Below are 284,098 nucleotides of genomic sequence, written 5' to 3'. Positions count from 1 at the left end.
AACACAAACTTTAAATGATATAATGGACCAGTTAGACCTAATTGATATCTACAGGACATTTCACCCCAAAACAATGAATTTCACCTTTTTCTCAAGTGCACACGGAACATTCTCCAGGATAGATCACATCCTGGGCCATAAATCCAGCCTTGGTAAATTCAAAAAAATTGAAATCATTTCAAGCATCTTTTCTGATCACACTGTGATAAGATTAGATGTCAACTACAGGGGGGAAAAAACTATTAAAAATACAAACATATGGTTTGTATTTTAAGCAACACGCTTCTGAATAATCAAGAAACCACAGAAGAAATAAAAAAAGAAATCAAAATATGCATAGAAACAAATGCAAATGAAAACACGACAACACAAAACCTATGGGATTTGTAAGAGCAATGCTAAGGGGAAGGTTCCTAGCAATACAAGCTTACCTCACGAAACAAGAGAAAAATCAAATAAATAACCTAGTTCTACACCTAAAGCAACTAGAAAAAGAAGAAGTGAAGAAGCCCAGGGTTAGTAGAAGGAAAGAAATCATAAAAATTAGGGCAGAAATAAATGAAAAAGAAACAAAGGAGACTATAGCAAAAATCAACAAAACTAAAAGCTGGTTCATTGAGACAATAAATAAAACAGACAAACCATTAGCCAGAATCATCAAGGAAAAAAGGGAGAAGAATCAAATCAACAAAATTAGAAATGAAAATGGAGAAATCACAACAGACAACACAGAAATACAAAGAATCATAAGAGACTATAATCAGCAACTATATGACAATAAAATGGACAACTTGGAAGAAATGGATGAATTCTTAGAAATGTATAACCTTCCAAAACTGAGCCAGGAAGAAATAGAAATCTTAACAGACCCATCAGAAGCACAGAAATTGAAACTGTAATAAAAAAAATCTTTCAACAAACAAAAGCCCAGGACCAGTTGGCTTCATAGATGAATTCTACCAAATATTGAGAGACAATTTAACTCAATCTCTTCCAGAAAATTGCAGAGGAAGGTAAACTGCCAAACTCATTCTATGAGGCCACCATCACCCTAATACCAAAACCAGATAAAGATGCCACAAAAAAGAAAACTACAGACCAATATCACTGATGAACATAGATGCAAAAATCCTCAACAAAATTCTAGCAAACAGAATTCAACAACATATTAAAAAGATCATACATCATGATCAAGTGTGCTTTATCCCAGGGATGCAAGGATTCTTCAATATTTGCAAATCAATCAATGTAATATACCACATTAACAAATTGAAAGATAAAAACCATATGATTATCTCAATAGATGCAGAGAAAGCCGTTGACAAAATTCAACAACCATTTATGATGAAAACCCTCCATAAAGCAGGCATAGAAGGAACATACCTCAACATAATAAGAGCCACATATGATAAACCCACATATGATAAACCCACAGCAAATACTATCCTCAATGGTGAAAAACTGAAAGCATTTCCCCTAAAGTCAGGAACAAGACAAGGGTGCCCACTCTCACCACTACTATTCAACATAGTTTTGGAAGTTTTACCCGCAGCAATCAGAGCAGAAAAAGAAATAAAAGGAATCCAGATTAGAAAAGAAGAAGTAAAACTCTCACTGTTTGCAGATGACATGATCCTCTACACAGAAAACCCTAAAGACACCACCAGAAAATTATTAGAGCTAATCAATGAATATAGTAAAGTTGCAGGATATAAAATTAACACACATAAATCCCTTGCATTCCTATACACTAACAATGAGAAAACAGAAAGAGAAATTAAGGAAATAATTCCATTCACCATTGCAACGAAAAGAATAAAATACTTAGGAATAAATCTACCTAAAGAAACAAAAGACCTATATATAGAAAACTATAAAACACTGATGAAAGAAATCAAAGATGACACAAATAGATGGAGAAATATGCCATGTTTATGGATCAGAAGAATCAATATAGTGAAAATGAATATACTACCCAAGCCACCAACAGTCTTTTTCACAGAACTAGAACAAATAATTTCACAATTTGTGTGGAAAATCAAAAAACCTTGAATAGCCAAAGCAATCTTGAGAAAGAAGAATGGAACTGGAGAAATCAATCTGCCTGACTTCAGACTTTACTACAAAGCTACAGTCATCAAAACAGTATGATACTGGCACAAAGACAGAAATGTAGATAAATGGAACAAAATAGCCCAGAGATAAATCCACGCACCCATGGGCACCTTATCTTTGACAAAGGAGTCAAGAATATACAATGGAGAAAAGACAATCTCTTTAACAAGTAGTGCTGGGAAAACTGGTCAACCACTTGTAAAAGAATAAAACTAGAACACTTTCTAACACCATACACAAAAATAAACTCAAAATGGATTAAAGATCTAAATGTAAGACCAGAAACTATAAAACTCCTAGAGGAAAACATAGGCAAAACATTCTCTGACATAAATCACAGCAGGATCCTCTATGACCCACCTCCCAGAGTAATGGAAATAAAAGCAAAAATAAACAAATGGGACCTAATTAAACTTAAAAGCTTTTGCACAATGAAAGAAACTATAAGCAAGGTGAAAAGACAGCCTTCAGAATGGGAGAAAATAATAGCAAATGAAGCAACTGACAAAGAATTAATCTCAAAAATATATAAGCAGATCATGCAGCTCAGTACCAGAAAAATAAACGATCCAATCAAAAAATGGGCCAAAGAACTAAACATACATTTCTCCAAAGAAGACGTACAGATGGCTAACAAACACATGAAAAGATGCTCAACATCACTCATTACCAGAGAAATGCAAACCAAAACCACAATGAGGTACCATCTCACGCCGCTCAGAATGGCTGCTATCAAAAAGTCCACAAACAATAAATGCTGGAGAGGGTGTGGAGAAAAGGGAACACTTTTACCCTGTTGGTGGGAATGCAAACTAGTACAGCCGCTATGGAAAACAATGTGGAGATTTCTTAAAAAGCTGGAAATAGAACTGCCATATGACCCAGCAATCCCACTGCTGGGCATATACCCCAAGAAAACCAGAATTGAAAGAGACACGTGTACCCCAATGTTCATCACAGCACTCTTTACAATAGCTGGGACATGGAAGCGACCTAGATGTCCATCGGCAGATGAATGGAAAAGAAAGTTGTGGTACATATACACAACGGAATTCAGATCAGTTCAGTTGCTCAGTCATGTCCGACTCTTTGTGACCCCATGAACCACAGCACGCCAGGCCTCCCTATCCATCACCAACTGCCGGAGTCCACCCAAACTCACGTCCGTCAAGTCGGTGATGCCATCCAACCATCTCATCCTCTGTCGTCCCCTTCTCCTCCTGTCCTTAATCTTTCCCAGCATCAGGATCTTTTATTCAGCTATTAAAAAGAATGCATTTGAATCAGTTCTAAAGAGGTGGATGAAACTGGAGCCTATTATAGAGTGAAGTGAGTCAGAAAGAAAAACACCAATAAAGTATATTACCGCTTATACATGGAATTTAGAAAGATGGTAACAATGACCCTATATACAAGACAGCAAAAGAGACACAAGATAAGGAACAGACTTTTGGACTCTGTGGGAGAAGGCGAGGGTGGGATGATATGAGAGAATAGCACTGAAACCTGTATATTACCATATGTGAAACAGATCGCCAGTACATGGTCAACGCATGAGACAGGGCACTCAGGGCCAGTGCACTGGGACGACACTGAAGGATGGGATCCGGAAGGAGGTGGGAGGTGGGTTCAGGATGGGGGACAGGTGTACATCCATGGCTGATTCACGTCAATGTATGGCAAAAGCCACTACAATATTGTAAAGTAATTAGCCTCCAATTAAAATAAATTAATTTTTTAAAAAAATGAAGAGATGGGAATCTGAGTGACTTGGTCATGAGCCACCATAATCAAATGGGAGTCCTCAGCTAGTCACTGCACTATTTCCAAGGTCAAAGGAGAATTTACTCCATAATTTTGAACAGCTTGCTTAAGTTCCTTTAGTATTTTGAAGAGAATCTGTTTGTGTATAGCCTCATACACCCCACTAGGATTATTAGGATCTTTCCCGGGAGCTATGTATTGTCACTAGAAATGCCATAGTCATAGCGTCCAAGTCACCCTCATGTCGAGCCCACCAAATACCTTTCTGCAGGGTTGATAGAAGGGTCCACAGCAAGGAAAGAAAAGCTTGCGTCACTCCAGCGGTTAAGACAGGAGGGGGAGGAAGAAGAGGTCAAGGAAATTCGTCCTCCCCAAACAAATGTGCAGGATGAATGCCTCCTGCGTTTTGTGTTCTATCCCCTCAGGCTTTGCACTGTCAAGTTCTCCCTCTGATGGGGTTTCACCTGCATCCTCCCTTCCTTCTGAGCTTTCTGGGGTCTGAAGAGGTTCTAAAATACATTTTATCAGCGTCCAAATTGACCAGCTAGATACAGGCAAGGGCACTCCCTTGTAAAGAAGTTTCTCTAATTCGTTATCTACCTTCTCCCACATTCCTAAATCTAAAGTATCGAGAGAAGGGAACCGTGAGCAATATTTCTCAATGGTGTCTAAAAGCTCCAATAGCCGGCGCTCACTTATTTTTGTTCCCCCTGTTTTCACTGCCTTAAGAGGCATATATACGCCCAGTATTATTCCGAGCTTTCTGAATTTCCCATATTTAACCCCGGTTTCAATGCCTGAGAGAGCGTTATTTACCGCAAAGGGGGATTTTCAGAGGCCTCACCCGACTCTTCTTCAGGGTTGTGCGCCGGTATTTCAACTTCAGTTTCGCTCTCCGCGATCCTTCACTTTCGAGCCCCACGTTGGGCGCCACGAGCTGCGGCCAGCACAGCAGGTAGGGATCGAATGTGGTCAACGCACAGTTTGGGAAAAAGAAACTAGAGACAGAATTAAAGTTTTAAAGATGGGACCGGAGGACTCAAGACCTCTTGGGTCAAGAGCCCTGTTCCTCGGAACCACATCACTTTGATTTAGTGTCTTGGCAAGCAGAAAGTATCTGTTGTGTTATGATGAAGTCAGCCTCCTATGTCCCCAGTCACATCTCCCATTTTATTGATTACTTTAAACTAATCTTTGTTATTTTCTTGTACAAGGGCTATCACCTAGCTGGAGGTCATAGACCCGCATATGCCTTGGGAAAACATCTTAGAGTGTGCACAAGCAGTGTTCTGAACTTGCGCTGACCCGGTGTTCCAAGGTCTACACTATGTTTTTCCTTAGCTTAGCAGGGCATGATTCAACTGATCAACCCAATGTACTTTTATTTGGGTTATGCTGTATTGCTATATTTTGCTTTTATTCTTTTCCCATGATGATTTTCTCATGGCTTAGCGAGAGCAACAGGCAGCTGACTGTTAACCCCTGCATATGTCTCCTTGTTTCTGGTGTTTTGTTTCAGCAGCCCTAGGAAACTAATACACTCCGGAAAATTAGTATTCTATAAAACAAACTTTGAGAGTGTTAATCTGGCCATGTGAAAATGACCACATTGGATTAATCACCTATGCCTCAGTTTTCTCATCTGTAAGATGGGAATAATAACATTTATTCAATGGGATCACTCTTAATGTAAGCATTCTTCTTTATCTAAGTATTCTTAACTAAGAATACTTGTAAATGATTAGAAAAGTGTCTGGAACATAATAGGTGCCCATAAATGTTAGCAATGCCTCATTTTCGAGGAGTCTCCATTTCTTTATGGCTAGTCCTTTTCAATGATAAGTTCAGCTGAGATTATAGAAGTAACACAGGACTAGATTTTTGACTAGTTCACTTTCCCTATTATATCAGTTAGCATTCTTTGGCTGCAGTCACACAGAAACCAACTCTGGCTTATACAGGCAAATAGAAACTTACTAGAAGAATGTGGCGGGGGGTGGCTCATGGACTTGAAGAAATAAATACTCTAGTCTTTGAAAGAATAGAAAACAGAACAGCTGTGAGATTCTAGGAAGCAAGAGGTAATGGGACAGTCTCTTTGAACCACTAAACTGAAAGAACTTGTGGTTTTCAGGCTCTGCAAGAGTTTCCAGGGCCCCTTGCCCTTGGTTGGCATAGCTTGACTTGGTGTTGACCCTTCAGTCATCTGAGCAGCCCCATCAGGACAGTTCCTTGGGAGAGGGACTCATCCCCAGGGTAAAATCAATATTAATCTACTATGAATAGTAGACAAGTGAAGGGCCCCGAGGCAGGCAAATCTGACAAATGTCCACAAAAGGCATGCGAGGAGCCAGGAAAGTCAAGGGCAGGAAGAAGATCTGTTCTTGGGGTTTCCTAAGGGCTTCCTGATTCCCTCTTCTCCTCACCAGCAGTCATTGTGCCTCTAATTTTTCACTTTTCATTTTACCCTAATCTGTTCCCTAAAATTATAGGTGATATGCCATCAGTTTCTCACTGCACCAAAATTAGTAAAAAAAAAAAAAAATAGTAGAAAGGTTTTTTGGGGGGATAGGAGATGAAGAATTGGTATTTGATGACACCTAAGCAGAACAGAAACAAATAAAAGGATGACTTACCACATCTGCATTGAAACAAGCATTTTGCTGCTTAGGTGTTTATACAGGCAACACATCATAGATTTACCAAGTCTAATTTCATGGCTAAATGTATATATTTTTGATTAACTAACCCACTGATTTCTAATTTATAATGTTTTCTCTCTTTGTCCTAATATCACCAGAGGTCTTAACGAATCCTTTCTCCAAAATCTATCTGTTGAATGTCTACAGTGTAAAAACATCCCCTGTGCTCCAAGTAATTCCTTTAAAGGACTATGTATTGAATTCTTACCATGTGTGCCAGGGCCTGGACTAGGTAAAAATGTCTTGCCACCAAGAAGCAACCCAAGCTTGTTCATCAACTGAACAATACATCACCAGGGGTGTATTAGATACCACCATCCTGGCTTCTCCTCCTGCCAGGGGTCTTTGTGCTTGCTTAGCTACCTCTAGCGGTCAATGGGGTGAACTGTCTGGATCAATGACATCCCAGGACTTCTCTTACCAGAATATTTAGCAAATCTTCTACTCTGGTAGTTCTTGCCTAGAGAATCCCATGGACAGAGGAACCTGGCGGGCTACAGTCCATGGGGTCACAAAGAATCGGACACGACTGAAGTGACTTAGCATGCACATGCCTGCTACTCTGTAGATACCATTCCCAGATCACACAATTAGAACCTTTTCTATTAATATCTTTTTTATGTGTATGCGTCTAGACTTACTTTTAAGTCTCTTTCTGTATTCTTTTTGGACTTCCCCTGTCGCAAAGCGGTAAAAAAAAAAAAAAAAATCTGCCTGCAATGCAGGAGATGTGGGTTCAATCCCTGGGTTGGGACGATCCCCTGAAGGAGAGTATAGCAACCCTTGTCTGGAGAATCCCAAGGACAGAGGAGCCTGGCAGGCTACAGTCTATAGGGTGACACAGAGTTGGACATGAGTGAACCATATTCCTTTTAATTCTCCCACACTGGATCAGTACCTTGGAAACAATTCTTCTGGTATATTTTAATGGTGTAAGGAAATTTTAAGACTTTGGAATTTAAAAAAAAAAAGATTATTGTGTGTCTCCAGTGGAAAACTAGGCATCATTTATGGCATGACTTTGCAGGTTCTCTAATTCTATGAAGTTTGTGCTTTTCCTTGTATTTGAATTATTTCACAACTCTATAAATTGTGGATAACTGATACCAATGCAAACAATTCTTGTCTATGAATATGCAAATGAATTGTGATGGAGTTGCAACCCCGCTCCACTACCCAGGGAAAAAGCCAACTTTCTGTCCATTTGTAAATTGACTTTCCCACTCCTTTCCTCCATATGAATTTGTCTCTGACTTCCTCTTTGAACCAGTTGTGATATCTGGCTGGTTCCCACTTTAATACATGAGCTAAATAAAGTTTTCACTTTATTACATGTGAGTCATGATTTCACCTTGATGTTTTAATTGTTTTAATTTAAACTTCTAAAAACTTATTCTTCAGCATGGGTAACTCCAAAAAAGCCCTACATGTGGCTGAGAAGTATCAGAATACTGCTAGCACTCAACCTAAATGGAGGTGTCAAAATCAAAGAGTCTGAGGTTCACCTTTGTGCGATTTTACAAGTTTGTCTCCATGGTTTCGTGGAAGCTAACATCAGATACCAGACTTTCAGACCTTAGGACGGGACAAAGGATGTTGTTACTCACAGCACAGCAGGCAGGATAAGCTTCATGTCTGTGTTGTTGCTCTTACCCCTGTGAGGACTGTGTGGGGTGAGGCAAGGACTGTGAGGCAAGATGGAGTGGCTCAAATGGATGCTGCACATGCAGGAGGTTTGCATCACAGCTGGGAAATCCCAAGCTTAGGGAACCCGAATCTTTGATCACAGGCTGCAAGCAAACCTGTCCAAACATTGCCTCAGAGGGAGACATTATCTTTATTATTGTTGTTGTTGTTTTTCAGTTGCTACGTCAGGTCTGACTCTTTGCAATCCCATGAACTGCAGCACGCCAGGCTTCCCGGTCCTTCACTATCAACTGGAGTTTGCTCAAATTCAAGTCCACTGAGTCCCTGATGCCATCCAATGATCTCAACCTCTGTCGCCCCCTTCTCCCCTTGCCTTCAATCTTTCCCAGCTTCAGGGTCTTTTCCATGAGTCAGCTCTTTACATCAGGTGGTCAGAGTATTGGTGCTTCAGCTTCGGCATCTGTCGTTCCAATGAATATTCAGGGTCTATTTCCTTTAGGATTGATTGGTTTGATCTCCTTGGTGTCCAGGGGACCCTCAAGAGTCTCCTCCAGCACCACAGTTTGAAAGCATCAATTCTTCAGTGCTCAGTCTTCTTTATGGGCCAACTCTCACATCTATATATGACTACTAGAAAAACAAGAATTTTGACTAGACAGACTTTTGTTGGAAAAGTGATGTCTCTGCTTTTTAAATACACTGTCTAGGTTTGTCATAGCCTTTCTTCCAAGGAGCAGCATCTTTTAATTTCATTTCTGTAGTCACCATCCACAGTGATTTTAGAGCTCAAGAAAATAAAACCTGTCACTGTTTCCATTTTCCCCCCATCTACTTCTATGAAGTGATGGGACCAGATGCCATGATCTTTGTTTTTTGAATGTGGAGTTTTAAGCCATCTTTCTCACTCTCTTCTTTCACCCTCATCAAGAGGTTCTTTAGTTCCTCTTTGCTCTCTGCCATTAGAATGGTATCATCTGCATATCTGGGGTTGTTGGTATTTCTCCCACCAATCTTAATTCCAGCTTGTGCTTCATCCAACCTGGCAGTCACATGAGGTACTCTGTATATAAGCTAAATAAGCAGAATGACAATATACAGCCTTGATGTAATCCTTTCCCAATTTTGAACCAGTCCGTTGTTCCAAGTCCGGTTCTAACTGTTGCTTCTTGACCTGCAGACAGTTTTCTCAGGAGGCAGGCAAAGTGGTCTGGTGTTCCCATCTCTTTAAGAATTTTCCACAGTTTTTGTGATCCACACTGTCAAAGGCTTTAGTGTTGTCAATGAAGCAGAAGTAGATGTTTTTCTGGAATTTCTTCTCTTTTTCTATGATCCAGCAGATGTTGGCAGTTTGATCTCTGGTTCCTCTGTGTTTCCTAAATCCAGCTTGTACATCTGGAAGTTCTTGGTTCACATACTGTTGAAGCCTAGCTTGAAAGATAAGAGCATTACCTTGCTAGCATGTGAAATGATATTAGACAGTAAGAAAATCTGCCCTTGCTCTGGAGAGACACCCTCTCTCTACCTTCCAAGGTTGTTTTTCACTATATAAACATCCATGAAAAGACAGTGCCTCTGCTTGAAACTTGTAGAAAAACACAAGAGATCCATGGAGAAGTATCTCCCAACAAAAGGAAAGCTTTAAATTATTAATTTATTTAAACCCATTAGAGAATATCCAGTCTCTGCCCAGTGGGCCTCCAGTGCAAAGTATGTAACCAAGCACCCTTCAGTTCAGTTCAGTCGCTCAGTCATGTCTGACTCTTTGTGACCCATGGACTGCAGCACGCCAGGCTTCCCTGTCCATCACCAACTCCTGGAGCTTGCTCAAACTCATGTCCATCAAGTTGGTGATGCCATCCAACCGTCTTATCCTCTGTCATCCCCTTCTCCTCCTGCCTTCAATCTTTCCCAGCATCAGGGTCTTTTCCAATGAACCAAGTACACATATTAAACAGCAATTCCTCCCGACAGGAGTTGGTGATGGACAGGGAAGCCTGGCGTGCTGCAGTCCATGGGGTTGCAAAGAGTCAGACACGACTGAGCGACTGAACTGAACTGCACTGAACCTCCCGACAGACACAGAGACACAAAATTCATATGGAAATGATCAAAGAAATATAAAAGTTTATCTATGCATATACTCATTTGCTTCAATGAAGGCATTTCCACACATATATCTTCTAACTTTGTTAGCTGAGGGCCAAGAGGCAACAACACCGTGGTAGCAACAGCCACAATACTATGGACTTTATGTCCCTCCAAAATTCATATGTCTAAATTCTAACTCCCAATGTGATGGTATTAGAAGATGGAGCCTTTGGAGGGTAATTAGGCCATGAGAGTGGAGCCCACTTGAATGGGATTAGTGCCCTAATAGAAAGACATAAGAGAGCTTGCTTTCTCTCTCTCTGCTTTTCTGCTACATGTGGATACCACAAGAAGACAGCAGTCTGCAATGGAGAAGAAAGCCCTTAACAGAACCCAACTGTACTGGCACCCTGATCTTGGATGTCTAGTTTCCAGAACTGTAAGAAATAAATTTATGTTGTTTATCAGACAGTCTGTGGTAGCTTGTCACAGCAGCCTTCCCAGGGGCTTACCTGGTGGCTCAGACAGTAAAGAATCAGCCTGTAATGCAGGAGACCCAGGCTTGAACCCTGGTTTCAGGAAGATCCCCTGGAGAATGGAATGGTTACCCACTCCAGTATTCTTGCCTGGAGAATTCCAGGGACAGAAGAGCTTGGCAGGCTACAGTCTATGCGGTTGCAAAGAGTTGGACACAACTGAGTGACTAACACACACACACTGTGGTAGTTTGTCGCAGCAGCCTAAACTGACTAAGACACACGAACCTACTGCCCAGATCTTGATGTACTATCTCCAATAAAAGAAATTACGGCTCCATGGAGAAATAGATGATTCTAGGACTAGGATACGAAATATACAAGATGAGCCTGGAGCATCTTGTAGTGTCAGAAAGTAAGGAAGTGTTAAAAATTGTTAAAATAAGTAAAACCGCAATGATGAGTTATGTCAAAGAGACACAGGAGCCAACTGAAAGAAACCCCAATGGTCAGAGCTGGAACAATTTGAACTACAAAGTACATAAAGCAGTACTGGACTATAGTCCAAAGAATAAGATAGATAAACAAATGATTGAATTAAATAATTAAATAAATGAGAGAACAGGCAGATCTATTCCAAGAATTCCAACTAATTTGGGTAAATACTCCACCCTCAAGAACATGGAGCAGAAATCCCACTCCTTAGTCGTGAGTTGTCTGTAGTAACTTTCTTTCAAAGAGTATAGTATAGGAAAGAAAAAAGAGTATGCTTATGGTGGAGAAAACTGACAAACCTTAGCCTGGTGATCAAGGTCAATACCAACAGTGAGAGCTCAGGTTGAAAGTATGTACTCTTGATGCCTGATCATGCGAAAAATGTTAGACAAGTCTCAACTGAAGAACATTCTACCAAATACTTGACTGGGACTCAAAGCCATCAAAAACAAAGAAGTTCCGAGAAACCACCACAGCTAAGAGGAGACTAAGGGGATGTGATCACTGTAACATGGGACGGGATCCAGGATAAAGGAAATTAAGGGAAATCTAAGTAAATCTAAATAAGGTATCAACTTTAGTTCATAATAATGTATCGATATCAGTGAACTAATAATGACAAATAGGTCATACTACTGTAAAATCTGTACACAGATCAAGAAGCAACAGTTAGAACTGGACTTGGAACAACAGACTGGTTCCACATTAGGAAAGAATTACGTCAAGGCTGCATGTTGTCACCCTGCTTATTTAACTTCTATGCAGAGTACATCATGCGAAATGCCAGGCTGGATGAAGCACAAACCAGAATCAAGATTGCTGGGAGAAATATCAATAACCTCAGATACACACATGACACCACCCTTACGGCAGAAAGTGAAGAGGAATTGAGGAACCTCTTGATGAGAGTGAAAGAGGAAAGTGAAAAAGCTCAACATTCAACAAACTAAGATCTTGGCATCTGGTCCCATCACTTCATGGCAAATAGATGGGGAAACAATGGAAACAGTGACAAACTTTATTTTCTTGGGCTCCAAAATCACTGTAGATGGTGACTGCAGCCATGAAATTAAAAGATGCTTGCTCCTTGGAAAAAAGCTATGACCAGCCTAGACAGCATATTAAAAAGCAGAGACATTACTTTGCCAACAAAAGTCCATCTAGTCAGAGCTATGGTTTTTCCAGTAGTCATGTATGGATGTGAAAATTGGACCACAAAGAAAGCTGAGCACTGAAAAGTTGATGCTTTTGAACTGGGATGTTGGAGAAGACTCTTGAGAGTCCCTTGGACTGCAGTGAGAGAGATTCAACTGGTCAATCCTAAAGGAAATCAGTCCTGAATATTCGTTGGAAGAGCTGATGCTGAAGCTGAAACTCCAATACTTTGGCCACCTGATGGGAAGAACTGATTCGTTGGAAAAGACCCTGATGCTGGTAAAGATTGAAGGCAGGAGGAGAAGGGAACAACAGAAGATGAGCTGGTTAGACGGCATCACCAACTTGATGGACATGAGTTTGAGCAAGCTCCAGGAGTTGGTGATGGACAGGGAAGCCTGGCGTGCTGCAGTCCATGGGGTCGCAAAGAGTTGGACATGACTGAGCAACTGAACTGGACTGAATGTAAAAATAGAGGAAACTGAGTAGAGGGCATATAGTACCTCTCCCTATTATATAATTTTTTTAATCTAAAACTATTCTAAAATATAGTCAATATTTAGTAAAAAAAAAAAAAAGAAAGCATTTCCAATTCATCTTCATCTTCTTAACTTCTATCCTGTGCAGATGGAGATTCTGATGTAACCATTTCCATATTACTATGTTCACATTCTATTTGTTCAGAGAGGCTTTAAATTAAATCAGGAGTCTTTTGCAATGGAAAATTTGTTTCATCAGTTCTTCCTCTCCCACTAAACATTTTGAAGGTAGAGAACACTGCTTTTTAAAAGAGTGCACCTTTGTTAAGTTCAAGATTTTAATGCAGTCGTAAGTCTCCAATTGTCTAAAGATGTGTTTAGTTGCTAAGTTGTGTCTGACTCTTTGTGACCCCCACGGACTACAGCATGCCAGGCTCCTCAGTCCTCCACTGTCTCCTGGAGTTTGCTCAAATTCATGTCCACTGAGTCAGAGAAATTTCAGATTTTTAAAGATGCTATTTTTAAAAAAGGCCTTACATCATCACCACCAACAAGGAAAAACTAAGAGGATGGATAACCAGAAGAATCCCACTAACACAAACAAATTGAAAGGACTAACTTTCGGAAGTATGGTCTGCTGAAGGTTGATGCCAATCAAATTCTAGTCTTGTTAGAACATTTGGAGAAGTGCAGCAAATCAAGCACCATGGAACAGTCTGCTCGGCACTTACCGTCAGCCCACTCTTGGCGAAGTGAGTGGACTTGAAGGAGGAGAAGGGCAGTTCTCCTACAGACCATGGTGACTGTTGGGTGAAAGGGTGGGGCTAGCGGGAGCTTCAGGCTCACAGAACACATGTGCAGTTTGCCATGGCCGCAGTCAGAGGCTGAGATCCAAGCTGTGTCTGACAAGACCCCCAGCGTTACTGCTCTGGGGAAGAGGTGCTTTTTTCTTGTGTGCAACAGTACCCTCCTCCAGTTAAACACTGTGGTCATGAGGTTGTTCTGCCCAAGTAAGTGCCTTTGGCAGTGAAAAGACCTTCACAGGCTAGCTGCAGCCCAGGGGAGTTTCCCAAACAACTGCCAAGCTGCAACTCAAACAGAACCTTGGAGAAGCTCCTCACTTCCATATCCTGGCCACTGTCCCAAACAATTAGGTTTCTGGTTTTTTTTAAAAAAAAACAAAACAAAACAATAGTTAGTCTAAAATTGTCTCTACTTCCTTGAGTAGAGAAGTTCTATCCTCGCTTAAAAGATATGAGCCAGGATAGAATTCGTTTCAACTCTGACACTGAAATATATAGATCCTTCTCCTAAAGGACAACAAGCAAACCCCAAAATCAGCACATATAAAAGATTTGACAGTGCCAACTGTACATGTCCCCGAGGGAGCTGGACCCAGTAAGGTAAAATCACAAAGGACCTATTCTTTTCCTTGGTGTTCCTCCCTCGGACAAACAGTTCCTTCTCAACGCGTTGGATAAGATCTTGGACAGTTTCCACATATTTCCCAAGAACTCTTAGTTTTAAAAACAAGCAATCCAAATCAGTCAAGCAATCATATTAACTATAGTCCACGATAATAGTAAATACTCCAGACATTTTTGTTTAATTTACAGCATATCCTCATCCTCAGTTTGAAACCTGGAGTGAAGAGTGAAGTTTCTTATCAGCCTCTTTATACTGTCCTAGCTCCCTCTCCAGACCTGCCTCTTGAGAAACCTGTATGCAGGTCAGGAAGCAACAGCTAGAAATGGACATGAAACAACAGACTGGTTCCAAATAGGAAAAGGAATACACCGAGGCTGTATATTGTCACCCTGATTATTTAACTTATATGCAGAGTACATCATGAGAAATGCTGGGCTGCAGGAAGCACAAGCTGGAATCAAGATTGCTGGGAGAAACATCAATAACTTCAGATATGCAGATGACACCACCCTTATAGCAGAAAGTGAAGAAGAACTAAAGAGCCTCTTGATTAAAGTGAAAGAGGAGAGTGAAAAAGTTGGCTTAAAGCTCAACATTCAGAAAACCAAGATCATGGCATCTGGTCCCATCACTTCATGGCAAGTAGATGGGGAAACAGTGGAAACAGTGGCTGACTTAATTTTTCTGGGCTCCAAAATCACTGCAGATGGTGATTGCAGCCATGAAATTAGAAGATGCTTACTCCTTGGAAGGAAAGTTATGAGCAACCTAGACAGCATATTAAAAAGCAGAGACATTACTTTGTCAACAAAAGTCCATCTAGTCAAGGCTATGGTTTTTCCACTAGTCATGTATAGATGTGAGAGTTGGACTATAGAGAAATCTGAGCATTGAAGAACTGATGCTTTTGAACTGTGGTGTTGGAGAAGACTCTTGAGATTCCCTTGGACTGCAAGGAAATCCAACCGGTCCATCCTAAAAGAGATCAATCCTGGGTGTTCATTGGAAGGACTGATGTTGAAGCTGAAACTCCAATACTTTGGCCACCGGATGTGAAGAGCTAACTCATTTGAGAAGACCCTGATGCTGGGAAAGATTGAGGGCAGGAGGAGAAGGGAACGACAGAGGATGAGATGGTTGGATGGCATCACCGACTCGATGGACATGGATTTGGGTGGACTCTGGGAGTTGGTGATGGAGAGGGAGGCCTGGCTTGCTGCAGTTCATGGGGTCACCAAGAGTTGGACATGACTGAGTGACTGAACTGAACTGAAACTACATTCAGTCCCCTACATATGAACGAGTTCCATTCTGAGAATATGTTTTAAGTCCAGTTTGTTCATAAGTCCAACAAAATTAGCCTAGGTACCCAAATAACACAATTGGCTATATAGTACTGTACTGTAATAGGTTTATAAAACTTTTCACACATAAAAAACAAACACAGGAGAATTAAGAAAACACTTTTAATCTTATGGTACAGTACCTTGAAAAGTACAGTAGTATAGTACAGCAGCTGGCATACAGGGGCACGTTCCCATCTATGGAAGTTAGCAACTTGAAGGTTCCTATGTAGGGGACGTACCCTGCATCTCTTCACTTGGTCCAAGGAGAGGGGAGCATGTCCTCCCTTTCCAAATGGGAGATGGAGAGAAGGAATGGGAATAGAGCACACTGATGATGCCCCAAGGGAATCTCCCCGGTATTTCCAATCTCAGGACTCAGGTAGGAGCCAGGTGGTTGCTGATGAGTGTAGAGCCTGTTTGCCTCTTTTGCAAGTGGTCTGAGAATGGTCTAGCATCGGGGCAGCAGACTACAGCCTGCAAGCCACAGCCCCTCACCACATGGTTTTAGTAGAGCCCATCTGCTGAGTGGGGTTTTTCCATTTTTAAATGGTTTTTAAAAAGAAGAGTTTATGACACATGAAAAGTATATGAACTTCATATTTCAGTGTCATAAATAAAGTTTTATTGGAACACAGCCACTTATTCGTCTGTCTTGTATATGGACACTTTTACATTAAAATTGTAGAGTTGGGTAGCTGTGACAGAGATCATGTGACCCAAAATGTCTAAAATATTTACTCTGTTGCCTCTGGCAGAAAAGGTGAGTTAATCCCCTGGTCTACAGCTTCAATCAGAATGTAAAGGTTTTTAACATCAGTTACCTCCTTCCTTTCTGGCTAAACACAAAGATCTGGTTTAACATGTGGTTACAAGTTCATCGGCTCAAAAGAACAGCAGATGGGAGCTGCAGAAAAGTGAATCAATGAAACAGAAAATGAGTTACAAAAATTGTCTACAACACATAACAAATCTGTCATATATGTTCAAATATTCAATATCAACATGATACCTTCATATGTTTAAGGATTTGGAAAGGATATACTCACATACTTTTTCTGAAAAAGAAAAAAATAAATTACTTGATGAAGTATATGACTCAGGTAAAAAATTAATCAAAATAACCCAAACTATTTACAGGAAAGGACATCAGTGAGAAGCTTATCTTTTGAAGCCCAGAGTATGAGCTGTGACCAAAAGATATGTGTGAAAGTCTGTTTATGGAAAGGTTGCATCCTCACTCTCTCCCAGCCAGCACAACCCAAAGACTGGCCCACTTCTGCTCCAGTAGTAAAGGTTATTTTGCAGAGCAATAGTTCTCAAATATTTTGGTCTCAGAACCCCTTTATATCTTAAGAATTACTAAGCCTCAAAAGAGCTTTGGCATAAAGAAATTTTCAATCAACAGATACACACTACTGTATATAAAATAATTAAACAATAAAGACCTAATGTACAGCACAAGGAACTATATTCAACATCTTGCAATAAGGTATAATGGAAAACAAACTGAAAAAGAATATATATATATAACTGAATCACTTTGCTGTATACCTAGAACATTGTAAATCAGCTATACTTCAATTTCAGAAATATGACAAAAAATAAATAAAATAAAATTATGCTTAAAAACATTTGCTAATTCCCTTAAAAATAATGATAATAGCCCTATTACATGTTAACACAAATAACATATTGTGATGAAGTGAAATAAAAATAATTTTACAATAAAATGAATAAAATAAAATAGTGATGAGTGGCATTATTTTCTATTTTTTCAAAGTTCTTTAATGATCTACTTAATAAAACAAGACTGGATTCTCAGGACTACTACTGTGTTTGAACTGTTGTGATATGCTGTTGTGGTTGAAGTAAATGAAGAAAACATGACATCACATAGATTTGTAGTTGGAAAGGGAGTATTTATTTTTTTTATTGAAATGTAGTTGAGTCACAATGTTAATTTCAGTGAAGTGATTCAGTTATACATATACATACATATATGTGATTCAGGTATTAATATAACACATATATTTGGTTATATATATATACATATATACATTCTTTTTTGTATTCTTCTGAAAGGAAATATATTTCAATAGCCCTTCTAGATAATTATAGATATTCTTCATACAAACTACACCAAAACTTGAGAAGTCTCTTAGAGGTTAGTTCCAATGTAGAATTTAAGCCATATCAATGAACTTTTTGGTACTCTGTTCTATTAAAATTATTTATATACCTTTCACTTTGAATGGAATTTTTTAGTCGCTGAACAATTTTGCAGCAAGACTCACTTATCATTTTTAAAACACTGGGAAGACCCAGAGGAATCGGGTGGAGAGGAGATGGGAGGGGGGATCAGGATGGGGAATACATGTAAATCCATGGCTGATTCATGTTAATGTATGACAAAAACCACAATATTGTAATTAGCCTCCAACTAATAAAAATAAATGAAGAAAAAAATATTGGTTCAACAACTTATGCAGAACTTCCAATTGTTGACAATTTATTCTACCATAATTTTTCAAATCACATTTTAAAAATATCATCATCAATCTCATTAAAATAGCTTTAAAGTATTGGAAAGCTATCAAGATCATGGTAGCAGGTACAAATTTTCCAAATTTCTAATTTTCACTTAGAAGTTTGAATTATATCATTGCAACCAATACCATTCTCTCTAAATTGACAAGTTCACTTTATTCATTTTCAAAAGGATATCTGCCAAATACTCAAGTCTGAATAACCAGCTGGTCATTCATTCTTTTAAGTAAAAATTGTGTTTCTGCACAAAATAAGCTAGTTCAGCTCACAGCTCCAGGAATCACACAAGTACCTTTCCTTGAGACATTATGATATTTTGCTATGAGATAGATAGAAGTACTTTATGCATACTCCTTATTTTGTCAAACAGAATAGTAAAGACATATGTACTCAAGGGTAAAGAGCTAATAACATCAATAAATTTTACTGCTTCATGAAGGACCCTCCTAAGTAAAACTGGTTTTTCCTTTTTTTATCTGTGGCTATTTCACAGTGAAAAATATACAACTACAGTTTGGTGTCCTTTTCATTACAGGGGACTGAAATGCAAAAGTAGGAAGTCAAGAAACACCTGGAGTAACAGGCAAATTTAGCCTTGGAGTACAGAATGAAGCAGGGCAAAGGCTAATAGAGTTTTGCCAAGAGAACACGCTGGTCATAGCAAACACCCTCTTCCAAAAACACAAGAGAAGACTCTAACATAAACATCGCCAGATGGCCAACACCGAAATCAGATTGATTATATTCTTTGCAGCCAAAGATGGAGAAGCTCTATACAGTCAGCAAAAACAAGACTGGGAGCTGACTGTGGCTCAGATCATCAACTCCTTCTTGCCAAATTGAAGAAAGTAGGGAAAACCATTAGACTATTCAGGTATGACCTAAATCAAATCCCTTATGATTATACAGTGGAAGTGAGAAATAGATTTAAGGGACTAGATCTGATAGACAGAGTGCCTGATTAACTATGGATGGAGGTTCATGACATTGTACAGGAGATAGGGATCAAGACCATCCCCCCCAAAAAAGTGCAAAAAAAGCAAAATTGCTGTCTGAGGAGTCCTTACAAATAGTCCTTACAAAGAAGAGAAGTGAAAAGCAAAGGGGAAAAAGAAAGATATACCCATTTGAATGCAGAGTTCCAAAGAATAGCAAGGAGAGATAAGAAAGTCTTCCTCAGTGATCAATGCAAAGAAATAGTGGAAAACAACAGAATGGGAAAGACTAGAGATCTCTTCAAGAAAATTAGAGATACCAAGGGAACAATTCATGCAAAGATGGGCTCATTAAAGACAGAAATGGTATAGACCTAACAGAATCAGAAGATATTAAGAAGAGGTGGCAAGAATACACGGAAGAACTGTACAAAAAAGATCTTCACAATCCAGATAATCACGATGCTGTGATCACTCACCTAGAGCCAGACATCCTGGAATGTGAAGTCAAGTGGGCCTTAGGAAGCATCACTACGAACAAAGCCAGTGGAGGTGATGAAATTCCAGTTGAGCTATTTCAAATCCTAAAAGGTGATGCTGTGAAAGTGCTACACTCAATATGTCAGCAAATTTGGAAAACTCAGCAGTGGCCACAGGACTGGAAATGATCAGTTTTCATTCCAATACCAAAGAAAGGAAATGCCAAAGAATGCTCAAACTACTGCACAATTGCACTCATCTCACACGCTATAAAGTAATGCTCAAAATTCTCCAAGCCAAGCTTCAGCAATACATGAACAGTGAACTTCCAGATGTTGAAGCTGGTTTTAGAAAAGGCAGAAGAACAAGAGATCAAATTCCCAACATCTGTTGGATCATCAAAAAAGCAAAAGAGTTCCAGAAAAACATATATTTCTGCTTTATTGACTATGCCAAAGTCTTTGAATGTGTGGAAAATAAACTGTGGAAAATTCTGAAAGTGATGGGAATACCGTACCACCTGACCTGCCTCTTGAGAAATCTGTATGCAGGTCAGGAAGCAACAGTTAGAAATGGACATGGAACAACAGACTGGTTCCAAATAGGAAAAGGAATACGTCAAGGCTGTATATTGTCACCCTGATTATTTAACTTACATGCAGAGTACATCATGAGAAATGCTGGGCTGCAGGAAGCACAAGCTGGAATCAAGATTGCTGGGAGAAATATCAATAACCTCAGATATGCAGATGACCCCACCCTTATGGCAGAAAATGAAGAAGAACTAAAGAGCCTCTTGATGAAAGTGAAGGAGGAGAGTGAAAAAGTTGGCTTAAAGTTCAACATTCAGAAAACTAAGATCATGGCATCTGGTCCCATCACTTCATGGCAAGTAGATGGGGAAACAATGGAAACAGTGGCTGACATTATTTTTTGGGGCTCCCAAATCACTGCAGATGATGACTGCAGCCATGAAATTAAAAGACACTTACTCCTTGGAAGGAAAGTTTTGGCCAACCTAGACAACATATGAAAAAGCAGACACATTACTTTGCCAACAAAGGTTCGTCTAGTCAAGGCTATGGTTTTTCCAGTAGTCATGTATGGATGTGAGAGTTGGACCATAAAGAAAGCTGAGCACTGAGGAATTGCTGCTTTTGAACTGTGGTGTTGGAGAAGACTCTTGAGAGTCCCTTGGACTGCAAGGAGATCCAACCAGTTCATCCTAAAGATCAGTCTTGGGTGTTCATTGGAAGGACTGATGTTGAAGCTGAAACTCCAATACTTTGGCCACCTCATGGAAAGAGTTGACTCATTGGAAAAAACCTTGATGCTGGGAGGGATTGGGGGCAGGAGGAGAAGGGGACAACAGAGGATGAGATGGCTGGATGGCATCACTGACTCAATGGACATGGGTTTGGGTGGACTCTGGGAGTTGGTGATAGACATGCTGTGATTCATGGGGTCGCAAAGAGTCGGACACGACTGACCAACTGAACTGAACTGAACTGGACTGCATCACACCAGGCCACCCTGTCCATCACCAACTTCCAGAGCGTACCCAAACTCATCTCTATCGAGTCGGTGATGCCATCCAACCGTTTTTCATTCTCTGTCATCTCTTTCTCCTCCTGCCCTCAATCTTTCCTAGCATCAGGGTCTTTTCAAATGAGTCTAATCTTCACATCAGGTGGCCAAATTATTGGAGTTTCAGCTTCAATATCAGTCCTTCCAATGAACACCCAGTACTGATATCCTTCAGGATGGACTGGTTGGATCTCCTTGCAGTCCAAGGGACTCTCAAGAGGCTTCTCCAACAACACAATTCAAAAGCATCAATTCTTCAGCATTCAGCTTTCTTCCCAGTCCAACTCTCACATCCATACATGACTACTGGAAAAACCGTAACCTTGACTAGACGAACCTTTGTTGGCAAAGTAACATCTCTGCTTTTTAATATGCTGTCTAATTTGGTCACAGCTTTTCTTCCAAGGAGAAAGCGTCTTTTAATTTCATGGCTGCAGTCACCATCTGCAATGATTTTGGAGTCCAAGAAAATAAAGTCTGCCACTGTTTCCATTGTTTCCCCATCTACTTGCCATGAAGTGATGGGACCAGATGCCATGATCTTAGTTTTCTGAATGTTGAACTTTAAGCCAACTTTTTCACTCTCCTCCCTTCACTTTCATCAAGAGGCTCTTTATTTCTTCTTCACTTTCTGCTATAAGGGTGGGGTCATCTGCATATCTGAGGTTATTGATATTTCTCCCAGAAATCTTGATTCCAGCTTGTACTTCCTGCAGCCCAGCATTTCTCATGATGTACTCTGCATATAAGTTAAATAATCAGGGTGACAATATACAGCCTTGACATATTCCTTTTCCTATTTGGAACCAGTCTGTTGTTCCATGTCCATTTCTAACTGTTGCTTCCTGACCTGCATACAGATTTCTCAAGAGGCAGGTCATGTATTTGTATGTATTTCACCTGTTAGTAGACATTTGAGTTACTTCCAATTTGTTATTTTTACAAACAATGATCCTATGAATGCTAGATACTTGTCTTCTGGGTATCTGTGTGTACTTGTTTATATTGGGAATATATCAAGGACTGAAGCTACTAGAGCATATTTTCCACAATAACACCAAATTGTTTAGCAAAGGCCAAATTAGCAAAATTGACAAATTCATTCTCTCATGAGTAGAATTTTGGTTTTTCCATATTTTTGCCAACAATCCATAGTATCAGACATTTAAACTTTTGCCAATCTGGTGGATGTAAAACAGTATCTTGTGGTTTTATTTGTATTCTATCAATATATTTGAGTGTATTTTTATATGTTCATTAGCTGTGTTAGCATAAAGGTAAACTACTTAAAAAATAAAACAGAGGATTCAACAAAATACGTTTATTCCTCTCTCATATGGCGAACTGAACCTAAACAACCCAGTGCCACAATACAGCTCTGAAGTGTCAGGATCTGGACCCTTCTGATCTGGTTGTTCTATCTCCGTGACATATGATTTCCATCCCACATACTAACATGTCTGCTCTGGCTTCCACCACAATGTGAATGTTCTTGAAGGCTGCTGAAAATACAGACTCTGAAATCTCCTTTCACACAGATGGTATACTCAAGCACCACCATCCCCACTCATGTCAATTTTTGTTTCCAAGGACAAGAGTGGGTAGGAGGCAGGATGTGGTCCAGAGCAAAGAGAAAGGGATATTGGGAGATACAAGTGTCCTACAGACTCAAGGATCCCATTAGAGACCAACCAGTACATTAATGCCATATTCCACTATGATGCACCAGCAAATTTAGGATGGAGCAAGGGAGTTTTCTAAATAAGCACAGTCAGAAAACTGGGTGGGCTTAAAGGAGCAGGCAGGGCAGTGGCCTGAATACAAAGCCCTGTGACTAGCCAGGTCTTCCCAGCCCTTCTGAGCTCAGGCAACCCTTCTGAGAGCTCCCCCTTTTGAGAAAATTCTTCAAAATGGGAAATGCTGGAGAACTGTAGATGAGAAAAAAACATGGACTTTGGAGACAAATTCACATTCAAAGTCTAGCTCTCTCTCTCACCTTGGGTAAATGCCTTGACCTCTCTTGACCTCTCTGAGCCTCCATTTTCTCATCTGTAAGATGCAGATAGCTACAGTACCCACCTCTAGGACTGTTGTAAAGATGACAGGAGGTACTGAGTGATGCCTGCAAAGAAGATTATGTGAAAGAGTGGTGAAGATCATGGCACCAGACCAAGCTGCCTGGTTCTAATCCCAGCTCCACTATCCTAGCCATGTGATCTTAGACCACTTGCTTGGCTTCTCTGTGACTCTGCTTCTTTGTTTGTAACACTAAGGTAATAATAGTCCCCACCTCAACATATGCAAACTATTATACATAGAGTGGATAAACAACAAGGCCCTATTGTATAGCACAGCAAACCATATTCAATATCCTGTGATAAATCACAGTGGAAAAGAATATGAAAAAGAATGTATTTATATGTATAAATGGATCACTTTACTGCACACCAGAAATGAACACAACATTGTAAATCAACTATTTTCCAATAAAATAAATTTTAAATAAATAAATTCATATCTCATAAACTTGCTATGGGAATTGAAGTACTGTATGCACACCTCTTAGGTGAGTATCTGCTACATATAATCATAAGTGCTTAGCAAATTTTTTTTAAGTTAAAGCATGAATAACAGCCTGGAAAAATATTTGAAATAAGTATGAATTATAGTGGTGCTCAGTTCAGTTCAGTTCAGTCGCTCAGTCGTGTCCGACTCTTTGCGACCCCATGAATCGCAGCACGCTAGGCCTCCCTCTCCATCACCAACTCCCGGAGCTTACTCAAACTCATGTCCATCAAGTCGGTGATGCCATCCAACCATCTCATCCTCTGTCGTCCCCCTCTCCTCCTGCCCCCAATCTCTCCCAGCATCAGGGTCTTTTCCAATGAGTCAACTCTTCACATGAGGTGGCCAAAGTATTGGAGTTTCAGCTTCAGCATCACTCCTTCCAATGAACACCCAGGACTGATCTCCTTTAGGATGGACTGGTTGGTTCTCCTTGCAGTCCAAGGGACTCTCAAGAGTCTTCTCCAACACTACAGTTCAAAAGCATCAATTCTTTGGCGCTCAGCTTTCTTTATAGTCCAACTCTCATACATGACCATTGGAAAAACCATATCCTTGACTAGATGGACCTTTGTTGGCAAAGTAATGTCTCTGCTTTTTAAAGAATTCCGCCTGCCAATACAGCAGACTCAAGAGGTGTGGGTTTGATCCCTGGGTCAGAAGATCCCCTGGAGAAGGAAATGGAAACTCACTCCAGTATTCTTGTCTGAAAAATTACATGGACAGAGGAGCCTTTTGGACTACACTATAGTCCGTGGGGTTGCAAAGAGTCAGATGTGACTCAGCACACACACAAACACAAAAGTTATTCTTCATAATATAAAAAGGTCACCTACCAATCAGTTAGGAAAAAAGTCCAAGAGAAAAAAATGGGCAAAAGATATTAAAAAAGCATTTCACAAAATAAATATAAATGCCCAACAAGAATGAAAAACTAATCACCTCAGTAGTAATTTTTAAAATGCAGTTTAAGAAAAAACAAAGTTTTGCTATATAGCACAGGGAACTATATTCAATATCATACAAAACTATACTTGAAAAAAATCAGAAAAATAAAAAAGAATATGTATATATATATACATATAACCAATCACTTTGCTGAACACCTCAAGGTAACACAATATTGTAAATCAACTATGCTAAGTGCTAAGTCACTTCATTCGTGTCCGACTCTTTGCAATGCCGTGGGCTGTAGCCCGCTAGGCTCTGCTGTCCATGGGATTTTCTAGGCAAGAATACTGGAGTGGATTGCCATTTCCTCCTCCAGGAGATCTTCCCCACCCAGGGAGCGAATGTATGTCTACTGTATTAACAGGTGTGTTCTTTACCACTAGCACCATCTGGGAAGCCCCAAAATCAACTATACTTCAATTAAAAAATAAAACACAACTTAAAAAAATTAGAATGTGCCATTTTTTGCCCATCGGACTTAATTTTTTTCATATTGGTGAAATCATGAGTGTATTTCCATATACTGTTAAGTAAAAATATAAATCAGTAGAAATTTCTTTGAAGAGCAACGTGGTTGGTATCTCTCAAAATTTAATCACATGCTGTGAGGTAAACTAACTGTTCACCCCCAAAGATTGTATGCTTTTCAACTTGTGTATCCCATAAAGGACCATTGCTCCTTCTAAGAAAAGTATCCTCTACTTGCCAAGATTTCACCTGTGGTCTGCACTGCAGATTCTCTGATTTCTCTCTAAAATCACTTATCTTTGCTTTTTCTTAATATTTATACGTTTTATTCTTTGACTGAATCCTTCCTGTTTAAATTGAAATACTGTTGATCATTCGTCTTTAAATTAATAAACAGATTTGTTCTCTTAGTAGTGAAATTTCATCTATTTTTACATTTGAAAATGTAAATCAGGGCTTGATACACTTTTTCTGTAGAAAGCCAGATAGTAAATATTGGATTCGCCAAAAAGTTCGTCCAGATTTTTACATAAGATTTAAAAAAAAAAAAAAAACCCGAACGAACTTTTTGGGCAGCCCAATATTTCAGGTGACAAGAGCCGTATGTATGGTCTCTGTTACAACTACTCATCTCTCCTTCATAGCACAAAAGCCACCACTGACAATACATGAATTAATGAGTGTAGCTGTGTGCCAATAAAATTTTCTTTTTTAAAAAATAATTTTATTTGTGTATTTATTTTTGGCTGTGCTGGGTCTTCCTTGCTGTGGGGGCTTTCTCTAGTTGCGGTGAGTGGGGTCTACTCTCTAGTTGCGGTGCAAGGGCTTCTCATTGTGGTGGCTTCTCCTGTTGTGGAGCACAGGCTTTAGGGCACATGGGCCTCAGTAGCTATGGCATGGGCTCAGTAGTTGTGGCTCCCTTTATCTAGAGCACAGGCTCAGTAACGGTGGCCCAGGGGCTTAGTTGATCTGCAACATGTGGGATCTTTCCAGAACGGGGATCAAACCCATGTTTCCTGCCTTGGCAGGTGGATTCTTTACCACTGAGTCACCGAGAAAAGTCCTGTGCCAATACAATTTTCTATGTGAACTCTGAAATTGAATTTCACATCATGTTCTTATCTCACTAAATATTACTAGCGTGCTAAGTTGCTTCAGTCACATCCGACTCTTTGCAACCCCATGTAGCCTGCCGGGCTCCTCTGACCATAGGATTCTCCAAGGAAGAATACTGGAGTGGGTTGACATGCCCTCCTCCAGGGGATCTTCCTGACCCAGGGATCCAATCCCTGTCTCAGGCATCTCCTGCACTGGCAGGCAGGTTGTTTTACCACCCACTGGTGGTAAAGTCCAGGGAAGTCCATCATTAAATTTTAATCTTTTTTTATTTTACTATAAAAAAATGTAAAAGACATTATTAGCTCACAGTCCATTTAAAACCAGGTGACAATTTAGCCCATGTGCCATTTGTCCACCCCTATTCTTAGGGATGGAACGCCTGCTTTTTGCAGATTGGATAAACAAGCTTCAATATGATCTTTTGTCCTTAACTCTAGATAGTAGCAGAAAAATCCTCAACTAAATTTCTAACAGTTTTCTCAGCACTCTGTAATATGCATACATTACAAAAATATAATAAATTTCTTTTTTATAGTTTTGGGGAACAGGTGACATCCCTTAACAGTCATGCTGTTTCTAACATGCTGCTGCTGCTGCTACTGCTAAGTCGCTTCAGTCGTGTCCGACTTTGTACGACCCCATAGACGGCAGCCCACCAGGCTCCCCCATCCCTGGGATTCTCCAGGCAAGAACACTGGAGTGGGTTGCCATTTCCTTTTTCAATGTGTGAAAGTGAAGTCGCTCTGTCGTGTCCGACCCTTAGCGACCCCATGGACTGCAGCCCACCAGGCTCCTCCATCCATGGGATTTTCCAGGCAAGAGTACTGGAATGGGGTGCCATTGCCTTCTCCACATATGTGTAAATAAACTCAGGGATTGATGGGATTATCAAAATAGTACAAACCAGGGACTTCACTGGTGGTTCAGTGGTTAAGAATCCACTTTGCAATGCATGGGACATGGGTTCAGTCCTTGGTGGAGGAACTAAGATCCCACATGCCTTAGACAAAATAAGCCCATGAGCCACAACTAGGGAACCTGAGTGCTGCGTGGAAGGCACTGCATGCTGCAGCTAAGACCTGATCTGCTGTGTGCTCAGTTTCTCAGTCGTGTCCAACTTTCTGCGACCCCATGGACTGTAGCCTGCCAGGCTCCTCTGTCCTTGGGACTCTTCAGGCAAGAATACTAGAGTGGGCTCCCATTTCCTTCTCCAGGGGATCTTCCTGACCCAGGGATTGAACCCACGACTCCTGCATTGCAGTCAGACTCTTTATCAACTGAGCTACAAGGAAAGCCCTAAATAAATAATTTTTTAAAATTATACAAACCAGTAGACATTTCAGACAGTACAGAAAGGAATGAGATAAATATAGAAAGAAAGAGGGTAAATTAATGTTTTAAGTGTTTTCCATTAAAAGCAGGGATTTTATATTAATATTTTGACAGAGTTGTTTTCATCACATCAGAGAAGGTAGATGCTAAAATCTCAGAACTGTCTTCTTACAGGTGCACTGGTCAGGAAAGCAGAAGGAAACACACAAAACTGTTAAAACATCGGGAATTGTTTGGTGGTCCAGTGGTTAGCAGGATTCCCTGGTGGCTCAGATGGTAAAGCATTTGCCTGCAATGAGGGAGACCTGGGTTCGATCCCTGGGTCAAGAAGATCCCCTGGAGAAGGAAATGGAAGCCCACTCCAGTACTCTTGCCTGGAAAATTCCATGGACGAAGGAGCCTGGTAGGCCACAGTCCCTGTGTTTGCAAAGAGTCGGACGTGACTGAGCAACTTCGCTTTTACTTTCCAGTGGTTAGTACTCCTCACTTTCACAGCGAAGAGGCTGGTTAACATAATCCAAAGTGTTTCAGGAAATCAGGGAAATTGGAACGCTTTCACTTTACACTTTAATCACTACTTTATCATTTGAACTTGTTATGAAGTGCATGTATTCCTGCTTATGCATTAATCCAATAAACATTTATTTTAATGATTTTTAAGGCGTCGTCAAGAGCATGGTAGGAATGTAAATCAGCCCCACCATTGGAGAGGGAAACTAGATCACAGGTAGCAAAAGCCTTAAAAAATAAACTCCTTTGACTCAGGGCTTCCCAGGTGGCACTAGTAGTAAAGAATCTGCCTGCCAATGCACGAGATGTAAGAGATGCAGGTTCGATCCCTGGGTCAGGAAGGTGCCCTGGAGGAGGATATGACAACCCATGCACAGAAGAGCCTGGCAGCTACAATCCATAGGGTCACAAAGAGTCAGACATGACGGAAGTGACTTAGCACGCATTAGCATGTGGGGGGAAATATAACCATGAGGATGTTCTTTGCAGCATGGTTTATAATATGGCCCTCTATATCCACAGGTTCCAAATTCAAGGATTCAATCAACTGCAGATTAAAAAAATACTCAGAAAAAAAAATTCCAGAAAGTTCTGAAAAGTAAAACTTGAATTTGCTAAGCACTGGCAACTATTTACATAGCATTTACATTGTATTAGGCATTATAAGTAATCTGGAGATGATTAAAGTATTCAGGAAGATATGCATAGGCTGTATGCAAATATTATGCCATTTTATATAAGGAACTTGAGCTTCTGCCAATTTTGGTATCTGAGGTGTGGTCCTGGAACCAATCCCCATGGATACCAGGGGATGACTGGAATGAAAAGTTAGGGTGAAATCTAAATGTGCAAGAATAAAAGGTTGGTTGAATGAATTATGAAGCACGGATAGACTGAATAAAGGTATTCAACAGAAATAAGTGGAAAAAACAGGATATAAGCCAGTTCAAAACTTTATGTGATAATTTTTGCACAACAAACTTGGAGCTTTAATTAGGCTGAAAACTGTTGAGTTCTGTGATGATCTAGGTGCTGTGGAATCAACTGTTTCATTTTTAATAAGAGCACATTTAATAATGGTCCATAAGAATTTCATTAGTTAACAGGTACAGAGTGCTGGAGATTTGGGGGTATAGCTTTGGTGTCCAATTAACAGATGAATAGCATTAACAAATGTCAAAATGCCCTCTGCTTTGGTGTTGCTTCAGCTACACCAAAGGTTCCAGAAGACCAAGCACAGTTCTTAAGGGACTGGCAGCAGCAGCCTCTGCAAGTGGGGAACGTGCTCTCAGTGCAGACGTCAGCATCCTTGGCATTACGCATCCCTGGCCAGGAGGGATGCGGCAGACCTAGGCAGGCATCACCTGTTGCAGTGGCAGCATGAACTGCAGGAGACAATGGTAAGAAGGGCCAACAGGGGAAACCCGTGGTAACTGATAGGGCTGGCCATGAGTCCATGTGAATCAACTGCATAATTTCCGAAATACACAGGGGACCAGGGAAGGGAGCCAGAGTTCGCATCACTGAAAGTATGTGCAGAGCTCGAGAAATACCACGTACAACTGTCATTGGGTAGCTTCATTTTCCCCAGGCTTGTAGGGCTGGAGCTATACAAGGTCTATATCTGCATCACAGTCACTGGATACCAAGGGTATCTTCCATCTTCAACTTGTTCAGACAAGTTCTTTCCTAAAATGGGCTTCTGAAGACACAGCTGCTTGGAGTTGCAGTTGTCACCCTTCCTTCTTACATTTCTTGCCCGTGTCCAGATGAGCTAAGAGGCATTAAGTGTAGCTGAGGTCACTGAAAAGATTTTTAAATAAGCTATTTTAAAAGTTACTGACATCATCAGCTCAGAGCTGTTATTCCCGGGTCAGCACAACGTCGTCTCTGCAGCAATGCTGATCACTGCCTGCCTGCACAGGACCGCAGTGGGTACCAGATCTCAGCAGGCGCCAAGAACACAGTGAGATCACAGGCCTTCTAGCAGCTAACCTTCCATAAAAGACAGAGGAAACTATTTCCCAACAGAATTTAAACCAAATGTTATATCAGATCATGACTTGGCCCTGAAAATATTTGACACTTTAGAAATAGTAAGTATATATTTCATTCTGATTCAAACTGAGTTTTGATTTCTTTAAAAGATGCCTTAGTCTCACAGGGAAAAAAGTTAAAATTGAGGTTTATTTAAACAGTTAGCAAATAACTCTGGGAAGGAAAACAACCAGATAACATCCAAATTGTTTTTTGACACCTAGATTCTATTATGACACCTATTATTCTATTATTCATATCTATGATGTCTATTCTATTATGACACCTATTATTCTATTATTCATATCTATTATGAAATGGATAGGATTCATTCACATTTGCTTTGTTTAACTTTTTCAAGCCCCCATTCTGATGTTAAGGACGATAGCAAAAGAGAAATAATTCACCTCTTCCTGGGAAGGACAGAGGTCAATGCATCTAAGACTTGTATTAATCTTCCAAATGCTATAAACCATTTTTTAAATGGCAAACTTATAAACATTTGATCAACTTGAATCAATAACAATAATAATAAGCTAAGTTTTATTGAATGCTTGCTATGTTTTAGCATTGTACTAAAATCTTCATTTATTTTAATCTCGTCTAATCCTCCCAATCTAACAAGGCAAATGTGATTATTATTCCTGGCTTATAGATGAGGCAGCCAGCATAGAGAAGTTAAATGACTTGCCCAAGGACCTACAGATTATCATATTAAGTGAAGTAAATCAGACAAAGACAAATATAATATGACATTACTTATATGTAGAATCTTATCTCTAGTAGGAAATGGCAATCTACTCCAGTATACTTGCCTGGAGAATCCCATGGACAGAGGAGCCCTAATGGGCTATAGTCCTTGGGGTCGCAAAGAGTCAGACAAGACTGAGTGACTAACACACACACGAACACATATATAGAATCTAAAGAAGATACAACTGACTATTTACAAAACAGAAATAGACATACAGACACAGAAAACAACTTACAGTTACCAAAGGGGAAAGAAGGGAAAGGGATAAATTAGACATTCAGAACTAACAGATACATACTATTATATATAAAATACATAAACAAGGTCCAACTGTAGACCACAGGGAACTATAGTCAATATCTGGTATTAGCCTAGAGTGAAAAAATGCATACATAACTGAATCACTTTGTTGTACACCTGAAGCATTGTAAGTCAAATATACTTTAACAAAAATACTTAAAGGACAAACATTATTCATAAAAATAAATGAGAACACTCAGAAAATAAATAAATACATACACAAATACATGGCTTGCCCAAGGCAGCTCAGCTCATAAGAATGATAGGCTGAGATCTGATCCAGGTCTACCTCTTTCTAGAGCCTAAAGCTCCATACAACACCTGGCATACAGTCACCTTAAAGTCTGGTGTTTGGCAGCCAAGAGAAATCAATCATTAAATTCACACCAGCCTCCAAAAAGAGCCACCATTTCAACAGAAGAAACAAAACTTCATTGATTCTTTATTTTTAAAAAATGCTTATTGTGTATTTTTCTATCAGTTCAGTTCAGTCACTCAGTCAAGTCCGACTCTTTGTGACTCCATGGACTGCAGCACGCCAGGCCTCCCTGTCCATCGCCAATTCCCAGAGTCTACTCAAACACATGTCCATAGAGTCGATGATGCCATCCAACCATCTCATCCTTTGTTGTCCCCTTCTCCTTCCACCTTCAATCTTTCCCAGCACCAGGGTCTTTTCCAATGAGTCAGTTCTTCGCATCAGGTGGCCAAAGTATTGGAGTTTCAGCTTCAGCATGAAGCTTCCAATGAATATTCAGGACTGATTTCCTTTAGGATGGACTGGTTGGATCTCTTTGCTGTCCAAGGGACTCTCAAGAGTATTGGAGAACCAATATCACAGTTCAAAAGCATCAATTCTTTGACGCTCAGCTTTCTTTATATAGAAGTCCCTGAATAAAATATCTCTACAATAAATGCAATCTTGTGATCTGGATAGCAATTTCTTAAAATTTCTCAACAAATCTGAGGTACAGAAATACTCACCTTCAAAAAGATGTTAAAACAGTAGGAGTTATATATTAAGCTCTATGTCATAATCCAGAAATAATACTTGAAAACACACACATGCACACACACATATAAAATCTCAGAGGAATATCCTTTAAGCAATTGTGCATGTAAATCATCTTTCATCAAAGTGCTTAAGATAAAAATTTGAGATTATAATCTTTGGCAAAGGACTTAAGTGTATATATTCTAGTTGGTCAACTAGGGGCAGATGTATATCCCCTGAAATAAGTCTTTATTCAATAAATCAAAGTGGTGATAGCCATATAGAAAAAAAACAGATACATTTAGATTCTACATTTCATGCCTTATATCTCAATGAATTCCAGTTGGATCAAAAATATAAATATTAAAAATTATATCAAGAAAGTCTCATCAGAAAACATGAGATAAAGTTGTTTTTATCATCCTAGAGTGGTGATGCCATAAGAAATTGATGGATTTAATTACATAAAAGTTTTTAAAAAACTATGTGTGAGAAAAGCATCACATACAAAGCAAAAAGATGTGTCAAGTCAAAAATCATTGTACTACACATCCCAGACAAAAGACTTATTTCCTTCACACAAAGGAATAAAATACAGAGGCCACAGAAAATGGGCAGAGAACATAAACAGGAAAGGGAGTTCAAATGATTTCCTAAACTTATGAAAAATGTGTGAACCCATAAAAGGAATCACTAAAAAGAGATGAGATGCTATTCTTTACCTATCAGATGGCTCAGAGTCAAAACTTAGATGGCACCTTGTGTTGATGAAGGTGTAGGGAAATAGGCACGTGGCTGGTAGGAGTGTAAAGGAGAGCAAATTCCACAGAAGGAAATTCAGCTATATTTAGGAAAATTCCCCAAAGCATATACTCTTCGACCCAGCAAATCTGTTTCTGAGCAAAAATCATATAGATATACTCACCTGTATGCAAATAAGAAGTATGCAAGGACTCTGCTCATCGAAGTATAAAGTGCACTTTGCATCATTTTCCATTTCTTTCTCCTTCTTGGTCATCATAACACTTAGTGAACTGTTCTTACAATACTCAAATCTGTTTTGTCTGTCTCCCCCTCAAGTGTGTGCATGTGAAGAAAGGGTGACCAGCAGGCTTGCTTGCGGAACTGATCCTGGGTTTGCTTTCTCACAGTGCTACTTCCTTTCATAAACGTGGACTATTACATACTACGTTTTTGTTTTCTGTCTTGTTTACTGAAAGAGAGGCAGGCACTCAAGCCTTGGACTGACATATCAAGAATCATATAGAGAGACAAGAGGGGAACTAGAGCAGAAAAGTTTCTGTTTCAGGATGAATCACAGATCTCCTGACCTTGTTCATGGAAACTACGTTTGCACTCCCTGTTGGATCACTGAAGAATCCGAAGATGCTTTGCCTGTTGCTTTCCATGGCCTGTTTCTATGGACAGAGTAAGCTTAGCACTAGATTCAGTCCAATTGAGTCCAGTCAGTTGGATTGCCAGTCTGAACCTGAAGCTTCTCCTGGTAGAAGGACAAAGCACCAAAAATCAGGCTATGTGCCCAGCATCTAGACCAGCACCTGGCACATATTAAAGTTATATAAATAGTATTTAAAGAATACATGAATAGATGAATGAATATACTGGTAAGTGAAAAAGTGCAGGGTACACAATGGAGACACTGCATGCTGTCCTTTGTGCAAAAAAAAATATATTGCTCCCATCTGCACAGGCTAACTTCTGCATTTGATGGTTGCAGAAATTTTTATGTCAGGACAGAGAATCTTCTTGGAAAAGTTATTGGTCTACTCTTCCAAATATACAAATATGTAAATGACTAATCAAGGTTGTGTATGAGAAGCAATAATGATTTTGAGTCTCAAAGCTGATATTACTAGGATAGCTCTGTGATTTGCTTTCAGAAGTATAGTGTTCTAGTTCTCTGAGGGCATGAACATGCCACAGTAAGAAAAATTTTAAAAGGCTCTGAACAAAGCTGGGAGTGGGATGCAGTAGATAAGCAGGTATGTAACAACATAGAGTCACAGTGATCCCACCAAGACAGCAGGTCGGAAAGTAATATACCAAAAGTAACTAATCATATTGGTCTTCTCTAAGAAATTGTTGAATGTCAATCAATAAGTTTTAAGGGAAGGGATGCTGACAAAAAGTAATTGCTTTTAAGGACCTTGTATTAAGCTTTCTGATCATAGAGAACAAAAATCACTCCTATTTCTTAACAACTAAAAGTATATCTACTGAAGCAGAGAAAAAATTTTTTTCTATTTCCTATGTAACAAATGGGACAGATGAGGAGAAACTTACAGATGATCCAAGAGTTGTTAGAAAATCATTGAGAAATAAAAGATAGGATTAGAGCATTGCCTATCTTTATATCACTCAGAAAGATCATGTGATTTGATAGGTTCCTACTAACTGGTTATCAGAGGATGAGTTCTTTAATCAGGCTCTAAATCAGACAATGCTTGTCTATACAAGTTTTCTATAGACTTTGGCCCGTTAACTGCTTGCTTCCACAAAATCAAAGGTAAAGTCCAGCAAAAAAAAGCAGCAAATATTACAAGGTTCTTCCAATCTGGCTGGTAGCAGTGCAAACCACTCCTTCACCCACCCCACCACCACCCACTGCACTTGAGCTCCAGGAATTCTTCGACCTGTAGCTTTCTGGTGGTTCTATCCTTGTCTCATGGGATTTCATTCCACACAGATCAGTCATCAGCCCAAGATTCTCAAGGACTGACCTGCAGATACCTAAAGTGTTCTCTCTCACTCTCTCCCCAAATGCTTCCTCACTGATATTCTGTACTGTAAGTTCTAGCCAGTTTCCACTAATTCTGATCTCTGCTCCTCAGTCCCACTGGAGGTCTTTCCATTCTCCTTCCAGCTCTATGGCCTGGAAGTGGCTGTAGACAGCAAGCTGGGACCCCCACTGGGCTTACCTTGTGTGTATTTCACAGTCCTATGCTACCTGCAATCCACTGTCTGGAAACAGTGTTATATATTTTGTTTAATTTTCTACTTTTTTTTCATTACAGGAGGAAAATTCTTGTTGCAGTTAAATCTCCTTGAGAGGAAGTACAAGTCAATTTTATTCTTCATAATTTCTCCAAGAGTATCTACTAGATACTAGATACTAGATCAATTTAAATGATATAATGATATTGTGGTCATGTTTTATACACACAGGCACACCAATTCTTATCTTTTAGGGCTTCTGACTAAGTGATATAATTTCTGGGATTCGTTTCAAAAATATAGGTGAAAGTGAAATTGCAATGGGGTAAACACTGACTATGAATGGATAATTATTGAAGTTGGGTGATAAGTATGTAGTGTCTACTTTTTAATGTTTGAAATTTTCCATAATAAAAAGCTTTCTGAGATCAATTATAAGAACCTCTATGTTTAAGGCCCACTACACGATTCTACTATGTCAGCTGAGTAAGAACAAATGAGCTGAGAGCAGGCCTTTATGGTAGAAAGGGGCAGAACACAAAGGAACGTGGGGTAAAAGAAAGAAACTGAAGGAAAAAGAAACGAGCTAATGGCAATCTTCAAATGCTGTATCTTATCAGTTCAGAAGAAACTGCTCCTGAAAGGGTATAAATGAACTTATCTACAGAGCAGAAGTAGAGTTAGAGATGTAGAGAAGAAATTTATGGTAACCAGGGGATAAGGGAGCAGGGAGGGATAAATTGAGAACTGGCATACACACGCTACTATATATAAAAGGGGCTTCCCTGGGAGCTCAGCTGGTAAAGAATCTGCCTGCAATGTAGGAGATCTTGGTTCAATTCCTGGGTCAGGAAGATCTCCTGGAGAAGAGATAGGCTACCCACTCCAGTATTCTTGGGCTTCCCCAGTGACTTAGCTGGCAAAGAATCTGCCGGTGACGCGGAAGACCTCGGCTTGATCCCTGGGTTGGGAAGATCCCCTGGAGGAGGGGACAGCTACCCACTCCAGTATTCTTGCCTGGAAAGGAGCTTGGCAGGTTACATATATTTACACGTATCTATATATGTATATATCTATACATGCTGCTGCTGCTGCTAAGTCGCTTCAGTCGTGTCCGACTCTATGCGACCCCATAGACAGCAGCCCACCAGGCTCCTCTGTCCATGGGATTCTCTAGGCTAGGGAGTGGGTTGCCATTTCCTTCTCCATATAGCTATACATATCTATATATAAATTATATAGGTATATACATATATATATAAGATAATTAGTAAGAACCTACTGTATAGCACAAGGAACTCTCCTCAATACTCTGTAATGGCCTATAAGGGAAAAAAAATCTAAAAAAGAGTGGACATTTGTATAACTAAATCACTTTGCTTTGTAGCAGAAACTAACACAACATTGTAAATCAACTGTACTCCAATAAAAACTTAAAAAACAAACAGAAGACAGCCCCTTCTGATCAACCAGACATCCAGGACCTGGCACTAAGCCAGGCTGACAATAGCTTCCCCACTTTATGTGTGACTGGGAGGTCGCAGAAGCTCTACCCAACACCATTTGTTACTGCTGCCTCCACTGCCTGGTCCTTAATTTAGAGAGTGAGATTTCACAAATCACTAAACCAATCTGTCCTGCTACAAACTCTGGCTAAATAGAACCTGGATCACCATGGTAACAGCAAAGGCAGACGAGGGGTGGGGAAGGGATACTACTTCGTTACAGAGACAAAAAGGTTGGCGAAAAGCAAAAGTCAGAGAAAGCATCCCATCCATGCCTGAGGATCAAGCCCAGAATTCTGCCCCCCTTTCAACCCTCCAAGGCCTCCGTTATACAACTAGGTTTATAAAGCACCTAGTCCGGGCACCCAGGAAGCTATTATTATCTTCATTTTGCAGAAGGGAAAACTGAGGCTCAGCAAGACCACGAAACTCTAAAGACTGCAGCTGCTGCTGCTGCGTCGCTTCAGTCGTGTCCGACTCTGTGCGACCCCATAGGCGGCAGCCCACCAGGCTCTGCCGTCCCTGGGATTCTCCAGGCAAGAACACTGGAGCGGGTTGCCATTTCCTCCTCCAATGCATGAAAGTGAAAAGTGAAAGTGAAGTTGCTCAGTCGTGTGCGACTCGTAGCTACCCCATGGACTGCAGCCTACCAGGCTCCACCATCCATGGGATTTTCCAGGCAAGAGTACTGGAGTGGGCTTTAAAGGCTGTTAGGTGCCAAAGCTAGGACTGAAGCCCAGATCTATCTAGTGCCAGGACTTATGTTCTCCCATCTTGATCCTGTAGCATTTAGCATTTAAGGCTGTCCATTTAGAAATTATCCATATAACCTATAAGTCACCACTTATTAAAAAAAATACACAGTGGAAAACAAAAACAGGCAAACGTAGACATAAAATTAATTCTTAAGCATTTAAAGGTCCAGAGTGTTTTCAGAACTCATATTTCATTTCCCTGCTCTCCCAAATTTCAACCATATAAGAATGAAATATTAGAGTATAATAATAAGAGGGAAATCTCTTTCCATCGTAGAAACCTGAGAAGAGAGACAGAAACAAAGAGCTGCATTAAAGGACTGGCCAAACAAGCAGTATTCTAAGATATCGCACTGTATTTAAATATCGTTGGGATAAATAAAAATTATACTGTTCAGTTCAGGTCTTCTCATAGAACTCCTCAAAAAGAGCACAATGTAAGTTAGTCTTATTCTTATTCAGTGTCTATAATAAATCCTCTATTTAAACATTTGAAAATGTGCTAGAGAAAAGAATATTTATCATCACAAACTGGTTTCTACAGAAAGTATTTGTATTTGTTGTTGATGTTATTTTGGGGAATTGTTTGCTTGTGGATTTTTTATGTTTTGTTGAACACAAATACAATTTTTATCTTCAGTATAGTTGCCTTGTCATACATGAAGAGAGAAATCTAGGTGTTCCAGAAGGAATTCCATGGCCAAGAGGCTGCTAGTATAGAACATCCAACACCAACCACTTGGACAGCTGAGGAGTTCTCATTATGTTCTAGTCTTTGCATCATCCATTCTAGATTTAAATCTAGAGAAGTTTTATTTTTTTAAGTTTATTTTATTGAAGTGTAGTTGCTTCACAATGTTGTGTTAATTTCTGTACAGCAAAATGATTCAGCTATACATATATTTATATTCTTTTTCATATTCTTTTCCATTATGGCTTATCATAGGATATTGAATACAGTTCCCTGTACTATACAGTAGGGCCTTGTTGTCCTTCCATCCTATATGTGATTGTGTGCATCTGATAACCCCAAACTCCCCCTCCATCCCTTCCCCACCCCCTCCCTGGCAACCACAAGTCTGTGGTCTCCATGTCTGTGACTCTGTTTGTTTCCTAGATAAGTTCATTTGTGTCATATTTTAGATTCCACATATAAGTGATACCATATGGTTAAATCTTGAAAAAAATTAAGACCTACCCCTCACACCTTTTATAAAAAGTAACTAAAAATAGATAACAGCTCTAAATGTGAAGCCTATGGACTGGGAAGCCTGGCATGCTGCAGTCCATGGGGTCACAAAGTCAGACACGACTGAGCGACTGAACTGAACTGAAAACTAAAAAACTTGCAGAAGAAAAATAGGAAAAAAAATTTTGAGACCTTAGATTAGGCAAAGATTTCTTAAATATGGCAGCAAATCATGATCCGTAAGAAAAACAGATTGGAATTCTTTTAAATTAGCAACTCTGCTCCTCAAAAGACACCGTGAAAGAAAATGAAAAGACAAAGCTCATAACAGGAGAAAATATTTGCAGAGCACTTTTCTGTATTAAGACTAAAACATATGAAGAACTCTCAAAACTTAATAACAAATGCAAAAATTGTCCCCCAAAATGTAATCTCTTTGCAGTAGTCTGAACAATGGCTTCCCAAAGATGCCCACATTCTAATCCCTAGAATTTGTGAATATGATACTATTACCTTGCATGGCAAGAGACACCCTGCAAGTATAATTAAATTAAGGATCTTGAGATGGGAGATTATCCTGGATTATTCAGTTGGGCCCAGTGTAACCACAGGAGTCCTTGTAAAAGCGAGGCAGGAGGATCAGAATCAGGAAAAAGCAATGTGACAGCAAAAGCAGAGAAAGACATTGGAAGATGCTAGGCTGCTGGTTGGGAAGATGTATGTTGGGTCCATGAGCCAAGAGTGCAGGCAGCCTCTAGAAGGTGGAAAAGGCAGGGAAATGGATCACTCAGAGCCATCAGAAGAAACACAATCCTGCCAACACCTTATTTCAGACTTTTGACCTCCAAAGTGAAAGACCATAAATTTATATTGTTTAAAGCCACTAATTTTGCTGTAATTGGTTACAGCAGGAAAAGGCAATAAACACATATGTATACATATATATATGTACATGCATATACATGTATACACACATTCATTTCATAATTTTTCTTTAAACTGTTTATGTATATTATTCACCATTCTTTGTGGTACATATACACATATATATGTATACACACATTTTAAAGAAAAACAGTAAAACGTTTGTATATGTATGAGTAAAATATATAAGCAGTTTAGAGAAAAGTTACAAAGTGAATATGTATGTAATCATCACCCAAGTCTAGAAATAGAATATCGCCAGCAGCCTAGAAATTGCATACACTTCTCCCTATGGTATACTTCTCCCAGAGATTATCATTATCTTGACTGCTTGATAATAACTGTGTTTTCCTTCGTATTTCCTAATATGCCCATATAAATGCACATAGAAGTGCATCTCTAACTAGTACAGTAATTTTGCTTGTTTTCTAAAATTTTTTAAAATACAAGTAAAATACATTGTTACATTGTAAAATACATGTAACATACAATTTTCCATCGTAACCATTTCTAAGTGTACATCACTGTACAACAGAGTGCCTGAATATTTCATCTTGCTAAATGGAAATTTTACACCTGTTAAACAAGGACTCCCATTCTCCCTTCCCCCTAGTCTTGGTAAACCACTGTACTTTGTTTCTGTGATTTTGACCACTTTAAATACTTCATATAAGTGAAATGATACAGTATTTGTCCTTTTGTGGCCAGCTTATTTCACATACCATAACACCCTCAAGGTTCATCTATGTTCAGTATGTCAGAATTTTCTACCTTTATAAGGCCAAACAATATTCCATTGTACGTCTACACCACATTTTGGTTATCTGATTATCTGTCAATAGGGCATTTGAGTTGCTTTCACCTTATGGTTATCATGAATAATGTTACTATGAACATGGTTTTACAATTATCCCTTTAATACCTTGCTTTTAGTTCCTTTGGATACGCACCTGTATTGTGGGGCTACATGGTATTTTTGAGAAATCCCACATCAGATATATGATTTACAAATATTTTCTCCCATTCTACGAGTTACCTTTTCACTTTATTGTCCTTTGACACCTTTGACACACGGAAGTTTTTAATTTTGATGAAGTCAAATTAATCTATTTTTACTTTAATTGTACATGCTTTTGGTATTACAGTCAAGAAACCATTGTCAAATCCAGTGTCATAGAAATTTTCCCTTATGCTTTGTTCTAACAGTTCTATAGTTTTAAGTCTTACATTTAAATCTTTGATCCATTTTTTGTTAATTTTTATGGCTTTAGTTAAGAGCCCAGCTTCTTTCTTTTGGATGTAGATTGCCAATTTTCCCAACACCATTTGTTGAAAAGACTATTCTTTGCCCCACTGAAAATCATTTGAGCATATATGCAAAGGTTTATTTCTGGGCTCACTATTCTATTCCATCTGTCTATATGTTTGTCTTTATGCCAGTACCAGATGGTTTTGATTACTGTAGTTTAATTTTGCTTGTTTTAGAACTATATGGAAACCTATTATTTGTATTCTTGAGGAGCTTGTTTCTTTGATTTGGCATTGAGAGATGGATTTGTATTACTGCATACAGTTCTAGGTTTTACTGAAGTATGGTATCCTATTTTCTGAAATGTATCCATTCTATTGCTGGTGAATATTTGATTCTTTCCCCAAATATTTTTTATTTTTGGCAATGGATTGCTGCTGCTTGGTCTCAGTGAGTTTTAAATTCTTTTTCATAGCCACCTGAGTCTATTTTGTAGCAGTCTCTTTTGACCTACCACATCAATGTGATTTTATCTTTTTGTTTCTTTAAGCATTTCATCCATAGCTATTTTACAGTTCCTGTCTGGTATTCTAAAATCTGGAGTTCTTGATGGTCTAAACTTGCTTATTATTGTTTTGTGGAATCTCGTTTTTTTCATTTATCTATGTGGCTTTGGTGATGTTTGATTGTAAGCTGACATTTGGTTGATAATTATGTGCTTGAAATCTGTGGCTGAGGTTGATGCTTCCTCCAGATACGATTTTTATTCATGTCTCCAGGAGCCTAGGATGGCTGCAAACGTGCGAGCACTTCTAACCCATATTTGGAGCATCAGGAGTCGTAGACATCCCTCCCTTTCTATCCCTCCTCCATCTTGTCGCTGACCTAACAGCTTAGTTTCTGGATTGTAGGACAGATACTGTCATTTCATTTGCCTTCTCAGAGGCATGAGTTTCATTGAGTTGTTGTTTTTTCCTTTGGAAAGTTCTCTATTTGCTGTGATACAAGCAATATAACAAAATTGTGTTTTCTGTAAATTCTAGGTGTTTTGTAAGAGATTATCTGGTCCACTTCTGCTTAAAAGCAGAAGACTTTCAGGTCTCATTTCTTGGTAGGTTGGAACATGCTTGAGAACATGCTTGAGAATAATAAATGGAAATCATTAGACTAACCAAACTAGGCTATTTTGGGGGGGGGTGGTCATGCTTGAGAACAATAAATGGAAATCATTAGACTAACCAAACTGGGCTATTTTTTTTTTAATAAAATAGACACGAGTTGGATTGTCCTCAGCTGAGGAAAAAAGCTAAACCTGGAAAACAGAGGATTTGTAGTAATTTGGGGAAAAGAAGAAGAAAAAGGGGTAACTGGAAAGAGAAACAAACTCTATGGGATGAGTCTGATTTAAGCTTTTGCTGTTTGGTGAGAGATGTGACTCATAAACCAACTACAAATATGTCTATGTTTTACAATAATGTGAATTCCTATCAACTTTGGAAAAAGCAATGAAATTGTGAATTTGGCTCTGAGGTAGATGAGAGTGAGACTCAGGGTCTATTACCTACATTTGATCATATCTGGAGAATGAAACTTACCTTGATCTTCTTATTTTGGTCTCTTGCAGAAATGTCTTCACTATATTAAGATGTAATATAAGTCTTATAGTTTTTATAGCACACTAATATAAAAATTCATTAGAAGAACATTCTGTCTTTTACAAAAACACATTTTAAGATATCTATTAAATTACTCAGTGTATCTTAAACAGGAACCCGCATACAAAATTTCGCCTCAAGTTCAGTGCCAGGAAAAACTTTGCCTTGTTAGAAAAATATGTTTGCTTCTTTTTATCGGACTAAATAACCCATATGTTTCCTGTCTCAACTTATTTTCCTTAACTCCCAAAAAAGTCAGATCTAAACTAAGCTCACTTGTGGTAACCAGTGTATCCCAGGTGCCTGGCCCATCTCTGTCTCTGATCCTGCTTGTGTTAAAAGTAGTTTGCATATTAAATCATAAGAGTAACACATATTCATTATTCACTCTAGAGAATACAGACACAGAAAATGAAAAACAAAAAACAATTGTTACTTTTGAAACCTTACTGTAGATTCTCTGGTTATACCATCCCTACCACCACCCCAACTTTATTATTATTATTTGATTGCCAGAAGGAAAAACTGACTCAGACTTATGCAGGGAAAGGAATTTTTGTTTTTCTTCTACCCATCTTAGGTTCATTGGCTGGGACCCTGCAAATCAGACTGACAAAAGATAGGTTAACAAGGGAAAACAAACAAAGGCTTATTAACAAGTACAACACAGACTTGGGAGAACCTGGTGAGATTATAAAATATCTTAGCAAAGAACAATAATTTTGTAGAGAAGTGACAAGATAAAAATGACTTTTAGTTTCTAGGGGCAACAGATTACAGGAAGGCAAACGGATGGGGAAATGAATGGTGGATAAGGGTTCATTTCAGCCAGGTTCGTTATGGAGGTGCCTCTGGTGCCTTCTCTGGGCTGATAAGGGTCTAGAATGGCCTCGGTGATTAACTTCTGACCTTCCTGATAGAGAGGAGTGGGGGTACATATTTATGAATTTACATCCTGCATTTCGGCAAATAGGGGAGGACAGGGAGCTTTTCTTGTATCTGCTCTTCTCAGATGCCTTCAGCTCAAGTTAGCCGTTATGCCAAAGTGGCATATTTGGGGGTGGCAAATGCTGCTACCATTCAGTTATTCAAACAATAAAAGGTATTTATTAGAAGGATCTGGTGAGCGCCCAGAGTTCAAGTGGAACACTCAGGCTTCAGAATGCACAGGAACCATGGTAGTCTTCAGAAATCGGAAATCACAGACAATGTCCCTAGGACTCATCTCCAAACTGCCTGTCAGCCAGCACGAAGCACTGTGTTTGGCAATCCCACTAAGGCTGCAGGGAATCAGGCAGGGATTAAGAGCCAGCACAAATGAGCATGGGTGCTTCTGTCACCACCAAGGTGAACTGGGTAAAAAAAGAGTGTTTTCAAGCCACCTCCTTTTCCTCCTTTCTGTGGGGTCACAGCCAAGTGTTCATGAATTTGTGTTGCCCCACACCTACCACCACTGCTTGTGAGAAAGAAACCCTGGGCTGACTGTCATTCTGGTGGGTTTCCTGAGTGGACATCAGTGACTGACTGTGGTTTTCTGCTGCCTCCAGGCCCCTCCTACCCTTTATCCTGCCAAAGACAACTGGGTGCCCAGAGGAGTGAGAAGAGAAAGTCCACACTGGACTGGAGGGTGTTGTCCCCGTAAGTACATTACACACATGCATGCTAATTCGCTTCAGTCGTGTCCATCTCTTTACGACGTCATGGACTGTAGCCCAGCTGTTCCTCTGTCGATGGGATTCTCCAGGCAAGAATTCTGGAGTAGGTTGCCATGCCCTCCTCCAGGGGATCTTCCCAACCCCGGGATCAAACCCGTGTCTGTTATGTCTCCTGCATTGGCAGGCAGGTTCTTTACCAGTAGCGCCACCTGGGAAGCCCATATTACACATAATTAAAGCAAAATAAAAGTTGATTATATTTATTTTAAAAATTATTAGGTGATCTGAGTCTATTCTACACCCTCAACAAATGAGACATGAAAGGCAATATCCTCAGATGTGCATCTAAAGCAGTACTCTGTAATACTTATGGGCACTTTCATTTATAGAATGCTAGTGCACTTGGTCAGAGAAGGCGATGGCACCCCACTCCAGTACTCTCGCCTGGAAAATCCCATGGACGGAGGAGCCTGGTGGGCTGCAGTCCATGAGGTCGCTCAGAGTCGGACACGACTGAGCAACTTCACTTTCACTTTTCACTTTCATGCATTGGAGAAGGAAATGGCAACCCACTCCAGTGTTCTTGCCTGGAGAATCCCAGGGACAGGGGAGCCTGGTGGGCTGCCGTCTATGGGGTCGCACAGAGTTGGACACAACTGAAGCGACTTAGCAGCAGCGGCAGTGCACTTGGTGATATTAATATTAATTTTGAGGAAAGAGTTTTGGCAGTCAACTACATTTCATAAACATTGCATACTATGTTATATTTTTGAATATGCAAAGTACCCTGTATCAAACTAAAAGCTCTAGGAAATTCTACAATTTCTTTGCTGTCTCTCTAATATATAAATATATACACTAAAATTATACAGTGATTATATTCCACAGGGTAAGTGAAACTGTAGACATTTTTCTTTGTTTTGCTTTTCCTTTTATTATGATTTTGATATTATATTCCAATTTTGATATTACATTCTGATTTTTATGCAACACATATATTTAAAAAGTTAACAATTTATATAAAATATATGACAATTTAAAAATTATTTTAAAACTAAAGATTAAATAGCTGTTAAATACAACAAATAAAGAGAATTTATTATCATCAAACACCAAAAGTGTTTGATAATGTCTCCCATTATCTATTAAAATATAGCACACTGTCCATTAAATATGTGAATTGGATATGTCCCAAATGAACATGGCAACATCAGAGCGTCTGTAAGATTAATGTATTATCCCTATGTCGTTACACAAATACTCATCCATGAGACAGACTCTATTATCAATTTAAGAGTTCTTCATATTCTTTTACCATATGAGTAACAAGGACATTATTTTAAATGTCCTTTGAAACCAGGGGTTGGCAAATTTTTTATATAAAGAGTCAGATGGTAAATCTTTTAGAATTTGCAAGCTATATAGTCTCAGTTGCAGGGCTTCCCAGGTGGTTCAGTGGTTAAGAATCTGCCAAAGTAGGAGACACAGAAGATGTGTGTTCCCATTCCTGGGTCAGGAAGATCCCCTGGAGCAGGAAATGGCAACCCACTCCAGTATTCTTGCCTGGGAAATCTCATGGACAGAGGAGCCAGGTGGGCTACAGTCCATGGGGTCACAAAGAGTCGGACACGACAGAGCATGCATGCACTACCATAATCTCAGTTGCAATTATTCAACTCTGCTGTCTCAGTTAAGTGCAGTCACAGACAATACCTAGACAAGTGTGTACAGTTGTGTTCCAGGAAAACGTATTGATGGACACTAAAATTTGAATCATATTCTTTTCATATGTCATTAAATATAATGACATTTTAATTTTTTTCCAATCATTTGAAAATGTAAAACCATTCTTAGTTCATGGGCCATGTGTAGCCCCCTCCCATATCACAGTAGCATATGGGAGAAGTGATGCTACATAACGTCTAAGATGAGGTTATAGGACTATACATTTCTGTCTTGCATGCATGCTCTCTCTCAGGTCTCTGCCATGTTGTGTGGTGAGGCCCACAAGGCAAGGAGCCGAAGCCACTACCCAATGTTCAGAGATGAATCGAGGCCTCCTGACAGCACCTATGAGAGTGAACTTGGAGGCAGATCTTCCTCTCCCAGTAGAGCCTTCAGATGACTGCAGCCTTGGCTAACAGCTTGCATACAACCTCATGGGAGATTCTGCAATAAAATCACCCCACTAACTCTCCTAGAATTCTAACATCACAGAAACTGTAAAACCGTGTACTGGGCTTCCCTGGTGGCTCAGTGGTAAAGAATCCGCCTGCCAAAGCAGGAGACACGGGTTTGACCCCTGGTCTGGGAGGACCCCACCTGCCGCAGAGCAACAGAGCCAGCGCACCACAGCTGCTAAGCCCGTGCTCTAGAACCCAGAAGCCCTGAGCGCTAAAGCCCATGCACTCTAGAGCCTCTGCTCCGCAACGAGAGAAGCCAGTGCAACGAGAAGCCCCTGGCCACAACCAGAGTGGCCCCTGCCTGCCGCAGCTGGAGAAAGGCCCACCCGGCAGTGAAGATCCCGCACAGCCGAAAAACAAACGAACGCAGACTGTGTGTTCTTTGTAGCTGCTAAGCTTGGGGGTAATTTTTTACGATTCAGAAATTAATACAGCACCTATGTTCGACCAAGGTCTGTTGGGCTCCTAACACTAACCCTTCACACATCGCTGCTCTCAAGAACCCTCTGCTCTGATTCAGACCCAACAGCTTGTGTGGGTGCCCCGTCTACGAACCCTGCTGTTCTAAGACACTCCCTGAAACCAAGCCTTAACTCCAGCCTTTGGAATGTCTGTGTTACATGTGGAACTAGTAAAAGAAGAGGAGGGAAATGTTCCTACACGTTATTTTCCATAAAACACTGGTCACAGTTTCTGAATCTTGTGGTTTAAAGTATCCTTCCTTCCCAAGAAAAAATAAGAAATTTAGTCACTGCTTCTTAACCTGCTATATAAATCTCCAGCTCTCCTCAATCACCCTTTTCAGTATCTTTGCACACAATAAATTTTGTCTTTGAGAACTGTGCTTTATTTTTCGATCAGTCACCTGATTTTCCTTTATAATACACAATCTATTCCACTGTTTATTGCTTCTTACTTGTCAGTATTAAAGGTCCTGTGATTGTTCAAGATGACATTTTGTAAAACATACGGCAGGAAAAGCAAGAAAATAATACTCGCTCTGCCAAGTCAATCACATGATCCTGACAGAGGCTTGGAGCCAGGCCTGTTGTCATTAGCAGGAAATCATCTTACTGTATTTTGTGGTTTCAGCACAGTGGAATGTTCATAAACACCTTCTATACATTTAGAAAGTGATTGGGATTGTGCATTCTGCTTCATTGTAAAGGGGTTTGTTAGTCCTGAGCATGTAGGCATGTGTGTGCAGGAGGCAATGAAAGACAAGGGGTGGAAAGTGGGAAATATCCAGTTGTTCCAACTGCCCTTGTTCAATGTGTTTCTTAATTAATCAGAGAACTCTAAATTCAGAACAAACATCAAGAGGTCTTTAAAAGGGCTTCCCCGGAGGTTCAGTGGTTAAGAATCCGCCTGCCAATGCAGGGGACATGGTTCGATCCCTGGTCTGGGAAGATCTCACATCGCAGGGGTTGGGGGATGGTGGAGGAACTAAACCCAGGCATGGCAACTACACCTCACACCCTAGAGCCCGTGCTCCGCAACAGAAGGCGGCACTACGGTGAGCAGCCTGTGTGTACCTTCCCTGGTCCTTCTTTGGGAGACAGCACCCTTTATTGGGGGAAATGATTCTCTCTCCAAGCATCCAGTTCTAAAAATTCTAGGCCCAATGATTCCTGAGGTTCAGCTGAGCCTCTCCGTCTACTACATATGGCTTCATCCACTCTTCATTTTGTTACGTAATATACCCAGCTTTCCCTAAACTAGTTAGAACAGAGTTACTTTACTTGCAACCGCTTGCAAATGAATCCCAGCTAACTCAGGTGCTGTATTGTGATCTAAATAAAAGAATAAGAAACACAAGCCATATTAAAAAGAAAAAAGTAGAGAATTGTTTAAGAGAGTGTATAAATATAATTATCTGCTGGTGCATCATGTGGTTTTCAGCTAAAGTGAATTTGAAAAAACAGTATTATATTTGTGACAAAAATTATTAAAATTGCCATAACACCTGCATGCTAAAAGACATCTATTAATAAGTAAAATATGCCCAGCCCTAAACCTCTTACCAATCAGATACAACCTATAATACTGTGTTACAGCCAGACATTTTGCCATTGTTCTGTGCCTTCACAGAGTAAGAAAGTTTGAACTGGAGAAGATGAAAACATCCTGGAGATGGATGTGGGTGATGGTTGCACGAACAATGAATGTGTTTAATGCCACAGAACTATATTTGTTATTGTTTAGTTTAGTTATTGTTGTTGTTTAGTTGCTAAGTACTGTTTGACTCTTTGCGACCCCAGGGACTATAGCCCAACAGGCTCCTGTTTATCAGTTTCCAAAAAAATGGTAATAATGGTTGCCTTATTGATAAACGTTTAAGGTCATCAGTTTGAGGTAGTAACACTAGACAACTTAAAACTATAGTTTTGTTTCAGACAAAAAAAAAATAGCCATAATTTATTGCGTTTCTATACGTGACTGATACTCTTGTGGGTTTTATATATTCTTACTTGATTCTATCATTGAACAAATGATTTTTAAAAATAAGGGTGTTCTGATAGGCTAAATACCTTAGTTTGTTCAAGGTCAGCCAGCTTGTAATCAGCAGAACTGAGATACAAACACACCCATTAAACTCCATTCCCACATTCTTTGCACATTTATATCAATGATGATAAATTTTCCTATTACTTTGACATTTATTAATTCTATCTTAAGAAGTTGCATTTTATTGTTCTGCAAATGTTATTCCTAATGCAAGTTGCTCAGCATTTGTAACACCTCATATTTGGAAAGTAATTTATTTTTTCAAATGCTTTCCCTTTTCTCATTTAATTTTCATGACATTGGGAAGGAAGTGTTTTAATTCCCATCTTGCAAAAAATGAAAAATGAAATGCAAAGATTGAAGTGCCTTGCGTAAAAGAAACCAATTAGTGACTGAGCCAGGATTCAAACTGAAGGACTCTTACTCCATGTTCAACACCCTCTTCAATACCTAGGTGGAAAGTGGCTAGAGACCACGGGGCTGTTGAACAAAAAGTTGAGAAAAAAAGTGAAATCTGAAAAAGACTTTCAAACAATTCCCAAAAGTTACTATCTTCTTCCCAGCCCCATCCACCAAAGTAGCTAACAATAAGTTTGCTGTATACCCTCTAATTTTTTAATATGCTAATAAAAGCATATATAAATTTGTGGGTTTTTTTTAGTGTTTTTAAATAGTATCATACTATAGATGTTATTTGAAATTAGATTTTTTTTCTCTTTATTATTCTACATAAACCATATGGATATAATTACTTTTCAAGATATGGAAAAAACATATAAGGACATGTTTAAAATAAGACAGAAATTCAATTCAACAAATACTTACAGAATATCTACAATGTTCCAGGCACTGTTCTGGGCATTCTGGGGATACAACAAAGAACTTATCTTAGTCACTCAGTTGTGTCCAACCCTTTGCAACCATGGACTGTATAGCCCACCAGGCTCCTCTGTCCATGGGATTTTCCAGGCAAGAATACTGGGATGGGTTGCCATTTCCTTCTCCAGGGGATCTTCCCGATCCAGGGATCAAACCCACATCTCCCGTGTCTCCTGTGTCTTCTGCATTGCAGGAGGATTCTTTACCACTAGTGCCATCTGGGAAGCCCTAGATAAAAATGCATACCCTCAGGCTTCCACAGTTTGCCACTGTGTAGCTGCCCCATCTTTATCATTAATAGTTCTAAACATATGTTTGCCAATACAACAAGCAATTTATTATTTTAACAGTGGCATAAATTCTATAGTATGGGTATATGAGAAGTTTTTTCAGCCATTTATTCATTGGTTAACATTCAATTTATGCTTGGTTTTGATTTTCACCATCAGAGCTGCAATAAGCACCCATAACACAACAACAACAATTACATATATCCAATTATATACAATATAATGATGCCTTTAATTCTTCTGAAGGATAGGTTTTTTAAAGTAGGATTTCTAACTCTATATATACATATCCAGAAAAACATCTAATTCTGCTTTATTGACTATGCCAAAGCCTTTGACTGTGTGGATCACAGTAGACTGTGGAAAATTCTGAAAGAGATGGGCATACCAGACCACCTGACCTGCCTCTTGAGAAACCTGTATGCAGATCTGGAAGCAATAGTTAGAAATGGACATGGAACAACAGACTGGTTCCAAATAGGAAAAGGAGTACGTCAAGGCTGTATATTGTCACCCTGCTTATTTAACTTCTATGCAGAGTACATCATGAGAAACGCTGGGCTGGAAGAAGCACAAGCTGGAATCAAGATTACTGGGAGAAATATCAATAACCTCAGACATGCAGATGACACCACCCTTATGGCAGAAAGTGAAGAGGAACTAAAAAGCCTCTTGATGAAAGTGAAAGAGGAGAGTGAAAAACTTGACTTAAAGCTCAACATTCAGAAAACTAAGATCATGGCATCTGGTCCCATCACGTCATTGCAAGTAGATGGGGAAACAGTGGAAACAGTGTCAGACTTTATTTTTTGGGCTCCAAAATCACAGCAGATGGTGATTGCAGCCATGAAATTAAAAGATGCTTACTCCTTGGAAGGAAAGTTATGACCAAATTAAAACAGCATATTAAAAAGCAAAGACATTACTTTGCCAACAAAGGTCCATCTAGTCAAGGCTATGGTTTTTCCAGTGGTCATGTATGGATGTGAGAGTTGGAAAGTTGAGTGCCGAAGAATTGATGCTTTTGAACTGTGGTGTTGGAGAAGACTCTTGAAAGTCCCTTGGACTACAAGGAGATCCAACCAGTCCATCCTAAAGGAGATCAGTCCTGGGTGTTCATTGGAAGGAGTGATACTGAAGCTGAAACTCCAATACTTTGGCCACCTCACACAAAGAGTTGATTCATTGGAAAAGACCCTAATGCTGGGAGGGATTGGGGTCAGGAGGAGAAGAGGACGACAGAGGACGAGATGGTTGGATGGCATCACTGACTCGATGGACATGAGTTTGAGTAAACTCCTGGAGTTGGTGATGGACAGGGAGGCCTGGCATGCTGTGGTTCATGGGGTCACAAAGAGTCGGACATGACTGAGCAACTGGACTAAACTGATGGTTTAATAAAGTTGGAATAAATTCATCAGATTACTACTAGGAGGCCTGAATTCCCCACATCTTTACCAACACTGAATGTAAAATTTTTTAAATTAAAAAAATTTCAAAATTTTTCCTACTGATAGGCCAAATAGTTTTTTATTACTGATTCAATCTGCATTCTTCTGACTCTTCTATTAGATGGTGAGCATCCTTGTGTGTGTGTTAGTTGCTCAGTCATGTCTGACTCTTTGCGACCCCAAAGACTGTAGACCACCATGCTCATCTGTCCATGAAATTCTCCAAGCAAGAATACTGGAGTGGTTTGCCATACCCTTCTTCAGGGGATCTTCCCAAACCAAGGATTAAACCAGGGCCTCCAGCATTGCAGACAGAGTCTTTACTGTTCCAGCTACCCAGGAAGCCCAAATAGTGACTATTTGCATTTCCACCTAATAACAGTTGTTAATATTAGATTCAGCACTGGAACGTGCATTATCTCATTTGATCCTCACAACAACCATATCAAAGAGAAAGCATCTACTTCCCCCTCCCTTATTTTACAGATCAGAAAACCATTTCCAAGAGGTAGTGAAACTTACACAAGTTTACACAACTAGCAAAGTGGTAGATTGTGGATTTTAACAAGTCTGATTGTAGTGATTCTGGGCTTAATCACTGCACCAACTGCTTCTGCTGCCAGGAATATTTTCAAGCCATTTCCTCCAGCATTACTCACTCCCTTCTAGTGAAGTCTGAACAAGTTGGTTAAATTAGCAAAAACTTAAAAGAGTCCTTTTGCTGAAGACAGTATGGTAGACACTATTGGGAAATCTGAAGAGGCAAAGATCCTTTGCCAAAATCTTCTTAGGGAACCAAAATACACTACATATAAGAAGCATATGGGTTCCCTGGTTCCTCCGATGGTAAAGAATCTGCCTGCAATGCAGCAGATCCTAGTTCAACCCCTGGGAGGGGAAGATCCCCTAGCAAAGGGAATGGCTACCCACTCCAGTATTCTTGCCTAGAGAATTTCATAGACAGAGGAGCCTGGCGGGCTACAGTCCATGGGGTCACAGTCAGACACGACTGAGGGACTAACACTTTCATTTTCACTTTTTTAAACAAATTAATATATATGGATATATATCTGTATTTTTAGAAGCAAAGTAGCAGCAATGTTAGTAACTGTGGTGTGCTGGGCAAATCTATCCAATGTCAGGGAAACAAATGACCATACCCAATTCTGCAGCTCTACAGAATTTAATACCCTTCAAAGAGTAGTGTGGGGAATATTGCAGACAATCCTGAAATGAGAATTAAAGCTGATTTATTTTTTTTAGATGACCAGGTTTGTTCCTTTAAAAAAAAAAAAAAGCTGATTTATATTTGTAGAATGTAGGAAACAAATCACCTTCGAGATGGAGCTATTTTTAAAGAAAAGTATTATTACCGTGAGTGAGCAAAAACCACCGAACGGACTCATCTCGCCGCTTTGTCCTCACTAATCTGCTTCTCCATTCCCCAGGTGTGCTCCGCGGCCCTGGTACTATCCACGAGGTGGTGCTGAAGCAGGTGATCATTCCCCGCTATCCGAAGCCATTCCCAGTGGAGCCATAACACCCTTGGTCTTCCCTTGCCCCCAAAATCTCGAGCTGTCACCCGACTTCTGCACGCTTAATATGCAAATCTGAACTCTGCGGGGATCGCACCGGATGCCCTGCCAATAATCTTTTTACTGATCCCTCCTGTTGGCCACCGTCACCATGCCTTAGACTCATGCCAATTCCTTTAACAGGGTTATAATAGCTCATCCTACAAAATCAGTGTAAATGTATGTGATTCATTACACGGTGTCATTCTTGAGACAAGGACACGCATAATGTAAATACACACCCAAGAGAAGATGTGGCTCCTTGAATATGTATTGGTTATTTTCTTTTTCTTTTCTTTCTTTTTTTTTTTTTTTTTTTTTTTTTTTTGAGCGTATTCGTAATCCAGAATGGTTTGAAGTCCACATTAGATGGAATTGCGTGTATCCTCAGCCTTGTCCCCTAAACTTTGGAAAGATACGTTTCCTGAGATTAAAATCACTAGCTAACGGTTTCCTGCCCCGCTTTGGCCCCTCAGCCTCTTCCTGCCTGGCTGGGGCCAGATTCGCGAGCAACTGTGTCCACAGCCCTTCCTTCTCTGTGCGAGTGGATAGCCAGATTCCGAGGTCTTGGCGGCTGGATGTAGTGCCTCTTAAACCCAGGACCTACCCCGTCCCTCCCCATCCTCCCCTCCGCCCGCCCCGCGCCGCCCTAGGAGGAGTCTAAATGTCCGCTTCCCCCGCTGAAGGGGATTGTAATGCGTAAACAGGATTAACTCTCTCTCCTCCAGCTGCGCGGATCGGCCCGCGCGCGGCCTGCGGGCCGGAGTGAGCCCCATGGGTGCGCGGAGCGCGCGGCTCTGGGAGTGGGGGATGTGGGAGCACGACACCTCGGAGCTGTCCCTGGGGTCCGCTTCCTCGCCGAGGGGGGCTGGGGACCACAGCCTGGGGAGCTGCTCCTGGGAAGCCGGGGCTGCTGGCCGCGACGGCTCGGGCTCCTAGCGGCAGCCACCGCTCCGCCACCTCCCTCTCCCTCCCCGCGCTTCCTCTCCGCCCACCGCGCTCCAGCCGCCCGGTCGCCGCCGGCTCAGTCCTCCGCCCCCCCGGAGCCGCCGCGCCCGCCCGCGCCCAGCCATGGGAGACCTGCCGGGCCTCGTGCGCCTCTCTATCGCCCTGCGCATCCAGCCGAACGACGGCCCGGTTTTCTACAAGGTGGACGGGCAGCGCTTCGGCCAGAACCGCACCATCAAGCTGCTCACGGGCTCCTCCTACAAGGTGGAGGTGAAGATTAAGCCCACCACGCTGCAGGTCGAGTGAGTGCGGGCGCGCGCCGCGGCTGACCGGCCTGTCTTGGGATACGCTGGGTGGACCGAGGCTCCCGGCACAGCCAGAGCCTCTCCCGGGCACCTCTCCCCTCGCCCGGAGGGCCCAGGAGGTTTTGTGGCGGGGGGGAGGTATGAGGTCAGCTCTCTGCTCCCTAGGTCATCTCCTTCGCTATTCTCGCTTCCCTCCACGCCTCGAAGGGTGAGGTGTTTAATACTGCAACTGGAAGCCAGGGGATCGGGGGCTTTTTCTTGTAAATTTCTCATCCTTTCTGTCCAGCCATTGATGCGGACCCTTAGGCGGCCGGGCTGGGGCGGAGGGGAGAAGCTCGCCTTGGGCTTCACCTACCGCAATTCCGGTTCATCTCCGCCGGGTTCTGCAAGACTGAAGGAGGCATAAAGGCTGAGTAATGAGGTATAAAATTGGGGGTGGCTGATTACTGGGGCTTCTTAAGGATGCTCGCCACTCATCCATCAGCCATTATGAGCCCGGAACCCCGGGGCTGGAAAAGCAAGACGGAGGGCAGCCTTGCCGGCTTAGGCCTAGTTTCCCTTGCCTGGTGTGTTTCTTTTTCTCCTGAATTGTCTGTTCAGCCTGGTGATGGGATTAGCAACATCTTACAACAAAAGGATGGTGGTGTGTGTGTATCTGTGTGTGTGTCTGTGTGTGACAGGAACTATCTCGTCTCTGCTATCAGAGGTGGTTGTATCCTGTAAACCTCAGGCTAGAAAGTCAGTGAGGAAGGTGCAGGAACTTATGGGGAAGTATCCTTTACCATGAGAGGTGGAGTCCTTTACCTCTCAGCTTCTACCTAAGCATGGTGTGAAGTCTAATGTGGAAAGAGGAAAGAAACCACCCCGTATTGTATCTACTACCATTTGCTGAGCTCGGAAGTTGGGGTGGAGAGGGCTGATATCTTAAGTCTTCCCCAGTAGACCTTAATTCAACAAAGTTGTATCTGCCAGTAGACTTTAATTCAACAAAGTTGTATTGGCCTTCTAGGTGCCAAGCTCCAGTTGAAAGACCTAGAATCAAACCTGGCTTGATTCTGATGCTCTTGGTCCATTTACTTGTCAGCATCCCCAACAGCTCCAAGCATCCATTATTCTCACATTTCCCAGTGTTCTGTGCATCTAGATATGATCTAGACTTTTCCTTCCCCATCTTTCCTGGCAAACCCTTCTACCAAGTTACCTGGTCTAGTTACCTCAGGGTAGTTCCCTCTCTATTTTTCAAGTTAATCTAAAAACAAATTTGTGTTAATGATAAAAATTTTTTTCTTGTTATACTTTAATTTTATCAAAGTGCTTCAATGCCTTAACCAGTGGTTCTCAAACCTGAATGTACATGAGAATCACCTGGAGGGCTCTTTAAAACACAGATGACTGAACCTCACCTTAAGTAGAAATAGTGAACTCTAGCACTAGAGTGGAGCTTAAGAATTTGCTTTCTGATAGATTGGCAGGTGATACTGACACTGTTGGTCCAGAGATGACACTTCAAGAACCATTACCCTAACATGAAGAAATGATGCAGTGAGAATTTTTGGTATATGCCTGGCTTGAGGAGGAGTACCCCCCAAATCATGGGACCCCTAATGTTCTGTTGTTGGAACAGAAAAAAAATTATTAGAGAACTCATTCAGTGGTTCTGAATTCTACTTGTGCATTAGAATCACCTCTGCAATGTTAAAATAAATTTACAAATGCCCAAACCACACCCCAAGCCAAGTGTTTGAGATAGGCTGGGTATAGCTAGATTTTTAAAAGTTCCACAGATGAGAAACTAAAGAGGAAGACCATTGACAGAATCTGACTTAGCCTTATACAAGTATTCTGGATGAGAATACTCATGTCAATCCAGAGAGATTAAGCAGTTGATCTAGGTTCACATGGGTTAGTTGGGAAAGACAAGCTCCCTAAAGTTTCAGAACTTTCTATCACACCACAGTGTCTCTGTTAGCCACCCCTGTATGGTTTTTGCCCAGGGTTATGGTCCACACCAGGACAGGGTGCCTAAGCTAATTTCTACCATGTATGATCAACTCAAGTCCATTGCAGGAACATTTCCATCGGTGGTGTGGTTGTCCCACTGGAACTGAAGTCTAAAGAGCCTGATGGGGACAGAATCGTATATACAGGAACATATGACACAGAAGGTGTGGCCCCAACCAAGAGTGGAGAACGGCAGCCCATCCAGATCACCATGCCGGTAAGGTCTGCTTGGGAGTGTTGGGGTATGATGCCAAAGCAAATGGAAACCATGTAAAAGAAAATAATCACCATTTTCCCTTAAGAAAGGATATAAAATCAAATATTATGAAGTGTTATATCAGCTCACAGTTTCATATATTTGTTCATAATGTCCCAGTTGTTGTTTTAGTCTCTAAGTCATGTCCAATTCTTTTGTGACCCCATGGACTATAGCCTGCCAGGTTCCTCTGTCTATGGGATTTCCCAGACAAGAATACTGGAGTAGGTTGCCATTTACTTCGCCAGAGTATCTTCCCAACTCCAGGAGCAAGCCCACATCTCCTGCATTGGCAGGCAGATTCTTTACTCCTGAGCCACCTGGGAAGCCCAGTGTCTCAGTATGGTTAATTAATCCATGCTTCTCCAGTGATCAGTTTTATAGTAATTTCTTTGTGGCAAAGATTTAATTCTCTCCCTACATTTTTGTTATCTGTTCCATTGATCTGCCTATACTTATATCACTTCTGCATTGTTTTTACAGTATATGTTTGTGTATTTTATAATTGGCCACCTTACAGAACTTGCTTACTAAAATTCTTCATTCATTGATCTTGGATTTTTCAGGTAGACAGTCATAATCTATTAATACATATAATTGTGTCATTTTCTGGGTTTTATTTTTTTCCTGCCCTTATTGCATTGGCTGATGTTTCTAGAATAATGTTTTCCACTAATAGTGATAATCCTTGTCTCCAGCATTTCACTATTAGATATACTGTTAGTTTCGAATATTTATCTTGTTAAAGCATCCTTTTTCTGGTTCATTAAAAGATAATTGGGAGATGTGTTGAATTTCATTTCATTCCTTTATCTATCTATGGAAATAATTTGAAATATTTAACTTCTCTTTATTTCTTAAAAGAAACCCTACTTAATGTCATTTATCATTTTTAATATATTATTACATTGAAAATGCTAATATTTAAGGGTTTTAATTTTTAATTTTATTGTTTTTTTGTTTGGCTGATTTATCAGCAAATATGTAAAGACTTCCTCTATATATCAGATATTGGGAGAAGAGTGGTGAACAGAATAGATATCCCTGGCTTCATAGGGCTTCTAATGTAGAGGAGGAAAACATACTTTATACAAGATTATCAATTATAAAGTAAGTAATTATTATTGTACAGAATGTACTTAAAAAGTAGTGGTACCCTTGGGACATATACCAGGGGTCTTAGGATGGCTTTCTTAAGAGCTGAGAGGAGGGAACATTTGAGGAAAAAGGAGCTACAAAGATCAACAGCTGGAGGAGAGCAAAATGTGTTTCAAGGAATGAGTAGCCCAGCATAGCTTGAGCAGACAGTGAGGTAGAGACTGACTTAAGATTAAGATGGATTTAACCCAACATTGTAAATCAACTGTATTCCAATAAAAATTTTTTTAGAAAAGATTAAGCTGGAGAGGTAAACAGAGCTCAGATGTTAGAGGGCCTGCTTATTGAATTTATCTTCATGCTTTTGGGAATCCATTGAAGGTTTGTAAGTCAACTTTGGTATGCAATTTACATACAAATTGTATGTAAATATATTAGTACACCAATTTAAACTGTACAGTAACATAGATTTTGACTAATCACCACCCCAATAAAAATATAGAACATTTCTGGTCATCCTGAAAATTTCCTCCGTGCCTATCTGTAGTCAGTGCCCCCAGTCTTAGCCACTCTGAGCTTTTTGTCTCAATAACAGTTCTAATGGTTCTAGAATTTCATGTAAATAGAATCATAGCATTGTGCCTGATTTCTTTCACTTAGCATAATGTTGTAGTATAATGGTGAAGATATACAACAATTTATTTATCCCTTTACCAATAAATGAACAGCTGGGTTATTTGCAGCCTTTGGAGTTATAAATAAAATTGCTATGAATATTTGAGTATGAGTCTTAAAGTGAGCATGTTTTCATTTCTCTTGAGTAAATACCTAAGAGGAGATTTAACAAATCACATGGTAAGTATATGTTTAACCATATAAGAAATATCCTGATTGTTGTACCATTTCATATTTTTACTAGCAATGTATAAGAATTCTAGTTACTTTACATACTTAATTATATCAGTCTTTTAAGTTTGGAAATGCAAAAGACCTACATGAGCTAAAACATTTTATTCCATGATCTATATTGTAGTCTTTAAATTGGATAGCCTAAATCTTTCAGCTTTGTTTTATTCAAAGTCATTTTGACTATTCTAGGCCCTTGGCATTGTTTTATAGATTTTAGCATGAACTTGTCAGTTTATTCTCCAGTTCTCCAAGAACTGGAATATTAATTGGATTTGCAAATTGGGCAGTTTGAAAGGATTTGACACTTTAATATTGAGTCTTCTGATACACGAATATATCTGCTTATTTAGGTTTCTTTAATTTCTCTCTGTAATGCATTACAGTGTTTCCTATACAGGTTTTATGCATATGTTGTTAAATTTTTCATTAAGTATTTCATATTTAAGCACTATTATATATGATGGTTTACTATTTATAGAAATAAAATTGTTTTTTTTCTATATTCATCTTGAGTTCTGAGGCCTTGCTAATCTCACTTGTTAATCCTAATAGTTGTTCAGGATTTTTTTTGTAGAACACTTAAGCTTTTCCATGTTTGATATAATGTCTTCTGCAAATAAACAGTTTTTCTTCTTCTTTTTCAATTCATATTCCTTTCATTTCTGTCTTGATGGCAATGCCTAGGACCTTCAGTTTGATGCTAAGTAAAATTGATGAGAGTAGACATCTTTGTTCCTTAATCACAGGAAGAAAGCATTCAGTTTTTCAACACTAAGTATGATGTTAGCTGTAGAGTTTTTTATTAATTGCCTGTTATCAGGTTAATGAAGTTCCTTTTATCACTAATTTACTGAAATTCTACTGAGAGGTTTAAAAAAATATGAATGTGTCATATGTTTTCAAATATTCTTTTCATACCTACTGGGATGATCATATAATGTCTTCTTTATTCTCTAGTAGATTTTATTGTTTATTCAATGTTGAAACAACTTTAAGTTATTGAATACTAGGATAAATACCAATTGGTCAATGGGATGCTCCCTGTATATATGACTGGATTTGATTCATTAACACTTTATTGAGGATTTTACATCTGTGTTCCTGAGAAATATTGGTCTGTGGTTTTCTTTTTTTGTATTGTCATTGTCTAGTTTTGGTATCAGAATAATAATAAAATTATTTGAAAGTTTTTCACTCTTCTGTTTTCTGGAAGAGTTTATATTATTCTTTTTTTTTTTAACTTTTTTTTCCATTTATTTTTATTAGTTGGAGGCTAATTACTTTACATCATTGCAGTGGTTTTTGTCATACATTGAAATGAATTAGCCATGGATTTACATGTATTCCCCATCCCGGTCCCCCCTCCCACCTCATATTATTCTTATTAAAATATTATTTTTATTTAATGTTGGCTAGAATTCACCAATAAAGGCGTGCATTTCATTTTGTTTAAAGGTTTTTAGTTACAAATTCAATTTCCTTCTTTGATAACAGGCTATTTAGGTTTTATTTCTTGAGTTAATTTTTGTGATTTGTCTTTGATATCATTCATTTATTTCAACTAAATTGTCAAATTTGTTGGCACGAGGCTGTTGGTAAGAACCCTGCACCATCCTTTGATGTGTTAGGATCTCTAATAATGTTCACTCATTCTTTATGTTTATAATTTGCCATTCCTCCCTTATCCCCAACCAGTCTAGCTAGAGATTTACCCATTTTATTGACTTTTTCAAAAACCCAGTTTTGTTTTCATATGCTTCACTGACCCATTTTTCTGTTTCATTGACTTCCAATCCTATCTGAATTATCTCTTTCATTTGCATTAAAATATTTTAATTTAGGTTATACACACAGAGATAGAATTTGAGTCTATAAGTTAATGTTCTTACCAAATTTGAGTTATTTTTAATTACTATTTTGCCTCAAATTCTTTTCAACTTTATTCTTTCCCTTTCTTGTAGTGCTTCAATTACACACTGGACAGTTTGGTATTATCCTACAGGTCTTTAAGGTCTTGTCCAGTTTTCTTTTATGGATCTCCAAATTAGATAATTTCTATTGATGTATACTCAAGTTCACTGTTTTTTTCATCTGCCCCTTGTTTTCTGATTTTTTTTCTATCATTATATTTTTCAGCTCTAGAATTTTTATCTGTATTTTCTATAGTTTCCATTTCTCAAGATTCCTTATCTGTTTGCCCATTTTGACCATATAGCCCTTTACCTCTTTGAGCATATTTATAATTGCTGGTCTGAAATACTTATTTGGTAAATCTAGTATCTAGCCCCGGTTAGAGCAGGAATGACTTTTTTCCTGAATATGGGTCATGCTTTCATTGCTTGTTTGATAATATTTGATTAGAAACTAAACATTATAGACGGTATATTATTGATTTTAGTTTATTTTATTCTTTTGAGGATTATTTTCTTTTTGAGTTACATTCCTGGACTGAAGCTGCAAATTCTGTCTTTCCAGCAGGACAGCAGCTGAAATCTCTGCTTAATTTTTTTTTCAACTTCCAGTTGCTGCTTTTCTAGCCTAGTCCCCTTTGTCCCAGTGGAGTTTAGCAGTCAGCTGTGGAATTGGACAGTTTACACTAAGATTTTGGTATCCATCTACCCTGAGGTTTCTCTAAATTTCCAGTTTCTCTACCAGGCCTGAGCTGTTTGCTTTGGTACTTTCAAGCCATGAAGGCTCCAACTTCTCAGGTTTGGGAATGCATTCAATTAAAAAAAAAAAAAAGGCAGCAAACTTCCAAATCTTATTCAGCATAACTTTCTCTTTCAAGAATAGATGCTTCACTTAGATGAAATCAACCCTGCTAACACCCTGATCTGGGACATCTGAGGAGCCTGGCATCTTATAGTCCATGAGGTCGTAGAAGAGTCAGACACGACTTAGCAACTAAACCACCACCAACCTCTTGAACTAGAAACAATAAACTTCTGTTGTTTGATGGGGGGAAATAGACTCTTTACTGGTTAGTCTGCTTTTTCAAGCAGGAAAAACCCCCTCCCAGCAGCCTATACGTGCGATTAGCCTGTAGAATTATGGCGGAGTCACAGTCAGATTTTGGGTCTCACCTCTTCTGCAGCTCTCTTGCTTCCAGGATTTTCTCCCTAAGTTTCCAGCTGCTCTTCCAGCCCAGGACATTCTTCTCCCTTTTCCAGTAGGTAAAACTGCTATTTTCTTCTGCCAGAACTGCCTGGGATTGGGGAGCACCCTCAGGCAAAAACCCACAGGAACGGTTCTTAATTGTTAGAGTTGAGATCCTTCAAGAGTAACTCTGATTTCTGTCTTGCTTTCAGTTGCTTTTTAAATGCATCAAATAGCTTTTGTTTACATTTTGTCAGATTTTATAATTCTCTTTGTAAGTTTCATCCAACAGTTCCACCCCACTATTATCACCATTTTAAAAAACTTTTCAATGTAGGACTTCCATTTCCTGGTAACAGTGATAAGATTTGCCAGTTGTTAAAAATCAGTCTAGTAGAAATGTGTAGATTAGATGGGGAAATGGGCAAAGGACAGAAGGTCTTCACCGGTTAACATGGGGTGTTAGAGTTAATCGCTTTATAAAATGAATTGGGCACATTTTCATAGTTTGTGTTCTGAAACTGTTTACATGGTGTATGATTTAGCTGTTATTTGAAAGTCTGGCAGAATTTCCCCATAAAAGTCAGGATCCAAAGTAAAGATATTTGGAAAGAATATCCATAACTTTCAACTTAGTCCATAAGTTTGCCTTTGGAGAGGCTTTAAAGATTTTATTGAGTCCGTTTTAGTTGGTTTTCTGAGAAAACCATCCATTTCTACAGAAACACATTTTAAAAGGTATTTTTAGACTTCTAAAAAAATATTTGAAGATCACATATCCAGTAAAGGGCTGGTGGATCAAAATAAATCTTTTATATCAAAGATCCTTCTATTCTAGTGTATCGAGAATAGCATATATATCAATAATTAGAGTTAAAGGAATGATTAACTGGAAGCAAAATTGCAAATGCTTATCAGAATTTTATTTTTGTTTATTTTTATTTTTTAAAATTTTATTGAAGTTTAGCTGATTTACAGTGTTGTGTTGATTTCTTCTGTACAGCTAAGTTACTCAGTCATATATGTTTATATATTTTCCGGAAAATCCTGGAAGACTATATGTGTGTGTATATGCATATATATATATATATATATATATATATATATATATCTTCTTTTTCATAGTCTTTTTTTTTTCTTTTTTTTTTCATAGTCTTTTCTATTATGGTTTGTCATAAAACATTGAACATAGTTCCCTGTGCTATACAGTATGACCTTGTTGTTTTTCTATCCTATATATGTAATAATTTGCCTCTGCTAATCCCAAACTTCCTTTCCTTCCCTCCCCTACTCTCTCTCCCCCTTGGCAACCACAAGTGTGTTGTCTATATCTGTGAGTCTGTTTTTGTTTCATAGATATGTTGATTTGCATAGTATTTTAGATTCCACATGTAAGTGATATTATATGGTATTTGTCTTTTTCTTTCTGACTTACTTTGCTTAGTATGATAATCTCTAGGTCTATCCAAGTTGCTACAAATGGCATTATTTCATTCTTTTTGATAGCTGAGTAATATTCCATTGTATGTATGCACCACATCTTCTTTATCCATTCATCTGTCAAAGGATATTTAGGTTGTTTCCATGTCTTGGCTAAATGGTGCTGCTTGAACATAGGGATGCATGTATCTTTTAAAACTTTACTTTTGTCTGGGCATATGCCCAGGAGTGGGATTGCTGAATCCTATGGCAACTCTATTTTTAGTTTTTGGGGGGAACCTCCATACTGTTTTCCATAGCATCTACACCAATTTACATTCCCACCAATAGTGTACAGATCTCCGCCTTCTGTCCAGCATTTGTTATTTGTAGACCTTTTAATGATAGCCATTCTGACTGGTGTGAGGTGGTACCTCATTGTAGTTTTGATTTGCATTTCTCTATTAGTGATGTTGAGCATCTTTTCATGTGCCTATTGGCCATGTATCGAATTCTAATGAGAGCTCAAAAGGCCAGTGAGCTGACTTTAAGTTGTTCATTCTTTCACTGAACTGGTGCTGAGCACTGGGTCAGATACAGAGGCAGTCACAGGAGATGAGACTGTATCCTATTCAGGTGGTCACAGAACAGGAGAGGAGACCTCCCCTCCCCACCTTCTCCCTGGAACCAGAATGGGCTGAGGGGAGCAGAGCTATAACTTCCTCTGGTTTTAGAAGGGTGTGGAGTCATACTTCCTTTGCTGTAAGTTTAAAAAGAACACCAGAGAGAACAATTAACAAACAATTTAGAACTTAGTTTAAAACTTCTTAATTGGATTTGTAAACTAAGAACATCTACATTATTTTGAATGAGACTGAAATACGGTACTTTTTTTAGTATGAGTATAATTTAGACATATCCATAAAAAGAAAGATTTTATTTTCTGGATCAGGATTGCCTGTCCAGGTACCTGCTAAAGGGCTGGAGAGCTTTTAAGTTACTCAATACCTTTGGGGTGTGTTGTGGGGAAAAGAATATCTACGCTCTAACTCAAGAATCCTGAGTTCTATCTGTAAAGCCTAGATTCTTCCATATAACTTCTACTCTAGAAGAAGCAGGTGATTGATAGTTGAATGTTCCAGCAGTGATCACATAGCATTAGGTTTGAGCATTGGCCATGCATTTGTGTTTTATATGTAGTAGGCTGATTCTCAGGAAAACATGGAAATTAGAGGTTTTCTGATTATGTCAGCAGCTCTGGCATTGAATTCAAATATTCATTCTAGTGGTGAAGCTTTCAGCTAGTTTCATCATTATCCTGTGACATTTTTAAGCTACCATTATTATGACTCAAGTTTTAAAAAGTGTAGACATACCATATTCTCACAGGCAACACTAAAACCTTGAACTTCCAGGTAAATACAGTCAGTTAAGCAGCAAGTTCCTGGATTATTAAATTTACATACTTTATCAAGGGAAACATCTGTGGTGTGGGTGCCTTAGGAAACCTCTAGAATGTCAGAATTAAAACTGGAAGTTATGAAGGTATTAGGATGTCATCTTCTTCTATAATTAACTCTGTGTTGGTCCCTCAGTTGTGTCCGACCCTTTGAAATCCCATGGACTGTAGTCTGCCAGGTTCCTCTGTCCATCAGATTCTCCAGGCAAGAATACTGGAGTGGGTTGCCGTTCCCTTCTCCAGGGGATCTTCCCAACCCAGGTCTTCTGCATTGTAGACGATTCTCTGTCATCTGAGCCATGAGAGAAGCCCCATAATTAACTGTGATCCCAGGCAAACTTAACTCAGTGGGCCTGTTTCTTTAATACAAATAGGTGAATTCTACTCTTTGATCACTAAGCCCACTGTCAGCCCTAACATGGTATAAAAATTATAAAATTACCCTTAGGGTATGATTGATACTAGTTATTTGCTGAAGAAGTCAGATTCTCAAATACTGTCATTTAGGATGACACCAACTAGGACTGAAATCCAACAAATCCATATAGGATTCCTTTCTGGTTGGGTACAGGCATGCTGAGAAGTGTGGCTATGCATCCCAGCATCTCAAGGGATTTGCATGTTTCTTTAAAAAACTGTGAAATATCAAGACAAGATTCAGAAATGTGAGCTTTTAAAGCACCAGTAATCCCTGCATTTTGATTTGGTTCATTTTCAGATTAACTTTCACATAAATACATTCTATAGTTGTAATCATTTTTAATATATATTGTCCAACTTTCTACATATTTTTAAAATTTTAATGGTAATATAAGACTCTATCACAATGTATCATGATTAGACTTACCCAGATATTAGATATATTGATTGTCCCATCATAAAAAGTGCTATAATATAAAATTTTATATATGTATATATATATATATATATATATATACTTCAATCTGAGTAAAAATATTTGGTCAAAAGAACTGAATCTTTAAGGCTGTTCTCCAATATGGCATTTTGGTGTTTTGTTTTTTTTTAAGTTGTACATACTATTTTACAATGTTACTAGCAATGAAGAAGCCTACTGACTTTATTATAATTATGACATCACTGAGATGTCATAGATTTTCTAGTTTACTTTTCACTATGTAATAGTGTAAATGTAATATGTACTAGATGTACATATTAAATGTACAAATGTAATAGATTTTCTAGTTTACTTTTCACTATCACAAGAATGAACATTTCTACATGTCAGTTTAATTTTGCTTCTTCTATAGATTGTTTTTTCATGTTTTGTCAATGCTTCTGTTGGAAATTATTTTTTTAAATCACAGACTCCTAATAAAGAAAAAAATCTGTCATATCTATCCTGTTTCTCTTACTCTTGCTTTATTTTATTTTTCATTGTATAGAAATACAATTACACTAAAATTTTTCATTTTCTATTATGATTTTTTCTTTTAAAATGAAGATGGTTATTTTTTCATAGTTAACAGTCTATTTTGGGTTTCCCATAATTTTAGATTTTATGTGATTTAACTTTCCTCTAATTCAAATTTGATTTATGTTTATACTGTACATCATTTCCAAAAGATTTAAAATGGTATTTCACATTTTATGAGTCCGAGCAATAAAGCCTAGGTCCTTAAATATAATTTCTACTCTAGAAGAAGAAGGTGATTGATTATTCCAACAATGATCATACAGCTTTTGGTTGAGCATTGGCCATGCATCTGTATTTTATCAGTGATAGGCTAATTCAATTACAGTTGAAATTAGAATTATCATTAATTGAAATTAGAAGTTTTCCTGATCAAGCAGCTGAAATGTTAAGTGAAAATTTCATTTTTGTGATGAAAGCTTTGCATATGCTTTAACACTATCCTATGACAAAACTTCTGTCAAGCTTAAATATTATACATTGCTGACACAACCACTTACATAAGTAATAAGGAAGTCTTGAGATGTCCAGGTAAACTCAATTAATCAAGTAGGTGAAGCTAGCAAGGAAAGCTGAATTAAAGGTACACCAAACAACTTCTTATAAGTCTAGGGTTATCTCAAGATAGTTTCTTAGATGTTTAAACATTGGATAAATGATGCTAGGATACTTGGCAGCCTCTGTTCTTTCCTGATGCCTTTCCTTCTTTCCTGATCAAAAAATATTTCAGATGGATTATGAGATTATCTCTAAAGCATCAAATTTGTAAAAAAATCAAAATGAAAAGAATGTATCTAAACCTAAAAGAAATGGAAGAAATCCAAAGGTAAAAAAGGAAGAAATCCAGAGATTAAAAATGGAAAACTCTTGATTACATAAATGTAGATTTCCTGTTAAATATTGTAAACAAAGTTAAATTAAATTTTCCTTAAAAGGCAATTTAAAAGGCAAATGATACTTGGTGACATGTGAAAAACTTGATAAATAACATGGATGGTTAAGCAGTGGTGCCTCGATTTACCACTGCCTGTGCAGACAATGCTGCAGCCCTGAAGCTGAACTCAGGATGTTATCAAATGCCATCTGACTTAGATTAGTGGCAGTGATCTCTTTATTCACATAATTCCAGAGGCCCTGGTACCAGGAATTTATGAATGATACCCAACTCTAAGGGCTTCCCCGGCAGCTCAGTGGTAAAGAACCTGCCTGCCAGTACAGGAGACAGGGGATGTGGGTTCCATCCCTGGGTGGGGAAGATCCCCTGGAGAAGGAAATGGCAAACCCACTCCAGTATTCTTGCCTGGGAAATCCAATGACAGAGGAGCCTGGTGGGCTACAGTCCATGGAGTCACAACAGAGTTGGGCACGACTTAGTGACTAAACACTACCACCCAAGTCTAAAAGCTCTCCACCCCACCCCCACTTCAAAGAGTATTGCTGACTTGTATTTTAATGGGACTAATTCTCCACTTAGTCCCTTCAAGGAGAGAGCCCAAAGGGAGATTCTGTCTGCATTATGATAAGTCATCACATTATTCCCCTTTTGGTTGGCCCTCTTAGACAAGAGACTGGGGGGAGTTTGGAGGAATGAGGCAAGCAATACATGAGCTTGTTGTGAGCCTGTGTTGTGCGGGAAGGTGGCCTTACACATGGATTCCCAAACATAAAATGTGTTCCTCCTGTCAACTCTTTCTAATATTTTGGCACAATCTGTTACTTCATATATAAAGAATTCTTAGAAACCAGTAAGGAAGAGAACCTTACTGGACATAGGAAATTGAAAGAGAAGGACATAGGAAATTGAAAAATAAGCAAAAAAAATAAAGAGGCAATTCACAAAGGAATGCAAATCATCAATAAATATTAAAAAAGATTTACTTTCACTATTATAAATATATATATAAATAATACAAGGCCAATTTTCACCCACAAAATTGGCCAAATATTAAAAAATAATACTACTAATTCAGTGCTAGTGTATTTCTTTATGAAATATGATTTATACTCTAAATTGATTTTGGGTTCTGCAAACTTGCTGAATTTGCTTGTTAATTGCTTCATAGTTTTTGCACACATTTTTATCGTGAATTGAAGTTTTGTTTCCCTTTTTCCCCTTCTTGCCTTAATTAGAGCCACTAATACAGTGCTGAACAGGAATAGAAGCAACTGCTTTCCTTGCCTTATTTCCATCTTATAGGGAAAGGACTCGGTTCACTTAATGTTGAAGGTGATGTTAGCTATTGTTTTTTTATTGATGGCCCTTAATCAGACTGAAGAACTTTTCTTCTATTCCTAGTTTGCTGAGAGTTTTTATTATATATATGATTATAAAATATAAGGATGGTAAAAGGTATAAATAAGGATGGTATAAGTATAAAGTATAAGGGTGTTGAATTACCACATGTTCTTTCTACATTTATTGATATGATTACATAATGTTTCTCCTTTATTTTGTTAATATGGCAGATTACATGGATTTTCAGATATTGAACCATCCCTGAGTTCTGAAGATAAACCTCCAATATAATATCCTTATTATGTATTGCTGGATTTGATTTACTAATATTTCAAGCAAATAAAATTATATGTAAGTTTTATGCATAAATCCATAAGGAATTTTTGTCTGCAACTTTCCTTTACCTGTAATATCTTGGTCAGGTTTTGGTATCAGGGTAACAGTGGCTTCACAAAATGAATTGAGAAGTATTCCTTTCTCTGTTGCGTAGAATCAGTATTTTCCCCTTAAGTGTATGAATTTATCATTGAAGCCACTGAGCCTAAAATTGTCTTCCTGGTAAGAATTTTAATTACAAATTCAATTTCTTTAGTAGTTAGAGATTTAGTGATAGTTTGTGTCTTTCAAAGAATTTGTACATTTGTATACCAAATGTATTGGTATATGTTGTTCTTTAGTCTCTAAGTTGTGGCCAACACCTGCAACCCAGTGGACTGCACCCTGCCAGGCTCCTCAGTCCTTGAGATTTCCTAAGCAAGAATACTGGAGTGGGTTGCCATTGCCGTCTCCCAGGGATCTTCCCAACGCAGGGATTGAGCCCATGTCTTCTGCATCGGCAGACAGATTTTTTACCAGTGAGCCACCAGGGAAGCCCATATTGGTATAAGGATCCTAATCTAAGGATTCCATGTTGTTACCAATATAGGATCAATAGTGATAGCATCTTTCATTCCTAATATTGGTAATTTGCTTTCTTTTTCCTGCTCAGTTTTGCTGGAACTTATCCATTTTAAAGATAGTTTTTTAAGAAGATTTTAGTTTCATCAGTTTTTCTTTACTGTTTTTTCTTTTTCTGTTTCATTGGTTTGTGCTCTTTATTGCTTTTCTTCTTCTTACTATAAGACTAGCTAAAATTAAAAGAACTGGCAATGTCAGCTTTTGGAGAGAATGTATCAATAGAACAACTGAAACTCATATTGCTGGTGGGAAAGTAAAATGGCACAATCACTTTGGAAAAGTTTAACAATTTCTTATGAAGTTAAGCATACTTATAAGACTTAGAACTTTTAGCCCTATCTATTCAGCTAAGAGAAATGGAAAATAAGGATTTACTAATAAAATTTCAAATGGTACAGGAATAGAGATGTTTGGAATCCAGTAGGAATTGGTAGGTCATACCACAGTAAAAGTCACAGATGCTAATTTATACTGAATTTGTTTACTAATGAAGTAACATCATGTCTCTATCAATATAATAAGTTGATTCTGTGCTCCTAAGTCAATGAATTTCTGCGTCACTTTATCCTTGATGAATTTCAAATGTCACTGGTGAAATTGAGTAGAATGGTGAATGGAGAGAAGTACTCTGGGGATTCTAGGTCATATGGTTGTAAGACCACCACAGAAATTGTTTAAAATAAATTCTTCAGGACTTTCTTGGTGGTACAGTGATTAAATATCTGCCTTTCAATATAGGAGACATGAGTTCAATCCCCAATCTGGGAGTATTCCATGTGTCATGGGGCAACTAAGCCCATGTGCTACAATTACTAACCCACGCTCCCGAGCCCATGAGCCACAGCTACTGAACCAGCACAACTACCGAGCCCGAGTGCTGCAACTATCATCGCCCAGAGCCTGTTGTGCCTGGAGCCTTTTCTCTTCAACAGGAGAAGCCACCGCAATGGGAAGCCCATGTACTGCAACTAGAGAGTAGACCCTGCTCTCCACAACTAGGGAAAGCCGCACAGAGTAACAAAGACCCAACACAACAGAAAAAAAATTTTCAATAAAATATTTACTGTTTATTAACAAGTCAAGATTCCTCACTTGTTACTGAGGACAACAAATGAGTCTCCTCTCCTTAGAATCTGGGTTCCCCTTCACATTGGTTGTGAAACAGAAGTGTACCAAGGCTTGTAACTTGTAAGAACACTAACGTAAATAAAATGTCCAGGTATATAGTAGAGTGTCAGTTTCAGAATACTATAGACTGGCAGGCTTAAACACCAGATATTTATTTCTCACAGTTCTGGAGGCCGGAAATCCAAGATCAAGGTGCCAGCAGACCTGGTGTCTGATGAGAACACTCTTCCTGATTCATAGACAGCTTCTTTCTTATTGTGTTCTCACATGAAGGAAGGGAGAAACAGATCATCCCTCTCATGTCTGTTTTTATAAGGGCACTAATCCTATTCATGAGGGCTCCATCTTCCCGCCGTAATTACTTCCGGAGGACCCCACTTCCAGATACTATCACTGGGGATTTAGGCTTTACCATTTGAATTTTGGGGAGATACAAACAGTCTGTAGTGGCATCCTAAAACATTCTACACATGACAATTCATAGATATTCTTCTCATTCAGGGAGAAAAAAGAAACACTGTTCAGTAGCTTGTAGCCCATTTGCTTGTACACTGGTTATCATTTTCTAGATGAAAATTAGGAAACCTAGGTTCTTGACTTGCTCCTACCACTAGCTGGCTGCACAGTACTAGAGTAACTCACTTAACCTCTCTGAATTAGTTCTTTCATCCACAAAATGGAGATGTTAAAACCAGACACAAGACTGAATGAGATAAAGGATAGTAATTGTGTATTTTAAAAAAGAGAGCTATTAAATGCACAGAATTATCCTGTGTATCACTGGGGAGCTTGCCTGGGTAAATTTTCCTTGGAAGGCACAGATGGGTTGGGAGTGGGTAGAAAGCTATGTAGTTGTTTCTGTTCTTCAAAAGCAATGTCCGTTTTGAAGACCCCATCTGTTCTCAGCCAGAACAGAAGAAATCCCGAGTTAGGTAGAGATGGCTAGGAAATAGAGCTCCAGAAGGAAGAATAGAAAGAGCACTTATGAGAAGTTAAAACAATTAAGATGTGGGAGAGGAAAATATATGCCTAGTCAGCAGCAGTTTAGTTTACTATAACATGACCTTGAGTCCAACATTAATAAAAGAAACAAAATAGAATCTTTAGCTGTGACTTGCTGTCAACATATTTCTGTTTTGGTTTACTGTGTTGCTGAGAATTCTTGGATGGAGACTGTCTTAGTTGTAAGGTTACCCAGATGTTAAGTGTAGTGCCTTAGGGCTTCTGTTTTTGTTTATTGCCTGTGGTCATAATCATCTTTGTTTGTTTTTGTGGCTAACTTTTATTTATATCTATTTCCAAAAAGGCCTCAGTATTGTTTCTCCCACTTACCTAATCTTGTTTCAAGCTGCTCCTGCAAAAGTTTAGTTGGTGTTTATAAAATATTTTTAGAACTTAATTCAGTTGCACTTAAAATGTACAGTATCCTACGTTGGTCAAAAATAATACTAAGTCATCTCAGTGATTTGTAAAATGAGATATCAGTTTATTATTACCACTTAAGGGTGGTATTATAAACAAAGTTGTATCATACTTCATACTATGTATCCTTAATAGATTTTATTAAATCCCTAGGGTTTGAGGGATATTTGTATTAATTTTTCAGGGGTGATAGATCCATCTCACCATTTAAAATATTCTTTCTGCTTATAAAAGTAACATATTTATTGCAGAAAATCTAAGTAGAAAGCTAGAAAAAGTTTACTTAGGGAATTCTTGTTAATATTTTTCCATGTTCTTTTCTCTATACATCTAGTATATTTGAGCTCATTTTCATCCATCTTTTTTCTGTTAACATTGTTTTAATCATCTTCTGTCATCATTAAAACTAAATTCCTGGGCTTCCCTGGTGGCTCAGTGTTAAAAACCCACCTGCCAATGCAGAAGACACAGTTTCAATCCCTGATGCGGAAAGATTCGACATGCCACTGGGCATCTGAGCCTGTGTGCCTGTCTCTAGAGCCCATCGACCACCACTGCTGAGCCCATGCACTGCAACTCCTGAAGGCCGCGTGCCCCAGAGCACATGCTCCCCAACAAACAGCCACCGCAGTAAGAAGTTCGGGCACCACAGCCAAAGCACAGCCCCCACTCACAACCACGGAAAAGCCTTCACGACAGTGAAGACCCAGCACAGCCAAAACTAAATGAATAATAAATTAAAAAAAAAAAAAACCCGAAATTTCTGTTTAGTGGTTATACATATTCAGAGTACAGATATACCACCATTTTTCATAATACTTTCCTAAAGTTTTAGGTTTAAACTGCTTCTGGTATTTGAAAATGTTTGCTGAGTTGATAGGTGAACAAGTTACAAAACTCTGAAAGTTTGTATTTCTTTAATTACTAATACTACTACATTTGAATATTTTTCAGAGTTAACCAATTTTTTTAATGAACTGTTCAGTTTTATCCGAATGTTCTTAGTAGTTCTTAACATATTTTATGTTAAGGATATTAGCTCTTTGGTTAAACTTGTAAATATAATTTGGCTTAACATTTTTTTCTGATTATGAAAGTAAAATTTGATCATTAAAGTACCAATAAGTACATAGAAGAAAATGAAACTTATTCCATCAGCATTTACATGTATATTTTTTTTTTTTATTGGCTGCACTGGGTCTTCGTTGCTGCATGCAGGCTTTCTCTAGTTGCGGAGAGTGGGGGCTCCTCTCTAGTTGTGCACCGGCTTCTCACTGCTATGCCTCCTCTTGTTGCAGAGCCTAGGGTCTAGGCGCATGGGCTTCAGTAGTTGTGGCCCCTGGCTCAGTAGTCGCTTCTCACAGGCTCTAGAGCACAGGCTCATTAGCTGTGGCATATGGGCTTAGTTGCTCCACAATATGTGGATCTTCCTGGACCAGGGACCGATCTCGTGTCCCTACACTGGCAGGAGGATTCTTAACCACTGGACCACCAGGAAAGTCCTGTATAATTTTAATGAAATTAATGCTAGACAGTCTTATTGGTTCTCTGCTTAGTTCAGGTAACAATACAGAATAATGGAAAATTTTTATTTAAATATTTACATTTAGAATTGTTACATAGTATTCCACTATATAGATATGCCATAATGAATTAAGGATGGAAATTTATAATTCAGTTTTTCACTATTCTGAACACTGTGATGTCAAGATAAATTATAAATGAAATTGCTATACCCAAGTATGTTCACAGCTTTCAGTTCAGTTCAGTTCAGTCGCTCGGTCTTGTCCAACTCTGTGACCCCATGAATCGCAGGATGCCAGGCCTCCCTGTCCATCACCAACTCCCAGAGTTTAATCAAACTCATGTCCATCGAGTCGGTGATGCCATCCAGCCATCTCATCCTCTGTCGTCCCCTTCTCCTCCTGCCCCCAATCCCTCCCAGCATCAGGGTCTTTTCCAATGAGTCAACTCTTCGCATGAGGTGGCCAAAGTATTGGAGTTTCATCTTCAGTGTCAGTCCTTCCAGAGACAAATTACCCTTCCAAAAGGCTATGTAATTCAGTTCCCACTGGCAGGGTTAAGAATACCTGTCTCCTTGTTGCTCATTAAAAATCAATATTTATAATTTTTAATCAACTTTGTTGCATATTTACATATAATAAATATACCCATTTTAAGTATACTGATCAATGAGTTTTAACAAACACATACATGTGCTCTTGTAACCACCACCCCAATCAAGATGTAAAATGTTTCCGTTACCTGCAAAAAGTTGCCTCTGGCACATTTTCATCAATCATCTATCCCCTCCTCCTACCTCAGGTAACCGAGGTAACCACAGATATTTCCTCCCAGCATAGATTATATTCTGGGGCTTCCCTGATGGCTCAGCAGGTCAAGAATCCACCTGCAATGCAGGACACACAAGAGATGCAGATTAAATCCCTGAGTCAGGGAGATCCCCTGGAGTAGGAACTGGCAACCCACTCCAGTATTCTTGCCTGGAAAACTCCATGGACAGAGGAGCCTGGCATTCTATCACTATAAACTACATAGATATACATATATATGTACATAAATATATGGTACATATATGTACATATAGTACATATATTCTTTGGGGGTCTGGATTCTTTTGCTCAGCATGTCTTTTTTTTTTTTTTCCCCCAGCATGTCTTTGAAATCCAACCTTATTGCTGCCTGAATCAGTATGTTCTATTTTATTGTTAAGTAAAAAGTCTTTTTATATTAGTAGATATACCAAAATGTGTCTATCAGCAGGTAAATGCTGAAACATTTGGGTTGATTCCAGTCTAGGGCTTTTGTGAATAAAGCTGCATATTTGTGCACAGGTCTTTAAGTCATGACTTTCTATAAAGAGAGACTTCATTTTCTTAGCTGAGAGAAGATTTGTGGACTCGAGGTACATCATCCACTGTTACAAGTCAAGCAAATTTTCCAAAGGCAAGCCAAATCTTGTTTTGGGATCAGATTAACAAGATGAGGCAATGGTGCAGGATATAATTTTGAAAGCATCTTGGAAAGCTATCTGGGAAGCACCTGATCACCCTTCCCCTGTGGCAGCCGCTAGCAGAAGGCTCCTATTGCTCACTGCCCTCCCCCCTCCACGTCTTCTGGCTCCTGACAAGTCTAAGAACCCTGCTAAGTCAGTCCGTGTCTCCTCCCATGACAAGGGAGGGTCAGAGGAGAAAATAACAGCAGGCATCATGCTGTTTAATGCCAGGTCCCCTAAATAGCTCCAGGAGACGGTGGCAGGGTCAGGCTACCCCGCAGGCCACTTGAGCCCCTGCCCAGCGGCCTCTAGGGTATTCTGTACCCTCTTCTCAGCTACATGAGAATTGTGTGCTCATGACTCTGGAGAATTCTGTGCAGTGTTTTCAGGGCCTGTCTTCTGGTAGAAGGTAGCAGATTTCTTGAGAGCAAGGAGCATCCCTTATACAAATTTTTCTATGTGTAAGTCACACAGTAGATATTCAGCTATGGCTTTGGATAATGTATAATCAAAACCTGAGGCATGGGCATGGCTTATAAACACTCAATAGTACTTGAAAGTTAGCATCTTTAACAAGCAAATGCTTTCAATAAAATAGGTTTTCGTGGAGTTGAAATTAATGATGAGAGGGCAGTTGTATATTATGTTTAGTCATGTTGGACACACGTTATTTTGTACAACTGTTTTATTAAACAGAAACCAAAAGCAATCATTAAACACCATTTCTTCTCTTCTCTTCCCAATCTCCCTTCTGTGGCAAGCTCTGAAATTCTGAGATTCTAAGAGTGGTTTCCAGAACTTCAATTTAGGAAACATACACATTTGGAGAGTTATTTTTATGAAGGCAATATCATAGCAAATGCAATAAGTGTAATGGGAATGTGATTTTATAGAGAAATAAATGACTTACAGATAGCTTTTCAGGAAAATCTCTCTTGTAATAAAGGAAGATCATTCATTACAGTAAAAGGCCTAAGCTTTTATCACAGGAGCCCGGAGTGATTATACTGGTTACTGAAACGTGAGGGGCAGAGTGTGGGGAGGAGGAGAGTTAGTCATTGCGAACCTCTTGGTGCAGGAATCTGTTCTTGCAGCAGTCCACATGGTCAGGTCACAATGTTCCTGTAAACCTCCAACAAGATGAATGTTACTCTCTGTTCTGCAACATTTTACCTCTATATGACTAGAAAAGTGTTTTACTCTTTAAAAGTCAGAACCTTGAAAACGGGCTATCCTGTGTATTTCAGGTAACATTCTTACCTTGAAGCAAAAACAATAGAATGGGAAGGTTAAAGTAAAAGAAACAGCTCTAATATGGAGTCAGATTTGTTCTTCCCTATTACGAACATCAGCTTTTGTCTATTGCTGGTGGCAGAATGAGTTTTTGATGGAGTGTGTTTCTCTTCCCTCAGTTCACTGACATTGGGACCTTCGAGACAATGTGGCAGGTCAAGTTCTACAATTACCACAAGCGAGATCACTGCCAGTGGGGAAGTCCCTTCTCCGTCATTGAGTATGAATGCAAGCCCAACGAGACCCGCAGTCTCATGTGGGTGAATAAGGAGTCCTTCCTCTGAAGATAGCACTTTCTGATGCTGCTGGACAGTCTCTTCAGAGATCCACTTTTAGATAACCCAGCACAAGGCTTCACCGAGGCACACCAAACCATTGCCAGTGTCCTGTCTGGTGCCAAGGACCCACTAGCCCTGATCATTTTTGAAAGTGTAATTCCCCTCTGATGCAATATCCCTGACACAAAAGATTGTGATGTTCCCTGCCCAAGAGGCTCTCTTTCTGTATTCTGTATTGATATCCCTGCCTCCAATTGTTCTTGGTCACCCTGGTGACCTCTTGGAGGAGCTTCGTGGAATCTGCAGGCCCTGTCCCGCACTTAACTTCTCCACTGATGACTGTGCTGTTCCGTTTCCAAGTTGAGTGCTTCCCTCTTTTTTGTTAAATGTTAAAATAAAAAATAACAATGTGCGTGGGTTCCATCCCAAGTATGCTATGGTAACATGTAACTTGCAATGTTTTCCAACTCTCAACGCAGGCTTTGTGAAAATGTGATGCAAACTGCAGTCAATGAGACTCAAGTGTTGTGCTTTCTATAAACAGCTTGGCTTTTTCAGGGAAGGATAATGACAGAAGAAAAGGACAAATGTTTGAGTATTTGTAACTTATTAGAACTCAAGTGATGTATTATGCTGTGGCCTAGAGGAAGTAGGAAAGAGCCTTGTGTGGACTACTGCTGAGGTGACCAAAAGTGACAAGGTTACCTTTCTGGAAAGTGATTGTGGTGTCCAAACAGGCATACTGATGGCCTCCCTACTTTCCCCTTCACTCGAACTTTGTAAAACTGTGTATGGAAATGTAATCAACTTTTGATATTTCTTAATAAAGACATTGAAAATCATCCTTGACTTACTTTCTTAGTTTGGGCAATATCTGTTCAGCAGGTCGACCTCTGCTTCAGGTCAGCTCTACTAAGACTGTTCCCAAGTCCAAAGTGGTACTGCTCACTGCGTGACAGGTCAATAAATCAAGAGACGATGTGTCGGGGGTCAAAGAATAGAACTTGATTTGGAAAGCCAGCAACCCAAGAAGATGGTGGACTAGTGTCCCAAAGAACCATCTTACCTGAATTGAATTCAGGCATCCTTCAGAATACTAAAAAGGGAGGCTGCTGCTGCTGCTACTGCTAAGTCGCTTCAGTCGTGTCCGACTCTGTGCGACCCCATAGACGGCAGCCCACCAGGCTCCCCTGTCTCTGGGATTCTCCAGGCAAGAACACTGCAGTGGGTTGCCATTCCCTTCTCCAATTCATGAAAGTTAAAAGTGAAAATGAAGTCATTCATTCGTGGCCAACTCTTCGCGACCCCGTGGACTGCAGCCTACCAGGCTCCTCCGTCCATGGGATTTTCCAGGCAAGAGTACTGGAGTGGGTTGCCACTGTCTTCTCCACAAAAGGGAGGAAATGTGGCTGATTGTTGCAAACTTCTTAATGTCGGAGTCGTTTTTCTTGCAGCTGTCTGCATAGGTCAGGTCATGATGTTCCTGTGAACTTCCAACAAGACAAATGTTACTCTATCTTTTGCAACCTTATAATCTATGATTAGAAAAATGAGAAACTTTTAAAGGCCAGAGCCTTGAGAATGGGCTATCCTGTGTATTTCAGACTATAGGCAATATTCTTTTACGAAAGGTATAGAGCCAGCATGACAAGGCACTGACAACAGAACACAAAGATTAGAGCTAAAGGGATAGATCCAATATGAAGTCAAGTTTATTTTTCTCTGTTACAAGAGCCTGGGGGATGTTGCAAGGCCAGGGGGATATACCTGGAGGAGAATTAGCACACTTAACTCATAGATCAATTCTGACCATTACACACAGAATACTCCACCTGGCTCCAACAAAGCAAACGCAGGCTTGAGTTCTTGGTGAACAATCACAAAATGTCCCTCCCCCTCTCCATTCCTTCTTCCAGGGTGGCCAGTCCCCCATCAGCCAGCGATGTAGCTGAGCTCTTTGAGGATGTGGCTCTGTAACTGCATGTGTCCATCAAGGTAGAGGCCTCCTTGCCTGCTCCTAGACACTGCAAGATACCTGGCACAAAGCCAGTACTCCATGCAGATTGAGGATAAATCTCTAAAAAGCAAAGAAATATGCTCTTGAAAAGTAACTTAATGGAACTTCTCTGGCTGTCCAGTGGTTAAGACTCTGTGTTTCTAATGCAGGAGAGCTTGGGTCTGATCCCTGGTCGGGGAACTGGGATCCCACATGCCATGCAGTGTGGCCAAAAATTTTTTTTAATATATATATTTGCACATAGATGAGGGAGAAAAGAAAATTACCACAATATTGTTGGTAACAATATTGTAATGTTCACTTGGGAAGCACAAATCCTACTGGGTTGGAAAAAGTTAGTTGGGGATTTGTTTCTTGCTGCCTGTGAACCTTCCATGTAAGAATGAAAAGTGAAACTGAAAGTCACTCAGTCGTGTCTGACTCTATGCAGTCCTTGGAATTCTCCAGGCCAGAAGACTGGAGTGGGGAGCCTTTCCCTTCTCCAGGGGATCTTCCCAACCCAGTGACTGAATCCAGGTCTCCCACATTGCAGGCGGATTCTTTACCAGCTGAGCCACAAGGGAAGCCAAGAATACTGGAGTGGGTAGGCTATGCCTTCTCCAGGGGATCTTCCCAACCCAGAAGTTGAACCAGGGTCTCCTGCATTGCAGGCAGATTCTTTATTGCCTGAGCTATCAGGGAAGCCTGGGACTGTTGTAGAAATGAATTTGGAAGACTGGCCCCAGAACCTCTGCACCTGTAAGTCACTTACCTGCAGTGAGGCTGGACTGCCAGCAGGGCACAGCAATGCCTTGGATTTGGGCTAATCGTGAGTGGTACTAAAAGAGAGGAGTATGCTTCTCAATCCGCTTGTTTTTCAAAAATGATAGTGTCTATTACAACTGCTGCTACATGTTAGCATTAATCCATCCCTAATTACTGTATTTTAAAAGTTAACACTTGACTTCAAACATTGAGATATTTAAAGTAATAGATTTGCTACAGGCAGAGGCTTAAGTTTTCTTCCAGAATATCCAGGGGAAATGCAGAGTTATTAGAAGGTAGAGTAAATGTGAAAACTACATATCTTAGCCTGTTGAAACATTTGCTGAGTAAGTATTCTCATTTGGGAAACAAGCTAGTGACTCATTCATCAGAGCCTTAGTATTTGTTTTGAGAGTTAGAAGCAATATCGTGACTTTGGTCATTTTCCATTTTTTTTTTTTTTTTTTTTTAACTAGAGGTTTCCATTTTTGAGCTTGGAATGACTTAAGGTAGGCCTGGGGGAAATATGGCGCATATCACTGGACACACCCTCCCACCAAAGAGAGAGAAGATGAACTCTGACCCAGAAGCTGGAGGGTCCAAGTCCTAGAGACATGCTAGGTGGGTTTCAGTGCTCACCATATTCTGCTTGTGGCTAAAATGAGTTGGCTAGTGGAATTCTAATGCACATTAAGATTCATGGTTTATACCTCTACTCTGTACCCCTTATTTTTTTTTAAGAATGTGTGTGTGTGTGTGTTTCCCTTGAGGCTAGGAGGTAAGGTTGAATCAAGGGAGGTGAGGAGGGGATGAAGATGAAGTAAACAGGAAATCTTAACAGCTAATCTGCCACGTTAAGTGATCTCTCCTGGCATCTCCTGTTCTACTTATGATTGGACTCAAGCCCAGTCTCTCTGGCTACTTCTCGGCATAGCTCTCCTCCTACTCCTAAATTCAAGTGCTCAGCTATATCAAGCTGCTGAGTTGTAACTTTGCCCCTAGACCATCTGGAAGGGCTATTTTTATACAAGTTGTGGCCATGTCTCTCTACTTCTAAGCATCGGATGGTTACCCAGAAGCTTGAGGAACTAGGCCATCCTTCTAATTACTATGATGACTGAAACACTTTGGAACAGGTGGAAGAGTAGAAATGCCTTTAATTTCTATTTTGTGACACCTTGCTTATTAAGAAGTCACTTATCTAGCCACCTAAACCATCCAGAATCCCAGTTGAGAACAGAAAATATGCCAAAAAGTGAAGATCTCCATCACAGACATCACAAAGTCCAGTCACTAAAGGCTTAGGTCTTCTCTCAAGACCTCATGACTCATATCTTAAAGACAGTTCTAATTTATAGGGTGGCCTGGTCTCTGGCTCTTAGAAAATTGGGAGCAGAGTAACTAGAGGAAAGATGGCAATTTGTAGGTCAATATACTGAAAATGATTTTTTCACAGAGAGAGGACAAAGAGAAAAAATATTGAAAGAAGGTAAGTCAAAAAGCATAATAGATAGGGACATAATTCTGAATTAAACAATAGTTTCTGTGGATATCAATAAAAATTGTTATACAGAATCATGACTCTGATTTATTTAGGAAGGTGATCCATTATCTTCAGAAATGTTACATCATGACCCAGTGTTTTAAGAGTTCAGTCTGGAGCCAAGATGCCTCAATTCACAACCTGACTCAGCCTCTTATTCGCTGTGTGATCTTAGGCAAGTCACTTAATATCTCTTTGCTTCCATTTTCTCAGTTGGAAAATGGAGATAATAACAGTATTTACCTTAAAGAAAGAGTTGTTGTGAAGATTAAGTAAGTTAATGCATATAAAATTAACTGATGGACACATACATTATTACTTGGTGTGTTTGGGCCCAGTCATATTCAACAGTTTGCGACCCATTGGACTGTAGCCTGCCAGACTCCTCTGTCCATGAGATGTTATTTAAAAAGACAGGGAAAAAATACATTTTCAACTAAAACCATTAAAATGCAAAGAGAAAAACTGAAGGTGTTTAAAAAGATGCATGGATAATGGTCAAAGTTTGTGCTTCGATTTTATATAAAACATGAAGAAGGAGAAGGAGAGAAAGAAGAAGGAGGAGAAGAGGAAGAAAGAGACGGGGAAGAGGAAGAAGAGGGAAAGGAGAGGAGGAAAAGGAGAAGTAGAAGAAGGAAAAGGAGAAGAATGCATGTAAAGACAATATTTTTAATTATTTAAAAACAAATAGTTTGAATCAGAATATTTTCAGATATATTAGGGAAAGACTTTCTCCACCAACAGGTTTCATAGAGTCTCTTTTACAAAGAGCCAGTTCTTAATAATATGTAAACATCAGGACTGAATCAGAAAACTTAAAACCAGGGAAAGGTCAAAACTGATGTCAAAAGTTCTGTTTGTTATTTCTTTTAATCCTCCCAACAGCTCTGTGAGGCAGGCAGCACGTCAAATCCCTGTTTTTTAGGGGAAAAAAAGTCTCAGATGTTGAAAAATAAGGCTCGAGTTTAAACAGATGGTTTTATAAGAAACTATTTGTTCCTCAGTTTTCTCATTTGTGAAATGGTGACATTACTATCCACTTCCTGAAGTGTGTTAGGATTAAATAATATGTCACATGCAAAACACCTTCCTTCTGACACATTGTATTTAAAATGACTTCATCATATGCCCACATTCCTGCAGTGTTTATTTTTTTAAACTGGTGGTTTTGCCTTCCTTCACTTGCAGTCTACTAGGTCAATGCCTTTCCCTCAAAAAATTACTGTGGATTGATGAAATCTATATAGATGACTCTAAATTATTGTCAGTAAGTAGAAGTATTCCATTCCTAGAAACTCTGTATTTAGTTAGAAACTTACAGCTCTCTACAAACAGATTACTTGGAGAGAAACTTTACTCTTGGAAGTCATAGGAACTACTGTTAGAGCATTAGATAAGACTAATTCCATATTTTCTTAGCAAGTATGGTATTTATTTGGTATTAGTACCAAATAAAAGTATGGTATTTTATTTACTGACAAGTGAAAAATATGGCAATATTTTGGCCCCAGTCTCGTGCTAGAACAGCAATCCTGACAGGCACTCCAGCCTCTGGCCATGTGGATCTCTGATTCTCCTTCAGATAGTCAGAGCTGGTTCAGTTTCCTTGGCCCCACACAGCCTGTACCCTCTGCTTGGAATGCGCTGCTCCATTTTCTACCTAGCAGATGCCTTGGAGTGCCAACTTAAATGTCATCTCAGCAATGAAGTCTTTCCTGACTCCTCTAAAATGTTGAATCCAGAATTCTTCTGAAATCGTGTTTATTCAAATGTTTTCTTTGATGACCCCATTTCTGAAAACTGTCACCAGCTCCCATCTAACTTCTGCTTTTCTGAAGTTCCCTGGATGACTTCCATGTATTCTGACTAACTCGGTGAAAATGAGCTGACTCAATAAAAAAGCGATGAGATTCTAGAAAGAGCTAGCTGGCTGGCTGATTGGCTGAAAAAAAAGAAAAAAAAAAACAGCAAGAAGTTTGGGATTTATTAGCCTTTAACAGATTAGTTCTGCTCCCTTTAAAGCAGACTGAAAGTAGGCAAGTGGATGAGAAAGGAAAAGCATCTGAGTTTTCTGTCCGACATTTCTTAAAGTGAATATGCCTTTTCATGTTAGTATCATTAATGATGACAGGATTAAGGTGCGTGGTTCTTGGAAAGAGTCTATTTATGTCCGGATCGTCATTTTGTGCCGCCCACCAAGTGTTTATAACTCTTTGCTATCTAGGCACATGACAGGATTGCACTCTCATGATGGGGGTAGGGCCATGTGAGAGGAGTTCAGGTCAATGAGTCGTGAGCAGAAATGACATGAGTCACCTCCAGGCTGAAATAGCCAACTGTCTGCACAATATCCAGCAGAGCTCTCTTTCCTTCACCACGGCAACTGGCCACTTTCAAGATGGTCCATCATCCTGCATCCTGACGTGAGAAGACATGGAGCAGAACCCTAGTCAACCTTTATTGGACCTGGAGCATAAATGAGAAATAAACTGTTCTCACTAAACCTTTATTGTGAAAAAGTTGAAACAGAAAATGGAAAGACCTGGACAACAAAGACAGACAGCAAAAATCCACATACCCATCACCTGGACTTTGTAATTAACATTTTGCTATGATTACTTTATCACTTATCTATCTATCCATCCATCCTTCCATCCTTGCATGCATCTTTCTATGCTGTATCAGTCCCTCTTTTTGGAGGGGGGAAGAATGAGAAACTATTGCAAAACACTGCTGAGATTAGGTGGTTGTTTATTATCACAACATAGTCCAGGCTTTCCTTGCCTACATCTGCAGAGCCCTGGCCAGCTACTCTCTCTTTCTGTTGAAGATGCTGTGTTAGTGGCAACCTCACTCCTTGCTTGAAGAAGAATTTAAAATGTTAAAATTACTTGACAAGAATATTGTTTGAATGTTCAGAAAAATTCAACATTAAGCATAGGAGCATTGTGAATTTCTCAAAGCTGAAATAGCTGTTTTTTTTCCTTTGGTTTATCAGTCATTTTCTCTTACCAAAAAACATATATATATATATATATATATATATATATATATATATATATACAGAGAGAGAGAGATTCTATAATACCAATATTTTTTCCTTAAGCTCAAAGCCTGGTTGGAATCTTGATTTTCTGACAGTTTATTCTTTATGCTTGTATTTTGTCATGGAGTAAGAGTGTATCGGTATATGAGTGTGCGGGATATCCCCCCAAATTTAGATGATAACAACTTGAAATTGAATGAGTATGATCACACTGACAGTTCATTTTCAGAAGTCTCATGACTCTGGCCTAATGATTTCAGAGTCATGTGAGTTACACTCAAAAGAACAGGTATGATGGGTGTAACTTTAAATCATCAAGTTCCCATTACAAGAATGTTTTTCCTGAGCTAAGTAGCTCTTGCTCGTCTGAGTAGGAGGGAGTAACTGAGCCCACTTGCCTGGGAAGACAGCCTAAGAACCCACTTAGAACTTGAGATCGTGAGCATTTGTCCTCATCCTATAGAAATAATCTAACCTTGGATGAAGGGATGACAATTCCCTTTAAATATTGCACACAGGTTATCTTTTTTAGCTTTTCTACGGAGCTTATTAACCATTTCCTGTTTCTTTTTTTTTAATGTGATTAAGACCTTAAAATAAACCTTGGATATTCAAAGGGAGTGTCTTGGGTGATAGAATTGTTCTGTTTCTTGTTAGTGGTGATACTTGCTGGCTCAGATGTAAAGCATCTGCCCGAAATGCGGGAGACCCGGGTTTGATCCCTGGGTTGGGAAGATCCCCGGGAGAAGGAAATGGCAACCCATTCCAGTACTCTTGCCTAGAATATTCCATGGATGGAGGAGCCTGGTGGGCTACAGTCCATGGGGTTGCAAAGGGTCGGACATGACTGAGCGACTTCACTTTCACTTTCTTTTCATAAAGGTGTTAAAACTCATAGAACTGAATGTAAGACACATGCACATACACATAAACAGAGTTAGTTTTACTGTATGTTTACTTTTTAAAAACCTGAACACACTGATACAAAAAGGCCCAGGAGATTAGAAATCAAGCTGTCAAGGTCAAACCATCTCTACAAAGCATCAGGGAATAAAATCCCAGAGCGCAGTCCCCTGAACAGACTTCCAATGGGTTGCTATCAGGGCAGTCCTCTCCTCTTTCCTTCATTTATATAAATCCTTCCGGAAAACTGACAAGTGCAATGTTTCTCATAAACCAGCAGAGAAGAGTTCAATGTTTTTCACAGATGAGCTACTGATCCTCTGTGTGTCTTCATCGAGGCTGGCATCCTGAGACTAAAGATCTGGCCACCCCTGAGAAGGCAGAATCTAGCAAATATGGGTCAGAGAAGTACCTAAATCAGAAACTGGGTTAGCTTCAGTGGATCTGAGGAAATCAGAGTCTGTAGAGCTGAGAAGGGGTTCACCGGAAGGAAAGTCACAGGAATGAGAAGTCAAGGTTAGTCTAGGCAGATCCATGTGGCTGAGCTTGCGGGGACCGGACTCTGGAAGAACTGGAGCTCTGCCCCCACTGAACATCTGCTGCTGGAAGACCCGCCTGCACACAGGTGCTTAACTCGTGTCCACCTCCTGTCTCTGCAAGGGGTTTGCAGTCTTGGCTTTTTGCTTTGGCCAATGTGGTCCTTGGCAGTTCCACATTGCCTAGAACCTGGGAATCTTTTCAGAGCTCATTTATCTCAGGAGGGAAATTGCCTGAGCAGACTTGAAGGCAGGGGTGGGAGCCACCTGCTGAAGACACCAGGGAGCATTTGGCAGGGTGGGTGGGGAAAGGAGGCAGAACAGAGGGAGGGGGCTGGGAGCGCTCCCACTCTCTCCCTCCCGCCTGCATCTGGTGCCCCAGGAGCTGCTCTTGAGCAATGCCTCTCCAATGAGCTGGCGTGAACTTGTACTTGTTCCTCCCTGAGGGAATAAGGGAAGACAGGCTGAAAGCCACTAAAATGTTTGGAGAACATCCAAAGGGAAGCTTTTCACAAATGCAACATATTAATGAAAACAGCTTGGGTCTGGCTAAATAGTGACTCTTGGAACAAAACAAACAGATGGGAGTTGACGACAATTGTTCTGAAAGAGAAACAGTCCAGCCCTTGTGCAGAGAGCCTGATGCTTCTTGAGAATCTTCAGGGAATTCACTGCACTGTGTCTTTCTCCAGCTTACACTGATATCCATTTATTCTCAGGAGTACCAACAACCACCACGTCAAGGGAACTCCTATGGGCATAAGCACAATCTCCAATGTATGCCATCTCCAGGAACAAAGATTCTTTGCTTTTACTGTTTATCAAATTATTTGCTTTGCATTCTGGGGGTTGGTCTCTCATAGGTCATCGGAATGATCTCAGATGCTTGTTAAAATGTAGATTCCTGAGCTCTACATTTTCAGGACTGCCAAATTAAGTGGACTCTCTGGGAGGAGATCCAAAGTATCTGAATGGTGTTTACCAAGAAGGAGGGGGTTGGGGAAGGATGGAGTGGGAGGTTGAGGTTAGCAGATGTAAGCTTTTATATATAGAATGGATAAACAACAAGGTCCTACCACATAGTACAGAGGACTACATTCAGTATCCTATGATAAACCATAATGGAAAAGAATATTTTTAAAAGAATGTGTGTATATATATATATAAATGAATCACCTTGCTGTTTAGCAAAGTGTACAGAAATTAAACAACACTGTAAGTCAACTGTACTTCAGCTTTAAAAAAGCACCTTCATGATCCTTATCTCAAAGTTTAGAAACCATTGCCCTAGGTCTTTTGATGGTAGTCCTTCTCTTTAATGTACAGTTGTTCTTTCAACAAACATTCATGTGCCACTACTCTGTAGGACAGGAAATGAAAAGAGTACTGCAATAGATGTTTGAGTTGCTCATTGCCAGGTAATTACAGTTAGATGTGGTAAATGCTATGCTGGAAAGTGATATAAAACACACGAAAGGATAGAGGAGGAGCCTGCAAGGGTTGGAAGGCAGCTTCGTAGATGGTGTTTGAACTACATCTTGACCAATGAGAAGACACCCTTCAGGAGGATGAGAGAAAGTACATTTGAGGCATAGAGAAGGTATGACAGGGTATGGGCAGGTGAAGGCATATGATCCACTCTGTAAGAAGGGATTCTGGGCGTCTGGAGCACAGGGGATAGTGGGGGAGGAAAGAGGCCTAGACCTGACCACGAGTGTGCATAGACGCTGAGCAGCTTTGGCTTTCCTCTAAAGAAAATGGGAGCTGGGAGAATACTTGAAGCATAAGGTAACAGGATGGTATGCCTGGTATAGAGTGAGCTCCCTGTTTGGTGCAGGGAGGGGAGTAGAGAAGCATCCATATTGGTGAGAGGTGAGGAGGCCAAACTGAGACAAGAGCATGTGGGGGCAGAGAGGTCTCTGAAGGGGGAGTTAAGGGTCTGTGAGAATACAGAGAGCGCTTAGACCACATGGTGGAGAGGCAGAGGGATTGTAGCTCTACCTCTAAGGGAATGAAGTCCACATAGATTCGGTAGAAGAGATATGAAAATGGCCAGTTGGAGTCTAGAACCTCATCCGAGGGAAGGCAGTTTCAATGCCCACATAACTCTTTCAGCCAGCCTAACACTGGCGCTTGTGAGCAAACTGTCAAGTCTGGGCCCTTTAGTGAGTTTCTGCTGTGCTGTGGAATAAGTTTAAAGGTATCTGTTAAGTCGAACGACTAGGTTCTACTGTATAGCACAGGAAACTACCTTTAATACCCTGAGCAAAAGCATAATGGAAAAGAATGTTTAAAAAGAATGTATGTATATGTATGACTGAATCACAGCAGAAATGAACACGGCATTGTAAATCAACTTCCTCAATAAAAAGATATCTGGTAAGTGGTAAAATCACCCCATAATATTTAGTTTGATTTCATTTCTGTTTTTAAAAACTAAGGGCAGGTAGATAGATTGGGAGAGAGAGAGAAACAAGGAGAAAGAGACAGGTCAGAGCTGGAGGAAATACATAATAAAGGCAGGCTACTATTAATAACGATGAGCAGTGGAGTTGGGACAGGGAACAGAAGAACCCTTGACAATTTATTCTGAATTCTTGTACATTTTCTTTTTTTTTTTCCATTTATTTTTATTAGTTGGAGGCTAATTACTTTACATCATTACAGTCGTTTTTGTCATACATTGAAATGAATTAGCCATGGATTTACATGTATTCCCCATCCCGGTCCCCCCTCCCACCTCCCTCTCCACTCGATCCCTCTGGGTCTTCCCAGTGCACCAGGCCCGAGCACTTGTCTCATGCACCCAACCTGGGCTGGTGATCTGTTTCACGCACATTTTCAACTAGTCCTAAACCATGAGGTCTGTGGACATAGGTTTTTGTCTCTTTTTTACAGCAATTTTTAGAAAGATGCTTACACATCTTCTTGGCTGCCACTAGGTGGTACTAGTGGCAGGACAGATTGGATGGCCTTGAAGCTTCTTGGGCACATCCATGACACCCGTATATGGATCTAACTTCTAATTTCAAAGAGTGAAACAAATTAAGGCACCAATTACTAGAGCTCAGGGCTGCAAGCCCTTAGACTTCCTTTTTATTCCTCCTTCAGGTGTGAGAAGAGGATTTTCTGTTTAATTGGTATCAAAATATTTTCAAGTAAAACAATGTTCTTTCCATATCAGTCTAAGTTGTACACAGTTGTGTTCACATACATTTAGTTCATTTCCAGATCACCACCTTGCAAAGATACCCCCAAGTCAAATCTTCATCAGGTGCATAAAAATAATCGAACTCTTCTCTGTGATGCGACTGCCTCACCTGAGGTTCCCTCATTCCAAGACCAGGCCTCTCTTTCCATCCACTTACCCTAATTCTCATGGACAGTCACATCTTCCATCACCTCAATTGATGCGGGCAGGAGATAGAAACGTTACACTTATCTTCTTTCTCCATCCCTTGATAATGCAGCATGTGTCATTTCAGTGCTGGGAGATTTCCCTTTTCTGCATGACTTCTTTCCTATCCCAAGTGGTCTGAACTAGCTAATGTGTTGTCCTTTGTTCTAAAGCAATGAAAAGTGAAAGTGCTAGTCACTCAATCATGTCTGACTCCTTGCAACCCCCATCAGGCTCCTCAGTCCATGGAATTCTCCAGGCAAGAATACTGGAGTGGGTAGCCATTTCCTTCTCCAAGGCATTTTCCTGACCCAGGGATGGAACTTGGATCTCCTGCATTGCAGACAGAGTCTCTACCATCTGAGCTACCAGGGAAATATTTCATTCCAAAACCACCAATCCTGCAAGATGGCATAGTCTAGCAGGACACAATGAAAATAGCCATGTGCTCTCTTTGGGATACCAATGAGGCCAGCCTGGCGCACAGAAGCAACCCAGTCCCAAAGGTTGCAATGCCAAGAGGTGTCTGCAGTGGCTCTGGCGTGGCTAAGGCATGCTCCCAGTTGTAATCCCCACAGGACCTGGCATGATTCCTCATTGCCTTACCCCTAACCCCACCCCATCCCTCGAGCAGAGGCACCGTGCTGAGTTGATCTCTGGATAAAACCCAAGAAGAAGGTCACCAAGGTTACAGAATTATACTTGACACTCCCTGTGTGGCCGGTTGAGCCACAGATAAATACCAGAAGGGAGAGTCAGGAACATTCCATGCAAAGGACACTGGATATTAAATGAATATTAGCCACCATCCAAATAATGGACTTCCTAGATGGCACAGTGATAAAGAAGCCACCTGCAGTGCAGGTTCTATCCATGGGTTGGGAAGATCCTCTGGAGGAGGAAATGGCAACCCATTCCAGTATTCTTGCCTGGAAAATCCCATAAACAGAGGAGCCACGAGGGCCACAGTCCATCAGGCTGTAAAGAGTTGGACACAGCCGAGTACACATACATGCAAGGTTTTCTTCTGCTTTTCTTTTGAACTCGTGCTGTTTTCCCGAACCTCATACAAAGAAAGGCAATGCCAAAGAACGTTCAAACTACCACACAACTGCATTCATCTCACACACTAGCAAAGTAAAGCTCAAAATACTCCAAGCCAGGTTTCAGCAGTATGTGTACTGTGAACTTCCAGATGTTCAAGCTGGATTTAGAAATGGCAGAGGAACCAGAGATCAAATTGCCAACATCCGTTGGATCACCAAAAAAGCAAGAGAGTTCCAGAACAACATCTACTTCTGCTTTATTGACTACATCAAAGCCTTTGATTGGGTGGACCACAACAAACTGGAAAATTCTTAAAGAGATGGGAATACCAGACCACCTGACCTACCTCCTGAGAAATCTGTACGCAGGTCAGGAAGCAACAGTTAGAAATGGACATGGAACAACAGACTGGTTCCAAATAGAGAAAGGAGTACATCAAGGCTGTATATTGTCACCCTGCATATTTAACTTTTATGCGGAGTACATCCTGTGAAATGCTGGGCCAGATAAAGCACAAGCTGGAATCACAATTGCCGGAAGAAATATCAATAACCTCAGATACGCAGATGACACCACCCTTATGACAGAAAGTGAAGAAGAACTAAAGAGCCTCCTGATGAAAGTGAAAGAGGAGAGTGAAAAAGTTGGCTTAAAACTCAACATTTAGAAAACTAAGATCATGGCATCCAGTCCCATCACTTCATGGCAAATAGATGGGGAAACAATGGAAACAGAGAGAGGTTTTATTTTGGGGGGCTCCAAAATCACTGCAGATGGTGACTGCAGCCATGAAATTAAAAGACACTTACTCCTTCGGAGAAAAGTTATGACCAACCTAGACAGAATATTAAAATGCAGAGACATTAGTTTGCCAACAAAGGTCCATCTAGTCAGAGCTATGGTTTTTCCAGTAGTCATGTATGGATGTGAGAGTTGGACTATAAGGAAAGCTGAGCGCTGAAGAATTGATGCTTTTGAACTGAGGTGTTGGAGAAGACTCTTGAGAGTCCCTTGGACTGCAAGGAGATCCAACCAGTCAATCCTAAAGGAAATCAGTCCTGAAAATTCATTGGAAGGACTGATGCTGAAGCTGAAACTCCAATACTTTGGCCACCTGATTTAAAGAACTAACTCATTTGAAAAGACCCTGATGCTGGGAAAGATTGAAGGCAGGAGGATAAGGGGACAACAGAGGATGAGATGGTTGACTGGCATCACCAACTCTATGGACATGAGTTTGAGTAGGCTCCGTGAGTTGGTGATGGACAGGGAATGGACAGGGTGATGTCCTGGTGGTGATGGATAGGGATGGAGAGGAATGCAGCCTGGCATGCTGCAGTCCATAGGGTCACAAAGAGTTGGACACAACTGAGTGACTGAACAGAACTGATGCTAGGTATTTCATATATCTCGTCTCATTTGATTTCCTCAAGCATCCTGTAAGTTAGCACTATTGCTCCATTTTACAGACGTAGAAAGTTTCAAGTGACAAGCTCGGGTTTATCTATTTTCGAAATTCGTCTTCTTAATCCTTATACTGTTCTGACGCTAGTGAAGGGCTCTTGTTGTTTAGAGATCTGTTTACACCACATTTGACAGACTACTGAGAACCCTTAGTCTTCCTCCTCCTAACCCTGTAGTTCACTATCCTCTCCAAGACGGGAGGAAAGATCTAGGCAGAAAGTGAATGTAAACATCCACATGCTTTGTAATGATATACACTTTTTATTCTTTGCATACACTTTTTCATTACACACTTTTAAAAGATAAAGACTATGCTTTTCAGTTACTTCTTGTCTTTCCTTGGAACCTCCCAATATGCTCCACCCATAACAGTTTTTTTTTTAAATACTGTGCTGCTTCAGGGACTGACTGACCTCTTGTTCACATCTGGAGTCAGGAAGGTTAGGGATGGGATACAACCCAAGGCTTGTGATTTTCTGTGGGTCAAGATTATTTTTACCGTCTGTTTCCTCTGGCCATGAATCCTTGAAAATGAAGTGTCATTTGGTTTCCAAACTGAAATATTTCATCCCATTTTTTAAAGATGAGCTTAATTTTATTACTTTAAGAGAAACTTATCAAATGAGATTGGTTGAAAGAAGTAAACAAGAATAAATCTACCATCACCACCACAGTCTCTTTCTTAGGAACTTAGAGCTGGAGCTTGTTTTCATGATATAATTAGTCAGGGACTTCTGTGGCTTAATTTAAAAGCCCGGAGTATAATCACCTTTCTTTTTTTTTTTTTTTTTTTTTTAAAACAGTTTTCTTCTCTGCTACCCCTGGATGAACCTGTCTCTGCTTTTCCAAATTCAATGATGTCACGTCATCAGGGAGCAAATTCGAGATGGTACAATTCCCATCAGCTATTAGCTGGAGAGCGCTTTCCATCCCCAAGGTCTAAGCTCAGTTCTAAAGGGCATGTTTTCTTTTCAGCAAATGTGGTTATCCCTATTAACAGTGATGGGTGTTACATGTGAATGTGCAGAAGACTCTGTACCCCTAAGTTTTTCCCAAATGTGAATTTCATGAGGCCAAATTAAACACAGTTTGGCTCTTTGGCTCTCTCCTCCTCTGTGTTCAGATAAATGTTGATACTCGAATAAGACTCTCGGTGATGAAATGCCAACACATGTGGCTTCTGCATCTGTCATCTAGAGGATGTGCCTTTAAAAATGGATTCCTTTCTTTGTTTAATCCTTGGCCTGGTAAACCATTGTAACCCTGCAAGGGAAGCGAGGTGAGGAGATATTTCTAAACAGTCTTTCTCTGCCCTGACATCAAACAACTTGTGCCAGTGATGAGATATACCCAGCACCTGTTCTGAAATGCCTGCACCCTACGCTACCTCCATTGATTCGATCAGTATCAGATACTCTGACGTCATGAAGTGAAAAATCGGCATTAAAAATAATCAACTGAAATACGAATAACAAACTGTTCAAGAGAAGGCAGCCAGTTCTGGAGGACTGACTCCACTTGCTTAGAAGTGTGTACCAATGCCAAATAAGCCGAAATAAGAGGCAGCCTTGTTTGTGTAGTAGTTAATAGGCCCCAGAGGGGAAAGGGACAGCTCAATGAAACAAACTTGCCTACTTTTTTTCTTAGGTTCTTTACTCTGTTTCACCTAACTCATGATTTAGAAAGGTCTCTAAAATGTGGTGGTTGTAAGAACATCAAAGGGCCAAGGATCTTAAAATATATGTTAACAACTTTGATCTTGTGGCCTATAAAGCTATCTATGGAAGCAATGGCATTTCATGTGTGTTTAAACTCAGTAATTTCTGCATGAGAAGGCCTTTACTGACATTTGTAAACTCTTTGCCAGAAAAAGTGCGGAAAATAATAGGATTAATAGTGAGCCAAAGACTTCCATTTCTTCTGAAATTATTTTTAAGGATGTAAACAACTTACCCTCTTCTTTGCTGGTGTTAACCTACAAAACACAAAAAGTCAACTGGTGGTTACTTTTTCCTGACTCTTGGCCTCAATTCCTGGATCAGGAGATAATACAAAGCAGTTCAACTGGTTTTGCCTTGCTTGAGAAACTAAAATGAAAATCTCAGGAGTTATTTATTTTAACCCGCAAATAGGAAAGAAAGTGGTCTGTCAGAAAAAGTCATAAAGACAATTTTACAAATGTGTGGACCTTTTTAACTTTGTACCAATCTAAAAAAATAAAAATGTTTTTTTTAGAAAATATTTTTTATTGTGTTTTTTTTTTTTTTTTAATGGGTCTCTCTAGTTGCAACCGGACCCTTTAGGTTTTAATTCTCATCTTTCAGCTACTGGCATGCCATAATCTAGTCTAGGGAATGACTGCCTAAATTACTACATCCATAAATATATTCTAGTGGAAAACATTTGCAAGGCTTATTTTCAGAAGTACACTGAAGTACCTTGACTTTGACTCCTAGCTCATAATACCAAATTCAATTCTATTTTTCTGTATCATAGTCAACAATTTCTAGGTGTTATTTTAAACATAGCAACTCCAAAAGTAAGACAGAAGAGTTAAATGGGTGCTACATAAACCAATCTTGAAGTTCATTATGGAAAAAGAAATACCTAGTGATGGTGACCTCCATTTTTCGTACCAACACTGATGACCAAGCAACCTCTGGTATTTACTCTTGGCTAAGATAAGTGATATTTTTGAAAACAAAATTTGGACAAATGTATGTTTTTCTGACTTGTGACACATTTGATCTCTTTCTGTTTTTTAAATGTCATAAATCAGACTCTAGTTGTCAGAGTTTTAGCTTTTGAAGAAGAAATAGCATAAGGTGTTTATTGATCAAAGCTAACTGAGTCGAAGCCATAATGGCTAATTTTGGCTCATTCCTCAGTTCAGTTCTGTTCAGTCGCTCAGTCGTGTCCGACTCTTTGCGACTCCATGAATCGCAGCACGCCAGGCCTCCCTGTCCATCACCAACTCCCGGAGCTTACTCAAACTCATGTCCATCGAGTCGGTGATGCCATCCAGCCATCTCATCCTCTGTCGTCCCCTTCTCCTCCTGCCCCCAATCCCTCCCAGCATCAGGGTCTTTTCCAATGAGTCAGCTCTTCTCATGAGGTGGCCAAAGTAAGTATTGGAGTTTCAGCCATAGCATCACTCCTTCCAATGAACACCCAGGACTTATCTTTAGGATGGACTGGTTGGATCTCCTTGCAGTCCAAGGGACTCTCAAGAGCCTTCTCCAACACCAGAGTTCAAAAGCATCAATTCTTTGGCTCTCAGCTTTCTTCACAGTCCAACTCTCACATCCATATATGACCACTGGAAAAACCATAGCCTTGACTAGATGGACCTTTGTTGGCTCATTCCTAGGACTCTTCTAACTACAAATTTCTTGGTTAAACGACTAAACGTGATTTGTTAACTGAAAGTCTGAATAAGCCATTGTGTATATATTGTGTTATCAATTATAAAGCCTTCTATTCTAGTTGGGCTTCCCTGGTGGCTCAGAGGATAAAGAATCTGCCTGCAATGCAGGAGACCCAGGTTCGATCCCTGGGTTGGGAAGATCTCCTGGAGTAACCCACTCCAGTATTCTTGCCTAGAGAATCCCATGGACAAAGGAGCCCAGCAGGTTACAGTCTGTATGGTTGCAAGAGTCAGACATGACTGACTTGACTTCACTTCTATACTAGTCACTGGTTGATCACTGAGAGGGGTATCTGTGTTTCAGTCAATAAATCTTTACTGAGTGCCCTATAAACACTCACAGAAGAAGAGATTATAAAATAATCTGCGAACTACATTACAAATTACAATGTTGAGACAAAATAAAAGTAAAAACACAATAAATGTATAAATCCCTTATCAGCTTAAGGAGAAAAATCTTTTATCTTCCTTGTTCCTTTTGATCTTTACTTTTTTTTACTAAATTCCATTTTAAATCTATTTATAGGAATAATTTGAAATTTACTAAGTAAATTTAGATCTCAGACTTGGAAGTGTTAGTACGACCAACACATGATTTGTGATTGCAGGTCCTGGAAACAGCTAACATCTTTGAGAGTCTCAGGAGGACACCCAAACCACTCTCCCTCAACTCTATCAACCTAAATAGAAGCAGAAATGTTTGTATATATGACGAATGAGTCTCTTCTTAAGTTGTAGACACATAAAGCTCTGATTCCAACCTCCTGGGTTCCCTTTTCTGGCTGGGTGACTTCTTCCACATATCCTCAGGGTAAGTTGCTTGGTCTCATGGAATCTTCATCTCCCTGCCTGTTAGAGGGGGAGGAAGCATGATAATGCTTTTACCACAGGGTGTTGGTAAAAATTAATGACTATTTATAATATACTCCATTAACATCCTCAGGTAATTCATAACACAGAATTTATAAGGCACTTGATCACTGCTTAAAGTTTTAAAAACTGTCCTTGGTTTTTCAAGTCAAGAAAAAAATGTAACAAATCTTTATACTTCAAACAGTAGGATTAAGTGTAGGAACATTTGGCTTCCCTAGGAACAATTATTTTCCTGAGGTGAAAAATATTAGCAAGCTACAAAAGCTTATTTCCTCAGCTTTAGACTATGAATAGAGTAGCTTTCATTTGTAGTTGATAAAAGTCAAAGGAAGAAGGGTTTTTTTTTTTTTTTTTTTTTAAATAAAACCCACTTTAATAGCTGCCATCTTTGGGGATGTTTTCCACTCCTCACTATTGAAAAGGAATTGGTTCATCTATTTTATAGTGATTTAATTTTAGCACTTAAAGGAAACCCAAGGGGTCATTTCCTGGTTGCCATCTCCTGCCTGAAATAATGCTATTGAACACCGACCCTGCACCTGCTTGGGGCTTCCCTGTAGCTCAGATGGTAAAGAATCCCCCTGCAATGCAGGAGACCCCAGTTCGAGCCCTGGGCGGGGAAGATCCTCTGGAGAAAAGAATGGGAACACACTCCAGTATTCTTCTCTGGAGAATTCTATGGACAGAGGAGACTGGCAGGGTACAGTCCATGGGGTCGCAAAGAGTTGGACACAACTGAGAGACTAACACTACTACCTCTGCAAAGCCACAGTCTCATATTACAGATGAGGAAACTGAGGCTTGGTGAACTTAAATAACAAAGCAGAGTGAAACTCATGGCCCTGGACAGTCCATGCTCTTTCCACAACCCCAAAAAGCTGCCTCCATGAGGTTATACCTAAAGTTCGCCCCCCCCAACCCATTCGGCACGATGTGTGTCTCTTCCCTTTTTCTCACCTCTCTCCAAACTTAAAAATTGAACTAAGATATTCTAACAGAACTTCAATCCCATTCCTAGAGGGCTCAAAAGCATTCTCAAATCATTTGATAAGTTATTTTGAAAGATAGGTAGTTTAAAATAACTTTTAAAAGACACTTTTATAAAGTTTTATGGAAGAGGGGAAAAGCTACCTTTATCCCTTCTTGAGAATTTACTTAGTTCACTCAGTAATTTGCTTATGCCAAATCAAAATGCATGTTATATTATCAAAACCTTTAAACCTTCTACTGAAGCATAATATACATTTAGAAGTGAAGTACATTTAATTTCTGAAATGTTTAAAATCCATCCCATCTTTACCTAGTGAAGACAAGATGCCATTTCACATCTCAGAGAAATGTACCTAAGTAACAATGAACTCTAATAATGTATAAATTAGCTCATATTCCTAACAGTGCTTTGAAAGGTTAAGCTCATTATTTAAATTAAGGCATTACTGGTAAAGGATTATAATTATGATGATCATTCAAATGATAATGGATTTTCTGATGCCTTTAGACAGCAGGTAAGACAAGATAAAGATAATAAAAAAACTATAGATACCCTACACACTATCACTATCTTTAATGACTAACAATAAATACAATGTATGAATATGCATGAAATCTACCTCCACAAAAATTACGGATTGTTGGAATGATAGGGCCTTAAAGTCCAGAAGTACCTAAGAATTTGAATAGCGATTGAACGAAGTCAATTTGAAGTAGATATTTATCTTTATCCTTTCATTTTGACTCATATTCCTATTTAACATTCACTGATAATTAAATGGATGGAGATCCCTTATCAAACTCACATTAATCACTATTCTAAGCTGGTAAATATCAGACTCCCGATTATGGAGGCTCAGTGATGCTCCTGGGCTGGGAACATATATTCATTGAAATATTACCAATAAACAGAAGTCTTTTATAGTAGTTAATTGCATTCCTCTTATCTCTAGACACTGAATCAACTCAGCCCTACCTTTAACTTAAATAGGAGGACATAGGCACCAGATATCCTGCCCTATGCCAAGCTCAAATTAAACAAAAACAAAATAGCCTTTTCCCCTACACCTTGGAAGACTGGCTTGGACTTAATCCCATTCTCAATGTCTGTTGTGGCAGGTACAACAGCTGAGCAGCCTTCTGGGTACCAGTCTCAGCTGCACAGGTCCCTTCTGGTCCTGGGGCTCTGGCCCCATTAGTAGAAAACCCCGAGGAGATTCCCTGAGGGCCTGAATTCAGCTTTTGTCTGCCTGGCAAAAAAACAAAATTCTTCTCTAAAAATTCCCCTAAGATTTTCCCCAGGGAGTAACATATGACACTAAATCAACTCAGTTTGAAGGACAAGTTAGCTAGATGAGAAAGAAAATAATGTTCCATAAATTTAGTGACTGAAACCTCCGAGTTTAACCTGCTATCAGAAGTTGATTAATTATACTCATAGCACTAAATTATGGCTACAATATTTCAGGGAAAAAAATCATATTTTTAAAAAGTTTCAAATGTAAATGCAGGTATTTAAAAGAAAATAATACTTTTTTATTTAAGAACTTTGTTGAGAGTAGCTTATTTATGAAATGAACAGTCCAATATAATGGCATTTAAATCATTTGATTTTCTAACTTCTCTTTAGAATTGAAATTTTTACAGTTTAAGTTCTCCCCAAAATTTATTGAGATAGAGATAAATTTAAAGGTCTTCATTTTATAGACATTATATGGTCCCAGAACTTATAAAATAAAACAAATAACCAATTTAAAAAAGAAGTTGTAGGGTGAGGGGTATAGAGAAATCAGAATTGATCCATTGGTCTCATAATACATTCTCCTGCTAAATCAGACAGGAATTCTAGGTCAGCAGATAAAAAGCTATTCCAATTTCCCTCATAAATGCTTGCTGTCACTTTAACAAATCCCATGGTGAGCAAGTGCTTTCAGGTATCCAAAACCAATGATAAAGAACAAGGGGTCATTATCTACATAGAAACACTGTACTTTTGGTACAATTAACTAAAAAAATAAAATTCACAAAGCAACTAAAAACAGGTAAACAGAAAGTCTGTATGAATCCATTTCAGACATGAAGTCTCTTGACTAATTCAAAAAGTTCTGGTCTTCTCTGTCCTTCCAACATTTACTCGATCTCTTTGACTTACCTAGTTACATAACTGATTCTGTGACTTGTAAACAAACAGCCGCATTGCTTGACAATTCTGGATCTGTGGGTTTGTACTGCTGTTTCCCTGTGGAGGTTGAGAGCTGCATAATGATTTATTCTTCCCCGCCCCTGCCTTCTTTTCCTATTTTGCTCCCCCCTCTTTTTTTTTTTTTTTTTTGTCAAAGTAGGTTAAAAAAAAAAAATCCATGTGAACTGGGTGTAAGAACAAACCCTGGTGCTATAAGATTGAGGCCACCAATTTAAATACCCTAGGCGCAAGAAATGCAAAATGTGAGGGTCTCATACTCAGATGAGCTTCCCAGAAGGAGATTACTAATAGTCTTTTTCAGCATCTCCTGGACTCCAAACCATGTGCATTTGTATAAGGCAGCTTTGATTTCCCTAGTTTCCCACGCATGAAGCTCTCAGAGCTTCAAAGAGAGCTCTGCATGCAAGAGATACATGGGGGTGTAGTTCAGGAGGAGAATGTGGGTGAATTAACATTCAAGTCTGTTCTTTAATTCCTGTGCTATGTTCCAGTGGTGTGCCCCAGTTATAACACTGACTGCCAGCAAATTAGAAGCTTTCTATTTTGGTAATTAGACTTAATCAATTACCTGGAATTAAAACACACCTAATTCCACCATAAAGAAGTGAAATTTTAGATTGGATCCTAGGTCATGGATTCAGTTTATTTTTGATAGTGTAGATTAAGTACAGTTTATACTACAGTATGTGTGCCAGGCACACACTGGTACTTTGTGTCACTGATGGAATCTTCAGGAAACATTTTCATTGCATAATGATTTAATGCAGATAAAATAAATACAGAATAATTGAGAATTTTGTTTTTTAAAAATCTAGAAATTTATGCAGGTTGAAGTGAAGGAAGACAACAGGACCTTTAACTACCTTAAGTGAATACATGAAATTTTAACTAATTCTCCTTTTGTGTGTGCTATTTTTAGGAGACACAAAATATTTATTTCTAAATATTTTCAAACTGTTTCCTCTCCCATTTATCACCTGCTCTTCTAGTAGTATGGGCTTTGTAAATTATTTCTATGCCAAAGATTCTCTTGGGACATTAGAGTCTAATCTACTAGTAGACTTTTTCCTTAAAAAAGCTTCAGGAAATACTTTATTAGCTGAATCAGGGCAGAGATAAACATCTTTTGAAACTGCAAAAGCCTTCTTTGAATGCTGTCTTTGGAAGTTTAGTCTTTTTCCATGAATGTGATCAATGGATATTTAGTGATCAATGGATATTTGATGAGTTCTTCATTAATTTATTTTTAATTTTATACCATTTTCTAAAGGTTGCCTTCCAACAGTGCTCTTTATAAGAAATGTACCTCTATCCCTTTTAAAAATCATTTTGTCATAGGAACTTTTTTTTCTATCAGTATATTCTCAAGCTTTAGTTTTTAAAAATATTTTCATGTGTGTATCCTGAATAAGAATGCCTGGATTCTCTCTGACTTCAATTCATGTGATCCTGGTTGAAATGAAAGTGGCAGGTCTCAATTTTGCAGCCACTGAAATGAGATTCTGAGGAGAAATAGTTGCTGAGCCCAAGAAATGAAGAGGAGCCTCTTTGTTTCTCTCGGAGGCTGCAGTTGGAGCTTGCTGGGCTTTGTTCTGGCAGGTTCACAAAGTCTGTTAGGAACAATGGAAGCACAGACCTTTAGAACTGGAAGGAATGATGAATAGCCCTCATCTAGTCTAAACTCTTCATGTTAGAGATGTGAAAATGCATTCCAGATGGGGATTGTGATGTTTTCTACTTTTCTTTTTCTGAAGCCATTTTTTTCCACTTATTTTTATTAATTGCAGGCTAATTACTTTACATTATTGTAGTGGTTTTTGCCATACACTGACATGAATCAGCCACGGATTTACATGTGTTTCCCCATCCAGATCCCCCCTCCTGCCTCCCTCCCCATCCCATCCCTCTGGGTCTTCCCAGTGCACCAGCCCTGAGCACTTGTCTCATGCATCCAACCTGGGCTGGTGATCTGTTTCACCCTTGATAGTATACTTGTTTCAATGCTGTTCTCTCAGAACATCCCACCCTCACCTTCTCCCACAGAGTCCAAAAGTCTGTTCTGTACATCTGTGTCTCTTTTTCTGTTTTGCATATAGGGTTATCGTTACCATCTTTTAAAATTCCATATATATGCATTAGTATACTGTATTGGTCTTTATCTTTCTGGCTAACTTCACTCTGTATAATGGGCTCCAGTTTCATCCATCTCATTAGAACTGATTCAAATGAATTCTTTTTAATGGCTGAGTAATATTCCATGGTGTATATGTACCACAGCTTCCTCATCCATTCGTCTGCTGATGGGCATCTAGGTTGCTTCCATGTCCTGGCTATTATAAACAGTGCTGCGATGAACACTGGGGTACACGTGTCTCTTTCAGATCTGGTTTCCTCGGTGTGTATGCCCAGGAGTTGGATTGCTGGGTAATTTGAACAATATTTATACCCTGCTAAAGCACATGGAACCCAAAATTTGTTGTGATTACTCCATCCACATGGTGGAGGAATTGGAGGGAAGGGGAATTTTGCTTTCCTGAAAAAATTAAGCAAATACTGAGCAAAATGTAGGACAAAACTTAAGGACCTGGGTCTTACGGACACCAACTTCCATATCAATATGATTTAATAAATAATGAATCACTCTCTGATTTACCTTATATAATCACAAACTCCAAGGATGAAATATAAAAAATAAATCAGTATTATGGAGGACTGAAGCAAGGAAACCATGGCTGGGTCTAAAATGAAAACAAGATGGTTTAAAAATTCACTTTCTTTCTTCATATGTCTACTTCCTGTGTATCTTAGAAACACATTTATTCACTTTATAAACAAGGTTGTAATTTTTTTAAGCTTGCTGTTACATATGATTAATAAGTAGAAACACTAGTTGAGAAGACAAGGGAGAGGATTACATTTCTGCCATTTCTACACAATAACCTGAAGCATTCCAAATAAGAAAAAAGTTATGAATGTTTCCAAATGTCTCCATGATTTGACTATTTTTACAAAGTCAAAGAAATTAGATCATTTTCTTTTCCTTTATCTCAACTTCTGGGCTTGCTCTCTGACAGACTGGTGGCTCAAGTCATTGGTAGCTTTAGTATGGCCTCTGGGATGATTTTTTACGAATTGGGAATTGACTTTTGTTTAAATATGGTTCTTGGGCCTATGGTTGGGGCCCTGGAGCCAATGTTATCAGAGCTCTCCAAAGCCTAGTGAATATAAAGAGTTGGTGAGGCAGACTTAAAGGTTGCCGGAGTTGGGGGAAGAATGAGGGAAGAGATAGGGAGTTTGGGACGGACATATACATATTTCTATATCCAAATGGATAACCAACAAGGTCCTACTGTATAGTACAAGGAACTCTGCTCAATATTATATGGCAGCCTGGATAGCAGGGGAGTTTGGTGGAGGATGGAAACATGTTCTATGTATGACTGCGTCCCTTTGCTGTCCACTTGAAACTATCACATTGTTAACAGCTACATGTGAGTTTCTCTACTGCGTCTGACTCTTTGCCACCCCACGGACTACAGCCCACTGCAGCCCACTGTCTTCCACCATGCTCCTCTGTGGAATTCTCCAGGCTAGAATGCTGGAGTGGGTTGCCATTCTCTTCTCCAGGAGATCTTCCCCACCCAAAGATCAAATCTGTCTCCCACTTTGCAAGCAGATTCTTTACTGCCTGAACCATCAGGGAACAGCTATGCCCCAATATACAATAAAAAGTGAAAAGAAAAGAGCTGGTGAGGGAACTAGTTACAAAACAGCAAGATTCTATTTTATTTTTAACTTTTATAGTAGTATAGTTGATTTACAATGTTATTTTCTACTGTACAGCAAAGTACATTATTTATATATACATATATCACCACTAATTTTAGATTCTTTTCCCATATAGGTCATTACAGAGTACTGTAGAGTTCCCTGTGCTATATAGTAGGTCCTTATTAGTTACCTGTTTTATATAAAGTAGTATGTGTGTACATATATATATATATATATATATATATATATATATGTCAATCCTAATCTCCCAATTCAGCACCCCCTTTCCCCTCGGTAACAATAAATTGGTGGCTCAAACGGTAAAGAAGCTGCCTGTGATGCAGGAAACCCAGGTTCAATCCCTGTGTTGGGAAGATCCCTTGAAGAAGGGAAATTTGTTTTCTACATCTTTAACCCTACTTCTGTTTTGTAAATAAGTTCATTTGCACCATTTTTTTTTTTAGATTCCACATATAAGCAACATCATATATGTTTTTCTCTAATTTCACTAGTATGACAGCCTCTAGGTCCATCAATGGTGCTGCAAACAGCATTATTTCATTATTTTTCATGGCTGAGTAATATTCCATTCTCTCTTTCTTTGTGTCTCCCTTCCCCTCCACACCATGTATGTGTGTATACAGGCTTCCCTGTTAGTTCAGTGGTAAAGAATCTGCTACCAATGCAGGAGACACAGGTTTAGTTCTCATGTTGGGAAGAGTCCCTGTAAAATAGAGTTTCAACCCACTCCAGTATTCTTGCTGGAAAATGCCATGGACAGAGGAACCTGGTAGGCTACTAACCATGAGGTCACAGAGAGCTAGACATGACTGAGTGACTAACACACACACACACACACACACACACATGTATATATATATATCACATCTTCTTTATTCATTGGTTGATGGATATTTAGCTTATTTCCATGTCTTGGCTATTGTAAACAGTCCTGCAATGAAACTGCAGTGCATGTATCCTTTTGGATTATGGTTTTCTCCAGATATATGTCCAGGAGTGGGCTTGCTGGATCATATGGTAGTTCTATTTCTAGTTTTTTCAGGAACCTCCATACTGTTCTCCATAATGATTGTACCAATTTACATTTCCACCAATATTGGAAGGTTTTCTTTTCTTGATGACACCGTCTCTAGCATCTATATCCTATTTTATTTTAAAAAGAAAATCAAATATATAAAAATGATGCATGTGTTCATACAGACACACACAGTCACACAGGAATACACCATGGTTATACACCAAACAGCAGTATAACACAGCGGTGAAAAGCTTGAGTTTGGAATCACACCGATCTGAGTTCTACTTCCAGGCCCAGCACTTAATCTCTACTCTTCTTAGATGCATGAAATAATTTTCAGTCAACTAAAAAGATTTAAAAATATATGAGTTTCAAAGTGCTTAAATTTGGGTCTTTATGAATTGTTCATACCCATCCCCATGCTCCTCCAGTAATACCTATGATTCTCTATGCCCTGCTAACCAGTCAAGCTCAGATTCCTCTTTGCTTCTCCAACAGCCAATGCTGGAGCACTCTGTTGGGGTTCAAAGTCTTAAACTAGTGTTTATAGTGCCTAATCTTTCCACCCACCACTGTGTAAACATCCTGCAGCCCCTGCCTATTTACTCTATCACAAGAACACGTGCATTTCAAACATTGGTTGATTTGGTTCTGCTGAGCCCCCTCTCTTGATCTCAACCCCCTAAGTTCTTTCTCTTAAACACACACATTTGGAGCACCAGGATCACTTTGCCTTCATCCTTCAAAGACCAGTCTTTTTCTCAAAGCATCTGCTAAAGGCAAACAATGAATTTCAACATCTCTGGTGTCCAGGATTAATGAGGTTTTCTTCCACACTGAAAATATCCATTACTAATCAGATCTTGAACATGCACATATTTAGGTAACTTAAAATGACTACTACTACACAAAAAGTTTTCATTTCATCCTTTATCCTATATCATTAAGAAGAGTTTCTTGTATTGCTGCAGAACTTAGAACAGGTACAAATGAGAGATAAAGTCACAGTTTAAAAAGACCATGGGGTTCCAGACTCCTCTGTTAGAAGAAAGCCTTTCTTCCACAGTGTCAAGATTGTTTGATAGTGAATAGCATATTAAAACATATCCTGGTAGGTTGTGTTCTTACTTTGCAGTTTATTCAACTGCATGACAGACAGAAGGAAGTTCTGTTCAGTCATAGCCAAGTATTTACCCAGCATTTAGACATTGCAATCAATTACTTTCTGTAACCTGCTTTCTGCAAATAACACCACCCTTTGGCTCTGGGTGGATACATTCTATTTGCTAATCTTAGTGTTTTATAGAATCCTATAAAAGGAAACAAGGGGCATTAGGGACTGAGTGTGGGTTAGAAGAGAGTGTGAAATGAGTCTATCAAAGCTCAGGGCTTGAGATTAGTGTAGGAGCAAGAAAAGAGGGGTGGTGATCGGAAAGAGTACAGTTAGAATGTGGATTTCTGGGTGGACCTGAGTGTGATTGTTGCGCTGGACCAAAGGCTCTACTGTTTCCTCATTGTGTCACCCTTCACTGTTCCCCATTGCTCTTTGCAGAGTCCTTTTGTCTCTAGGCAAACTGTATGTCTAAGGTTACTGATGCTGACACTGGAAAAGGATACAAGTCCTATTAATCGTAAATGCTTTGATAGTGAATGAGAGTCTTCACTTAGAAGAAGTAATTAATAATTATAGAGGTGCCTCGGAACTAATATGAGCAGCTATTTAAGAAAAACAATGGAAAAAGCTAGTTGAGACTAACTAAACCTAATCATCATTGACAAAATTTGTGTCTAAGGTAGAATGGGCCCTGAAACTCTACTGCTTCTGGGCAAAGGTTGTCTGCTTGTATGCTAACATTTCTCTTCCTTTTGATTTGTCACGCAGAGTGGTTAGTATTTTATGATGACCTGAAGATGCTCTTTAGAATCACAAAAAACACAGGATTCACTGGATGAAACTTATTCCCCAAACATTTCAGCCTTACTCAAAAAGTACAACTTTTTAATGAAAACACCTTCTTAGAAATACAGTCGACTTCCCCAATCTGACAAAATGCATAAAATAAATCTACATTGCCATTTCCTGCTGTGACCTTGAGAACTTTAGCACTGGTGCAATTTGCTAATTTTATAGAACAAGTTCTATTTACAGTATTATAAATGTCATGTATCTCATACATGTTTATAAATTCTTTTCAAAGGAGGAAATTACTTTTTAAAAAGCATACTCATTTATTTTAGTGATACAATCTTGAATATGCAGGCATGGTTCATTTACTGAATACTATTTTAAATATTATAAATTTACAATATCATATTGTATATTTTTATTTGCACAAGTATATTTCTTTAAAATTTGCCTTTTGGTTACTCTTACATTTTCTGGAAGAACAGCATTATAGAGAATATGCTAGTGAAAAATTCAAATTTAGTTCCAAACAGTTTGCCCTGCAAAAACAAATTTATACGAAGCTGGTATAGCTAGTCAATTCTTTTTTTTTTTTTTTAAGATATTTCTATTTTAAAATATTGCACAAGGAAGAACTCATTCCAACAGAAAAACACAATGAGAATTAACTACCCAGCATGGATCTTGGGGTCATGACTGTATTTAGTTATGATGTTACTTTTGTTGAAGCAAATCGTTTTCATGTATTCATGCAATTGTAAATGTAGAGGAGGTATGTTACAGTTACCTATATGTATAAATAAAAGGCTGGTTTAATCTTCTGCCATATATCTTACTTAGGATACCATGGAGAGAAAGAAAAATGTGATATAAATTTTTGTAAAATGTTTTGAGTAGTGTGTGTACTTGATAGAGAAAAAACATAAAGCAATGTGTATCTCACATATACATTTTATAACCATATACACATACATTTTATAACCATATACTTTGTATAGGCTATGTGTGCAACTGATACATAAGGCAAAATAATACAGTGGATCCTAGATCATTGACATATTCAGAAGATATCTTCAGTTGTTTTCAGCCTCTGAAGATTTCAGTTTTTGGTTGTGTATATAGTTCATTATGTGTCTTTGATGCAACATTTTCATATGCTACATTCCTCTTCATTGAAGAATATGATTGAAAGATAAGGTCAAATAAAATTCTGAATGAATTGAATTTGCTATTCAATAGAAAACAGAGTAAGTAGCTACTGTCAAGTCAGCATTAATTAACCTATTCTCTGTAAGTAGAGTGGTTGGTAATTTACTAGATGGTCTACCTTCCAATCGAACCATTGAATGTATACTTTATAATGTTTTGCATGGGAGAGATAGATTAATTATATGAAAAAAGTTCTTAATTAACTAGAAGATATTTATATATTAAAGGTGTTAACTTTTAAATTATCATTCATATGTTATTTTTCCCCCATATTCAGAATGGGAAAATAATCTTTAAAAATGCCACAAACTTAGTCAAAACATGATAAGGGGATATCCTTCACGTACAAAGTTTTTATAAATCACTAAAAATGACCAATTTCCCCAAGAAAAGTGACCAATGAACAGGTAAGTCACAGGAATATATTCTCAGCAGTTGAGTTAAAAGATCAAAATTTAAGAAAAATGTTCAATATTACTAGTAAACCAAGAAATACAAATTATGATGAGGCGCCAGTTTAAAAAAAAAAACTCTACATTTAAAAGAAATATCAATACAGTTTATACTGCTGTTGAGAAATGTGCATTGCTGGTGGGAAATCTACAAAATTTCTTGAGAGTAATCGGAGTCTCTCTCTGTCTCTGTCTCTCTCTCTCTCTACGTATATGTAATATAAAGTCTTTAAAATGTTTATACCCTTTGGTTCTATAACTCCACTACTATGAATGTATCCTAAAAAAAAAAATCAGAAATGTGCACAAAGATTTTACAAAAGTGTTTAATATATAATGTAATAGGAAAAACTGAAAACAACCAAAATAAAAATTAAGTTATAGGAGATTCTTAGTTAAATAAATTATGGCATACATTAACATTACTGAACACATATAAGTTGAAAATCATATTCTTGAAGAATATGTACAGATGGGAGAAACATTTCCAAAATATTAAGTAGAAGATTATAAGACAGTAGGTCCCAATTATACACATATATTTTAATATACATTATATATATTTATAATTATATATTTTATATACATAGAAAAAATACTGGATACACATCCAAATATAAACAATAATTATCTTTTGCTGACATAATTACAGATCATTTTCTTGTTTTGTAATTTTCTGTATGTAAAACATTTTCTATAACCTTGCTACTGATCCAGTGGTTTTCCTCCAAGGGCCCTCTTCCATTTATGTCATTAAACAATTGCCCAGTGTCCAGAGTCAGACAAAAGAGAGAACCAGGTTTCCTCAAAAGTGAGACATTCAGAGTAGTTCCCTCTAGTGGAAACAATGGCAGTGAAGGACTGGTTACAAATGCCTAATACTGAGCTTCAGTGTTCCCCACTCTGCACACACCCATCTAGAAAACGCCAGGCTAAGCTAAGCACCAGTTTGTGGCTTACCATATCATGAGGGTATGGCTTTCTCTTAATGGCACTGTAATGGCATCGCATTGCCTCTTCACTCCCCCAGAGAAGTCAGGGGGACCTCTGAGATCTGCCATCTTATAAACAACTAATTCCTAGTACTGGTAGTTATAATCTACAAAATATCATTCCCTTTTCTTGGGGTTAGTCTGATCCTGGTGTGCATACCTTTTCATTTATCAGATGGGTTAAGTCAATGAATGGATATTTTATGCCAAATCAATCTTTTTTTGTTTTGCTAGTTTATTTATTTCCTTTCCTTTGGAAGCCAAGGTCTATCTTGAAAATTCCCTGAGAAAACCCCTGATGACTGAAAGAAGTGGATTCAGTTTGCTGCACGCTCAAACTCCTGATTCAGCACTAAGGAATGTTATTTTTAGACGGAATATAAAACTGAAACCCTGATCCCTTATTTATTAAAGATCTCTTAGGAATCTTTGTGACATGACAGGCTTAATACTTTATCTTTTACACATTCTCTTTGCATTTTAAAACTTCTCTATAGTATCCTGAGTGCTACGTGAAGTCTACATTAATGTTGTGGGTAAAATACAGAAACCAGATTATAGTAAAAAATAAAACTCTTTAGTGAAAACAAAGTATATTAACTATTAGTTCTATGCAGTTGCTAAAAATATTTTTATAAATTTAAAATTTTTAGTATGTTTGTTGCAATATAGTTAGATGTTGAAAAAGCTATATTAAACATTTTAATATAGAATACATGCATTTTAGTAAAAGTACTGACAATAAACTTTAAATGTTGTTATTTTTCAGTCTCTCTTTCTAATATATTCACATACACAGGGTTTTTTTTTTTCCTTAGATTTGTCCATTCTCATTTGTTCCAATATACATTTTGGTTTTTTAGTGTCTATTACTTGTTTGTTCAAATGCCAAGGGCATCTAAACTAGATTCAATTAACTTGTTGTATTTGAAATTTGCTTACCCTCATAACAAACAAACATATGTTAGTGGTTGGTGATGCATATTCTCAGGTAAAGGACTTGTTCAATAGAGAGCTGTTCAATAGTACTTTTGTGGTGGTCACTATGGTAGCCACAAGGTATACAGCCATCAACCACTTGAAATATAGCTAATGAGACAGAAGAACTAAATTTTAATTTTATTCAATTTTAATTAATTTAAATGTAAACAGCCACAAGTGGCTGGAGGCTACCAAACTACACAGCACAACTTAGGTTTAAACAACTATCCTAAATTCATAAACAGAAAACTCATAATTCATAGAAGTGGACTGGAGTCAGAGGTAGGATTAGAACTGGGGTCTCACTTGAGTGTTACACACAGTCTCCTGTGAAGCACATGTGGATAATGTGAGTGTGTAAGTATATACGTGAGTCAACAAGTATGACAAACAGGTCTTCTCTAGTGTTATATCTGTTTTTCGTTTAAATCATTTTTTTCTGATACACTCACTTAGTGTAAATACTGTTTGAAAAGTGAAGTCGCTCAGTCGTGTCCGACTCTCTGCGACCCCATGGACCGTAGTCCACCAGGCTCCTCTGTCCATGGGATTTTCCAGGCAAGAGTACTGCAGTGGGTTGCTATTTCCTTCTCCAGGGGATCTTCCCGACCCAGGGATTGAACCCGGGTCTCCCGCACTATAGGCAGATGCTTTTACCGTCTGAGCCACCAGGGAAATAAAAAATGCTATAATGTAAATACTCTTGTAAACTAGTAAAATGTAAATACTATAACAGCTTTTCCTTGGTTTCCATTTTTATGTGCAAGAGACCAAAGAAATGAGAATTCTAACTCAGAAAGACTATTTTAAGACACACTCTAGCACATCTCAGTGGATATATATGAATGTAGACCAGCAGCCTGTGCTACTGCATCTGACTTGGTCCTCTTTGACAACACTGCTGGACCACTCCTTTCTCCTGAAACCCCGTCCTTTGGCTTCCTGAGCATCTGTGCTGGATCTCCAGCCCTTCTGTCTAGTTCGTTTTTGTTTCTGTCATTACTTTATCTTTTAGCCACTTAAATGTAGATGTTACCTTGATTCTGCCCTTGGTCTGGCCCTGTTGCTTCTATGCTGATTTTTGACCTTTCTCTCATGGTTTCAACTGTTATACTTATGCAGATAATTACTCAATTATAATGTACTTACTCAATTATAATGTACTTATCATATAGAAAAATCATCAGTTTAGAAATATAATAAAGCTCATCATGTAAAAGGTGTTAATGCATTGCCTTCAAAAACACTGTGAATTTTTCCTTCAACACATGGAATTAGATGTGGATTTAAGAGGTTCAGGAATAAATCTCAGGAAGTTCTTCACCCCCCCCTTTCCTTTTTGGTCCTGTATATAATACAAAAGTAATTTATATAGCCAATTTACTGAATAAGTTTTGGAAACTTTCCCAATTAAGGAATATTTCTAACCTGTGTTTCATCTGAAAAGTAAATTACAGATTTTATTTTGAACAGACTCAATATTATTAATTCTCTTATGGTAATTTGAAAAGTTGCATACAATTCCATAGTTTTAAAAATAATTATGTGTAGAATTAAAAAAAAAAATCCACCCAGCACTTGGTACGCATTTCTCCCAAATTCATTAATTCACAAAGCTATATATATATTTTAAGAGCATCGATTTCTATCATTGTGTTTTTAATAGCAAATACAGAGTTTCAGCTACATTATAATATAAGTAGGCTTTTGTAGGAAGGCCATTGTTTACAGAATTCTTTGTAAAATCATTTCTATGGAGAGATGAGTTTCCAAGGTAGAACTTGGAATCCTTGGTTCCTATCTTCGCTGCTTAGCAAGAAGGGAACTAGCCACTTCCCTGCCAACTCAGGTGCCAAGGAATCTTCCCTCAACCGCACCATGGAGCAGGGGGCTACCTGGCATCCCTGCTTTCTTCTTGGTATAAAAAGAGATTCTAGGAAGGAAAGTGATTTTTTCCCCATGCAACCTCGGTGCTCACAGCAAAGAGAATTTTATATGAAACTGGATGACAGAAAGGTACAAAATATTCTTAAATCTTGGCTTCATAAGCTGGGACATGTATGGTTTTATTTAGGAGGGTAGGTAGATGTTTCCTCTGTGTTAACAGATGTGTACTAAAAAGGAACAGACATTATTTACAAGTCGTTTTGATTTTTCTTCAAGTGGCATTTTCTTCCCATGTATGAGTATAAAGTTAAATGAGTATAAAAGTTAAACCATTTAACTTTATGTTGACCACACTGTCATTCAACATAATCGTGAATGGCAGTGCGTTATTTTGGGGTAATACTGCACAGGAATGTCTTAAACAACTATAGAAATGGTAACTCAGCTCTTCTGCCACTCTTATATATGACATATAAGGAAATGACCACAATCAGACCTTTATCAGACCACAATCAGACCAGAAATCCAGGTAGATTTCTGGATATCATAATGACCTTGATAAAATTACCTGTGATATAGCTAACTTCAGAAAGATAACTGCAGACACACTGAAGTCTAAACCTGTTGTGCGGTCAAATATGACTGCAAACATTACTCTTTTTCTTAAAACCTCAAAAAAATTTTCTACTTAGCTTTATTAGGATCTTGGGGTCCTTTCTTTCTCTTGTGACTAAATAAGGGGACACCTGAAGATTTCAATTTTGAGTTCTTCTTTTTGAGATGATTCCCACATCACTCTCCCTTTCTACCCTACAGTTCCAGCTTCTTTCTCCTTGGGTGCTTCCACAAGGATATCTCACCAGCAACTCAAATTTAGCATTTTAAAATCCAAACTCATCTCTTTCCACTCAGCAATCAAACTTCTCCAGACTTCTCTGTTTCTCACAATAGTACCACTATTTTCTGTCATCAAACTAAAACTATAATGGTCATCTTTTATTTCCCCTCTTCTTATTCCCTACATTGGTTAAATTGCATAGTTAGTCCATTTTTACTCCATGTCTTTCCTATTGATCCCTTCCTTTTCTCCACTATTGATACTTCTCCTGACCTCATGCTAGCTGTTACCATTACTGTAACTGGTATCTCTGTCTTAAGTGTCTCTCCCTCCGACTTACCTCCATAATACTCCCCAACAATCATCTTTTAGATGCTAAGTTTTCTAGGAAATAATAATCCATTTATTACATATGTCCTTTGCCCTGTGTGTTTTTGGCAGAACCACTAGGTACCTGATCCCTTAGTAAAAAACAAGAAGACTGATTACAATACTTTCTATTTTGACCTCAAGGGAAAAACCTGGATGATAAAGGTGCATTTTGGATTTACCTCTCTTAATGAATTCAGAATAATCTGTTTCAGAGTCAGAGATGCTACCAGTTTGTATATTATGCAGTATATACAAAACTGGGACAATATAAGTGGTGAATTCTGGTAAATTTGCAGGATGCCAAGCAACAAGTGAACTGGCCTTGGTTTCTTGCTTTTGTTAGTCACAAAGCCTAGCCAATCTTTCACAGCTCTGAACTCTTAAATTCCTGATTTAAGTTCACAATAGACGTTTGTTGAATGATTATAGCCTACATTGGTACAAATCATGACAAAATTATGGGTCACTTTGAATCTATTGCATCCCATATAGCTCAAATTCTTTCTCAGTATTTAATCCTCAGTCAAAATGATAATTTCATTTTCACTAAATGTATCCGAGGGACACACAAATGCAGTTACAGTGATGATCTCTGAGAGGTTGAGTTGAGGGGGAGGAATTTTTAAAATACTGTTCTTTTAAAAAGTGAGCTTGTCTTAATTTTATGATGAAAAACTAATTAAAATTAATATACCTAGCAAACATAAATGACAATTATCTCAGGGATTTCCCTCTGTTTTGGAATACATATTGGAATCTAAATAGCAACATATCTAAGTCAAGACTTATTAACAGATTAAACGGTGGAAGAAACAGGGTCATTTCTTGGCCTTTCTTCCAGACATTCGCTATGTGATACAGCTTGTCATCAAAGTTACTTTTCCGTATTTACCCTGAAACGGAAACACAGTAGTTTTTAAAGAAGAGGCGGGGACGAAGGGTGAGTTGCACATCTCTAGGGCACATCACTGAGGTTCTATTACAAATGATGAATGTTTATCACACAGAAAAATGACTAGCGCGTAAGAATAAAACCCATGTAAAAAAAAAAAAAAAAAGAATAAAACCCATGTAAGGAGCTTTAGCAGACTGCCTTTAAAAATACTATAGCTTTTAATAAAACTATTGAAAAGAATTTGTTCATTAGTTTCTGACCACTCAGTAAACATCTCTCTCTCTCTCTCTCTCTCTCTCTCTCACACACACACACACACACACACACACACACACACACACGATTATCAAGAGTTGAAAGGGAGTAACTGGTTAAAACTGTTGCAAATTGCTTCCATCATTATCCTTAATCACACCTCTCCTGGCAGCTCTTTTTCTTTTTCCCTGAACATAACTTTCCTCTTTAGGCTTTTCTGGATCCCACGTCCCACCGCAGTCTGAATTTTCTGAGAACAGTAATTACCACCAAAGTGAATACAGCCCTACTAAAGGGACAAGTGGGCAATCGGTCTCTCAACGTTTCACCAAAACGCTGCCACGTCAAAAAGGTAGCCTGGAGGGTTTCAGGAAAATCCAGAGCTGTGTGCGAAGGGCTTCGCGGCAGCCTCTATCGTGTTTCGCTGACTGCACGCCTCCTCCAGTCTTCCCAACCCGGCTCCTGACTGCCAACCTATATAGGAGTGCAGGAGTGTGGGCCTGAGGGCGCTGCACCTGGGTGACAACTGTCTAGATGCGACATGCATTCTGAAGGGCATCCAAGCCATCACACTGATGCAAAGATACCTGTCTTCAGGCGCAAACTGATTCCCTCTAGCCCCAGGGCTGGGGTTGGCCTCTTTTTGGTGAAGAGTCTGGGTGTTCCGACCTTACGGCCGCTCATCTGTTCCTCCTCTCCTACGAGGTTTCCACTAAGGCCCCCTGTGCCCAGGCTCGCGCACCCCTCGCACTTCCTCCCTCACAGGGAACCCTCGTATTTCCTCGTTTCCCCCTCTCGGCTCAGACTCCCCCTCTTCACCCCCTCCACCCCGCCCGCCTCCAGCCACATGACAGGAAGGGCTCCACCACGCGACGTCACTGACGTCCGCGCCCCCGCCCCCGCGCTCCCCCCGCCCTGCACGCAGGGGGCGGCCGGCGCGCTCCGCGCTCCCCAACCAGAGCTCGCCAGAGCGCCGCCGCGGCCGCTGCCGAGCGGGTGCGCGGGTTCCCGGATGTGCGGCGCTCGCGGAAGCCCCGCCCCCGCCGCCGGCTCCGCGCGCGCCCCCGCCCTCCGCCCCGCGCGCCGCTGCGCTCCGCTTTCCCCTCCCTCTCCTGCCCTCCCCCTTTTTCGTGCCTTGAGGTTGCGGGTCAGTGCGAGCCACTGCAGTGAGTCCGTCACGGCTCCGGTGCGGGCGCGAGCACGAGTGCGAGGCTGCAGCCCCCAAGCCGCTTGGCCCCCTTCTCCCCCGCCTCCCCCCCCCCGCTCGGTCTCTCCCCACTTCTCGCCGTGTCTCCTCCCGCGCTCTCCGTCTCAGAATCTCGACCTTAATTTCTCTTCTCCCCGCCAGCTCCCGCGTGTCCAGTCACCCCGGCCGGCGCGCTCCCCGCGGCGGCGCCTGCCCTCCCCCAGCCTGAACCCCCCCTCCCCCGCGGGCGTCCCGAGGGCCGCAGCCGCCCCAGCCGAGCGTAGCTGGGCCGCCACTGCCGCCGCCGCTGCTTCCTGCGGGAGCCCGTCAGAGCGCCGACACTCTTCTCTGCGCGAGCGAGCCGCCGACCGCCCAGCAAAATGGTGAGCTCTCCGCTTCCCCACGCACCATCGCTCCCCGCCCGCCGCTTCCAGGGGCGAGGGCGGGGGCGAGCCCCGACGCCCCCGGGCGGCTTCCCCCGGTGGAAAATTCGAGAGACCTGAGAAAGCCCCAGCGGCCCGGGGGCGACGGGCGGCAGATTGACAGCCCGGCGGGGCCCCCGCGCCCGCCCCCGGGCCTCCGCGGGGCGCCCCTCCACCCCTCCCCCCCCCGCGCCCCTGGGATTCCGCCCGGGCCTCGACCCCCAGCCACCCCGGCCGTCCGCACGGGACTGTCCCCAGATCGGCCCGCTTTCCCTCTCTCCGGACCCTCCTCCACGTGGACCCCCCCCCTCACCCCCAGACTCACTCTCTCAAGTTCGGGGAGATTCCGGAATCCTACGGCAATCATAGGTGGCGAATGGCTCTTTATATAAGACCCACTTTCTCTCCAGGGCCGCTCTCTCCCCCACTCCCACTCTATTTTGAAGCAGCGAGTCTTGGCAGGAATCCTGCCACTTACTTCCCCCCTCTCTCGTTAGTGTTTATTTCACTGCTGTTTGCAACCTTACGAGGCTTTTTTTTTTTTTTTTTTTCCTTCTTCGCTGCTGGTTTCTCTTTGCAGTGGCGAACCGGAAAGGTCCAAGGTGTAGATTCACGAACACAGTGTAGCTCGGATTGTGATAAACGGGGATACTTGTTTTTAACAGTGCTTACAGACTGCCAAGGGTTTCTCGTTTTCTTTGTTACCATCGTAAGTCTCTCCGGTGCGGGTTGTTTTTGAATCATGGCGATTTAAATTTGTCTTTCCTTACCCTCACAGTAATCCCTAGGTAGAGCTCACTGCTGTAGTGTTTCCGACCGACGCTAGGGGTGTGTCTCCCGCCTCTGTCACTGTAGCCAAGAAATCCACGACGCCCTTTTAGCCTGTTACCCTACCGGTTCTCTAGCTCCGGCTAGCCCGTGGAGTTTTCTCTTTGTAATCAAGGATTGCATGCAGAGTAGAAAAAGTTTGCAGTGCTTTTTCGTCTAGATCAGATATCCGAACAGGTGATTTGGTCGTTAGGCTATTTCTAAAAGTTTTTGAACAGTTGTCCGAAGATTATTCCTACTGATTGCTAGGCGTTGAGTAATGTCTTACAGCTTTTAATTGTATTGTATTTCATCTTGTATGTAAAATTTAAGTATTTCAAAATAGCGTGGTGGGTGAGTGAAGAAATTCTGTGGACTGCAACTTGAGATCAGTTTAGTGTGATTGTGGGGGAAGAAAGTGACAGTAGTCAAGTAACTCAGCTTTTATTTAAAAAACAGGACGAGCGAATAAGTGCACCTATTGTGTGTGTGCTCAGTCGTGTGAGACTCTGCGACCTCATGGATTATAGCCCACCAGGCTCCCTCTTTCATGGGATTTTCAGGGCAAGGATACTGGAGTCGGGTTGCCATTCTCTTCTCCAGGAGAATCTTCCCAACCCAGGGATCGAACCTTCGTCTTCTGCATTGGCAGGCGGATTTTTTTACCACTGAGCCATCTGGGAAGCCCCAAGTGCACCTATTAGTGTCCTTAAAATTCAGATTAGGAGCAGACTTAAATGATTAGTGATTTTGATATGCGGAGGAGGTTTTTCCTTGCCAACTTGGGAGGCAGCTTCGAGACGATTTTGGCCTTCAAAGTCAAAACTTAGGTTTTTCCAGACTGCTACAAAAACAAGTTATATCAGAGCCATTCATAGTACAGTCTCTCTCTCTTTTTTTTTTTTGGCATAATCTTTTGGAGTTATGAATTGTGCTTTAGTGCTTTAATACAGCTTCCTTATAGATGTATTTTACCCGAGGGTCCAAATCTTGAAGATCTTTGTCCAGTGTTTTTTACCTGTATTTATGAAGGATACGTTTTGAGGAACAAAGACCTAGTCTTGTTTATGTAGCGTATAGGAGAATGATCTGACTGCCAAATAGTTCTTTTCCCCTCTATGGTGCATCCTCCAGCCTTGAACTACAGTCAGAATTTGGGAAATCCTCTTTTAGCTTTTAAATTTATCTTCAATGTTAGTGTTTATCTTTCAAAAGTGTTTTAAACTTCCATAGGATATTTTTTTCTTCCAGGTCATTATTTCCCTCTTTCCAGTTTCCTTTTTAGTATTTATTTTCTGGTTTGCTCTTGGCTCTTTTTTCTGCCGTCCTCTCAATACCATTTCAGGGCATAATTTGTCATGACAGTGGCTCCTCAACTTTTAAGATTGTGTTGGTCTGTTGAGTATGGCAGTGGTTCGAAACTGTCAAGCCTGTACCTCAATTGTGCTTTACGGAGTATTGATTAACTCAAATAAATAGGAGGTTTGGGAGTGATCTGGTTCATTTTCTTGTTAATTGAGCATGTCGTTCTGAAAACTTTCACTGTCTTTGGAAAATGTAATTTCTCCTGAGTATCATGGACATACTTGGATTTTTGTCAATAGATTTTAATTTGTGAGTGAGTTAGTGATTAATTCAGGTAAGGGGAAAGCACAGGAGCTTAGACATTGGATTGAACCCATCAAGACTCTTTGACAGGTATTAATTTTAGTTGCTACCTTAAAAGTAGCCAACTTGTTTTTTGCCTGCTGTATCTTTCCCTCTCTTCATCATCTTTGTTTGACTCTTAAAATGTTGAGCAAGTGGGCTGAAAATTATGCATGTCTCCCATATAAAATAGTGGGTACTGAGCTCCTAAGAATTTTTCTTGAATCATGAATGATCAGTTTTCTGTGATTACATAAATGAATGTATATTTATTGAAAGAAGTGGATGTCATCACAATTTTTTCTGTAGGTAGGTGTGTATAGTTTTAGATAGAGTACTTCAGTGTTACTGAAATGCTGAGGTAGAATAAGAATAAAATAATCAAATAGAATACTTGTTTGAGTGACTGAAAGTTGCTCAGTCGTATCCAACACTGCTTGTTTAGATGGGTATAATTTGAAAACACTCGCAGAGTAAGTTTTGAAGGAGTAAACTTTGTATGGGCATTTTTAGAAACTAGCTAACTTTTCATTTATCAGAGGTGGTTTTTACTTGTTCTTAGTGTAATTCAGAAATACGACCAGGTTTTTGGTTGGGATAGGTAATACAGATTTTGTTTTGGATGCATAAATGAACATACTGTATAAATAATTAGCTATTCTTTTAAGTTTTGTTTCTTAGGGTAACCTTATATTTCATAAGTGACCTTTTTATATTTTTGTGTTTTTTAAACTTTTTATTAAAATTATCTCCACTATCTGTGATGAGAGCCTGAAGCATATTTATTGCTGTCTGCAATAACTGCACTTGGGGTTGTACACAGGATATTTTAGTTCGGATTCTCTGACCAAGAAAGGCTACTTTTAAAAAAAAGGTAAGCAACCTGCCTTATGGCCAACAGAATTAAAATTCAAAACAATCATAAAGAGAAAATTTCTCCACTTACTGTGTCCCATAGTTGTTTAAAAAAATAAAAAGGTTCAGAGTACAAGGTAAAGAAGCTGACTAAGGGTCAGTCAGCAATAAGAGGGACAGATAAGTGTGGGAGGATCAGGCGTCTGTCATAGGCAGTCAGGCAAGCAGAAAGTACAGAGCAGTGTAAGAAGTCAGCTTGGGCCAGGAGGATTAAGCGACTCAGTCTGCGGGCTCAGAGTCTGGGCAGTCAACAGGGATTCATTCACATCAACAAATGCTTGTCGATTTCATCTGCTCTTCACTGGTTACTGTGCTAGGTTGTGGAGAATATTAAAATGATTAAAGCAGCTTTCCTTCCTTCGTTTAAATGGAGAATGGAAGACAACTGCCAATAGGTTTGGGGAAAAAATTAGCATTCATTACCACATGAATAATGTACCCAAGGCTGGATACAAATAAAGAGCAAGATCAGTTTCTGTGGGATTAGGGAAAGTTTTATGAAGGAGATGACAATTGGGCTGGGTCTAAAAAGATTATTCAGGTTGCAGTAGTCAGAGATGGATGCAGCTGGGAAAAGACTTTAAATTCTCGAGTGAGGAAGAGACAACATATATTTGGAGCTCTGACACTCAAGATGTGATTCCTGTATTAGCTGTATCAGCATCATCTGGAAAGTTGTTAGGTCCCACGCTGAACCAGCTGAATCTAGAACTCCGGGGTGGGGCCAAGTGGTCTGGATTTATATTGCCTTCTGGGTAATTCTGATCTATGCTAAATTTTGAGAGCCGCCATTTAGAGAATGGTTCAGTGGTAAAGAATCTGCCTGCCAATGCAGGAGATATGGGTTCAGTCCCTGGGTTGAGAAGATCCCCTGGAGAAGGAATTGGCAACCCACTCCAATATTCTTGCCTGGGAAATCCCATGGACAGAGGAGCCTGGCGGGCTACAGTCCATGTGGTCACAGAAGAGTTGGACATGACTTAACAACAACAATTTTGAGAGTAATGTTGCTGTTGTTCAGTCTCTCAGTTGTGTCCGACTCTTTGCCACCCCATGGACTGCAGCATGCCAGGCCTCTTTTGTCCCTCACCATCTCCAGGAGTTCACCCAAGTTCATGCCCGTTGAATCAGTGATGCCATCCAGCCATCTCATCATCTGTCATCCCCTGCCCCTGCCTTCAACCTTTCCCAGCATCAGGGTGTTTTCCAGTGAGTCGGCTCTTGGCATCAAGTAGCCAAAGTATTGGAGCTTCAACTTCAGCATCAGTCCTTCCAGGACTGGAGCTTGAAGTCAAGTGGGCCTTATGAAGCACTGCTACTAATAATGCTAGTGGAAGTGATAGAATTCCAGCTGAGCTATTTAAAATATTAAAGATGATGGTGTTAAAGTGCTGCACTCAATATGTCAGCAAATTTGGAAAACCGCCAGTGGCCACAGGACTGGAAAAGGTCAGTTTTCATCCCAGTTCTAAAGAAGAGTCGTGCTAAAGAATGTTCAGACTACCAGACAATTGCACTCACTTCCCATGCTGGTAAGGTTATGCTCAAAATCCTTCAAGCTAGTCCTCAGCAGTACTTGTATCAAGAACTTCCAGATGTGCAAGCTGGGTTTAGAAAAGGCAGAGGAATCAGAGAACAACTTGGTATGTATGTATTTGACTTTTAGCTGAGTATCTGTTAATATTCCTAACATTGACTATATAAAGAGAAGACATAATTGTAGTTTCGGGAACTTAACCAACTGGGTGAACAAGACAATTGTTACACAGTGTAATGTGTATTAACAGATTAAACACAGGGTGCTGTAAGAGCATGTGGTAGGAAAGAGGTGTAATCCAAACTATGGGGGATTGAATGGAGAGATGAATGTCACTCAAAGAAAGCTTCTTGAAAGAGATGGTGCCTGAGCTGAGTCTTAAAAGAATGAACATCTAGCCAGTGGAAAAGGCACTCTAGGTAGAAAGCTTTATGGAAAGACACCGAGGTATGGCTATCCAGGCCTGAAGTTCAGCATGGCTGTTAGGGTGGCATGGAGAGAGAGGGTGGTCAGGTAGCCGGAGGCAGGATTATAGAAGGGTTTGCTTAACACATGCGGGAGGTAAGTTGTTTTTTTTTTTTTTCTTAAAGCCTGTGGAAGCTATTGTTGTTAAGTAGGAGAATAACATTGTCTCATTCTCATTTTTAGAAAGATGAATTTGATGGTCTGGGGATAAAATAGGAAAGATGAAAGTAGACATGGTGACCAGTTAAAAAGTTAACTGCAGTCACATGAGAAATAAGGACCTCAAAGAATGTAGTAACAGTGCAGGTGGACAGACGAGACCAGGTATGAGACACATTTAGAGGGTAGAAGGTATGACTTGGTGTCTTAGTTTATGGGGAAGGAAAGGGGTGAATCCTGCTGGGGCTTCTGGCTTGGGTGACTGGGTAGATAATAGTGCCAGCCACTCTGCGGTGTTTATCAAGCCTCTGTTTATTTGATTTAGATTTGATTCTAAGGACATACTAGAATGCTATCCATCCTAAAGAAACTTCCAATTTGCTGTAATAACTGTTGTTTCATCTCTAGTCTTCTCTTATCATTTGGTAAATAATGCTTAGAATGCTTTGTTGCAAGATTCTAAGTTCAGTAGAATAGAGTGCCGTGAAATATTAACAGTGCCTGCTGCATAGATACCATGGCCTAGGAGATAGCAGAATGAACTTGACAGCCTGGAGGCAGAAAGAGCTAGCATATGTGTGAGCAGTGATTCTCAAAATAAGGATCCTGAACTAGCACCATGGGCATCATCTGGGACCTTGTTAGAAATGTGCATTCTCTGTCTAGGAGAAACAGGAGAAGGAGATTGGGAGGAGTGATGATGATTTCTACTTAGGACACAGTGAATTTAAAGTAGTCATGGGTCACCTGGGTGGATATGGCTAACAGGCTATATTGGGATGTAGAAAAGAAACTGGGATTTTATTAAAGATTTGAGTGTTATTTGTATTTGTTTTAGGTAGTAGTTGAAGGCATGAAGCTGAATGATAGCCTATAGATCTTTTTGTGTAGTCGCTAAGTTGTGTCTGACTCTTTATGACCCTCATGGACTGCAGCCCGCCAGACTCCTCTGTCCATGGGATTTCCCAGGCAAAAATACTGGAGTGGATTCCCATTTCCTTCTCCAGGGGATCTTCCCGACCCAGGGATTGAACCTGGATCTCCCACATTGGCAGGCAGATTCTTCACCACTGAGCCACCAGGGAAGCCTAATCCTATAGAGAAAGAATATAAAACAATGAAGAGGACAGACCCTAAAGAACACTGCATTTAATAGCAGATGAACCTGTGGATGTTGTCTGAGAATAAATAAGCCAGAGAGATAGTTGGAAAATGAGAGTATTGATGTCACATTTGAAGGAGTCAGCAGTGTGTAGATTTTGCAGAGATCAGGAAAGAGAACTGAGAAGTGTCTTTTGGAGGGAGCCGGCAAGTTCTGGTGACTTTGGCAATAGTACTAGAAAAAAACAACGTTTTGTGCTGGTGGCGAGGAAAACTAGGATGCTGTGAGTTGAGGAATAAATGGGTAGCCAGAGACTGAAAATAGACTATTCTTTAATGCTTGATTTATGGAGAAATGATGAAAGTCAGAAAATTTAGGTTTGAGGAAGTATTTATTTTTAGGGTTAAGGGAATGAACCAGGAAAGAAGGAGCAGTTAAAGATTCAAAGGAAAAGTTAGAATTCTTAATATCTTGAGGGCCCCAGGGAGATAGGAGGGAATATGAGTCTCCTTAGACAGTAAGAGAGATTTTTCTCAACCATTAACATGGGCGAGAGGGAGCTAAAAATGAAAACTATTATAGAAGTTATAATCTTTAAGACAGTAACTTCAATTAAGCCCTAGGTAATGAAAATAAGATTGCAAAGAATGTAAACTGAGAATGCAGAGGCCTTGTCTTTGTCTTTTCATTGTTATAGTCCAAATGCTTGATATATGATAGAGATTAAGTAGTGTTTGAAGAAGGAATATGTGGATGAATAAGTGGAATAAAGAAGTAAATCTTAGATGACAGAGTTGAGGGCAGTGAGTGTCAGTTCACTTTTTGAGCCATTTATGGAAAATGGACAAAGAAAGGTTATCTTGAGTGGTTTACAGTGGGGGTAATTCTTGGTGTTCTTTCGAGTTAGAAGAAAGCCAGGAGAGGGAGCTGTGAGAAAAAGGATGATTAATGGAATGAGATCCAACCAGTCCACCCTAAAGGAGATCAGTCCTGGGTGTTCATTGGAAGGACTGATGTTGAAGCTGAAACTCCAATACTTCGGTCACCTGATGCGAAGAGCTGACTCATTTGAAAAGACCCTGATGCTGGGAAAGATTGAGGGCAGGAGGAGAAGGGGACGACAGAGGATGAGATGGTTGGATGGCATCACCGACTCAATGGACATGAGTTTGGGTGAACTCTGGGAGTTGGTGATGGACAGGGAGGCCTGGCGTGCTGTGGTTCATGGGGTCGCAAAGAGTTGGACACGACTGAGCGACTGAACTGGACTGAACTGAATGGAATGAGCCCAAGAAGTGGTAGGGAAAAAAAATGGATAAAAGGGAAAGAGGGACATGGAAAGAGAAGGAAAGAAAAGAAGATGAAGAGAGTAAGTCATGATGACAGGTATGTTTTAATAATGGAATTCAAACCAGGTGACCCCATATCATCTCAGCAACTGGAGATAGTTTGAGGCAAGATCTGCTGAAGTTGAGACTGATGCTGAGGTGAATGGGGTGGGTTGAGGATGAGAAGTAGGGACACAATTATAATTTCGATTTTGGAAGATTTCATAGGTGGTTAACAGGGTATTAGGTAAATATTAAATAATAGATCCAAGATCTAGAAAGTTCATCTAGGAAAAAGGGGTTTTAACAGGAAAAGAGGTTAATTGTCAGTTTTTGTGTTAGTAACTTCTAATCAAATTACCTAGTTCTAAGAAGAATTATTTTCTGAGTTTAGATTTTATGATAAGGGGAACATCTAGTTGTAGATTAATGTTCTTAAAACATTTTTAAAGTTCTAAACACACCATTGATACCTTTACTTAAAACATAAAGCCATACTGAAAGTTATGAAGTGGAAAATAAGTCTTTCCTGGTCATTCCTTCTTCTTGTGTTGATCATTGTTAAGTGTCTTGTATATTCTTACAAGGAGTTTGTGTGTGTGTGTCCCTTTCTTAAAGCTATGCCAGTGTGTGGATTTATTAATTTTTTTTGGTAATTTAGCTCTTATTAAGGTAAGACTTAAAGAGATTTTTAATGATGCCATGCTCTAGTTTTCTCATTACAATCAGTTTTATTCCAAGGTTTTTAGTGATATTTCAAATGTAAGTATTGAGTCAAAAACAAGTCAGCATACTTTAAGTTAGGTAGCAATTTCATAATGGTTGAGATTGGTACTTCAGCATGAACTATGACAGTATTCTTATAAAAATTACTCTTTGGGAAAATAATATTTCACTAGAACATTTTTTGTACTTATTTTTCCCACTTAGCATCTTATTAAGTGTTAACATCGATAGCCATTTTCTAAATTAAAAAGAGAAAATGATCTTCAAAGTGTACTAGAGAAAGGTTTCATTTTATTTCAGGCTTGCCAAGTTAAATTTCTTCCTCTTTTACCCTTCCAAATAAAACTGTTTATTCAGCCGTCCATCTTCACTCTCTCCCTTTCTGAGTTTTCTCCTTAGAGTCCCACACCCCCTTTGTGGTCTCGGGTTGACAGTAATTATAACTAATGAATGGGCTTTCCTGGTGAGTCAGACGGTAAAGAATCCACCTGCGGTGTGGGAGAGCTGGGTTCGATCCCTTGGTTGAGAAGATCCCGTGGAGGAGGGCATGGTAACCCACTCCAGTATTCTTGCCTGGAGAATCCACTGGTGGTCTACAGTCCATGGGACGGCAAAGAGTTGGACATGACCCAGCGACTAAACACATAGCACATAGCTAATGTATAGATCTGGTGCAGGAATAAAAATTTGAAATGAAATGTGACTAATTCATGTTTTTGGATTTGTCTTTGTGTGCTATAAAAAATGTTTAAAACTTTAGACGATTTCGATAGGAAATCCTTTAAAATTTAGCACAGGTGCTTCAGCAAGTCATAGGTTCTTACCGGTTACTTTCGCAGAGTTCTGTTTTGGTAGTTAAAGCTCTTTCTTACCAGTATCAATGGCAGGGTCATATGGTAACCCCACTGCTATCCTAGAAGCATTTCTGTAAATAAGATAGCACTTTGACTTGTGTTCCAGGAGCATTATTAGGCTCATCTGTGCTCTAGCCAGGTCTCTTCACTTTCGTGAACAATTACAGAGAATTCATTTTTACTTGTATGCCAGAATTAGGTATACAGTTTTATTGCTTATAAAAGCAATAAATGCTGGAGAGGGTGTGAAGAAAAGGGAATCCTCTTACACTGTTGGTGGGAATGCAAATTAGTAGAGCCATTATGGAAAACAGTGTGGAGATTTCTTAAAAAGCTGGAAATAGAACTGCCATATGACCCAGCAATCCCACTTCTGGGCATACACACTGAGGAAACCAGATCTGAAAGAACACGTGCACCCCAATATTCATCGCAGCACTTTTTATAATAGCCAGGACATGGAAGCAACCTAGATGCCCATCAGCAGACGAGTGGATGAGGAAGCTGTGGTACATATACACCATGGAATATTACTCAGCCATTAAAAAGAATTCATTTGAATCAGTTCTAATGAGATGGATGAAACTGGAGCCCATTATACAGAGTGAAGTAAGCCAGAAAGATAAAGAACATTACAGTATACTAACACATAGATATGGAATTTAGAAAGATGGTAACGATAACCCTATATGCAAAACAGAAAAAGAAACTCAGATGTATAGAACAGACTTGTGGACTCCGGGAGAAGGCGACGGTGGGATGTTTCAAGAGAACAGCATCGAAACATGTATATTATCTAGGGTGAAACAGATCACCAGTCCAGGTTGGGTGCATGAGACAAGTGCTTGGGCCTGGTACACTGGGAAGACCCAGAGGGATCGGGTGGAGAGGGAGGTGGGAGAGGGGACCGGGATGGGGAGTACGTGTAAATCCATGGCTAATTCATTTCAATGTATGACAAAAACCACTGCAATGATGTAAAGTAATTAGCCTCCAACTAATAAAAATAAATGGAAAAAAAAAAAAGAATTAGGTATACAGTTTTAAACTTAGGCATGAGAGTGTGATGCACAACTACCTACAAAAAGAGTCCAACCTTTACCATTGGCATTATTAGAGCTGTCTGTTAGCACTTTCACGAACTTTTCCTCACTGTCTATAGTTTTCAGGGTGAGTTTTCATTCATATCCTCCCGAGTGCAGTGCCACATGCATCCTCCTGTTTTAGGCACACAGTAAGCTGCAGCCTGTAGTGTTATTTGCTTGTAACACAATTTTTAATAAAAACTAGAATGTCAGGTAAAACCAGTGCTAATATTAAGGGAAACCTGTGATTTAATGTGTGCTTATGTTGCATCTATTTTCCTAACAAATAGAATTTCATGAATTATAAACTAGTTCATCATAATCTTTCTCAAATAATGAATTTATGAATGTACAGGTATACTTCAGGTCTGCCCTCAGTATCTAGCTGTGACTCTTGACCATCATACTTTTGACTTATCTGTATTTGCTTATTTTCTTGGTTTTTCAGTCTACTGCCATCTAGATCTGTGATGTCCAGTTCAGTAGCTGCTAGCTACATGCGGCTATTTAAAAAAAAAAAAAAAATGAAATAAAATTGTAAATTCAGTTCTTTGGTCATAATATCTGTAAGTGCCCAGGGGCTGCTTGTAGCTTGTGGTTACAGTATTGGTGCAGATATAGAAGACTTTCATCATTGCATAATGCCGGTTAGAGAGTGCTGATCTGGAATGATTATGCATCTGCATGTCATTGAAAATTGCTATGTTGGCAGTAGTCTTCTAATTATCAACATGAGATTGGGGGTTGAAAACATTTGACTTTAGACTCTGGTTCTGCCGTTTTCTAGCTAAGTTGCTGTTAAGTTGCTCAGTCGTGTCCGACTCTTTGCGACCCCATGGACTGCAGCGTGCCAGGCTTCCGTGTCCTTCCGTGGAGCTTGCTCCAACTGATGTCTGTTGAGTCAGTGATGCCATCCAACCATCTTGTTCTCTGTTGCCCTCTTCTGCCTTCAGTCTTTCCCAGCATCAGGGTCTTTTCCAGTGAGTTGGATCTTCATATCTGGTGGCCAAAGTATTGCATCAGGTGGCCACATTCTAGCTAAGTGACCTTGAACAAATGCCATAAACTGTAGACCTTGTTTAGTATGTGTGTAAAGTGGGAATAACTGCACCTGAGAGACAGGTGACCCTAGATAGTCTGGAAATCACTGCCAGCCTAGGCTCCTACATATTATAGAAATTCAGTAAATACTTGTTGAGTGAGTAAATTGAGTGAGTTCATGAATTCTTTATTTATTCTCAGAGTTTCACCATCTTCTATGTACTGATGATTCATATTTTTGGCCCACATTACTCTCTTTTCTAGTCCATAATTGCTTACTGGATATATACTAAATGAGGATGTCTGTAAAATGCCTCAAACTCAACGTAGCTAAAACCACACTCATTATATTATCTTCATATTCATGCTTCATTATTCCTTAATTTTTCTTAATGGAAACAGTATCTGTCCATTCGCTCCTTTCTGGAAACCTGGTATACCTTTTATTTAGCTGGTGAAGAATCCGCCTGCAGTGCAGGAGACCCTGGTTCAATTCCTGGGTCAGGAAGATCCCCTGGAGAAGGGATGGGCCACCCGTTCCCATGTTCTTGGGCTTCCGCGTGGCTCAGATGGTAAAGAATCCATCTTCGATTCAGGAGACCTCGGTTCCATCCCTAGGTTGAGAAGATCGCCACCCATTCCAGTATTGGGGCCTGGGGAATTCCATGTACAGAGGAGCCTGGCAGGCTGTACAGTCCATGGGGTTGCAAAGAGCAACTTTCATTTTCACTGCTACCTAAGTCTTGAGCAGTCATCCGTTAGAGTCTGTACTAAGAGAGTGTGACACAGGAACATCCCCGATGTGGTTTGGGGATGGGAAACTCAGTCACTCACTCGAGGGACTTCTGAGGCGTTCCAGACTGGCTCACCTCCTATCCATATAGAGGAAAATGGACTGTTTTCCCAGCATGTTAATGCTTCCTGCCATCAGTAGCGGCAGTTGAATCTAAAACACAGTAACACAGCTGAAAGCAGCATTCTGCTAAGCAAAGAGTTGTGTATGCTCTGTCCATATACTGCGTTCTTCCTCTTGACTGATACTTGCCGTTTATCTGTGTTGAAATATTTTATTGCACATTTCCCTCAGGGTTTTTTTTTTTTTAGTTCTACCAGTTTATTGCTATCAACCTATGTCCCTCCATCCGCATGCATGTGTTGCTCAGTCGTGTAACCCCATGGAACACAGCCTGCCAGACTCCTCTGTCCATGGCCTTTGCCAGGCATGAATACTGGCGTGGGGTTGTCATTTCCTTCTCCATGCCCCAGTTTTTTCTGCATTGTTTTTCCTTTGTTTCTGTAACTTAGCTTCAGATACCTTTTACACTTTTTTCTATTACAGTTGACCCTTGAACAACATGGATTTGAACTTGGTATGTCTATTTACATGCAAGTTTTTTTCAATAAATACAGTACCGCAAGAGCAGGGGTTGGTTGAATCTGTAGGTATGAATTGCATATGCAGAGGACTGAACTATGGAACTTGAGCATCTGCAGATTTTGGTGTCTGGCAGGTTCCGGAAGCACTCCTGTACTTGGAGCTGTACTTTTAGAAAGTGCGTGCTTGTTAGTTATTTAGCACATCTTTAACTATGTTAATTTGCTTATTAGGATTCTTGTTGGTTTTGTTAGTAGTCTGGTTAAAGTTGCCATGATTTTGAGTGTCTTGCCTCCAGCTGTTTTCCTTAAGCCATGTTATTTTTAAACTGTGATTGATTGTATCCTTGTTTTAAGGTATAGTTTTTAGACCATGAAGATTTTTCAGGAACATTAAGTATCATGTTATAGTAAATGTATCGTGTCATTTAGATCCCAAATTATCCCCTGAATCAACTTTATCCCTATGCTTCTGGCATCATTGCAGTTCCATTATTTCTTACCTGGACTATTTCTGTAGCCTATTTGATGCTTTGCTCTTTTTGCCTCTAGGTTCTTCGTTCTGTCTTCCATACTACCACTAGAATTTGTCTTCTGAAAAAAAAATCTAGTGTTACTACCTTATTTAAAAGTTGATGCCACATCTTCCAGAATTCAACATTTAAACTCTTTTGCATGGCACTTATATTCTGATTCTTATTTCTAGCCAGGGTTATGCTATAACCAAGTCAAACTTCTTGGTTCTTAAATGCCTCATTTTTCACTTATTGGTGCCTTTGTATATACGTTTATTCCATCTGCAATGTCCTTCCATATGCTTTCTCTGTCTGGCAAACTTCAGGATCCTATTCCAGTTGCATTTCCCAACTCCTCAAGGTAATTAATGGCCGTTTGTAAGTAACTTTAATTATAGTACATCCCATATTTCATTGGGTTTCATTGCCTCCCCTCTTAAGTGCTGTGAAATCTCTAGCGTGGGGGATGCATTTTTGTTCATCTTTGTTTATCCAGTTGCCTTTGTGGTATGCTCATGGAATATAAATGCTAATGCTGGGTGGGCAGGTGGGTACTTGGGAAGCCAGCAGAGGTGCAACAGAATGAGTTATATCTGTCTTCTAGGGGTGTGGGGGCGGGGTCTGGGGGGAGGTCTTCAAAAGTCCTGTAAATAAACAGTTAGAAAGCACAAGGAGTTAGGCACAATTGGAAAGCTACCAAAATGGAAACTGCTGTTCATTCTGAAAGTTGCAGTATTCTTTTCTTCTTCAGGGTTCTTTTTACATATATGAGTAAAGTGTCAGTTATATGTCATTTTTAAACAGTAAGAAAATTTTTTCACAAATAACATTCAAAATTTATAAATAATGTTTAGTTTTGTTTACTTAAACTGATTTACCTTAACATTTTCTAGATGTATTCTAGAACAACTGGTAAAGAGGAACTGCAGCTCTAGATCTTTGATTTCTTAATTTAGCAAGCATCTATCTTCACCTATTACATATGTTGAAATATCAAGTATAATGTTAGATGCAGAGATGACAGGAAAAAAATATATACCCCCAAAGACTTCACAGCATAAATTGAGCCAGGCATGTAGAGGGAAAGATTTTAATACAGTGTAAGTACTTCAGTAGAGCCATTAGAAAGTGCTGGACTTCTCTGGTCACTCTGCTTGCCCAGTTTAAACTTAACATATAGCAGTTTGTGGACATTTAAAAAATTCACTTTAGTCACATTACTCGTCTAATAGAGTTGTATAATGTCAAGTAATTATTTAAGTGCTGAAAGAATACTGTAATCATTTTGTTGTTGACTGTATTGCTTTTTTTTTGTAAGTATAGTTGATTGCAGTGTTGTGCCAGTCTGTGCTGCATAGACTCAGTTACACTCATGGACATTCTTTACTTTTTCCATTATGGTTTATCAATTATGTTGTTTTTAGCGCATTTTATTTGATACTATGAGACATACTATGATGTGGTATGTGGGCTATAGAATTGAAAGACCTATACTGGAGATACATATCTGTAAAATGGCCTTAAGACTGCTTGATTTAGAGTTCTGGTGGGTATTGGGTAAGGGAGTTACATAGGATGCTTGATATAGTGCAAAGTACTGTTCATGTTTTTTAAAATCAGACTACTGAAAACTAGTATGTAGCATTCTAGGCAGGTCTAGATTTCATAATTACTTCATCCTTATTTTTGTAATAGCTCTGTCCAGTAATTTGCTTATTGACAAAGTAGAAAATGTATCAGAATGTTTTGAAATACAAGTAACAAGATCCTCCCAACTAATAAGGAATGTTTTATTTCACAGAATAAGAAGCCCAGAGCCAGAGTTGTTACAGGGTAGTTCAGCAGTTTTCATCAGTTTCACCAGAGACATAGGTCCAGTGTACTTTAAAGCTCTGCATGTCAGGAGAGGGCTGTCATAGTTTTACACACTGCAATCTGACTGAAGAAGAGCAGGTAACACTTCAAGTGTCTGTCTGTTAGGGAGGAAAAACTTTCTTGCAAGTCTCACAGCAGGGTTCTTCCTTAGGTCTCCTTATGTTTTTCATGTTTCTTACGTACTAGAAAAAGACCAGATTCCTTACTCAGGCAGCTAAGTTCTTATTAGCTGGCTAGCTTACTTTACATGACCAGAGGATAGGCGTTATAGTCTTAAAAACAACCTCATCAATATTTTATTTGGTACTCTGAACAGAAGTCACAGATTTTTGATGGGAATTTCGGCAGTGAGAATTACATCTGGCTTCTGATAGTTTATACTATACCTTTCCCCTCATCGATATATAACTGTCACCCTACTGTTGTCAGCCTCTTAACACAAATATTTTCTGTACCTAGTTTTCCATAACCAAAACCAATACTCATATTTCTACCCAGAATTTATAACAAGTTCTTAAAACTAGACAATAAAAAGACAGCCCAACTAAAAAATGGGCAAAGGATCTGAATAGATATTTCTCCAGAGAATATAAATAGATGTCCCATAAGCACATGAAAAGATGGGCAACATCATTAGTCATTAGGGCAATGCAAATCAAAACCACAGTAAGATACCACTTAACACCCCACTAGCATGGCTATAATAAAAAAGACCAGGTATGTGTTGAGGATGTGGAGAAGTTGGAACCCTCATAACACTGCTGGTGGGGATGTAGATGTTGTCCCCACCCTAGAAAATAGTTCCTCAGAGTGTTTAACATAGGGTTACCTGGGTGTGTGCATGAGTGTCAGTGTGAGTTGCTCAGTTGTGTCTGACTCTTTGCAACTCCATGGACTGTAGCTCACCAGACTGTTCTGGGCATGGAAGTCTCCAGGCAAGAATACTGGAGTGGGTAGCCATTCCTTTCTCTGCAGAGCTACTGTAAGACTTGGTAATTCCATTCCTAAGTATATACTCATAAGACATAAAATGAAAAACATTTACTAAAGTTCATAACAGCCTTATTTATAATAACCCCCAAAATGGGAATAGTTTGCATGTCCATTAACTGAAGAATGGATAAATAAATAAAATGTGGTATATACCATACAACAAAGCATTGTTTGGCAGTAAAAAGAAATTTTTTACTTAACCATGGATGAATCTAGAAAATATCTGCTAAGTAAGAAAAAAACAAAAACAGTTACAAAGGAATACTTACTCTATGATTCTACTGATATGTATTCTGGATACAGGATAGACATGATGTAGAAACAGGAAGTTATACATTAGTGGTCGTCTATGGCTGGGGTGAAGCTGGGAGAGGGGAGTGACTGCCAGTGGATATAGACTTTCTTTTTAGGGTGAGAGAATGCTCCAAAGTTAATTGTGGTAATGTCTACACAGCTCTGCCAATGTGCTAAAAACCACTGAATTGTATGCTTTAGTCAAATTATGTGGTTTGTTAATTTTATCTCAATAAAGCTATTGTTAAAAAGAAATCCTTGGGACTTCCTCGGGTTGCCCAGTGGTTAAGACTTTGTGCTCCCAGCGCAGAGGGCACAGGTTCAGTTCCTGGTCAGGGAACTGAGATCCCATATGCCACAGGGTGTGACCAAAAAACTCCCAAATACCCAACCAGCCAAACAAAAAACCCTCACAAAGCTGTAGTAATCAAAACAGTGTGATGATGGCATAAAACCAGGCACAGATCAATGGAACATAATAGAGAGCCCAGAAATAAACCTGTTTATCTTTGGTCAGTTAATTTATGATAGGAAAGCCAAGAATATAAAACTGAGGAAAGGACAGACTCTTCAGTGGTGATGGGAAAACTGGGCCACTGTCTTACACCATACACAAAAATTGACTCAGTTGTTTAAAGACTGGAACATAAGGCCTGAAACCATAACATTTCTAGAAGAAAACATAGGCGATAAAGCTACTTGACATGCATCTTGGCTATGATTTTTTTGGATATGGCACTGAAAGCAAAGGCAACGAAAATAAACAAGTTGGGACTGCTAAAAAACTTCTGCATAGCAAAGGAAACCATCAGCAAAATGAAAAAGAGACATACCAAACAGAAGAAAATATTTTCAAATTATGTATCTTGATGAGTTAATATCCAAAATATATAAAGAACTCATATAGCTCAATTGAATAAAAAGTCTGACTGAAAAATAGAGAATCCAAACAAACATCTCTCGAAAGAAGACATACATCACTAATCATCAGGGAAACACACATCAAAGCCACAAGATGCGGTTCTCACACCTGTTAGAATGACTTAGATATATAAAAACGAGACAACCGATTTGACAGAGATACAGAGAAAAAGGAATCCTTGTTCACTGCTCGGAGGAATGTAAACTGGTATAGCCACTTTGGAAAAAAGTATGGTGGTTCCTTAAAAAATTAAAAATAGAACTAACTATATGACCCAGGAATCTCACTTTGGGTTATTTATTCAAAAGAAATGAAAAAAACAAAGCTTTCTGAGAAAGATACATGCATCCCCATCCATTGCAGCATTTACAGTAGTTAGGACATGCAGCAGCCTAAGTGTCTGTGGATGGATGGTTAGAGAAATTGTGGTATATATATTTGCATATACAATGTAATATTATCCATAAAAAAGAAGAATGTCTTGCTATTGACAGCAGTATGGACAGACCTTGAGGGCATTTTGCTAATTGAAATAAGCCAGAACAAAACAAATATCCTGTGATCTCACTTATATGTAGAATCCTAGAAACAGAAACAAAAACCCCAGACCAAGCTTACACATAGCAGATTAACAGTTAGTGTTTGCCAGAGGCAAGGGGTGGTAGGGGGCGGAAATGGGTAAAGGTGTCAATAGCTATAAACTTCCAGTTATACAATAAATTAGTCATGGAAATGTACAGCATGGCGACTATAGTTAATGCTATGTTGTGTATTTGAAAGTTGTTAGGAGAGTAGCTCTGAAAAATTCCCATTATGGCATTTTTCACAGACCTAGAACAAAAAATTTCACAATTCTTATGGAAACTCAAAAGACCCTGAATAGTCAAAGCAGTCTTGAGAAAGAAGAATGGAACTGGAAGAATGAATTTTCCTGATTTCAGACTAAACTAAAATGTCATCAAGACAGTATGGTAGTGGCACAAAAACAGAAATGTAGACCAGTGGAACAAGATAGAAAGCCCAGATAAACCTGTAAACCCATGGGCACCTTCTCTTTGACAAAAGTGGCAAGAATATACAATGGGGAAAGATAGTCTCTTCAGTAAGTGGTACCAGGAAAACTGGACAGCTACATGTAAAAGAATGAAATCTTCCTTAACACCATACACAAAGATAAAATGGATTAAAGACCTAAATATAAGACCAGAAACTATAAAACTCTTGGAGGAAAACATGGGCAGAACACTGTATGACCTGAATGACAGCAAGATCCTCTTTGACCCACCTCCTGGAGTAATGGGAATAACGACCAAAATAAACAAGTGGGATCTAATTAAAAACTTTTGCACAGCAAAGGAAATTATAAATGAGGTGAAAAGACAATGCCCAGAATGGGAAAAAGTAATAGCAAATAAAACAACTGTCAAAGGATTACTACCCTTCACAAGCAATTCATGCAACTCAATATCAGAAAAACAAACAACCCAATCAGAAGGTGGGCAGAAGCCCTATACAAACATTTCTCCAAAGATACAGATGACTAATACAGACATGGAAAGATGATCAACATCACTCATTATTAGAGAAATGCAAATCACAGCTACAATGAGATGTCCCCTCACACACATCAAAAAATCCACAAGCAACAGATGCTGGGGAGGGCATGTGGGGAAAGAGAACCCTTGTGTACTGTTGGTGGAAATGTAAATTGATAACAGTCGCTAAGGAAGACAGTATGGAGAGAGATTCCTTAAAAAAAGTAGGCGTAAATCTCACATGACCCAGCCATCCCACTACTAGGCATATACCCTGCAAGAAAGAAAAGTGAAAGTAAAGTCACTCATTCGTGTCCAACTATTTGCGACCCCATGGACTGTAGCCTACGAGGCTCCTCTGTCCATGGGATTTTCTAGGCAAGAGTACAGGAGTGGGTTGCCATTTTCCCAACCCAGGGATCAAACCCGGGTCTCCCGCATTGCAGGCAGACGCTTTACTGTCTGAGCTACCAAGGAAGCCCTATACCCTGAAGAAACCATAATTGAAAAAGACACATGTACCCCAATTTTCATTGCAGCACTATTTACAGTAGCTAGGAGATGGAAGCAACTTAGATATCCATTGAAAGATGAATGGACAAAGAAGCTGTGGTACATATATACAGTGGAGTATTACTCAGTCATAAAAAGGAACACATTGAAGTCAGTTTTAATGAGGTAGAGGAACCTAGAGCCTATTTTACAGAGTGAAGTAAGTCAGAAAGAGCAAAATATATATTAACGTATGTGTATGGAATCTAGAAAGATGGTACTGATGAACCTGTTCGCAGGGGAGCAGTGGAGAGGCAAACATAGAAAACAGGCTTTTGGACGTGGAGAGGTGAGGAAGGAGTGGAATGAATGGAGATAGTGGCATGGAAACATGCACACTGCCATATGTAAAGTAGATAGCCAGTGGGCATTTGCTGCGTGACTTAGCTCAGACCAGTGCTCTGTGAAAACTTAAAGGGGTGGGATGGGGTGGGAGGTGGGAGGCAGGTTGAAGAGGTGGGGGACATATGCATACCTATGGCTGATCCATGTGGATGTGTGACAGAAACCAACAAAATATTGTAAAATAATTATTCTTCAATTAAAAATAAGTAAGTTTCCATTATAAGAAAAAGAATTGTTAACTATGTAAGGTGTTGAGTTTTGACTTTTTGTGGTAATTATTTTGCAATATATATAAATATTGAATCATTGTGTTATGCACCTGAAATTAATACAATGTTGTGTCTAAATTGTATCTCAATTAAAAAAAAATACCTGAGGTGGTAGACTTGATATAGCTACCTTACAGATTATTACTTCTGATTTCTCCTGCAAAATCACTTCCTTCTATCTGACTGAACCTTCCTTTATTTCTTCTCATTGTTATCATCTAAGATTTTTCTGGATAAAACAGTTTTCATTCAGAATTTAAGTACCTGTGTCCTGTTGCCCCTCTTGGTTCCGCTGTTGTGTTGTCTTCATTTTCACCCTTGCTTTAGCGTTCCTTGGCCTTCTCCATAATCACCATACATTCTCTCCACTAAAACTATATCTTGTAGCCACTATATCCTGTGGTCTCTTATCATAGTCCATAACTCTTCCACTACTAGGACTTTATTTCCTCTGTTTAGAGATTATTTTCTCAATTATAATTATTGAACATGCTGTGACTTTAGAGTTTTCTGTTCTGTTTTGGGATTGTGTGTGTTTTTAAAGTAAAATATAGTACCAAATTAGTACTGTTTCCTACAAGAGTTTGTTGGGCCATTTCCATTTATTTTATACTTCCCATTCCTTTACCCCTGTTCTCAGCTGTCTCCACCTATCTCACACCCTCTCATTGTCATGTTTCTGCAATTGTTACCATTGTGTTAGATACAGGAGCAACATATTTTAAATTGCTTTGCTAGTATGAGTTGTTAGCGACAAGCCTCTTTGAACTTAAGTGTTCTAAGATGTGATGAAAATGGTTTCACTGACTTCTTTCTCTTGTATAATGCAGAAAGGGTGTGGCTTTATGATACATTGATAAGAATACTATAGAAATTATATTAGGTTGGGTTCAAATTTGATCCCCACTACCACCAGCTGTGTGACCTTGTGCAAACTGTTTAACCTTGCCACTTCATTTACCCAGAAGTTTTTTTGGAAGATAAATGAGATAAGATACGTGAAGTTGCTAATGGAGTACACAGCACATAGTATTTCTTCTTATTTTTTTGTATTCCATAAAGTTAACTTTTCTTTTTCCACCCCCGTTTATATTCACAAAGCTAACTTTTAAAAATTATGTTCTAGATCCATCAGTTTTTGCCTTAAAAAAGGTCCATTAGAACTTGATAAAATAACAACATTTATTGTACTGCATAGTCTTTTTTCCCCCCATTGAAAGGCATTTTATTTTAAATACAGCGGTGTGTACATGTCAGTCCCTACTGTGTGCTTAGTTCGAGCTAATTACTGAAATTTAGGTGAATACATTTAAAGGATCTGAAGGATTTAAGACTTACTATTGATCAAATTAAAGTTATATCTTATTTTTAATAGTATGAGTTTTGAAGTCTGAACTTACCCCTGCCATTGCAATAATTGTTATTTGTCCCCTTTGTTACTCTTAACCCCTTCACACTTAAAATTTTTCCTTGTATAATTTTTAGAACCGTATTAGATTATGATCCCTAATAGAATGAAAATACTATATATGTTCTATTATGGTCTAAGAAAACATCATGGGATAATATAGATTATGATAAAACCATGAAAGAATATTAAACTATTTGCATAGAACCATATTCTACTGACTCCTGTTTTTAATAATTTTTGTTCTTAGTGAATTTCTCATCTAATTTTTTAAGTGTTGGTATTTTGCTATTTTTTATTTTGTTTTCCTTTTTTAATGAACTCCCCTTTGAGTGGTAAAGGTTACTATCTGTATGCTGATAATGTCCAAGATCATATCTCTAGTTAAGACCTTTCTCTGAGCACAGGTTATTTACTTGGAAGATATATCTACCTTCACGTCCATAACTCCCCTGCAGTTTCAAATTGTGTGTTTAGGGGACTTGAGAAACTGCAGTGTTTATACTTTGATCATACCTCACATATTGTATTGCACATGGATGGGCATTTTCCCCTCTCCTCACTCACGGCTCTGTTAAAGGGTATAAATGGGAGGCTCTTTACATGCAGAGAAATACCTTGGAATGTTAATAAAGCAGTATAAACAGCTACAAATTCATATAGCAAAGTTATACTTAGATTCAGACAGCTCAGTGAAAAAGTAATCAGGTGTGTTATGAATTAGTCATAGTGTAAAATGAGATGAATAAGCTAGGCTGCTTTAAAATTAAGGACTTTTCTTCATGAAGTGTTACCGTTAACCATTCTCCACCAAAAGGATCTTGAGCTCCTTGGAGAAATAGCTGATTTCAGGACTGGGGCAGGCAAAATGCAGTGTATGCTTACAGCATCTTGTGCCTGAAGGTAAGGAAGGCTCATAAAATGATAGGAGTATATTAAAAGAACACAGGAACTAGCCTAAAGGGGAAGGTTCCCACTGGTCATATGTGGGACAATTTAAACATCGAGTTAGATATGATGACAGAAGATTGTAACCCATTGAAATAAACTGATTAAGTCCATGCTGAAATACATAAGTACTTGTGGATATGGAGGAAAAAGAAATCTTTCCTACAGGAGGAAACCAAATAAATGTTGAAGGATTGATGAAATTAGAAAAATACCATATGGCAATTGTGTCAGTTACCTATTACTTCAGAACAAATTACCCGACAGTATAGTAGCCTAAAATAACACACATTATTTCACAGTTTCTCTGAGTTTAGCTGTGTTTTCTACTTCATGGAAACTCGAAAGACTGATATGAAGGTGCTAGTCTGTGGGTTGTGGTCTCATCTGAATGCTTGATTGGGGAAGAATCTGATTTCCACACTTCCACAGTGTTGTTGGCAACATTTAGTTCTTTGTGGGTTGTTCACTAGAGGTCATCTTGCTATGTGAGCTTCATTAAAGCGCGCAAGATGAGGTTATAGAAAGAGACTTGTTGGCAAGGTTTGGAAGTCACAGTCTTTTGTAACCTAATCACAAAAGTGATATCCCCTTAATATTGTCATACTCGGTTGGTTAAAGGCAAGTCACTCAAGGCAAGGGGATTATACAAGTCACACAAGGCAAGGGGAATATCAGGAGGTGGAAATCATCTTGGAGGCTGGCTAACTCAGCAGCCATCATGATATAATTGACTCAGACAAGAATCATCAGTTGATGTTAAAATGAATGGATGAAAGTTTGAGGAGTAACTTAGATATATACATAGACCAAAAGATACCTTCCCATAACATGCTTATTAAGTACAAAGGGAAAAATAACTTTATGAAGGAGAAATCTATCCAGTCAAAGTGATCAATCAAAGTGAAAGTCGCTCAATCATGTCTGACTCTTGGCTACCCCATGGAGTATATAGTCCGTGGAATTCTCCAGACCAGAATACTGGAGTGGGTAGCCTATCCCTTCTCTGGAGGATCTTCCGGACCCAGGAATCAAACCGGGGTTTCTTGCATTGCAGGCATTTCTTTATCAACTGAGCTATCAGGGAAGCCCCTAAGTGATCAGAGTTAGCAGTAATGAGAAAAACCAACATTATCTTTTCCCCACTATCTGGCAAGAACATGTTACCACCTCTTTAGTATTTTACCTAAATCAAATCATGAGGAAGCATTAGGTAAACCCTTTGAAGGAGAGTCTATAGAATAACTGGCAAATATTCTTTATAAATACCAAAATTACAAAAGACATAAACAGACTGAAGAATTGTTCCAGTTTAAAGTACTCTTAATTAAGAGCGACATAGCTATTAATCACAATACATGATCCAAGACTTTTTTTTCATAAAGAATGCTATTGGGACACATTTATGTATTATAGAATAATATAGACTGTTATTATGAAACCATAATAGAATATTAGAAAAAGTAGAACAGATGCATAGTCTACTGGTTTTGTTACTATGTTAGATTTTCTTTTTCACTGGTGAATTTCTCTTCAAATGCTGCTTTTCTCAGTTGGCAAAATTTAAATAAGATCTTTGGATCATTAGTTTTCAGAGTGGTTCATCATAACTGGGAAATCTCCAGGACCCTTTCATGGGGTCCACCAGCAAAAGCTGTTTTCATTATAACACAGAAATAATATTTGTTTTATTCATTCTGTTTACGTTTGCATTGATGGTGCAAAAGCAGTGACTGGTAAAACTGCTGATACCTTAACATGAATGAAAACAGTGACACTGTACTGTATCAGTCATTATATTCACTGCCATGCAGTTGCAATTTAAAAAAAAACACCAGTTTCTCTCGTATCATTGGTAAAGCAGTAAAAAGTATTAATTTTATTAAATCTAACCAAGAAGCAAGTGGCAGTTTTAGAACTAAAAAACAATAACTGATACAGTAATGCAGTGGGTAAACTCAAGAGAGCAGAGGAGTCAATAAACTGGCAGATAGAGGAAAAGAAATTACCTAATCTGAAGAAGAGAAAGAAAACAGAATGATAAAAATAATCCACAGAGCCTCAGGAAACTGTGGGACTATAAAAAAGATTTAACACTCGTGTCATTGGATTCCTCAGAGAGAAAGAAAAAAGGCTCCCTCCTCAAGAACTGAAGAAAGAGAAAAATCTACCCAAAGGAAAGAAATAAAAACAGAAATCAGGATAATTGAAAACAGAAGGACAGTAAAGGAAATCAGTGAAAGAAAGAACTGGTTCTTCAAAAAGATCACTAAACCAATAAACTGGTAGCCACACTGAGAGAAATTAAAGCAGCAGCAAAGATCAGTATCAGGAATAAAAGACAACAGTGTTATCATAGACCCTGAAGATGCGAGCAAGGTAATAAATACCATGAACAGCTCTGCACACCTAAATTTGACAGTTTTGATGTGATGGACCAGTTTCTTGAAAAATACAAACCAGTCCTATTGCTTTGATACCAAAAAAAAGAATTTTTAAAAGGTACAAAGAAGAAAACTATAGGTCAGTATTCCCATATCAGTGTAGATGCAAAAATCCTTAACAAAATATAAGCAAACAGAATTAAACATTAGGTGAAAAAAATTTTTAAAAATATCATAACCGTGTATGGCTCATGCAGCAGGGCTGCTTCATTATTTGAAAATCAACTAACATTAGTGGTGTCAGTCACTCAGTCGTGTCTGACCCTTTGTGACCCCGTGGACTGTAGCCAACCAGGCTTCAATGTCCATGGATTCTCCAGGCAAGAATACTGGAGTGGGTTGCCATTTCCTTCTCCAGAGGATCTTCCTGACCCAAGGATTGAACCAGGGTCTCCTGCATTGCAGGCAGATTCCTTACCATCTATAGGGAAGTCCCCCAGTCAGGTAGTATAGCAATATCAAATCTTGTTTAATAATGTAAATGTCTATTTTATCTATCCCATTCTAAATAACTATCCAGAGATTCATTCATTTGTGGTTGCTGTTGTTCAGTTGCCCAGTTGTGTCTGACTCTTTGTGACCCTGTGGACTGCAGCATGCCAGGCTTCCCTGTCCTTCACCATCTCCTGGAGCTTGCTTAAACTCATGTCCATTGATTCTGTGATGCCGTCCAGTTATCTCATCCTGTCATCCCCTTCTCCTCCTGCCTTCAGTCTTTCCCTGCATCAGGGTCTTTTCTAATGAATCGATTCTTCGCATCAGGTGGCCAAAGTATTGGAGTTTCAGCTTCAGCATCAGTCCTTCCAATGAATATTCAGGACTGATTTCCTTTAGGAGTGACTGGTTTGATCTCCTTTCAGTCCAAGGGCCTCTCAAGAGTCTTCTCCAGCACCACAGTTCGAAGGCATCAGTTCTTCAGGACTCAGCCTTTTTTACTGTCCAGCTCTCACATATGTTCATGGCTACTGGAAAAACCTTAGCTTTTACTATACAGACATTTTTGCAGGCAAAGTAATGTCTCTGCTTTTTAATATACTGTCTAGGTGTGTCATTGCTTTTCTTCCAACAAGCAAACGTTTTAAATTTCATGGCTGCAGTCACCATCCATAGTGATTTTGAAGCCCAAGAAAATAAAGTCTGTCACTATTTCCATTGTTTTCCCATCTGTTTGCCATGAAGTGATAGGACTGGATGCTATGATCTTCATTTTTTTGAATGTTGAGTTTTCAGCCAGCTGTTTCATTCTCCTCTTAACTCCCTTTGAAAAGAAAAAAAAATTAATATTAATATAGTCTGCCATATTAACATTCTGAAGAACAAAAATCACATGATCGTATCAGTTGATGAAGAAAGTGCATTTGATAAAATTCGAGACCCGTTCGTAATTGTTTAAGAAGTATTAGTTAATTTATTTGGCCGCCTCAGGCCTTAAGCTTGAGACCCTGGGGACTGGTGCCGCGTCACGCCGAGGGCTCTGTTGCTGGCCGTGGGCTCGGGCTGAGCCTCGCGGGCCCAGGGGTTGCCGTGTGTGGGCTTGGTTGTCCTGTGGCACGGGGGTCTCAGTTCCCCGGTCAAACCCACGGCACCTGCATTTGCGAGGTGGTTTGTTAACCACTGGACCACTGGGGAAGTCCCACCCATTCATAATTTGGGAAAAAAAAAAGCAAAACTTCAGAAAAATATACTTTGGGGACACTAACTCAGTTGGGTAAGGAACATTTATGAAGACCTACTTCATCCTTAACTGAATATTGGGAGGATCAAATTCTTAAAAGTTCAGTTATTAAAAAAACTTTAGAGTTCTACTTTCCTTGATGCACACTTTTCATACTGGCTATCTTTTAAGCATTTATATGTACTTCAGATAAACAAGCATGTATTCTTAATACTGAAATAATATTTATAGCCTACAAGAAGAGCCTGTAACCAAATAAGACAATGTTGTCACATCTTAAAGTCTACTAGATAAAGATGAATGTCTAAATATTCTGACAGCATGCCCTTTGAAAATATTCTGAACTTTATAGTATGCATCTATAAAATTTATTTTTGTTCTCTCACATCTTGACACTTTAAGATCAAAGTAACTCTAAACGAAAGTGAGATAAAAGAGATCCAAAAATATTTGCATTTCTTTGCTAGAAAATTTCTTTAGAAAATATTTTAGTGTTCTTACTGATTTTTATGTGTACCAAAATTGTAATCATAATAAATTTTTTTAAAATGCTGAGTAGCACAGACTTGAGGGGAAAGTTAGAATCAGTCCAAGTGTCTATATCTGTTGAAAACAAATTTGTCAATTTCTCACAAATCAGTTTTTTTCTAGGATAAAGTCAGACAATTTTAATAACTTCTAAAACATAACTCCTCATCTCAGAAGTATGGCAGGTGTTAAACCTTTTTTATAATCCCTCAGTTTGTAATTCCCCAAGGCTCTGTAGACTAATTTTTTTAGTTTGTTTTCTTTCTGTTGTCCAGACTGGATAATTTGTTTTCCTGTATCTACCAGTTTACTGACTCTTGCCTCTGTCTGCTCTGTTCTGTTGTGTTTACTCATTGCATTACTGTATCAATTATTGGTTTTCAGTTCTAAAGTTGCTGTTTGGTGGTTCTTTATATCTTTTATTTCTTCATTGCGGTTTTCTCTTTTTCATGTTTCATGTATCAGTTGCTTTCCTTGAAGCTACAGGCTCACTGTTAACACACTGATGCTTAAAAGTCCACTTAAACCAAATTCCTTAAGCTATGTATATTTTTATATGTACCTATAAAACTCTTGCTTAAATAAAGTTAGTGAGTGAAAGTGAAGTCGCTCAGTTGTGTCTGACTCTTTGCGACCCCATGGACTGTAGCCTACCAGGCTCCTCTGTCCATGAAATTTTCCAGGCAAGAATACTGGAGTGGGTTGCCATTTCCTTCTCCAGGGGATCTTCTGAACCCAGGAATCAAACCCAGGTCTCTCCTGCATTGTAGGCAGACACTTATACCATCTGAGCCACCAGGGAAGTCAGTAAAGTTAGGATAATGTTAAACCTGGCAAGGAATATCAAAACATAATAAGATAATTGTTGTCTTCATGGACTTTAAAATCTGAAAGTGAAAAAGTAAAAGTTGCTCAGCCGTGTCCGACTCTTTGTGACCCCATGGACTGCAGCACGCTGGGCTTTCCTGTTCTTCACCAACTCCCAGAACTTGTTCAAACTCATGTCCATTGACTTGGTGATGCCATCCAACCATCTCATCCTCTGTCATCCCCTTCTCCTCCCACCTTCAGTCTTTCCCAGCATCAGGGTTTTTTCCAGTGAGTCACTTTTTCCCATCAGGTGGCCAAAGTATTGGAGTTTCATTAGTATCAGTCCTTCCAATGAATATTCAGGACTGATTTCCTTGAGGATTGACTGGTTTGATTTGCAGTCCATGGTACTCTCAACAGTCTTCTCCAACACCACAGTTCAAATATTGTTAAGGAGTTTTGTATCCAAGGACATGAAATACTGGAGAATAGTTTTCTTTTTTGTAATATAGTTGTCCGATTTTGCCATCAAGGCAATGCTGACCCCATAAAATGAGTTAGGAATTATTTCTTCTGCTTTCTAAATGAATTGTATGTTTTTGGACTTTGAATATATAATAGAATTGACCAGTGAAGGCGTCAGGTCTTTAGTTTTTTTGTTAAAGGTATTTTTTTCCCCCTGAAATTCAATTTAATAGCAATAGATCTGTTCAACTTACCTCTTTTTTTCTCTTGAGTCAATTTTGGTAGATTCAGTTTTTCAAGAAACTTGTCCATTTCATCTGAGTTAAACATTTTATTTTCATACTTTTTTTTAAAATATACACTTATTTTTCTTTTAATGTCTCTAGGATCTATAGTGATTTGCTTGGGGTGTTATTTATTGACCTTTCCCAAACAATGAAGTTTTGATTTTACTGATTTTTCTTTCCATTTGTCTACTGCCTTGTTCATTAATTTCTGTTTTTACTTTTCTCTTTCTCCCCTTGTCTTGGGTTTAATTTATTCTTTTTCTGGCTTTTAAAGGTGGGAGCAATTTTTGCATTTTAGACTTCTCTTCCAGTAGTACTTTCCTCAAAAGACTACTTAACCTGCAGCCTTTAAATTCTGATTGGTTCAGCTTTCACTGTGTTCAAAATATTTTGATTTCTCTCATCATTTCTTCTGTGACTTTTGGGTTATTTAGAATTGTGTTGTTTATTTTCAGATATTTTAATGTTTCCAGATACCTTTGTTTAATTCCATTGTAATGAGAAAAATATTCTGTATGATTTCAGTCCTCTATTAAGACTTTTTTTTTAGGCTCAGAATAATGTCTATCTTCATGAATGTTCATGTGCACTAGAACAGAGTATTTTGTTGTTTTAGGACATTTTGGTTGATACTGTGTTATTATGATCTTCCATAATTCTGTTTACTTTATCCTTTGGTCTGCTTGTGTTCTGTCAGTTACTGTGAGAGAAATGTTAAAATCTCCAAATATGATTGTCTCATTCCTTTCAGTTCTCTGTGTTTGACACATTTAATTTTGAAGCTTTTATTAAGCATACAGTTGGCTGTTAAACATGTGTTTGAAAAACTGTGCGAGTCCACTAATACAGGGTTTTTTTTTTTCCCAGCGAATATTGTAGTACTCCATGACTGAAGTGAATCCATGGACTAGGGTATCTGTGAGGGTCCTGAACCCAATCCCCTGTGATTACTGTGGGATAACTGTATATGAAAGGGTTCTGGAACCCAGTTAAAATGAGTTTTTCCCTACACAACCACAGAATTCCTGGATACCAGGTGTCCTACAATTCAACTCAATTCTGACACTATATCTAGAGATTGCATGAGATTCCACAGGTTAAAGGCTCAGACCTACAAGATTGCCTCCACCCCTTCCCCCAGCCCTTAGATGGGAATTCCAAGTCCAGGTTGTTCCTTGAGGTTCTGACCAACCAGTTACAAGGTTCCAACAACCCCCACCTTGAGTAATTAGTTTGCTAGTGCATCTCAGAACTCCAGCATTTTACTTATTAGACCACTGGCTAATTATAAAAGGATGTAACTCAAGAACAGCCAGATGGAAGAGGTACATGGGAAGGCGTCTGGAGCGTCCATGCTGTTTCCAGGTGCTCCCAAACCCAGAAGGGGTCTTCAGCCCATATTTTTGGTTTTTTTTTTTTCCCCCTGGAGGCTTCATTACATAGACATGATTTGTTAAACCACTCACCCATGGTGGTTGAGTTCAGTCTTCCAGCCCAGATTAAATCATCAGCCATTGGTGAGTGGTTTTTTAAATCTTTATTTTAATTTTGGCTCTGCTGGGTCTTCACTGGTTTGTGCAAGTTTTCTCTAGTTATGGCAATCAGGGGCTACTCTTTCCTGTGCCATGCCAGTTTCCCATCGGTGTGGTTTCTTTTATTGCAGAGCATGGGCTCTTGGACACATGGGCTTCAGTAGTTGTGGTGCATGGGCTTAGTTACACTGTGGCATATGTAATCTTCCCAAACCAGGGATCGAACCCATGTCATCTGCGTTGGCAGGCAGATTCTTATCCACTGCACCACCAGGGAAGTCCCTTGGTGAGTGGTTTAACCCCCAGCCCATTTCTATTCCCAGAGGTTGGAGGGTGGGCCTGAAAGGTCCAGTGTCTAATCAGGTGATTGGTTCCCCTGGCCACCAGCACCTATCCTTGGTCCTTTCCCATAGTCATGTCATTAATATAGCAAAAGAAATCTCGGCAGCTCTCCTCACTTAAAAAATTCTAAGGAGTTCTAATGCTAGAAATGAATGAGGACCAAGGATATTTCTCACTACATATCACAGTATATTTAAGATTGTTACCTCTTTGTAAATGAATTGACTCTTTTAAGTTTATGAAATAATTCTCTTTATCACTGGTAATATTCCTTGCTCTGAACTAACTCTACATTGTTCATTATTGCTAGCCACTGTATCTTTCTTTTGATTATTGCTTGTATGGTATATCTCTTTCCTTCAACCTATCTGTAAAGTAGGCTTCTTGTAGATAGCATATATTTGTATATTCTTTTAATTGGAGCCATTAGGCCATTTATATCAAACATAATATAATTCTCAGAATGCTTGGATTTAAATCTAAATTGCTAGTTACAATTTTTTTCTCATTTGAATTTTGATCCTTGCTTCCTATTTATCTGCCTTTCTTTGGATTGTTTTTATGATTCCATTCTATATTTTTTGTTATAAAGTATTGCTCTAGGGTTTACAATATGCATCTTCAGCATCATGCTCTACCTTCAAATAATGTAATGTTTTCCTCATAGTATAAGATCTTGACAAATATATTAATTTTTTACATTTTTTTTGGTTACACATTTTACTTCTTCACATTATATGCTCTACAGTACATTGTTATGTTTGTGTTAAATAGTGAAAGTTGTATTTGGAAGACATTTAAAACTGAGGAAAATGTATATTTTTCTTAATTTGGGAGTATATTGGAAAGACATTTTACCTTCATATTAAATATTTGGAATATTTTCTGGGTATAAAGTTAGGTTGAGGTTGAAATAAGTTTTAGGAGAGAGATGAAGCATTCACTGTTGATGGAAAAGCCCTGAGAACCCCAGCCAGATTGATCTTGGGTTTTGTGATTGCTTAGAAGGAAGTGGTACAGGCAGAGGATGGATGGTATCATTTATAAAGAATTGATAACACTGTGAAGGTCAGTGGGCTGCAGAAACAAGGACCTGGTTTCTAAGTCCTCCCTGAAACTACTATATAACCCTTTGGCCTTCACTTATGAAACAGTTACATTTTAACATTTAAACAACATTTAAAAAAAATTCAGTTCAGTCGCTCAGTCGTGTCTGACTCTTTGCCACTCTATGAATTGCAGCACGCCAGGCCTCCCTGTCCATCACCAACTCCTGGAGTTTACTCAGACTCGTGTCCATAGAGTCGGTGATGCCATCCAGCCATCTCATCCTCTGTCGTCCCCTTCTCCTCCTGCCCCCAGTCCCTCCCAGCATCAGGGTCTTCTCCAGTGAGTCAACTCTTCACATGAGGTGGCCAAAGTATTGGAGTTTCAGCTTCAGCATCAGTCCTTCCAATGAACACCCAGGACTGATCTCCTTTAGGATGGACTGGTTGGATCTCCTTGCAGTCCAAGGGACTCTCAAGAGTCTTCTCCAACATCACAGTTCAAAAGCATCAATTCTTCGGCGCTCAGCTTTCTTCACAGTCCAACTCTCACATCCATACATGACCACTGGAAAAGCCATAACCTTGACCAGACGGACCTTTGTTGGCGAAGTAATGTCTCTGCTTTTTAATATGCTGTCTAGGTTGGTCATAACTTTCCTTCCAAGGAGTAAGCGTCTTTTAATTTCATGGCTGCAATCACCATTTGCGTTTTAAAAACACCTTATAGTGATAGTATAAGAATCACTGTACTTTTTTGAGAGCCTCATAAGAAACATACTTAATTGTAAGGTAGAGTGGAATATTTAAATATGTGAGACAGCAAAAGATAAGTAAGAATCATAAAGTTAATTGAATAAGATGCAAAATAAGTAGAACTCTATCTCTGCTCATTAATAATGTCATTTTTTAAATCAATGTTTGCTACTTCTGTCTTTGTTTTAATATATATTTGATGTTTAAATTGACCTAAAATTAGACTGTCCAGTTAAATTATCTGCTATAATTTTCAAGGAAAAGACTGTTGGCAAGATAAGAATTACAGATGCTAGTTTACTGATAAACTTTTCTTAGACCTTATGTTTACTCAGAATACTTCTAAGAGTTTAAAAGCTAACTTGCCAGATTAAAATGATATTTCTCATTTCAGGCTGTATTGAGTAGCTTCTTGGAACACTTTGGTATATTCAGATATTTAAGTGTTAATCCTCTTGTACACTTCGTGCTGGACAAGGTCACAATTAGATAGCTGGGATATAGGATGCAAGGTATACTAAACTTTAAAAATTCAATTTGTATTATTTTTAAGTTCTGTTGACTTTTTCAAAAATTTTCTTCATCATTTTTACTTCATGTGAGCCTGTTATACTTGAAATTTTTACTGTTTTAGATTTAGAGCTACTCCAGGTGGCGCTAGTGATAAAGAACCTGCCTGCCAATGCGGGGGGCATGAGAGATGGGGGTTTGGTGCCTGGGTCAGGAGGATCCCTTGGAGTAGCAAATGGCAACCCAGTCCAGTATTCTTGCCTGGGGAATCCCATGGACAAGAGGACCCAGGAGGGCTACTGTCCACAGGGTCACAGAGAGTTAACACGACTGAAGCAACTTAGCACTCACGCACACACATACCTGATTCTGTTATTAATCAGATGGTCTGATTTTCACCAACTTACTTGACCTCCGTGTACCAAGTCATCAAGAATTGTTAAATGTAGGCCTTGGATCAGGTCCGTAGTTTTTCTTCAGCACTTTTTTCCTTAAGTAAAATTTTAAGTTAGGAATCCAGGTAAATTGTATTAACTTAGAGATTATCCATGAGATAAGACTTCTCCTGAACAAAAAAACTGGAGTTCAAGTGGCTGGCTCTCTTACATTGGACCTACCTTCCTATTATTTTTCTTATTTTAGTTGCATAGCATATAGAATATTCAGTTTCAATGCAGGTATAAAAGGTAACAGAGTTTTCTTAACAGCTTTGAAGTCTCAGTAAACTCTTCAATTAAAGAGAGATGGCAGGAGAAGCTTTATTCTGAACTCTATGCAAAAATGAGTTCATCCAGCAAGACAGGTTATAGCATTGAGTCTGTAGTGTGTTAAAATTTGATATACAGTATGTTTAAGGTGTTAAAAATATGTAAAATAAATTTTAATCAAATGTTTGTGTCTTAAGTGACAGAGCTACAGCTCAGGCCTGTTTGATGCAAGAGCTCTATCATATTGTATAATTTTTTTAAATAAAAAATGTTTATAGTCTAGCCACATTCGTTTATGGCTGTTGCTCAATGTTTCATGACTCAAAATACTCAAATTCAATCTTCTAAAACATTTGTGTCAATTTTTGTGACTAATTATTATTATTTCTTTTCTCCAGGGAAATGAGGCAAGTTATCCTTTGGAAATGTGCTCACACTGTAAGTGAAATATTCTTACCAAGAATTTATTTTATTTTCACATCTTTATATATGTATGTGTATAAATCATACACCTTTGTGTATTTGTATGGCAAAGTTAGTTCTTAGTGGTTTTAAATGGGTAGTGAGTTTGACTTAGAGTCTTTCTGAGTTACCAGAATAGTGAAAGATAATTTTTTATAGATCTCTTTACTATTAGTGTCTGCACTGTGTTGTAATTACAAATTGACCCTCAAATTTCAGTGGCTTTTAACCCAACAGAAGTTTTTCAGATTAACAAAACTTCAAGTAAACAATTTATTTAGCCTGTGGCTATGTAAAATCAATGCTTATTGGAGGCACAACTCTGGCAGACTAAGCAGCTGTTGCATAAGACCTTTCTGGGCAGAATGAGGAGTATAAGAAGTGTGAGTGGGCTGGTTATTTCCGACTATACTGGAGAATATAAAGAACATGGTAGCCTTCCAAATTCTTGATTCAAGGATCAGAGAACCAGAGAGCTTAAATAAAAATCATAAGGTCTCTTGTGTGGAAGTACAATGACTAGGGAAGAAGGGAGATCATGGGAATTGGCATGGGGACCCTTGGTAGATTTAGATACAATCCTAAATTCCAGGAGGTTCCAGAATTCCCAGACTCTTCTGAAACTTCCATGCCTTTTCTGCCATCCCTGTGTGATGAAAGTGGTTGTACCCTGTTTGGAGACAGCTTACTTTGCAGTGAGGTTTGTCTTATTAAAACTGTTTTTCCATTGTTCATCATTTCTTCAGTCTGCTTTCTTTTTTCAGAACAGTTGTCAGTTTTGGGGGCTGCAAAGACTTGGACACGACTGAGCGACTGACACTTTTCACTTTTTTTTCTCATCGACACCTTTGCTTTCTTTTGCTTTCTGATTCAATGCTCTTACATCAGCTCTTTTCTTGACCGACTTCATTGTCTTTCAGATGTCAGCATAAATGTCCCCGCTTTGGAGATGTTTTCTCTTTCTCTGCTCTTCAGATTCTAACAAGGATAGTGCCCTGTTTATTTTCTTTATAGCAGTTCCCATAAGCCTAAATTACTTGTTTATTAATACATTGTAATCCATTTTATTTTCTAGGGGGGACCGGGATGGGGAATACATGTAAATCCATGGCTAATTCATTTCAGTGTATCACAAAAACTACTGTAATGATGTAAAGTAATTAGCCTCCAACTAATAAAAATAAATGGAAAAAAAAAAGAAATCAAGGGAATGAAAAATGGTAATGTACCATTAAATGAAATTGAAAAATAATAAACAAAGTTCATTCTAAAAAAAAAAAAATCTTTGTGGTGATACTCTGAGCACTTACCCATAATTTGGCCATCTCTACTGCTGTTTACATTTTATTTTACTTTGTTTGCTCCCAAGCTTTCCCTTATGAATTTCTTATATCACTTTGATCATACATAGCTGTATATTTCTGTTTTAAGCATGAAGGTAAAATGTTGTATCCAGTGTATTTTTAGAATGGACCAAAACCATAACTAGTCATGACTGTCTAGACCAGAGGTTGGCAAACTACTACTTACCAACAGTTTTGTTGATAAAGTTTTAGTGGAACACTGCCATGCCCATTAGTTCACATATTGTCTATGGCTGTTTTCGTCTGACCTGTGAAATGTGTTCAGGTAGAGTAATTTAACAGACTAGTGCTCCCAAGTGTTACCTCGATCTGGAATTCTTGTCCATGCCATAGTTAATGTGTCAGTTACACAGTTTCTTTAGAATTGAAAGGGCTCTGCTCAAAATTGTACCTTGCCACTTACTGTTCAGCTTGAGCCTGTGGTGTGAGCATTGCCCCTGTTGCTAGTGGGCTAAGAATGGGTTGTAGAAGCCTGTAATTAACTAGGATTCAGGCTGCAAATAGAGTTGGGGTGGGCTGTGGGGAGCACGACTCCGAAAGGTATGAGGTACTGGGAGGTTAGTTTTTGTTTCTTGATCAGGGAGCAGAGGTCCTAAGGGGATAGTACATCCCAGGTTCTAACCTTCTGCTCTCCCTGTGAATCTGGGACTGAGGGTCATTTACCTGATTGTGGAGAAAAATGTACCAGAGCGAAAGACAAGATGGTGTTCCCTTCAGTGTATCCAAGATGTTTGAAAGCCAAGTTTTTTAAAATAGTAAGTATTTGAAATAGATTTCATACACTGTTAAAGCTGTTTCTTTCAGTTTTATCCTCAGAGCTAAGTCTTTCTTCTGACTTCATCTGTGCTTTGAGGAGGCTTGAGCCTTGTCACTAAAGATCTGTACTTGTCAGTGATTGTTCAACTAGGTATGAGTCTGTCTGAATTCTCCTGTCATCCAGTAAAAATGAAGTCTTCCTCCTTCCTAAGTGGTTCACTAGAGGATAATATATTTTATACATGATTTGGATGAATTTTAATTTATCCACATTAAAACCACAACTTCCCCCCACCCACACATTGTAGTCTTGTTTGCTCATTTGCAAAACTTTATTAATGAGAGAGCTTAGTGTTATTTGTAAACGGCTCTTAGCATGTGTAGTGTTAGCACCAGTCCTTGGGGCACTTGACTGTACAGTCTTCCCTGTTCAGCTTGTGCCTTTTTTTCCCTTTTAAGACCTAGCTCAGGTCTGTGTTCTCTGGGAGACCTTCCATAGTCCTCTCACCTCATCAGTAGTTAGTCTCTTTTGCTCTTTTAGTATTTAAATTGTACTGTTTTGTAAAAGGTAATAAGATTCTAAATATATACTGACACACAGGTAAGTACCCACAGAGTGCTTACAGTCTAGCTATTGGGAGAAAGAGAAATGCATTTTTCTCCAGTGGAAATAAACCATTATGAGCAATAAAAACAAAGGCTCCAAGAGGGGAAATTACCATTGGTTAAGAAAATTAAGAAAAGCTTCATGGAAAGGGTAATGTTTGAAATTGTTTTTTGAAATCTGCATAAAGATTTGAATGCTGATTAATTCTTACATCTGGTCATTTACCTCTTTCAGTCTCTAAATTCCATCCAGATCTTTGACGTTTTATCTAACCCCATGCATTATTCTTTCTGGCACCCTACTTTTAATCAGTGACTTAATGCTAATGCTTTAAGAAATGCTCAAGAAAACTTGAGGCTATTTCAAAGTGTTAACCTCATTACCTCCTCACTCCATCACCGCGCTGCCTGCCACACACAGAAATTTTCCCATTCTCTTAGTCAGGCTTAATAGCTCTTTGCTTTCAATGTCAAAGGTTGGGTTATCTCCCTTATTCAAGGTCAGCCTCTGCACTGTGCTTTTGGTCTCATCCCCTCTCACCTCTTGGACCTTATTTTTTTAGTTTCTTTCCGTTTTTACCTATGTCTGCAGCTTCTTCATTTTTCTTCAGTTTACATAGTCAGCTCCCCTTTGATCCTGATCCCGCATGTATCTCCCAGTTTTTCTCTCATTTCTGTCATATTTGAGCTTTGCAAGAACATATACAGTGATCTCCATTTCCTTATTTCTGTTAATTTCTTTGCCTGCTCAAATCTGGCTTTCATCTCCTACTTTTATTGAAACTGTTAGTTAAGGTCACCTTCATTTTATTGACACAGTGCCCAATTGTTAAATCCGATGGAGTAAAAAAAACCTGTAAAATCATTTGTGGTATTTGGGGAAGTTTGAACACTGATTATTTACTATCAAGGAATTAATTAGTAATAATTACTGTTTTAGTTAGAATAATATTGTGTTTAAAAGAATATTTTAGAGATAGGTGGTAAGTACTGAACAGTTATATGGATATGGTACTACTATGTCTGGGATTTGCTGTAAAATACTTGAAGTGGATTATAAATACAATTTTTAATGTGTTAATAATTGAAACTGGGTGATGGGTATGTGGGATTCATTATGAGTCTGTCAACCTTTACATTTGTCTAAAGTTTCCTTTATATGTATTTTTTAATAAGTGAAAAAAAGTGGAAAATAACTGAGTAATATAAAGGAGAAATTATTATTTAAGTATACTTCACTATGGCATGAAACACAGCCAGCTTTAATAATAATAGTAATAAGAAGTGGTTAAGCTCATTGTCACCACTGAAAGAATTGAGGTGTTGACAGTAGAAGTGGAAGTGTGTTGGCTGGCATAGAGTAGATGCTGAATAAGTATCTGTTGACTGAATAAGTTAGTATGAGCTCAGTGCTGGATTGTTGGGTCATTTTAAAGGCTGTTTCTTTAGAAAAACCCAGTAGATAGCAATCACTCCATTTGTTTTCATAAATAATAACAAATACATGGCATTTAACACATACCAGGCACTGTTCTAAGTACATCACATAGATTTACTTTTTAACCTTTGCAGTAGTCTCATGAAAGAGGTATTGTTACTTTTCCCATTGTATAGATGAAAAAACAGAGACGTCAGTAATTGACCTAAGATGACGCAGCGGCAGGTAAAGTCAAAAGGCTGTGATTTGTATCAAGCAGTCATGTTCCAGAGTTGTATCTTTGATCAGTACTGTACAGCCTCTCTTATAGTAACTCTTATCAGGTTAATGTTACGTTTGTCTACATGAATGATTTTATGGAAAATTGGACTTGTCTAAGATATATTTAGATATTCTGATTTTGTGTGTGTGTGTATCTTAATGTCTCAATTCAGTATTTGGTTTTTGTTGAATTAAATTATTCCTGGCCATTGTGACTTGGTTCTTTCTATTGGCTAACCTGTCTGGAGCAGGAAATGTATACTCTTGTTGCGGTGATTTGCTCAAAGACTGTGGTTGTAACTTGGCATGATAACTTGGAAAAATGGCTGAGTACAAGATACTAGGTTAGATAGTTTAGCAGAGGGCTAGATTGGAGCACAGGTGGAAGTGTGTAGAAAGGGAGATTCAACTAATTTACTGTTGGTAAAGCCAGTATAACTGAATAATTTTAATAAAATTGGTAAACGTAGGGCCTGTTTTGTAGATTGAATGCAGATGAAAGACTAAAAAAAGACTTTTATCTGAAGAGATTTCTCAGTTTTCTTTTGTTAGAAGGTGACCCAAGAGGAGCTTGGCAGGCTCTGAAGGAACGTTTCCCTTTGCATAATGAACTATCTGTAGAAACCTTGAAGACACCTTTAGCCACTAGAACACTGCTCTCATTTTAAGTCAACAGTCTCATATTTAAGTAGTTTTGTTTCTGGTTTGAATATTTCTGCTCACAGTCAGATTGTCTCAGGGAGGTTTACATGTTCATATTCTTTACTTATACTCAGATGTTTCTTTGTTTTGAAAACAAAACTTTTTCACAGAGAAAGTTAATCTAAAGTTCATTTGATTTCCTCTTTCACTTCTGCATTCCTTTATGTTTCCTTTCTTATATGGACTAGTTAACTCACTATAATTTTTCAGTGTTGTGTATTTTAAAGAGTAATACCTGATTTACTCCCAAATCATTCATCATCTCAAAAATTATTGGAGGAGACTTTATCAACAAAAATTTTGTTACTAACTTTTACACTTGTTATTTTAGATTAAAATCTTCATAAAGGTATTCCATAATTCATACTTTTTCAAGAATCCACCAACCATGATTATCAGTTGCTTAGTGATACTGAACTCTACCATATTTCACCTAGTCCACTGAGAATTGCATACATTCTCTTTTCTTTCAGTAAAGCTTTATTGGTGAGTAGTAAAGTATAGTGCATGAACTTGAACACCTAGGCTTGAATTTGCTACCTTGTTTTGTAGTTACAGTACCTTAAAAAAAAAAAAAAAATCCCTGGATGGTCTGCTATATTCTAAATATTTCAGATTTTTAGGTGAGTAGTCTTAAGAAAAATGAAGTGCTACCTCTGTTTTCTTTATCCATACTGTCAGATTTTGGCATCGTGGTAGCACTTAGACATTTTTAGTTTTAGCAGTGAAAAGTTTAGTAGTAATTTGTAGTAATTTGAGAGTCTACCACAAATTTGAATCGTTTTATAGCTGGTATGTAGAAGACAGTTACATCAGCTGGGAGAAAGCCTATCTAGGCATTTAGCAAAACTATAAATTCTTGGATCTTTCTCAGAATATTAGAGCAAAAGATATGGAAAAATATGCAGGGAACTTGGGGAACAATACAGAATGTAATAGCATCTGCCTAAAAGACATCTCGAAACATGTAGTAGATAAGACAGAAGCAAAAATAACCAGTGCATTAGTAGGAGAAAATTTTCTTCACCTGAAAAATCGTATCTTCTGCTTGGAAAAGCATTCTGATACTTGGGAAGTTTAGATGAAAAGAGGTCTATATTTGGTGTTAACCTCTTTTGTAATTTTAGAAGTCCAAAAGCAAAAAAGAAAATCCTAGAAGCAGCTCGACAGGGAAACGTTTGGCCTCGAATAAGAGTCTGCTGACATTGGAATTCTTAGCAGCAGCAATAGGTATTAGAAAGCAATAGGGCAGTTAATTCAAAGTTCTGAGTTCCTAAATCCAGAATTTGATATCAACCAAATGATTATTTAGGTGAGAGATCAAATTAAAGACATTTCCAGAAGTTTAAGGACCTCCAAAATTTACCTTTCATGACTTCTTGAATATGCACCCAGAAAAGTGAAATAGAAGAGAAAAAAGGAAGAAACAAGATCCAAGAAACTAAATCTCGAAGACACCAGTGAAAATCCCAGGATAACAGCTCTGCCAGGGGGCCTGAAAAGCAGGTGGTTCAAATTAGAGCAAGAGCCGGAACTGTCTGTGGAAGACATCATCAAGAAGAAAGTAAAAGCCATTACATAAATTGTATGCTGGAATTTCTTAGTGTTAAGATAAAAAGCAAGTCAATAAGAAAAAAGCAGAGACTGTGGTTGCAGTATTACATTCTTGGTGATAAACCAGATTGAGCTCTGGAGCAGCCACAAATAAGTCTTTTGACTAATTGGTCCTGAAAAGTTAAAGAAGACTCTTGAAAATGCTTGATTTTGTGAAAATACCGTATTTTGGGGGGAGTTGGTGGTGGGGAGTGATACAGTGCTAAAGAAAAGGGCAACTAGCATATTCAAGCACGACACATAGAAATAGATAAAAGGAAAGCTTGGAAATGTGTAATGAATTAGGGTTGGATTTGGTTTACAAAACAATGGAAATCATTGAGAGCCACATGTTTTGAATAAGGTATGTTACTGACCTACGTAGTATACTTAAGAATATGACTTTTAAAAAATTAATTATTTTTAATTGGAGGATAATTACCTTACAGTGTTGTTGGTTTCTGCCATACATCAACATGAATCAGCCATAGGTATATGTATGTCCTCTTCCGTCTTGAACCTCCCTCCCAAGAGTGTGACTTATAAGGCAAGTTATTAATAACTTAGAAAACTTGAAGATACGTTATCTGACCTTATAAATGTATGCTTTTTCATTAACTTATTGCATATTTTGATTTGAACCACAGTGTAAATAAACCAAAAGGAGAAAAGAGCAATACAAACACCTTCAGCAGGAAAACCAGTTGGAGAACATCTTAGAAATATGTTTTTTGCTTTTTATCTACCTGCAGTGTGGAAATACTGTCATTATTCTCTTTTCTCCACACTTGGCCCAAGAGTACAGGTTGAGTTGAGGAACAACAATATTTAGTATCTCTTAGCCCAGTGTTCCATGTTAACTCTTCTGGTGGAACTAACAAGGAAAAGAAATTATAAAGTATTTCAAGAAATCCCTTTATCCAGCTTTTACCATCAAGATTTTCAGATTAAGAAATTTTACTTAACTTTCTGGGTCTTTTTTTCTCATCTGGAGTTTTGCATTTCCAAGGTTTCTTCCAGCTTTTTGCATTACATGGCTTTTCTATGACAGATTTTCTTCTGAAACTCAGTGAGCTCTGAAAATTCTAAGAATGTTTTTTTAGAATTAAGTGTGTAGCTTCTTTTGCGACATCTTTGGACAGTATTCATTTGCTTTGTGAATTTTGATGTGATGGATCATTTTTGACTATGTCTTTTATGTAAAGTAGAAGAAGTGAGTGTTGCATAGCGTTCACATTTTGAAGGAGCGTTCTAGAAGAAAGAAAGGAAACAGTTTCCGGTATTAGTAATGAAAAAGCTGAAGTCACTTACAGTTCCTATACATGTTAAAAGAATAACAAGGCAGTTTTATAAACAGTCTTATTCCAGTAAGTTCTACACCTTGGATGAAACAGACAAATTCCTTGAAAAATGAATACAGGCAGACCTCTTTTTATTGTATTTCACTTTCATCATGCTTGCAACACTGCATACTTTTTCATTATTATTGTTATATTTGTTATGGTGATTGTGATCAGTGATTTTTGATGTTTATGTAATGACTTGCCAAAGGCTCAGATAATAGCAATAAAGTGTTTGTAGATATTTTTTTTTTACATAATTCTGTTGCATACTTAATAGAATACAGAATAGTGTAAATATATTGATAACTTTTATATATGCATTGGAAAACCAAAAAATCATGTGACTTGCTCTTTTTGCAATAGTCTAGAACCAAATCTTGGAGAAGGCAATGGCAACCCACTCCAGTATTCTTGCCTGGGAAATCCCATGGACGAAGGAGCCTGGTAGGCTACAGTCCATGGAGTCGCGAAGAGGCAGACACGACTGAGCGACTTCACTTTCACTTTTCACTTTGATGCACTGGAGAAGGCAATGGCAACCCACTCCAGTGTTCTTGCCTGGAGAGTCCCAGGGACAGCGGAGCCTGGTGGGCTGCCATCTATGGGGTCACACAGAGTCAGACACAACTGACATGACTTAGCAGCAGCAGAACCAAATCTGTGATATCTTTAAGGTATACCTGTTCCTAAAACCTGACACAAAAGGGAATAGAAAATCTTAATAGCATTTTATCTATTCATGAAATTGAATTGTTTCCCACAAGGAAATCTCCAGGGCCCAGATGGCTTTACTGGTAAATTCTAGCAAACATTTAATGGGGGGGGGGAGGACATCAGTCATAATCTAGAATCCTTCAGGAAATAGCAGCTAGCATTACACCAGTAGCAATACCAAAGATGAAGCACAAACTGGAATCAGGATTGCCAGGAGAAATATCAGTAACCTCAGATGTGCAGATGACACCACCCTTACAGCAGAAAGTGAAGAACTAAAGAGCTTCTTGATGAAAGAGGAGAGTGAAAAAGTTGGCTTAAAGCTCAACATTCAGAAAACTGAGATCATGGCATCTGGTCCCATCACTTCATGGCAAATAGATGGGGAAACAGTGGCTGACTTTATTTTTTGGGCCTCCAAAAATCACTGCAGATGGTGACTGCAGCCTTGAAATTAAAAGACGCTTACTCCTTAGAAGGAAAGTTATGACCAACCTAGATAGCATATTAAAAAGCAGAGACATTTGTCAACACAGGTCTGTCTAGCCAAGGCTATGGTTTTTCCAGTGGTCATGTATGGATGTGAGAGTTGGATTATGAAGAAAGCTGAGCACAGAAGAATTGATGCCTTTGAACTGTGGTGTTGGAGAAGACGCTTGAGAGTCCCTCTGACTGCAAGGAGATCCAACCATTCCATCCTAAAGGAGATCAGTCCTGGGTGTTCATTGGAAGGACTGATGTTGAAGCTGAAACTCCAATATTTTGGCCACCTGATGTGAATAGCTGACTCATTTGAAAAGACCCTGATGTTGGGAAAGATTGAAGGCGGAGAAGGACGACAGAAGTTGAGATGGTTAGATGGCATCACCGACTCAATGGACATGAGTTTGGGTAAACTTCAGGAGTTGGTGATGGACAGGGAGGCCTGGCGTGCTGCAGTTGATGGGGTTACAGAGTCGGGCATGACTGAGCTACTGAACTGAACTAAATACCAAAGATACTATAGAAAACTGTAGACCTGTATTCACCATGAACATAGATGCAAAAATCCTTAAATATTTTTAAGTCACATAAATAATATGTAAAAAGGACAGTAAAATATGATCAAGTGGAGTTTATCCCAGGAGTATGATTTTAACTTAAGAAAATCAATGTGATTCACTCTATTGACATAATAAAAGAGGAAACAAATCTGAATAGGTGTAGCAGAGTGTTTGAAGAGTTCAGTACCCATTAATGATAAATACTTTTGGTAAATTAAGAACAGAAAGGAATTTTCTCAACCTGATAAAGGGCACCTATAAAAAAAACCTACAGTTAACGTCATACTTACTCCATGATAAAAGACTGAATGCTTTCCATTTAAGATTGGGGGGAGAAAGCAGTTTTTTACTCTAGTTGTAGTCAAACTTGCACTAGAAGTTCTAGCCAGTACATTAAGTCCAGTAGAAGAAATAGAATATGAAAGTGAAAGTCGCTCAGTCATGTCCAACTCTTTACGACCCTATAGGCTATACAGTCCATAGGATTCTCCAGGCTGAAGTGGGTAGCCTTTCCCTTCTGCAGGGGATCTTCCCAACCCAAGGATCAAGCCTCGGTCTCATGCGTTGCAGATGGATTCTTTACCAGCTGAGCCACAAGGGAAGCCCGAAATAAAATGTATTCAGATTGAAAAGGCAGGAGTAAAATTGTCTTTATTCTTACATGGTTGTGTTTGTAGTAAATCTTATTTCTGTTACCAGAAATAAGAAGTGAATTTAGCAAGATTGTAGGCTATAAGGACAGTATACAAAAACTAGTGGAATTTCTATATAATAGCAGTGAGCAATTGAGAAAATGAAATTAACAAGGATACTATTTATAGTAGAATAAAAACATTGGGATATTCAAGTGTAAATTTAACCAACTGGATGTTAAGTTCTGTACACTGAAGTATGAAACATCACTGAGAAGAAACGTATAAAGCCCTAAATAAATGGAGGTACCAGATTCCTAGATTGGAAGACTTTGATACTCTCAAGGTATTGGTTTGACTCCGATTGATCTACAGAGTTAAGACAATCTCAATCAAATTTTCAGCAGGGTTTTAACAAAAACTACCAAATAATTATTAATTCTATATAGAAAAATCACAGGCCTTAGGAGAGCCAGCACAGTTTTGGAAAGGGACAAGAAAGTGTGAGGACAGTGTCCCCTGATTTAGAGACTTACTATGAAACATAAAACTATGGTGTTGACGTAAAATAGATAAGCAAATCAGTAGAGGGTATAAATCCCTGTATGTTTTTATTCGGTTGATTTTTTAAAGCATTTTTTAATTGGATACTTTACTTGTAACATTTTTGAATTTAAGGTACAGCTTGTTGATTTGTATAGTCAATTGGTTTTTGACAAAAACATCAAAGATACCGTTGTAAGGGGAGCCTTTTAAACAAATAGCTGGAATGAAAGTTTAACTCACATGCAGAAAAATTTGGTTATAAATTTAAACCATAAAAACTACAGCTATGGAACTTGTAGAAGAAAACATCAGCCAAAATCTTATTATAGGCAGAGATTTTTAGTTGCTCTGCAAAATATGAATCATTAAAGAAAAAAATGGGTCTCATCAAAATTGACAGGTTTTGCTGTTTAAAAAGTAAAAGAAGATACTTGAACTACCTCCACCTGACAAAGGACTTGTACCAGTCTAAAAACAGAATCATGCAACTTTTAAAAGACAACCAGACAGTGACGAATCCGCCTGCAATGCAGGAGACCCAGGTTCAGTCCCTGGGTTCGGAAGATCCCCTGGAGAAGGGAATGGCTACCCGCTCCAGTATTCTTACCTGGAGAATCCCATGGATGGAGGAGCCTGGCAGGCTCATGGGATTGCAGAGTCAGACATCACTGAGCAACTAACATTTTCCCTTTCACATTTAAAGAGAGAAAGGATTTGAAGTCACATAACAAATGAAGATATATGAGTTGCCAATAATCACATGAAAAGGATCCTCAAGATCATTAATCCTCAGAGAAATGCAGGTTAAAACTATAATCACATACTGCTGCCATCTACCAGAATGGCTCAACTTAAAAAGACTCACAATACCATGATCTGGCAAGGAGGTAGAGAGAGCCCTTAGAATTCTCAGGTAGTGCTGATGGGAGTGTAAAATGGCACACCCACTTTGGAAAACTTAACAGTTTCTGAAAGTCAGACATGTGCTTATCCTATGATCCAGCAATTCCAGGAAAACATACAAAGATTAGGTATAATGTTCTTAGAAGCTTTATTCCTAATATTTTCAGATAGGAAATATTAGGAATGTATATTAAAGATGAATGCTTAAACTAATTGGAAAGTATTCATAAATGGGATATATATACTACTCTGCCATAAAAAGGAAGAAACTACTGACATATGAACCAACCCGATTAATGTCAGAAACTTGATGAGGAAAAGAAGACGTCAAAAACTTCAAAAACTTAATGAGAAAAGGAAGAGCACATACGTATGATTCCATTTACTTGAAAGTCTAGACAGAATTTAGTTACAGAAAGCAAATCAGTGGTTGCCTAGAGTTGTGGTGGGGAGGTAAGTGGGGCATGTTTGTGACTGATAGAAAGGGATCCAAGGAAACATTTGGAATGACAGACATGTGTTTTTTGTCTCGATTGCATTGCTATTTCCATAGATGTATAAATTTGTCAAAACCTGTAGAACTATATGATGATGTGTTTTTGGAGTATCATTTATTTCCCAAAGTTGGTTTAAAATTTCTTTTTAGCATTTTATTAACAACTTGATAATCCTTTTGTTGGTGCTGATGTCTTGTTTTTGTATATTTGATAATTAATATTTTAAAGTGGGCTTCCCTCATAGCTCAGTTGGTAAAGAATCTGCCTGCAGTGCAGGAGACCCAGGTTTGATTCCTGGGTCAGGAAGATCCCCTGGAGAAGGAAATGGCAACCTAGTCCAGTACTCTTTCCTGGAGAATTCCATGGACAGAGGAGCCTGGCAGGCTAAACAGTTCATGAGGTCACAAGAGTAGGACACAACTTAGCGACTAAATGACCACCACCATTTTAAAGTGTATAATAATTTAGAAACACCAAAAGCACATATTTCATCTTGCTTTAGAAAATTGTGATATGCCCCCTAAAATCTAGATATTTTAAAAGTGGTTGAAAGTTTTTCACTTAAAAGAAAAAGACACAGTACAAATGTCCATGTTTCATAATATACCTTTTTTATTCTTTCAATATTAATAGGGAATTTTCTCTGTTTTGTTTCATTGTCAAACTGTTCTGTGTGGAACATAAATATTAGACTGTTAGTCTATAAAGAAGGTTATTATAAAATTAGGTGTGTATTTTGAAGCTGCTTCAGTTCAGTTCAGTTGCTCAGTTGTGTCCGACTCTTTGTGACCCCATGGACTGCAGCAAACCAGGCCTCCCTGTCCATCACCAACTCCCAGAGGTTACTCAAACTCATGTCCATTGAGTCAGTGATGCCAGCCAACCAACCATCTCATCATCTGTTGTTCCCTCTCCTTCTGCCTTCAGTCTTTCTCAGCATCAGGGTCTTTTCAAATGAGTCAGTTCCTCGCATCTGGTGGCCAAAATATTGGAGTTTCAGCTTCATCATCAGTCCTTCCAGTGAATTTTCAGGACTGATTTTCAAGATGGACTGGTTGGATCTTCTTGCAATCCAAGGGACTCTCAAGAGTCTTATCCAACACAACAGTTCAAAAACAGCAACTATTCGGTGCTCAGCTTTCTTTATAGTCATGGAGCTGCTTAGTGAAAAGTGAAAGTGAAGTCGCTCAGTTGTGTCCGACTCTTGGCGGCCCCTTGGACTGCAGCCTACCAGGCTCCTCTATCCATGGGATTTTCCAGGCAAGAGTACTGGAGCTGCTTATGAAGGTTTTTAATCTGTGATGGTCCCTTCTGCGCCCCCTGGTGGTTTTGATTTCTTATTTGGGATAACATTGGAAATATAATCATTACATTTGTAGATTTAAACTTTAAAACTTTTAAACTAGTCTTTATGTTGAAAACCTACCCAGTAGCTTCTGTTGACAACAGTATAAGGCTTTAATCATATGGTAGTCTTTACAAGAATTACTTTTTTTAAAAAAAAGTTTATTTTTTTTTTTCTTAACAGTAACAATCTAGTTAATAATGAGGGAAAAAATTATTAGGCAATACCACAGAAATAAAATTTTACAAACAAGACCTACCTAAGATGATGCTAAATTTAGATCAGAGTTTGAGGAGAAAATAGGATATGAATAGTCTCAAAGTACTCCTCCCAGTATTTTTCGATGCAAAGGGAAAGATAGTAGATTTATAGTGGAGAAATCTGACAGAAACCCCTTTGGCCACCCTTGACAATGATGAAATGAGAAGGGCACATTATTTCTACGGTATTCTTGCCCCAAATGCATTCTAATCATTAAAAAAAAAATCAATTCTTGCTGAAGGACATTTTACAAAATACTGGACCAAAAGTTTCAAAGTCATGAAAGACAAGATAAAAATTGAGTTGTCACAAATTGGAGGAGATGTAAGGAAAAATTACCAAGAAGTTGCAAAAATAATAGACGTCTCAGTTACCACACACCCAGCTTCTTTTGATGTTAACATTTCACAGACTTGAAATGCAATTATTGTTATCAAAATGGAGAAATTAATCATTGTTACAACATTGTAAGCTCTATATTTTAGTGGGAAAAAAGGTGACTTTGAAAAGTTTTTTCTTTTCCAAGATTCTGTTCAGGATACTGCATCACATTTAGTTGTTTCTTTGAAAATACTATTATTGCTCAAAGGATTTGATAGTCTTGCTTTATTTTGTTTTTAAATCATTAACAAACCAATAGGTAATAAACTATTTATAAAGTGGCTGTTAGAATTTTTTGAAGGAATAGTTTTTTGTTCTTTATTACTATTATACAGATTTGGGGAATTGGCTAAAATTTGAGGAAAGTTTGTTTTTCTACCATTCTGCTTATTTCTTTTCCTTTACATTCTGAGAAACCTCAAAACCACGTAACAGTGGCATAGCAACTGTGTGTGTGTGTGTGTGTGTGTGTGTACGCGCGCGCGCATATGTGTATAGTAATAACAGTGCTTGAAGGCCTGCATCTCTTTGCTACTGTTGGTAACTCATATTCTTTTTTCTAAATGAGAAAAAAAAATACATACATATATATATATATATATATAATTGTTGGTGTTTCTTTATCTGAGATGATGAATAGATAAGCAACCTTCTATGTATTAATATTATATATTCTTTAGTGTTATTATGTCCAATTAGAAGTACTTATTTAAACTTAGATAGCATCATGAGATCTCTGAAAGCAGCTTAATTATTTTATGTGTTAACATTAATAAGATTCTTGAAATCACTTCTTTAAATAAGTAACCATATAGATTGCACATTTATTCCTGAGTATATTCAAGGGTGCGTTAATCTGGGTAAGGTCTCAGTAATTTAATTTGGTTGTTTTCTGTGTTAACATCCCATAGTAATAGCTGTATTTTAGAAACTCAGACTAAAAGATCTGTTTTTAATATCTTAATTTTTAGAGGCATACATATGCATATGTATGATTATAAGATTATCTATTATAATACTTTGTATCGTATAGTTTAAATTGAATATGTAGGAACTTTCAACTGCTAGAAAAGATAGTCCCTCCCAGAGGTATCCTTACAAAAAAGTGGAAAAATAGCATGAGTCTCAACTTGGCAAAACATTAAAAACAGTATCTCTGAGTCACAAGATGAGTCAAAAGGGTGAGGTTTGTTTGTTTTTCCTTGTTCATCTGTTTTAAAGGGAGTGTGATTCCAAGTAGCAGAAAAAACCTTCGATGAAAGATGGTGCCAAAAGTTGGAATTCTTTATATTTAGAAGTACAGATCTGAAACATTCAGTGGTGTTGCCAGGATGGATTTGATCTGTGCCTAATTTTTAGGAGATTGGCAATAACTGTAAATGAAAAGTAACCTTTAAAAATATTTAACTTTTATTAAATTTTTTTCTTAAAATTTAATTAAAAATTAAAAAGTGCTGGGTTTTATTTGTTCATACTTGTGAAGAATGATCTTTAGATGAATATTCAAGAAGCTGGCAGCATTGGAGGAAGACTTTGAATATTGAACTGTATTCAAACCTTGTTCAGATTTTGAACCATGAACTGTTAGAAATAACTTAATTAAAATTTAAAAGAGAAATGAAAATCAGAGTGCCTGGTGTACATAGCAGAGATTGATTTAGTCTGCCTGGTATGAACCACCTGACTTCCATGATCAGCTTAGCATTGTCAATCCTGTAATATCTTGGTACTCAGCATACATACAGTTGGTTGTATGTTATGGCGGGTACAGACAAGCAAAGAGGTAACGAAAAAAATTTCATGATATATTTTCTTTGTTATAAAAGTTAGTCCATAGTATGTTCAACTCTAAATTAAATTGAAAATTAAACTATTGGATAACTGCTGAATTGTTTCTCGTAGTTATCATACAATCATTTGGTAAATGATAACGCCTCTTTTTGTTTGCTTTTAGTTGATGCTGATGAAATTAAAAGGCTAGGAAAGAGATTTAAGAAGCTTGATTTGGACAATTCTGGTTCTTTGAGTGTGGAAGAGTTCATGTCTCTACCTGAGTTACAACAGAACCCCTTAGTACAGCGAGTAATAGATATATTCGACACAGATGGGAATGGAGAAGTAGACTTTAAAGGTAAGAAAGTAGTTAGTTAAACTGCAAGTTAGATCATCTATGAATAGTCTTATACTTCTATGTACAGAAATGTCTGAAAAGTTGACTTTTTCTTGAATGTCCTTGAGTACTGGTTTTCTTATAATAATAGATTGTTAAAACTCAAAAGTCTGTGATATATGAACCTTAATCAGCTAATAAGACCTTGTACTTTTTGGGACATAAATGATCGAAGTGCCCATTTAGGTAATCTAAAAAATGGGATTTAGTATTTATTTCTTTTGTTGTTAGAAAATTTTAGAGAAACTTAAAATACTAGAAGCCACATTTTTTTAAAACTTTTTTTTTAAAGAATGAGACTTTAACAATAAGTCAGCAATAAAAAATAAGCTGAAGTCAGAAGGATAGGAGTATTATCATAGACGGGATTAATTTAGTTAATCTAGATTTTACAGAGACAGTAGTGCTTTTGCTGATGTCAGCCATTTGATTCTACACTTTAAATAAACCTTTCATTTCATCAGGAAATCAACACTTTTTGTTATTTTCTTTCATTCTTTTTCTTTCTTTTTTTTTTAGTTTTTGTTATTTTCATTTGAACAATTGTCCAAGTGAAGGGCTCTAAACTGGTTGGGATTTAGTGTTCAGCAGCAGTGAAGAAAAATGACCATTTGTTATGAAACTTCAGTTTATGTAAATGATTCTGAATTTTGGAACCAGAAACCTCCCAATTTTTTCTGCCAAACAATGTAAATATTTTTTTAAAGCCCTCTTGTATAATCATATTCTAAGAATATAGAGTTAAATAGTTTAAGGAATATGTTTTTTGAGTGTTATGCTCTGTAGCAACTAATAAATAATAATAATAAATAATAAATCAGCTTCTTCAAGTTGATTTGATTTTAGAGAGTTCCAGGTTCAACTTATATATAGAACCTTGTTTGTTGAAGTTTCAGATTTGGCTTTTTCAGTTGTAAATTCCACTAGTAATATTTTCTTTTGGAACAGGAAAATATTCTGTTGTGAGCATGTAGGGTTTGTGTCCATGCGCGTGTGTGTTCTTTGTAAAAAATGGAAACTTCTGATTTGTGAATGTTTTTTACTCTTGCTCAGAATTCATTGAGGGGGTCTCTCAGTTCAGCGTCAAAGGAGATAAGGAACAGAAGTTGAGGTGTAAGTATTTTTCTTCACTGAGCTCGTTCTTCCTCTTAGACCACTGCCCCATGCTGCATTATAACCTCCTTTTAAAATATTCTAAAAGGTATCTTTTATTCTAGATCCTTAGTAGACATAACAGAAATTTTACATTCTGGAGAAGATTGTTTTTGGACATTTGCAATTTGTATTTTTAATGATGTGTCATTGTTGCTTATACGTTACAGGCATACAGTACACAAAATTGATTCACAATTTTTAGGATTATATTCCAGTTGTGGTTAAATAATATAAAATATTGGCATGAAAGTGAGAAGAAATGCTTTAATGTGATTAGCCTAACTTCGTTTATACTTGTATTCAGAATTATTTAGCCAGAAGTTTACTCTTTTGGTTTATGTAGGCTGGCCTCTCTTTCAGGGAACATCTGGTATCTTTTTAAAATATTCAGCTCTTAACTGGAGAGACATTATGTTCAATAACAATTCTCTGAGGCACAGGCTATATGCTAACATCCTTTGCAAGTGATTTCTTGATATAAATGAGAATAATATTTATAATAATAAGAGTTGCTGTCTTTGTATATTATCTCAGTACTGCAAAGCAGCAGTCCCCAACCTTTTCAGCACCAGGAACTGGTTTTGTAAGACAGTTCTCCCATGGACTGGGGTAGGAAGTGGGTCTGGGATGGTTCAACTGCATCACATTTATTGTGCACTTTATTTCTGTTATTACATCAGCTCCACCTCAGATCATCAGGCATTAGATCCTGGAGGTTTAGGGACCCCTGCTGTAAAGAACCTGGGAGGTTAGAACTATTATTAGCCCCAATTTTATATGTGCAGAAACTGAAGCTTAGGAAAGGGTAAATGACTTAAACTCTAGGCTGCATTAACTGGCCCAGGCAGTCTTAACTCCATAGCCCATATACTTGTAACCACCTAGTTTCACCTAAAAACACCATCTCTATGTGGGAAGGAGCTGTCCTCATAGTAGAGTTCGAAATGCTGGGCAACTTACTATCTTCTCTCTCTTTGAAAGTGTTCGTGATTACCATGTAACTGCCATTGATTTTTCCTTGCTCTTTTTTTTAGTTGCTTTCCGTATCTATGACATGGATAAAGACGGCTATATTTCCAATGGGGAACTCTTCCAGGTGCTAAAGATGATGGTGGGGAACAATCTGAAAGATACACAGTTACAGCAAATCGTAGACAAAACCATAATAAATGCAGATAAGGATGGGGATGGAAGAATATCCTTTGAAGAATTCTGTGCTGTAAGTACAAAAAAGCTGGTTCTTCATTAGTTATGTTTCATAAAAACATGTTTAATATCACTTAGTAGAGAATTCCTTATATTTATATTTTGCCCTAGAAATTTCTGTGTTTGATTTTGCCCGATAGCCCCAGATTCAAAGTTTTGAAATGTTCTTTGTTGTAACTGTTACTAATTACTAATTATTCTCAAGAATTAATATTCTCAGTGATTGATAAAATGCCACAGGAATGGTACTAGTCACTTTTACTTATTATTGGTAGCCTCCCAAGTGAACAGCTAGGTTATTTGAAAATACTTCGTAGGAAGTAAGAGTTCATGAATTTCAGCTAGGAATTGAGAGGCTTGGTCACAAAGATGAAAGAAATGGAGTCCCCATCTGTCACAAACTCAGCAGTGAGGCGACGTAGAAAGGTGATTTGTTTTCCCCTCTCCTTTTTTTCTAAGCTACTGATGGGTGGTTTTTGTAATCTGGGGCAAGGGCTCCATAGAGGCATAGCCTACAGTTGTGAGAAGCCCTGGCGGACTTGCTCTCGGTGGGAAGTGGGGCACTTGCTCAGCTTCCTGTTTATTGCTTCTCTTCTGTGGCTGATGCCCCTAAAACAGAGATAGTAACTTTCTGATGCATCATAAGCAGTTTTAACGGTAAACTGAAGATGCTGGACAATCCAAAGGAAATGCAAAGAAAATAAAACGTTTTGAAAATTTTCAGTCTTTACTGAATGCTTCTGTGGAAGGTTTTCCTTCTCTTCATTTTTTACTTAGAGGACACCAGGGAAAACAGATTAATTTGTCATGTGTTACATAAGGACTTAAGTAGCTACTTTGGCTTTTAAGTAGAAGTTTACATTATACCTCAAGGATCTTTTTTCATCTCAAGGGAATGAGATCTTTGCATTTTGTTTCAAAAAAGTAGGGTGGCGCTCTAGTTTAAAGAACAGGCTGGTTCTTCTTGGAAGAGAGTTAGATAGGATGAACTCTTGCGCTTTGGAACCAGTGCCCGGTGGTGCTGTTGCAAGTGCGTCCTGTTCCCCCGCCGTGTCTACCCCACTGTTGCTAGCTTGTGTTGAAGGACTCCCGTGGGTTTGCATCGGGTTGTGCGTGACATGAGACCAGCCTGGTAGTGGCATCATAGCAGCCAGTTTTCAAAAGTAGGAAAAAAAAAATTCCAAAACTTTAGGGAACAAAACAAAAATGAGGAACTTGGCTGGAGTGATATGAAGGGATGTGTATAAGTGAAGATTACTTGCATTTAGTAAATATAAGCTGTAACTTAAAATTACATGTAAATCACTTTACTAGTGGAAAGAAATACATCCCTAGGTAGAGAAATTATGGTCTGTACGTTGAAGGCGTAAGCTAAGCTTTGAGTTTATTTTTCAGCCTTTGTGATAAATTGCCTTTACTTGTATTTTTGGAGGGCATAGTTCAGGAATGAGTGAAAATGTTTGTATATTAAGCCAACTTTTGGGAACATTTATCAGGCTCATAACTTGAGCTTCATTGGGTTCTGTTTATTCTGTTTTCTTAAGCTGTAACAGAGAAAGAGAGAGTTACCTTAAAAGATCACATACTACGTATCTGTTTTAACATTTTCAGAATGCTTTACCATACACAAATCTTAGAAATGATCAGTGACAAGATTAACGTTGATGGATTGAATGCATGTATTTAGTTTTGTTTCCTTTGAAAATTTCACTGAAATTAAATGGGTTAAAAAGAAAAGGTTATAAACCCACAAGTACCAGGTGAATAGCAGAGAGGATAGTAACTCAGTTTGGTAATTTATAAAGTTGAGTGGTTAGCAGACAGGAATGAACATTCTAAGCTATCAACTGGGAAAGCGGAGAAGCAGCTTGGTTTATAATGTGGAACCCCTAAAAGGCTCAGAAAGTGGAGACATGACTGAAAGTGAGGGTGAAGGTGGGGTTAACAGGAGAGTTGCTTAAGTCTGTGTAAGAAGCAAATGGAACACAAGGTCTCCTTCCTGACTCTGTTCAATCTCTCCTACACTGTAGTGGGAGCTTGGCAAGAGTGAAATAGGGCTGTGTGTGTGCACGCGCGTGCGCATGTGTGTGTTGGGGAAATTAAGAACAGCATGTTTGCATTTTGACACCTCCAGCCTTTTTCTTTGACTTGATTCCCTGGCAGCTACACTTGTACCCTCTAGGCAAGAGGTGGGAAAAGCCCTGTTTGGGAAAGCTGACTTCTAGAAATGGTATTTACCTAGTTGTTCAAAGCGCAGCGCACAGTCAGCAGCCCTGCCCCATGCAGAGAGGCTCTGGGGTGGACTTTCCGTAGGAGGAGAGAGCCCAGGATCACCAGATCTGATACGGATTACAGAGATGAAATCAAACCTGGAAAAGAAGCATGCTGAAGCAGGCCTATGCGAGGCCAATAAACACTTTAAAAGTAGAACAGAAATCTCATTATTACCCTTAGGGATATAATATATTAGATCTTTGAAACAAAAATTGGACAATGGATAAAAGAGCTCTAGGAAATTTAAATGTTGGGATTCATTCTAGGAGGTCTAACATCCTTCTGTGTTAGGACCTCCAAATGTTAGGTCCCAGAAAGAAATTGGAGGGAAGGAAATCATCAAAAATGAATCAGAAAATTCTCAGAATCAAAAGTTTCCTTGACTGAAGGGGCTTACCAAGTACCCAGCATAGTATATAAAATAATCTGGGCCTTGGTACACCATCATGAAATTTTAAAACAAAGAGATGGTTTACAAGCTTCCAAAGAGCTCAGGTAGAGAAACAGGGGAAGGACTTCATACGAAGAGTCAAGAACCGCGATGGTGACAGCTGTCTCATTTAGCGACTTGGAAGACAGAGGACAAAACAAGAAGTCTCAGTGAACTCAAACTGGATGGTAGAATCAGACATTTTCAGGTATGCAAGTCCTTCTCCCTTTTTTGGAAACTACTAGAAGATGTACTCCCACTATGAAAAGGTTATAAATCAAAAAAAGAAGTCAGTGTGTGGGATCCAGGAAGCTCAGACGGTCAGGTGGAAGAGAAAGTCTCTAGGAGGATCCATGGATGCCAAGCTTGGATGGGAGTAAGTCCAAAAGCTCTGGGAGTGATTTGAAAATAATAAAATTGATAGCTTGATGTAATACATCTGAGTGCCTTTAGGGCAAAGTTTAGTGTTGAATTAATGATAAATGCATAGAACACCCAGTGAAGAAAAAGATCAGTTATTAACTGTAGCAAAACAGATCTGCAGGGAAGCAAAAGTAATCATAGTACACAGTTCTCTTCTGCTGTAAGTAGTATTTTATATAGGCATAAATAAAATGCTGAATTTCTATCTAATAAACAAAAACAAACATGCAGCTCTTTGATGCATGGGAGAGGTGGGAGGTATGTGGGGTAGGAGATGATGTAGGATAGGAGAAGGATAGGAGATGATATAGGAAGGGAAGAGGTGTGTGTGTGTGTGTGTGTGTGGAAGTGAAAGCTGCATCTCCTGCAATGGGAAGTTGATGGATAATGCCTAAAACTTTAAATCCAAGAAGAAGCAACGTAGGAATGTTACTTGGAGTCTTGTAGGCAAATATTGAACATCAGCTGAGAATTCTAAATGATTGCCGCTAAAGTAAAAAGAAATTTGAAGACAGGATAGCAAACGGCTGTTTTCATGACAGGAGTTGTAGAACTAGCTGGTTGTTTAAGCTTTATTTTTCAAATAAAAATTAAAAAGTTAAAAAATAGTAGCAGATGCAACTATGTACAACATGGATGAGTCTCACAAACATAATGTTGAGTGAAACAAGACAGACTTGAAAGATTTCATTTGTAAAGTGTGTAAAAACAGATCAACCTGATCCATGGTGTTGTCGTAGTGACTAGTTACGTGTAGGTGGTGGCTTGGGAGGAGGGAGATAGGGTGGGAGGGGGGTCGCAGAAGAGCCTTGGTGATGCCCTGGGCGCTGCTTACTTGGGTCATCACTCTGAAAATTCACCAAGCTGTTACCCTTTATGGTTTGCCTATTTTATGTAGGTTTTGCTTAATAAAAGTTACCCTCACATAATGCTACAGGTAATCTCTCTTCGACATTGCTGTGTCAGTATTCACAGAGGTGTCTATAACACCTCTACGTGTATTTGACTCCACGTAAGAGCAATGTGCAGAAAATTTTATTCATTACTTTTTGATATATTCTAGAACAGAGTGACAATGAAGCCTGTATTTGGTTTTTGAGTTTTTATGGTAACACCTGGTTAACATTTGATATTAAACTACCGAATCCATGTCGAAATGCAGAGGAAAGAGTGGGCCAAATCCTTCCGGTAGCCTATTTTTTATGTTTTTGAGCTAAAAAAAGTTTTTTAAACTTGAAAGTGCTGTTTAAAAAAAAAAAATGGAGGAAGAAAATTTAAGAGAAACTATACATGGCCTACAAAGCTTAAAATATTTCCTGCCTAGTCCTTCATGGAAAAATTGCCATTTCTTGTGTTAGAGCGCAAGAAAATGCTTGTTATCCTGGGAGAAAGAAGCCATGAAAATTCTAACAAAAGGCGATGTGAGTTTTAAAAAAAGAACAGCAGCTTCTGGAAATGGCTAAAGTAGTGTGCTTTTTTAAACCTCAGTTTTCATAGGATAGTTAGACTGGTACAACAGAGTCCCTCACACCTGGTCAAGTGTGGTCTGTTCTGTCTGTTGCAGGTTGTAGGCGGCCTAGATATCCACAAAAAGATGGTGGTAGACGTGTGACTCTTGTGTAAAGAGTACCACCCAACACTTTTGCTTTCTTCTCCATCTCTGAAGATCTGCTCAAGACGTCCAGCAATGCTCTTTGTGTATTTAAATGGAAGTATTTTTCTCTGTGAAGCCACATTTTCCAACATGAGCCTCATGAAGCCCAACTAAGTGTTATTGAACTCTAATTCTCTCAATAACTCAGTGTAGCACTTTAAAGCTGAAGGACAGCAGCATGAAAAGAGCATATCAATGTGGCGAAGAAAGGGAAGGGGTTGGCTTTTTAATTTATTTTTCTTCATCTTTTATAACAAGAAAGTATCTATATATACATATGTAAATATTTATATATAGATATATGTAGCTTTCTATATGTGTAGTAGGTTGGCTTTAATTTAATATACTTGATTCAGAAACAAAAATGATAAAGAGTACAAAAGTGCCAAGCAGAACATTCAACATCCTTACTTTTATTTCACACAGTTTTATATATAGATCAAAGATTGTACAGTTTGAGCCGGGTGTTAGGCCAGCTGTTTTCCTTTGCCTGCTCTTTCTCCTTTGAGAGATTGACAAAGCATTTGTTAACATCTTCTTATTTACCTTGATTACATTTTTGTAACAAAGGAGTGTGTAACTTAATTTATACCTATGATATATTTCCAGGGACTGGTCTCATTGCTGAGCAGCTTTGATGACGTCTCTGCTTGAGGAGAAAGTCGAGTCCAGCGCTGCTGCCATGAGCTCGTTCTTGTGTTCATGCAGTCACTGCACAGAGCTTACGCCTCATTCTGTTACTTCATAACTAGGAGCCTTTGCGTTCATTAGGTGTCCCCGAGTCAGTGTCAGTTCGTCGTGATTTTATTCGTAAAGGACAGAAGCTGTGTGAGGCAATCCTGATTTGATCTCAGACATGACTTAATGAAGAGTTCCGGAAATAATCATGTACTAGCTCAGGATATCCGTTTATGTTTCATTACATGGGTGGTAAATTCTCATTAAACTTACCTTTAAACCATAAATTTTCCCTTCTCTGTTTCAGAAGACTTGCAGCTAATCTAAAAACTGGTGATGTTTAATGTGCACGAGTGTATCTATACACCCACATATACTTACCTGGGAGGAGCCTCATTAAACTGTTTGTCACAGAAGAGCAAAATTATACCCAAATTTATACCTCTTCAATTTCTTTACCACAAGGCATAGAGAGTGCATGATGGTGTTCTTCCTTTGCCCGAAGACGTCTCGGGTAACTTAATACTTTGTGTGATTTAAAAGTAGTGTACCACGCTCCGCCAATTGATGTTATTATCATCCCTTCCCTTTTCTGCAAAGGTACTATTGGCTGGAAGAAAACATTCTGGTTAGCTTTGTAGGACTGTAGTCTTTCCCTGTAATAGATTTTGTAGGAAACTGGTTTTATACTCTGAGTGGGAAGGGCAGGTTGAATCAAGGTTGAAAGCATCTTAATTTGGGCACAGCCGCCTGCCACCGCTGTTCCTTCAGCTGAGTGCTGCACGCCATGGGCTCTGTCTGTGAGAGAAATCCCGGTGCTTGGTGTCCTTGCATGACATGGAGTTTTGCATGTAGATCAATTTAAAATGTACCTCTTGTTTACATAATTTGCATAATTTTAAAACATAATGTTGCCAAACTTTGGAAATGTTAACATTCAAGCTGAAAATCTCCACATGTAACTCTCTTCCCCTGGATCAGTACGTGGCTTATCACCCCGGCCAGTGGCTTGGTCTGTTCAGTGTCAACTGCCATGTGCTCTGCTTCAAGAGGGGAACTCGTCTTTTGTGAATTTTTTGTACATAAGTATTTGTTACAGATATTTTAGCAAATGCTTTCTATTTCTCTTGCTTGTGCATATCTTGGCTGGCGTTACAGAAAAATAGTGCAAACATTATTTCCTTACTGGGGAATGAGGGTTTTTTCTTTTTTTCTTTTTTTTTTTTAGTGTGTGTGGGTGGGTGGGTGGGTGGGGGGTGGTTTATGTTGAATGTTTAGTTTTTCTTCTGCATGAAACATCATGTTGTGGGATCTTTAGGAAACTTCATACTGTATGAATAAGAAAATAAAATATTTGAACCTTGATTGAGTGTATTTGCAGTGGTCTTTAGGCTTCCCCAGCCATTGTGTGAGTGTGTGCTTGTGCTCAGTTGCATTGGACTCTTTTGCGACCCCATGGACTGTTTGCCCATCGGGCTTCTCTGTCCATGGAATTTTCCAGGCAGGAATGGAACTGGAGTGGGTTGCCATTTCATCCTCCAGGGGGATCTTCCTGACCCAGGGATCAAACCTGCTTCTCTTGTGTCTCCCGCATTTTCAAGTGGATTCTTTACCGCTAGCACCGTTGGATAGTCTTTGTTCATTCTTCTAGGTCTTTTAAAAACCTTGGTAGGTTGATGTTTGATCTTTGACTCTAAGCCATAAGTCAGTCTGCTTTGTCAGTGGGTGAAAACACAGGTGAGTATGACCTGTAGGACGCAGTCTGTCACCCTTCCTCTACTTGCAGCTTCCTTGCTCCTCTGGAGGCCTTGACACCCTCTTTCCCGACAAGGAATGCTTCTAAGGGGTTCAGCCACGTCGTGATTCAACAGGAACTCTCCTGGCCACCATTTAAACACACTAATAACACCTGATTCTTCTTTTACCTCAGTCTTCTTCCATAACATTTAACCCCTTCTTACCTGATTCATTCTGTATTTGTCTTCGCTGGTTATTCAGTTAACATGAATGAAAACTCCCTAAGGGTAGGGATTTCTGTCCCTTGTTCTCTGATAGACTTGGTTGTCTAGATTCTGCCTAGCTCTTAGTGTTTACTCAATAAATACTTAATGAAGTAGGAAACACCTTGTTTCTGCAGGTTGTGTTACTAAGTTCTATTCAGTACTTTTGTTACTTTTCATAAGCATTAGTATTGGGACTTTTATTCATTCAACAACTTTGTAGGGTTCCTATGCCATGCCTGCACTATAATGAGCACTTGAGAGTCTTGCGACAGGTAAATGATGTACCTGGCCCAGATGAAATATAGGCTCTTGGTGTTTTATACCCAGAACACTTATATTGTCAGGCATGCACTAGTTATGAGATACTAAACACTGGGTTCCCTGACTTCATGGATTAGTTAAGCTTAAATCAATAGGTAACATCTAAGCTGTAGGTCTCCCTTTCTTTTCTTAGTTCTAATGGTCTTAAGAGTAGAAGAGATGACTTAAAGTGAAACAGCAATCCACAGAATGGGAGAAAATACTTGTAAATCACCTATCAGCTAAGAGATTTTTAGCTGGACTATGTGAAGAGCTACACTCTGAAACAAACAACCTGATTAAAAGATGGGCAGCTTACTTGGATACTTCTCCAGAGGAGGTAACATAAATAGTCAGTGCCACGAGAAAAGATGTTTAATATCACTAGTCATTATGGAAATGCAAGTAAAAACAAGATACTACTTCACTAGAATTGCTATTAGCAAAATAAAGGTGTTGGTAAGGATATGGAGTAGCTGGAATGCTTGTGCATTGCTAGTGTGGATATCAAATGGTGAAGTCACTGTGGAAAATGGTATAATGGTTCAAAAAAATCAATTAACTGTGTGTGTTAGTTGCTCAGTCATGGCTGACCTTGCGATCCCATGGACTGTAGCTCGCCAGGTTCCTCTGTCCAGGCAAGAATACTGGAGTGGTTTGCCATTCCCTTCTCTAGGGGATCTTTTCAACCCAGGGATTGAACCTGGTATGACCCAGCAATACCACTTCTAGATACTTACCCAAGAAGTTCTAGGGACTAGCAGAGGTATTTGTGCATCCACATTCATAGCAGTATTATTCACAATAGCCAAAACTTGAAAGCAACCAAAACATCAATGATGAATGGATAAGAAAACTGTGGGATATTATTCAGTTATAAAGGGAAGGAAATTTTGACACATGCTATGTAACATGGATGAATTTTGAAGACATGCTAAGATATAGAGCCAGTTCCAAAAGAACAAATACTGTATTTTATTTATGCAAGTTCCTGGAGTCATCAAATTCATGAAGACAGAAGGTACAATGGTGGTTGCCAAGGACTGGGAGGAGGTGAGGATAGGGAGTTGGGTGTTGAAGGGGTAGTGTCAGATGGCGAAGATGAATGTTCTGGAAGTGAAAGGTGGTTGATGGTTGGAGGAGAAGGAACTTAAATGTCACTGAGCTGTACAAATGGTTAAATGGTGAATCATGTATAATTTACCAGTTTAAAAGAGTAGACAAGATGGTAGAAAAAGAATCTTGGTTTTTCTGGATGCTGTCCAGGACTTAGAAAGAAATGGTGTTCAAGCTCATCATGTGTGTCTTAAAACAATTCTTAATCTTCAAAGATTCCCGTATACTCAAAAATTTCTCATTACATTAGCTCACATTTTAAACTAAGGTCCATTGCCACTTCAAGCTTTAGCTAACCCTGTTGGTTTAGTCACTTAAGGTGTGTCTGAGTCTTGTGAACCCATGAACTGTTTCCCTTTCCATGGGATTGCCCAGGCAAGAATGCTTGAATGGTTGCTATTTCCTTCTCCGGGGTTGCTTCCTCACCCAAGGATCAAACGCACATCTCCTGCATTGCAAGCAGATTCTATCCTGGTAAGCCACCAGGGAATCCCTTGAGCATCATAAATCTGACAGCTAAGCATATCAAAATAGTGAATCCTTGTTCTCCCAAACCTCAAGATTACTGGTGTCCCTGAATAATACAGGATTCTTTCACCAAATTAAGTCATTGACATTTGCAGAATACAAGCATTTTGCAAGTTATAGGATGGTTATGTTCATCATCACTCAATACTATCTAACATTAAGCATGCTGTCCCATGGCTCTGGAATCAGGAAAGTTATATCTCTTCCCCAGGGCTCAATGAACATAGCTTTCTTCCATAAATAGGATGAGAACTGGTGTCCAGATCTTCTGGAACAATAGGAGGAAACACTAAGGTCTCTTCCCTTAAGCCACTGAGTAAGAAAATACTTCTAGCCAATGCGGCAGTTAATATGTTAATAAACTGCTACATGATATCAGAAATTGTACTACATACTGAAAATTGAAAGATCAGAGGCTTTAGGATGGGAGGCAGACACTAAAGTAATAGCAGGATAGCATGATAGATACCACAGAAATATGGATCAGCATGGCTAAGGTTTTCAGTATTAGTCTGCAGGCCTTAGAGAATTTCAAGAAATGGTTTGAACTACCAGATCAACCACCACTGTCATGTAGTCAAATTGATTACATTTCTTCACTGTTCCATTCTAAGAATGGGTAAGGTGGTGATGGTGGTACAGAGGTAAAGAATCCGCCTGCTAACGCAGGAGACGTGGATTGGGAAGAGGCCTCGGCAGAAAGTGAAGGACTAATAAGAGCCTCTTGATGAAACTGAAAGAGTGAAAAAGTTGGCTTAAAGCTCAACATTCAGAAAACTAATATGGCATCCGGTCCCATCACTTCATGGCAAATAGATGGAGAAACAGTGGCTGACTTTATTTTTTGGGGTACCAAAATCACTGTAGATGGTGATTGCAGCCATGAAATTAAGACGCTTACTCCTTGGAAGTTATGACCAACCTGAACAGCATATTAAAAAGCAGAGACATTACTTTGTCAACAAAGGTCCATCTAGTCAAGGCTACAGTTTTTCCACTGGTCATGTATGGATGTGAGAGTTGGACTGGGAAGAAAGCTGAGTGCCAAAGAATTGATGCTTTTGAACTGTGGTGTTGGAGAAGACTCTTGCGAGTCCCTTGACTGTAAGAAGATCCAAGCAGTTCATCCTAAAGGAAATCAGCCCTGAATATCCATTGGAAGGACTGACGTTGAAGCTGAAACTCCAATACTTTGGCCACCGGATGTGAAGAGCTGACTCATTTGAGAAGACCCTTATATTGGGAAAGATTGAGGGCAGAAGGGGATGACAGAGGATGAGATGGTTGGATGGCATCACTGACTCAACGGACATGGGTTTGGGTAGACTCGCGGCAGTTGGTGATGGACAGGGAGGCCTGGTGTGCTGCGGTTCATGGAGTCACCAAGAGTCGGACATGACTGAGCGACTGAACTGAACTGAGCTTGGAGTAGGAAATAGCAACCTGCCCCAGTATTCTTGCCTGGAAAATTCCAGGAACAGGAGTCTGATGAGCTATGGTTCATGGGGTCACAGAGTCCAACACAACTTTGAGCACACATGCCTCTAACATTTTGTTTCTCTTTAAAGTCCCAAGCAGTACTGATTCCCCATTGGGCAGGGATGCTTGATCAGGGAAGGTTCAACAGTATCCCAGATTTTAGCAACTGCCAGAGAAACACATTTGCTCTCTTATTGATAATTCTAACTATGTAAGAAACCTTTTCAAAAGGAAATGCAAGTAATACCAAAAGATAACTTCACTTTAGCATAGAGAACCTGTTTTCCCAATCAAAATTATGCTTTTTTAAAAAAATTCTACATGTTTATGGTTACCGAGCAATGGTTCATTTCAGTCCAAGCACTCTGAAAACTGGGCCCATACCTCAGAAAAGAACACCCTCAGTGGTCACAGTTTTGTATCTGATTTCCTAGACAAGGCATGGGGAGTAGGCAGGTACCTGCTGGAGTCTGTGCAGACTAGAATAAATAAGTGCCAAATTCCAGCTTTTGAAAAGATAGGAGTAAAATGGGATCATACACATACTCTGTCCATGCTGCTGTGCTGCCAAAGGGTAAAAAAAAATATTGCTGGGACATTTCCAGTCATCTCCCACTGGATTCCCACCGTAATACTAAGTACATCTAATCCCAATGCAGTGTACAGGCTAGTTCGGGACAGTGGCATATATAACAGAACTCTTAATAGCAATACTTAATACTTTTTCTAGTTCTTACATGTACTTTCTAATTAAAGTTTAAAGTTTTGGTCAAGGGTTGTGGAGATAATATACAAGAGAATACTATCATCACAGTCACAATTTAATGAAGTGAGTTCCTTTCATTTAAAAAAATGCATAACATGAATCAAAGAACACATAGGTAGATGCTTGTTAAACCTTTATTACATTTGCAGAATATAGTTTCTTAGGGGTAAAAATTCTTTTATTACATTTCACCTTACTACTTAGAAGAAACATACCCCATATTGGTAAGGTCTGACTGCTTTTATTGAACACTTATTTTTACAAACTGCAAAAATAGGTACAAAGATTAGTCTTTCTTATTTCACAGAGTATATTCAAACTGCTGTTTATGACCTGGGTATAAAATATTCACACACCACTCACTATTAAGGGTCACAACTCAGATTTTCTGAGATAATTCTTTTAATTACAACTGACAGGGAAAGAAATGTTTACAAATTTAGAAAAATTATAAATTTATAAATAAACTCAGAAAATAAAGAACTGTTGCTTAAAGTAAGAGGTCCCCCGCCAAATAAGAGGATTATAAACTATGCAAACCTGCTACATGTGATTTAAAATGGAAACAATGATAAATTATACTTAATGTGCTAGTGTAATAATGGTACCCATGACTGAAAGTTTTTCATATGGTGTCGGGTGACCACGTGTAGAAGTAAAGTCTTTTTCTCTATAGAGGTCAAAGATTAAAAGTCCTTGATGCGAAATTAGAATCGGTCTGCCGCTCTGCTAGCCACAGCTCGAATATTGCCATAAACCTTTGATGGAGGATTTCCTGCAGGAGAAAATAAAAACGCTTGTCTTCACAAATATACGTATAGATGCTACATGGACAACAACCTGCAACACTGCACAGGACATTTTCCCACGGGATCCTCCTTAAATAACAGAAGAGCCATAAAGGAAACCACATAAGTACTCTCCCAAAACTTTTTAAATCCTAAGTGCCAAAGATACCAGGTTGTCAAAGTATTTCGAAAAGCAGCTGGTCAGTCAGACCTGGGCATGCGTACTAAGTCACTTCATTTGTGTCTGCCTCTGTGACCCCATGGACTGTAGCCCACCAGGCTCCTCTGTCCGTGGGATTCTCCAGGCTAGAATACTGGAGGGGGCTGCCATGCCCTCCTTCAGGGGACATTCCAAACCCAGGGACTAAACCCGCATCGCTACCATCTCCTGCATTGGGAGGTGGGTTCTTTACCACCAGCCCCACCTGCAAAGCCCCAGATCTGGACACCGGAGCGAACTCCATGCGTGTCCCCAGCAAGCTCTGCAGCCTGCCTCTGACCACAAGTGACAGTGCTTCGTGGTCTGAAGACGGGACCAAGTGGCTAATTAAGACGACTGATGCTGACCAGCAGCTCCCTTTTGGCTGAACCTAAAACACTGCCCCCTGCTCCTCTGCAAGGGTTCCCAGTGCGTCTCCTCGGGGACACAGCCATGATGTAAGCGACGTGACCCAATAAGCCCTTTCTCTTGGGCTCGCAGACGGAATCCAAGCAAAAATAGCTCGGCTTCCTCTCTGGGCCAACACTTACCAACCCCCAAGAGTTTCTGCCTGCTACCTTTATCAACTGGACCCTAAAGTGAGATGCAATGTGATCTGAGTTTCTAAATTCTCTATTCCTTCAGAGAAAACAGCAGAGGAAGAGACTGTGGTTACCCAGAATGAGGTTGCAAATGGCAGTTCTTGCCATCTTGATGTTTTGAAAAGAACCAAGGATGTGGACCTTCCTGCAAGAGATAAAGTGAGACACGTTAGCCACAAAAAGCACTTCCTTAACTAAGTCCCATGATCCAGAAACTCTAGAAAGATGACAGATGGATTCCTAAATAAAGGTCGTGGTGATGGTTGCCCAACACTAAATATACTACCATCCACTCTGAAAGGAAGGATTTTACGGTAAGTGAATTAAAACCTAAGTTCTTCAAGATTCTTGGTGAATAATGGCTTCCCTCCACTCAGTACTCTGCATACGCTAGGGCTTTATATCCATGTTCTCACCATTTAATCCTCACACAAGCTTTATTAGACAGAAGTTATTCCCACATTACAGATGAGAAAAGTGTGTGAGAAATCACAACACCTGTCCAAGATGACACCCTGGCAAAACTGAGATCAGATGCAGAGACTATACTGAGTTAAAATATATTTGAATTTCAAATGCAAGTATTTCTAAAACTGATCTAAATTTCTTCATCACTGAGGATTATCCAGACCCCTTTTACTGTGCCTTCCTTGCTGAATGGCTCCACTTAGACTGATATTATGGCATTTTACTTTTTTGAGCTCATCTTCCAAAATATCAGTAAATTTAGGAAACTGATGCCGAAATCTACAGGGAAGAACCCTCTCCCAAAGCAGAACCCTCTTCATACCACAGGCTCAGGCATTTCTGAAACTGGAGTAAAACGGAGGCTAAAAACAAGAGAACAAGTTAAAGTCAGTTCAAGATGCTCCCCAGGTTTTCTTCCCCACTCTAGGCAACAGGCAACCACCCAACTACCCTTTCTTTTACTCCAGTAAAGTGAAGGTGGCAAGCTGCTCATAGGAGAAGGCGAAAGACTTGGGGTCTCGACCAGGGGCACCGGGCACAGCAGAAGTAGGAAGACCGTGAGCGGAGAGGAGGCAATGCCATGTGGGTGTCGGCACAGTGAACGACAACTGGCTTCCGTAACTGGGCTCCAGACCTTTGTCTCAGAGGGACTGGAGAATACTTCTCGGGAAACTGGCCTCCATGGGAAAGACTAAGGATACCGACATCAGGGCTTCCCCAAAGGAACAGCCTGGCAATCACCCAAGTGAAGCCAACAGTCCACCAGTCTCCCCCACCCCCACTCCCAAGCACCCCGAGCCCAGGGTTTCTAGTCTGTTCTTTATGGTCCCACTTTTACACAGGACGCTCTCACTACAAAGAATCAGAACCCGAGGAAAGCATCTAATACAAAAGAGTAGGCAGCATGACCAGCAGGCGAAGAAAGCGGTACAGAAACTTCTGCAGGGAGAAAAGAAAAACAAAACTAGTGAGATGAGAAAAGCAGTTTTCACTCACTCATGAATCAAGGACAGGATATTAAGAAAATACTGAATACAGAGATTAGAAGATGAAGTTACTAGAAGCAGCTCTGAATGAAAATGATTCACAGCAGAGTGGAAGACATCTTCAAAACCAGGTCTCACCAGATGGCCTTCCTAGGCTAAGCCAGCTCCCGGACCATCTGTGCCACCAAGACAAAGCAGGACAAAGAATCCCAGAACCGAGGGGCTCAGACACCAGAGGCGCCAAGGGGCAACGGTGAATGAGCCAGGATGGCAGCTGTGTGCCGGGCAGAGGGAACAGTGCTCTGGGGACAGAAACCTCCAGAAGAGACTTCTAGAATGTCTGATATGTCTGAGTCCACCAAGAGGAGATACAAGTATAGCTTTCTAGTCACTGCGACACTGAGGAAGCATAGAGGCACATTAAGAATTATTTCCTCATGTGACAAGAGAGGTGCAAAGGACAGATGAACACAGTATACTACCTGCTCAGCTGTTAACACCCCAGTACCAACTTCATCCTCAGACAGTACTGAGCATGAACTGAACAAAAGCCACACCGTGCAGGGGGAGGCAAGCATTGGCCTGCTAAAAGGTTGACAGGGTGGAGACAAGGTGGGGGTGAAAAAGGTCCAGTCTCCTCTTTGACAGGAGATCAACAGTGAATCTGAAAAAAAAAAATGAAGCTGGTATATAGAGATATTTGGAAATACAGGATAAATAACATTTAAAATTTAGCTAAAAGAGCTCTATCTGAAGACTTGAAATTTCCTTTCTCAGAGGAGGTGGAAATGGAAGTAGACAGTGGCAAGTTTAAGTATGTGCATATATATCTTTGATAAAAATAAAATTATATAAAAGTCAGGCATGAAAGATGAGGAAACAGACAAGCAAAAACACATAAAGGGTGAGTAGTTTAGCTACTAAAACAGCCAAAGCTTCAGGGCAGTAGTTGGAATGTATGTATGTAGGTCTCCAGACATAGGCAACATTCTTTCCCATTTGATATACCAAATGTATCTAGAACAAATGGATGTTAGTTTTATATTGTGTTTACATTCTACTCTGCCAGGTTTTCAGCAACTCATGAAAAAGAACATTTACGGGTGCTAATAGTCCATCTTATGGCTATTATCATAATTAACATGAGTTGCTGAACACATGGATTTTCAATTAGTCTACCTACAGTAAAAACTGCAGGACAATACATCTCTTTGCTGGTATTTGACACTGGAAAAAAACCTACTGCTAACCACCAACAAACTTGAGAAACTTGAAACCACATGCTATCTAAAAGAAGTCATGCACTAAAGATTACATACTGTGTATTTTTACCTATGTGCATTTCAAGAAAAGGCAAAACCCTAGTGACAGAAAGGAGATGAGTGACTGCCTGGGAATTGGGAGGGGCTGCAAAGATGCACAGGGAACTTTTGGGGTGCCACAGCTGAGTGTGGAGGGATCACAGGACTATATAGAGTATTTGCCAGAATCTCACTGAATTACATACCTAAAACAGGTGGCTTTAACTGAATGAAAATCATACTGTAATACAGCTGTTTAAAAAATTAATTTCACAAGGAAATTTTAAGCCAAGCCTTAGAAATAATACTTGGTGGTGGTTTAGTCTCTTAAGTTGTGTCCAACTCTTGCGACTCCATGGACTAGCCTGCCAGGCTCCTCTGTCCATGGGATTCTCCAGGCAAGAATACTGGAGTGGGTTGCCATTTCCTCCTCCAAGGAATCTTCCCAGCCCAGGAAGCAAAGCGAGGCCTCCTGCATTGCAGGCAAATTCTTTACCGACTAAGTTTTGAGGGAAGCTTAAACATTTATAAATTATAAACTTAATATAATGTGCTAAAAATAATTAGAATGACAGCAAATCAGTTACATTTTAAAACTTCTAAATTAAAAAACTATTAGGACTGTATATGATATTTTAAAGTATGATACACATTTCAAAATTATTGAAATTTCTAGTTCAAGAGAGCTTTTCCCATGACTCTGGAGCCCCATCTCCAGGCTCAAATCATGAAAGGTCAACGCTGTAACACACTTACCTTCAAGTAAACAGGGGCCCCAGTGCAGTGTTAACAGTTTTCTATTTAAGTATAAAAAAGTCTAAAATTTATATTTGGAAACAACAGTAAGCCCCTCAGCTCAGAGCAAAGATGAGATGAGTTTAAATAAAATTATTTCTGGGTTTAATAGCAGGCAGATCCCTCCTCCTCACAGTCAACTGCTTCATCTCTCAACTTCTCGGCACTGTATAATCTCTGCACCATCTGCCAGTAACCCCAAGCTGGTAACAGAGCGGCTGCACCCGCAGGCAGAGAAGGGTAATCCCAGCTTGACTTCCTGCACCCTTATTTTAAGCCCATATCATCTTATTGATGTTCATATATAGTTTTCCCAACAATGTGCAACACTCATCTTCCCTTTATGAAAGGCCTTTATATATTCGTGCATGTACATGTGTGTATGTACACTTATATTTTTTTACTGAAGGATAACTGCCTTACAGAATTTTGTTGTTTTCTGTCAAACCTCAACAGCAATCAGCCATAGGTATACATATACCCCCTCCCATTTGAACCTCCCTCCCATCTCACACCTCCAGGTTGATACAGAGCCCCTGCTGAGTCTCCTGAGCCATACAGCAAATTCCCATTGGCTGTCTCTTTTACATATGGTAAGGTAAGTTTCCATGTTACTTTTTCCATACATCTCACACTCTCCTCCCCTCTCCCCTTGTCCATAAGCCTCTTCTCTTTTTTTAAAGCAAAGACTCATGATGGCATTGAACACGCATACTTCTTGCTCTCCTCTACTGATTTAATAGGCTCCCGAGATTCTATTTAAATATTCCCGTCATGTAATTTAACAGTGATTCTCAACATTTCCTTCATTGCAAATTGAGAAAAAAGCTATAACATCTAAGATTTTTCTCAACTAAATCTGCTCTCAGAGTAGGTAACTGTTCAGTCAAAAGCATATCCTCACAAGGATTTAGGGGTTACATCATGCATAAATACAATCTTAATCACTTCTTGAAACCAGCAAAAGACCAAATGTAAATTATGACAATAGTTTTCTCAAGATCACATACTTACACGTCAGCTAAAACTATCCGCGTCCGGGTCACGTTCTCGATGGTGAATTTGGTTTTTCCTCCTTTGCCAGCAATTCTGCCTATTGCCCTAGACAGGTGGTCTCCCTTTAAAGGTTTAACTAAATGAGAAAAGCAAGATCTCAGGAAGGAAGCCATTCCAGCATTACCCACTTCCATAGGAAGTTTAATCATTAACCAAATTTCCCTCCTAAAAGACACAAAACATGCATTTTTTAAAAAGCTGCTAAGAATATGGCTCAATTGATGCCACTGGAAAGCTGAGAGTCATGCAGAATACAAAGTCAGTAGTACAAAAGTACCATCCCGGAGTTCATACAAAAAGACCACCAGACACTCACCATCTGTAATTTCAAAGGACTCCAGAAAGAGGTCATCCAGTCTAATAAGGGCAAGTGCGTCCTACAATACAGAAATACATACTGTGAAGTGCTTCCAACTCATTACCTGTGTGAGTGAGTGTGTGTTAAGCTAACTCATAAATTGTAAAACTAGAACACTCAAATTAAAAAAGAAAAAAATGCCCAAATCTATCAAAAAAAACATTCATGTGGAGTATTTTCTGAGCCCCCATTTCGGATATCATGAAATTACTCACCTCCACCTGAAACCCAAGAATGAAGGCTTTCACAAAATCAGCTGCTTTTGTCAGAGCGCTAACATCTTTGGTTTCTTTACAGGTCTGTTTAAAAAAAAAATGGGGTAAGAGGCACAAATTATAGCTGGATATAAAAAGAGCAACATTCTAGCAAACTACTAGGACTGACCTTTCCCATTATTGTAATTTCCTTCATTCACCATCACCCTTCCCAATATATTCTCTGTGACCCAGTTTTTGGTGACATAAGTACCGTGTTTAGTTTTCAAAACAAAACTTTGCTAGCTCCAGGGCTGGGCAGTTCCCCCCAAACACTGTCCAAAGACCGACTGCACTCCATGGCTGATCTGACTCTGGAGCTACTGGCAAGATTCCTCCAATCACTCCCATTCTGAAGAACCTCCATCCTCAGTTCATTTCCATCCAAGCTGCTCCTCTTCTTCAGTGCCGTCTCCCTGGGAGTCCAGATCTAACCTCCTGACTTCAACCACCCACCATTCCTGTGCTGATGTTTCCTTCCCAAAGCAAGAACTCTAGTACTAACTACCAAGAATGGTTTAAGCAATGATCCTGCCCTCAAAGATTTTATTTGATAATCATAGAAATACGCGCTCTTCAGAAAATGCCCACCCCTGGAAGAGACATGCACTGCATAGATGCTTAACACAATATAGCTCTGATCTTCATGTCAACCTAAATTTAAGCAAAATAAATACTTTTACATTAGAGGAAACTCAAGTACCAAAATGAAAAAGTAAAATCTGAACATGGATCTGATTCCAAAACCCTGAGTTCTACTCTCCCACACAGACTCACAATTGAGTTCAGGTGACTGCGTATTTGACAACTTTGAAACTATGCAGGGTTGTGTAACGGCACATTTAAAACTAGAGATCCCAGTCCCAATTCCATATGTGACCTTAGGCAAGTCTCACGAATGCTCTAAGTCTTAAGTTTTCTCATCTGTAAAATAAATCGGAACAGAAGAGCCTGAGAGGTCCCTACTAGCACTGATGACTTTGCCCAAGACACTCCTTGGCCAGTTTCTTCACATCTATTAAAGGGGGTATGTTATCTACCTCACAGGGCTGTTCTCAAGACCAAAATGATGTAGTGCCTGGCAGAGCACCACTATGTGTCTGGCACAAAGCAGTATCGACAAATGTCAGAGGAGTCCAAACTGATGGTGCTGCAATACATAATCAAGAGATTCTGACAACTTCTTTATTAAGCCTTTTATCAATCAGCAAAACATAAGTTTAAGCCCTGAAGACTAGACTGAAAACTGGACTGACGGGAAAGGAGAAAGAATTTGAGCTAGACTCTAAAAGATGATGAAATTGAAGTAGGAAGGAAAAGGAAATAGGGAGGAGAAGGTCTTCACAGAGCAAATCCATCCATAAGGAGGGACAAGAAAAATGTTCAAAAGCAATGGTAAGAGGACTTGGGAATGAGACTCCTATTTCAAAGGCAAATTCAAATACTTTTATCTTTCAGAGATACTGAAGATATCAAGATGTCAATAAAAGCAGTGTGGTCTGGGAAAATTAATCTGGCTCTGGCAAAGAGAATAGAGAAGCAAAATGAGATTTAAAGAGATTAAAGAAAGCAAACTTGTAAGCAAACAAGAAGTTCTGGCAGAAAACCATAAAAACCTAAATGAAACTGACAGTGAGAACAAAGAGAAATTCTGTCAAGTTCTGTATTTTAAACTCTGCCAACTATTTAGGACAGTGCCTCGCTGCTTTGCTTCATTATTCTAATCCCTCAACAGAGATAAGTCTATAACAGTCCTGATAATGAATCCTTAAAATGGAAGATATAATTAATTTTGGTCACTGATTCTTACGAAAAATTGGAACCCATAGGAAAAAACCCCAAAGTCTACTAATTTTAATTGTCCACCTCCTAGACTGACATCATGGAATAAATAAACAAATATTTTTACATAATTTACACTTACTCTCAAAACTTGTTTTTTTCCTAAAACGTAACACTAAAATATAGTGTACTGCAGCGAGTACTTCGGCTGCTCATTTACATACTTCTGTTTACGATAACCTCTTTATTAACTCTTTAATCAATCAACACAGAACACTGAAAAATGTGCTGAGACGCAGCTGGTATTTTAGTATAATTTCAGGTCAAACTGGAAGAAACTCATTCAACAAGGTAAGTCCCATTAAGAATTCCTAGAAAATCTGTTCTTTCTTTCTAGGACAGAAAAACCTCAGCATATTTTAAAGAGGTTAATATTCTCCTTACTCTGATTTCAACATTCCTCGATTTCAAGTTAAAGCGTATCTGAAGTCCCAAATGCTCCACGATAGGAGTAAATATCTTCAGCCAGTTCTCTTTTAATGGCGTGTATCTGTTGGCTGGGACTGGAATTTTCCTGGTTTCTTCTTTCCCACTCTATGACAAAAGAAAACACAACTCAGCAGTTGTCTAAAGGAATGAGGGTAAAGTTGTAAAACGACAAGTGATCCTCAAAAAGTCTCCTTTAATTGGACAGATTAAACACCAGGAGTCGCCCCTCTGAGCTTCACTCCAGAAGAAGCGTCAACATCACCCGGAGGCCACCGGCCCGACCCGTCTCTGGTCCCAGGCCCGTTCCTGTTCCTCGGTCCCCGCCAGTACCAGGAATCCGTCCCCAGAGAGGGGCGGGAAGACGGGCCTCTTTGCGGGTCGGGCCTCCTCGGTGTCCATGGAGGTCGCGTCGCCTCCCTCCTCCAGCGTGGACGGCTGCTCGGCCTGCCGTTTCTTCGCCCGCCGGCCACCTTTGCGGGTGACCTGGCTGAAGCCGTCCTCGGCCAACGGGCTCTGTGCCTCCATCACGGTTTCCATTCTCCAGAACCTCCAGCCCCAACCTCGGCTTCCAGCTCCAACACGTGCGGGGCTGTACCGCGCAGGCGCGCCTCGCAGGCCCCAACCTCCGCCAACCAGCCCCAGGGCTCCGCCCTCTTTCCTAAGACGTCCCTTGCGGAGGACCTAAACCGGGAGCTTGTGCCTGTTTGTTGGGGAGGGGAAGGCTGTCCTAAAATATGCCTGATTCTTAGGTTCGTCCTCTGCCCCCACCTCTCGCAGTCAGCATGCTTTATAACCCATAATCTGTATCTGTACGAAAGGCACTAGGTAAATCCATAGACAAGTTTGTGTTGTTGGGGAAGGAAACTCTTGTGTGCCTGCACTAGAGCATCCGGCATTATCTGAGAAACCTAAAGCTACTTGTTAGGTTTCTAGGGGCGCCTACGGCAAGCGGGACGGACAAACTATCCTTAACGTTTGGACTCTGGTTTCCAGGTTAGTTTCTCAGGGTTTGTCGGCTGTGTCCCGCTTGGCGGAGGCGAAATCTCTCGGCTGGACCATGTCGGCCTTCGAGAAGCCTCAGATCATCTCCCATATCCAGAAGGGTCTCAATTACACGGTGTTTGACTGTAAGTGGATGCCCTGCAGTGCCAAATTTGTGACCATGGGCAACTTCGCACGGGGCACCGGCGTCATTCAGCTGTACGAGATCCAGCAAGGGGACCTAAAGCTGCTGCGGGAGGTGGGTGCCGGGTCGAGACCTCCCAGTTCCAAGATCTGGGACTGCTGCTGGAGGGGAGTGCGGATCTTGGGGGCGGGAGTTCTGCGTTCCTTTTTGCCAAAGCCTTTGTCCAGAGTCCCCCCCAAAGCGCTGCTGAAGCTGCGCGGGAGTAGCGAAGCTGACCACAGATTGAGGAATGCTTCGGACGTCAACGCTTTGGTTCGAGACCTGAATTCTCATCGGGCTAATTCATTCGTGCCTTGCTGGTCCCTTCCTCCAGTCGTCCCCATCCCCCTCCCAGTCCAGTGCGAGGTCCCTGGAGGTGACGTTATGACTTCACATTTAAATTCGAGGCGTTTCTGGGCAGTGCGCAGCTGTTTGTGTAGTCTTTTAATAGGTACAAGATAGTAAAATACTTGGTCATACAAGCAGAGCCAAAGCAGGCACTAGGATGCCTGCTATGTAATTGGAGGAGGCAATCCAAAACAGTTATTCTTTCAACAAGTGTCAGTTGATTGCCTGGTATTCTCCAGCTAGTAAATGACAATGTCTTTGATTATTATGAAGTGTTTTTTTCTAGGGGTTAGAGAATCAACTAAATAATCAAACCAACAATACATAAAATACAAACTGAGATGAATTCTCTAATGTAAAGGCACATAGTTCTATGAGAGTAAAAACCAGAAAACGAGATTTGCATTGAGTAAAAGCTAACTAGGTCAAATTAGGAGTTGAGATTTCCAAGAGGAAACAGCTCAGCAATGAGGGAGAGAAATTATCTCCTTTTGAAACAAAACAGCAGAGAGGAGGCCTTGTAAATGCTGTAGATCATTTAAAAGATTTATGCCTGTTTTTGTAAGAAAAATGGGACATCAGTGAAGGGCTTTAAGCAGGGTGTGGCAAGGTTAGGTTTTCAAGTTTTGTAAAGGTTACACTAATGAAGAATTGGAGAATAACAATATTAACTAACCTTTTTATATCTCTTTACCAGTTTTTAAATGCATTTATTTGGGTTGCCTAGGGAAAAAAAAAGATCAATTATACTCAGATGTTAGCATTGTCATAGAGTACAGGGAAGTTTGTAACTCCAGGGACCAAAAACTATGGAGAGAATATGCTTGGAGGAGTTAGGGCCTCAACTGATAGGCAAAGGATGCATACACTTTCCTAGGAAAGCTTAGATTAGAAAGTATGTAAGGCCTCATCCCATTTTAAATTTCTATGAATGCCACTTTTCTTGTTCAGATTGTCTTTGCTAGCCAGGCACTCTGCTCCTAAACATGGCTGCTGCTTTCCTACCTTTCCTTATGTTTTTCATCACTTAGCCCCAGTCACCTGTTGCTATTCTAAGATCCAGTTCAGATTATTTGACTATTGACATCTCACTCCTGATCCCTACATAAAGTAACTTTTCTTTATTGCTTTCCTATGGTACTTATTATCTGTGCTAGGAATATATCCTTCTGTCCCATGTATCTCTAATTAGATTGTAAACTCCCAGAGAGTAAGGACAGTTCTTTAGTGTGGTATAAAAGGAGCAGCCCCTCAATAAATGATGTGTTAGAAGAATGAGTGAATTTATGTCTGTAAAAGGATATAACTTGGAACATTTAAATATTGATTTATTAATCATTAATTGATTGAGGCCAGGAGTTTGAACACATAGGAAACATTGAAATTGAAGAAAGAAAATGGTGAACTATCAGGAATAAATACTAGTGACATTTTTTTGGTAAGGCTTTATGACTTGTGTACATTTCATGAATACACTTGTTCCGTGAAGACAAATAGTGTTTTTTATTTCTTCTAGAGTTATAGAAGATTCTAGCAGTATTTTTTTTAAATAATTTTGCTTTTTAACTTAAGTAATGTATGTTCATGATAGAATATACCAAAAATATAGATAGGGAAAAGAAGTAAATTGATGTCACCCACCTCAACACTAGGAGTATCCACTTTGTATATTTTCACCTGTATCCTTTGACTCTTTTCTTTTTCTACCATAAATTTTCCATTGAGAACCTATCATTTCAAGGTACTATAATAAAGAAGGATCAAAGATATTTGAAAGATGAGTCCTTCTTCCTAAACAGCCTACTGCCTAAAGTGAGAGTAATACAAATGGACAGATTTGAGAGCTTACATTGTGTTTGGCTGTGATAATGCCGTGGAAAAGAACATAGGTTAAGAGCAGTCCCAGTGATTCCCAGCTCTTACTGTGCGCCAGGAACATCTGAATGTGTATCGTTACTGTTGTTTTGTGTGTACTTGTGTGTACGTGTTTTAAAATATTCAAGCCTTGGTTCCACCCCTGGAAACTGATGCACTGGGACTCTTTCTTGCCTCTAGACTAGTTTGAGTCCCAGCATCAGTATTTTTTAAACTTCCCCCAGATGATTATAATGAGTAGTATTAAGGGTTGACTATCTTCATTGTTTAGTCGCTAAGTTGTATCTTTTGCAACTCCATGAACTGCAGCCTGCCAGGCTCCTTCTGTCCATGGGGTTTCCCAGGCAAGAATACTGGAGTGGAATGCCATTTCCTCCTCCAGGGGGTCTTCCTCACCCAGGGATCGAACCGGAACCTCCTGCATTGGCAGGTGGGTTCTTTACTACTGAGCCACTTAAGTACCTTTGGGGCTTCCCAAATGCATTTTCCTTTCTTTTCCCTCTTTTTCCCTCTTCTAGAGCTAAGTTAGTTTCTAGCTATCATTTGCTAGTTGAATTATTGGTTAAAAAATTAGGAAACATAAAATATTAAGAAATTTGATTTTATCCCTAGAGAACTACCTCAAGCCTTGTGCTCCAGAGTCCATGGGTGCAGGATAAAAAGGAAGGAAGAAAATGGGTCTTTGTTGGTGCCTCCTTATTACCAATCAGATAGATAGGGAATGAAGGCAGGGTCTTCGTATACAATTGAGTAGTTTGTTAAACTGCACACAGGTTTCTGGCCAAGGGTTCAAGGGAAGGCTGAAATCCACCTCTCTCCAGTTTTTCCCCTCTTGTGTGAGACTTCCATCAGCCTGTAGAGGGCGCCTTCCACCCCCGCCCCCCAACCCTCCCTACTTGGCCCAACGTACTAGGGGTGGCCCTGGAAAGTGCTACAGTCGGGGATGTTTACACTTTAAAAATTAGTGATAATCTAATAAAGTTCTGCTTTCTTAGCCCTTGTGCCACTGAATTCACTGCTTGTTAACATTTGGTTGACTAAACCTTTTAATGTTAATTAAGTAGTGCCAGGATGTGGAGGAGGAAATACTGACAGGCTGTACTAGACCCACCCACAGATAGAACAAAAATAGCTCTGCTGGGAATTATCGATCATGGGCTTCCTTAATCACGTTAACTTATTATCATCTTTTCTTTTCCAAAGGTAAAACCTTTAGCAGGGACAAGGAAGGGTCCCTTTTATGAACTGTTAAAAAGAAAAATTAACTTTACTCCAATGTCCTTTCTTAATTTAGCTGATGTTATCATTTCCATGAACGTCTAAGGAAAGAGCAAACATTTCTGCTTTTTTAAGTCCACTTGCCAACTTAGCTCAGCCTTTCTGAGCAAAGCGCAGCCCTCCCTGCTGTGTAGATAACAAGATGTTTATACATTTGAGTTTACTTTTCAATATGTTTCTGTATTTTGAGTTTAATTTGATTCTTGATCGTTAATTTGATTCTTTAAACATCATTTGCAACAGACCACTAGTTAAATCTTTGATATAAGAATATATGGCTATCCTTTGATAAAAGGATACAAGGATAAAAAAATATCAGGAAGCATAAATATCATGTTTTTACATTTTATAAAGACATAAAGTAAAGGTAAAAACCAAATGAAAGTAGGTTTAAGTCAGGCCTTACTTATCTCCCCAATCTAGTTCAGGATTGGAGCATTTCTTTGGGACTTCTAAGGGCTCGAGTTTACAGAATGGGGGCTACATAGCAAATGTTTATTTAACTGATTTACATATAGTCCTGGAGACAGCCTATTGTAGTAGGAAGAGCTTGGAATATACTTGACTGGAGGAACCTTGGGTGAGTTTCTTCATCTTTTGAACCTGCTTGTCATCTGGAAAGGGGTGTCCCAAACACTTAGTTTGCAGTGGCATGTGTTAGAAACAGAAGGGATGGGCTAGTACAGAAGGACATCTAGAACAGTTATCTGATACATTGGTATTCCATATATGGATGCTGTTTTTATTATTACATATAAAGTGACACCGAAAACTATGGTCTATCAGATGAAAATATGATGGGAGAAAAGGGAACATGACCTCCAGCGGTGGTTTCCCTCTCTCCAGCACTGGGACTGAGAAGTTAAGCCATGTTCATTTATTACTTTCATTTAACAAATGTTGAACACCAATTAGGTGTTGAACAAGTTGCTGAGGGCCCCGTTCCTGTGGTATTCATTCTAGGAAGGGAGGAAATAGATAATTGAGTGAGTAAAAGAATTTTGTTGATAAGTGAAATAAGATTAAACAGGGCAAATGATTGGGATTTGGGGTTTCACTTAAGATTGGAGGGGTGGGGAGGATCTCTTAGAGGCGTTGACATTTAAGCTGAAATCGGAGTTGGTAGAAGACATGGTGATGTGGGGGAAGACCAGTCCCGGCAGTGGGAACAGCAAATGCAAATACCCTGAGGCAGCTTGACTGGTGAGTCTGAAGAGCAAAAATGCAGCCGCAGGTGTGGCTGGAGTGTGAAAGGAGAGAAGCCAGAAATGAGTTCGGAGAGACCAGCAAGTTCAGCCTTCAAAGGGCTTTGTACATTTATATACCACAAGCCTTGGTGCCACTCCTGTGGGTCTATGCCTCTAAGTGTAGATGCATTTTTATCTCATTCCATTCATTATTTGCAATAAACCCCTCTTTTAGAATCCCTGCAATACACACGTGAAAATTATTGAGTATAGGCCCCACCATGGACTAATATTAGAGTAGTTCTCAGGTTGTTTTCTACTAAGGTAGGAATTCTCAGATGTGTTCAGGTGTCAGTACATCTGGACATTGTAGTGTGGTTTTTAGAACAACATGAAATACTGTAATAATCAGTTCCACCTCTGCACAAGGACACGTTTTCCCAGTAGAAAAAAATACATATACTCTGAGTATATATATTATATATACTTTGATATTTGCATCACAGGAAGTAACCATGCATAAAAATTTTAATCCTCATTTCCAGGTTTTCTTATTGCTGTTTATTAGCTAGTATTTCCTAGCAGACAGACTAAAAAAAGTTTAGTTTAAGAAAACTTAAACCTGAGAAAAAAAATCCATTAGCTCTGTGTGTGTGTGTGTGTGTGTGTGTGTGTGTGTGTGTATGTGTGTGTATCTGTTTGTGTATCTGTGAATTTATGTTGGTTCTGGAAGATCAGTGGTTGCAGTTTTTTGGTTTCTCTATTCCACACGGTCTAAAGGCAAAAGTTAGGTAAAGCCATAATAGAGGAAAACACTGGCTTCCCAGTTTTTTTATTAGTAGCAGTAAACACTTGGAAGTGTGTGCTTCCTACAGGAACTGAAAAGCAGGGCTCAGCTTTTTTCTCTTCCATGACCTAGGAGGAAGCGAGACCCCATCACAGACTCCTGGGGAAAGCAGTGGAATTATGGGAAGCAGAATCTTTAGCTGGTGGAAGGGAAGACAGTGGGTGACAAATCTTCCCAAGGCGATTTGGGGAAGAATTTTCCCAGAGAGTTTCATCAATATATGGTGCAAGCCCACCTGTTTCTTACCCGAGAGGTCTGTTCACATCTTCTGCCTTAGACTGAGGGAATCATTAGCAGTGACCTGGACCTGGGGGAGACCCAGGCCCTGCGTGAGACAAATGGGAGGAAAGAGTGGGGAGCTGTTTCCTCAATTGGTCCAAGTTGGAAGTCTGAATTAGTTTAGCTATAGAAATTGTGTTCTAATAGTGTGATTAAGTGGTTCGCTACAATGATTAGTTAATTGAGTGATTAGCTATGTCAGTATTAACATATTGTTGCAGGTATTTTATTGGGAGAAGGGGGTGGTGGGGAGGATGTAAATGATTTGGAATTGGAAACTGCTTTATTGAATTGACAAAATTGTGATCCTCCATGGTGTCCCATTGTAAGATATGTTTTCCATAAAATTGGAAAAAATAGCTGAAATAGATGAATATCAGTTTTCTGATATCAAATATTAACTGATGCTATCTCAGATCACCAGTGTGTTAAAAAGGAGAAAAAATTAACATTCTGTGTTCTAGTCTCATCAGTACAGTCTTTTACCACCATGTTATTGCGGGTGTCTGAGTAAACAAAATTTAATCAAAAGGTCCTGGACAGTTCCAAAGAGTCCCAGCTTTATTTTAGGCCAGGCTACCTAGTAACTGCTAGTTCATCCAGATCCCAGGCAGAAAGCTCAGCAGGCTGGGAGTTTCCAAAGCCCCAGAGCATATGATGATTTCTTTTGAATCATGAAAGAGAAGTTCAGTTATAGTTTGTGTTACGTGAATTTTATTTTCTTATTTGAAAATAGCTGCATGTATCCTATGTGGAAATCCTCAACCAAACATTGAAAGTGGTAGGAAAATTGCTTTCACAACGTACATGAAATAGGCCAACCCTAGTGGTAGGGTTGAAGATTGGCCCAGCAACTCAAAAGATTACAGGGGAAGTGCCCTAGAAACTGGGGAACTCTGTAGAGGGAAAGAAATTCATCCAGATACATCTCTAAGTGAAAAAAATCAAGTCAATGGACAATATATTGACATTACGATGCTCTCTGTATTAAACCAAATTTCTATGTAGTTGTAAATAGGTAGCAAAGGGTCTAAGACAATGGGGATTACTTCTGGGAAGTGTCAAAGGGAAACTTACTTTTCACCCTTCAGGTCTTTGGTTTTGTTTGCATCATTATAGGGAACATGTACTATTTTTGTTAAAAATAAAAGGAAAAAAAAAAAAAGGGGAACTTCCTTGGCAGTCACATGGTTAAGACTCTGCCTTCCAATGCGGCGGGTGTGGGTTTGATCCCTGGTCTGGGAACTGGGATACCACATGCTGCAGGGTATGGCCAAAAATTAAAAATGAATAAGTAAACATAACATGGTAAATCAGCTGCAGTGAAAAAAGAAAAAAGTTAAAGATTGCAAGAGACTAAATGAGAGAAATAGTTTTGTCCTGTTGAGCTGACAGTAGATGGAAGGTGCTATCCTGCAGCTAGAGTGCGATATGTGGATGTGTGTATATATGTGTGTGCACTCAGACACTCAGTTGTATCCAACTGTTTGTGACCCCATAGAACCTCAGTTCCATGTCCTCTAGAGTTTTCCGGGGGCCAAGGCACCCGGACATGTAGACTCCAAGATGGACTTCAGTGACATGCGCAGGTGGAGTTTGCATATGGCTATTTTCCTGATGTGACTACAATTACCTTTGTATAGCATGGGTTTGAACTGCATGGGTCACTTATACCTGGGTATTTTCTCAAGAGTTAATACTGCATTACTACGTGGTCCATGGTTGGTTGAATCCACGGATGCAGAGGAATCTTGGATATAGAGAGCTGACTGTAAGTTACATGTGGATTAACTCCTGTGCTGTTCAAGGATCAACTGTTATATATAAACTGAGAACAATACTCTTATTTTTATTTATGTTTATTTATTTGGCCAAGTGGCTGTGGAATTTTAGTTCCCCAAGCAGGGATTGAACCCAGGGCTTTGGCAGTGAAGGCTCGGAGTCCTAATCACTGGACTTCCATGGAATTCCCAACAGTCTTTTAAATTAAAGAAATATCAAAACATGCTAATCCATGCTAACAGCTGTGCCTTTGGTGCACACAGGTATACACATCTCTTTGCACTAAAACTGTCTCAGAGAGAATCAGACATAACCGTTCTCAGTTTATAGGATTCTGCAGGGAAAACTATACAAGACACATAAGTGGTTTTTATTTTTCCTGTTGTCACCTGGAAGAGTAATATCTTCAGTATATCCTTTTTCTTTAGAGGCTTTTAAAGAAGAATACGACATTAAATGCTGAAATCTGCATATTTGCAAACCAGTGGAGATATTAGAGGTGTCACCTTTTTAATTTCTTATTAGCGAGATGAGAAGAAAGGGAAAACTCATTCATTTGACATACAAGCATACCTCCTTTTATTGTGCTTCTCTTTATTGAATTCGCAGAGACTGAATCTTTGACAGATTGAAGGATTTTGGTAACCCTGTGCTGACCGAGTCTGTTAGCACTGTTTTTCCACCAGCACTTGCCTGCTTTGTGTCTCTGGATCATGTTTTGGTAATTCTTGTAATATATTTGTTTTGGTGACCTCTGATCAGTGACCTTTGATGATGATGATGTGATTGTTTTGGGATGCCATCAACCACACCCTGACAAAACTGAAGACTTAATCAGTAAATGTTGTCTGTGTTCTAACTGCTTCACTTGCTGACCTCCCTCCAACCCTCTTCCTCTCCTTGTTCCCTGAGACACAACAATATTGAAATTAGCCCTACAGTGGCCTCTAAGGAAGAGTCACAGGTCTCTCACTTTAAATAAAAAACCAAGAATGTTTACGTTTAGTGAGGAAGGCATGTTGAAAGCCTAGATGGGCCAAAAGTTAGGCCTCTTGCGTCAAATAGTAGCCAAGATGTGAATGCAAAGTGAAAGTTCTTGAAAGAAATGAAAAGTTGTACTCCAGGGAACACAGGAATGATAAGTGAAACAGCTTTATTACTGATATAGAGTTTTAGTTTTAGTGGCCTGAATAAATCAGCCACAACATTGCCTTAAGACAAAGCCTAGTCTAGTCCAGAGCAAAGGCCCTAACTCTTCAGTTCTTTGAAGGCTGAGAGAGGCGAGGGAGCAGCAGAAGAAAAGCTGGAAGTTGGCAGAGGTTGGTTCATATGGTTTAAGGAGAGAAGCTGTCTCCTTAACATGAAAGTATAAGATGAAGCAGCAGGTGCTGATGGAAGATGCTGTAGCAGGTGCTGCGGAAGCTGCAGCAAGTTATGCAGAAGATCTACTAAGATAATTCATGAAGGAGGCTCCACTGAACAGCAGATTTTTGGTGTAGATGAAACAGCCTTCTATTGGAAGAAGATGCCATCTAGGACTTGCATAGTGAGGGAGGAGAAGCCAATGCCTCAAGTCAAAGGACAGGGTGACTTGCTTGTTAAGGGGTAATACAGCTGGTGACTTTAATTTTAAACCAATGCTCATTGAACATTCTGAAAATCCTGATTCCTTTAAGAGTTATGCTAAGTATTCTGGCTGAGTTCTATAAATGGGACAATAAAGCTTTGATAACAGCATATCTGTTTTACAACAAACTGTTGAATATTTTAGGCCCACTGTTGAGAGCTACTACTCAGGAAGAAAAGGCCTTTCAAAATATTGCTGCTCACTGACAATATACCTGCTCACCCAAGAGCTCTGATGAAGATGAACCCATACGATTCACACTGATTTCATGCTTGCTAGCACAGCATCCATTCTGCAGCCCGTGGATCAAGGAGTAATGTCAACTTTCAAGTCTTGTTATTTAAGAAATACATTTCTTAAGGCTACAGCTGCCAAAGAAAGTGATTCCTCTGATGGATCTGGACAGAGTAAATTGAAAACTTTCTGGAGAGGATTCACCATTCTAGATGCCATTAAGAATGTTGGTGATTCATGGAAAGAGGTCAAAATATCAACATGGATAGAAGTTTGGAAGAAGTTGACCCAGACCTCATGGATGACCTGAGGGGTTCAGGACTTCAGTGGAGGAAGTAACTGAAGTTGTGGTGGACACAGCAAGAAAACTAGAATTAGAAGTGGAGCCTGAAGATGTGGCTGAATTGCCGGTCTCATGAGAAAACAGTAATGAATAAGGAGTTTCTTTTCATGGATGATTAAAGCAGTTAGCAATTTTTTGCCAATAATATATTTTTTAATTAAAGTATGTACATTGTCTTTTAGACATAATGATTTGCATGCTTAATAGGCTACAGGATAGTTTATTTATTTATTTATTTGTTACAGGATAGTTTAAACATAACTTTTACATTCACTGAGAAACAAAAATTCATCTGACTCAGTTTATTGCAAATGTTTGCTTTATTTTGGTGGTCTAGAACCAAACTTGCCAAATCTCCCAAGGTCTGCCTGTACTTTTCAGTTCAGTTCAGTTCTGTCACTTAGTTGTGTCTGACTCTTTGCAACCCCATGGACTGCAGCACGCCAGGCTTCCCTGTCCATCAGCAACTTCTGGAGCTTGCTCAAACTCATGTCCATAGAGTCAGTGATGCCATCCAACCATCTCATCCTCTTGTCATCCCCTTCTCCTCCTGACTTCAATCTTTCCCAGCATCAGGATCTTTTCCACTGAGTCAGTTCTTCACATCAAGTGGCCAGAGTACTGGAGCTTCAGCGTCTACATCATTCCTTCCAATGGATATTCAAGACTGATCTCCTTTAGGATGGACTGGTTGGATCTCCTTGCAGTCCAAGGGACTCTCAAGAGTCTTCTTCACCACCACAGTTCACATGCATCAATTTGCCATTCAGCTTTCTTTATAGTCCAACCCTCACATTCATACATGACTACTGGAAAAACCATAGCTTTGACTAGATGGACCTTTGTTGGCAAAGTAATATCTCTGCTTTTTAATATGCTGTCTAGGTTGGTCATAGCTTTTCTTCCAAGGAGCAAGCTGCTTTTAATTTCATGGCTGCATTGCAGGCAGATTCTTTATCAGCTAAGCCACCAAGGAAGCCTGCCTGTACTTTTAGACTATACAAAGATTACTGAAGGAAAAGCATGATAATTTTTTATCAGAAAACATTTTAATTGCTTTTTTAAATTGTGTGCCTTATTTAATTCCCATAATAGAGCCATGAATATGGATTACAAATAGGTGCTTACCTAAATAACATATCCTCTCTCCCTCCCGTCTATGAAGATTGAAAAGGCCAAACCCATTAAATGTGGAACATTTGGTGCAACATCTTTACAGCAGAGATATCTTGCCACTGGAGATTTTGCTGGAAACCTTCATATATGGTAAGATTATTTCATCAGTGTGAAGACATAAGCAGTTTCTTTGATAGTTGTGTTACGCTTCCACTGCAAGAATTCTCTAAGATTTTTTTGTTAAATTTTAACTATTTATAAGAATATTGCAATTACTTTTTAATATATATTTTTAGATTTCACATTTCAAATTTAAAATACTAACATTTTTCTTTAGCTTTTTCAAATAACATTAATATTTATTTCCACACATGCTGTTTAGTGCTAGCATTTAGCACCCATATTTGTAATAAAGGGCTATTCCCTCCACCATGAAGGATACAGTATATAACAATGCTCATGTATAACACTGAAAAATTAGATGTTTACATTTTAAGAAGATATTTGGCATTACACAATAATATATTTTTGTATGTTTTAATTTTTTTAACATAGAACTCCCAGTTCATTAAACTTTTCTGTTTTTATGCTTTAACTTACATCTGAGCACAACTTTTTAGAAACACATCTGTTGAGTAACTCAAGACAAACCTGTTTTGAATAAGCAAAATCTCAATAGTACCAAATGCTTTTAATTTTCATGTTTTACTTAGAGTTATTTCCTCATATTTAGAGTTGAATGAATTGAAATTCCTCTGTAAAAACTTTTTAAGACTATCTCTTAATCATGTAAAATATACAATAATGTTCTAGAGGAACTGTCTTCCCTACCTTGTGATCTTTTTTGATTCTAATTTAGAATCTGCTATTTTGTAACTGAACTACTTTGGCATATTTATTTGTCTTAGGATCATAATATAACATAGAATGAAGCTATTTTAATTCCATTTGCTTTAACCTCTTAATAATTAGCAGGCTTCCCAGGTGGAGCAGTGGTAAAGAATCTGCCTGCTAATGCAGGAGATGCAAGAGATGCAGGTTCGATCCCTGGGTCCGGAAGATTCCCTAGAGTAGGAAATGGCAACCCCCTCCAGTTTTCTTGCCTGGAAAATTCCACGGACAGAGGAGCCTGGCAGGCTACAGTCCACAGGGTTGCAAAGAGTCGGACACAACTGAGCAATTGACACACGTGCAATTAAGTTGGCGTTTACTAGAATGCAGAATGCATTAATTTTTACCTGCTGTGTCATATACTTTTAAAGAACTTGAGAGAGAGACCAGTCTGAGTGTTATTTTTTAAAATAGATGCATTTCAGCACAAAAGTGTGCAACAAATGTAACAGTTGACTGTCTTCCTAACAGAGCTTCCTAGTATAGGTGTTACTGCTTTATTTTCACTGGTAAGTCATAATTTCACTGGTAAGTCATCAGTTAAAAGAACTGATGTTTCAAAGTCTATGAAAAGAGTAAACCAGTTCTTTTAAACAGAACCTCAGTCCTCTTTAGTCTCTTGACGCTTTCACAATTAATGCCAAAAAGATAAACATCACCTCTGAACCAGGTGAACTTCTCAAATTTTATTTGCAAGATTTTACTGATAAATCTAGGCCTAGTAGTAAGTGGAGATTACATGTCATGAAGAACTAAGTTCATTAAAAAGAAAAAGTACAAGTATTGTTGAAAACTGACTTGCTGAAAAGAAATGTGGATAGAGGCTCCACTACAAAAGCAGAAGGAGGGGTGTGGAATGGAGAGAAACAAGAGAAGGGTGTATTAGCATAACCTGTGTGAGCCACTCACCCAGTCGTAGATTCAGACATACAGGAGAGGAGGTGCTTTCCAGCCTTCCCTTCACTTAACTAGCCTAGAATTAGAGACTTCAGCTAGTTTGCCTGTAGTATCTATTGTGGTCCGCGTGACGGTAAACTGAGAATGTAACTAGATGAAAATCAGTGTGGAACTCAGAAAATAATATTAAGGGAGAAATGCATACAAAGCAAATGCTGCTCCTGTTTTATCTCTCAAAAGATCTCAAGATCAAACTACCAAGGCCCACTTTGGAAACATTCTAAATCACTTTGAATTTACTCTGTATTTAAAGCAGTATTATCAGTCTCCATGTACTAGAGAGTCAACAGGTTTGGGGCCCCACCCTATAGATACTTGTTCACTATGTCTGGGAGGAGCCTATGAATCTGTATTTGTTTAGAAACATCCCTGGTGGATTCATGTGCAAAGGTCCTGGATCAATCGTCTTTGAGGACCATTGAGTAAAGTGGGTTCAGGAGTTAGAATTACAAGTTGAATGATGACAACTCTCACGGAGGCCTTGAAAGAAGCTAAAATATAGAGGAAAATTTGGAAGTAAATGTATAAATTACCTTAATTGAAAACCCCTTTTTAAAAAAAAAAAAATCAAAAATCTCAATATGGCCTGCATTCTTAGATTTGAGTAGTGAACTAAACGTTTGGGATGTGTGTAAGTAAGAAGCTGTGTTCTGTTGTTCAGGAATTTGGAAGCTCCAGAGGTCCCGGTGTATTCTGTAAAGGGCCATAAAGAAATTATAAATACTATAGATGGTGTTGGTGGACTTGGAATCGGGGAAGGGGCCCCTGAAATTGTGACTGGCAGCCGAGATGGTAAGTCAGAATATTCTGTGTATGTTAATTTTTTTTTTATTAAATCTCTGTGCAGCAATATATTCTATGTGGAAGTCTTCCTCAATCCTTGACCCCCTAAATCTAACTCTCTATTTTTTTTAATGGGCAAGTTTGATTGTGTATCCCTCAATCGTCTCAGGCTTTCGGGAGATTTCGAGATAGAGGCATAGCACTTACTATTTTAGTCTTGAGCTAGTTCAACTATTAACAACCATAGTTTCCTCTGAACCTTGAGGATTTAAAAAGTCTCTAGAAATTTTTGAGGTAGCTGACGATATACTGTGGGTGGCAGCTTTTCATTTTCTTTTTTTAAAAAGCAGAATTAGTACTTGTGAAAATTGTCATATTGACAGCTGGTTGAACACTGCAGTCTGTGGTCTTTCCGCTGAGCTTTGCAGGAAGCTTCCGGAGCTCCAACTCTGCTTTTCCCCCGCAGTGACTAACAAGCGACAGGCCTTTTGGGGTCCTGAGCTGTTATGAATTTAACAGTCAGAATTTTTTTGCTTCAAAAGGGGGACCTAAATGATTGGTACCTTTATTAGTTTGGCTAGTTTTTTTTAATGCTCAAGACCATGAAGAAATTGTTTTCACAGAAAAGTGGAATTTAATTTTCTAATAGTTTCTCAAGAGCAGCTGTGTTTTAGAAAAAATCAAATATTTTTTCCAATCGTAGAAGCAGTATGGAATATAGAAGGAAAAATTACAGTCTACCACACTAGCATAAATATCAGGTTGGTTTTCCTTTCTAGTCTAAGATACAATTTATTAACACTGTATTATCAGGGTTAACATGATTTAGTTTTGTTCTTTCTTAGTCTTTTTGTTTTTTGTCGCTTCACCAGGGCATGCGGAATCTCAGTTTCCGGACTAGAAATTGAACCTGTGTCTTTAGTAGAGGAAGTAGGGGGTGCTAACCACTGGACCGCCAGGGAATTCCCAATTCCCTCAATTTTGTATCTTAATCTTTTTATAGTTAATGTTTTGTCATATGATATTGCTGTTTTGGTGTGGTCTTCATAATTATCATTTTGATGCTTTATAATATTCCATCCTATCAGTGTATCACAGTTCCTTAGCCATGCCCCTGTTAATGAACATTCATTTGCATTTGCATTAAGGTTTTAATTGTTGTTTTGGGAGAATGACAGTGAAATGAGTATCATCATGTATGTAACTCTTTTGGAATAATCGTATTTTATCACTTAAGAAACTTGTCAAACTTCCCAAAGTACCTATTTACCATATCATCTATGGTAGATGAGGTAGACTGCCAGTTTGCCCACCAGCATTGATTCCTTTTTCCCCCTAATTTTAGAGATAAAAATGCTATCCAGTCCTGACTTGCATTAACGTCTCTCTGTATTTGGTTTTTAGTTAATTTTGCTTTGCAGATTTTCTATTTATGTTGTTTGTTCATTTAACTATTACAGACTTAACTGTTACCAATTTTTATGAGTTCTGTCATGTATAACATACGTGCTCAGGCATGTCCAACTCTTTGTGACCCCCATGGACTGTAGCCCTCCAGGCTCCTCCGTCCATGGGATTTTTCAGGCAAGAATACTGGAGTGGGTTGCCATTTCCTGTTCCAGGGGATCTTCCCAACCCAGGGATTGAACCTGTGTCTCCTGCATTGGCAGAGAGATTCTTTACCACTGAGCCACCAAGAAAGTCCATAGAGAAATTATAATAACTTGTCACATTTATAGGAAATTTATTTTTCCTTGAAGTAGCCTTTATAATGACCAACTTCATCCTTGGCCATAAATCTAGCGAAATATCTTCCCTTTCCCTGCATTTATAATCCTTCTCTAGGATTTTTTTTACCTTTTTTCTGTTCTCACTTGGGTACTTGCCTTATAACCATTTTATTACATGTCTTTGTGTTTTTTAAAATCAGTGACCCTAGTTAGTTTTCCCATAATTTACATTGAAATGAAGGAGTTAAAATTAAATTGAGAAGAATTACTGGTTACTTTTATCAACTTCTCTCTTCTTTATTGCCATGGGGAAATTAAACTGAATTGTATATGAAATGGTATTCTAAAGCTTCATATACGAAATCATAGATATAAAAATTAGTTTATTTATATGTATAAGAAAAATGCCAATGATTATATGGGTACTAAGGAGAAAACATTAAAATGACACTTGCTTTATTCTAAATAAATAGTACATTTGTTTTGGGCTTAAATCAAGAAAGTAAGGCATGGTTTAAATTACATAACATTTGTGTTTGCCTTGTCAGTCATACCTTGTTGATGACTTAAAGAACAGTTGTTGGCTTTGTTGTGTATCTGCTAGTTGGAAATAAAGTCAGATGGTATAACATGTGGGTTATATCTCTTATATTAAGTACAGCTTGCCCAATAACATGTCAGAAAAACGTGACTATTTCTCAGATATTGTAGCATCGATAATATCTCCATGTACATAGGAGGCCATGTGAAGAGAATGCAGAAAGAAATGCCATCATGCACTGTTGAATTTTGCCAACTCCTTTTTTTTTTCATGTCAGGAACTGTAAAGGTGTGGGACCCAAGGCAGAAAGATGATCCTGTTGCTAATATGGAACCTATACAAGGAGAAAACAAGAGAGACTGTTGGACTGTGGCATTTGGTAAATTTCTGAAGGATCTTACACTGAAACACCAGATTATAAAAAGCACAGTGCTTCAGGAAAGTCCTGACAGTTGGTTTAGAATCTCTTCTGTACATTATTCTGGCAGTTTATCGAGGCAAATAGACATGATGATTGGGCCTGGGGTTGAATTCTCACTGTGCTACTTACTGGCTTTGTGACCCAGGGCAAGTTATCAGGCTTCTCTGATTTTTGCTTGCTTCATTTATAAAATGGAAGTCATAATAGAATTTACCTAATAGTATTGTTATGAGAATTCAGAGTTAATACACGTAAAATGCTTAGAATTGTGCTTAGATATCAACTGTTCAAAAATACGGACTATTATTATTTATTTCTGTTTAACTTGGTAATATTGACCTAGTTTAGAACCACATGCCATTAGGGAAATTAAGTAGAGCCTTAGATGGTAACCTAACCAAGCTTACATTGTACGCTACACAGTGTGTGTGTATTTTCTAAAACTAATTATACTATTACAAAATTATATCTTAAAAATTTTATAATCATGTTCCTCTATTAATATACTTAAAATGAATATTGATGTTTGCCCTTGTATCTTTCACTGAGCACCAAAATTACAGTCATTTTTGCTATTAATAATAAAGATAAGATCCGTATTTAGTTTTAAACCATTATTTTCTTTCCCCTTTTTCTTAGTATAATCGGTGTAGATTAACAGACATTAAAAATGAGATTTAGCAATGTATGTGGCCTGTCTAGCTTTTTATGTTAGTTTTAAATTGGATTGTTGCTTCATCAGAGGAAAGTTTTAAATTTCCCATTTTAAAACTAAATTACCACTGAAATTGGGAGATTTCTATGTGTATATGTTATAATTACTATGTGTGTGTGTATAAGTAACAATATAAACCAAAAACATGCACACTTGGGAAGAAATTTCAGAATTAGTGTTTAAAATCATCATATAAAATTTATGTAATAATTAAAAAATAATTAACTTTGGGTCCATTAAAGGCTTTTTAATCATTGTTCTAAGGCATGTAAGTGCCGTTCTAAATATAGGACATTAAATTTAAAGAAAGGACATTTATCTGAAGCAGACTCTTATTTTAACTTCAAGGAGCTGGTAATTTTAATAAAAAGTGCTATTTACATTAATTGCATCACTCATACAAGGTCAGAGTGATAAAAGGTCACAGAGGCATGGATCAATACAGAAGGAATCCCAAGGGAGCCAAAAGAACATATTGACCTCAGTCCAAGGATATGTAGGATTTGAAACACTGAAATTGGGAAATTTCAAGCATTGGAAGAAGAGTATGTAGAAGGAATGGAGGTAGGAATAGCCTTAAAGATGGCATATGGCCACAGCCAGAGGTGTTTAGATGGTCTGGAGGTAGTGGTAAACCTTTGAAGGCTTTTGCAAGGATGAGATATGATCAGAGCTTTAGCTTTACACTGTGGTCATGTAGGCAGGATTGCTGAGTGGCAGAGGAAATGTGAGTTCTGAAGCTCTTTGCAGTATTCCAGGAAATATGTAGGTTTAAGAAGCAGTGAGAATGGAACAGAAGAGTAAATTCAGAAGATAACAATGTGGCAAAATAAATACAATTTGGCAATTTTTTTGGACATGAGGAACAGGGAAAGGATTATGTCCAAGGTAACTGAATTTTGAGGTTGACTATGAAGTGAATGATGTTAATTGAAAAAGTTCCACAGAGTATATAATAGTTTTTAAAGGAAGATGATGACATCAGTTTTAGACATCATCAGTTTCAGCTGCTGTCATGTCATCTTGGTGAACCCTCCAGTGGAAATGCAGGACTGGAGTTTATAAGAAAAGGGAGTAATCCAAAAAATTCCTGGATCTGAGCAAGATGAATTCAACTGCAGGTTGTAGATTTACTTCAACTGTGAGCATCTGATAACACCAGAACAACATTTTGCAAAATAAATAAGTTTAAAGTAGTTTTCATTTGCATTCAAAGAAAGCAATGGAAGTGTAACTGTATTTATTCTACCAAATCCTGCTATGCTTGAATTGTTAGTCTTTGCAAATAGAGTATAGAAAGAATATTTGTTTTCAATTTAAAATCCAGTAAACACTTTCATATACCTCTTGAGCACAGAATCTCAGTAAAGAGCTTTTTTGATAAACAATATCAGACACTAAATTAATAATCCTGGTGTCCTATAGGATTAGTAAAATGAGATTCTACCCAATGTGACTTCTTCACCTGATTTGGTACAAGTGACCTGTGTAGTTTTGTAAGGTTATTTTTTTGTTTTGTTTTTTATTGGAGTATAGTTGATTTACAATGTTATGTTAGTTTCAGATGTCCATAAGTTTTTTTAAGCAGCCTTCAAATCAGCGTTTAAAAAGATCTGAAATGCCATGTCCTGATTTCCAGGCAACACCTATAATCAAGAGGAACGTGTCGTGTGTGCCGGCTATGACAACGGAGACATCAAGCTGTTTGATCTTAGAAATATGTCCTTACGGTGGGAGACTAATATAAAAAATGGGGTAATGTGCATTTGCATTCTTTGCAGTTTCTCTGAATGTCGTTTCCACACACCTCTGAACTACAAAAGGAAAGCACCCCTAATAACTCATCTCAGTAAAACTCCTTTATGAATGGATGGTTCTTAACCTTTAGGGTCTGTGAAGTCCTTTGAGGATCTGATTAAAACTCAGGGACGCTCTCTGCAGAAGGAGAACACACACCCAGGTGTGGTGTGACAGTACCTGGTGGGTCACCGCCCCTGCACCCATCTCTGGATGCCTGTGGGCTACGCAGTGTGATGTTAAAGTGAGCTGGTGATATCAGGAAGCCCGAGATTGTAATTGACTCCCAGGTACTTGCAGGTTTTTGGTTCCTGGGTTGTACATCTTTAGTGAAGAATGTGGTTCCTTCCTGTTTCCTCTAGTCAGCCTTGACTTAACTTTATAAAAATCATTATGTAATAATGGTAAAATGTTAAATTATGGCTTTCCAAATGTACCTCAGTGCCTTAGATGATTATGGGATCTTACTAACCGAGAAGAAAATTTTCTAGTTACAAGTATTTGGTATACAGATTCAAAAGATAAAATGATTGTTTTTTAAGTGCTTTCACATGAGCCAATAATGTGAAAGTTGTTTTACTTGGTTTGAAAGAAACTCTTGGTTATAATCATTGGAGCATCACTCATAAATATTCTCTATTTTCAGGTGTGTAGCTTGGAGTTTGACAGAAAAGACATAAGTATGAATAAGTTAGTAGCTACATCTCTGGAAGGAAAGTTTCATGTTTTTGACATGAGAACACAGCATCCAACCAAAGGTTTTGCTTCTGTTTCAGAAAAGGTAAAGAGGAGGGAAATACCTTTCTATGAAGAATGTTCATATTAATAGCTTGCTTTAGACTGATAAATAGAATGAGTCACCAAGTTCCTTCCAGGTTTTTTGCATGAAGGGAGCTATTTTTAATATATTCTTGTAGGATCTTGATAAGTTTTTCTGTACAAAGAATACTTTTCCCAAAGTTTGTCAGTTTCATATTTCTTGATTATATTCATAATAAAGGCCTTCGTTGGTAGTGACTCTTATTTTGTAGTTTAAGAGCAATCACAAGAAAACTAGCTGGCTTAAGAAATTAGTCAACGATAAGTGGGAAGGAAATCCAAAAAAGAGAGTATGTCTGTCTATGTGTGGCTGATTCACTTTGTACAGCAGAAACTAACGTAACATTGTAAAGCAACTGTCAGAATTTTCTTTAAAAAATTAAGAAAAAAAAAATTTGGTTAACAAAACATAGTCTGGTGTTTCCTAATAAATATGTTTGTATTAATACCCAATTATATACTTTTAGGTATATGCCAGTATCCCAGCCCGGGGATCAAACCCAGCCTCCTGCATTGCAGGCAGATTGTTCACCATCTGAGCCACCATGGAAGCCCAATATATACCTTAACATAATACTAATCATATACTTTTCAAAAATGTATCAACATTTATCCATGTGTGCTCAGTCGTGTCCAGCTCTTTGCGACCCTACAGACTATAGCCCACCGGGCTCCTCCAGGGGATCTTCCCAACCCAGAGATCAAACCCGCCTCTCCTGCATTACAGGCAGATTCTGTACTGCTAAGCCATCAGAGAAGCCTCGTAGATATACTTTGCCTTGTTCCAAATAGTGTTTAAGGTAACTTAGAGGGAAACATTTGGTATTACAACATTAGAAAAATTGATAAAGAAAGCAGCACAAGTGGAAAGCACTGGTTTAAAAAAATGAAATTGCCATCCGGAGTAAGGGGATGGCATAAAGTTCCTGCTGAAACATCCCATCATTTGCGAGAGATGAGTTGGAAATGTGACTATGAGCTTCCTCGAGTATAAAAGAAAAGAAAAATTAGTCTCAGATTTGTAGTTTCCATAATATTAAATTATGTAAGTTGCTCAGGAAATAAAAATTCACTCCCTTGCTCCTTTTCCCTCTATCATGGAGTCAGTAGTACTTCTCAGACCTTCATATTTTGTCTTAATATTATTAAACTAATTATTATTGCATACAAATTACTGTTACTGTTCAGTGAACTGTAATCTTAAGGTAACTAGCTATCCACTGTAATTTTGTTTTGCCTTTGTCATTCCAGAATATATAAAGTATCTATCTGCAACGTAAGTGAAGTAAAAGTCACTCAGTCATGTCTAACTCTTTGCGATCCCATGGACTATACAGTCCATGGTATTCTCTAGGCCAGAATACTGGAGTGGGTAGCCTTTCCCTTCTCCAGGGGATCTTCCCCACACAGGGATCGAACCCAGGTCTCCCGCAGTTGGTTTCTTTACCAGCTGAGTCACAAGGGAAGCCCATCTGCAACATAAAGCACTTACTAAATTGTTCCAAATACAATCATTAACACATTTCTCCTTAACTGGAAATTACAGTGTCTCCAAAAAAAAATTTTTTTGTTACATTTAGTTAATCCAGTAATTGCTAAATCTGTCAAATAAAAGACTGGCGTATTTTAGTCATTTCCCCTCTTACTTTTTGCTTTTTATCAGCTTCCAGGAGAAAAAGAGAAGTTTAAGCTACAAAACAAATTAAGATTTAACAGCTTGAACCTAGTCACTTGAGGACTCTCACATACTTAAAGTGTATCTTTTGAGATATGTGTTTTTCTCTGCTAATGGTAATTCTCTTAAAAGGCTATTAAAATCATATGTCAAGACTGATCATTAGCTGAAATGCAGATGTCTTCTGTGTGGCTTAAATCAAGTTCGCTGGTCTCACTACTTCTACGAAGCAGAAGTCTTTTCTCCCTCCCCCATCCTCCTGTCTCCCCCTCCCCCCTCGCTCTCTCAAGTTCCACACAGTGAATGTAGCACTATAAGGATTGATTTACAAGCTGTTAGCATTCATCCAGTTGCTATTTCTATCTTTAATATGACTGATAAAGGACCGGGCTTGTTACAACCATAAACACGGTCTGTAAGTCCTCCTGACCCTTGTTTTAAAGACTAGACAAGTACAGTGGTGTAAATTACAGATAAGACTTGGAGCTTTATATTAAATTCATTCTATTTATGGTAATTCTTGGTACTTACCACTCAGTTTTGTTGTGAACATAAAACTGCTCTAAAAAAGTAAAGTTGTTAAAAAGAAGTTCAGTCCATCCTTTTTTCTCCTTAGAAAATATTTTTCTTTTTTTGTATTTTAAGGTTTTTTTTCTCCTTAGAGTGAGCTAGAGATATTTAAATGTATAAAATCTATTTGCATAACTTGTATGATACTATAAAGCTATATGTTAAGACTTTTAATCTGATAAGTTTTTTTTAAGTTCAGCAGAACTTTGCTTTATAAAACTAGAAAAATGATTCTTTTCCTAATTTCTGTTGGGCCCTTATAAATCTCTGTAGCCATTATAAAGAGAAGTGCCAGGGGACTTGGTACTTTCACTGCCCAGGGTCCAGGTTCAATCCCTGGTTGGGGAACTAAGATCCCACAAGCCATGCAGTATAGCCAAAAAAAAATTTTTAATTTAAAAATAAACAAGAAAGCTTAAAAAGAGACACATGCCAGAAAATAATTACTTTTATAACAGTGACTGAAATGATCGAAGTTACTAAAATTGTCATTGATAGAGGTAAAAATTGTTTTTTTACAGGTTTCTTTCTAGGACAGCTTTTTTTTCCTAATTTGTTCTATTGAAGTATAGTTGATTTACAATGTTGTATAAATTTCTGCTCTACAGCAGAGTATTTCAGTTATATGCATATATCCATTCTTTTTCATTTATTTTCCAATATGGTTTATCACAGGATATCGAATATAGTTGCCTGTGCTAGAGTAGGACCTTGTTGTTTATCCATTCTGTATGTAATAGTTTGCATCTGCTAATTCCAAACCACCAGTCCTTCCCATCCCAGCCCTCCTCTCCCCTGGCAACCACAAGTCTGCTCTCTATGTAAGGTAGTCTTTCTTTATCCTAAAAACTTACACACCGCTTATGTGCCTCTTGTTCTGTCCAGGCTCATAAATCTACTGTGTGGCAGGTCCGCCACCTGCCACAGAACCGGGAGGTCTTCCTGACGGCGGGGGGCGCCGGCAGCCTGCACCTCTGGAAGTAGTAAGTCTCTGCCAGCGCACTGTGGGTTTAGATGACTTGTGGGCGTAAAGTAGGATTCGACTGAACTCTCTGGTTTTCCTGACTTAGTTCACTTTGATATGACTTTACATTTCATGGTATTACATAAGAATTACTTTCTAAGCTTTTTTTTTTTACCAATATACTTATTTATATTTTATAAATAGCAATATAAACCTTTTAACACAACAAATAGGTTTTATAGTAGTATGTTCCATGCTTTAGAGTAGCTCATGAACACTTCATAAATTTGAAATCGTGGCTTTTGCTAGTTTTTTTTTTTTTTTTTAATAGGAAGACGTTGACTGAAGGTTTTTGTGAAATATTATTATTCGGTCATCAGAACAGAACCTTTGGAAGAAAGGAAAGGGGCTGAAATTCTTAAGTTTTAGATCCTGATAATTGACTTGCCCAAGTTCAGGTGACGTCACTGTGATAGGACAGGAACAGAGCTTGTAGACGCTTCCCGGCCTCCAGGAAGAGCCTTGTCATTGTGTGCGCGTGTCTGCTCTTACTCTCTATTTGCCTTTCCAAGTGGGCTTTCCCCTTTCCTGTAGGTTCTTGTCCACATGGAGAAGACCCTTTAACATTTCTTTTAGGGTAGGTTTAGTGTTGATGAGTTTCTGCTTGTCTGAGAAGTTGTTTTATGTCTCCTTTTATTCTAAATGATAATCTTTCCGGGCAAAACATCCTGGGTTGCAGATTTTTCCCTTTCAACACTCTGAGTGTATTGTGCCATTCCCTTCCGACCTGCAAAGTTTCTGCAGAAAAATGAGCTGATAGCCTTCTGGAGAGTCCTTTGTATGCGACTTTCTGTTTTTCTCTTACTCCCTTTAGAATATTTGTACACTTAATGTCATCCCAGAGTTCTTTTAAACTGTTTTCATTTATTAAAATTTGTTTTTCTTTTTGCTCCTCTGATTGGGTGATTTTCATCATCCTGTTTTCATTTATATATTTATATATAAATATATGAATATGAATATATTCATTTATATATTCTTCAGTATCACTGTCTGTTATTTGTTTCTTTTATATTTTTTTTTCACCTATTGAGTTCTTAATGATCTTTATATATTTTCTAGTTCTTTGTTAAAATTTTCACTGTGTACATCTGGTTTTTTCCCCTAATTCAGTTAACATTTTTCTTACCCGTGCTTTAAATTCTTTATCTAGTAAATTGTTTATTTCTGTTTCATTATTCTTTTTCAGAGATTTTCTCTGGCTCTTTCAATTGAGTGCAGTTCTGTTTTGCTTAACTTTCTCTGCCTCTGTGCCTATGTACGTCTTAAAGGAGGTTTTTATGTGGGAGACTGCGTGTGCACGGTAGCTTTGGTGAGCGAGTGGCATCTGACGTGGACACAAGTTGCATCTTTCCTCCGGGTAGCTGGCAGCCGTCACTCTGGTAGGAGGTGTGCCTGGAGATGGAGGGGCTCGGGCTGGAGCCGGGGATGTGGTGGGACCTCCCCTCTGTTCAGTGGCCATTATTGCCCTATTAGGGTAGGGGTCTGATCCCAAGTTGCTGAACAGAAGCCAGGGAGGTGGGCGCAGGCTGCAGCCTTCCTGTGAGTCCCAGTGGCCCTCCAAGCAGCCAAGGGGACTTGTCTCCCCAACATAGGACCTGGAGGTACCCACTCTGTAGCTCGCATCACCTACCCCCCAGGGCGGGTGTCTGCCTATGTTTCTCCGCTTTTCCTCTGAGTCCCTTCCCAGGGGCCCAGGTCCTATCCGATCACTTTTCTTTTCTTTTCTTCCTTTCCCAATTCCATGAGTTTCTTCTCACAGCTTGGTTGTACAGAAATCCTTGTGCCAGTTTCCAGTTAGTTTTCAGTGAGTTGTTCCTGTTTGATGTGTTTGTAGGGAGAGGTGAGCTCCACATCCTATTCTCAGCCATCTTGATCAGTTTCCACTGATTTAGGGAAAGAAAAAAAAAGATCTTTGTTATCTTTTAAATACTAAACAACTGCAGGCTTTGCCAAGAGACATGGAAAATGTCTGTTCATCTAAATGTTGTATTCTTTTTAAAAATCAAAAGGAGGTGTAGGGTCTGAGAGGAAGAAAGGATAGGCGGTTATCTGCTTATCATTTCTTTGTTTCTATTCTGCTTCTGAATTGCTTCATGCCTCTTGAAAGTCTTGGCCTTTATTACTACTTTTGAAATAAGGGTAGTCATAGTTGATACCTAACAGGCTTTCAAAGACCTTCAGAGGAATACCCCTGTGTTTCACTAGGAGCACATCTCCATGGGGGACAGGTGTTTCATTTCTCACTTTCTCAAATCTAGACCAAATCATATTTATGAGTTGTTAACCTTCAGCTCTTTTTATGTTATAATTTTATATTTTTAGCTGATAGAAGATCAAACGTTCTAGAACTCACTCTTTCTTTTTTGAGGCAATGATGTCCAGGTCTAAAATCTCCTCCCAATAGCACTTTGCCTTAGAAATGGTACATAGAAGGCCCTTCAGCTTGGAGGAGCTCTGGGCTTAGAAACCAGCGTCAGTGTCTCTTCTGGAAGTGTTAAGATGAGGTTTTGCAAATGTTACTTGTAAGGCAGAAGGTTACTTGTGGCATCTTAACAATCCACATCTAGAGAATTATAGTAAAAGATGATTAAGAGCACCAGATCAATTTTATTAAAGATGCTAGATCAATCTAGAGCTTTCATAGTAAGATAAAAAATACTCATGCTGAACAGAAATGATGTTTCAATGTTTTTAGTAGAAATAATGGCTTTTTATGAGATTTGTGGGGTTTGGGCTTGAGGTTGAAATACTGTCTCCTTATTGCAATACAACTCAACATTAGAAAGATGTCTTGTGTTAGTCAGACAGTTGTGTCCGACTCTTTGCAACCCTATGGACGATAGACTGCCAGGCTCCCCCTGTCTATGGAATTCTCCAGGCAAGAATACCAGAGTGTGTATTCACTTCCTTCTCCAAGAAAGATGCCTTAATATTTATCAGTTCCAATAGTCAAGTGAGAAATAAAAATAGCTATTGGAGCACATGTGTAAGAATAAAATGACAAATACTAAGGTTTATCTCCTCATACACTTTGATCTTATTTTCAGCGAATACCCGATTCAGCGATCAAAGAAAGATTCCGAGGGTGTAGAGATGGGAGTTGCAGGTTCCGTCAGCCTTCTGCAGAATGTTACGTTGTCTACTCAGCCCATTTCAAGTTTGGACTGGAGTCCAGATAAGAGAGGTCTGTGCATCTGTAGTTCATTTGACCAAACGGTGAGAGTGCTGATTGTTACAAAACTCCACAAAATTTGATCTTTGGATTTGAAACCCTCCAAAGCAAATACTCAGAGAATGTAGAATACGTTCTGGGATCCTCTGACCCTCACTGAACAAAGTGCGGTTTGACTGATGGGAAAAGGCCCCAGACAAACCTCTGGGCCAGCCTCTCTCTGGCTGTGAAAGGTCACACGGCCTGACCGGGGTCCTGACTGGGTGGTGGTTTGCTCTTGCACACGGGGCACCAAGGTCTCCAGAGCCAACTCTGTTCCTCCCCCTCCATTTCTAATAAAAAGTTGCAGCTTTTCTATAATTAATTATTTTAAATTTGTTCTATGTCCTCAGAGTTTCATATTCTGTAATCACATTTGTATTATTGCATTTTAGTCTTTACAGGTTTGTAGTAGTGATTTAATTTGTTTTAAAATAGTTTACCTTGGTAAGACTATTGTGAATTAACCTTCATAAATAAATACACTTTGAGATATTTCAGTGTCAGTAAATCTCCATGAAGAACATTGCTCTATAAAATACCAAAGTGACATGGTCATCAGTTTTCAGCAGTTTAACTCAGAATGAAATGCTGTGATTGACAAAGACTTTTCTTTTTTAGATTTTTTTAATCTTAAAAAACAAGTTGAATGCTGGAGACTTCAGTTGCTGACTGTGATGATGTTGAGATGTATAAGACTGTGGGACTTTTGTAGTCTTGTTTTTTGTCAAACTTTTTAATATATTTTGTGAATAAATTTTGTTTTTGAAGTCTGTAGAAGTTTTGATTCTTAATAAGTGTCTCTTAAGTCACTTTGTTTCTCCAATGCCCATGTCTGCAGCTAAGCTCAGAGACATTGACTTCATCACCCTTTCAGTAACCACTCCCCCTCCTTCAAGAGACAGAACCAGAACACTCATAAAATTCTTATGATTTCAGGGGTTCTTGGAAAGTCACTTGTTTGAATAATATTAAATTCAGAAAATTAAAAAATTCCCTAAATGTTTATAGAGCCAAGCTATGGACATAATTATTAAAGTAAAAATTAAATTGAACTTTAAAAAAGCCCATCTTTGATGTGTTTTGTTTTTGTTTTTAATTTTCAAAGGAAAAAAAGGAAAAATTTGTGAAATTTCTTAGAACACTTGTACTTGGTGGTATAATTAGATTTAAGTCAAGAATGATAAAACATGTTTTTAAAAATTTCATTTATGTACCTTTGACTATGCTGGGTCTTGATTGCTCACGGGCTTTTCTTTAGTGGCGCGCGAGGGCTAGTCTGTAGTTGGAGTGTGTGGGCTTCCCATTGTGGTGACTTCTCTTGTTGCAGAGTATAGGCTCTAGGGCACGTGGGCTTCAGTAGTTCTGGTTCCCGGGCTCTAGAGCACAGGCTAAATAGTTGTGGCTCATGGGCTTGGTTGCTCCACACCATGTGGGATCTTCCTGGACCAGGGATCAAACCCGTGTCTCCTGCATTGGCAGACGGATTCCTTAATGCTGAGCCACCAAGGATGCCCTAAGATGTCCTTGACTGTAAGATTATCTTATGCCACTGAGAAAGAAAAATGTTGTCAGTGAAACTGATACAATGCATTCTTATCACTTAGTGTTTCTTTCATATTCATTGAATGCTTTTTCAAACTTATTTAGATAGTTTTTTTCATTATATTGCCACTCTTGTATGTCCTTTAAAAGGAAAATATATTCAAAATAAATTTGGTGTGATATTCCTCAGATTTCTTCCTATTCAGAGTTTGATCCTTCTGAGTCACTTTTTGAATTGAGTCACTACTATTCTTTTTTCTTGGAAAAGACCCTGATGCTGGGAGGGACTGGGGGCAGGAAGAGAAGGGGATGACAGAGGATGAGATGACTGGATGGCATCACCAACTCAGTGGACATGAGTTTGAGTAAACTCCGGGAGTTGGTGATGGACAGGGAGGCCTGGCGTGCTGCGATTCATGGGGTTGCAAAGAGTCAGACACGACTGAGCGACTGAACTGAACTGATTCTTTTTCTCCTTACAATATTGTCCTTTGCAAGGACCTATCATAAACATCATTGATGATGCAACGTTTCTTTAAAACATGCTTCTGTATTGTCTTCAAAGTTTTCCTTCAGTTAACTGACAATTATCCTACAAGTTTTGGCGTACACTTGCAGGCCATGACAGCTGTTAGCCTTGCTGCCTGGCTTGCTGCTGTGTAACAAACCACTGCTGACCTTAGTATCTTAGACAGCAGCATCATTTACTGTGTTTAAGGTCTGTTGTTTGGGCAGGGCTTAGTAGGGAGGTTCATCTGTGCTCCACACAGAGTCCACGGCAGTCTTGCTCAAGGCTGGAGCACCTGCTTCCAAGGCAGCACTCAGACGGCTTGCAAGGTGGTGCTGACTGTCCCCTGGGACTTCAGCTAGGCCTGAGAACCAGGGGCCTCTCCATATTGCATGGGCTTCCTCAGAGTATGGTGGCTGGTTTCCAAGAATGAGCATCCCCAAAGAGAAGGCCAGGTAGAAGCAATAACGTTTTTAATGGCCTACCTTCATAATTCACTCAGCATCACTTTTACCTCACTATTATATCAGCTAAGGCAGTCATACCCACTCCCTCCAACCGTCCCACCAATTCAAGGGGAGGGGACATACATTCCATTTTCTGATGGGAGCTTGGCTAGGTTCTGGAAGAACATGTGAGAGACTGAAATACTGTGTTCACTTTTGGAAATACAATCTGGCACAGTGTAAAAGAGGCATCCCAATTTCAAAGATGGAAGAATGGAGGGTGGGGGTGATGTGCTTGTTAAAAGAGATGAAACACATTACTTGCTATGTGGGTACCCCATGCCACTCATCTGTCTACACCCCTCCTTGCCCTTGATCTATCACAGACATTGCTAATCAATCATGGTACTTGTTTTCTCTTGAGCTTCACAAGCTTTATCACACTCTATTAGTAGCCACTCCCTACTGTTGGCAGGTGAGCCCAAACTTACTTACTATCCTGAGTCTAGAGAGGGTTGCCCCATGAAGCCAGCTAGCCTCCCGGACCAGGATCATTACCTTAGTGTGGACCTTGATCCTCAGCTTTGTCAGTATCCCCACCTGAAATGATGAGGCCCTCCTGCACTAGATAGTAGAAACTGACCATGCAAAAACCAGGATGGCACTTCCCTTATGATACAGTGAGGGTTGAGTCTCAAGTACCACAGTGCTTAAGATTGCCAACTGGAGCACCTTCCTCTTTTCGTGTCAACTTCTCTGAGGTGCTGTGTTGTTCTGGAGGCTTCCTGTGAGTGTGGAATTAGAGGCAGACATTCTTGAAAGCATTTAGAAAGAATTCATACAGGCCTTGTTCAGTCGCTCAGTTGTGTCTGAATTTTTGTGACCCCCTGGATTGCAGCATACTAGGCTTCCCTGTCCTTCACTATCTCCCAAAGTTAGCTCATTGAGTCGGTGATGCCATCCAACCATCTCGTCCTCTGTTATGCACTTCTCCTCTTGCCTTCAGTCTTTCCCAGTATCAGAGTCTTTTTCCAGTGAGTTGGCTCTTCTCATCAGGCAGGTGGCCAAAGTATTGGAGCTTCAGCATCAATCCTTCAAATGAATATTCAGAGTAGATTTCCTTTAGGATTGACTGGTCTGACCTCCTTGCAGTCCAAGAGTCCAAGACTCTTTTGAGTCTTCTCCAGCACCACAGTTCAAAAGCATCAATTCTTGCCTTTAATGAAGCCTGAAATAATCAGAGCATCACAGAGCAGTGAGTCCCTTGAACACTGGGCACATTTTTACTGCCAGTTCCTCTCTGCTTTTGTGTTAACATATGGCTCTTTGCTAGGTGTGGTGGTAAATTGTGGACTGTTTTGATAAGGGATCCAGGAATAGTTCTCATCGTGGGGCCTAGACCCTTCAGGCAAGGGCTGCTACCTGGAGAGAGATGCTCTCCTTTTGGTCACCAGATGGTTCCCTGAAGTAGGTGACGCCCGTAGGCTTTGCATTGTACAAAACAGCCTTGCGCAACATGAGCAGAATATCACCATCTGCATCAGATGCTATGTCTAATTTGGAAAATAAATCAGCCATTGGCTTTTAGTTACGTTTCTAAACAGGATCGGCTTTGCCCAGAAAGCCCCCGTCGCTGAAGGCCTTGCTACCCCCATCGCGTTGTATAGCTGCCCTCCTTACTCTGGATGAGATTAGGTTGCCAGGCTTCTCTTTCCGCGGAACTCTTCCTTAGAGCTGGGCTCTACCCTGCAAGCCTTATGGGCTATGTAATAAGTCCCTAGAAGGGCCTGATGCTGCTCCTGAGAGAACCTGGGGCATTGGGCACATGCTGCTCTCAGATCCCTTGGGACCTGCTGACAGCAGTCCTGTCCCTCATCCATCCAGGTGAGGACTCAGGGCTGCCAGAAAATGTCCCCTACCCCTCGGCCCCACACCCCGAGTGCTACCTGGAGTGGTGAGAAGTCCTTTGGCCTGTGGACTCCCCTTTCATTTTCCCTATGGGACTGGCGGACAAGGGATGGTGTGAAAACATTTTTTTCTAGAATGTGTGACACTGTGTAGGGATCTAGAGGGAAAGGAGCCTGCCTCTGCTCAACCTTGAACCAGAAAAGTGGTGGGTTAGTTTTTTTTTTTCTGTACTGCACAGGTTTCAGGATCTTCGTTCCCTGACCAGGGATTGAACCTGGGCAATGCCAGTGAAAGCGCCAAGTCCTAATCACTGGACCACCTGGGAACTCCCACTAAAGCGTTCTTTATCAGAAGGAGCAGATGCAGGTTAGCCAGACAATACCATGGCCATCAATACAGTGTCCACGGACTTTGCATGTTTTGCATCAAACTTCAGGTTTGAAGGGAGGAATAGGATTTTGACTTTGTGTTCTTGCATCACAAAGGGAATTTCAAGATAAACACCACCTCTGCTCCCGGGAGGGAAAGCATACATGTCAGAAGCGGCTATGGCTCTGATCAAGTACTGCTACATTTATACAGTAGTGCTGGAGCAATTTTCCAGAAGGATTTTTTTAACAATTGAACTTTGCTTATGGTGTCTTGATCGAACTCTATCCTTAAGGATAATACCAGATCACCCAGCGCTGTCCTTCATACAGTGTTCAATTAAATGTTGATTGGTGATAAAAAAAAAAATACGAAACAGTGACAAAATGAGTAAAAATTTCATCTTATTACCTCTCACCTGTTTTCTCAAGACGCCTCTATTGATATACAAATTCAGCTGCAGGTAACCGAGAACACAAAATATTTATATTTTTCTTTCTTAGAGCAGTCCGGGGAGGTAATGCAGGCTGCTGTGATGGTTCATAATAATGAGAGACCTGGTTCTCTCTGTCTTGTTTCTCCACCCTCCTCATGATCCATCTTTCTCCACAACACCCAGTGTGGCTGCTCCAGCTCCAACCATCACATCCACATTTTAGCCATCAGGAAAGTAATGCCCTGCCACTTTAAAGAACACCACTTTTGCTTTCATCGCACTGAAAGGGGATCTTTATAGGCCATGGTTTGGTCATAACTAAAAGTAAGTCTGAGAAACATAGACTTTATTCTGTGCAGTGATATACTCAGCTGACAGCTGGCAGCTTTGGTACGAAGAAAGACAGGAAAATGAGTATCAGAAGACATACATGGATCTGCCACATAGTCAAGCATAAACTCCCCTTGGCTAAGTTTTCCCATGAGGTGGAAACTATGGAATGGTCAGTTCATGTGCTGCTTTTGGCCAGATCTGGGACCTGGAACCAAAGGACCATTGATTTGTCCTTTAGCTGGTATAGACAAGACAGAGTAGAATCACTTGGTTTCCTGACATGTTTAATCACCTTTATAATATTTAAACACATTCAGTGGAAATCTAGTCCATTACAAAAATATCAAAGGAAAATTTTCCCTAAAACAAAACAAAAACACCTCTAATTTTCTATCCTAAATTTCTTGGGAACTTATTTTTACTCAGTAATTACAGGCAAATTCTTTACCTCTGAGCCACCAGGGAAGCCCTTACTCAATGATAATTTACTATAAACCCTAAGCATTATTTCCGTCCAGAGACAGTCCAAAGACATGATCAGTAGAACATGAATGAATTATTTCACTTCATGCATTTCTAGGGTTTCCCTGCTGTCTCAGCGGTAAAGAAACCACCTGCAATGCAGGAGTCACGTGTTCAATCCCTGGGTCGGGAAGATCCCCGGGAGGAGGAAATGGCACCTCCCACTCCTGTATTCTTGCCTGAAAAATCTCCTGAACGGAAGAGCCTGGCGGGCTACCGTCCAAAGGGTCACAAAGAGTCAGACACGGCTGAATGACAGCATGCGTGAGAGAGCATGTACTTCTATAAGCTCATGAAAGGAACTTGAAGGGAAAATAGTATGTTTACGATTCGGTGTGTATTGGTACCTGCTTAAAATCACATTTGTTGATGATGTCGGTGGACAAATTTTGTATTTATATAGGAAACATTGTTTGTGTCAATGTTTAAGTTTTGTCCAACACACAAAATGATTTCATCCTTTCTCTGCAGGAGAAGGCTGTTCTGGCAAACAGGAGGTTTCTGGCAAATACTTAGGGCTTTCGGCTGTGCCAAGGCACCATCAGATCTGCCTCATCACAACTGTAGATGATTTGTCCCCCCACCCCCTACCCCCGTCCCGGAACAAGGCAGTCTCGCCCAAAGCTGCGCATTCCCAGTCGCGGGTTTTGCTAACTACTCTGTGGTGCGCTGCCCCCTTGTGGTAACATGTTAGTATTACAGACCTTTCATCACAGAAAATGGATTTCACCTTCAAAGGCAACTGACAAGCCTTCTCTACTCAATTCACAGTAGGCACACACGTTACATTGGACCTTGAGAAAGACATTATCTTATAGAATTTTTTTGACTTGACTTTATTTTCTTTTTTAAATTAATTTTTATTGGAGTATGATTACTTTGTTGTTTTCTGTTGTTGTTCAGTCGCTAAGTCGTGTCCCACTCTTTGTGACCCCATGAACTGCAACACACTAGGCTTCCCTCTCTTTCACTGTCTCCCAGAGTTTGTTCAAACTCACGTCCATTAAGTCAGTAATGCCATCCGACCATTTCATCTGCTGCTGCCCCTTCTCCTCCTGCCCTCAATCTTTCCCAGCATCAGGCTCTTTTCCAATGAGTCGTCTCTTTGCCTCAAGTGGCCAAAGTATTGGAGCTTCAGCTTCAGCATTAGCATCAGTCCTTCCAATGAATATTCAGAGTTGATTTCCTTTAGGATTGACTGGTTGATCTCTTTGCTGTCCAAGGGACTCTCAAGAGTCTTCTTCAGCACCACAATTCAAAAGGATCCATTCTTCGAAGCTTAGCCTACTTTATGGTCCGGCTTTCACATCCGTACATGACTACTGGAAAAAACATAGCTTTGATTATACAGAACTTTGTCGGCAAATGTTAGTGTCTGCTGTACAACACTTATGGAAATTATCCCCAAAGTGTGTTTATTAAAATACAAACCAAAACACTTTATTTATAACACTGCAGAGCATGGCCATGTTTATTATGCTTATTAAACAGTAGGTTTATTAGTCAAAAGTTGTCTAATTAGCTTTATTACATGCATTAAGTTTACATTTAGTGCACCATGAGTGCTGACGTCCGAGAAGAAATATTTGGCTTTTTATACAGTGAGGAAATCGTCTTGTAGAGTACATAAATTATATGTGCTTCCCCTGTCCACCACTAGTTCATTCTGTAAGTGCTGATTGTAATGTGAAGTATTTCTTAAGTAAGGACTTCTTTATGTCATTACTTAACTTCCTGCAAATATTCTAGAATTTTCCCCCACCTTTCTTGCTCGGGATTTGCATAGGATAGTCATTGCTCTCACAAGCTGTTTCTGCATGAACAAGCTGATGAGCAAGAGGCTTCCACCCGCCCACTGTGGGCAGCGTAGACCACACAGCCACACAAGCAACATCAACAGTGCAGTCAAGAGAGACTCACGGTTCTCCTTCACCAGAAGGCTGAAGACGTACTTCCTGCTCCTCATTTTAAATCTTCTTCAACTTCTCTTCTTTGGTCTGTCTGTAGACTGAAAAAAAAAATACACAGTTGAGAATTATGTTTTATTTGGTGGATTGCTGTGGACTCAGGCCCCAGGGGGCAGCCTCTGAGATAGCTCTGAGGGATTGCTCTGAAGAAGCAGTAAGGGAGGAGTCAGGATACATAGGAGTTTTGCAACAAAAACCAGGTTGTCAAACTTCCCTGGTGACCCAGCGGTTAAGAATTCTCCTGCCAATGCATAGGACGTGGGTTCGGTCCTTGGTCTGGGAAGATCCCACTCGCTGTGTCGCCCCTAGGCTGGAGCACCATGACTCCTGAGCCTTTGCTCTTGCGCCTCCAGCTGCAACTGCTGAAGCCCACGTGCTCCAGCGCCTGCATGCTGCGTTTGAGTCCACTCACAACTGCTGAAGCCCACGTGCTCCAGCGCCTGCATGCTGCGTTTGAGTCCACTCACTGCAACTGCTGAAGCCCACGTGCTCCAGCGCCTGCATGCTGCGTTTGAGTCCACTCACTGCAACTGCTGAAGCCCACGTGCTCCAGCGCCTGCATGCTGCGTTTGAGTCCACTCACCACAACTGCTGTGCCCGAGTGCTGCAACTGCTGAAGCTCGTGTGCCTAAAGCCTGTGCTCTGCAAAAAGCGAGGCCACCGCAGTGAGAAGCCTGCACACCACAACCCGAGAGTAGTCCCTGCTTGCCACAACGAGAGAGAGTCTGTGGGCAGCAACCAAGACCTAGCTCAGCCCAATATTAAAAAAACAAAACAAAAAAGTGGCTGTTGGAGCATCAAAAGATTGGTGTTAATTAAGAAAACCAGACATCTTAAATTAATGAATTTAGCACTATTTTTTTTTGTATGAGAGGATGCAGTAGTCACTAAAATCATCCCTTTGATATGCACCTTAACTATCTAGGGCCAGTATCCTATTCTCCGCCCTGAATTCCCTCAGGGAGCACTCTAGGCAGCTGCAGTAGCTGATGGCCACAACGCCCTCTGTTTCCTGAGATGGCAGGCGACATTCTTCATCCACTGGCCCTAAGAAAGCTCACTCAGGGCCCTTCCATAGCAAATCAGAATTGTCAGCTCTGGAAGAGGCGTCAGCAACGGCTGAGACCGATGGGTTCATTTGGAGACAGGCGGGGTGCTGCGTCCCCTGACCCTGGCCTAGGGCTCTTCTCTGAGCACTGTCCAAGGAGGCCGCTCTACACTCCAGTCCCCCGGAACCAGGACACCTCTCGGGCCTCAAGCCAGACGCTGAGATCAGGTGTGCAAACCACACCATGCTCAGAGGCGATGAGAGTGAGCGAAGAAGTGACTGGAGGAAGAAAGGCAGAGGCTTGGCGCCTAGCACCTGCAGATACGTGAGTGTTTGACCTGGGCTGAACACACTGCCTATCTGGTGAGAGATAGCAGTCACACTCCTGTGCTGTGGTAAGAAGCTGGCCTGGTTTTCAAGGCCACTGAACAGCAGGCTCGGAAGGATAGACAAGGGGAGACTGTTAGCACCCACCCGGGGGGCCCTGAGCTCCTGGGAGGGATGAGGAGGGGGTCCTGGCAGCTAGGCTCCGTACTCATCTGTGCAGAGCCATCGGGCGTGCACTGGACTTCCCAAATCTGCTCAGTAAAACTTCTTAGGGGAAACGTCCTAAGCCTCATCCTATTTCTCACTGTTCAGGCTCCCAAAGCTGAAGAAAGCTGTGAAGAATGAACCCAAAGGGAAAAAAAACACCATGAGTTTGTCTCTGGAGAGACTTGACCAAGGTAACATAAAAATAATCACATTGACAATAATCACAGCTAATATTTACTGCTTAGTAACTATGTGGCAGGCATTATACTGTCTCCCCTTCCGCAGTAACTTGTTCACTCTTCATCACAAAACTTTGAGGTTAGCACTATTGCTGTGGACATTTGCAATTGAGCAACAGTCTTCAAGAGGTTAGGAGGTTTACCTAAAGCCCTGTGGCCAGGAAGCAGGAGATCCAGAAGTATAGAAACATGGTTCAGGGTGGGGATGGGATGAATTGGGAGATTGGGATCAACACATATACACTATTGATGCAATGTATAAAATAGATAATTAATGAGAATATACTGGAGCTCTACTCAATGGTCTGTGATGACCTAAATGAGAAGTAAATCCAAAAAGAGGGGAACTCTGTATGTGTATAGCTGATTCCCTGGTGGCTCAGATGGCAAAGAACTGCTGGCAATGTGGGAGACCTGGGTTCGATTCCTGGGTTGGGAAGATCCCCTGGAGAAGGGAACAGCTACCCACTCCAGTATTCCTGCCTGGAAAATTCCAGGGACAGAGGAGCCTGTCAGTCCCCACTCCATGGGATCGCAGAGTCGGACACAACTGAACAAGTTTCACTTTCAGAGCTGATTCACTTTGTTGCACAACAGAAAGTAACATGACATTGTAAAGCAATTATACTCCAATAAAAGTTAATTTAACAAATTATGATGTGATTTGCCTACTTTTAAAGAGGTTCCCTCTACACTGCAATGGAAATGAATCAGAAAAAAAAAGAATATAGACATATACATATATATGATTGAATCACTTTTCTGTACAGTTGAAACTAACACAATATTGTAAACCAACTACCCTTCAATTTAAAAAAATGATTTAAAAAAGAAAGAAATGTAGCTTGTCCATCTCTGGAACCCAGACTCTGAACTTCATCTTTCTGATGTATCGGTGGAAGCTGCTGATGCTTTTGGGAGGAGTTCTGGTGGGGGGAGGAGGGAACAAGGAGCACTGTAAGGGCCGGAGGGGAGAAGGAAAAGCATAGTTCACAGGTGGGCTGGGCAGCACTTTCCACCACACACAACAACAGTCCACCCCCAGGGTTACCTCCTTCATCAGTAACAGAAGCCCAGTCTTTATCACAACCCATAATGCAGATTATGTTTGCCGGCCTCCCCTTCAGGTAGGTGTGGCCAACATAGGGTAGGGGTGGGGGACCCCGAGGAAGAGGATATAGTCTAGAGGGTGAGGTGCCTGGGTCCTGATGACCTTGGAGCCTCCAGGCCCACACAGTCTGTCTACCTCGACTGCTTCTACCTGAAGACTAATGAACGTGTTTCTTGTTTAAGCCAGGGACAGCTTGGGATTCTCTTGCATGCAGGGATACTAGCGCTAACTGCTAACTTTCACCCACTTTTTACAGAGGGGGACTCAGGCTCAGAATGAGTAAGTATCTTAATCCAAAGTTGTATGAGTATTACCTGGTAGAGTTCAGATTTGCCTCTGTCCATCTGACCCTAGAGTTTCTGTCTTCCTAGCACAGTCTATGCTAGCAAAAGGAACAGTGACATGCATGTATTTGGTGCTTTATAATTTGAAGACGTTTTAAAAAATATTTTGAAAACATTTAAAAATACATTAGGCAACGTGTATGGCTTGGGATTTAGGATCTGCAAGCAACAGAAATAGATTCTCCATCAGGAGTCCCCAGCCTCTGGGGTCTGAGATGCCTGATGATCTGAGGTGAATCTGGTGTAATAAGAATAGAAATAAAGTGCACAATAAATGTAATGTGTTTGAATCACCCCAAATCCACCCACCCCCCACCCCCCAGCCCTCCTGGCTGCAGTCCCTGGTGCCAAAACAGCTGGGGACTGCTGCTCTAGATAACTTAAACTAAAGAGCACTCTATTGGGAGGATTTGGGGTGGGTATCAGTAAGTGTTCAACCAGAGAAGCAGAGTGACTGTGGGCTTATTACAGGAGTTTGACATGCAATTGTGGGAACTGGTTAAGCTGGTTAAGTAGAGTCTGTAAGGCTTCTGTCCTCAGGTCTGATGCTGGAGCTTGGTGTCCACAGGGCAGATGGGGACCAAAAAAACCTGTCTACTTGCATCTGCAGTCTTGGTTGCCTAGCTGCTGGCCTACTTCTCTGCCAACATAGCCTGACTTCAATGTGGGAACTACTGCAACCTTCATCTTGCTTGGAATTTTGGGCCTTGTTGATGAAAATAATAAATCAATAAATACTAATTCTATAATAGAAATGGAAGAGTTTTATTTGAGCTGAGGACTATATGCTTGTGCTCCGTCGTGTCCGCCTCTTTGCGCACCTTTGGACTGTGGCTCACCAGGCTCCTCTGTCCATGGGACTTTCAGGTAAGAATACTGCAGTGGGTTGCCATTTCCTGCTCCAGAGGACCTTCCCAACCCAGGGACTGAACCTGCATCTCCTTTCCTGGATTGCAGGCAGATTCTTGACCAGCTGAGCCCTCAGGGAAGCCCAAGGCTTATAGCCTGGAGACAGCTCTCGGGTGACTGAGGAGCTCCTCCAGAGAAGCACGATTTCCAGCACGGTTCTATGTCTTATCAGAATAAAGAACATTAAATAAGTCAGGCACACATTCCATCAAGATGTCCAAAAAGCCAGATCAGCACGTACACAGTGAGTCACCACTATATTTTACATGGACTTTCTTTACTTTTGGTCAAGGTGCCCTTTTCTCTAATAATTGAGGCAGATGTATAGTGCATGCTTCAGTTCAGTTCAGTCACTCAGTCATGTCCCACTCTTTGTGACCCCATGGCCTGCAGCACACCAGGCTTCCCTGTTCATCACCAACTCCCAGACCTTGCTCAAGCTCATGTCCATTGCATCGGTGATGCCATCCAACCATCTCATCCTCTGTCATCTCCTTCTTCTCCTGCCTTCAATCTTTCCCAGCATCAGGGTCTTTTCCAATGAGTCAGTTCTTTGCATCACATGGTCAAAGTATTGGAATTTCAGCTTCAGCATCAGTCCTTCCAATGAATATTCAGGACTGATTTCTTTGAGGATTGACTGGTTTGATCTCCTTGCAGTCCAAGGGACTCTCAAGAGTCTTCTCCAACACCACAGTTCAAAAGCATCAATTCTTCGGTGCTCAGCTTTTTTTATAGTCCAACTCTCACATCCATACATGACTACTGGAAAAACCATAGCTTTGACTAGATGGAACTTTGTTGGCAAAGTAATGGCTCTGCTTTTTAATATGCTGTCTAGGTTGGTCATAGCTTTTCTTCCAAGGAGCAAGCATCTTTTAATTTCATGGCTGCAGTCACCATCTGCAGTGATTTTTGAGCCCCCCACCCCAAATAAAGTCTGTCACTCTTTCCACTGTTTCCACTGTTTCTCCATCTATTTTCCATGAAGTGATGGGACCCTGTGCCATGATCTTAGTTTTCTGAATGTTGAGTTTTAAGCCAAATTTTTCATCCTCCTCTTTTGCTTTCATCAAGAGGCTCTTTAGTTCTTCTTTGCTTTCTGCCATAAGGGTGGTGTCATCTGCATATCTGAGGTTATTGATATTTCTCCTGGCAATCTTGATTCCAGCTTGTGCTTCATCCAGCCTGGCATTTCGAATGATGTACTCTGCATATAAGTTAAATAAGCAGAGTGACAACATACAGCCTTGATGTACTCCTTTCCCTATTGGGAACCTGTCTGTTGCTCCATGTCCGATTCTAACTGTTGCTTCTTGACCTGCATACAGATTTCTCAGGACGCAGGTCAGGTGGTCTGGTATTCCCATCTCTTTAAGAATTTTCCTCACTTTGTTGCTTGAAAGGCCACAAACAGGCTGTTTTAGTTGACATGAAATTCAAGTGAGCTCATCGATAAGCCAGAATAACTTTCTCAGACCTCAGTATGTGAACTTTTCTTTTATCAGCCTGAGTCCTAAGATGGGAGCACTCCTGCTCCCTGATCATCCTGGTTAGTTCAGGAGGGCCTGGGCCCAGCCAGGCCAGTGAGCCTTGGTCCCCAGACATCTGGCTCCAAATCCATGTTCCTTCTCCTACAAGCAGGCTAAATGACTCAGGTGACAATGAATCATTACTTAGAGCAGAGAGATCCCCTGGGTTTAACTGAGCTTTTGCCACACTTGATTCCAAATTGACAGGTTCTACAGGTCCCCACGGAGATTAAAAAGGAATTTTATTTGCTGTCTTTATTTACTAGGAAAAGTGGGATTTGGCTGGGTACTCAGCTTACTTGTCAGACATCGTATATAACATCTGTCACCAAAAGGGCTCAAGCCCCAGCCAGGATCCCTCCAGGAAATGTGAAGACAGTCACTCCTAGTTTTATATTGAAACTCTAACTAAAAACCTTAATTTATCTACTTAAAAAATATTTGTAATATATAGTGGAACTATATGTAGCCTTGTTCTGTATTTTCCAAATCTCCTGTAAATAGGTTATCATATTTTCATAATTTATAAAATTTTTAAAAAGGGAAAAAAAGAAAGTCACTCCTGCTTGATCCTCACCAGGGATGGGAGAGGCTCAGCTGCTGATAAAGGTCTATCAATCTTCAGAGGGCTACAGGCACCACATTTATTCAAGAGCAAATATGGATCGTTAGGCGAAGCCGACCATAAGTTAGAACAGTGGTCTCTTAATTGTGTTGTTGATATTCATCACTGTAATAAAATTGTCTAATTGAAAAAGTCCATATTGACAAACCAAAAAGAAGTGCATTGATTTAATAGTAGTTTTGAATTATTAACTCTACAAATTTTTATTCCATGGAGCTGTCACATTTTTCATCAGGCAGGTTATCTCTTAAAGGGGGCCAAAAGGTTATCCTGGAAAATTCCTGAGACTGGAAGATAAGGAAGTTTTGTGGACCCCAAGAAAAGCTGTTTTGTTTTTTGTATGCACTGGTGTGTGTGTATCCACAGACTGATTTCCTTAGATGATCCGAGCCAAAGAGATGGGAATGTCAAGTTTGCTTGATCAGTCCTGTGGACTAAGATCATTTATGGGGAGGAAAGGGTGGGGAGTCAATGTATTAATACAAGGTCACATACTTGGTGGCACTGACCCCTGTAAGAAGGACAGCCCATTTGGGGATGGGCAAGGCCATTGTGGTGATTATCCATAGCACTTAACTGGGCTCATCATAGTAAGTACTCAGTAAAGACTGGCTTATTGGTTAGATGTTTGGAAGCAATGAAGTCATTTAGAGATTGCTTTCAGTTGCATGTAACAAAGACCCAGAAAGTCCTGGGTTTATTCTCAAGACAGTGGCAGTCAAGACGAAGGCAGTCTAGGATTGCAGGGCAGTGCTCCATGATTCTGCCTCCTTTCCCCTCCACAGTGCCCATGTACGGTCTCTCTTCTAAACCACTTCATGGTCCAAGACGGCTACTGGGATGCTAGCCATCTAACCACTATGCAGGTTGGAGGGAGAAATAAAGGCAGAAGAACCAAAAGAGGCATAACTTCCAGGAAGCAGTATTTCAGACTGCTCCACACAACACTTGCATTCACAATTCTGTGGCCAGAAGGTAGCCCTGTGATCATACTTAACTGAAAGTGGGGCTGTGAAATGCAGTTTTTTGTTAGGTTTACCACCACTGTGAAACTAAAAAGGGAATCCCTTACTAAGAAATTAGAGGGAAATGGATACTGTGCTGGTGTTAGTATCAACAGTTTCTGTCACAAACACTGTTATATTAGCATGGTTTTGGGGAAAGACAAATTGGTGACAACCATTAAAATGTGAAATATTCATACTCTTTAAACCCCCAAATTTATTTTATAAATCCTTTCTACAGGTTACTCTCACATATGTACACACATATACACATGATTATTATATCACTACACTATTTATATAAGCAAATTGGAAATAACATAAATGTCCATTGACTACTAAATTGTTAAAAAAAAAAAAAAACCACTACGATAATATTATGGAGTAGTATGCAGCTCTGAAAAATAATGAGGCAACTGTAAGTATTGAGATGGATTATGTGTGTGCTAAGTTGCTTCAGTTGTGACTGACTGCGATCCTATGGACCATAGCCCGCCAGGCTCCTCTGTCCATGGGATGCTCCAGGCAAGAATACTGGAGTGAGTTGCCATGCCCGCCTCCAGGAGAGCTTCCAGACCCAGGGACTGAACCCACATCTCTTATGTCTCCTGCATTGGCAGGTGGGTTCTTCACCACTAGCGCCACCGGGGAGGCTCCCTGGGATGGACTATGATATGTTCTTAAACCAAAAAGCAAGCTGCAGGATATTATACACCTTGTAATATGTATAATATGACTCCATTAGCAACACTGTGTTATATATGTTCCTGGAAATGTATCAGAGTCTTTGAAGACAGAGAAATGAGCCTGTGTAATTTGAAAGAGCTGCCAGAAATGCTAAAAATCAGTTAATGACTGTGAGCTGAACTCCTCATAAAAATAAAAGAATCAAGTCTGTGGTCAGAGTAGGTGGAACCAATCTGGTTTTCAGAAGAATTCTGCTGGGACCAAGTCTGCATCAAAACGTTGGATGGGCCAATCACATGTGAAGTCTTTGCAGCACATTTTAAGGGTGAAACTGGAATGCTGCTGGCAGAATGGTGAACAGATGCCCTGATGTGATATTCCAATGGCATTAGCGCAGGATAATAATAGGCTTTGTAATACACTGAACTCTCACAAGAAACAGAGGGAGGGAATTCCCTGGCAGTCCAGTGGTTAGGACACTGTATTTCCACTGTAGGGGGCACGGGTTTGATCCCTAGTTGGGGAACTAAGATCTCAAACACCTCGAGGCAAGGTCAGAAAAATACAGAAACAGAAGGAAATTTCCAGCAATAACAAAATAATAGGACATACATATACATGCACAATGAGCTAAAACTAGAATCAAGGGAGAAAAGCAAGGCTTGGAGGATCAATGTCAGTGTCAGCCTCAAATTCAGGGATTGGAAGCTAAGCCCTGAGCCTGCTACCAGGGCCCATACCTCGTTATGAAGTTTAAAAAGCATCTCCTGTTGGTAGGATGCACGACTCCAGGAAAAAGTAAATGCAAATCCCTTTGGGAGGAGTGCTCAGTCATTCAGTTGTGTCTATCTGCGACCCATGGATTTTAGCCCACCAGGCTCCTCTCTCCATGGGATTCACTAGGCAAGAATACTGGCGTGGGTTGCCATTTCCTTCTCCAGGGGATCTTCCTGATCCAAGGATAGAACCTCTGTCTCTTGCATCTCCCATATCTGCAGGAAGGTTCTTTACCACTGTGCCAGGAAGATGTCAATAATTCAGGATTTCAAGATTCCTACAGATTAAAGACAACTAAATAAAAGATCAAAATAAGAAATTACCAAACAGTTTCAGTCATGCCACTGCTACTTAATTGCTTGTATGACCTTGGGTAAATCACTTAGCCTCTTCAAGCCTCAGTATTCCCACCTTTCAAATAGGGGTAATAAGTTCTTATCCCTTAGAGGTTTATAGAAGATATCAAACTTGTAGAGCACTTAGTAAATGCTCAGTAAATGCAAGAAGTAATTATTATAATTACTTTTATTCCTGGATATCCCTTCCCTCTGGTCACTGTGTGCAATCAAGTCCACTGATTAGCATGTGTCTGGGTATAAACCACTCACTTTCATCTCTAGGTCCCCAGTGCATCTCAGCTTTTATGCCAGCACCCCGACCCTCTCCCTTCCACCCCCCTCTCACAAATATAAGCATGAACCATATCCACATGTGGTGTGGTGTGACCAAATATTTTTTAAAAAATAAATAAAAGCACATATATGGATGCTAAGAAGGGAATCCTAAGTATAAAGGGCCAGAATCTTTGTGTTAGGACCCAACAGATGTGGCATATGCTTCAGAATGTTTTTGGATGGTTCTCTCTGACTTTTGGGGGCCTCCCAAGTGGCTCAGTGGTAAAGAATTCTCCTGCAAATACAGGAGATTTAGGTTCCATCACTGGGTCGGGAAGATCCTCTGAAGAAGCAAGTGGTAACCCACTCCAGTATTCTTCTCTGGGAAATCCCAAGGACAGAGGAGACTGGCGGGCTGTAGTCCATGTGGTCACGAAGAGTCAGACATGACTTAGCAACACAACAAAGATGAAAAAGTTGACACTGAGAGTCTGGCTCATCTTCAGCCATCAGTTAGGGTATTTGCTTTCACATCCAGGGCACTTACTGTTCTGTGTCCCCAGTGCTGATCACCTAGGCAACCAACCCCCAGCACCACCCCAGCCACACATATCTGGGCATCTCATGCCTCTTATGGAGACTCACCCTCCTCAGTCACAATCTTGGGTGATTTAAAACTGCTTCACCATGGTCCCAGAACACTTCTCCTTTTATAAAAACCTGGCCCATTGACCCTGTCTATGGGCCTATGCTTTAGCCAGCAAGCACATACGAGTATCTTTCAGGATAAGGACGGTAAAGCGTCTGCCTACAATGCGGGAGACCCAGGTTTGATCCCTGGGTCGGGAAGATCACCTGGAGAAGGAAATGGCAACCCACTCCAGTATTCTTGCCTGGAAAACCCCATGGACGGAGGAGCCTGGTAGGCTAAAGTCCATGGGGTTACATAGAGTCAGACAGGACTGAGCGACTTCACTTTCACTTTCACTTTTCAGGGTAAGGACCTCTATGTGTTCCATATGTTAATGTTTAGTTGTTGGTTTACAATGAGTCTAGAACTGAAAACAACACAGACGGTGTCTTGGGTAAAATTTCGTGGAAGCAGAGCTTGACACAGGGATCTGAGTGCATATGAGTCACTGATGGAGTGGCCATCAGAAAATACATAAAAAAAATAAAAAGGAGACAAGAGAGTCAGATAGGGACGCAAGACAGGCCTTTGTGATCCCTAGGAGTAGACTCTGGAGCAGCGAGGTCCAGTATAAGTTTTTGCAGAGGGGAACGGTCTATGTAACTGGCACAATACAGTAGAGTTACCACTATCTACATAGGGCCACTGAGCATTTGAAATATAACTAGTGTAACTGGCATATAATTTTTAATAAAATTACATGTGTACTTTAAATAAATTACATAATTTTAAATAAATTATACAATTACATGTGACTGATGGCTACCATTAGACAATGCAGTTCTGGAGTATGAATCTCAAGTCAGAATTGAGAAGAGGGAGTGAGCTTCTTGTGGTCTCATTGACGGCAGGGTGCCCTGGCTTTGATGGGGCGTAATTTTCCAGGCAAAACTGTCAGTAGTGCTTTTCTCTCTACCTTTCTCCTCTTAATCAACAGATGCTCTTCTGTGTCTGTGAATCTATTTATGTTTTTGTAAATAAGTTACAGAAAACACACTTATGTTTACCAAGGGGGCAGAGGAGGAGGGATATACTTGGAGTTTGGGATTAAAATATGCACATTACTGTATATAAGATAGGTAACTGACAAGGACCTACTGTATAGCATAGGGAGCTATACTCAATATCGTGTAATAATCTACAATGGAAGAGAATGTTTATATATATATGCATGTAAATACTTTGGCTACCTGACGTGAAGCGCCGACTCACTGAAAAAGACCTGATGCTAGGAAAGGTTGAGGGCAGGAGGAGGAGAGGGTGACAGGGAATGAGATGGTTGGATGGCATCACTGAATCAATGCACATGAGTTTGAGCAAATGCCAGGAAACAGTGAAGGACAGGGAAGCCTGACCTGCAGTCCATGGGGTGGCAAAGAGTCGGACTTGACTCGGCAACTGAACAACAGCAACAATAATGGAGTCACTTTGCTGTACATGTGAAACTAATACAACATTGTGAATCCACTATATTTGTAAAAAAATTAAAAAAAAACTATTAGCAGTGGACCTTCAGACAGTTGGGAGCGTCCCTGGTGGCTCAGACGGTAAAGCATCTACCTGCAGTGAGGGAGACCCAGGTTTGATCCCCGGGTCGGGAAGATCCCCTGGAGAAGGAAATGGCAACCCATTCCAGTATTCTTGCCTGGAAAATTCCATGAACAGAGGAGTCTGGTAGGCTACAGTCCATGGGGTCACAAAGAGTTGGACACAACTGAGCGACTTCACTTTATTCAGACAGTTGAGAGGGTGTGTGAGTGTGCGTACTGGTCAAGTAGAGAGGATCAGACACTAGCATGCTCCCTACAGATCAGAGAATGATCAACTAGGTCACCCTGACACCCTATTTTCTTCCCATCTCACAGATTCTTTGAGAACTGAATTATAGCCATAGAATAACCTGAAGACAACACCTGGCCCCTGGCTTCATGGAGCAGAACAAGTTTCCTGGTCCCCAGAGCTGCTGGTTCCTCTCCCACCTCATTCTCAAATTGTCCCTGGCAATTCTACTGGTTTGCTGGTTCCCAGAGGAGCATCATGATGTATTGCACAAATACACAGAGGAAATTTTTCTGTGGGTTTCTGATTATTAGTTGTTTTAGCCATAGAGAGGAAATACACTAAATTTTACACTGTCTACTACAACCTTTGAGATGGCTAGCCCAACAGCTCTAAAAAAAGAAAAAAAAATAACTCTGCCCTTTCTACACTGAAGTATCATAGATATGAAGTTATAAATGAGGAAACCTAAGTTCATGTTTTATTTATACCTATTACCTTTGATTTATGGTGTTGAAAAACACATTCAACCTAATTTATGCAGGAATTAACTTTGGTAGAGATTAATTTTGGATCTATGGCCCCTTCCTAAAATATATCATCTCTATTCATAATCTTGGCTTGCAGACAGAGATGGTAGAGAGGAAAAGAAAAAAAAAAAAAAAACCTTCCAAAAGGGAAACACTTTTAAGTCCTTAAAGGAGGATAACAGAATGTTTTTAAAATTAGGATCCCTTGCAGTTCAGAGCCAGAATTTAGAATTAACCAAATGGTGTTTTCCACTGAGTTTGGACATTTGGTAGAGCATTTTAAATGAAGATACATAGAATAGAAGAAAATAAAAAACAGGACTGTGGCATACATTAATGCTTAATAATAAGTCATTAATAACTCTGAAATATTTAACCAATAACTCTTATGTTACCTATGTCCTATCTTATAGACTAATAAGCACATGTGTGTCTGAGTGTGTGTCTTGGAAGAGGAAAAGGATAGGACGGGGAGGGGAAAAAGCAAAGGGAAAATTTTTAAAAATCAAAAAGAAGTACAAAATATAGCTCTGAGCTTCAGGACAGTCAAGGGGAAAGGGCTACAATGAATGCCATGCCTAATACAAGAAAGCATTTTAGTTTGCCAAGAAGAATTAATTTTCAGAAAGTCACCTCTGTTTAAAAAAAAAAAAAGCAGATGGTGTCTCTTTTGCTTTTCTTTTCTTAGACCCCAACTATCTTTACAGTTTCACACCTCACTGGCTGAGGTGAGTCACTCACTGACGTGACCTGCCTGACCCCAGTCCACACTTGGGTTTGTGACCCCTTGTCCTGAGGGTACCGTTCAAAGCTCATCGCGCCTCTTCCCGTGGAAGCCTCGGGCCAAATAGCCACTGGGTGAGTAGAGGAGGAGACAAGTGAGTGGTCCCCCACCCTCCCTGCGGCAGGTGACAGCTCTCTCCACGGCCGTTAGTGCTTCTGTAACTCTTCTCTCCCGAGTCCCCTGCACAGTCGCCATCCCCGCCTCCAGCCGGCACCCACATATCCAGGCCCTCGCTGGCTATGGGATGGTGTATCCCAGGAGAGCATCTGGGGAGAGGGCCCCCAGAGAGCCTCCCTCATCGATGGGCTTGTGTCTATTAGTTTTCACTTGTACGGGAATACAGGGGCATTCCCCTTGGCTATGTGTCTTATTGGACCAAAACAGAGAGTATATAATATTAAGTCACTGTCCTGGAGATTATCTGACCAAGGGAGTGATTCCGGTTGGCTTCAAGACTGTGTCCTTGGCAATGGCATGCTTTAGTTCTGAAAGGGAAAACAAATCTCTCTCCTCTACCAGCCTGCCACAAAAAGCATTGTGCAAAGCTTAGTCAAGTGCGCAAATCTCTACTGTGAACTTTCCTGCCATATCTGGGGGAATTACTGGGCCTTGAAAGCTCTCACCAACAGATAAGAAGCAAGGTTAAAACACGATTTGATATGCAGTTTTGAAGACCCCACTCGGAAAAGTGGAGAGGGCGGCTTTCAAGGCTCCATTTCAGGAGATTAAGATTCGAAATTGTGTTGCTTTATCTTACTGTTTTCTTTCACAGGCTTTTCCTTAGGTCTTGCTGGGGAGTCTTTTTTTTTTTCCTTCATTTTTTCTTTCCCCAGTGTACATATGAAGGTTTGTAACGCTTCACGCTTGAAGACTAAAGGAAAACTGAGTAAATTCAATATGACCGACTTCAGAGTCACTGGCTTCACATGCATTTACTTGCTGTGAAGAGAAAAGCATGTGAGGAAAATACACTGCCAGTGCAGGAACGGATCTGTCCCACCTATAATAGCTCATTTTTATCCACCCCTCATGTCTTACCAGAATAGGTTACTAAAGAGGCTGGCCCTGCAGCATGGAGGCCTCTCAGCCTCAGCACTGTGGGATGAGCCTCGTCCCCAGGCCTCCTTGCCTCCCCCGGGCAGACCCCACCTCCTTGACATTCTGGAGCTTCTCTCAGATCCTTTTTGGTTTTGGGTTGCACAGGGTCTTAGCTGCGGCACTCAGCACCCTTGTTGTGGCACTCGTGATCTAGTCGCATTGGGACTGCAGAGTCTTAACCACTGGGGCATCAGGGAAGTCCCTTCTCACAGCTCTTGAGGCCCCATGCTGTTGGCAGCTGAAACAAAAGCTGAAAGAAACCAACTCAGATCTGTGATCGGTGTGCTGTAGCCCCATCCACAGCAAGGGGCCAAACCCTTCCATTTTTCATCCTGCAGAGGCTGGAGCTGCTGGGCTCAGATCCCCGGGGTAATGGGCTTGGAGAAGTGGAGACCAAACTCCAGGTCCAGAGGGAAAGAGAAGATTCAGCCCCAACACAAAGCTGCCTCTATTTCCTGAGAAGAAAGAGGAAGCAACCACTCACCTCAGATTTTCTGGAGCAACCATGTCTTGAGCATCCTTATTTTGTGATCGATAAAAGTTCTTCTGTCTGATGAGAGAATTGTGGCAGGGGTGAGGGGTGGAGAGGTTGGGGAAAATATACGTCTAGGAGCAAACAAACTGATGTCGGAAAACTTTGTTCACAGTGAAGGGACTCCCTGCAACCATTAATGTACTGTGTTACTAAGAAGGGCCATGGACCAGTGAGGCAGCGGAGGCTGGTTTATCTGTTTGGCCCACTCTCAATTTCATCCTAAGTAGAAATTGGGGCTCTGATGAATGGTGGGGGCAGAAGAATGGCAGAGCATGGAGCTGGAAACACAAGTGAGGGTCTGAAGCCCCTAACTATATACCATTTGGTGTCTTGTACAGGTAGAGGCTTCCAGATGGCCCTGGAGACCCTGGTTTGGGGGATGGGGAGACTCAACAAAATGAAGGACTGGGAAAAGCTTTGCCGGTTCCCTTGTTTCACTTAAGTCAATGCCATATCAGTAAACAAGGGATGATGTGGCCCTCAAGCCGTCAGCCACTGCTGCTGCCCCTGACTGAAACTTGAGGGGATTCAGGATGGAGAAAAATGGATGCTGGCCCCACATAGTTGAGGAGGATATCAAAGGAACGATTTTACTGAGCCCAGACTCTTGCGTAGAAAACACTAAGTTCATTACCTTGAAATGGCTGCTTTCTCCTTTAACAGCTCTCTATTAATGTTTTGACTAGCTGGCTTTTTTGCAAAACCTCGTATATATTCTGGCTCCTCCCTCCTCTTTGGAACAGCCCCTCAGAGCTATCTATGAGTCTGGATCCCAAGTTTAAGTCCCTGACAAGTTTGCTGAATAAAATAAAATTCTCAACTTTTAGGTTGTGCTTTTTTTTTTTCCAGTTGACTGACTGAACATCTGAATTAAAAATTTTGCGAGGAGTAAATAGTGACCTAAGATAGTAGTATCAGTGACGAGACACATCGCTGGGGCAATTGATCAGTTCTTAGCAGTCTTGCCGGTATGTGTGTTAGCAGAGGAAGAGACATCAGTCTGGTGTGACCCTAGGATTTTGATCATCCAGCTCCAGTTTCTCTTTCCCAGTTCATCTTTCCACCTTCACACCAATTCCTTGCTCTTATCTTTCTGAACTCTTCCCCATTCCCGGGCACAACCTATACTTAAATGGCTGTGCTGAGAGGATTCTGTCTGGTAGAAGTCCTTCCCTTTCTGTTCTCTGGAAAAGTCTTATCAACTGTTCATGTTCCCAGTCAACTTGCTTCTATAATGGTTTTTCTAGCTCCTCAGAGGAAATTAATCTTATTCGCTGAAATTTTTTTGATGTGGACCATCTTTAAAAGTTTTTATTGAATTTGTTACAATATTGCTTCTATCTCATGTTTTGTGTTTTTTTGTCCTTGAGTCATGTGGAATCTTAGCTCCCCAACCGGAGATTGAACCCGCAGCCCCCTGCATTGCAAGGCGAAGTCTCAACCACTGGACTGCCAGAGAAATCCTTGAACTTTCACTTTATGGTACTATAGCATATGTGAATTATAATTATTCCTTCATTGGTGTTGCTCTGCTAGATCATGTATGCTTTCACTGGGGAGACCAAAGTTAAACTGAATTGTCTTGTCCTGTATTAAACTAAATGAAAAGTCTGAAATAGGCAAGAATCTGGTGAAGTGAAAGTCACTCAGCCATGTTCAACTCTTTGCAAACCCATGGACTATACACTCCATGGAATTCTCCAGGCCAGAATACTGGAGGGGGTAGCCTTTCCCTTCGCCAGGGATCTTCCCAACCCAGGGATCGAACCCAGGTCTCCTGAATTGCAGGCAGATTCTTTATCAGCTGAGTCACAAGGAAAGCCCCAAGTATCTGGTAGGGGTTCATACAAGGGGGAAGGGAATGGAAGTGGAGAAACTCTGTCTCTCTTATCACTGTTGGATGCTGGAATGCACACACACAATGTGTACATATTCACATACACACATATAGATGTACTGAGCTATTTACTATCTACCATATACTGTACTAGGTGATTTTACATGGACATTTTAATTCAATCCCCACAAGGACTTGTTTTGGAAGCAAGGAAAGAGACATGATTAAGGGTTTAAGTCATTTGCCCAAGGTCCCATAGCTAGTAATAGAGCATAAGTTCAAATTCAGTTTTAGTCTGACTCCAAAGGTCAAGGCTTCTTTTATTATTAACGACCTCCCTTCATCACCGCTCTAATGGACAGCTGTCATTCCCTTGGCCGCCTGCCTCCACTTTAGAAGCTGAAAAGCCCAGACATTGTCTCAGCCTCCCTTGCAGCTAAAACACAGGCGGATGGCCTGGGGTTGACTGGATGGATGCCTCTGCTACAGTTTGAGTTGAGAGCTGGTGACATAAAGAGGCAGGGCCAGCAGGGAATCCAGAGGCACTGAGGGAGCGGTAGCAGGAGCGGCACTATCTAAAGTCGGGGGTCTGTGGTTGCTGGGCAAACTGCGGCACCCGTTTTTCCGAGATGGGTCAGTGAAGTGGTTCCCACTAGGTGGATTAGGTGATGTGTTTTGTCTGGAGTCTGCCTGTGGCACAGCTTCCCTCATCTGGTCTTCTTTTCTAGTCTGGTTTCAATCATTTTGGAAAGTCCTGGAACTATTTCATAACTCAGCAACAAATGCTTTTTTTCTGCTTTTCTCATTCAACCAGAATGAGTTTCTATTGCTTGCAGCCAACAACACTGACTGATATAACATATACACTCATAATCTTGAATGTAGGTTGACTTTGCCATACATCATTTTTACCTGGAATTAAAAACACACATGGACACAGGATTTTATGGAAGTTCGACAGAGTGGAGGGTGATAGTGGGAGGTCATTGGGAATAATTTCTAGTTTATTGATCTGTTTATGATTTATGTTACAGTTTGCATGGATGATTAAGGGACTTTTCAGTGTGTTTTTACAAAACTGGGATCCAGAATGGACTTTTACCTTTCAAGTGTAATTTGACTTCTAAGTCTAACTCGGAGCGAGCTTTAAAAATTTTGTGATGAATTTGGCCTTTGAATAATAAGAAAGAAAATTACTTAAATACATATCTTTCCTGTTATTATAAGCAAAATGGCTCCCCAAAATTGTACTACTTACAAAACTAAGATCACAGAGGAAGTTGAACTGCTGAATTATATAACGTAATCTGACTCACTGGAGGCTTAACTTCTGAGATGGAAGAAGATATGATAGCTTACAAAAAAATTACTGATAAATTCCAAGATGGAATTCACTTTGAAGAGAGTGAAATGTGGTTGGTGGGTAATGGATCTCTCTGACCTTATGCAATGAAAGAGTTGAATTTGCAGTTTGACAAAGGGGTTACAATTACAAGGCATCGCTGAACTTCTGGAAGAAGCTACTGCTGTAGATGGCCAAGTGGTCTACTGAGATGCCAGATATAAGACAGGAATAAACCTTACAGAGGCCAGGGGTTTGACCTTGGTAAGTCTAGACACGCTAATATGATTATCATCTCTCTAATCAAGTTAGAATGTAAACACACATTCTACAAAGCAAAGACTCTCTTGGGGTGATTATTTAGAGGATGATGAAAAGCTGCTTTCTTTCTCTGCTGAGAACACAATGTAAAGAAATGAGGTGACTTTCGTTAGGTCAGTGGCTTTCAACCAGGGATGATTTGGCAATGCTGGTAAGAAGGGGGAAAGGCAGAGTGTTACTAGCATCTAGCTGGGGGAGGCCTGGGATGCTGCTAAATATCCTACAAGGCACAGGGCAAACTCCCACAAGAAGAATTATCTGGGCCAGAAATTTCAATAGTGCTGAGGTTGAGAAATCCTGGGAAAGATGGAATAAAGAAATTTCTGAACCTGAGGTTGTACAAATCTCAGAATGGGTTTACAGCTCCAGGGCAACTGTGGGGTGAATGAAGCACTGGCCTCGGGGTGCATAATTTGAGAATGTCAAAAGCCCCAGTAATCAAGATAAATGATATATTTAAAAAGTCAGTGCAAAAAAATCCAGGATGATCAGGGTATCATAATTTTAAATAAAGACAGGATCCAACAGAGATGGGATTTGAGTAGAGGAAGTTAATATAATATTTATCTTGATTACTGAAGAAGGCAAGGACCTCAGTCTCATTCTAGTCCTGGCCTGTTGATTATCAAGGGTGTGGAATTGTTTCAGCTTAAAGGTGACTTGATTTGATTGTAATTAAGCCGGAGGTAGTTAAACCTGAGTGAAAGTGTTAGTCACTCAGTTATGTTCACTCTTTGTGACCCTATGGATTGTAGCCTGCCAGCCTCGTCTGTCCAAGAAATTCTCCAGTCAAGAATACTGTAGTGGGTAGCTATTCCCTTCTCCCAGGAATCTTCCTGGCCCAGGGATTGAAGACAGATTTTCTGCATTGAAGGCTTCCCAGGTGGCTCAGTGGGTAAAGAATCTGCCTACAATACAAGAGACACAGGAGACACAGGTTTGATCCCCGGGTGGGGAAGATCCCCTGGAGGAGGGCATGGCAACCCACTCCAGTATTCTTGCCTGGAGAATACTATGGACAGAGGAGCCTGGTGGGCTATGGTCCATAGGGTCACAAAGACTCAGACACGACTGAAGCAACTGAGCACTCATGCTCACATGCTCCTGCGTTGCAGGCAGATTCTTTACTGTTTGAGCCACCGGTTAAGCCTCATATGAGGTAAATGAGAAGGTCTTTTCTGGTTCTAGAATTTTAGAGTTTGGTGATTAAGTTAAATGAGGAAGCAGCCCTCATGTTAAGCTGCATAGAATTTGTAACATGGCTTTTTAATTTCTCTGATTTATAGCATGGCCTCGGTTAGCCAAGATCATCTTTGTTATGAAATGTAATGTGTGATGGCATCTGAAAGAAATCTGTGGCATTAACTGTAGTCTTTAGCAACACCCTTCTATTGCAAATTTCCCTGCCAGGAAAAACTGTTGTGTGACTTTCCCATTTTACTATTTTTCATCCTCTCCTCTTCCCAGTCCCCAAACTTACATACTATTATTTTCTGGGATACACAGATATTGCCATTCTTCTAGATTTCTTGCTCCTTTTGTTCCCCCAAATGCCATGGATGGAATCTTTGTGTTTTGTATTTGTGTGTGTTTGTGTGTGGGGGGAGGGCAGGTTTTAAATATTTTTCCCTCTAATAGCCTTGGGGGGATAGCCTGTCTATATTTAATGACTAAGTTTATGTATGTGGGCTATAGTGTACTTAAAACATAATGCTGACCTCCCAGAAATGCCAGATGAAAGCTTCAAAGATAATTTACTACCCTGGGCAGGGCAGGATAGGCAGTTATAAAAAATTACAGTAATATTACTAATTAGGAGAAATGTGGTCTTGGAGCCGTATTAGAACAAACACTCTAGCCTTTATAGATTGCCTTCCATTAATTTCCCTGGTTTCCATCTATGAGCAGCTCCTGTTAAGAGTACCTGCATTCAGCAAATGTACTCTTGCATGAAGTAACTGGATATGGGACCTACCACTTCCCCACATCCTGTCACTTAATCTAACTGACATATGTACCATTCCTTTTGATCTATGCTAACCATCCTTATCTCAATGCAGATCTCAACTTCCTATCTGTTATTTTTAAAAATGCTTTAATCAGAGGGTAGCAACAAGTTGGGTTGAATGATAGGGTTTGTTTTGGGTTTAGAATTTTTTTCATTCTATTAGAAACAAAGTAACATCAAACTTGTGCTCCTTCTTCCCAACCCTTTAGTGGTTGCTATTTTGATGAGCTATTTTGTGTTTATTTCTTGAAAAATGAACAAAAGAAAAACAAAAGAAAAAGGAACTAAGTGGTAGATGGGTAGATGAAGGATAATGGAATTACCAAAGCTAGACATATCCAAGTGCTTTCTTCTCTTTCTTCTTCATTACTTTTCATTTTCATTTTTCATCCTGGTCCAGGGTGAACATAATTTCAAGTCGACTGACCACTACTTAAGCAAACGATGTGTTTAATTGTTTAGGATTTGGGACTATGAGCTGTCTGGGTGTGCACTTTGCTGAAGAACATCCACCAGGAGATCACAGGATCTAAATGATCCATGTGTGCCTAGGTTCTCCAGTTTTCAAGATGGTGATGAAAATGTTCAAAGTTTCGTTTATAATAAATAGTCTACCTGAACATTAGGTTTGTGGGCTTCCTATGGCAGAAAAGAAATTATGTCCCCTGGATAATTTTAGTTACGTCCTCAGAAAGAAGATTAAGTGAGACAAATGGGGTATTTCGTCCCTTTTCTATATTCCTGCTCTTTAAACAGGTGTTACTCCACCTATTTTATAGAACCCTACAAACATATACTGAACAAATGGAGGAATAAGTAAATGAATCATAGTTCATTGCAAATGGTAGGGATTCTTTTAGAAAACTTTGATCTTGGTCATACATTAAGTATGAGTCACAAAGTAAAATGTATTTCTTTTTACAGTGCTTTGCATTAATGACTGCTTAAAAGAGAGTATCATACAAACAACACCGCACCCCACCCCCCCAAAAAAGAGAGAGTACCATACGACTTTTAAACAGAATCTTACAACTGCTAAATAAACTGTTACTTCTTTATTGGAGGCATAAACTTAGGATTGGGACATTTTCCTTTAATCACCCTGCTCCCTATGTTAACAATATAATTTCAGCTACGTTAAAAACAAGTCCCTTGATTGTACTATTGTGCCTTTGTGCATGTTTAAAATTTTTCATTAAAAAAAATTAAAAGCTTCCCACCCACTACACCAATTTATCGTTCATAGTAAATAAATCAGGGAGTGTCTCTCATGTCTAATACTTTGAGACAAACTCTTTAAATGCCATCTGGGTCGTCTCAGGGCCAGGTTCTGTGCCCTAAGTTGCAGCTTCTGTTCAGGTCTGTTTCAGATTATGTCTGTAGAATGGAAAACAATCAGTTACCATAGTAAGTCAGTACCTTCCCAATATACAAGTTCAGTTATGATTTTCTTACAGAAAGCTTCCATTGAAAGAAACTGACAAAAATAAATACTAGGCTCTTAGGAAATGATAATTTAGAGGTTGGCTCTTCTAAAAGAGTTGTTTTCTTCTCCCTTATGGATTTACTGGAAACTCAAAGGAGGGTGAACCTCACGTTTGTAGGACACTTGTACACCAGGCATGCTGCTCGGGGTTTTCACTCAGCACGTCCGTACTCTCCACTGCAGACGTGGGGGACTGGCATCAGCCTCACCTTCCACTGCAGACGTGGGGGGACTGGCATCAGCCTCACCTTCCACTGCAAACGTGGGGGGACTGGGATCAGCCTCACCTTCCACTGCAAACGTGGGGGGACTGGCATCAGCCTCACCTTCCAGGCAAACGTGGGGGGACTGGCATCAGCCTCACCTTCCAGGCAAACGTGGGGGGACTGGCATCAGCCTCACCTTCCAGGCAAACGTGGGGGGACTGGGATCAGCCTCACCTTCCACTGCAAACGTGGGGGGAGTGGCATCAGCCTCACCTTCCAGGCAAACGTGGGGGGACTGGCATCAGCCTCACCTTCCAGGCAAACGTGGGGGGACTGGCATCAGCCTCACCTTCCAGGCAAACGTGGGGGGACTGGCATCAGCCTCACCTTCCAGGCAAACGTGGGGGGACTGGTATCAGCCTCACCTTCCAGGCAAACGTGGGGTGACTGGTATCAGCCTCACCTTCCAGGCAAACGTGGGGTGACTGGTATCAGCCTCACCTTCCAAGCAGACGTGGGGTGACTGGTATCAGCCTCACCTTCCAGGCAGACGTGGGGGGACTGGCATCAGCCTCACCTTCCAGGCAAACGTGGGGTGACTGGTATCAGCCTCATCTTCCAGGCAAACGTGGGGTGACTGGTATCAGCCTCACCTTCCAGGCAAGAACTGAGGCAGCTGAAGTTCTGACACCATTGCTTCTGGTGAGCAGGACCAACGGCAGACCAAAATATGGCTAAAGGCTTTGTGAGGAAAGAGCGGTGCATCTACAAGGGGTGACAGGATGACAGGAGCCAGCCACCTCCTCGGGGAGGACACGGATGACGTTGGAGTCCTCAGGTCAGCCCCTCAGGAGGTAGAAGCCACCTTCCTGATTCGAGGGCTCTGGGTTTCACACAAAGGCCATCTCCTGTGGTGGGGTCTCAGAGCGCTGTAGAAGAGGAGACTGACCTTGAGAAATGATGCCTCAGCACCCACATGTGCTAAATTTATTAGGATGATTGATTTGTTCCAGGTCACCTGTGACTGTCCCATTTTAGAAGTCAAAGTCCTGCATCCGGAGAACCCCATCAGTCTATAGCAAACTGAGATGGTTGGGTTCCAACATGGCTTTGTAAAAGTTAGTTGTTTGATTTCCAACAATCACACTGATATGAAATCTCATGAAACACACCAAGCCATTGTAAAGACATCAAATTCATAAAGGAAGGCTTAGTGGTAAAGAATCCACCTGCCAAAGCAGGAGATTTGGTTTTGATCCCTGGGTCAGGAGGATCCCCTGGAGAAGAAAATGGCAACCCACTCCAGTATTCTTGCCTGGGAAATCCCATGGACAGAGGAGATTGGCAGACTGCAGTCCATGGGGTCCCAAAAGAGTTGGACACAATTTAGTGAATAAACAACATAAAGGAAATAAAGTTTTATATTTTCAGTGACTCCTCTGCCACAGGAGAGACTAAGCGGCTGTGAGTTGGCTTTGATAGTGGTAAAATGTAGTCACCAGAGTTCATGCTGGCAAATCAACATAATTTCTGGGTTCCTCTAAACCTGAGGAATTGATATTTCTTTCACAGGCCAGTCCTGCCCCAATGACTTCACTATTCCTATTTGAATGAGTGGGTAGGCTAAACACATAAAACTTAACTTCGTGTTATACCCACCATTAAATAAGGACAGAGGGTGTAATTTCATAAGACAGAGTAGGGTCCAGGGAGCCATTTCCATTTGACATCATAACAGCATTAGCTTGGAAAATTATCTGGAGCCATGCAGAGAATACACTGGGTTTAGTTCAAACCCACTAAGTCCAGCTGTTTATAATAGATTCCTTTATGCAGTCTCTGGACACTTGACATGAACTATGAAGTATACTTAGCAGATCTCCAAAAAGGGAAAAAGTATTCAGAGGTATTTAGTAAAGTGAACTCTTTGAAAAAAGGAAAAACAGAAAGGGTAAAAAAATAAATCCATCAGGATGAGAAAGGAAAAAAATAGGAATGGAAAGTATAGGGAAATATAACAAGTTTCAGTTTAGAGCTGTTAATTTATCTTTTTAAAACCTATTTTGGGCCTGAGTTATGTTGTAGCCTAGGAATATTTAATACAGACAAGGCTATATGATAAAGACAGACTGATTTTTATAGTAATTCATTTAGCATTAGATGTCTGTGTCATTTTCTTCCTGTTTTTTATAACTGTGCTCTGGGAGTCCCCAAATAGCAGTTTGGTCTTCAAGTCTTTCAACTGGTTTCAAATAATTTTTCAGGTAAGCAAAATGGTTTGTCTTTCAGAAAACTTCTTTCCTATTATTTTTGAATAATAATCAATATCAGGGAGAGAAATCTCTACATCCTGAAGACAAAAAGAACTTAACATCTATTAAAATACAATCAGCATGGGACTTCCCTGGTGGTCCAGTGGTTAAGACTGGTCCAGTGGTCAAGCTCCCAATTCAGGGGGCCTGGGTTCAATCCCTGGTCAGGGAATTAGATCCCATATACAGCAACTAGCATAGATAGATCGTCAGAGTTCACTTAAATAATGGGAGTTCTGTTAGTCTCAAAGTGTGGTCTGGAACCACCAGTATGAGTGTCCCCTGGGAACCTGCCAGAAATGAAAATGCTCTGCTCCCCACCTCAGACATGCTGAATAATTAACTCTGGGAGGAGTGGAGAAGGGGCAGCAACCTGTATCACAGCCAGTCTTCTGGGTAATTCTGATGCACAGGCAACTTTGAAAATCACCGTATTCATATATCCACAGTGGTGGTTTTATTTCCTAACTATTCTGTTTTATCACAAGGACAGGCTTTACCAACCAGGCAGCTAAACTAAAAAGTTCACTCAATCTTCAAAGATTGGTCACATCTTGCCTGATGCTGCCTCTGGTGGCAGCAGAGTCTGCAATCTACAGAATAACTCTAGCATATGGGTCATATTGTCAATCATTATTAAAATCCTTACTAAGGATTCTTTTCTAATTTCAAAATTTGTTGAGATATAAATGACAGACAACATTGCCTATATCCTGCACACATTTTCTTACTTACATGTTAAATCATCTCTGAATTAGTTATAATACATCATACAATGTAAATGCTGTGTAAATAGTTGTATATACAATGTAAATGCTACATAGATGGGCTTCCCAGGTGGTAAAGAACCTGCCTGCCAATGCAGGAGACATAAGAGACACAAGTTTGATCCCTGGTTCTGGTGTGATCCCTGGGTTTGGAAGATTCCTTGGAGGAGGGCATGGTAACCCACTCCAGTATTCTTGCCTGGAGAATCCCATGGGCAGAGAAGCCTGGTGGGCTACAGTCCATAGAGTTGCAAAGAGTAGGATATGGCTGAAGTGACCTAGCACACAGCATGCTATGTATACACGTGCCAGTAGGGAGCAAATTCAAGTTTTGGTGTTTGAAACTTTCTGGAATTAAAAAAACTTTTTTTCCCTTTGATTTGCAGTTGGTTGAATCCTCAGATGTGGAGCCTGCAGATTCGAAGGGCTAAATCCCTAACTATGTTTCTATCATGTAGGGGCTTCTGCTTTTCTGGTTGAACCTTGACTGATACAAATTGGCAACAGTGTCAAGTCCAACCCAAGGCCTGCTTTTGTATAACCCCTAAGCCAAGAATGTCTTTTATGTTTTTAGTGAGTTGTTAAATAAAGCAAAGAATATGTGACAGAGACAATATATGTCCTACAAGGCTGAAAATATTTACTCTCTGGCCCATTACAAAAAGTTTACTGACCCTTGTAGGAAAAGTAGGAGTGTAAAATGCTATGGCTACTTTTTAAACAGTTAGACAGTCTCTTAAAAACATAAGCACACACACACACACACAAAACCAAAAAAACGTAAGCACAGGGCCGGGCTCACTACCATCCCAGGGTGCCGTGGGGCCCTTCCTCCTTTCCCGGCCGTGAGCCCTCGGAGAAGGCCTTTCGGCCGCAGCCATGGCGCCCAGCCGGAATGGCATGATCCTGAAGCCCCACTTCCACAAGGGCTGGCAGCGGCGCGTGGGCACGTGGTTCAACCAGCCAGCTCGCAAGATCCGTAGACGCAAGGCCCGGCAGGCCAAGGTGCACCGCATCGCCCCGCGCCCTGTGTCCGGTCCTCTCCGGCCGGTGGTGAGATGCCCGACGGTCAGGTACCACGCGAAGGTTCGCGCCGGCAGGGGCTTCAGCCTGGAGGAGCTTAGGGTGGCAGGCATCCACAAGAAGGTGGCCCGGATCACTGGGATCTCGGTGGACCCGAGGCGCCAGAACAAGTGCACGGAGTCCCTGCAGGCCAATGTGCAGCGGCTCAAGGAGTACCGTTCCAAGCTTATCCTGTTCCCCAGGAAGCCCTCGGCCCCCAAGAAGGGAGACAGCTCTGCTGAAGAGCTCAAACTGGCCGCTCAGCTGACCGGATCTGTTATGCCCACACGGAACGTCTATAAGAAGGAGAAAGCCAGAGCCATCACAGAGGAGGAGAAGAGCTTTAAGGCGTTTGCCAGTCTCCGCATGGCCCGCGCCAACGCCGGCTCTTTGGCATCCGGGCGAAAAGGGCCAAGGAAGCCGCAGAACAGGATGTTGAAAAGAAAAAATAAAGTGCTGTTGGCAACTTAAAAAAAAAAAAAAAAAAAAAGCACAAATTTATCATATGGCCCAGAAGTCCTGCTCCTATGTATTTACTGAAAAGAAAAGAAAATTCGTGTCTGTACAAAGACTTGTACCTAACCGTTCATAGCTATCTAATTCATAATAACCAAAAAATTAAACAACATAAAGGCCCATTAACAACTGGATAGACAAATTGTGACACATTCATAGAATAAAAAGGAATTAACCACTGATACCCAACAGAGAAAAACATCAAAAAAAAATTATGCTAAGTGAAAGAAGGCAGAGACAGAAGAACGCATATTGTATGGTTTCCACCCCTTTCATAAGAAGTTCCAGAATTGACGATATCAATCTCTAGTGACAGAGAAAGCGCTGGTTGCCTGGGAGGCCAGTGGGGTGTTGACCTGAAAAGAGCTTGCGTGAACAGCCCAAGGAAGGTTGTATATCAAGAGCTTGATTGAAAAGGTCTCACATGTGCCAAAACCCATTAAACTGAACAATTAAAGTGCATAAATCACACATCCATGAAAGCATTTTTCACTCAGTTGTGTCCAACTCTTTGTGACTCCATGGACTATAGCCCTCCTGGCTCTTCTGTCCATGGAAGTCTCTGAACAAGAATACTGGAGTGGGTAGCCATTCCCATCTCCAAGGGATCTTTCCAACCCAGGGATCGAACGTGGGTCTCCTGCATTGCAGGCAGATAGATTCTTTACCATCTGAGCCACCAGGAAAGCCCTATACCTCCAAGAAGCTGACTTAGAAAAAAGAGTCACAGATACACATTGGTTTAGAACCTAAACTTCCTATTTAGGCCACCTGGGTAACCTACATGGCAATAGTTGCTGTATTAGCTTCCTAGAGTTGTTCTAACAAAGTACCACAAACCGGGTGGGCCTAAATGGCAGAAATCTGTCTCAGAACTTTGGAGGCCAGAAATCCAAGATCGAGGTCTTGGCAGCTTTGGTTCTTTCCGAGAGAACCTGTCCTGTGTCTCCCTCCTAACTTGTGGTGGTGTGCTGTCAATCTCTGGTGTTCTTTGCCTTTAGATATATCACTCTGATTGCTGCTTTCTTCCTGTGTATGTTTCTGTCTCAATTTCCCAATTTCCCCCATTTCATAAGGACACTGGTCAAACTGGCTTAGGACTCACCCTCAGGATTTCGTCTTAGCTTGAAGATCTGCAAAGATCCTACTATCAGATAAGGTCCCACTCACAGGTACTGGAGGTTAGGATTGTAACATCTTTTGGAGGTAGTGGGGAAATAATTCAATCACAAATTGACAGTTGTTTACAAATTAATGTAGACGTGTAGGACTTGGCCTCATGAATTTGGTCATCTCAACAAATTCCTCTTTTCCTTAAGCCATAAGTCTTCAGAATCTTTGCCCATCTTTCCTGCCTAGCATGTTATCTTGATCTAGGCCAAGTTCTACAGGATAAGCATAATTGAATTGATTTGGGAGGAGGCAAATATTTACACAGAAAAAGACAAACATATGTATTCAATATGCAGCTAACCCATTCATTGCTTTACATCAAGGCTTTAAAGTAAATACTACCTATTTAGAAAGGTAGCTTTACCTAAAATAGCATGGTTGCGGCTGCAGCCACCTTTACAAAGTCTATTTTTGAGACGTCTGAATCTGCCATAGTCACATGTGTGACCAATAAACCAATAGAAAAGTCATTTCTATTAATAATATTTTGCTCCCCTTTTCAGAGTGGAAAGTTTCTAAGGCTAATTTCTTCGTTGTCCATTTATTTTTAAACGAAATGCTCTAGAACACTTACTCTAAAATTCTCCAGTGAAAGAGTTAAGATGTTTTTAATGGACAAAGATATACCTCCCTCGCTTTATCTTTGCATCTCTTAATTTCAACATAATATAAAATTTTCACAGAATAGAATAATTCTATTGGAAAATAGAAGGAAAAGTCCATCCAAATGTAACTATATTTTTTTCTGAAATTCTGTACACACACCATTTAGATGTACTCATTGAACATATTTTTTTTCCTTCATAATATAGATGTTCTTCTTCCTGCTAGCTACTTTGTTAGTATAACATTTCCACTGCAGTTTTGTTCATTGAGAGGAAAACAATGTCAGATTCCTTTATTTAGATGAGCCTGGTTTACACATTTCCTAGCCTTTTCTTTATATAATAGCTGAAAAGATGAACCTAATCATCAACTAGCCAATCAACGACTAGATGGGATTATAGTAATATTCCAGGCCCTGAAAAGAAATTAGAGAGGGAGAAAAGGGTCACTGTCCTTAAGAACGGGAAGTCTAGCTGAGGAGTTTACAAAAGAAGTGTCAGGTCTGCGTGCTGATCAGATTCCCTGCTGTGTTTATCTGCACAGTATACTTCTATGCCACCTCCTCTGAACTGCTATTAGATGACGGCAGCTAAAGGTCAAAGACACCGATGAAAGTGTTCATGGAAGAGAAGCAATAGAGGTGTCAGCCTGGGGGAGGTCCCCCAGGGCCGTTGTGTGTTGGCTGCCAAGGGAAAAGATTTAGTGCGACTTGATCTCTCCAAGATATTTGCTCATGAAGCTAAGCAGGTGCTTGAGGGAATGTCTGTGAAAATAATACTAATAAGCTAGTGAGATGTCATTTATAATTTAATATGAAAGGAAAACTATGTTATTGACATACTATATGAAAACAGAGATTCCTCTCCATTTGAAATGAAAGAAACATTGACAGCTGCTAATGAAAAAGAAATTTCTACTCCCTTCCCTGTGAGACAAAGCAAAACCAGCAAGTAGAATCACATAACACCTACCCTTCTTTCACATTAAATACTTAATTTCTGGATGTGGAAAATTAGTTATGCTGTTGATGAGATGAAGTCCATTTTTTTAATTTGGATTTTAAGCTCATAATCTCTTCTATCCAGATGCTAATATTTCATTGGAAGGACAGAGGTTTTATAGATGGAGAGGGCCCATGAAGGATTGTTTTTTTTTCTGATTAGTGGAAGTCAGGGCACAGCACAAGTTCAAAATAGTGAAGATTACTAGAAATGCCTCTACTGAAATATTTCCAGTCTCGTTTGAGTCTGGGATCATTGTTTCCACGTCCTAGCTTAATTTGTTAGCATAAACAGGTTTTTGAGTTTATCTGAAATTTTTTTTTTAACTTTCCAAGTTCCCTTTGCTTACAGGGTCCCAGCCTTTCTTTCTTTCTTGTCAATATCATTCATCTGTTTGGTTGCACAGGTCTTAGTTGTGACATGCAGGATCTGTGATCTTCCTTGTGGCATGTGGGATCTTTAGGTGGGGCATGGAGATCTAGTTCCCCAACCAGGGGTTGAACCTGTGATTTATAATCCTATAAAACAATCTGCTTGATTAGGGTGACTGGGGCAAAATTCCCCAATAAATGATTAAATACCTCGATGGGACACACTCCCCATCAAGGTACGTTTAATGGAGCTATTAACTCTTAGTGAGGAGCAGCCAGAAATACTTGCATTTCACCCTCATGGCTGGCTCACTCACTGGGCATATGAGGTTGTCATAATGGCCTCATAAAACAAAACTGATAGTCTCATTCCTCAACATCTTATAAAGTTGGTGATATGATTATGACAGAATCAAATCGTAAGTGAATTTACATTTTTGTCTGCACACACCACAGCTTCCTCAAAAGAATTTAAGGAATAGTGTGGGTAGGAAGGGGGCTGTCAAGCTCCTTTAAACCTTTAAGGAAAATAGCAAAGTTTAGTGAGTGCAAACAGGTGCTTTCAATGGGAAGGAATCTTAGCCCTATGACTCTTTAACCAGTTTCATCTCTTTAGCATATACCGTTTACAATAGCCAAGACCTGGAAACAATCTAAAGGTCCATTGACAGATGAATGGATAAAGATGTATACAGTGGAATATTACTCAACCATAAAAAAGAATGAAATAATGCCATTTGCAGCAATGTGGACGGACCTGGAGTTTACCATACTACTTACTTCAACTTACTTATCATACTTACTTCAACTAAGTGAAGTGAGACAGAGAAAGATAAGTATCATATGATATTGCTTATATGTGGAATAAAAATAAATGACAGAAATGAACTTATTTACAAAATGGAAACAGACTCACAGACATAAAAAACAAATTTAGGGTTACCAAAGAGGAAAGAGTGGTGGAGAAATAAATTGGGAGTTTGGAATTAACAGATACACACGACTATATACATAAAATAGATAAATAACAAGCACCTACTGGATAGCTTCCCTGCTGGCTCAGATGGTAAAGAATCGACCTGCAATGAAGGAGACCTGGGTTCAATCCCTGGGTTGGGAAGATCCCCTGGAGAAGGGAATGTCTACCCACAGTATTGTTGCCTGGAGAATTCCATGGACAGGCGACCTTGGTGGGCTACAGTCCTTGGGGTTGCAGAGAAGTCAGATACGACTGAGTGACCAACACTTTCTTTACTTTGCTTTCACTGTATAGCACTTCAATATCTTGTAATAACCTATAATGGAAAAGAATATGAAAATCAATATATATATATCTGGGGCTTGGTAGCTCAGTGGTAAAGAATTCGCTCGCCAATGCAGGAGACACAGGTTTGATCCTTAACCCGGGAAGATTCCACATGTTGTGAAGCAACCAAGCTCATGTGCCACAACTATTGAGCCTGTGCTTGGAGCCTGGGAGCTAGAACTACTGAGCCCACGTGCTGAAACCACTGAAGCCCTCACCCTAGAGTCTGTGCTCTGCACCAAAAGAAGCGGCTGGGATGAGAAGCATGGGCGCCACAACCGGAGAAGAGCCCCAGCAGCAATCAAGACCCAGAACAGCCAAAAGTAAACAAATAAATAAATAATAAAATTTAAAAAATTAAAGCCTTTTAAAAAAAAGAATATATAAACCTGAATCCTTGATCATAAATCAAGAAAACTCAGGTTATTCTTCATGTGGAAGTGGCAGGAGATAGCTTTGAAATCAGAGAACAGAGCTACATGCAATTCACAGGGATGCAATTCATAGGAAGTGTTCATTCTGAGTAATAAATACATATATATATATTTATTTACTTTCAGTATGGCTATAAACATTGCTTTTTTTTTGAAGAATGCTATTAAACAGCTAGGTTTAAAGGAATATGACAGGAATAAATTTTTTAAAATAAGCATTGCCTTAGCACAATTATGTTTCAAGTGGCTAATTCTAGGAATGTTTCCAAATTCTGTCTTATTCCATTTTTTGTCTGTAAAGCTTTTAGGATAATAAAGCACAGACAGATACAGATGAATGCTATGGTCTGGGTGTTTATGTATTCCCCAAATTCCTACACTGAAAATCTAATGCCCAAGTTGAAGGTATTAGGAGCTGGGTGGGGCCTTTGGGAGATGATTAGGTCCTAAGGGTGGAGCCCTCATGATGGAGTTAACTCCCTCATAAATAAGGCCCAAGAGAGAGCTCCCTTCTTCCTTCCCTAAGTGATGATATTAATACAAGAAGTTGGAAATCCTCGACTGGGAGATAATCCTCATCTGACCATACTGACACCCTGATCTTGGACTTCCAGCCTCCATAACAGTAAGAAACAGATGTCTGTTATTTATAAACTACTCAGTCTATAATATTTTGATACCAGCATAAAGGGACTAAGACAATAATGGAACAACTATCATTCTTCTGTGTTTTTGGAATGCCTTATGAGTTGACAACCTATTTAAATATTCCCATCTCACCAGAATGTTTCTGATCAATCAAATACTCTAACACAGGGCATTGGGGTGGGGAGAAGGAAGGAAAGAAGGACCAGGCAATAGAAAGAAAAAGAGGAAGTGGCTTATATACTGAGGTTACTTAGGCAAACAGTAGAGATGGTGAGGCATCAATTCCTCATTCTCTAAAAACTCCTTTTGTTGGTTTCAAGACAGAAAGTCTCACCATCTAGGCGCTCTCTGGCAGCAATACTCAGGCATGAATCTGGAAGTTTTAAATGTTGAAATCAGGATTTACAGGAGAAAAAAGTGTGGCGAAGGAAAAGAAGAGGGAAGGAAAGAGGATGAAAAGGGAGGAAGAGAAGAGGGGGAGCATTCCCAACTGGAAATTTGAATCTAAGCTCCATCCCGAGGAGGGTCTTTTCTTCACTGCTCTACTTATAAGATGTAGAATAGAGTCTGTTATTTAATAGAGATTCAGTAAATATTTGTTGAACAAATCATGGGATTGTGGTGCTACGGTGATGTGGATGGTTGGGTGTATAGCAGTTCAGGAGGTGAACCCCTCAGATCTCCCTTTAAGAAAGAATTTATCATTCAGTTGTACAAGTGCAGAACTTGTAAAACTTAACTGAGAATCACCAATTGGCTGAATCTTTAGACTCTGCTTCAGTTTTTAAGTTGAAGGCACAATCTTGCCAATGACAGACCAGAGAAAGTGAAAGTGAAGTTGCTTAGTTGTGTCTGACTCTTTGGGACCCCATGGACAATAGCCTTCACCAGGCTCCTCTATCCATGGGATTTTCTCGGCAAGAGGACTGGAGTGGGTTGCCATTTCCTTCTCCAGGGAATCTTCCAGACCTAGGGATCGAACCCAGGTCTCCTGCATTGAAGACAGACGCTTTACCGTCTGAGCCACAAGGGAAGTGCACAGACCAGAGAAGTGGGTGCCAGTTCCTGGCCATCTCTCCCCACTGTGGTCTCCTCTGGGGAGTTCTTCTGCTCTGGAACTTCTTGTTGTTGGGGTGGCTGAGACACTATCAGATATCTGAGACTCTGCTCAACCCTGCTTCCTCCCTCTTTATCTTTTAGAGACATCCCTACTTACGCCAATCCGAAACCTCTTGTACTAACTGCATTTCAGTGTTTGCTTCCATGACTTAGACCTAAAGGTGTGACATTTTGCCTTGACGTCTCATTATCACTTTGGTGCAGGATGAACTGTCAGGTTCTGAGTTATTCTGGGTGATGTTTCAGTTTTTCCAAATCTCAAGAGTCTTCTTGGTAAGGTTATGTATGTAACTTTCAAGGATAGTGCTACTGAAAATGTGATTTCTGGACTGGTGCCAATCCCCAAACTATTTGTTATTACCTGTCCACAATAAGATGAGGGCAAAAACTGAGAATAATAGTTTAAAAAATTTTTATGACAATTTGGCATCCCTCCAGCAACCAAGATCAGAGAACTGGTTTTCTTGAGTACAGTATAGATTAGTCTGGATGTTGTTGAACTCACATTGTGAGTTCCATGTTGTGTGTGTACTAGTCGTGTGTTGTAGGATCACACTACAATTTGTGATATTTTAAGGTTAATTTGTAATTATGACTCTAACAATATATAATATCTGTAATCTTTTGAGATAATTCAAAAGATAAAGTGTTTAAAGAATAAATTGTTGGAACTGGCAATAAATGAAGAACTGAAGGATTTTGAAAATGTCACCATTTGTTTTAGCTAAAAGTTAAAAATGAATATTCTTAGCTTGCATAAATTGATGTGAAAACTCTTTCTATTCCCATCAACTTATTTCTGTGAAACTAGTTTCCCTACTAAGTGTAAAAACAAAACAGAGGAACAGTTTGGATGCTCACCACTCTCAACCAGAAGCCTTTTAAAGAATTTTTTTATTACTCCCACTAGATTGGAATAACAAATTAGAAGAAAGCTCATTTGCGACTTAAAAAACTTTAGATATTGACACACACCTCGCTTGTTCAAAGTGCTTTTATAGGCGTTTAAAATATGGAATCATATTTCATACATAAATTTGTTAATCATGATTGTGAAATAATCAGGAATGTAAGAATGAACAATATGTACAGTCTTCGAAATTCCCCTATGCTCGTTTGATTGTATTTGTTGAAATGTAGTTCTCTGCTTATTGAAATAATTTGAAGTCTGGGCTTGTATTTTGCCTATCTTCCCCTCACCCCCAGCAATTTTTCAAATAACTTATTTTTACTGTATTTTACAAAAGTATCTCTGGGTGATGGAAAGATTGGAAATCCGTCCTCTCACCACGGATAACTTGGAAAGCTGCTGTTGAAGCTAACAGAGGCGGAAAATAGGAATGTAATAAGACCCTATGCCCTGAAATGAGTTTCAGCAGACGTAAAATAAAAACCAGGACAAAGCTTTAGTAACTAACATTTTTTTCTGGTTATATAGGCTCAGCTTGTATTGTGGTATGCGTTGAAAGTGTTAGTCGCTCAGACCTGTCCGACTCTGTGACCCCATGGGCCGTAGCTCACCAAGCTCCTCTGTCCATATAATTCTCAAGGCAAGAATTCTGGAGTAGGTTGCCATTTCCTTTTCCAGGGGTCTTCCCCATCTAGGGATCCAACCAGGGTCTCCTACGTTGCAGGCAGATTCTCTACGGTCTGAGCCACCAGGGATACAAATCTAGAGAACCTTACCGGCGCCCCGCACCCCCAGCATACCCATTCCCTCCCACAACTTGAGTCGATGGGGCCAGAGAAGATAGCCTATGAGGGCGGAATGGAAGGGGCTAAAGGGGTGTGGCGAGAAGCGTGAGATCATCGGAGAGCGCCGCTCGCCCGGCTCGCAGAGCCGGCGCGCCACTGACGTCACCACTGCCGACTGCTTTCCGGAAAGCAGACGTCGAAGGCCCGTGAGGTATTATTCTGAACTGGGGTTGGAATTTTTCTCGTGCTTCTGTCTAAGCCCGCTTCTCCTGGGAGCCCCCTGTCACGCTCCCGCTGACTGTGAGAAGCGGAGCCGTGCTGCCTAGCCTTCCGCGAGTGCGAGTGTTGGGGTAACGGACCCCCCACTTCCGCTTTCTTAAGGCTGCTTGCTGGCTTCGGCTTCTCTCGGTCCGTCTCGTTTCTTTGGGTCCAGCCTTTCGCTTTTTTTCGGCTGTTAGCTCCGCCTCTCAAGTATTGGTGGGTGGAGAAATTAAAAGCTCTTGACTTCTCCTTTAATTTTCTGCTGCTTTCAGACCAGGTTGAGAGAGGAAAGTCGAAGTGGAAGATGTAGGAGAGTAGCTTTCCCTTGTCATCCGCCTTTATCATTTAAGTACATGATCATGCCCTGCCTGCTGCAGCAATATTAACCCACCTGAGATGGGAAGCTAATTTTGATTCGAAGTTGAATTCTAATGGGATTTTTTGAAAGTGGTTTTTCTTTGTGGCCCAGGAATAGTGCGATTCAAACTTCTGTTTGAAAATGTTTCGTGTCTTGCTGTTTGTTGACTGCAATTCATTTTTGGCTTGATAAGGATGTCCGTCCCAATGAGATGTTTGCTGCCCACCTGTTAATCTGTTTGGACTGATAGTAAAGTGACCCGAGACTTAGCCGAATGTTGACTTTGGATCCGGAAATAACCAGATAATCCCTATTGAAACTTTGGGAACCGTTTGTGATTGATGGAGATGATAGTGTTGAAAGAGAAAATAATGATTGTGTGAACAGTGGTTTTTCAAAATAATCAAAACAGTTTATATGTCATATTTCAGTTAGTGACTGTTTCCAAACTGTTGACCTTGCAAGTGTGGTTCTTAGCAGCCCCCAGTGGATTGGGTGTTTGAACATTTTCACATTAGTAAAATAAAAACTAATATTACTGATTCATATATTGAGTCCTGAGACAGGCATTGTTCTAAAAACTTTATCTGTATTGTTCACTTAACCTGCACAGTACACCTGAGATGAGAATCTTGTCATAAGCAAATTCCATAGTTTTGGAAGGTAATTTTGCTGCTTCACATGAATAATTTTGAAAACACTTCGAATGAAACTTTGGAATTAACAATAGAATTAATTTCATTGTAATCTGATTTAATTATTTGTCTCAATCTTAAGCAACATCTTTGTAATTTATATCTTTTTCTATTATGAGACCTCGGGATAATTTTGTTTTTAGAGGTTAGCATCTCTACCTTTTCTCTGGGATTTTACTTAAATGTGAAGGAGAGTTACAAGTGACACTAGCATGGACTGTCTGCTGAAGACAATTTTTGGAGAGATCCTTGTATGGACGGTTCACTGTTATTTTCTAAGGTAATGCTGTGCAAAAAAGTCACCATGTTTATAGAATTCTGATGCAGCATCTGCAGAGATCTCTCTAGTTTTCCTCCAGATAGTATATTGATTTGTTTCTGATTTAGTTCCTAATTGTATGTAACTGTGCTCTTGGCATAAGGATAGAAACAGCCCCGGGATACATTATCGTATATCTTGTATAATGTATATATACATTATTGTATATCTTCTTTTGAATCCACATGGTGACTATCCTAATCTGGTATTGAGATTCTCCAAAATTTGGTTCCAGTTTACTTTCATTGTTTTTAGTTAATGAACAGATCGTTACCAAATACTTAATATGTGGCAAGACTTTATGTTAATTGGAGATAGATTGGGAAATAACCAGTGGAGAGTTTTGAGCAGAGGAGTGATATGATCTGATTTAGGTATTTAACAGGATCACTCTGCCTGCTGTGTTAAGAGCAGCTTGTTGGAAAGAGGGGTAGGGCAAAGCCAGGAGACTAATTAAGAAGGTGGTGTATTAATTCAGATGAGATAGTGTCTTCACAGCTGAAAGAAGTGACTGGTGTGTAGCCGTTCAGTTTTGTCTGTACTTCATAGGTAAAGCTAGCATTTGCTTATGGATTGAGTGTGGATTGTAAAAGAGCTGTCCAGGTTTGGGACTTCGAGCAACTAGAAGGGTTAATTCCCGTTAACTGAGAAGTGGAAAACTATGGGAGCAACAGGCTTGTGAGGAAGAATTGGGAGTTTATTGTGATATGTTAAGTTTGAGATGTCTGCTAGTTATCCAAGTGGAGATGCTATAGGCAATTGAGTACCAGGTCTGGAATTCAGTGGGGAAGTCATTAGTGGAAAAGGTCAGTTGGGAGTAGTGAGATGGTAATTAAAATTGTGAGACTGGAGGCAGGTGCCAAAGGACTGTAAACAGAAAAGCGTTAGACCTGAGTCCTTAGGCATTTTGGCCTTTATAGGTTTGGGGCATAAGGACCCAACAAAGTAGACAGAAACAACAGCCATCCGGGGACAAGGACAATTTTGAGAGTCTAGTGTTGTGGAATTCAGGGTGGAGTTACGTGTTCACTGTTGTCAGATGCAGGTTATGGGTCAGATAAGTGAGGATTGACACTTTCAGGTTTATCTTGATAAACATGAGAAGGAGTGTTATTGATGGATAAATGACAACATTATGGTAAATGTTAGGAACAAAAAGGAAGAAGAGACTACTTTTGCTTGGGAGATATGGAAGCCTTTATAGAGAAGAGGGCATTTGACATGGGTTTTAAAAGATTAATAGGTTTTATTAGGCCCAGAAGACAGGGGAGGAAATCAGGGGAGGAGGTATTCCAAGCAGAGGAAGAAGCCTTACTTCTCTCCCTTCAAGACCATACCTCCCAGTCAGCTGTTAAAGATGCTTTTGCAAGTCCTTTCTCTAGTGTCCATTAGCCAGTGAGTGCCTCATTTTGGATTACCATTCTTGCTGCAGGCCCGCTGCACCCTGCTAAATAAATTTACAAAAGACCCAAATTAATGATACCCTACTTCAACTGAGTCCTCTCTCGATTGCCTGACAGTTGCTTTATTTATCCCTGTTTTCTTCCCAGGTTGCTCAGTAGTAAAGAATCCATCTGCCAACACAGGGGACTCGGGTTCGATCCCTGGGTCAGGAAGCTCCCCTGTAGGAGGAAATGGCAACTCACTCCAGTATTCTTGCTGGGATAATCCCATGGACAGAGGAACCTGACTGGCTACAGTCCATGGGCTTGTAAAGAGTTGGACATGGCTGAGCACATATGCACAAACTCACGAATGCACACTCACATATGCACATGACACACGAACTATTTTCCCACCACATAGTCCTCAATGACATGTAACTGTATTACATTTACTTAGCATTGACTATGGGCTTCTCTGGTAGTTCAGGTGGTAAAGAATCCACCTGCAGTGCAGGAGACCCTGTTTTGATTCCTGGGTCGGGAAGATCCCTGGAGATGGAAATGGCAACCTACTCCAGTGTTCTTGCCTGTGAAATCCCATGGACAGAGGAGCCTGGCAGGCTACAGTCTGTAGGGTAGCAAAGAGTCGGACATGACTAAGCATCTCAGCACAGCACAGCATTGACTCTAAGCCAGATACTCAGGAGTCTTATTTAATAGATATTTATTCAGCCTTTATGATATGCTGCCCTGACACTGAGAATGTGTGAGCAGACTTGCCTTGCACCAGGGGGCTTACAGTCCAGTGTGGATGATGTACATTAATCACAGAAATACAAAATAACAACAATGATACGGAGAAAAATATGGTGCTGTGAGACTGCATCAGCAGTGGATATAACTTAATCTAAGGCAGGAGAGAATGCTTCCTTGAGAAAGCACTGTTAATGAGGGAGCAGGCCAGATAGGCTGGTGGCTGGGAGTTCCCCAACAACTCAGGGAGGAGTTTCTACAGAGAACGAGGCTAGAAAGACTCTTGTATCTTGAAAACAGGGAGAAAGTGGTCTTATGGTAGCTAGAAAATTTAGGTGTAGGGAAGGCAATCCATTCATATGGTTCTTTGAATATAACAGAACTAAAGAATGTAGGTTTGATTGTAATTGCTAAGCTGGGTGGAAATGACATTTTATCTGGCATATTTGGGACTAAAGTAAAATCAGAATTTCAGATAGTTGAAATTTTTGTTTATATACGTATGTACTATTGTATTACAGATATTATTTAGAAATCTTAGCTCTGAGAGTATGACATAAAATGTGCTCCTTCACTGTACTGCTTTGTTTTCCCAGAAGTAACCCTAGTTAAGGGTCTCTTTTGTATTTTTTAAGAAACTTACATAAAGAAGTATACCTCCACACTCATTTCTTTCTTCTTAAAAACAAGTGGGTTGTACTATAAATGCTATTCTTCAATTTTTGCTCACTTAATATATTTCAGGAATTGAAGCTCTGCTTCTTATTTTTCTCTGCTACACAGTATTTTATTGAAGGAATATTTCATAAGTTATGTAGCCAGTTCTACTAATGAGCATGGAAGTTGTTTCTTGCTTTAAAGTGTGTTTTAAGAAGTGTTGCAGTGGACATCCTTAAACATTATCTTGTGTGAAAATGTACATTTTCAGAGGTAAAATTGCTGGGTCAAAGACTTTGTGCATATACAATTTTAAAGCATAGTGCCGAATTTGCCCCCCAGAATGCTTGGTTTCCACTCCAATTAATAGTGAATGAAAGGCTGTTTCTCCTCACCTTTGCCCATATTAAGTACTATCAATCTTTTTGATTTTTGCTTGTTTGACAGGTGAAAAATGGCATCTTGTTCTGGTGATTTATGTTTCTTTAATTATGAGTAAGATTGAGTAGCTTTCTTTATGCCTCTTGGTCATCTGGATTCCTTTATATGTGAACTGCTGATTTTCTTTGTTCATTTTTCTTTTGGGTTGAAGTTTTTTTTTTTCTTTTCTCCCCTGTTTTATTTATTTTTGTTGGAGTATAGTTTCTTTGAAATTGCGGGTATTCTTGTGTGTTGTTGTTAAGTTGATTTGCAGGGGCTTCTTTTATCTGTCTTTATGTTGCAAATATTTTCCCCTAGTTTTTCGTTTGACTGTAGGCTTGGTTTGTTTATTTTTGCATGCATACATTTTTGTAAGGACCAGGTAAAATGTACGGCATCAGGGTTTTTTTAAGAAGGAAATTTGTGACATTATGAAAGTAATAGATACTGGAACAAAGCGTTTGTTGGAAATGTTAGTAATATAAACCTCATTTGAGGCCACTGGCTCTCTTATTTTTGTAAGTTGTTCGGCAACTATCACAGCTGGTGAACACCCAGTAACCTGTGTTCCCCTCACCTCAGATTATATTTGGAATTGGAATGAGATTGTAGTCGAGTATTCTAGGCTATACTTTCTATGTAGGTGTTCCCCAATTTATGGACTAGGTTATATTCAAAAAGTTAATTGATCGGTTGACTATCTAATATTTCTAATAGAACTATTCTACATGGGTTCTTACCTTTGTTCTCAAAGCATGATTAATTCATGAAGACTAACTTTTTTTTTTTTTTAAGGTAAATTCAACATGTTCTTTAATTTTACCCCATATACGTTATTGTGTTTGTGTGTGTGTGTGTGCTCAGTCGCATGTGACTCTTTGCGACCCCTTGGACTGTAGCCTGCCAGGCTGTTCTGTCCATGGGATTTTCCAGACAAGAATACTGGCGTAAGTTGCTTTTTCCTCCTCTAGGGAATCTTCCTGACCCAGGGATCGAACCTGCATCTGTTGCATGGCAGTTGGGTTCTTTGCCACTGCACCACCTGGGAAGTCCATGTGTATCAATCAGTGTCCAATAGGAGTATTTTCTTATGTAACTGTGATGCCATTTTTATAGCTGAATTCTAATTTCCTAGCAAAATTCTCAATAATTTCTTAGTGTCATACAATACCTGATCCAGATTCAGGATTCTTTCTTTCAAAGATACCTTTTTACACTCAATTTATTTGAATCAAGATCCACACAAGGTCTGCACATTCCATTTGATTGTTAGATCTAAAGGTAGATCTCTTTTTTTCTCTCCCTTCTCTCCCTTTTGTTAGTTTTTCTTCATGCCATTTACCTGTTATGGAAATCAAGTCAGTTTTCCTGTACAGTATTTCTCATTCCAGATTTGTGTATTTGCTTTCTTGTGGTGGGAATGTCTCTATCTTCCATGTTTTTTATAAATTGGAAGTTAGCTCCACAGGCTCAATTATATTCAGATCCAGCTTCTCAGGGGAGTTGGAAGTGCTACACGGATGGTGCTGTGTTTGTTACAGGGCTTCACATCAGGAGGTTCATGATGTGTTTATGTCCTGTTTGGGGTGGTGCAGAGTCATTTGTGGGTTCAGGTATTAACAGTCTTACTCTTCTGTTGTAAGCTTCCCCTTTTATCTGTGATCGTTATCTGAGTCAGTAATTTCACTAGGGGTTACAAAATGATGATTTGTTTTTTTTAAGTTATCGTTTCTTCCACACTTGTTAACTGGTATTTGAACTCTAGTTTTGTTACTTGGGTACCTGATGGTCATCAATAACGTGGCTATTGTGGAAAAATGCTGTCAGAGCAGCAATTTGTGATGCCAGGAATATACGTTTTCTGGCTGTAGTTCTGGAGGCTTACAGCAGTGTGATGGTCTTTTAGATTCATCAGCTTGGCTAGGCTGCAGCCCCCAGACATTCAGTCCAGCACCACACTAGGCATTGCTCTGAAGGTATTTTTAGATATAATTGAAATACACAGTTGACTTTAAATTAAGGAAATTATTCTAGGTAATTTGAGTGGGCTTGATCCAGTTAATTGGAAGGCTTTAGAAGCAGAGCTGAGGCTTCCTTGACGAAAAAGTTCCACCTGTGGACAGCAGTTTTGGCTTGCAGCCAAGAGTTCCAGCATGTTCCTTCTTGCTTGCCTGCCCTGCAGATTTCAGTGTTACTTAGCTAGCCTCCACAATTGCATGAACCGGTTTCTTGCAGTAGTACATTTCTTCAAACTACCTCCTACTGGTTCTGCTGCTGTGGCTGAACCCCAGCTGGTTTGGGAGCCACTTCCTCGGCTCTCCTGTTCTCTGACAAAGTTGGGTGAGGAGTAATGAGAATCTCCTTTTGTTTAGGGTAACCCTATAATTTGTTGCTCAGACTGGGACTTCTGAGAGAGAAATGGGGAGCAGAGCAGATGGTGAGCTGAAACAGCAGGCATAAATGAGGACTGTCATGGGCAAGTTGAGACATAAAGCCATTCTGGTGACACATCAGTATGACACCACCTCCTCAGGGAGCTTGTAATCAAAGTGAAGTAAATCAACACGTGTCACCACATCGTGTTTTAGGTGACATGAGAACGTGTAGTCGTGCTCACCTAGACAGACAGAATGGAAGGATGTCGCTCAGAGAAGTCTTATCCACTAAAGGAAACCTGATCTTACCTGCAAAGATAAGCAGGGTTAGTACAGAGTGAAGTGGGAAGGGTGGTTGCTGTGTTGAGAACCAGATGGGCAAAGATATTTGGAAAGTTGCCATGGTGGCTACAGCCGTAGGATTGGAAGAGGGGAAAAATGAAACATGAGACTATTGAGACAAATAGGGGCCACTGGAAATGAGCTTGACATCCATATAAGAAGTTTGGAATTTATCTTCAAGGTAGCCGGGAGCTAATGCAGTTATTTGAAGCAGGGGTGTACCATGACGAGACTATCGTTACAGAAAAGTCATGTTTTGTAACATCTTAAAGTTGAGAGTGGAGAAAAACTGACAGTAGGGGGACTGCCTTAAATGACTTAGTGAAATTTAGTGAGAACGGAGGAGAGCTTGTGGCTCAAGGAGATTAAGAGGCCGAATTGGCAGGACTGGTGGGACTGGGGGCTGAGGAAGGGTGAGGGTGACTCCAGGTTCCTGGCTGCACTGAGCTCCCTGAAGCAGAAGATGGAGGGGAGGAGGTCAGGGATGATGTCCTGTCCCCCTCCTTTTCTCTGGTGGGTGTTGTGGCTCTCATCACTGGCGGGAGCAGAGGGAAGGAATGGCATTTCATCCTGTAGGGGTTGCTGGTAGGGATTCTGCCCTCTGTCCCTGCGTCTCGGCCAGACATTCCTGAGAGACGGAGAGAGGCAGCTTCTCTCCGGCCCTCTTCCACTTTCTCCACTTCTGCGGTCGACACTCTAGAAGGAAGGTAGAGGGGTGAGGACTGCCTATGGCACCAGCCAGGGAGTGAGGAGCAGTGGGTGAATTCTGTTTTTCTTTCTCTTCTTTGGAGTTTTACCATGCACAATCTTGGGCAAGTTATGGAATCTCGTGTGGTTCCATGTGTAGTCTGGGAGGAGTAAATGGAGAATTGTGTGTGGATGCCGAGAGTAATGCCCGGTTCACAGGCAGTGGAGTTCAGATGTTGGCTGTTGCTCCTGATCCTGTCTGTTCACAGCTTCATCACAGCATCCGAGTAACGAAGGGGACAGAGGGCAGTGACTGCAGCTCCTTCCTTGCAGTGCTTCCTGTGGGAGGAGCAGATACTCAGGAACTGTCTGTGTAAAATGTTTGAAGAAATCATTTGAGTTGGAGGTAATTTCTGGTACTAGAACAATCTATATTTTCCAGTCTACATTGCCTTTGTTTTTTAGTTAGGAAAAAGGCAAGTGGTTTGGTTCAGATTTAATGAGAGTCATTATTCTTACTTACTGCCTTGCTTTCAGTGTTCACCCTGACCCATTTCAACAATAAATAACTACTTGCTTATTGGGGCTTAGGGACAGGGAATAATTGCAGGAAAAATCTATCTCATGATTCTTGAGGGGAAATATTTTCTAATAGAAAAATCAGATGAAAAATTTCACATTTAAATAAAAGTCTTTTTGTGTTTTCTATACTTACAGTATTTGTTAAAAGCCAAAATGCATTATTAAAGTATGCCTTTTTAAATTTAATGATTGTTTATTTTTATTATGATTTTAATACATGTGTTTTGAAATAACAAAGTTTGAACAATGAAGAGTGAAGAGTGAATAACATGAGTCTGCGCTGATCCCTTGCCTAATTCCTACCCCTTCTGAGAGAGAATGGCTGATTTTGTATGTCTCCTTCCAGAGGTTTTTCAACATTTGTTGTTGTTCAGTCACTAAGTCATGTTCGACTCTTTGCCACTCCGTGGACTGCAGCACACCAGTCCTTCACTATCTCCGGAGGTTTGCTCAAATTGACATCCATTGAATCAGTAATGCTTTCTAACCATCTCATCCTCTGCCACCTCCTTCTCCTTTTGCCTTCCATCTTTCCCAGCATCAGGGTCTTTTCCAGTGAGTCAGCTCCTCATATCAGGTGGCCAAAGTATTGGAGCTTCAGCTTCAGCATCAGTCCTTCCAGTGAATATTTAGGATTGATTTCCTATAGGATTGACTGACTTGATCTCCTGCTGTCCAAAGGACTCTCAGGAGTCTTCTTCAGCACCACATATCTACATATATTTAATTGCATCTGTGTTATAGAATATGTTCTATGACTTTTTCACAACTTATTGTGTATTACTATATAAAGGTTGGGAAGGGAAATGGCAACCCAGTCCAGTATTCTTGCCTGGAGAATCCCAGGGACAGAGGAGCCTGGTGGGCTGCCATCTGTGGGGTCGCACAGAGTTGGACACGACTGAAGTGACTTAGCAGCAGCAGCAGCATGTAAAGATTAACTTCTTTATTTTTACTATTATCTTGGATGGATGTGGTGTAATTCACTTAACTGTTCCCCTGTTAATGACTATTTAGGTTATTCTCAGTTTTTGTTCTATATAGTTTTTTCATTCAACGAATGTGTATCAACTGCCTGGTAGTGGTAATGAACAAGACACAAAAATTCCTGCTCTCGTGTCAATATTTACTGTTTTTTGGAGGTAGACAGACAATAAATGAAATACGTCAGATGCTGTTGAGGACTGTAGGAGAAGGAGATAGGAAGCTTTGGAATGAGAGGAAGGGTGTGCATTTTAAACAGGGTGGTCAGGAAAGCTTTATGAGTAGTAGAGAGCATTTGAGTAGAGATGTAGCAAAGGTGAAGTTGTGAGCTCTGAAGCCGCTGGTTCTGGAGAAACGTTTCTAGGAAGGAGAGGAGTCCAAAGGCTCTGAGGCAGGGGTGAGCCGGATAAGAAGAGCAGTGAGGCCTTCATGGCGGGAGTGGAGTGAGCTGGGGGCAGAGTGAGAGGAGATAAGGTCACAAAAGAAGTAGCTGAGAGTCAGGACTTTTTCAGTCAACATAAGGACTTCTTCTCTTCCTGAGTAAAGCAGCAAGCCTTTAAAGGTTTCCAAGCAGAGGCTTTTGGGAGTCTGACTTAGATTTGGGATGATCATTTGCTTTCTTGATAATAAACTATTGGAATAGAAACAAGGAGGCTGTTTAGGAGGCTGTTGAAACAATCCCAGCAAGACACAATGATGGCTCAGACTAGTTTGGACCAGGGTGATAGCAGTGAAGGTGGTAGCATGTGGTTAGATTCTGAATGTTTTAAAGATAGGGTGGGAGAGAAGAGGCAAGGATCATTCTGTAACTTTCAGTTCAGTTCAGTTCAGTTCAATCGCCCAGTCGTGTCTGACTCTTTGCGACCCCATGAATCGCAGCATACCAGGCCTCCCTGTCCATCACAAACTCCCTGAGTTTACTCAAACTCATGCCAATTGAGTCGGTGATGCCATCCAGCCATCTCATCCTCTGTTGTCCCCTTCTCCTCCTAACCCCAATCCCTCCCAGCATCAGGGTCTTTTCCAGTGAGTCAACTCTTCACATGAGGTGGCCAAAGTATTGGAGTTTCAGCTTCAGCATCACTCCTTCCAATGAACACCCAGGACTGATCTCCTTTAGGATGGACTGGTTGGATCACCTTGCAGTCCAAGGGACTCTCAAGAGTCTTCTCCAACACCACAGTTCAAAAGCATCAATTTTTCAGTGCTCAGCTTTCTTCACAGTCCAACTCTCACATCCATACATGACCACTGGAAAAGCCATAGCCTTGACCAGATGGACCTTTGTTGGCAAAGTAATGTCTGCTTTTTAATATGCTATCTAGGTTGGTCATAACCTTCCTTCCAAGGAGTAAGCGTCTTTTAATTTCATGGCTGCAGTCACCATCTGCAGTGATTTTGGAGCCCAAAAAAAATAAAGTCTGACACTGTTTCCACTGTCTCCCCATCTATTTCCCATGAAGTGATGGGACCAGATGCCCTGATCTTAATTTTCTGAATGTTGAGCTTTAAGCCAACTTTTTCACTCTCGTCTTTCACTTTCATCAAGAAGCTTTTTAGTTTCTCTTCACTTTCTGCCATAAGGGTGGTGTCATCTGCATATCTGAGGTTATTGATCCTTCTCCCAGCAATCTTAATTCCAGCTTGTGCTTCTTCCAGCCCAGCGTTTCTATGATGTACTCTGCATATAAGTTAAATAAGCAGGGTGACAGTATACAGCCTTGACGTCCTCCTTTTCCTATTTGGAACCAGTCTGTTGTTCCATGTCCTCTTCTAACTGTTGCTTCCTGACCTGCATACAGGTTTCTCAAGAGGCAGGTCAGGTGGTCTGGTATTCCCATCTCCTTCAGAATTTTCCACAGTTTATTGTGATCCACACAGTCAAAGGCTTTGGCATAGTCAATAAAGCAGAAATAGATGTTTTTCTGGAACTCTCTTGCTTTTTCAATGATCCAGCAGGCCTGAGCAATTGCAAAGGTGGAGTTGCCATGAAATGGAATGGGGAAGACTGCAGTAAGCAAGATTAGTTTTTTTTTTTTTTAATTGAAGTATATATGCGCTCAATTCCTTCAGTTGTGTACGACTCTTTTGTGAGCCTTTCTGACTCTTGTGAGCCTATGGACTGTAGCCCGCCAGGCTGCTCTGTCCTTGGCATTCTCCAGCAAGAATATTGGAGTGGGTTGCCATGCCCTCTTCCAAGGGATCTTCCTGACCCCGGGATTGAACCCTCGTCTCTTGTGTCTCCTGCATTGCAGGTGGATTCTTTACCCACTGAGCCACCTGGTATAGTTGATTTATATTGTGGTAGTTTCAGGTGTATATCAAAGTGATGATATGAGTTTGTTCTAAAAGGGAGATGGAATATGGGACTTTAGCTGGAGTGGGGGATATGAAGTCAAGGTGTTTGTTTCTTGTTTAAGATGGAGGATGAAAGGTTTTAAGTTGATGGGTAATGACCCCGCCTGGGAGAAAAATGGATGAGAGGCAGAGTTCCCACTTGAAAAGTTTGAGGAGTCCATTTTAACAGTTTTTTTATGCATGCATACAAGAATTTCTGTAGGCTGCTTTCTAAAGAGAATTTCCTGAGTCAAGTGTGTGCATTTAAGAAATCTGTACCAGTTTATATTCTGCCTCTAGTGTAAACCCTTGCTAACGCCGAATTTTGCCAGTCTTTAAAATTATTGCCGGTCTTATGAGTGAGATTTTCATTATTTTAATCTTTTATGCTTTGTAGGAAGTTTTTATATCATCTAACTAATCTTTTGTTGTGTTTTGGCAAATATTTTCTCCCAGACTGTTTCTTGCCTTTTAACTTTGCTTAAGGTATATTTTTACAATACATTTTTTTTTTCAGTTTTTATGTAGTTAAGTCTGTCAGCCATTTCCTTTTATAGCATTTGGGTTTCATTTGGATCATGTAAATATTTTATATAATCTTTTAATACATTTATACAGAATTTACCTTTAAATTCATCTGGAGTTTATTTTTGTGTATGTCATGAAATAGGTATCTAAGTTTTTCATCTCTTTTTGTGTTCTTAAACAGTTAAATACCATAAGGATTAACTGTTTTTTGAAGGTTTGGAAGAAATTACCTGTAATGTCTTCTAGACTTGGAACTTTTTAGGAGCATAGATTTTTGACTTCTTAAAAATTTTTTTTGGTCTGATGTTAATGATCTGTTTGGTTTATATACTTCCTTTTAGGTTAGATTTGATAACTGGGTTTTTTTTCCCCCCTGGTACCTCATCCTTATTAGTCAAATTTTTCAAATTTATTGGTTTAAAATTCTATGTAATGAAAAATACCATCTCTATATTTATGTCTTACACCTTTATCTGGACAGTAGATGCTGGAGCTGTCCTTTTGCACATCTGGAGGTTGGCTCAGCTGCTTTCAGCCCTCAGGGTTCAGCTCTTATTTTCCTTCATCTTGGGTTTGTTCCTGGGTTCTCCTATTTTGTTTGTAACGGGTTGTATTTTTGCTTCTGTTTCCTGTCAGTCTAATCTCATTTGCTGTTTAGTTTGTAAAAATGTCTGCTGTTGAGGTCTCCTGATGGATAGGTGCCCTTCTTTGTTTCAGCATTACTGTGGATTTATTTTTGTATTTCTTCTGTCATTTTGGAGAGATTTTTGGGGGGCGGGATGAGAGGCAAATCCATGGTTTTAGTTATTTAGCCTTTTGAAACAGGAAGTCACAACTCTCTCCTGTGTGGTTTTCTTTTCTCATAGTCCTTTGTTTAATTGCTGTTTGCACAGTAGTTGATAGTAATTTTATAGCATGTGTAGTGATAGTCTCCTGGACTTCATCTTTTTTTTTTTTTTTTAAATTTTAAATGAAACCAGATGTCTCTAGACTTGTTGAATCAAAATGTTGATGTATTATGACTAAATAATCAAATAGTACTTTTAAAGCTTAAATGACATAGTCATAACATTTAGAACTATTAGGGACTTTACAGATCATTAGACCAACTGCCTTTTTATATGAATGAGGTATTTGGGGCCCAGAGAGATACAGTGATTTATCTAAGGTGACAAAGCCAGTGACCAGGCAAGATGGAAAGCCTGAGTCTGTTTACTTCAAATTGGTTATGCTCTTTGCTATTTTACACATTCTTGATGTTCTCCTTAGTGATGTAATGAAGGAGGAATTTTCAGCTAGTAAAATTTTTTAACCTAAGGATGGTACATATGGCTTGGAATTGCTTCTGAAATTTGATCTTAGATAACGATATTAAATAACAGTGATGTGGAGTTTTCTTTTTCTCATATAGATATTAAATATTGTTTTAAGGTAAATATGAATTTTAACTAATGGGCTGTCAAGGTATGCTCTGGCCTAAATAAAAACCATGTAGTTTATTTCTCCTAAGAGTCCTCTTTTCTGCTTATAGGCTTTATGTGATTTATGGCCTCTTGAATTTCTTATTAATATTTTAAGCTTAAGGAATATGTATATATAAATATAAATATAGGCTTGAAAAGTGATTTTAGTGATAAATGATTGTAAGGCACTTCAGACCCAAGATTTCTAATTTTTTGGTTTAATATGCTGAGTTCAAATGCCTAATTCAAATTCTAAATTCAATGCCTGAATTTAGAAGTGCTAAACTATGTTTTCCAAAAAATAGAGCTTTGCTTATCATTGTTTTCGACAAGCATTAGGGGGTAGGATACATTTACTTATCACACTTCCATTGCTTTGCTTAGTCTTTAACATCAGCCAGCCCTTGGCTTCCCTGGTGGTTCAGATGATAGTGTCTGCCTGCAATGCAGGAGGGGACCCGGGTTTGATCCCTGGGTCAGGAAGATCCCCTGGAGAAGGAAATGGCAATCCACTCCAGTACTCGTGCCTGGGAAATGCCATGGACAGAGGAGCCTAGTAGGCTGCAGCCCATGGGGTCGCAGAGTCGGACACGACTGAGCGACTTCACTTTCTTTCTTTACTTTCTTTAACATCAACAAAGATTTTTTAAAATGTAGAGTATTTATCATTGATATAACATATTTGGTAGTCATGTCTCAGTTATTGAGAAGCATTGAGGGATTGATAGGTGTAGCATTAATGAACTTGGGTGGGTCCCCTCCTGGGACTCCCCTCTTTCTCCCTCCTGCCCCTGATCCCACCAAGCAACTTAAGAAGAGGGTAAGTTTGAACATGGTTGCTCCAGAATTATATTCTAAGATTAGTTAAATTATCTTCAGATTTTAACTCTTTTAGCAGTTTTGAGACACATGATATGACGTATTGATTTTTTTAATAACCTAGTGAGCAATCTCTGTCTCCAATGTGAATTTTAAGAATTTAATTTTTTTCCAGTTGATCGTAATGGCAGGTGAAGGAATTAATGAAGACTATCCAGTAGAAATTCATGAATATTTATCAGCATTTGAGAATTCCATTGGTGCTGTGGATGAAATGCTGAAGACCATGATGTCTGTTTCTAGAAATGAGTTGTTGCAGAAGGTATTTTAAGTAATTTCTATTATGCCCCTTTCCCCCCTTTTTCCCTCTCTATGTTTTTAAGTGTTTAGATATCTTTAGGGGGAAAATACAACAAAACTCCAACCTTAGAAAATGCCTCTTAACTATATTTTTATTTTGACTTTTTTTTGAATTAAAAAAAGCACTCCCCACATTCTTTCTGACAGACTCTTATCTTTGACCTTTTAAGTATTACTGTGATGTTATCAGGGTTTCTGGAAACTCTATAGGACAGAAAGAGTAAATTGACTTTGACAGTCTAAAACAAATCTCATTATGTTTCTTCTGTCTTTGGTATTGCCTAAGCATTTTAGCCTGCTTCTTATACATAAATGCATCATGTACAATGTTTATATTGACAAATTACTTTTGACATACAAAGCCCAGATTGTAACTCCTGAAATTAAAGTAATTCAAAAGAACTTCTTTTTTAGTTTTTGAATTTTACACATTCCTTGTTTAACTAAAGATGATACCCTGAAGTGAAAATTTGTGGGCAAAAATCACCAGTTAACAAAACTTTACTTTCTCAAATTATTTCCAGATTATTTGGTTATTGGATTATAGGAAGTGAAAAAAGCATTTCTTTGATACATTGTGCTTGGCCAGCGTTTAAAATATTTGATGGTACTCAAAGTTTATATTTCTTTTTTCTTTCTCTTTTTTTAATAGTTGGACCCACTTGAACAGGCAAAAGTGGATTTAGTTTCTGCTTACACATTAAATTCAATGTTTTGGGGTATGTATATTACTTTGGAATTAATTACAAAGCAGATTATTTATTGTGTTAAAGGTGACATTTTTAAAATGCTAACAATTTATATACAATTATACCTTATGGCCGGAGAAGACAGTGGCAACCCACTCCAGTACTCTTGCCTGGAAAATCCCATGGACAGAGGAGCCTGGTAGGCTGCAGTCCGTGGGGTCGCAAAGAGTCGGACACGACTGAAGCGACTTAGCAGCAGCAACAGCAGCGTACTTTATGGCAGTTTTAATTGTCAAGTATTTATTCCTTTTAAATCAGAATACCAGATGCCTATGAGCCACACATACATTTAGAATTACAAAGAGGTTGAATAATTTAAGATTTAATTAATCATTTGTGTGACATTTCTTTTTTTGTAACAAGTTTCTTTAATGACTTTATTAATATATACCCATTTCATTCTATGAAATCTTTTGCTTGTAGTTTATTTGGCAACTCAGGGAGTCAATCCCAAGGAACATCCAGTAAAGCAGGAATTGGTAAGATTGCCGTGGATTGATTTCTTTTATTGCATGTGTATGTCTGTTGTAGTGTTCTTGCAGTTCCAATTAGAGTACCTTTATCACGCTAATTGTGGAGAACAAAATTATTTAGGGTTGAATTATGAAAGTGACCCAGATTTCATTGTGTCTTTAGTTTCTCTTTCTCTCACCTTTGTCAGAGAATGGTGTTCCATATATTATATATATCTCTGGATGGGAAAATGTTACGATTCTAGTAATTATTTATAACTTCTATATTATTTTTCCTATAAATTCTTGAAATCCTGTTCATCTCTACAACTGCCTTTAAAAAAAAAAACTCTTACACAATTCTTAAAAGTATATTCTAGTTGATTTACTAGCAAAGACGGGAAAGTTTCTCCTCCACCTTTTCAATTCTTCCATTAATTCATTTTCTCAGCAGTAAAGAATCCAGTTCAGCAACAAAGCTAAAAGCTTTTTTGGCACCAGTTGTATGTGTACTGTCCAGTAATTCTGCATTAGTGACATATTTACAACCTGTAATAAATCTTCTAGGTTTGTCTTTGTATTCCATTTAGATGTATAAGTACAGTATATAAGGTCTGGTATCTTGGAGTTTTTGCTGACTTCAAAAATTAATCAAATCATTCAATTTGAAAGAAAAAATTTAGAAATCAAACTTAAGGTTACCTTCTTGACTTGGCTTTATGAATAAGAATGTTAATAAATTTATTCTTTGTGTTTATAAAATATAAGGTAAATATATATGTGAAATACACTTGACACTGTATTATTGTTCTAAAGTCTTAAGGTGGTTGATATGTATGTATTTTATAACTTAGTAAAGTACTTGGTCATTTACTTTAAAAAAATGAGTAAAGCCAGATATGTTGTCTTCAATTTTTAAATGTACAGACTGAGACCTTTTCTTCTTTTAAATTTCTTGGAGGAAAAGTAAAAAATAAATATTTTTTAAAATACAGAAATTGTGAAAAATACTTAGAGCAAAATATATAAAGCAGTATGGTCTATAGATTTTGATTTGACAAATGAGATTGGCCTTAAATCTTAGGAAGAATGCACTGTATCATCTGTGTTCAACTTTCTAATGTAGCCTTTACGTTTATAAAATTCCTCTTTTTTCTCTTAAAAACAAAGTTATTTGGAGTAGTTTAGTACTTGATTCTATCATCTGTCTTCTTTTCTCCTTAGAATCCACTTTATGCAGGAGTGCATTCATATTTTGGACAAGGATGGACAAATTAACAGCATCCATAAACCTGTTCCCCTCTTCTGACTTTGTGACAGATGTCACTAACTGATCACAGAGTTAGGGTGTGAGAGGAAGCCTATTTGCTGTCTATATCATGAATGGGGAAAGGCAATGAAAATAGTCAATTCATTCATTCAAGAAATGTCTGAGTGCCCACTAGAAGCCAGGCTTTATTTCCAAGCGAGATAGTTCCTCAGGGAATAAAGCCACTAAAATATGCCTGCCTTTGTGGCAGGTGCCACACTATCTAGTGGTGGGAAACAAGCAACACATAATACATATGTGTGAATACATAGTATGTTAGAAAGTTATATTGTGGGATAAAGAAGCAGCACAGGGTAAGAGGCATTGGAGTACTTGAGTAGGATTGCCATTTTCAGTCGTGACTATTGAACTATTAGCAAGGTGAACATTTGATGGGATTGGAAGGAAGAGAGGGTGTAGTTTTGTGAGGGATGATCAATTTGGGGAGGGCTGGGCTGGGTGTGTGAGTGAGGACTTTAACTCATGAGAGGGTTTTGAGTAGAGTTGTTTTTTAAACTTAAAAAATCCTAAGGTTCTGCATTTTTATGTGTATGTTTATAAAACTGTTTTGATAATTTAATGAAACTTGCTTTTAAGTGGTGATCAATCATTTACTATTTTGTGGCTCTCACACCTTTGTTTCTCTAATTGAAGTAGAGAAATAAGCCTTTATTCTGATTAATGGCCTCAGAAGATTCAAAGTGGTACAGAAACCTAGTATATTTCTCACTGTGTAAAGTCTGATAAGAGCTGTAGATTTCATTAGAAAATATCATGTGCTTATCAGTCAGAACTATGACATTGGCTAAAAAGATCTTGTATTTTCATCCTACTTAGTTTAATTGCAACACTAGAAGATAACACACACAAAAAATAGTTAAAATGCTGCCTTAGCTGTTTCCTGTTTCACATAATTTCTGGAGAATTTAGTTTGTATATTGTAAGCCTGTGGAAGTTCTATTTTAGATTATAGACTTCAGATACAAGATAGTTAGTATATGGATTTAGGTAAATTAAAAAATTTAGTGTAACCACATATAAACATTTCAATGTTTCTCTCTCTATAGTGTCTAGGTTTTCCTCTTTTGAAACACTCAGAACACTTCTGAAATGACTTTCTAATGTCTGTGTTTCCCCTAGACTGAGACTCCAGGAGAACGTGGAGTATGTTTATCCTGTTCACTTTGCACTTAACTAGCACCACTTAATAGGCAATAAATACATAGTTGTTGAATTTAACTGAGGCGTAGTATAATACAGCTTAGTGGTGGTGAACAGTTTGGTAAATCTATTGCCTTTTTTTCTTATTTTTAAGGAGAGAATCAGAGTGTACATGAACAGAGTCAAGGAAATAACAGACAAGAAAAAGGCTGGCAAGCTGGACAGGGGTGCGGCTTCAAGATTTGTAAAAAATGCCCTCTGGGAACCAAAACCTAAAAATGCATCCAAAGTTGCCAATAAAGGAAAAAGTAAAAATTAACCTTTCAGTTTTGATGTACACATATTTTAAAAGTACATAATTTTTATTGTTTTCCACAAAATGGATGATGATTATGTGGCACTGTAAGGTTTAAATGTATTCCTTATTGAATTCATGTATAAAACTTGCATTTGAAATTCATAATGGTAAAAACTTTTCCCCCCAGGAAGATTGTTATCTTTGTTGGTTTTCCTATAGAACACTATGAGGTTTTTAACATTGTAGTGTGTATATATATATGTTAATGTTTTATTTTGTATGGGAGTATAGCTGATTAATAACATGATCGTTTCAGATGGACAGGGAAGGGACTCAGCCCTCCATATACATGAATCGATTCTCCCCCAAACTCCTCTCCCATCCAGGGTGCCACATAACATTGAACGGAGTTCCATTTGCTCTATAGTAGGTCCTTGTTGATTATGCATTTTACGTTTATGCATACATTTACAGCAGTGTATACATGTAATCCCAAGCAACATTGTAGTATATATTATATGTATATTTTACTGTCTCTTGACCAGACTCTTATTTGCTTAGGTCAGTCTTTCAAGTGCCATTTTATAAGCAACTATTAAGTTTAAGTTAAATGTTCCTCGTAAACATTTGTCTATTTCGATGAATAATGATTTTATGACATATGCTGAAGTTATAAATACATCTGTTCTCACTATATGATATTAAGAAAGAGTGAAATGACTTAAATGTCCATTTTTTCTCTGTAGTTATTTCATTATGCTTTCATGATTTTGGGAATTACTGCTTTCTGTGGTATTTGAAGTATGAAATTAAGACTTTAAGGTTATTCTTTAATTCTTGGCACTTTGCCACTATGTCCCATTTAAAGTAAAATACATTCTCATTAACTTTAGATGGGAAATGAGGTTGTATATTGATGGCTGAATTTTGACATAATAGCTATACCCTATCAAAGCTATTAATGTATGGCTGACCTGTTTTTAATTTTTCTCTTTTGAGTAAATGTTTCCTTGAAATTAGGAAGATTGGTTTTAGAAGTCCTTAGAAGTGGAGGAATTCATGAGTTTTTGTTCTTTGTGCATAGTGCCGGTAGTTAACTTGGCCTCAATTTTTTCAGATTTCTTTTAATATTTATGAGGGTATAACAAGTATGTACAAGTATTTTGGAACAACTTTGTATGTTATATAATGCCACTTAATCAGAGGAGAAATCTGAAGGAGAGTACATTGTATTTATATTCTGATTTGTTTTTCTATAATATTTGTTACTGAGAATTCTAAATATTAAAACTTTTTAAATGTCTAAGCCCAAGAATTTTAATTATATACCTTTAATGCTTTCAGTCTTTGAATTCACATCATTATGTATAGGAATGCCAAATACAGTAAAGTACTTGTACTTTAATTTTTGAAAAAGAAGTTGTTAAAATTTTCTGTGTGATTAATTCCCCATAAGTAACCTTGAATAAATGGGTTTCTTGATTTATGATAGCAGATATTGGAAATGGTCTTAAAATATAATGGATTTTGTAAAGCATGTTGAACTCTTTCCATGACACATGAAGAGGAAATTACTGATAAATGCAGAAAGTCTTCTGGCTCAGATGTCAGGCAATTTTTGAAGTAGAATAACATTTATAGTTATTTCACTCCTTGTTTTACTCTTCTAAATTCCAATTTTTTTTTAAAGTAACTTCATGAGAGAAGTAAATGTTATTAATATCAAGTGTAGTGGCTTTGTTATTTATTGCAAAGAAGGTTATGACTTGCATTTCTGTATGTTTTTTCACTTCATCAAGAAAAAAAGGTTGAATGAAAAATGTCACAGAGTTGGAGAAAATCATTGGCCAAGTTACTGGGTTGTGAAAGTCCAGCTCTTCATTCTCTTATTTTTTTTAAAACTATTTTATGTTAGTTGGTTGGTTAACAACAGTTGGTTAACAGTATTGTGATAGTTTCAGGTCTGCTTTTTATTCTCTTAAACTGGAAATTCTTTAGTGAATAATTCTTTTAAGTGTTTATCAGAAGTAAAAAAAAGCAGTTTGATTGTGTTCCATTTTATTAGGTATGATTTTAAATACTATTGCTTAGCACATAGTAAAGAGCTGAATAATAGTAAGTGCACTGGGTTGCTTATTTTCTGTTTATTCGTTTCACAGATATCACACCTAATGACATTTACATTGTTAAATACTGTGTTAGGTTCCAGATAAGACTACTTCGGCCTTTATTCTATTTTAAGAAAGTATTATAGAAAAACTAATCTTTCATTAAGTTCAGTTTTTCAGAGTTACTGGAAAGTTTATGACAAGTTGTGCTCATTAAACTAGTCAGAATCATAAAGGGTGATGGGTTGATCTATTTGACCATGAAACAGTTATTGTTAACATAGTTTGTTTCAAATGACAGTCTGCTGTAAGTTTAGATGTTAATTACATCTTATATTAATCTCTCTGGGAATTAACAAGGTGGAGAGGTTATAGCTATAGATATTTTTTAGATTAGAATTATGGACTATTAATCTAATACTAAATAATGAGATTTGGTCTTTTAATATATTAAGTACAATTTTCTTCTTGTTCATGATTGCAAGATGGGAAGTAATTTTCGTAAAGTAGAATATGTTAAGAGGAATATTGAAGCTTGAATTATGGTTTACATTCCTGGAATTTAAGGTTATGTCAACTTGATTGGTTTTTAAGATACCCTGCAGATTAAAAAATTGTTCTACTTGGCAATTAGAAATGGATTAGTGTTACTTCTAAATAAAACTTTAAAAATTGACTAGAGGTGTAGGAAGTACTTAAAAATGGACAGTGTATTGAATATAGATACTTTTTCTCAGATATAGGTTATTGGAGAAAAAGCTGTTTTAGGTAGCAGTTTATGATATGGTTAGACCATACTTTTACGCATTTAAATTATCAGAAATTCTGGCCTTAGTGAGTAACATTAACTGAGGAAGGTTTGAATAGTGATTCTGAACTAAGTTTGGTAGATAAAGGAGAAAAAGAGATGCCAGAAAAAGAGGCACTGGCATCTCTTTTTCTCACTTCATAGCATAGTTAGTAAACTTGCTCTGATAAAGTCAAAGGTTCTTTAAGCTGAATAGTAACCTATTTTATATAAATGTGATCTGAATGTACTTAACTAAGAAAAACATTTCCTTTTCCCTATATCCTGGTCTAAAACTCATCAGTTTTGGAAATACAAACCATATTTTGTTGATTTTTGTATATTAGCATTTTATAGTTGTCATTAACAATTACATTGGGGGTAAAGTATACAGGGTTTTATTATATTCTGTTGATTTGTTTTATTTGATTAATTTGCTATTATGTTGCTTGTGAGTAGAATTTCAAGAAAATGCTTTGAATGATTTTGGTTTGCAGATTCATTATCCTTTCAGAGAGCAGCCACCCTCTGACTTGACATGCCCTTTTCAAGTGTTTATTTTATGGTATAATTTCAATATAACCAGAAAGATTAGTTAAAGCTGTCCAGGAAAGGGAGTAGCTATAGTGATATCTATTGGCAATTGAGGCTTAATCTTAACTCTGTTACCTCCTACCGCCCCCCTCCCCCGCTTAGGCCAGAAAGCAAAACCAGCCTAGCTCTTTATTACTCATCTGTTACAAAAGGTTGAGAAAAGATGCCAATTCTCCCCCCGACCCCCCACCCCTGATAAACCTTGAAGTGTGGCAAATGTGTCATGGCAGAATAATTGCAGGCAAGATGTCAGTTTTGTAAAGTGATATATTTCAGATAGTACACAAAATTTGATGGCAGGAAAAATAAGCTTTCATAAATGAAACATTTAAGAGACTCTCTCTATTATTTGCTTTCAGTTTAGTATTGCCTTTAAGGTGTGCCATTTCAGTTTGGCAGCTACAATAAATGACTGAAGGAAATTGAAGATGATAATTCAGCATTTCAAGATGCTCCTGCTGAAGTAGACCTATCCAGGGCTTGAATTTAAAGTTTATAGTAATATAGTATTTTAAAGCCAACTACCCAGGAAATTCATGGTGATAGGATTTGAATGAGATGATTAGGAGAAATAGAAAAGAATTCCTTCACTTGTTATTAGGTGGGTATTAGCTATTGAGAGGCTGTGTTGAAAAATGTAATTGTAAAAAGGATAGAGGCTTTTTATATGCAATTTACTATGGAATATAATTCATCGTGGACCTTGTCCAAAGATGTTTGGTTATTAAAATAACAAAAAGAATGATTATAACAAGGAATCACTTCTGAATTAGTGCTATAGCGTTTTGTTGCCTATAGACCATGTTGTGTTGTATTTGGCTGATACTGTTTTTTTTTATATACTGTTTCATTTAGTGACTGTTGCTTTCTCTAATAACACATTCCTTAACTTATTTAAATTGAAATTATTTACCACACCTTTTCTTGTCCTTCTTTATTATTTTTCCCTTGAGAAGGTAATCATTATTAAAAGTATATAGAGACATTTGGGTTGCATGTTTCTTTTTCAGATTCGTGTTTTAGTTTTTTTCGAGTATAAAACCAGGAGTAGAATTGCTGGGTCATATGGTAGTTCCATTTTTAAGTTTTTCAGTGTCTACAGCAGCATTATTTACAATTGCCAAGGTATGGGAGGAACCTAAGTGTCTAACAGATAAGTGGATAAAGATGTGGTGTGTATATATATATACACACACACACACGCCCACACACAATGGAATACTACTCAGCCATAAAAAGAATGGAATTTTGCCATTTGCAGCAACATGACTGGATTTAGAGGGTATTATGCTAAGTGAGATAGGGAAAGACAAATACTGTATGATGTTACTTACATGTGGAATCTAAAAAATACAATAAACTAGTGAGTTAAAAAAGACAGAGAACAAATCAGTGGTTGACAGTGGGTAGAGGGAAGGGAGAAGGGCATTATAGGATAGGGGAAAGGATGTATAGTTGTTGCTGGGTTTATGGGTTTTGACACTTGTGAGTTTCAGCATTTATGATTTTGACTATTGGTAAATGACTTTAGATGTCCATGGAGTGTATAGCATTTTGCAATTATGCCGGCATAATCTTAATTCTTGCTAACTTCCATACAGGAAGGCCTTTTTCAGTTAATGATTGAGCCTAGCTAACCTCTTATCATCTGAAGTTGTTTTTCCTCACTTGCAGTCACGTTCATTTATTCACTCATTCGGTCAGCAGATATATTGAACTCCTCACGTGCGCCAAATTCTGTTACAGGCATGGGAAGTTCAGCAGTTATCCCAGCAATATTTTGCGACCCCATGGACTATCTGTTCTGCAGCCCACCAGGCTCCTTGGTCCATGGAATTCCCCAGGCAAGAATACTGAAGTGGGTTGCCGTGCCCTCCTCCAGGGGATCTTCCCAACCCAGGGATCAAACCCAGGTCTCCTGCATTGCTGGCAGATTCTTTACTGTCTGTGCTACCAGGGAAGCCAAGAATACTGGAGTGGGTAGTCTATCCCTTCTCCAGGGGATCTTCCCAACCCAGGAATTGAACCAGGGTCTCCTACATTGCAGGTGGATTCTGTATCAGCTGAGCTACCAGGAAAGGTAGGAGATATCAAACTTTATATGGAAAATGGCCACTCTGGCTTGACTTGTGTTCCCACAAAATGAGTATGTGGGGGTCCTGGCTCTTAATACCTTATAACCCAGAAATAGGGTTGTTGTGGGTGTAGTTCATGAAGAGCAGATAATAGAGTGAGCCCTAATCCAATGTGGTGAATGTAGACTCACACCTGGCAAAAACACCATGTGAAGAAGAAGGCAGAGATAAGGGTGTTGCTTCTATAAGCCAAGGAACACCAAAGGTTGGCTGCAGGGCACCAGAAGCAAAGTGAGAGGCATGGAATAGATTCACAGCTCTCAGAGGGAACCAGTCTT

General features: G+C 39.5%; 5 protein-coding genes, 1 long non-coding RNA gene and 1 pseudogene across 11 annotated transcripts; 5 read left to right on the top strand and 2 right to left on the bottom strand.

The window, feature by feature from the left end:
- The first annotated feature begins 54,017 nt into the window (after positions 1–54,017).
- CNRIP1 (cannabinoid receptor interacting protein 1) lies at positions 54,018–77,141 on the top strand. The gene is made up of 3 exons (XM_020878601.2): positions 54,018–54,296; positions 56,367–56,517; positions 76,141–77,141. Exons 1-3 carry the CDS (start codon positions 54,118–54,120, stop codon positions 76,303–76,305), a joined length of 495 nt encoding a protein of 164 aa, XP_020734260.1. The 5' UTR covers positions 54,018–54,117; the 3' UTR covers positions 76,306–77,141.
- On the bottom strand, positions 71,032–115,509 carry LOC110128061 (uncharacterized). 3 transcript variants are annotated; one of them, XR_011492780.1, is made up of 5 exons: positions 115,020–115,509; positions 88,457–88,652; positions 82,920–83,069; positions 77,154–77,782; positions 71,032–75,858 (listed from the first exon to the last, which is right to left on the bottom strand). It is a non-coding gene; the product is annotated as an uncharacterized lncRNA (long non-coding RNA). The 3 variants fall into 3 exon arrangements; XR_011492781.1 differs by having other exon boundaries at positions 71,032–75,850; XR_011492782.1 differs by having other exon boundaries at positions 73,275–74,122; positions 75,795–77,782; positions 115,020–115,163.
- PPP3R1 (protein phosphatase 3 regulatory subunit B, alpha) lies at positions 110,703–173,616 on the top strand. 2 transcript variants are annotated; one of them, XM_020878607.2, is made up of 6 exons: positions 110,703–110,855; positions 148,891–148,930; positions 165,294–165,470; positions 166,563–166,622; positions 167,699–167,883; positions 172,562–173,616. In XM_020878607.2, exons 1-6 carry the CDS (start codon positions 110,718–110,720, stop codon positions 172,607–172,609), a joined length of 648 nt encoding a protein of 215 aa, XP_020734266.1. In that variant the 5' UTR covers positions 110,703–110,717; the 3' UTR covers positions 172,610–173,616. The 2 variants fall into 2 exon arrangements, with proteins under 2 accessions (XP_020734266.1, XP_020734267.1); XM_020878608.2 differs by lacking the exon at positions 110,703–110,855 and adding an exon at positions 114,572–114,655.
- Positions 173,617–179,639: 6,023 nt separating this feature from the next.
- PNO1 (partner of NOB1 homolog) lies at positions 179,640–189,222 on the bottom strand. The gene is made up of 7 exons (XM_020878574.2): positions 188,930–189,222; positions 188,555–188,704; positions 186,290–186,373; positions 186,033–186,093; positions 185,675–185,792; positions 181,185–181,255; positions 179,640–180,296 (listed from the first exon to the last, which is right to left on the bottom strand). The coding sequence occupies exons 1-7, from the start codon at positions 189,134–189,136 to the stop codon at positions 180,229–180,231; spliced, it is 759 nt and encodes a 252-aa protein (XP_020734233.1). The 5' UTR covers positions 189,137–189,222; the 3' UTR covers positions 179,640–180,228.
- A 315-nt stretch (positions 189,223–189,537) lies between these two features.
- DNAAF10 (dynein axonemal assembly factor 10) lies at positions 189,538–216,597 on the top strand. Its single transcript, XM_020878573.2, has 8 exons — positions 189,538–189,839; positions 200,730–200,830; positions 203,190–203,320; positions 205,860–205,961; positions 208,358–208,473; positions 209,162–209,296; positions 212,465–212,562; positions 215,654–216,597. Exons 1-8 carry the CDS (start codon positions 189,657–189,659, stop codon positions 215,859–215,861), a joined length of 1,074 nt encoding a protein of 357 aa, XP_020734232.1. The 5' UTR covers positions 189,538–189,656; the 3' UTR covers positions 215,862–216,597.
- A 33,210-nt stretch (positions 216,598–249,807) lies between these two features.
- Positions 249,808–250,530, top strand: LOC110128065 (large ribosomal subunit protein eL13 pseudogene; annotated as a pseudogene).
- Positions 250,531–259,022: 8,492 nt separating this feature from the next.
- Positions 259,023–282,670, top strand: C1D (C1D nuclear receptor corepressor). Of its 3 annotated transcripts, none has more exons than XM_020878579.2 (5): positions 259,023–259,113; positions 274,043–274,189; positions 274,880–274,946; positions 275,400–275,455; positions 278,053–282,670. In XM_020878579.2, the coding sequence occupies exons 2-5, from the start codon at positions 274,052–274,054 to the stop codon at positions 278,215–278,217; spliced, it is 426 nt and encodes a 141-aa protein (XP_020734238.2). In that variant the 5' UTR covers positions 259,023–259,113; positions 274,043–274,051; the 3' UTR covers positions 278,218–282,670. The 3 variants fall into 3 exon arrangements, with proteins under 3 accessions (XP_020734238.2, XP_020734237.2, XP_020734239.2); XM_020878578.2 differs by lacking the exon at positions 259,023–259,113 and adding an exon at positions 260,375–260,496; XM_020878580.2 differs by lacking the exon at positions 259,023–259,113 and adding an exon at positions 267,451–267,560.
- The last annotated feature ends 1,428 nt before the right edge of the window (positions 282,671–284,098 follow it).

The sequence above is a fragment of the Odocoileus virginianus genome, chromosome 2 (genome assembly GCF_023699985.2).
Source record: "Odocoileus virginianus isolate 20LAN1187 ecotype Illinois chromosome 2, Ovbor_1.2, whole genome shotgun sequence".
NCBI lineage: Eukaryota > Metazoa > Chordata > Mammalia > Artiodactyla > Cervidae > Odocoileus > Odocoileus virginianus.
Note: the sequence above shows the minus strand (reverse complement) of the source record. Positions and strands in the feature narration are given on the sequence as shown.

Coding starts and splice junctions, on each gene's coding strand:
- CNRIP1 (XM_020878601.2), top strand. CDS start 54,118: ATGGGAGACCTGCCGGGCCTCGTGCGCCTCTCTATCGCCCTGCGCATC. Junction 54,297..56,366: donor CCCACCACGCTGCAGGTCGA/GTGAGTGCGGGC, acceptor AGTCCATTGCAG/GAACATTTCCATCGGTGGTG. Junction 56,518..76,140: donor CCATCCAGATCACCATGCCG/GTAAGGTCTGCT, acceptor CTCTTCCCTCAG/TTCACTGACATTGGGACCTT.
- PPP3R1 (XM_020878607.2), top strand. CDS start 110,718: ATGGAGCAGGGGGCTACCTGGCATCCCTGCTTTCTTCTTGGTATAAAA. Junction 110,856..148,890: donor TGAAACTGGATGACAGAAAG/GTACAAAATATT, acceptor TCTTTTCTCCAG/GGAAATGAGGCAAGTTATCC. Junction 167,884..172,561: donor CCTTTGAAGAATTCTGTGCT/GTAAGTACAAAA, acceptor TGTCTGTTGCAG/GTTGTAGGCGGCCTAGATAT.
- PNO1 (XM_020878574.2), bottom strand. CDS start 189,136: ATGGAAACCGTGATGGAGGCACAGAGCCCGTTGGCCGAGGACGGCTTC. Junction 186,094..186,289: donor TTCTTGGGTTTCAGGTGGAG/GTGAGTAATTTC, acceptor TCTGTATTGTAG/GACGCACTTGCCCTTATTAG. Junction 181,256..185,674: donor CGGATAGTTTTAGCTGACGT/GTAAGTATGTGA, acceptor TATCTCTTGCAG/GAAGGTCCACATCCTTGGTT.
- DNAAF10 (XM_020878573.2), top strand. CDS start 189,657: ATGTCGGCCTTCGAGAAGCCTCAGATCATCTCCCATATCCAGAAGGGT. Junction 205,962..208,357: donor CTGTTGGACTGTGGCATTTG/GTAAATTTCTGA, acceptor CCTGATTTCCAG/GCAACACCTATAATCAAGAG. Junction 209,297..212,464: donor TTGCTTCTGTTTCAGAAAAG/GTAAAGAGGAGG, acceptor TGTTCTGTCCAG/GCTCATAAATCTACTGTGTG.
- C1D (XM_020878578.2), top strand. CDS start 260,470: ATGGACGGTTCACTGTTATTTTCTAAG. Junction 274,190..274,879: donor GAAATGAGTTGTTGCAGAAG/GTATTTTAAGTA, acceptor TTTTTTTAATAG/TTGGACCCACTTGAACAGGC. Junction 274,947..275,399: donor ATTAAATTCAATGTTTTGGG/GTATGTATATTA, acceptor TTTTGCTTGTAG/TTTATTTGGCAACTCAGGGA.